Genomic DNA, 288,358 nt, shown 5'->3' with positions numbered 1-288,358 from the left:
TAAGCTGCCGGCTCCTCCTCCCTCCTGCACAGTTTCTATGGGGACAGCCGTCCCACCCGGCCACTAGGGGAAACCCAGCTATACAGTGCAATTACAATAAAACATCAACATAAAACATCAACAGCTTTGTCTACCCCAGCGGGGGTATTTTCAGGGGGAAACACTGCACCTCTTTGTAAGGGGTCTGCCCACCCCTTACATTCCTCCCCTCTTTCTGCCTAAGCCTCCCGGCAAGGCTCGAACCTGTAAAACACAACGTAGCAGCAAGGCAAACTTTGGATAAAACTTTAAAACCTTCATAAACAAAGTCAACCACTGAGCGCACAAGTTCTGCGCCCGGAGTCCCTCCTGGGAGCTCCCGGTCTTTGTAGACAGTGTGCCCGGAGGCCGTTACAGCACTCCCGGTCTTGGCTGGTCTTCTGCCCGGAGGCTTTCACAGCACTCCCGGTCTTTGTAGGTAGGAGTACAAACAGTAAAGTCTCCGTTAACAACACAGAGGGAGCCCCTGGCTCAGTCCAGCATCAGGCTCCTTCCGGGCTCGGTAGCGTAAACATGGTTACAAACTGTGGAACTTTTTCCGGCTCTTTTAACAATGCCGGTACTCAACACGAACAGGTCCATTACCTCTGGTCATCACGGGTCACACGGGGTGGTAAGCGCACTGCCATTCGGCCCGCTGAGCCCTCACATAATCAGAAAGGTGAGCAAGCGGCGCAACCTCTGGAACGGTTCGTAGTTGACTGGTGGTTCTGGCGCCTCTGTCTCCGGTATGGCCTCTTCAACCCCCGACGGGGGTGACGGGGTCGCTGAACAGGACGGCTGGGGACTACCCACGACGATCACCGGGTGTGTGATCATGCTCTGGTGGATCGCTAACACCGCCGGTGTCCCCTTTTCTGGGTCAGCACTCAGTCCTGTCATGACTTCTGGTGACACCGCCAGTGTGTTTCTCGGCCGGGAAATCTCAGCCAGCACCGGTCTCTGTTGGGTACGTCTCCGGTATTGGCACTCTTCCCATTCGATCTCTTGCTGCCACTGTGCGGCCTCTTGTGCAGTGGGCATCCGGGTCACTCCTACCGCAAATAGGCCCCGGCATCCCACTTCTCTCCGGAACTTCACCTTTTCTCCCGGGTACAGCGTATGAAGGCGCTGTGGTAAACCCTCTGTGTCCAGGTTAACCCGGTTGTAGAAGAAATGGTCACCGGTCTCTTCGTCCTCAATGAATCCATAGCCCTCCGCCTGATTGAATTTGACCACGGTGCCAACGGTGCACTGCCGATCAAACTCGTCGCTAAGGGGACCGGCCATCATCTCGCGGGCCACGGTCTCGGCCAGTAACCTTTCCTGCACCGGATCGGGTTCAGGCGGTGGGGACTTTTGCTGAGTCAGGGGCGTCGGCTTCACCGGCTCCCAAAAGAATCCCCACTCATCTTCTTCTAGCTCCCGGGCATGTTGCTCTTCCGGGGCCGGAACTGCTGTGTGGGTTGGCGTTTCTTGCAATGGCGCCGGGGCAGGTGGGGATGCTGGGGAAGGTGGAGGCGGGCCTTCTTTTCCCGCTCTTGGATACACTCCACCCCCAGTCTCGCACATCAAATCGACCCGGCCGAGGCGGCTCTTCTTTTTTCCTGTAACGCCGCCCACTTCACATGTCTTCATCAGCATCCTGGGGCCAGCACCTCCCCTCTTTGAGCGGCGCACTCCGCACTTCTTTTTCTTCACCGGCCAGCCCCAGGCTTTTCTTTTGGCGCCAATTCTTCGCGCGCTCACTGTGTTCATGCAGACGGCAGCCATCTTGCCGCCATCTTGTGCCCGGTCCAACGCCTTAGGCACCACTTCTTCTTCCCACCATGGAATCGGGACCCTTCGCCAATAATCCGGATCCTGCCGACTACGCCACATGTAGCGGGGTGCCAGGGGTGCCTCAGGGATTGTAGTCGTGGCACCTTTTTCTATCAGGCTTACCCCCGGCTCCGCCGTCACTTTTGGGACAGGGGATTGTTCTGTGGGGCAGAGTGTGGTGTAAAAGAGTATACTTTCAGCCGCAGGAAGACTCTTCAGGCAGGGATCAGATAAACCAAACGACATCTTTATTGCACAGAGTTTCACAGACAGCTCAATGCACAGATTTTGCAGCGCACGGTCACAATTCCTGTCCGGGGAAATCTTTCCTTGTCGTCTCCTCTAGTGGGGATGTGCCCGGCTACTCCACTTCACCTAGGCTCCCACTCCGGCTAACACAGACTGGACCCACACCAATTCTGCTTCACCCTTGAGGACACTTCTTCTCTTCTTCCCTTCTTTCTTTCTTTCTTTCTGCCCACTCAGCTCCACACTCTGCCCCTGGCTGTTCCTTCTCCCCCGTCCCGGAATCAACTGCCTTCAACACACACACCACTCCCTTTCCCCCTAAGCTGCCGGCTCCTCCTCCCTCCTGCACAGTTTCTATGGGGACAGCCGTCCCACCCGGCCACTAGGGGAAACCCAGCTATACAGTGCAATTACAATAAAACATCAACATAAAACATCAACAGCTTTGTCTACCCCAGCGGGGGTATTTTCAGGGGGAAACACTGCACCTCTTTGTAAGGGGTCTGCCCACCCCTTACAAAACAAAGAGTAAAAACTTTAAAGGGGTCTGAATACTTTCCATACCCACTGTAAGCTAACAGACTAACTTTAACATTAGGGCATACTTAGGAGCTTTCCAATCCCAGGAAGTGTTTGCTTTTGGGTTGACAATAATGCTTAGAGGGAATGTTTAATGTCTAAAGCCTTACTGAAGGCTAAATGACTTATTTAAAATAAAATATTTTTGTAATTGGAAAGGTTTTAAAACTCCTCACTATTTCGATTTGGCAACTTCCAGTTTACATTTTTCTTGAGATAACATTCTATTTGAAATTCTTAGAATGCGTTATGGAATCTCGACTGAAACTTCATTATTAACACTCTCTCGATAGACTAGCACAGTTCTTCTAACCCTCCCTCTTTCCCACTGCTCACTTGAAATGGAGCATCGTCAATGACATCCTCCCCAGACATTGACCCACCTGTTTCTTCAACTGAGAATATACTGCATATTCTGAAATTTCCTTAGTCTTATTTTCACTTTCCTCTGCTTTGCCTGCTGCATTCTAGCATTTAATATTATTAAATTGCATACAGTACACAGTGCATGCTTATGGATGTGCATTCAGGAGAGATGAAACAGTGCTGCACTGCTGGTTATAGAACCAATTCACTACATGGCCTATGAGGAACAATGCGGTGCAATACTTCAAGTGAATAGAAGAATAAGGTCTTATACCGTTACTTGGTCCTTATTATATCATGCGGCAAATTTCTATGTCTTACTTTTATTTCTAATCATTTTGCATCTTCAAAAACGCAGCAAAAATCATTTTAGAATGATATCATTAATAGAGTTGAGCGCGGTTCGCGGTTCGAGGTTCTCCAGTTCTAGGCTCGAGTGATTTTGGGGGCTGTTCGAGATCGAACTAGAACTCGAGCTTTTTGCAAAAGCTTGATAGTTCTAGATACGTTCGAGAACGGTTCTAGCAGCAAAAAGCAGGGCTTTTTACAGCTACAGTGTGCAGGAGCCATCGCTGGCAGCCTGCCAGAAGCTGGTAACCAAGATAAACATCGGGTATCCAACCAAAGCGCTTTGGTTAGTAACCCGATGTTTATCCTAGTTACGTGCAGGAAGCCCACACTTCCCCGCTCAGCTCGCTCCGCCCCCTCCTGCCCGCGGCATGGACACATACACACACACACACACACACACACACACATGGTCCCGCTCGGCTTACCTGCGGTGATGATGTCCCGCCATCCCGATCTCAGCGCTGTCACTGTCCTCCATGGCCGCCGCTTGTCACATCACCTTCTCTCGCTTCCGACCCGAGACTGACTAGCGGTGACGTCACGGGCCTCTCGCGATACTTGGTGTGAAGGCGCCGGTCATTGAACTTAGTGACAGGGGCTGTCAGTGTGCTGGAGATCAGCGCAGGTAATGTACCTCGCTGACAGCAGCACTTGTCATCCCCTGCAGTGACCTGGGCTGACCCATTGATGTTAGCTCAGGTCACTGCACTGCTCTCCCAGCCAATGGGGAACATCCTGCTCTTCATTGACTGGGGCAGTGTGGATCGTCATGGCAACCCCTTGGATTACACCAGACCTGGATTTGTTTTTCTTTCTAATAAATTGGTTAAAGAGGGAATGTTTTGGGGAGTGTTTTTTCAAATAAAAATGTGTTTGTCGTCTATTTTTTTTTATTACTGACTGGGTTGGTGATGTCGGGTATCTGATAGACGCCTGACCTCACCAACCCCAGGGCTTGATGCCAGGTGACATTACACATCTGGTATTAACCCCATATATTACCCCGTTTGACACCGCACTAGGGCGCGGGATGAGCTGGGGCGAAGCACCAGGATTGGCGCATCTAATGGATGCGCCACTTCTGGGGCGACTGCGGCCTGCTATTTTTAGGCTGGGGAGAGTCCAATAACCATTGACCTCCTTAGTCTGAGAATATCAGACCCCAGCTGTCTGCTTTACCTTGGCTGGTGATCCAATTTTGGGGGGACCCCTACGTGTTTTTTTTTAAATTATTTATTTAATTTAAAATAACAGCGTGGGGTGCCCTCAGTTTTGGATTACCAGCCAAGGTGAGGTTGCCAGCTGTGGTCTGCAGACTGCAGCCGTCTGCTTTACCCTAGCTGGCTACAAAAATAGGGGGAACCCTACGTCATTTTTTTTTTCATTTTTTTGGCTAAATACAAAGCTAAGCACCCCTTAGTGCCACATGAAAGGCACCAAAGGGTGCAAAATTACAAAATGCAGGAGAGCGGGACATTATGTGTCTTTCTGCCATTATAATGACAGAAAAGACTGATATGAAGTGCACAAGCACAAGAAAATCACCAGAGCGCTCTACGCTGTGAAAAGCAGTAGAAAATGGCACTGGAGTGAACATGTGACCGCCTCATGTAGGATGAAGCTATGGATCCTGGGTAAATTTATGCATTTACCCTCATTCAGTTTTTTTGCAGTACACAAAAAAAACGGAAGGCACACGGATGACAAACAGATGACATACGGACCGTCTACGGAACGGAAACGGATGCCACACGGATGCACCATTGAAAAAAAACGGACTGTTTTTTGCAGACCACAAAAATGGATCGGTCGTGTTAATGTAGCCTTATTCTGATCTGCCGTTTATAAACAGCAGGCAGAAATAAGTGAATAACGCCCCCCAGCGTCAGAAAATCTCCGGGGTTTCAGGGCTAGCTGAGACCCTGGAGATCATGATTCAGGACGGTTTTTCTGGTCCCCGCTCACGTGATCACAGGTGTACACCGTACACCGATGATCACGTTACAGTAAATGACAGCGCTGGTAAAAAATTATTTATCTCCCATCTGGCATGAACAAACACTTCTCCACTTGTTCTCCACTTCTTCTCCACTTTTTCTCCACTTTTTCTCCACTTTTTCTCCACTTTTTCTACATTTTTTCTCCACTTTTTCTCTACTTTTTCTACATTTTTTCTCCACTTTTTCTCCACTTTTTCTCCACGTTTTCTCCACTTTTTCTCCACTTTTTCTCCACTTTTTCTCCATTTTTTCTCCACTTTTTCTCCACTTTTTCTCCACTTTTTCTCCACTTTTTCTCCATTTTTTCTCTATTTTTTCTCCACTTTTTCTCCACTTTTTCTCCACTTTTTCTCCATTTTTTCTCTACTTTTTCTCCACTTTTTCTCCACTTTTTCTCCATTTTTTCTCCACTTTTTCTCCACTTTTTCTCCACTTTTTCTACATTTTTTCTCCACTTTTTCTCCACTTTTTCTCCACTTTTTCTCCACTTTTTCTCCATTTTTTCTCCACTTTTTCTCCACTTTTTCTCCACTTTTTCTCCATTTTTTCTCCATTTTTTCTCCACTCTTTCTCCATTTTTTCTCCACTTTTTCTCCATTTTTTCTCCACTTTTTCTGCACTTTTTCTGCACTTTTTCTCCACTTTTTCTCCACTTTTTCTCCACTTTTTCTCCATTTTTTCTCCATTTTTTCTCCACTTTTTCTCCACTTTTTCTCCACTTTTTCTCCACTTTTTCTGCACTTTTTCTCCACTTTTTCTCCACTTTTTCTCCACTTTTTCTCCATTTTTTCTCCACTTTTTCTCCACTTTTTCTCCACTTTTCTCCACTTTTTCTCCACTTTTTCTCCATTTTTTCTCCACTTTTTCTCCATTTTTTCTCCACTTTTTATCCACTTTTTCTCCACTTTTTCTCCACTTTTTCTCCATTTTTTCTCCGTTCTTTTTCTATGGTCGGTCTTCCCATTAGCTTTGCCATGCATAGTGTAGCTCTACACCTACTGCACATGTTACTTTATGATTGACATCTCTTTCGTACCAGAGCTGTCTAAGCCTACTCTGACCCCATATTTGTCATTAATATATTGTCCTTGTACTGTATTATGACATTTGTATCTTGTGTTTCATTTCTTGCTGTGTTGCAATTTTTTTGCTGCATCCCAATTGTACCTCTACATTGTTCGAGTTTATGTTATTGTTCTCTCACTCTTATGTGATACTGATTATTGTCATTTTTCATGATTACATGCAGATAAGTCCAATCTGACGAAGGCTCAGGCCGAAACGTCATTTGTAATTTGTTTTGGACAAAAACATATATGCTTATGAAAAATTTTTTTTTCTTAATACGGACCAATAAAGAGTGATTTTGCATTACTATCCGTTGTGACTTACTGACTTAGTCTGGGAGATTTAGAGTGCCGAGGTTACTCACTAATTTTATCTATTATTACCTCTGAGCACCTATATACCAGTGAGCAGAGCTTCCTCTACAGTAGTTCTCCTGATTATGCATGCCCTTACCTCATGAGCAGGGCATTGCAGCTTTGGTAGCAACCATTACGACATGGACTCTGCTGCTGTGGACCCGGGGAGAGTGGGTGCAGATTCATTGCACCCACACTCCTCACATGAAGGGTCCGCACTCCTAGAAAATGGAGGATACGTTCCCTGAGTGTCTCCCCCCCATATTCTAGACGGTCCAGAGTCGTCGTGGGACCCCTTTATTTTTTTTCTTACAATAAATTGGTGAAAGAGGAAATGTTTTGGGGACTGTTTTTTCAAATAAATTTCTTTTGTCGATTTTTTGTTTTTGTTAGTACTGACAGTTTATGATGTTGGGTATCTAATAGACACCATGACATCACAAACTGCTGGGCTTGATCTCAGGTGACTTTACAGCTAGTATCAACCCGATTTATTACCCCGTTTGCCACTGCACCAGGGGACGGGATGAGCCTGGGTGAAGCGCCAGGATTGGCGCATCTAGTGGATGCGCCACGTCTGGGGTGCCTGCGGCCTGCTATTTTTAGGCTGTGAAGGCCCAATAACTATGGACCTTCCCACCCTGAGAATACCAGACCACAGCTGTCCGTTTTACCTTGGCTGGTGATCCAATTTGGAGGGGACCCTACTTTTTTTGTGTAATTATTAATATTTATAAAATAATTATAAAAAAAGAGCCTGGGGGGACCTCCACATTGGATCCCCAACCACGGTAAAGCTACCAGCTGTGGTTTTCAGGCTACAGACGTCTGCTTTACACTAGCTGGCTATCAAAAATGGGGGGACCCAACGTCATTTTTTTTTTAACTATTTTTTAAATAGAAAAAATTAATGGGCTTCCCTGTATTTTGATTGCCAACCAAGGTAACGACAGGCAGATGGGGGTGGCAACCCATAGCTGTCTGCTTTATCTGCGCTGAGAATCAAAAATACCGCGGAGCGCTATGTCATTTTTTTTAAAGATTTATTTTTACAGCACTGTGATGTCCAGCAATCAAAATACAGGGAAGCCCATTTTGTTTTTAGTTATTTAAATAAATAATTAAAAAAATATATATGGGCTCCCGCTGCATTTCTTGTATTGCTAGCTAAGGGTAATCCAAGCAGCTACTGGCTGCTAACCCCCACTGCTTGGTGTTACCTTCACTGGCAATGGAAAATCCAGGGAAGCATTTTTTAATTTTTTGGCCAAAAAACTACAAAAAAAGGATGTGAGCTTCGCCATATTTTTGTATGCTAGCCAGGTATAGCAGGCAGGTGCTGGAAGAGTTGGATACAGCGCCAGAAGATGGCGCTTCTATGAAAGTGCCATTTTCTGAGGTGGCTGCAGACTGCAATTCGCAGCAGTGGGGCCCAGAAAGCTCAGGCCAACCTGTGCTGCGTATTCCAATCCCCAGCTGCCTAGATGTACCTGGCTGGACACAAAAATCGAGCGAAGCCTACGTCATTTGTTTTCTAATTATTTCATGAAATTCATGAAATAATAAAAAAGGGCTTCCCTTTATTTTTGGTTCCCAGCCGGGTACAAATAGGCAACTGGGGGTTGGGGGCAGCCGTACCTGCCTGCTGTACCTGGCTAGCATACAAAAATATGGCGAAGCCCACATAATTTTTTCAGCAAAAAACTTCTGCATACAGTCCTGGATGGAGTATGCTGAGTATTCTGAGCCTTGTAGTTCTGCAGCTGCTGTGTGTCTGTATGGAGAAGAGCAGACAGCAGCTGCAGAACTACAAGGCTCAGCGTACTCCATCCAGGACTGTATGCAGAAGTTTTTTGCCCACCAAAAAAATGACGTGTGCTTCTCCATATTTTTGTATGCTAGCCAGGTACAGCATGCAGCCACGGGCTGCCTCCAACCCCCAGTTGCCTATTTGTACCCGGCTGGGAACCAAAAATATAGGGAAGCCCTTTTTTTTAATTATTTCACTTATTTCATGAAATAATTAAAAAACAAATGACGTGGGCTTCGCCCCATTTTTTTGTCCAGCCGGGTACAACTAGGCAGCTGGGGATTGGAATCCGCAGCAGCCCGAGGTTTCTGGGCGCCTCTGCTGCGAATTTCAGTCCGCAGCCGTCCCAGAAAATGGCGCTCTCATAGAAGCGCCATCATCTGGCGCTGTATCCAACTCTTCCAACAGCCCTGGAGCCGGGTGGCTTGTTGGGTAATCATGAGTTAATACTGGCTTTGTTTTACTAGCCAGTATTAAGCCAGAGATTCTTAATGTCAGGCACGTTTGACCCGGCCATTAAGAATCTCCAATAAAGGGTTAAAAAAAAGACACCAAACAGAGAAAAAATACTTTAATAGAAATAAATACACAGACACATTAGAGACTCCATCTTTATTACCCCCTGTCAGCCCAATAAATCCCCAATAAACCAGCGCTGATAAGAGGTTTTTAAGCGCTGATAAGAGGTTTTTAATAGAGGCTTAAATTATAAGCAGCAATTTCAGCGTTCCAAGTGCCTTTAAATGAATTTGAAGAAACTGCACATCAGGATTGTAGTGAGGATTGTAGTGAGGATGAGGTGCCCCAGCCCATTTCTTGATGGGCTGGGGCACCTCATCCTCACTACAATCCTCACTACAATCGGGAAGCAGCGTGCAGCCTTCACTCTGTGAGTGATCAGTGCTGCTAGCGGTAACAGCGGTAATGCTGACAGACGCGTTACCATAGCAACGGTGCTCCCGGAGCCGCGGTTAGCGGTGACGTCACCGCTAACTGCGTTGCTATGGCAACGGTGATCTCCGTTAATGACCGGCTGTGTCAGCCGGTCCCTAACGGAACGGGGAGTCGACCGTGTGCTAGAGCATATCGCCGGTACACGGCGATACACAAATGTGCACCGTGTACCGGAGAGATGCACTCGCAGGTCCTACATGACGTGTCATAGTCATGTGACCAGTCTGTAGCCAATGAGATAATAGCCACGTGACTGGTCACATGGCTATTTTGACGTCACGATAGGTCCTGCTTCTCTGCTGGCAGTGCCGGTCACCGGGAGGATTCAGTGATCATCGGATGGAATAGCGGCAGGAGACAGAGTGCAGGAGGGATCGCGGGGACCGGTAAGTGTTATGGCAATGTTTATTAACTGTTTGTGTACATTTATCATGCATTTTTATGTGTTTGTGATTGCCTCCCATTATAGCCTATAGGTTCGAGTTTGGTTCGTCGAACGTTCGACGAACCGAACTCGAACGGGACCCCCGTTCGGCGAACCGACCTCGAGCCGAACCGCGACCGGTTCGCTCATCTCTAATCATTAAGAGTTGGAAAGGTGTTGGTCAATCAGATTGACATTTTTATGCAAAACATTACTATAATTTGATCATAATTGCACGCAATAGTCATTGTTTTTACATTTAGTTCATGACCGCATATAAATTGCTTTACGTCAACCACAATGCCAAAGTATTTTTTCAGCTGTTGGGTTCAATATTATTAAGTTTTAACTTTTCTTCTTGATAATTTTTAACAATCCTTTCCATTTATAGATTTCTAAACAAATTCATAACTTAATCTCATGGTGTTAAAATAAACTTGTCACGTTGAACATGTAGCCTGATGTGTGGACAGCATGGAAGAGAATAGAAGCTGAGTATAGTATGTCACAAAAGTGAGTACACCCTTTACATTTTGTGAATATTTTCTTATGTCTTTCCATAGAACAACACTAAAGATACGACACTTAGACACGATGTTAAGTAGTCAGAATACAGCATGTATAGCAGTTTAAATTTGGTGTGCCCTCTAAATAACTCAACACACACCCATTAATGCCTAAACCGCTGGCAACAAAAGTGAGTACACTCCTAAGTGAGAGTGGCAAAATTGTGTCCAGTTAGCCATTTTCCCTCTCTGGTGTCATGTGACTCATTAGTGTTACAAGGTCTCAGGTGTGAATGAGGAGCAGGTGTCTTAAATTTGGTGTTATTGCTCAAACACTCTTTTATACTGGTCACTGGAAGTTCAACATGGCACCTGTCACGCTGTACTATGGGATGTCCTGAAGCAGTACAGTTTACATTTCACCAGATGGCAGCAGAGTGGTAATAGAGCACAGAAACCCAGTACTAATAGCAGACCAGGAGTAGTACAGGGAAGTAACCACAAAGTACAAGAGTAGTCAGCGAGCCAAAAAAGTAACCAGAGGTCAAACAAAGTACAAAGGGAAAAACCACACACAGTGTCAGAAGCTAGCATCGGGGTCAGGAGTCAGTCGATCACGGAGATATCAAAGGGGCGAGGCAGAAGCAAGGTTGGAGATGGAGCATAAGTCAAGTACCAGGAAGTCAGAATACACAAGGGGATAATGCAGGAGGGACGGGGTCAGGAACGGGCTGACAGACACCAGTCAGGAATTCAGGGGAATTCGATAGGATGGATCAGGGAACTCACCAGAGCCAGCTAAACATGCTGTAGGCATAGACTATAACTGGCACTGCACAAGAGTTGCAGCACCCAGAAGCAGGAACGAGGCAGAGAGAGATTAACCCCTGACATGACCAGACTGAGGTTGGAGCACTGCCAAGGCAGATTCCGTCCTGAATCATGACAGCACCTCATGGCAAAGTATTCTTTGAGAATCTGAAAGAAAGAATTCCTGCTCTACATAAATATGTCTTAGGCTATAAGAAGATTGCAAACACCCTGAAGGTGAGCTGCAGCATGGTAGCCAAGAGCATACATTTGTTTAACAAGACAGCTTGGACTCAGAACAGGCCTCGCCATGATCGGCCAAAGATGTTGAGTGCATGTGCTCACCGTCTCTATCTAGAGGTTGTCTTTTCAAATAGACATTTGAGTGCTGCCAGCAGTGCTGCAAAGTTTAATGGGGTGGGGGTTTTCCTCTCAGTGCTCAGACCACACACTGCACACTGCATCAAAATCATCTGCATGGCTGTTATGCCAGAAAGAAGCCTCCTCTAAAGATGATGCACAAGAAAGCCCACATACTTTTTGCTGAAGACAAGCAGACTAAGGACTTCAATTTCAAAGTCTGAGGGAAATAAAATAAAGCATATGGCTACAGGCTGAAGCCCCCAGCTGTGTGCTTATCTTGGCTGTGTATCAAATTAAAAGAATCTGCATGCAGCTTTTTTAATTATTTAAATAAATTACTTTAAAAAATAGCGTGCGGTCCCCTCAATTTTGATACTTTCCATGATAATACCCGGAAGCTGGGGCAAGTATTCTCAGGCTGGATTGTCACTTCCATTTGATGTGACTAGCCTCCAGCTGTCTGCTTTATCAAAATATGGGGGACTCCATGTCATTTTTTCTAAGTATTTATTTATTTTTAAATTCCTCCAATAAGACACCGGTAGAGTGTCAGCAGGGAAGCAGTGCACAGTCATAAGATTTAATGAGCAGATCGGGAAGTAGTGTGACAGGGAAACTTGCTAAGTATAGTTGTCCTGCTTTAATGACTGGAAGTTTTTCTTTTGTTTTTTTGTTTTTTTTTTCACTGTGTCTTTCAATCACAGTAATTCCAGTAGCAAAGATGGCTATGACATTACTGCGATTGGCAAGCAATCCCTGCATGTTTAGTGGCTGAAAATCAGGTGCCTAACATGCTGGAGTGGGTCATGAAACTCACGAGGCGAGGAGCTAAATACTCGACGAATAACAAATATTGCGAATGCCTTAATATTGGTGCAAGTAACAAATAGTGCTGAGTATATTCGCTCACCACTACTAGTGACTCATCATAGATTCAAGTATTATTCATTTTGTCATATCTCTTATATGATAATTTTTAATTTTTTAAATCTATTATATCATTATATTATTGCACATTTTGTTTAATTTGTTTTGTAATGTATATGTGAAAGGTCACAGGCTTTGACCAAAATGTCATGTGGGTATCGGGATTGTTTTCATATAAATCTTAATCCACATATGAGATCGCCAACATTCGAGAAAAAGTGTGTAACAAATTATTTGTGTATTTTCTCTTATTTCTCTTGTGAAAATGAAAAATTGGTCTGAAAGCAACATTTTAGTGAATTAAAAGTAATTTTTTTGTTTTTACTTCATAATGTTAGAAAATTCTCTAAAGCACCTGTGGCTTCAAAATGCTCATCCCACCCCTAGATAAATTCCCTAAGGAGTTTAGTTTCTAGAGTTGAGCGCGGTTCGTGGTTCGTGGTTCTCCAGTTCTAGGCTCGAGTGATTTTGGGGCATGTTCTAGATCGAACTAGAACTCGAGCTTTTTGCAAAAGCTCGATAGTTCTAGAAACGTTCGAGAACGGTTCTAGCAGCCAAAAAACAGCTAAATCTTAGCTTGGTTTCTGCTGTAATAGTGTAAGTCACTCTGTGAATCAAACTATTATCACATTTCAGTGTATAGTGTGCGTGAACAGCGCCTTCAGATCACTGCTGTTTCTATAATGGCGATCGCCATTTTTTTTTTTTTTTTTTCTTGTCTTCCTTCCCTAAGCGCGCGCGTCTTGTGGGGCTGGCCAGCATGTCAGCCAATCACAGACACACACACACCTAAGTGGACTTTGAGGCAGAGAAGCAACGGCATGTGTGATAGGATCTGCATGTCACATGTCCCTGCATTATAAAACCGGACATTTTCTTCACGATCGCCATTATCTGCCTTCTGCGTCTTTGGTGTCAGACATCACTGTCGCAGTTCCGTCCTTTGTCCTATCGCCGATACAGCTGTATGCGCTGCATACACAGCGTTAGACAGCTTAGGGGGAGCACATTCTAGCAGTCCTTTTAAGGGCTCGTACCGGCAGGGTCAGAGAGCCATAGGTGACAGGTCCTGCAAACAGCAACAGCGTCTGTGTAGCCCAGGTCAGGGATTTCCTCCCTGCATTTCACCATTAGGAGGGAATAGAAAGGCAGGCTTCCATTCCTCTACCCAGAGCACCACAATCCTGCCACTGTACCCTCTTGTCCTCTGCACACTCCAACTCATTCTAACTAAGCCATTATACTAGCAAACACTCAGTGTACCTAGTGGCATCCTATACGTGGCTATTGGACTTTGCTATAGTCCCACTAGTGCCAAGACATTTGCAGAGCGCATCTGCCTGCGTTGCACACTCCAACTAATTATAACGAAGCCATTATACTAGCACACACTCAGTGTACCTAGTGGCATCCTATACGTGGCTATTGGACTTTGCTATAGTCCCACTAGTGCAAAGACATTTGCAGAGCACATCTGCCTGCATTGCACACTCCAAGTTTTTTAAACTAAGCAATTTTACTAGCAAACACTCAGTGTACCTAGTGGCATCCTATACGTGGCTATTAGACTTTGCTATAGTCCCACTAGTGCAAAGACATTAGCAGAGCACATCTGCCTGCATTGCACACTCCACGTTTTTTAAACTCAGCCATTATACTAGCAAACACACAGTGTACCTAGTGGCATCCTATACGTGGCTATTGGACTTTGCTATAGTCCCACTAGTGCCAAGACATTTGCAGAGCGCATCTGCCTGCGTTGCACACTCCAACTAATTATAACGAAGCCATTATACTAGCAAACACTCAGTGTACCTAGTGGCATCCTATACGTGGCTATTGGACTTTGCTATAGTCCCACTAGTGCCAAGACATTTGCAGAGCGCATCTGCCTGCGTTGCACACTACAACAAATTATAACGAAGCCATTATACTAGCAAACACTCAGTGTACCTAGTGGCATCCTATACGTGGCTATTGGACTTTGCTATAGTCCCACTAGTGCCAAGACATTTGCAGAGCGCATCTGCCTGCGTTGCACACTCCAACTAATTATAACGAAGCCATTATACTAGCACACACTCAGTGTACCTAGTGGCATCCTATACGTGGCTATTGGACTTTGCTATAGTCCCACTAGGGCCAAGACATTTGCAGAGCACATCTGCCTGCATTGCACACTCCAAGTTTTTTAAACTAAGCAATTTTACTAGCAAACACTCAGTGTACCTAGTGGCATCCTATACGTGGCTATTGGACTTTGCTATAGTCCCACTAGTGCAAAGACATTAGCAGAGCACATCTGCCTGCATTGCACACTCCAAGTTTTTTAAACTCAGCCATTATACTAGCAAACACTCAGTGTACCTAGTGGCATCCTATACGTGGCTATTGGACTTTGCTATAGTCCCACTAGTGCCAAGACATTTGCAGAGCGCATCTGCCTGCGTTGCACACTCCAACAAATTATAACGAAGCCATTATACTAGCAAACACTCAGTGTACCTAGTGGCATCCTATACGTGGCTATTGGACTTTGCTATAGTCCCACTAGTGCCAAGACATTTGCAGAGCGCATCTGCCTGCGTTGCACACTCCAACTAATTATAACGAAGCCATTATACTAGCACACACTCAGTGTACCTAGTGGCATCCTATACGTGGCTATTGGACTTTGCTATAGTCCCACTAGGGCCAAGACATTTGCAGAGCACATCTGCCTGCATTGCACACTCCAAGTTTTTTAAACTAAGCAATTTTACTAGCAAACACTCAGTGTACCTAGTGGCATCCTATACGTGGCTATTGGACTTTGCTATAGTCCCACTAGTGCCAAGACATTTGCAGAGCGCATCTGCCTGCGTTGCACACTCCAACAAATTATAACGAAGCCATTATACTAGCAAACACTCAGTGTACCTAGTGGCATCCTATACGTGGCTATTGGACTTTGCTATAGTCCCACTAGTGCCAAGACATTTGCAGAGCGCATCTGCCTGCGTTGCACACTCCAACTAATTATAACGAAGCCATTATACTAGCACACACTCAGTGTACCTAGTGGCATCCTATACGTGGCTATTGGACTTTGCTATAGTCCCACTAGGGCCAAGACATTTGCAGAGCACATCTGCCTGCATTGCACACTCCAAGTTTTTTAAACTAAGCAATTTTACTAGCAAACACTCAGTGTACCTAGTGGCATCCTATACGTGGCTATTGGACTTTGCTATAGTCCCACTAGTGCAAAGACATTAGCAGAGCACATCTGCCTGCATTGCACACTCCAAGTTTTTTAAACTCAGCCATTATACTAGCAAACACACAGTGTACCTAGTGGCATCCTATACGTGGCTATTGGACTTTGCTATAGTCCCACTAGTGCCAAGACATTTGCAGAGCGCATCTGCCTGCGTTGCACACTCCAACTAATTATAACGAAGCCATTATACTAGCAAACACTCAGTGTACCTAGTGGCATCCTATACGTGGCTATTGGACTTTGCTATAGTCCCACTAGTGCCAAGACATTTGCAGAGCGCATCTGCCTGCGTTGCACACTCCAACTAATTATAACGAAGCCATTATACTAGCACACACTCAGTGTACCTAGTGGCATCCTATACGTGGCTATTGGACTTTGCTATAGTCCCACTAGTGCCAAGACATTTGCAGAGCGCATCTGCCTGCGTTGCACACTACAACAAATTATAACGAAGCCATTATACTAGCAAACACTCAGTGTACCTAGTGGCATCCTATACGTGGCTATTGGACTTTGCTATAGTCCCACTAGTGCCAAGACATTTGCAGAGCGCATCTGCCTGCGTTGCACACTCCAACTAATTATAACGAAGCCATTATACTAGCACACACTCAGTGTACCTAGTGGCATCCTATACGTGGCTATTGGACTTTGCTATAGTCCCACTAGGGCCAAGACATTTGCAGAGCACATCTGCCTGCATTGCACACTCCAAGTTTTTTAAACTAAGCAATTTTACTAGCAAACACTCAGTGTACCTAGTGGCATCCTATACGTGGCTATTGGACTTTGCTATAGTCCCACTAGTGCCAAGACATTTGCAGAGCGCATCTGCCTGCGTTGCACACTCCAACTAATTATAACGAAGCCATTATACTAGCACACACTCAGTGTACCTAGTGGCATCCTATACGTGGCTATTGGACTTTGCTATAGTCCCACTAGTGCCAAGACATTTGCAGAGCGCATCTGCCTGCGTTGCACACTACAACAAATTATAACGAAGCCATTATACTAGCAAACACTCAGTGTACCTAGTGGCATGCTATACGTGGCTATTGGACTTTGCTATAGTCCCACTAGTGCCAAGACATTTGCAGAGCGCATCTGCCTGCGTTGCACACTCCAACTAATTATAACGAAGCCATTATACTAGCAAACACTCAGTGTACCTAGTGGCATCCTATACGTGGCTATTGGACTTTGCTATAGTCCCACTAGTGCCAAGACATTTGCAGAGCGCATCTGCCTGCGTTGCACACTCCAACTAATTATAACGAAGCCATTATACTAGCAAACACTCAGTGTACCTAGTGGCATCCTATACGTGGCTATTGGACTTTGCTATAGTCCCACTAGTGCCAAGACATTTGCAGAGCGCATCTGCCTGCGTTGCACACTCCAACTAATTATAACGAAGCCATTATACTAGCACACACTCAGTGTACCTAGTGGCATCCTATACGTGGCTATTGGACTTTGCTATAGTCCCACTAGTGCCAAGACATTTGCAGAGCGCATCTGCCTGCGTTGCACACTACAACAAATTATAACGAAGCCATTATACTAGCAAACACTCAGTGTACCTAGTGGCATCCTATACGTGGCTATTGGACTTTGCTATAGTCCCACTAGTGCCAAGACATTTGCAGAGCGCATCTGCCTGCGTTGCACACTCCAACTAATTATAACGAAGCCATTATACTAGCACACACTCAGTGTACCTAGTGGCATCCTATACGTGGCTATTGGACTTTGCTATAGTCCCACTAGGGCCAAGACATTTGCAGAGCACATCTGCCTGCATTGCACACTCCAAGTTTTTTAAACTAAGCAATTTTACTAGCAAACACTCAGTGTACCTAGTGGCATCCTATACGTGGCTATTGGACTTTGCTATAGTCCCACTAGTGCCAAGACATTTGCAGAGCGCATCTGCCTGCGTTGCACACTCCAACTAATTATAACGAAGCCATTATACTAGCACACACTCAGTGTACCTAGTGGCATCCTATACGTGGCTATTGGACTTTGCTATAGTCCCACTAGTGCCAAGACATTTGCAGAGCGCATCTGCCTGCGTTGCACACTACAACAAATTATAACGAAGCCATTATACTAGCAAACACTCAGTGTACCTAGTGGCATCCTATACGTGGCTATTGGACTTTGCTATAGTCCCACTAGTGCCAAGACATTTGCAGAGCGCATCTGCCTGCGTTGCACACTCCAACTAATTATAACGAAGCCATTATACTAGCAAACACTCAGTGTACCTAGTGGCATCCTATACGTGGCTATTGGACTTTGCTATAGTCCCACTAGTGCCAAGACATTTGCAGAGCGCATCTGCCTGCGTTGCACACTCCAACTAATTATAACGAAGCCATTATACTAGCACACACTCAGTGTACCTAGTGGCATCCTATACGTGGCTATTGGACTTTGCTATAGTCCCTCTAGTGCCAAGACATTTGCAGAGCGCATCTGCCTGCGTTGCACACTCCAACTAATTATAACGAAGCCATTATACTAGCAAACACTCAGTGTACCTAGTGGCATCCTATACGTGGCTATTGGACTTTGCTATAGTCCCACTAGTGCCAAGACATTTGCAGAGCGCATCTGCCTGCGTTGCACACTCCAACTAATTATAACGAAGCCATTATACTAGCACACACTCAGTGTACCTAGTGGCATCCTATACGTGGCTATTGGACTTTGCTATAGTCCCTCTAGTGCCAAGACATTTGCAGAGCGCATCTGCCTGCGTTGCACACTCCAACTAATTATAACGAAGCCATTATACTAGCAAACACTCAGTGTACCTAGTGGCATCCTATACGTGGCTATTGGACTTTGCTATAGTCCCACTAGTGCAAAGACATTAGCAGAGCACATCTGCCTGCATTGCACACTCCAAGTTTTTTAAACTCAGCCATTATACTAGCAAACACACAGTGTACCTAGTGGCATCCTATACGTGGCTATTGGACTTTGCTATAGTCCCACTAGTGCCAAGACATTTGCAGAGCGCATCTGCCTGCGTTGCACACTCCAACTAATTATAACGAAGCCATTATACTAGCAAACACTCAGTGTACCTAGTGGCATCCTATACGTGGCTATTGGACTTTGCTATAGTCCCACTAGTGCAAAGACATTAGCAGAGCACATCTGCCTGCATTGCACACTCCAAGTTTTTTAAACTCAGCCATTATACTAGCAAACACACAGTGTACCTAGTGGCATCCTATACGTGGCTATTGGACTTTGCTATAGTCCCACTAGTGCCAAGACATTTGCAGAGCGCATCTGCCTGCGTTGCACACTCCAACTAATTATAACGAAGCCATTATACTAGCAAACACTCTGTGTACCTAGTGGCATCCTATACGTGGCTATTGGACTTTGCTATAGTCCCACTAGTGCCAAGACATTTGCAGAGCGCATCTGCCTGCGTTGCACACTCCAACTAATTATAACGAAGCCATTATACTAGCACACACTCAGTGTACCTAGTGGCATCCTATACGTGGCTATTGGACTTAGCTATAGTCCCTCTAGTGCCAAGACATTTGCAGAGCGCATCTGCCTGCGTTGCACACTCCAACTAATTATAACGAAGCCATTATACTAGCAAACACTCAGTGTACCTAGTGGCATCCTATACGTGGCTATTGGACTTTGCTATAGTCCCACTAGTGCAAAGACATTAGCAGAGCACATCTGCCTGCATTGCACACTCCAAGTTTTTTAAACTCAGCCATTATACTAGCAAACACACAGTGTACCTAGTGGCATCCTATACGTGGCTATTGGACTTTGCTATAGTCCCACTAGTGCCAAGACATTTGCAGAGCGCATCTGCCTGCGTTGCACACTCCAACTAATTATAACGAAGCCATTATACTAGCAAACACTCAGTGTACCTAGTGGCATCCTATACGTGGCTATTGGACTTTGCTATAGTCCCACTAGTGCAAAGACATTAGCAGAGCACATCTGCCTGCATTGCACACTCCAAGTTTTTTAAACTCAGCCATTATACTAGCAAACACACAGTGTACCTAGTGGCATCCTATACGTGGCTATTGGACTTTGCTATAGTCCCACTAGTGCCAAGACATTTGCAGAGCGCATCTGCCTGCGTTGCACACTCCAACTAATTATAACGAAGCCATTATACTAGCAAACACTCTGTGTACCTAGTGGCATCCTATTCGTGGCTATTGGACTTTGCTATAGTCCCACTAGTGCCAAGACATTTGCAGAGCACATCTGCCTGCGTTGCACACTCCAACTAATTATAACGAAGCCATTATACTAGCAAACACTCAGTGTACCTAGTGGCATCCTATACGTGGCTATTGGACTTTGCTATAGTCCCACTAGTGCCAAGACATTTGCAGCACGTCTGCCTGCGTTGCACACTCCAACGAATTATAACTAAGTTACATTGTCAGGGATATTTATTCTTTATTATTCTGCTGTTAATAAAGCTAGACCACCACTGCAATCTTCACCACCTCTCAATTTTTACTACCACATTTTCAGTCCACAATCTTGTCGCAATCAACATGAGTGGAAAAATGACAGATGCTGGTGGAAAGGGGAAGAGGCGTGGTGGAAAAGGCAAAAAATGTTTTGTCAGTGGGGAAGGTGGCAAAGCTCCATTATCATCTGCTGAAGATAGACCATCTACTAGCAAAAGTAAGATGTCTACTACTTATTGTGGACAATCCGATGTGCTCCCTTTTTTACGGACACGAACAAGAGGAACAAAGGTAGATGATGGGCAAAAAAGGAAAATGCTTGAATGGATCTCAAGTGGTCCAACAAGTGCCCTCTCAGCCACTTCAAGTACCGCATCCAAAAAACACCATTCCTCTGAGTTGTCATCCCAATCACACTTGATTTCTCCCAGCTCTGAAGTCTCCATCAGCCCTGCACAGTATGGTGGAACTGAGATGGCTGAGTCTGCAGAGCTGTTCAGTCACACTATAGCCTGGGAATCAGAGGTCTGCTCCCAAGCTACAGTGAGTACAGAACAGGAAATGGTCTGCAGTGATGCCCAGAACCTTTGTGACTCAGATTCAGGCCGTGAGGACCAAGTTTCTGAGCATAATGTTGACCCTTTGTCACAAACTGTAACACCTGTGGTTATAGACAATGAGGAACATACTGATGAAGATGAGACGCAGATACCCGATTGGGATGACAACTTAAATATTCGGTCAGGGCAAGAAGAGGCTCGGTCTGAGGGGGAGGGGAGTGCAAACACAACAATTGATGATGACGTTCTAGATCCCACCTACTGTCAACCCCCAGTCAGGCACTCGAGGAGGTCAACAGAGGCGGTGGAGGAGGATGCAACCGACGACGAAGTTACCTTGCGCCTTCCTGGACAGAGTCGGAGCACTGGTAGCACGTCTACAACTGCATCCTCAGCCACCACTCTGCCTATGAGCATTATTCGGGGTGGATCAACAGGTCGCATGGCCTCTAAGCCTTGCCTAGCCTGGGCCTTTTTTCACATCGAAAAAGATCGCCCAACTCATGTGATATGTAACATTTGTCATGATTCTGTTAGTAGAGGTCAAAACCTCAGCAGTTTGACAACTTCTTCCATGAATCGTCACATGAATAAATATCATAAGTCCCGGTGGGAAGCTCACCGTGCTGCAATGCCGGCTAGCGGAGCGAACGATCCACCGCCCGCCCCTTCCAGTGCATCCGCGCGCTCTTCATCTTCTAGGACTGTGGGGACAGCTGTCACACCTGTTTTTCCACGCAAAACTTCCACCACTGTAACCGCAACAGGCAGTTTGCTTGTAAGGTCGTCAGTTGGTTTGGAAGGGGAAACAAGTGAGTGTGTACAGCTCTCTCAGACATCGATAGCACCAACGTTGGATGAAGGCAACATCATGTCTCCGCCTGCACTTTCCTCACAAACCTGCATTTTTCCAGGGACACCCTACTCAACACCGTCTACACACAGCAGCCAGATCTCTGTCCCTCAGATGTGGTCAAATAAAAGGCCACTTCCTCCGACCCATGACAAAGCTAAGAGGTTGACTCTATCCCTCTGTAAGCTGTTGGCTACCGAAATGCTGCCTTTCCGCCTAGTGGACACACAGGATTTTAGAGACCTTATGTCTGTCGCTGTGCCCCAGTACCAGATGCCTAGTCGCCACTACTTCTCTAAGAAAGGTGTGCCCGCGCTACACCAGCATGTCGCACACAACATCACCGCTTCCTTGAGAAACTCTGTGTGTGAACGGGTGCATTTCACCACCGATACTTGGACCAGTAAGCATGGACAGGGACGTTACATGTCGCTGACTGGGCACTGGGTAACTATGGTGATAGATGGTGAAGGGTCTGCTGCACAAGTCTTGCCGTCCCCACGACTTGTGTGTCAATCCTCTGTCTGTCCAAGTTCCGCCACAGCTTCTGCATCCTCCACCTCATCTGGGTCCTCCACCTCCGCCCCAAGCCTGCCTGGTCAGGCCACCAGCGTTCTCACTGCGCAGAAGGAATCACGCACGCCTCATTACTATGCTGGCAGCCGAGCGCAACGGCATCAGGCGGTCTTTAGCTTGACATGTCTTGGTAATAAGAGTCACACAGCTGAGGAGTTGTGGTCAGCTCTGCGGTCCGAGTTTAATAAATGGTTGTCTCCACTCAACCTGCAGCCTGGTAAGGCCATGTGCGACAATGCTGCAAACCTGGGTGCGGCCCTTCGCCTGGGCAAGGTGACACACGTACCTTGTATGGCTCACGTGTTGAACCTTGTCGTGCAGCAATTTTTAACACACTATCCCGGCCTAGATGGCCTTCTGAACAGGGCACGAAAACTGTCTGCTCACTTCCGGCGTTCAAGCGCCGCAGCTGAGCGACTTGCATCGCTCCAGAAGTCTTTCGGCCTGCCGGTTCATCGCCTGAAATGCGATGTGGCGACACGCTGGAATTCAACTCTACACATGTTACAGCGACTGTGGCAGCACCGCAGAGCCCTGGTGCAATACGTCATGACGTATAGCCTGGGCCAACGAGATGCAGAGGTGGGGCAGATCACCCTGATGGAGTGGTCTCAGATCAAGGACCTATGCACCCTTCTGCACAGTTTCGACATGGGGACGAATATGTTTAGCTCTGACAATGCCATTATCAGCATGACGATTCCAGTCATTTACATGCTGGAGCACACGCTAAACACTATTCGGAGTCAGGGGGTGGGACAACATGAAGGGGAGGAACTACAGGAGGATTCATATGTGCAAGGGACAACAACATCACCAAGATCCAGACGTTCATCATCACCAACGCAGCAGGCATGGGACCATGGGGAACAGGGATCGACAAGGGCGCATAGTAGCAGGCGAAATGTTGAGCAAGGTGCAGGAGAACATGAAGAAATGGAGGACGAACTGTCCATGGACATGGAAGACTCAGCGGATGAGGGAGACCTTGGTCAAATTTCAGTTGAAAGAGGTTGGGGGGAGATGTCAGAGGAAGAAAGAACGGTTAGCACCTCTATGCCACAAACACAGCGTGGACTTGGTCCGCATGGCTGCGCAAGACACATGAGTGCCTTCTTGTTGCACTACCTCCAACATGACAGTCGTATTGTCAAAATTAGAAGTGATGATGACTACTGGATTGCCACACTATTAGATCCCCGGTACAAGTCCAAATTTTGTGACATAATTCCAGCCATAGAAAGGGACGCACGTATGCAGGAGTATCAGCAGAAGCTGTTACTCGATCTTAGCTCGGCTTTTCCACCAAACAACCGTGCAGGTGCAGGGAGGGAATCTCCCAGTTGTAACTTGACAAACATGGGACGGTCTCGTCATCTTCACCAGTCTACCCGTACCAGTAGGACCGTATCTGGTGCCGGTAACAGCAATTTTATGGAATCTTTTCATAATTTTTTTAGACCCTCTTTTGCAAGGCCACCAGAGACAACAAGTCTGACACATACTCAACGGCTGGAGAGGATGATACAGGAGTATCTCCAAATGAACATCGATGCCATGACTGTGCAACTGGAGCCTTGCTCCTTTTGGGCTTCAAACATAGAAAAATGGCCAGAGCTCTCCAGTTACGCCTTGGAGATTTTGTCGTGTCCAGCTGCCAGTGTTGTCTCTGAACGTGTATTCAGTGCTGCTGGGTGTGTGCTGACAGATAAGCGCACGCGTCTGTCCAGTGACAATGTGGACAGACTGACGTTCATCAAAATGAACAAGTCATGGATCCAGAAGGAATTTACTACCCCTGTGTCATCCTGGGGAGAGTAAATGCTTGTGGATTTGGAATGTGCTTGATGCAAATCAAAACATCCTGTTTGCAACTAGGGCCCAAGTGCTGCCACTGATGGGGTGGGTGTCTGTGTGGCCCAATTTTTGGAAAAAAGGGAGACTCCGCTTGGAGTAACCCTTGCTTGCTGTGTTTTTAAAAGAAGCCAAGATGAACAGAGCTGGGATCAGGAAAGACTTTGCTACCTACCCCGGTGTCATCCTGGGGACGGATAAGAATGGCGTATTTTTGAATGTGCTTGATGCAAATCAAAACATCCTGTTTGCAACTAGGGCCCAAGTGCTGCCACTGATGGGGTGGGTGTCTGTGTGGCCCAATTTTTGGAAAAAAAGGGAGACTCCACTTGGAGTAACCCTTGCTTACATTGTTTTTAAAAGAAGCCAAGATGAACAAGTCATGGATCAGCAAAGACTTTATCTACGTACCCCGGTGTCATCCTGGGGACGGATAAGAATGGCGTATTTTTGAATGTGCTTGATGCAAATCAAAACATCCTGTTTGCAACTAGGGCCCAAGTGCTGCCACTGATGGGGTGGGTGTCTGTGTGGCCCAATTTTTGGAAAAAAGGGAGACTCCGCTTGGAGTAACCCTTGCTTGCTGTGTTTTTAAAAGAAGCCAAGATGAACAGAGCTGGGATCAGGAAAGACTTTGCTACCTACCCCGGTGTCATCCTGGGGACGGATAAGAATGGCGTATTTTTGAATGTGCTTGATGCAAATCAAAACATCCTGTTTGCAACTAGGGCCCAAGTGCTGCCACTGATGGGGTGGGTGTCTGTGTGGCCCAATTTTTGGAAAAAAAGGGAGACTCCACTTGGAGTAACCCTTGCTTACATTGTTTTTAAAAGAAGCCAAGATGAACAAGTCATGGATCAGCAAAGACTTTATCTACGTACCCCGGTGTCATCCTGGGGACGGATAAGAATGGCGTATTTTTGAATGTGCTTGATGCAAATCAAAACATCCTGTTTGCAACTAGGGCCCAAGTGCTGCCACTGATGGGGTGGGTGTCTGTGTGGCCCAATTTTTGGAAAAAAGGGAGACTCCGCTTGGAGTAACCCTTGCTTGCTGTGTTTTTAAAAGAAGCCAAGATGAACAGAGCTGGGATCAGGAAAGACTTTGCTACCTACCCCGGTGTCATCCTGGGGACGGATAAGAATGGCGTATTTTTGAATGTGCTTGATGCAAATCAAAACATCCTGTTTGCAACTAGGGCCCAAGTGCTGCCACTGATGGGGTGGGTGTCTGTGTGGCCCAATTTTTGGAAAAAAAGGGAGACTCCGCTTGGAGTAACCCTTGCTTACATTGTTTTTAAAAGAAGCCAAGATGAACAAGTCATGGATCAGCAAAGACTTTATCTACGTACCCCGGTGTCATCCTGGGGACGGATAAGAATGGCGTATTTTTGAATGTGCTTGATGCAAATCAAAACATCCTGTTTGCAACTAGGGCCCAAGTGCTGCCACTGATGGGGTGGGTGTCTGTGTGGCCCAATTTTTGGAAAAAAGGGAGACTCCGCTTGGAGTAACCCTTGCTTGCTGTGTTTTTAAAAGAAGCCAAGATGAACAGAGCTGGGATCAGGAAAGACTTTGCTACCTACCCCGGTGTCATCCTGGGGACGGATAAGAATGGCGTATTTTTGAATGTGCTTGATGCAAATCTAGCTGTGAAGTGTACAACTGGGGCACAACTGCTGCCACTGAAGGGGTGGGTGTGTGTGGGCCCAATTTTTGGAAAAAAGGGAGACTCCGCTTGGAGTAACCCTTGCTTGCTGTGTTTTTAAAAGAAGCCAAGATGAACAGAGCTGGGATCAGGAAAGACTTTGCTACCTACCCCGGTGTCATCCTGGGGACGGATAAGAATGGCGTATTTTTGAATGTGCTTGATGCAAATCAAAACATCCTGTTTGCAACTAGGGCCCAAGTGCTGCCACTGATGGGGTGGGTGTCTGTGTGGCCCAATTTTTGGAAAAAAAGGGAGACTCCGCTTGGAGTAACCCTTGCTTACATTGTTTTTAAAAGAAGCCAAGATGAACAAGTCATGGATCAGCAAAGACTTTATCTACGTACCCCGGTGTCATCCTGGGGACGGATAAGAATGGCGTATTTTTGAATGTGCTTGATGCAAATCAAAACATCCTGTTTGCAACTAGGGCCCAAGTGCTGCCACTGATGGGGTGGGTGTCTGTGTGGCCCAATTTTTGGAAAAAAGGGAGACTCCGCTTGGAGTAACCCTTGCTTGCTGTGTTTTTAAAAGAAGCCAAGATGAACAGAGCTGGGATCAGGAAAGACTTTGCTACCTACCCCGGTGTCATCCTGGGGACGGATAAGAATGGCGTATTTTTGAATGTGCTTGATGCAAATCTAGCTGTGAAGTGTACAACTGGGGCACAACTGCTGCCACTGAAGGGGTGGGTGTGTGTGGGCCCAATTTTTGGAAAAAAGGGAGACTCCGCTTGGAGTAACCCTTGCTTACATTGTTTTTAAAAGAAGCCAAGATGAACAAGTCATGGATCAGCAAAGACTTTATCTACGTACCCCGGTGTCATCCTGGGGACGGATAAAAATGGCGTATTTTTGAATGTGCTTGATGCAAATCAAAACATCCTGTTTGCAACTAGGGCCCAAGTGCTGCCACTGATGGGGTGGGTGTCTGTGTGGCCCAATTTTTGGAAAAAAGGGAGACTCCGCTTGGAGTAACCCTTGCTTGCTGTGTTTTTAAAAGAAGCCAAGATGAACAGAGCTGGGATCAGGAAAGACTTTGCTACCTACCCCGGTGTCATCCTGGGGACGGATAAGAATGGCGTATTTTTGAATGTGCTTGATGCAAATCTAGCTGTGAAGTGTACAACTGGGGCACAACTGCTGCCACTGAAGGGGTGGGTGTGTGTGGGCCCAATTTTTGGAAAAAAGGGAGACTCCGCTTGGAGTAACCCTTGCTTGCTGTGTTTTTAAAAGAAGCCAAGATGAACAGAGCTGGGATCAGGAAAGACTTTGCTACCTACCCCGGTGTCATCCTGGGGACGGATAAGAATGGCGTATTTTTGAATGTGCTTGATGCAAATCTAGCTGTGAAGTGTACAACTGGGGCACAACTGCTGCCACTGAAGGGGTGGGTGTGTGTGGGCCCAATTTTTGGAAAAAAGGGAGACTCCGCTTGGAGTAACCCTTGCTTGCTGTGTTTTTAAAAGAAGCCAAGATGAACAGAGCTGGGATCAGGAAAGACTTTGCTACCTACCCCGGTGTCATCCTGGGGACGGATAAGAATGGCGTATTTTTGAATGTGCTTGATGCAAATGTAGCTGTGAAGTGTACAACTGGGGCACAAGTGCTGCCACTGAAGGGGTGGGTGTGTGTGTGGCCCAATTTTTGGAAAAAAGGGAGACTCCGCTTGGAGTCACCTTGCGGTGTTTTACATGATTTTAGAAGGGCGTGCCATGCCTATATCTGTGTGTCCTCCTCTTTTTCCTTGTCCAGCTGTTTTGTTTTCGCATGAGTATATGTCCTTGTCACTTTCCAATGTGTTTGAGTTGTTTGTCACCTTTAGGACACCTTTGAGGGTGTTTTCTAGGTGTTTTTCTGTGTTTGTGATTGCCTGCCATTGTTTCCTATGCAGTTCGAGTTCGGTTCGTCGAACGTTCGACGAACCGAACTCGAACGGGAGGTCCGTTCGGCGAACCAACCTCGAGCCGAACCGCGACCGGTTCGCTCATCTCTATTAGTTTCCAAAGTTGTATCACTTAATGGGGCCTGTTTAGAAACTCTGCAAATGCAACATGGAATCCATAATTTATTCCAGCCAAATTTGCATCCAAACATCTTTTTTGACCACTTATGGGTTAATTTGTCATTTGGGACAAATTACATACATTTTGAGATCCGGTTTCTCCACTTACCACATGTAAATGTAAAAATTGATGCTAAAGCAAAATTTTAGAAAAAGTAAAAAAAAAAAATGTTTGGTTTCAAAGTCCAATGTTTTGAAATTCTGTGAAGCGTCTGTGGTGTCGAAAAGCTTAATTCTTTGAGCGGTCTATTTTTTAAATTATGTGGTCACTTGAGAGAGTTCTGTTCTTTTGGGCACCTCAGGGACTCTGCAAATGTTTAGTGTCAAAGGCAGGGTACTACACATCTGCCCTTATTTGAATGAAGAGTGAATCTGCAGTACCGCACTGCGGCTACTATATAGTTGAGGAAGCTGTGCTATGGAGCTCTGTAACCGATTATACCTTACCACCGCCAGCACTGGAATACCTGACAGATGGGGCGTTGGATGTTACATAATCACTGATCTAATATCGATCACATATCTTAAGGATAGTCTATTAATATAAAAGAAGTGAATAACACTTTTAGGCACCCTTCAAATGTCCGTGCATTAAACACACGTGTGTGGTGGTCCGTGGTGCAAGTCCATATGGCCACCTGTGTGTTCTTGTGTATGTTCTCTGTGTGCTGTTCATGTACTATTTGTGTGACATTCGGATAGCACATGGACAGCATGAACTTGTATACTTACCTGTCTCCAGGGCTGCTGTTACACTTTCTTCCAGGTCCACAGTCAGTACAGTGAGTATTCATGAGGCATAATGCGCGGGACACCGCAGAAACATCTGCGCCAGAAAAAGCAGAGTTGGAGTCAGGTAAGTATAAAAATCCATTTCATTTCAGTGAATGGGTGTCTTCCGGTGCAGGTCACATGGATCACATCAGCGTGCTGTCCATGTGACATCCGTGCTGCCAGCCAAAAACGGACATGGCACCATGTGGAGCACGTGGACATACATGTGCTCCCCACGGATACATGGGATATTTCAAAACACGGATGTGTGAGCAAACCCATTAATTTTAATGGGTCTACATGTTTCCGTGTCTCCAGTACATGTGGAAACAGACACCACACATACTGAAAACACAAACTTGTGAAGGAGATCTCAAGGTTTGTTTTTGTTTTGTTTTTTTCTCAGATTAATCATCTGTGATAAATTTGGAAAATAGAGGATACCAGGAGCAAAAAAAAACATAGAGCAATAGCATAGATACATTGTGCATGAATAAGTTGTGCATCATTCAAACATTTGGCAAGTTACACAATATTACACAAAGCAGGATGTTCTGGTTTTCCAAGATGAGAACACGAGACAGGTGTCTGTCAACACTGTCTACTGTAAGTAACATGAGGAGGAAGTAGATACCATTGCCAACTGATTGGATGACAGGAATGGCAACAGCACAGGGACCTGTTCCATATATCGCTCCTGAACTGTGTTAGTGAATAATTTGAAACTGTTTTGAACTATTTCATCTATAATTTGTATTGAAATTCACAAATGTAACACAATACTATTCTAACACCATGCTGCCAAAACTTGAAAACCAAATACAGTAAGTTTGTTTTGTCTTTAAAAAATTTTTTGCATCACCATATTTGAAAGTTGTAATTTATTTGTTTTTCTACCAACAGAGTGATGTGAGTCACTACAAATATATAATAAAAGATTGACCCGCACATCCAATAGGTGTAAACAGGTGCTAACTACAAAACTACATACAACTGCACTCTAAAATGCTAACATTGAATAAGGAAACTCTGGTATTGCATTACTGCTATAATAATATTTTAAAAAAGATACTTAGCTTATGTATTGGCCAATGCATGTGAGCCCAGTAACCAATGACAAGGTGATCTCACTATACCGGGACCCTATACCAGGCTGTGTCCATCCTCCTTTATAGCTAGATCAGTTCTGCCCAGATATGTAGGTTTTAACCCAGATAGAGGCATTTTAGGTTAGGTTCCCAGTATATAAAAGATCACCTTGTTGTGGTAACCGGGCTCACATGTATTGGCCAATAAATATCTCTTTTTTTTCAAATATTCTCATAGCAGTAATGCAATGTTAGAATTTTAGAGGGCAGCTGTATGTATTTTTGTAGAGTAATCAGAGGACTTGTTTTTAGCGGGATATATGATGTTTTTATTGGTATAATTTTTTGCCACATAAAATTTTTTAGCACTTTTTTGGGAGGCAGAATTAATAAAAACCAACAATTCAGGGGCATGTCCGGAACTCCATGGTGCAGGATGTCTGAGGACTGAGCTCCGTCTCCCGGGATAATTTTAGCACATTTACATAAGCTTGGAGGAGTCACAATGGGGAAAAAGAAACCCCCAAAGAATGCTAAAGATCCAGGGACCCCAGCGCCACTCACCCTGGACTCATATTTGACAAGGGAGCCGCTGGGGGAGCAGGAACAGGAGGCCGCACGGACAGCAGGAGTGATTCATCATCTTCCTCCCCAGACGACTACAGTGGCGGTGAATGAAGAGGGGACAACGCGGGGATCGCCTGCATGTGACGAGAACGGAGGAAGCAGCGGGGAGCAAGGACCTGTGGATGTCAGCGGGTGGGCGGTCTCCCTCGTGAGCAAGATGGCGGCGGTGGAGAAGAGGCGCTGTCACTCACCTGCAGCCCAGCGGAAGCAAGGAAGCGGGGAGCGAGGAAGCGGTGAGCCAGATGATACTCCATGTCCCGGACCCACCACGCCAGGTGAGCAACTGACGGTCTCCCTTGAGACGAGCCCAGGCAGCCAAGCAGAGACGGGGATGACGATGCTGCCCCTCCCTCCCCTGGAGGTACTGGAGCGAGGCGGCTGGAGCCCTGCAGCACATGTGGACGCTGGGCTGTGAGACACAGGTGACACAGAGTGGGCTGCTGGAGGTCTGGAGCTGGGAGGCAGTGGTTCTGGGGGATCAGAGGGCCAAGCGGAGGGTGACAGGGAGGCACTGGAAGCCAGAAAAATGGCCTTACAGATTGCTGGAGTCCCCCAGCCCCCATGGGACAATACTATAATGAGCGGGAGTGATATGGATAACATTACAGCAGCGGAAGGCCCTTCGCCCACTACTGTCGTCCCTGAAGAACAACCATATTATTTACAGATGGGGGTTCCCATTTAGCCTCACCGCACGGCGAGGGGAGACATTGGCTAGCCTTCGGATCCCAGCCGATCTTGAGCCTTTCTGCAGGGCCTTCGACCTTCCCGTACCGGACCTGCCAGACTGGACTATGCCCCAGCAGATGCCGCCGCTTCCTCAGACCTGGCAGTCGGCCACCATATCACACAAGCGGCGATCCAAGAGCGCGAGGGAAGAAGAACCTACTTGATGTGATCTCCCGTGGACTTACGGTTACCTATAGCACACATTTCTTCCTATTGGGTCTACTGTTCTTCATATCTTTGTGATTTTTCCTCTTTAGAAAATCCCGGGGGGGGTTTGGGCCGATGTGTCTGGTTTGTGGAGTTTTGTTACTTACAGCAAGATGGAATTGCAGCTGTATATTGCTCAGGCCAAAAGACTACTGCTACTCCAGCAGGATACAGCTAAACCCCCACTAGGTGGAGGCAACACAGGTGCAGGTGGAGCCATTCACACTCACTTCTAAATATGGAGGAGGTGATGGCTGGATGGTAAAACTGCACACTGGTGACTTGCATAGAGCACTGTTCACACTAGCAGACGCACAGTCACAAACCCGCAGCCTATTAGGTGACGCCCATACTATTAGATCAGGCGGGCTGCCAAGCCGTACCCCCACTGCGCGCTACGTAGGGACAGAAACTCTGATAGCAAGGCCTAACAACAAGGGGCCTATATTATATATAGTGTAGGGACCTACAAGCATGAGGTTCCCGTGACGAGGGTTGTGGGCTTACGTCTTATGGCCATAACGCTAACAAAAAACCTCAAAACCTTTTTTGTACAGGATACAGCCAGGCCCCTTGTTGTTAGGCCTTGCTATCAGAGTTTCTGTCCCTACGTAGCGCGCAGTGGGGGTACGGCTTGGCAGCCCGCCTGATCTAATAGTATGGGCGTCACCTAATAGGCTGCGGGTTTGTGACTGTGCGTCTGCTAGTGTGAACAGTGCTCTATGCAAGTCACCAGTGTGCAGTTTTACCATCCAGCCATCACCTCCTCCATATTTAGAAGTGAGTGTGAATGGCTCCACCTGCACCTGTGTTGCCTCCACCTAGTGGGGGTTTAGCTGTATCCTGCTGGAGTAGCAGTAGTCTTTTGGCCTGAGCAATATACAGCTGCAATTCCATCTTGCTGTAAGTAATGATATTTTCCTTTTTGCTTTTTTATATTATATATAGTGTAGGGACCTACAAGCATGAGGTTCCCGTGACGAGGGTTGTGGGCTTACGTCTTATGGCCATAACGCTAACAAAAAACCTCAAAACCTTTTTTGTACAGGATACAGCCAGGCCCCTTGTTGTTAGGCCTTGCTATCAGAGTTTCTGTCCCTACGTAGCGCGCAGTGGGGGTACGGCTTGGCAGCCCGCCTGATCTAATAGTATGGGCGTCACCTAATAGGCTGCGGGTTTGTGACTGTGCGTCTGCTAGTGTGAACAGTGCTCTATGCAAGTCACCAGTGTGCAGTTTTACCATCCAGCCATCACCTCCTCCATATTTAGAAGTGAGTGTGAATGGCTCCACCTGCACCTGTGTTGCCTCCACCTAGTGGGGGTTTAGCTGTATCCTGCTGGAGTAGCAGTAGTCTTTTGGCCTGAGCAATATACAGCTGCAATTCCATCTTGCTGTAAGTAATGATATTTTCCTTTTTGCTTTTTTATATTATATATTTGTGGAGTTTTGCCACCCACCCACTGGCAGAGTCGTAGTAATTTGTTCGCGCTTTGGTTTATGGTGCAGGTTATATTTGATGTGATACTCTCTATTTTGAGTAAATATAAGTCGACTCTGGTACTGGGATAGTGGACGGTTAATTTTGAATGTCATACACTTATCTCGGACTCAAAAATTCCTATCTTACAGTTAAACATGGTTATGTTTTTGGTTGTTATTGTATGTCTTGGTTATATCCACAGGTATGCAGATTACCACAGTATATTGGTTTTACCACAGAAGAGCCCATGGGGTACGCTTATCACACACACTAAGCAAAACTATCAGACACTAGCCTTCACATTAGCATATGGCGAGGTCACGAGATGGCTAAGTTAATGAGCATTAATGTTAAGGGGTTGAATTCTGATGTGAAGAGGAGGTTGGCTCTCCAGGAGATGCGGAAATCGAGGGCTGCAGTGGTGTTCCTTCAAGAAACACACTTCACAGTAAAAAGTTCTTTTAATTTCGCCTGCCATTGGTTTCTTCAATCCTTCTCAGCCACAAACGCAAAGAAGAAAGCGGGGGTAGCCATATTGATTTCTTGCACATGCCCATTTCAAATGAGTAAGTGCGAGGCAGATCCCTCTGGTCGCTTCCTGATTGTCCAGGGTACCTTAAATGGGAGACGGTTAATCCTATGTAACCTCTATGCTCCCAACACTAACCAAATTAGATTTGTTTCCTCTGTCCTGTCACGCCTTCCATCGGATCGTGGGGTCATGCTCATTATAGGGGGGGATTTTAAAATGGTATTTTCGGAGACAGCAGACAGATTGCTTGCATCCTCACGCCCTGCAGGCGCACATAGATCACAATTATCTACTGGGTTCCGCAGACTGATCCGTAGACACCAGTTGTATGACCTCTGGAGAATAGACAATCCAACAGTGAGACAATACACCTTCTATTCACACCCTCATAATTTACATAGTCGAATAGACTATTTTTTCGGCAATATCCCCACACTCAGAACACTTCAAGAGGCACAAACTGGCAGTATCACCTGGTTAGACCATGCCCCCATATTCATATCTCTGGATCTAATGGCTGCCCCCCTAAAACGAACGCACTGGAGACTCAATGAGTCCTTACTGACTAATACTTCCTCTCAAGAATCCCTTCGCCAGGCCATACGGAATTATTTTAGGGAAAATTCTCAGTCCCTTCCATCCTTTCCGATGATATGGGAAGCCCACAAGGCAGTTATCAGGGGGGAGTGCATAGCCCTCTCCTCAAAGCATAAAAAGCACTCTCAACAACTTTACCGCCAATATGAAAGGGATCTGCGAAGGTCAGAGGAGCATCTATGTGCCTATCCTACCAAAACTCGCCTGAAAGAAGTGATAGATTTGAGATCTAAATTAAAAGAGATTGCGCATGGGCACATAGAAAAACTCCTCCGGTACTCCTGCCAAAAATATTATGAATATGGGAATAAATCGCATACGATGCTAGCTAGAAAGCTTCGAAACCAAGCGATAGCTTCTGCCCCTTGTGCCATAAAAGACACTTCAGGCACTCCTCATTACGACCCCATAAAAATAGCCCAATTGTTTCATGCATACTATACCTCTTTATATTCTATTCCACCGCCGTTTCCGATGTCTCAGCCAGATAGAAAAAAAATAGTGGATGATTATTTGACTGCCTGCCACCTCCCAAAATTATCTCAGGAGGCATTGGAAGAACTCAATCGTAAAATAATACCAGAGGAGATACATCAAATTATCAAAGACCTACCAGGCCATAAAGCCCTGGGCCCCGATGGGTTCACTTACCTATACTATAAGACCTTTGTAGAAGACATGTCTCCTCATCTGACACATCTCTTCAACCTCTTTATTGAGGGTGTAGACATTCCAAACACATTTCTATACTCCTATATAACTATTATCCCCAAAGCAGGTAGGGACCCAATGGATTGCGCGAGCTACCGCCCGATTAGCCTCTTAAATTCCGATCTTAAAATATTTACTAAATTGTTAGCTGAACGTCTAAATAATTGGTTCCGCATCTGGTCCACAAAGACCAGGCGGGGTTTGTGCGCTACCGTCAGGCAGGAGACAACACTCAGAGGATTCTGGACCTGGTGGAGGTGGTGAATAGAGAGGGAGTAGAGGCACTTCTCCTTGGTCTAGATGCGGAGAAGGCCTTCGACAGGCTGGACTGGTCCTACATGTTTTCTGTGTTGGGCCACTTTGGACTGTCGGGGCCATTTGTCTCTGCATTAAGAGGCTTATACTCATCACCAGCGGCAATAGTTCGCCTCCCCCATGCACATTCAAAATCCCTCTCTATCCGGAATGGGACTAGGCAGGGATGCCCATTGTCCCCTCTGTTATATGTACTTAGCATTGAGCCACTGGCGGCTCAAATCCAACTTAATCCAGACATCATGGGGGTTAAGGTTCGGGAAAAATCCTTTAAGGTGGCCCTATTTGCCGACGATGTCTTGCTGTCCCTGACTAATCCGGTCATCTCCCTTCCAAACAAACATGCAGTCCTAGCCCAATATGCTAGGTTCTCGGGGTATAAACTCAACTCGGATAAAACGGAAGCCTTACCCCTCAATATTCCAGAGGCTAAATTACGGTCTCTAAAACTAAACTTTAAATATTCCTGGTGTTCGGATTCCCAGCGATACTTGGTAGTTAAAATAACCCCCAGTTATAAAACAATATACAAGGCAAATTTCCCACCCCTGATTCGAGACGTTGAAAATAGCCTAAGGAAGTGGTCTTCCCTGCAGATCTCTCTCTTGGGTAAAATAGCCACAATAAAAATGTCAATAATCCCTAAATTTCTGTATTTGTTTGAAACACTCCCGGTGCGGATTCCCATGGGAGTGCTGAAAAAAGTCCAGTCAATGCTTATGCAATTCATTTGGCATTCGGGAAGACACCGCATCCCGGACTCGGTCCTATGTACACCTTGTACAAGGGGGGGGCCTGTCGTGCCCGAATCTTATACTCTATTACTATTCTTCTCACTTGCGGACCTTGGCCTCCTGGACAACTTTGCCAGCCTATAACAAATGGACAGAGATAGAGAAGCTATGGATGGCACCTTTTCACCCAGGCTCTCTAATCTGGGGTCGCCCTAGTGCAACTCCTTCCAAAAACCTTTTGGGCCCAATGGCGTTTATAAGAGAATTGTGGCGGCAGTGTAGGATAAAGTTCCAGCTGGTGACGCAGTCATCTCTGTTGACTCCTTTCTTATTTACTCCGCACCTGACAGAGGGCATGACTCCGGGGGTGGTGGGGCAGTGGGCAAAAGCAGGCCTTTACTGCTTCCGTGATATAGTCAACCCAGTCACACTAAAATTAAAGCCATTTTCAGATCTACGACACCAATACAAACTACCTTTCCACCTATACTTCTCATACCAACAGATAACACATTTCTTCTCAGATATTATGGTACAGATGACGGTACGTCGCCCTTCGGCATTTGAGACCCTCTGCTCGGGGAGTACTTCGACCAGAGGTCTAATCTCAGCCATTTATAACATATTGGTGGGTGGGCATTCATCAGATATAGTGAAGCACGCATACATGAAGAGATGGGAGGGTTGGGTCGGACGACCTCTGTCGGATGCACTCTGGTCGGTGGTATGGGCTAGGACATTCCGGTCCTCAATTAGCACTCTCTATAAGGAGAATCAAGTTAAGGTCCTTATGACATGGTACCACACTCCAGAGCTCCTGCATAAGTTCGACCCTGCCTACCCAGATGTATGTTGGAGATGTGGACTTAGCGGAGCATCCTTATACCATATATTCTGGACATGCCCGGCTATCAATGGTTTCTGGGAGGAGGTGGAGTCCCTGATGAGTGGACTGGTAGGTAGAAGTGTGGGTAGGGACCCAGTCGTGTACTTGCTAAATGCCCTACTGCCGTCTTTAAGTAAACCTGAATTAAAATTACTACTCCATATCCTCACAGCCGCCAAATGTCTAATATCACTATTCTGGAGAAGGGTGGACCCACCGTCTATCTCAGATCTCTATGCTCGGATAAAGGACGCTAGAAATATGGAGAGGTTGACAGCCCAGCTCCACAATCCAATGGACGGTTTTACAGCAATATGGTCTTTATGGGATGACTTCGGAAACACTTTCCAAATTTGATGGCTGAATAAGTATTTAATGTAGTTGGTACTTCGGTTTTATACAAAACTGAGGAGATGTATGCACATATTTAGGGATCCCTTAATTATAATATTGAGCTCCTTCTCCTTTCCGAGTCAGATGTGTGATGTGAAGCTACTCACCCTTCACTTGACTTTTAATAGGTTCACTATGTAATGTATCTATTTGCATACTTGGGAAATATTCCCTTTACATGTATTATGGTTTTTCCTTGTATTGTGACACATATGTAAAAAATATTTTTCAAAAATAAAAAGTTGATTAAAAAAAAAAAAAAAAACAACAATTCAGAAATTATATTTTTCTTATGTCATTCACAGTTTGGTAAATGTAATAAGACCGCTTTATTCCTCGGGTCAGTTTGATTTGAGCAATTGCACATGTACTGTATATGTTTTTTATATTTTGCCTCCTTGACACAATAAAAACAATTTTATAGAAAAAAATTATTTTGCATTGCTGTATTCTGAGACCTATAGCTTTTTTCTGTTGACAGAGCTGAATGGCAGCTTGTTTTTTTGCAGAAGATGACCTTTTCAGAAATACCATATTTATTTATATTTGACTTTTTAATTGCATTTTATTCCTTTTTTTCTGACAGTCTGTTGAAAAAGCCCAATGTTTGCCACTTTCTTTAACTTTAAGGGTTTAAGTGGCTTGACACATTTATATATTTGGTCATTCCGGATGCGGCAATACCAGAGATGTGCAGTTTTTTGCTTATTTTTGATTTCACATAAATATACACGTTTATTGGTATGATATGTTTTTCATTTTTTATTATTTATTTGTTGATTTTTTTGTAGTTTTACAATTTCTCTGAATTTTGTTTTTACTTTTTTAATTAGTCCCCCTATTGAACAATAACTTTTATTAGTCTGATCGCTGGTGTAATGCATTGCCATGGTAGATGAGGGAATTATTATCCCTGATATAAAATAGCATGGAAGGTAAGATGTCTGACTTTTGCTACATTCATTCTCTAAGGAGTACCAGAAAAAGCCAAAGATCTCGGCATTCTCATAGGGAATGAATTGAGTGAAGGTTCAGAATGTGCACTGCCTCTCTATTCTAACAGGGATAAAATTTCCTGATCTGATGGTTCTGTGGATAGATGATAACTTGTTTTTACTAGACATCCCTTTTAAGATATTGATGACCTATCCATAAGATATGTGATTAGTATTAGATTTGTTGGGGTCCGACGCCTGGCACCCCTATCAATCAGCTGTTTTGAGCTCCAGTGGTGTCTGGATGTAAACATTGAACCGAGCTGGAACAGCACAGCTCTATTCACTATGTAGCAGCTGTTCTAAGGTATTCCAGATCAGATTATATTGAAATAAATAGGAAATGTTCACTGCAGTACCCACAAATTATAAATTGAATGACGATATGATGCTCTGAAAGTGGAAATTTTACAATTTGACACCAGAGCTCACACAGTTGATTCTTAGGGTGAAGGGTGCTGGACCACCATCAATCTTTGGATGATCCATATCTTAATCCTAAAAAAACTCTTTCCACTGAGAATCAGGAAAAATAAGAATTACATATATTTTATTTAAAAATATTCCCTTAACTATACACATTTTTTATTATTCTTTTTCCAAAAATAAGTGTGATCTCAGGAAAACATTTGTGTTAGACTAAAAATAAAAGGGCATTGGGTACCTATTTCTTGCCTAGAATTCAAACTAGTATTTAATCGTTTGAGAGTGCCAGGAACAAAAAAGTAAAAATAGTTATTAGGGGCTTTATGGAAACTATAAGAATGAACGGAAAGCCAAATAAGAAAAAGACAATTTAGGGTTGGATAGTTGCCTGTGATTCTGAAATAATAAAACGCAAGCAAGTAATGTAATTTGTGATCAGCGAAAGCTGTCAGAAACTCTCTTGTTAATTTACTCTTTGAGTGTAGGTTAAGCAGACTAGAGAATTTATGATATCTCTTGTTTAAACACTTCCACAGCTGATTGTATAAGGACATTGTATCTTTTCCAAAATCCTAAGTACATAATATATGCAACTCAGAACTCTTAAGGCCCAGTCACACACAACGACTTACCAGCGATCCCGAAAACGATGCGACCTAATAGGGATCGCAGGTAAGTCGCAGGTAAGTCGCAGGGAGGTCACAGGTGAGATGTCACACAGTCAGATCTTACCAGCAATGCATGAACAATACAGGTCGCAGTAGCGACCTGTATAATGATCTCAGTAGTCACTGTGACCCTGTCACACTGTCAAACACAGCGATGTGTCCTGCCCAGCAGGACATCACCTTTGAAGAAAATGGCCCGGACCATTCTGCTTCTCCATTTTTTGCTGCAGTGCATTTCACACTTCCAGGCTGATCTACAGTCCAAATGTCACAATGCCAAGTTAATTCCGAATGTGTAAACCTGCTAAATCTGCAGGGGGTTGAATACTACTTGTAGGCACTGTATACACTGCACAATACTACTTTTCCTGCCCTGTATACTGAGTGTAATTCTCAAAGTGTTAGAGGAATATCCGGTCGTGATAAAAATCAATTTCTTTTGTTTAATCCAAGTACAAAAATATATTCATCCAAGAATTAAATCCATGTTAAAAAATCTAGTATAGGAAATTAAGCTTCATTTCATATACTGGATTTTTAACATGGATTTAGTTCTTCGATGAATATTTTTTTACATGTATTAAATAAAAGAAATTGATTTTTATCACGACCAGAATGTGATTGCTGGATGCCAAGCTACCTTCATTATTATCCATAACCACAATTCAATGAAGAAAAACAACAAGAAAATGAACTCAACAAAAATATATACTGCAAAATGTGCACTGCACTAAAAATTCCAAACTGCACTTCTTTAAAAATTTGAGATTTTTGGCAAAATTGCAATTTCTTGAGCTAGCTCGCCACGTCACGGCAAACCTCTTTGTGGCAGTCCTACTCTAAAACATTTTTATTTAAAGTGTGCCATGAGGCCTCACATATGAAAAAGTAGAACTGTCCATAGCAGCATCTACCTGATGCTTTTCAAACCCGTACCCATGACTGAATCATTTGCCGTGACGTGGCGGGGTAGCACAAGAAATTGCAATTTTTTGGCAAAAATCTCACATTTTTAAAGAAATAGTGCAGTGCACATTTTGCAGTATATATTTTTGTTGAGTTGGTTTTCTTGTTGTTTTTCTTCATTGAATTGTGGTTGTAGTTGATTCCCATCCTGCCATGCAATTTAAATTTATTTTTTCCACCTGTCTTGATTTTCGCAATTGGTGGCTGTTCACATTCAGCCATCGAGCCCTGTCCACAGGCTATTTATTTCATGCAGCATTTGCTTGGGCCTGTACTGCCCACAGCCATGATTCAGTCATGGGTATGGGATTGAAAAGCACCAGGTAGGTGCTGCTATAAAAAGTTCTACTTTTTCATATGTGAGGCCTCATGGCACACTTTAAATAAAAATGTTTTAGAGTAGGACTGACCCAAAGAGATTTGCTGTGACGTGGCGGGCTAGCTCAAGAAAGTGCAGTCTGGAATTTTTAGTGCAGTGCACATTTTGCAGTATGTATTTTTGTTGAGTTGTTTTTTTCCCTTATTATCTGTACACCTATATATATATACACCACACAGTACCACTTCTCCTGTCCTGTATACTGGGTGTAATTCTCAGTATTTGTATCATGCTGTTGTAGCGCCCCATGGGGTAGGTGTTTAACCTACTCGTTGGGGGTGCAGATCCTCTGAGTCATCACAGGGTGGCCTGGCCAGGTTCCGTTACCATGAGGCGTACAGGAAGGAAGGTTGGAGGGTGGTAGGGAAGATAAAGGTAGTAGTTGGAGATTAGGAAAGTCTTTTAAGGTGATGGTGACGCCACCTGTGGTACGTGGACAGGGATGGGGGCCACCGCTGCAATGTCTCTCACTGGGGCAGATGTTAGGTGCAGCCGGGATGGTGTTGCTCCCAATAGGCGGAGCGGGGTTACCCAGGGAGGATGACGGGGGTGGTAGAAGTCCCCGTTGGCACCGCAGCACTGGGCGATGTCGACGGTAAAGAAGAGGCAGAAGCAGGAGCGGTGGTTCAGATCTTTTTTACTTTCTTGAAAGACTTTTACTCACAAGTCTTTCAAGCGCTACCCAGGGTACCATTCTCTGCCACGATGGGCTCCAGCCGATCCCAGATCTGTGAAAGGTCAAGTCCGGTGTGTGTGTCAGCCTGTGATTCCTTTCCTCCTTTAATGCGCTAAGTATCGGACCCCCGTGGCGTGTATCACTTATGGGTCCCGGTATCAGTAAAGTGTCCCATTCTGTATGCTGATAGCGCGATTCCATTATTGGGCCAGTCCTCAACCCTGGATCCTATATGCTATTTGCTGCAGACTCATGAGATGGATTAGGTGACTGTTCGTAGCCATTCCCTGCGACCCTTGCAGATTTGGTAGACAATGTGAAGAATGCCTGGCCTAGGATTCTGTATCCTGACAGCACCAGTCCTGTGGAAGCAGCTGCTCTGCTTCTCCCCAGCGACTGTGTTGAACTCCTTGGCCCACAGAGCCGCTCGTGGCACGTCTGCTCTGCATCTGAAGATGTTCTCCTCTCCCTGTGGTAGTTGTGTTGTGTGTTCTGAGCTGTTGCCCCAAGTTGCTGCCACAGCAGGTTCACTACTCTCACTAGGTCAACTTGCTCTTCCCACTATGTGCTCCTGACTCCCCCTGGTGGTTGCTTCTCCCTGACCCTGAGTCCCTAGTCCAGTGGATCTGGGGAGCCCCTGGTGCGTTGGCGTCCTGTAAACCCACCGCTGTAGTGACCCCCTACTGTGATCCGACCCTGGCCCAGTCCCCATTGAGGAGGGCAACCCACTTACTGTATGTTTGTGTAGGTGGAAACCGGTACGGACCTTCCCTGGACCCAGGATAAGTACTACACCCTAATGGGGGTGCAGTACCCTGTGGCGCCTGAAGCCTCAGGGGCGCCACTGTGTATATATATAGCACAGTACCACTTCTCCTGGATAGGAGATGACTTTCTGTTCAGTGATCTGACAGCTCAGACCCCCCACAGTCCTGAGAAACGTAGCTTTGAGGAGCACCATGTAAATAGAGCTGTGATCGATCACAATTACTGCCGCGCTATTTACATGTGGCTCTTCAAATAACCCCTTTAAGTGAGTGGTTTGGGCCAAAATACAATATAATAATATTTATTCACTTATCTAGCGCCATTAATTCTACAGCTCTTTATAGTACATACTGTATATTGGCAGCACTGTCCCCATTTTGGCTCACAATCTAAATTCCCTATCAGTATGTCTTTGGAGTGTGGGAGGAAACACACGCAAATACAGGGAGAACATACAAACTCCTTTCAGATGTTGTCCTTGGTGGTATTTAAACCCAGATCCCCAGTGCTGCCAGACAAATTGTGTTAAAGTATGTGGGCTGGGGGCATTTGTGTGCCAGGGCTGCTTTTTGTCTGAGTTAGGCCCTGCTCCACCGTACCCTTCAAACATACAGTATAATGACCATACTGCAACTATTCCAGCAAAGTATGATAACCCCAAAACAGTATGATCACCAATTGTAACCCCCCCCCCCCCACATAGCCCTCCAAGCAGTATAATGGGCCTACATACAGTATAATAGCCCCCACTCCTCTTCACACTGTACAATGACCCCAACAAATAGTCCTCAAATAGCCCTCTGTAAAGTATAAAGGTTCTGTTATAGCCCTCCAAATAATATAATGGTCCACAAATAGCCTTCCAAATAGTATAAGGCCATCACATAGCACTCTTATTATCATGGCCCCTATATAGCCTTCCATATATTATAATTATTTCCACTTAGTTGTCCATATAGTATTATGCACCCCCCATAGTCCTCCACATAGTATAATGGGACCCACATTGTCTTCCATATAGTATAATGCACCCTTGATAGTCCTCCATATAGTATAATGGGTCCCACATAGCCCTCTATAGAGTAGAATGCAGATCTCATAGTCTTTCATATAGTATAATGCCTTTTCATAGCCCCCATATATTATATTGCACCTCATAATCCTCCATATGTTATAATGCACCCTTTATAGTCTTCTATATATTATAATGCACCCCCATAGTCCTCCATATATTATAATTTGCCCCACATAGTCCTACATATAGTATAACGCACCCCTCATAGATCTCCCTATATTATAATGAACCCTACATATCCTCCATATATCACAAGCACCCCGTAGTCCTTCATATATTTTGATGCATCCCATAGTCCTTCAAATGGTATAACACCCCCTAGTTTACCATGTATTAAAATGCACCTACATACAGTAGTTTTCCAAATTATATATTGAACCCCTCATAGTCTTCCACCAGTATACTCACTGATTTAAAAAAAAAAAAAAAAATACTCACCTTTCTTCTTTCCCCTGCTGCTCTGGTCTCTTCAGTGTGTGTCTTGCTGTTTTGCACATCTTGGCACAGTGGGTGGGCAGTAGTGATGTGCTGAGGTCAGAGTGAAGACACAGCAAGGGAATGGTGGAGGAGGGAACGAAGCATAGATCTCCCTCTTTCATCATTGCGTTAAAGTATTCACTGGGCCAGGTTTACAGATAGCTGGAGAGATTGGTGGATCTGTCTATCTACATACCTCCACCGATGGGTGTGTCTTAGTTGGTATAATGAGACTCTTTCAAACTAGAAGAGATTATTATTTTTGGAGGCAGTATATCAAATTTTTACTAGCAATCCTACCTTCATTAAATATTTAAAAATCAATTTTTATTAGATAAATTTAAAAGTACAAATTAATCCCACACCGTGAGTGATACACACAACCAACAAGAAGAAACAAAAAATTCGGACACAATGAGGCCACAATTAAGGACCCCTTTTTTATGCGGAGTTTTTTGTGGAAATTACGGTACTGTTTGTCTAGATTTAGGGCAAACAGATCTAGATGCGCCCTAGATCTATCTGTCCGCTACCTGTCAATGGAGATATAACTTATGTTACACGCACCCTAAAGTTAAAAAGGTGCCCCCATTCCACGACGGCTAGCCCTTTATAGCTGTCCCTAAACTCCCTCACTAATACAGGTACAGGTAGTTTAGATATTTAATTAATTTTGTTCAATAAGGAGATCACTTATCTTAACGTTCTCACGGCAGCTCTTTGCATAAACACAGTCCAGAAAGAGGAGAAAGAGCTCATAAGGCCGCAGTTGGAGACCTCTCCACTTTCTGAACTTCCAGCATTGTCTATTCAGACTAAGGCACCGGAGTCTAAATACACCCTACCTCAATCTGTCCGCTACCTGTCAATGGAGATATAACTTTCGTTACACGCACCCTAAAGTTAAATAGGTGCCCCCATTCCACGGCGGCTAGCCCTTGGTAGCTGACCCTAAACTCCCTCCCCAATTTAGGTATAGGCAGTTTATATATATTTGGATACTTAAAGATGGTCACTTATCTCATCTTACGTTCTCATGGCAGCTTTTCCACAAAAGAATACAGTCCGCAATATGTCCAAAGGAAAAACTCGACGCGTTTCCCCCCACTAATATGTATTGGGGTTCATCAGGAGTTTCAAGGCACAATCGCCTGTGGAATAAATAATTCTATTAAAAATCTTGTCCAAAGAATACCATTGCGCAGGTAGAGATTCCCCATATTTTGTTACATACCATTCTGATGCCCAGCTGCATATGTGGCAGCAGATATCCCTCAAGAGACGGTGCTTGTGGCAGAGCAGGCCGCATCACAAACCAGAACTCTTAAGTACATTTCCCAATGACAGGATATGATTCACCTGGAACCGACCCGCCCACTCTCCATGGATACCCGGTTTGTTTATCTATCGAAGCACCCTGTTCAACCAGAGTTTCAAACCGGGCGCCGATCAGATGGTGTCACATGATCGGACATGTGAGCGCTCGGCCCCGCCCCCTTACGTCATCCACCATAGTGATGTTGTATTCGGGTTTATGTTTTATTAATACTCAGCCTGAACTGGCTGTAAGGGACCCTCTCTACTAGCGCTCCGTCCACCATCAGATTTCATATTATTACAGTGGAGCGCTCTGTATTTCAGAGGAGGGGGCCGATCGGGTGGTGTCACATGATCGGACATGTGAGCGCTCAGCCCCGCCCCCTTACGTCATCCACCATAGTGATATTGTATTTGGGTTTATGTTTTATTAATACTCAGCCTGAACTGGCTGTAAGGGACCCTCTCTACTAGCGCTCCATCCACTGTCAGATTTCATATTATTACAGTGGAGCGCTCTGTATTTCAGAGGAGGGGGCCGATCGGGTGGTGTCACATGATCGGACATGTGAGCGTTCGGCCCCGCCCCCTTACGTCATCCACCATAGTGATGTTGTATTTGGGGTTATGTTCTATTAATACTCAGCCTGAACTGGCTGTGAGGGACCCTTTCTACTAGCGCTCCATCCACCGTCAGATTTCATATTATTATAATGGAGCACTCTGTATTTCAGAGGAGGGGGCCGGCCGGGTGATGTCACATAGCTGAACACGTGACTACTCGATCCCGCCTCACCGTGTCAATCACCATGACCCTCTTGCATTATAAGATGTTATATCAGGAGTTATATTATATTAATACTTAGCCTAACCTAGCAGTCAGGGACCTCCTCTAATAGCGTTCCATCCACCATCATATTTCATTTTGTTACAGTGGAACGCCCTATATTAGAAAAGAGAGGGCCGGCCCTCTTCCACTGGCACCATGTGTCCATGTATGTAGTCTTTATTATACTGTCACAATAAAGTTAAGGGTTATAAAGGAACCCAGGCGAATGGTATCCTGGTCTCATCCCATTACGTCATCAATTATAGAGGTAGGAGGCAGAGGAGAGAAGGGGGGGGGGGTTATTTTTTTGTGTCCCTTGTCCTGGATATGCCGACGTATTGCATGGATCGAATATATGAGATTGATTACGGCATGGTGCAATTTCCAGTTCAATCGGGATAATAATGAAAAGAGAAAATGAGGGGGAAGCTATTATACAACAATCCTAATATTGGATGCCTCACCATTTCCACCCCCCCCCCCCAAAAAAATAAACCCCCAACCCCCCACACCCCCCCCCCCCTTCTCTCCTCTGCCTCCTACCTCTATAATTGATGACGTAATGGGATGAGACCAGGATACCATTCGCCTGGGTTCCTTTATAACCCTTAACTTTATTGTGACAGTATAATAAAGACTACATACATGGTGCCAGTGGAAGAGGGCCGGCCCTCTCTTTTCTAATATAGAGTGTTCCACTGTAACAAAATGAAATATGATGGTGGATGGAACGCTATTAGAGGAGGTCCCTGACTGCTAGGTTAGGCTAAGTATTAATATAATATAACTCCTGATATAACATCTTATAATGCAAGAGGGTCATGGTGATTGACACGGTGAGGCGGGACCGAGTAGTCACGTGTTCAGCTATGTGACATCACCCGGCCGGCCCCCTCCTCTGAAATACAGAGTGCTCCATTATAATAATATGAAATCTGATGGTGGATGGAGCGCTAGTAGAAAGGGTCCCTCACAGCCAGTTCAGGCTGAGTATTAATAGAACATAACCCCAAATACAACATCACTATGGTGGATGACGTAAGGGGGCGGGGCCGAACGCTCACATGTCCGATCATGTGACACCACCCGATCGGCCCCCTCCTCTGAAATACAGAGCACTCCACTGTAATAATATGAAATCTGATGGTGGATGGAGCGCTAGTAGAGAGGGTCCCTTACAGCCAGTTCAGGCTGAGTATTAATAAAACATAAACCCGAATACAACATCACTATGGTGGATGACGTAAGGGGGCGGGTGTGACGGGGGTGTACAAGAGAGCAAAGGATGGACGAGGCCGAGGAACGATCCAACAGGTTTATTAACAGGAATACAGGAACAGCACACGATTAGTCCACATAAAACAGATTCGGGGGCCCTTGCCGACAATCCTCGGACTGGATAACAAAGCAATCGTCCTTACAGTAGTCCAAAGAGTTCCACACAATCCCACGGGCCGCCACACAGGCCTAGCTCCGTCCGTGTCCACAGCCACCCAGGCTGGGGCTCCTGCTCTCTTCAAGTTTCAGCTCACTCTGAAGTTACAAAAAGGGAAATGCATTGTCTGTGCTGCTTGACCAGCCCACCATGTTTGTTCAGGGGGTAGGGGTCACACATCCTATCATCAATGGTTTGGTCCATCACAGGGCTCCAATATGTCTGCCAGCCACAGTAGATGAAGGGATCCCCTGCTGTAAAGAACAATGACTATTCCTTCACTGGCCAATGCAATTACAGATTAGATACACAACTCTGGAAAGAAGAGGACAGGCTATTTACATAATCACATTAGATGCCAAGACTACAATTGTATGAGAGCGACACATTGAGACCAGTAGTTCCCCCAAGAAAATACATGAATTACAACTAATACAACCAGGGAAATATACATATCATGACATAGTATCACAGCATATACAGTGAGAGGGTAAATTACATCTTCACAATCCCTCCCCCTCCCAACTTGTGTACGTACTAGGGACCTCTACAGGTCACTGGTTAAGTACACACAGGCAGAGCGTTACTTACATGTGGCTTCATGCAGCCACGAATTGGCATCGTAGCTCTCCCACATCATTGCCCAGGAGAACAGCTGCAGGCAGACCACCCATCACCCCAACCACACATCGCCTGACCCCAAAACCAAAGTTCAGATCCACAGTGGCTGTGGGAATAGTCCTCCAATGTCCACCAGCCAGTTCAATAACAATCCCAGGTCCTCTATGGATTGCCTCAGGCCGAACCACTCGGGGATCAGCCAGTGTGAGGAAAGCACCCGAGTCACAAAATCCAACAAGTCTCTGTCCATCCAGCACAACCTCCTGCAAGTGCTTACCTCGATGAGCAGAAGTCGTCATAACTGCGGGTCGCACCCCGTAAACTCCTGGTGGTGCAACATGGGGGGCTGAGTCACTAGGCCAGTCCTCACATAACGGTGCCACATCTTCCTCCATGGCACTGGGCTGTAAATAATTAACAATCCGATTGGGTGCAGGATCAGTCCTCATTTGAACAGCTGGGCAGGAGACTTGCCGATGCCCTGGCTGTCCACATTGATAGCATCTGAGCTGGGTCTCCCTCCATCCAAGGCGTCCTCTTGGGTAAGGGGTAGGGGAACTTGGAGGCCGGCCCCCACCTGAAGGTGCTGTAGGGGTTTGAGGATGATTCCTCCATGGCCTGGCTGGGCATGAGGCCTGCAAATGCCCGGGATGCCTAAAAACATAACACCTGCGCTCTGTTACTTCCTCTCCCCGGCGTATTCCAGAAAGTGCAGTAGAAGCAACTGGAGGCACATTAACACGGGTATCAACATGTGGTGGCTTAGAGGAACGGGGAACAATGGGGACAGAATAACTGGGGGCATCCGGTGTTGTGGAGCTGTTAGGCGTCTCTCCATCCTCCAACAGAACCCTCCACTGAGGCTTGATGGTGAGAGCCTCATCAGCGAGAGCAGCAGCTTCCTCCACTGTCGCTGGTTTTCTCTCACGCACCCATTCACGGATCTCTGCGGGGCACTGGGCAAAGAATTGTTCTTTTAGGATGACCTACAGGAAGGTCTCCCAAGATAAGGCCTCCTCTGCCTCCAGCCAGCGATTACATATTTGTTTGAGTCTATGAGCATATATCTTAAAAGACACTTCCCCATCACAGGCTAAAGCACGGAACTGAGTCCTGTAAGTGTCTGGGGTCACAGCATAATGTTCTAGAATAGTCTGTTTAATATCCGCATACTCACAGTTCCACCGAGGGTCCATAGCTCTATAGGCTTCAGCAGCTCCCCCCTCTAGGAGCCCAACCAGATGCCGGACACGCTCCCTGTCCGGGACTTCCATTAATCGACACTGATGCTCAAAGTCCTGGAAGAAGCCCTCAATGTCGCCTGCAGCCTCATTAAACGGCTTAAAGTCTTTGCGGGACACCCTGGGAAGTTCCCTCATGATGGGTGCTGGGGTTACAGTCTATCTGGAACCTCTCGCGGCTTCCACAGCGAGCTCCTTATCCAGCAGTGCCATCTCCTCCATCCTGCGCTCCTTCTCTTTAGCTCCACGCATGGCCTCCCTCTTATCTTCTATGGTGGCCTCATCTCCAAGCAGTGCCATCTCCTCCTTGTACCACACAACCCATTGACTTTTTTGGGTATTCACCTCCGGCTGCCGTCTTTCTTCCGTTTGCTGTGAGGATCCTTCCTCCACGTCATTTTGCGAACAGACTCCTTCTAGCGCCTCAATCAGCTGCTCCTTGGAGAGTCCTTTGAAACGAACTCCTACTTCACGGGCCTTTGATTGCAGGCTCCCCAAAGTCCAGGTCTTGTACTCTGCAGTGCTGGTTCCTGATGTTGAGCCATTGTCCTCCATTCCTTCTGCTCTGATCCCAGCGCTGCCAACCAGTTTGTGACGGGGGTGTACAAGAGAGCAAAGGATGGACGAGGCCGAGGAACGATCCAACAGGTTTATTAACAGGAATACAGGAACAGCACACGATTAGTCCACATAAAACAGATTCGGGGGCCCTTCCAGACAATCCTCGGACCGGATAACAAAGCAATCGTCCTTACAGTAGTCCAAAGAGTTCCACACAATCCCACGGGCCGCCACACAGGCCTAGCTCCATCGTGTCCACAGCCACCCAGGCTGGGGCTCCTGCTCTCTTCAAGTTTCAGCTCACTCTGAAGTTACAAAAAGGGAAATGCATTGTCTGTGCTGCTTGACCAGCCCACCATGTTTGTTCAGGGGGTAGGGGTCACACATCCTATCATCAATGGTTTGGCCATCACAGGGCTCCAATATGTCTGCCAGCCACAGTAGATGAAGGGATCCCCTGCTGTAAAGAACAATGACTATTCCTTCACTGGCCAATGCAATTACAGATTAGATACACAACTCTGGAAAGAAGAGGACAGGCTATTTACATAATCACATTAGAGGCCAAGACTACAATTGTATGAGAGCGACACATTGAGACCAGTAGCTCCCCCAAGAAAATACATGAATTACAACTAATACAACCAGGGAAATATACATATCATGACATAGTATCACAGCATATACAGTGAGAGGGTAAATTACATCTTCACAGCGGGGCCGAGCGCTCACATGTCCGATCATGTGACACCACCCGATCGGCCCCCTCCTCTGAAATACAGAGCGCTCCACTGTAATAATATGAAATCTGACAGTGGATGGAGCGCTAGTAGAGAGGGTCCCTTACAGCCAGTTCAGGCTGAGTATTAATAAAACATAAACCCAAATACAATATCACTATGGTGGATGACGTAAGGGGGCGGGGCTGAGCGCTCACATGTCCGATCATGTGACACCACCCGATCGGCCCCCTCCTCTGAAATACAGAGCGCTCCACTGTAATAATATGAAATCTGATGGTGGACGGAGCGCTAGTAGAGAGGGTCCCTTACAGCCAGTTCAGGCTGAGTATTAATAAAACATAAACCCGAATACAACATCACTATGGTGGATGACGTAAGGGGGCGGGGCCGAGCGCTCACATGTCCGATCATGTGACACCATCTGATCGGCGCCCGGTTTGAAACTCTGGTTGAACAGGGTGCTTCGATAGATAAACAAACCGGGTATCCATGGAGAGTGGGCGGGTCGGTTCCAGGTGAATCATATCCTGTCATTGGGAAATGTACTTAAGAGTTCTGGTTTGTGATGCGGCCTGCTCTGCCACAAGCACCGTCTCTTGAGGGATATCTGCTGCCACATATGCAGCTGGGCATCAGAATGGTATGTAACAAAATATGGGGAATCTCTACCTGCGCAATGGTATTCTTTGGACAAGATTTTTAATAGAATTATTTATTCCACAGGCGATTGTGCCTTGAAACTCCTGATGAACCCCAATACATATTAGTGGGGGGAAACGCGTCGAGTTTTTCCTTTGGACATATTGCGGACTGTATTCTTTTGTGGAAAAGCTGCCATGAGAACATAAGATGAGATAAGTGACCATCTTTAAGTATCCAAATATATATAAACTGCCTATACCTAAATTGGTGAGGGAGTTTAGGGTCAGCTACCAAGGGCTAGCCGCCGTGGAATGGGGGCACCTATTTAACTTTAGGGTGCGTGTAACGAAAGTTATATCTCCATTGACAGGTAGCGGACAGATTGAGGTAGGGTGTATTTAGACTCCGGTGCCTTAGTCTGAATAGACAATGCTGGAAGTTCAGAAAGTGGAGAGGTCTCCAACTGCGGCCTTATGAGCTCTTTCTCCTCTTTCTGGACTGTGTTTATGCAAAGAGCTGCCGTGAGAACGTTAAGATAAGTGATCTCCTTATTGAACGAAATTAATTAAATATCTAAACTACCTGTACCTGTATTAGTGAGGGAGTTTAGGGACAGCTATAAAGGGCTAGCCGTCGTGGAATGGGGGCACCTTTTTAACTTTAGGGTGCGTGTAGCATAAGTTATATCTCCATTGACAGGTAGCGGACAGATAGATCTAGGGCGCATCTAGATCTGTTTGCCCTAAATCTAGACAAACAGTACCGTAATTTCCACAAAAAACTCCGCATAAAAAAGGGGTCCTTAATTGTGGCCTCATTGTGTCCGAATTTTTTGTTTGTTCTTGTTGGTTGTGTGTATCACTCACGGTGTGGGATTAATTTGTACTTTTAAATTTATCTATTAAAAACTGATTTTTAAATATTTAATGAAGGTAGGATTGCTAGTAAAAATAATGAGACTCTTTGTTTGGCACATGGCAGTCTGTGAAAAGCAGCCTCTGAGAAAGTATGTGCACTGACAGGATTCAGTGTGAAGAGGCTGCTAAACTATGGAAAGAGGTATTGAAGCCTAACTCAAAAGGGACACCCTGGGAGAAGAGAGGGTTTGCTTCGATTGACCGAGGTCAGTGAGTGGACTCAGACATAGCTCCACTAGGATACTGGTTAAGTGTATCTGAACATGTGCAGGTGTACTGTATGGTAACGGGTTTGGAATCCGTGATTATGTATACTGGCCAGGGTCAGTGGGATACTACTGTAAAAGAGTGTTTCTGAACCTGGGCGGGCGTACCGTGAGGTAACGTACTTGAAATCCATGTAGGTATACTGTCCGGAGTCAGTGGGATACTTGAGTAGTGTATCCTTACCTGAGCGGGCATAGGGCAAATCGCCATTTTCCTACATGAGAAGTGATTTGCATAGTACACTTAGCAAATATGTAGTATATACAGATAGAGGCTATGTACGGAATCTCATAATTTATTGAACAAATTATCTATTTTAATATTATATAGATGCATAGCCTTGCAGAGATGATAAAAACGCAGCAGTAAACCACCCAATATCTTCCTGCTTAGATCCAACCTTCTCAACATTGCCTTAGTGATCCATTCCCCGCCACCAATTATGTTACAGCTTCTTGCTACTGCTTCAGGTCTGCATCTGACTGTGACCTATCAAACTTTGCCCTTACTAGAGGTAGTTTATGCAGTCTAAATTTTTATTGGCAGTTATTATGAGAATTATTGATTCAAAACCGGCTGCTACCTGATTTCTGGCTTTAACTTCGTCAGGGACTCCTATAGGGACACTTATGTATACAGTACATCATGTAATTGTCTATTTTGACTGGTCAACAGGGAATCATTATAGGAGCCATTTTTTGCAGTTTGATGGTGCTATTATAATAGTTGGATGGCAATGTACCCACCATTAGTCTATTAGTCCCAAAGCAATTTGTTCAAAGCAAGCATAGTTCTCTTGTAGGGGGTGATCCCCTGTAATACTGGTTCCTTGTTTTATAATAGGGAGGAAATAAGTGTGCTAGAGATTGGCATCTTTTTGTAAGGGTTGTCTGGTTAGACTAAAGGGATACTATGCATTTAAAACCTTCCTCATCTGTTCTAGGATCTATGGGGAACGGTACAGTACCCAGATGAGGTCTAGCTGCGGCACTAGCAATAAAAGAAAACCTATTGTTACTGGTTGCAGTGTACCTAAACCGTTCAAGCCATGTTTCTTGGTTATAGCACCTTGACCAACAACCCCAAGTATTAGGAAAAAGACATGTATCAAATAGAAAAGGGGAGACAGCCGTCTCCTGGCCCCAAGTCCAGCATCTTTTTGCAGTGGGATGTGTTGATCCATGTGGGTTTTCATTCAACCTTTACAGCAGTGGTGGTCACCAAAAGAACCAGGAAGGGCCCATTGTTCAAAGGCTCGTTTGGTGAACTTCTTGATTAGGACCCAGTCACTTGGTTAGATTTGGTGTGTGCCTTCTAGATCTTGGGGATATGGGATGGAGGAGAAAAATGGAAAACATATTTTAGTATCATACTGTAAAGACAACGGTTGTGGGAAGTACAATCCTAATCTAGGTGCACCTCCAAACAGGATGTCATAGGGACTAAATTTGGTTATACATGAGGGGATATGTCTGACACCGAACAATTCAAGAGGGAGAATCTCATGTCATGGCTTCCCTGTTTCCTGTGCTGCTTTAAGCATTTTTGCTTTCAATGTCCCATTGAACCTTTCAACCTTCCCACTACTCTGCGGGTGGTAAGGGGTGTGTAAGGCCAACTTGGTGCTCAAGGCCTGCTATATCTCTTTTGTGATGTTGGCAGTAAAACTAGGTCTTTGGTCCCTTTCTATGGTCTCCGGGAGCCCATTTCTACACACTATCTCCGTGAGAAGTTTCCCCTTTTGCAGTAACAGATATTTCTCATTCTGTACAGTTCCATCCTGGTACCACTGGTCTTTTTCTTCTATTGAGGCTTCCTTTTGGATGGTCTGGACCATGTTTTCCAAAGGCTTTCCATCTTTTTCAATCTTCTTCACATCGGGGTCAGTTAAGGAGCACACATTGTTTTCGTGATAAGTGGTTGCATTTCTGCTTCTTTGGCTGTTTTGTCAGTGAGGGCATTTACCACTGCTTCCCTTGAGGTGTGTGTGAATGTGAGGCTTGATCTTGATCTGCCATAACCCTCAGTCTGATGCAGCGCTGCACAATCAGCTCTACCCTCACTTACTGTATCCTCACCTATCCCTTGTAGACTGTGAACCCTCGCAGGCAGAGACCTCTATCCTCCTGTACCAGTCTGTGCCTTGTATTGTTTATGATTATTGTACTTGTCCATATTTTGTATACCCCTTTCACAGGTAAAGCGCCATGGAATTGATGGCGCTATAATAATAAATAATAATAATAATAATAATAATCTTGCTCACCATGACTCTGTCTGGCAATAGCAAAGAATCCATAGGTTTTTCTATAGCCTCATGGTAGTGTACAGGAGTTCCATTGGCGGTGATGAAGTCTTTTGCCTTCCATACAGAGTGGATGTTGACTGATTTCTGTGCAACCATTTTGCATCTTCTTGTGCAGACATGGATGCAGGTAACGGCTGTGCCATCAGCACAGTATCTTCTGTTACCACCACCATACCCGTGTGGAACCGTCCTTCTTGATCTGCTTGATCCATCCAAAAAGAGGGTTAAGTCAGTGTTTTCCAAGGGTGTATCCATTATTGTATCAAACCCAGAGATTTCCTGCCTCATGAGAGCAGGGCAATCATATAGCTGTGCCAGAGTCGACTACCTCTTCCACCAAGTGGTAAGAGGTGGGACATTCCCCCTTGGAAGATGGAGAAGTGTAGCAGGGTTAAGGACCGCACACCAGGAAATGGTGAATAATGAAGCTGAGTAGGATTCTGAGGCAAAGACATCTTCTCCACTGCTGATTTCCTATCGTAAATTAGGTGTTTTGTTTGATGGAATGTGCCATAACAGCACAACTCTGTCCAGACAGAACTGTAGCTTCTCCTTTGAGGCCTTGCAGCCGTTGTGTGCTAAGAACTGTAGCAATGCAATCAAGTTGTGTTGGACTTGACCCAAAGACTCTGAGTACAGAAGGAGGTCATCAACATATTGGAGAAGAATGACAGTGGGATGGATCATTCTCCTAGGCTTCAGCACAGTAGTCATAGCTTAGCTAAACATAGAGGGATGACAGGAGAGTGTGAGGATTAGGCACAATAGTGGTGTTGCAGCTTCATTTACCACACGGATGTTTTGCACCATTCTGAACTTAGGCAGTTTCCCCTTCTTCATTTGAGAACAACGTGGTATTTTCAAGGTGATTTGGTGAAGATGACTGCAATGTTCTTGAGATATTGTGCTAATTTGTAGGAGATGCAGCAGATTGTTGAATGGAGAGTAGGTATTGGCGTTTGTGGGGAAGTAGGGCTCCTAGTTTGAGTTTAACTTCTACTGGCTGACCTAGGAGGCTTCCAATATCCTTGGGGCCTTGAGACCATAATATGTCTGGAAACTGTGCCAGCTGTGGGCTTTACATCATCCTTGGATTTACAAAAAAGACCAAACACTTGTAAAACCTTGTCCTGGTCCAAAGTGGTGGTTAAGTGGTGGTACCATCATCATTGAATGAGATAAGGGCATGCATTTTCCTGAGTAGATCTGTCCCCAATAGATTGACTGGGCAGGTTCAGGACACTACTAGCTGTGAAACCATATTGGGGGTAGTTTGTAGACTGAGGTTTAGAGGGTGTGTCATATTGGTATGGGTGGTTCAATCAGTCCCTATACATGGAACCACTTCAACTGTAAGACAGTCTGGGTCTGGTAAATCAGCAAACCTAATTACACTTCTGGCTGCACCGGTATCCACCAGGAAAGGAATAATTTTCACTTCCACTTGTAATGTAGGAGTAGGGCCGCTGGCTTGCTTAGGTGTTGTGTTATGTAACAGGGTGCAGGGCATATGTGTATCTGGCTTGCCGATATCTTATTACAGAGGAGGAGGTGGAGGGGGTAGATCATGCGATGCAGGTTCCAACATACCACTGTGCTGAGAAGCTGATCTGCAGTTCTTCTATATGTGTCCTACTTTCTCGCACTTGTAATAGGTGAGTTTGGGCTTTTGGTGGTTTTACTGCGCTCCAGAGGATTATGCCAGCAGGATGTTTGTATATAGGTTGGTTTTGGACAATGCCAGATTAATTTCTACTCCTATAGATACTTGTAAAAGGGTGTCTTTTTCCTTTTTTCAGTATTCAGGTGTTACAAGCTGTAACTGCTTACGTATGTGCTCTTTTAAGCTGGGTTCATACATAGCGACAGTAACAACGACATCGCTGTTACGACCTAGTAAGTCGCTGTTATGATCGCTGCTTAGCTGTCAAACACAGCAGACGCAGCAGCGATCATAACGACACGCGTCGCTGTGGAAGCCATGCTGCACTTGGTAACTAAGGTAAGTATCAGGTAACCATTACCCGATATTTACCTTGGTTACCAGCGCACACGCTTAGCGTTGGCTCCCTGCTCTCCTAGCCAGGGTACACATCTGGTTAATTACCCAATGTGTACTCCGGCTCCGGCTACGCGTGCAGGGAGCCAGCGGTGTGCTCTCACGCTGCCAGTGTCGGCTCCCTGCTCACGTAGCTGGAGTACACATCGGGTAATTAACCCAATGTGTACTCTGGCTAGGAGAGCAGGGAGCCGGCACTGGCAGCGTGAGAGCGGTGGTGCTAGTAGAAAATGTAAATATTGGGTAACCAAGGAAAGGGCTTCTTGGTTACCCGATGTTTACCTTGGTTACAGCTTACCGCAGGCTGCCAGACGCCGGCTCCTGCTCCCTACTCGCTTCAGTTCGTCGCTCTCTCGCTGTCACACACAGCGATGTGTGCTTCACAGCGGGAGAGCGATGAGCAAAAAATAAAGCAGGACATTCAGCAACGAGCGGCGACCTCACAGCAGGGAATAGCTCGCTGCTGGATGTCACACACAGCGACAGCGACGGGACGTCGCTGCCACGTCACAGAAAATGGTGGCGTAGCAGCGATGTCATTGTCGCCGTCGCTGTGTGTGACACCACCTTTAGACCTGAGACAAAGGATTTGTACATGGGCTTTCTCTCTATGGCTAAACCCTAGATCTACAAACATTTGGTTGAGTCGGTGATAGAACTTTTCCTCTGACTCTCTTTTATCCTGGACCACGTCCTGCAAAGACACAGACTGGTGTGTCACTCGCTCCTTTGCCCACTCATACAGCCGCCTACAGAATTGCATCCCTGACTCAGAGGTTTGCGAGTACTCCTGGTTTGTTGCAAACCTGGTTTCATTAATGGCCAGAGGAAATCTCCTGCTTTATTCTGTGAGAGCCCATACAAATCCTCATATGTGACAAAATGCGTTTTCTGTATTTGACACATTTTCCTGTAAAAGGGCATGGGCTGCAGGACTGGTTCTGGTAAGCTGCTCACCAGAACCGCAACATCCTAGGGTTTAAATGTAACATATTTGGGAGGGCCTTGTTGGGGGTGTTCGGGAGTATCAAATAGATTAGAGCTACGTATGGCCAAGTGATGTAGAATGGGAGGGGAGAGCCCGGAGTCATACTGTGAGATTGTCTGAGGTGGTCTGGCTGGGATGTCTATAGGGGCTGTTGCTATCTTCTGTCTGGATGCTGCTTCATTTGTCGTACCCCCTGCAACAACATCCTCCTCAGTGGTCCCATCTCTGGCAGTGAACAGACCACATGAAGGGGTTAAAATGGCTGCCAAAAGAGAAAGTAGATGTTGGATGAGTTAAAATGGCTGCCAAAGGGGAAGTAGGGGAGGACTAGACATAGGTTATGTCATCTATATTCAGAATCGGGAATAGGGAAGTTGGTTTACGTGGGTGTGGTAATACACAGATAGTACATGTCTCATGCCTATCTGCATTTTATGTCAGGCATGCTACACAAGTCCAACCCTCTGGAGATGGGTTATAGGGAGGAGTATGATGTTTGTGCATAGGTCTAGGAGTGACAACTCCTGCAGCACCATTTTGTCAGATGGTGCACTATAAATATATTTACTAGATTCAGAATCACATTCCTTAATCCATTTCAATCTCTAAACTTCACTTGCCGTTCTATACCATGCCTCAGCATCTTGTAAACCTTCTTATCCCACAGGAGGCCTCTCTTACTCGATTACTTAATATCACATCTTTCTATCCCTTCTCATCTAATCTCCCCCTGGGGCAGTCATTCCTGCCACTCTGAGGAGAATTTTCATATTTTCAACATGCTTCTTAGCTTCTCTGCCTCTTAATAACTCTTTTGCGCTAAACTTGGTGGGTGCTGACTGATCTGATCCCATTTCACAGGTTTTCAAATCCCAAAGCCAACTCTTTTCTTTTTCCAATATCAATGTAACTCACAGGCTTTCCTTGGTTCCTTCTGCACCAGAACCCAACAATACTCACTGGGTTATACAGATGTCTGGACTCAACTGCACTCAACCACAATCCCACAGGGTCAGGTGAGGCTATGAGAGTAGAATGAATGTTAAATATAAACACTTTAACTTATGAAAAGGTTGCAGAATGGGACACACATCCAGTTTCACAAGTATGCCAAGGCCATTCAAGTACTCACATGATATGCCAACCGTGCACAGAAATAGCAAGTTCCACAGCCTGTTTGCACTGTGGACAATTCATAGGAGGAAAGTGAAGCAATCACAATCACTACAATCAATAATCCTATTTTCCCCTTTACTTCGAAGTGTTGAGAAAATACTTCCACCACTACGACTGGGGCATTTGTGAAGCCCACCTGCAGTAGTCGCCCCAGGGACATCACTCCACCTTCCGGGACACCACAGGGTCTTCTTTTTGGGTATATGCGGCAACAGGTATGTCGGTTTGTGTATATATGAGTCATGACGCCACTCACGGTTTGCGGTCAGGGATATGGGTGACCATCACTGCATGTTTAATGAGCGTCTGGGGCTGATGGAGTCTGCAGTCGGATGGTATGGCCTCCCGTGGGTGAGGCTGACCCCAGGGGCTTGGGTCTTTAGAACAACAGGTTCCAGAATTATGCAGGCTAAGTCCGGAAAGTCTTTCAACTTGTTTTTACTCACTTTTGCTGTTTTCGTGAGGTAACCCGGGCGATGCTGAGACAAACCAAGTGGAACCAGGAACTCCTTCATGCTGATCTGAGGGTAACCATTAATTCGCCTTCCTAGCTCTTCTTGTTTCAGATAACCCCTGACTTGAAGTACCATGGGGTCTATCCAGGGAAGTCGCTACTGCCTTTTCTCCCCTTTTTGGCCCGTTTGCCAGCAGCGTGGACCAAGTGAGATGGCTGCAAGCTCTGTCTCCTTATGGGTCCCTTCATTGCTGCTGAGGCTCGGACTCTGTACAGTTGGTGAAGTACCTCTAGTCTCCTCATTGGCAGGTTTAGCAGATCAGTAAATAGATGTCTACTCTAAGGACTTGTTCCCCGTGCGTGCCTAGTCACCAGCAGTCCCCATACTCAACCGCCTCTCTTCAAGTGTCTTTCAGACTGACTCTCTGGTAACTGTTCTCCCTCACTAACAGCTACCACACGTGCAGGGTCTGACTAGCGTGTGTGCCAATCTGCATCTCTTAGCAACCACGCTCATTGCAAACAGACTGGCTCGCTCCACCTCTTTCCTGACTGCCTCTGCAGCTTAGCTTCCAGCCCCTCCACTACACCCCTTGACAAGAATTGAAGGCTAGCCTCTTCTGGAGGCTACCCAAGGGTCCCATCTAATGGTGTGGGAGACCTGGTGGCTATGTGTCTATGTGTACACACCTCATTCTGGCCTTTGGAATCACCTGGAAGCACTGTCCCAGCATGGGTGCAGTACTCAGTGGTGCCTGAGCAGGTCAGGGGTGCCACATTCCCCCTTGGTTATCAACAGCACGTCCTCAGGCTGCAAAGACAAGAAAATTAAATACAACTTTTCCCACACAGGGGAGTTATTTACATTTAAACATACCAGGTACCATTCCACCACCCACAAGTCCTGGTCTCACCCAGAAACTTCTAGGAGGCAGGTCACCTGTCCCTTTGGTGACCAGTATATGGAGATAAGGTATGCACACCAGTGACTATGCAAGAGGAATACATGTAATAGCAGAAACTGCTGTGTGAATACTGACATGAAAAATCCAATAGCTATATGTAAGAATGAAAATGTGAAAAATGGAACCTGCATTACTGCCATGAACATATGAATAAAGAGAAATTTAGCTACTGAATTGATCAATGCAATACAGCCCCAACACTACGCCAAAGTATTTCTCTACGTTGGGGTCCCTAGCTAGTGTGTGTCCTCTCATGCAGTTAAAAAACTTACCGTGTATGGGAAGCTGAGACCCAGGCTATATATACGTATCATGTGGATTGGCAATAGGTGTGAGTGGGGTGGGTTCACAAATGAAAAACTACTAACAAATAAGGAATAACATTTGGAACACCATTCTAAGTCTGAACAGGGTGCAAAAACCTAAAACAAATCACTATATGGAGATAAGGTATGCACACCAGTGACTATTCAAGGGGAATACATGTAATAGCAGAAACTGCTGTGTGAATACTGACATGAAAAATCCAATAGCTATATGTAAGAATGAAAATGTGAAAAATGGAACCTGCATTACTGCCATGAACATATGAATAAAGAGAAATTTAGCTACTGAATTGATCAATGCAATAGAGCCCCAACACTACGCCAAAGTATTTCTCTATGTTGGGGTCCCTAGCTAGTGTGTGTCCTCTCATGCAGTTAAAAAACTTACCGTGTATGGGAAGCTGAGACCCAGGCTATATATGCGTATCATGTGGATTGGCAATAGGTGTGAGTGGGGTGGGTTCACAAAGGAAAAACTACTAACAAATAAGGAATAACATTTGGAACACCATTCTAAGTCTGAACTGGGTGCAAAAACTGCATGAGAGGACACACACTAGCTAGGGACCCCAACGTAGAGAAATACTTTGGCATAGTGTTGGGGCTCTATTGCATTGATCAATTCAGTAGCTAAATTTCTCTTTATTCATATGTTCATGGCAGTAATGCAGGTTCCATTTTTCACATTTTCATTCTTACATATAGCTATTGGATTTTTCATGTCAGTATTCACACAGCAGTTTCTGCTATTACATGTATTCCCCTTGCATAGTCACTGGTGTGCATACCTTATGTCCATATAGTGATGTTTTTTGTAGGTTTTTGCACCCAGTTCAGACTTAGAATGGTGTTCCAAACGTTATTCCTTATTTGTTAGTAGTTTTTTGTTTGTGAACCCACCACACTCACACCTATTGCCAATCCACATGATACGCATATATAGCCTGGGTCTCAGCTTCCCATACACGGTAGGTTTTTTAACTGCATGAGAGGACACACACTAGCTAGGGACCCCAACGTAGAGAAATACTTTGGCTTAGTATTGGGGCTCTATTGCATTGATCAATTCAGTAGCTAAATTTCACTTTATTCATATGTTCATGGCAGTAATGCAGGTTCCATTTTTCACATTTTCATTCTTACATATAGCTATTGGATTTTTCATGTCAGTATTCATACAGCAGTTTCTACTATTACATGTATTCCCCTTGCATAGTCACTGGTGTGCATACCTTATGTCCATATAGTGATGTTTTTTGTAGGTTTTTGCACCCAGTTCAGACTTAGAATGGTGTTCCAAAAGTTATTCCTTATTCCTTTGGTGACCAGGTCTGGGCCATTTGTATCCCAGACCTTTCCTCCAATCTTCCTTTCCTGAGGATGGCGGTGTAGGGTAGGCCCCATAAACAGGCGTACCAGCTTCTTGGTGTTAGAGAGCAGGCCCCATAAACAGGCGTGCTCCCTGGTGTTGGAGAGTAGGCCCCATAAACAGGCATGCTCCCTGGTGGTGCAGAACCATGCCCCATAAACAGGCACACTCTGAGTTGGTACCACTGAGGTAACTTTTTACACTGCGAGAGTTTGTGGTTATAGCCAGTTCATAACCTGTGGTCCATTTTTTTTTTAAAGTGCATGTAACTAGGTGCTAAATAGGTAAATACTCAAACAGTTCGCGCAAAAGTTCTTGCGGGCACAATCTCTTGAACGTTACGTAACTTTAAAACAGGTTAAACATTACTTTTCATAAAGACATTTGAGACTAACTTCCTACTAAACTGTACTTTCTCTATACCGTATTGGGAGCTGACCAAGATTTCTGCGGTTTGACCTACGCAGTACTATGCCGTCTCCTGTCTGAGGTCGTGCCCTCCCACCCGGTGTATGTGTCTCAGTGTGAGTGATAGTTGTACTGGGTGTTGATATCAGTGCATGGTCTTCGGATTCAGCTTCACCCTGCCCTTCTAGGTTCTGAACAGGTTCTTCTTGCCCTCTAACTTCTTCTCTGGGTTGAGGGAAGGTGAGCGCTGGAATTACAGCGGCTCCATTGTATTGAGGCCAACTTGCAGGAAAATCACCAGGCACAGTATGGATCATCTTCTCTCTTTGTTCTTCGACTGGCGAAGAGTTGTGGACTTCCTCAGGGATTCTTAGCTGTTCAGGGCATCTCTTAAGGTAGTCTCTGGAAATCACAGCTGTAGTCCTTCCTCCATCCTTGCTGATTAGGCATGTCTTCTCACGGCTAAGTGTCGACGGTAACGCGGTGTAGGCTTCTGCTTCCCAGTGGTTATCGAGTTTGTGATTTCTCCTCTTTCTCTTGAGAACCACCTCTCCAGGCGTCAAAGGAGCAGCAGGTGCATTTTGATTGTAGGCTTTTTCTTGTCTCTCCCGCTGCTGAGTCAAGCTCTCTCTCTCTTGTACTCAGCCTGGCGGGTGGAATACCATTCAGCACCTTGTAGAGGATCTTTGAAGGTCTCAATTCCCATTTCCAGATCCACTGGCAGTCTTCCAGGTCTGGCCCTCATCAGATACAGTCATATGAAAAAGTTTGGGCACCCCTATTAATGTTAACCTTTTTTCTTTATAACAATTTGGGTTTTTGCAACAGCTATTTCAGTTTCATATATCTAATAAATGATGGACTCAGTAATATTTCTGAATTGAAATGAGGTTTATTGTACTAACAGAAAATGTGCAATCTGCATTTAAACTAAATTTGATAGGTGCATAAGTATGAGCACCTCAACATAAAAGTGACATTAATATTTTGTAGATCCTCCTTTTGCAAAAATCACAGCCTCTAGTCGCTTTCTGTAGCTTGTAATGAGTTCCTGGATCCTGGATGAAGGTATTTTTGACCATTCCTGTTTACAAAACAATTCCAGTTCAGTTAAGTTTGATGTTCGCCGAGCATGGACAGCACGCTTCAAATCATCCCACAGATGTTCAATGATATTCAGGTCTGGGGACTGGGATGGCCATTCCAAAACATTGTAATTGTTCCTCTTCATGAATGCCTGAGTAGATTTGGAGCGGTGTTTTGGATCATTGTCTTGCTGAAATATCCATCCCCTGCATAACTTCAACTTCGTCACTGATTCTTGCACATTATTGTCAAGAATCTGCTGATACTGAGTTGAATCCATGCGACCCTCAACTTTAACAAGATTCATAGTGCTGGCATTGGCCACACAGCCCCAAAGCATGATGGAACCTCCACCAAATTTTACTGTGGGTAGCAAGTGCTTTTCTTGGAATGCCGAGTTTTTTTGCCTCTATGCATAACGCCTTTTTGTATGACCAAACAACTCAATCTTTGTTTCATCAGTCCATAGGACCTTCTTCCAGAATGTAACTGGCTTGTCCAAATGTGCTTTTGCATACCTCAGGCGACTCTGTTTGTAGCTTGCTTGCAGAAATGGCTTCTTTCGCATCACTCTCCCATACAGCTTCTCCTTGTGCAACGTGCGCTGTATTGTTGACCGATGCACATTGACACCATCTGCAGCAAGATGATGCTGCAGGTCTTTGGAGGTGGTCTGTGGATTTCCTTGACTGTTCTCACCATTCTTCTTCTCTGCCTTTCTGATATTTTTCTTGGCCTGCCACTTCTGGGCTTAACAAGAACTGTACCTGTGTTCTTCCAGTTCCTTACTATGTTCCTCACAGTGGAAACTGACAGTTTAAATCTCTGAGACAACTTTTTGTATCCTTCCCCTCAACAACTATGTTGAATAATCTTTGTTTTCAGATTATTTGAGAGTTGTTTTGAGGAGCCCATGATGCCACTCTTCAAAGGAGATTCAAATAGGAGAACAACTTGCAAGTGGCCACCTTAAATACCTTTTCTCATGATTGGATACACCTGCCTATGAAGGTCAAAGCTCAATGAGGTTACAAAACTAATTTAGTGGTTTAGTAAGTCAGTAAAAAGTAGTTAGGAGTGTTCAAATCAAGAAATTGATAAGGGTGCCCATACTTATGTACCTGTCAAATTTAGTTTAAATGCAGATTGCACATTTTCTGTTAGTACAATAAACCTCATTTCAATTCAGAAATATTACTGAGTCCATCAGTTATTAGATATATGAAACTGAAATAGCTGTTGCAAAACCCAAATTGTTATAAAGAAAAAAGGTTAACATTAATAGGGGTGCCCAAACTTTTTCATATGACTGTATTCCGGTGTGCAGTTCGTGGAACTCACAGGGATATTGTTTACATGTCCACCAGGTCAGGCAGCTCCTCTGGCCACTGACACCTTTCTTCTAGTGGTAGAGTTTTCAGGAGGTCGAGAACAATGTGATTCATCTTCTCGCACATGCCATTGGTCTGAGGATGGTAGGGTGTGGTACGGATCTTCTCGCAGCCATAGAGGTTTCAAAACTCCCAGAACACCTCTGCTTCAAAGGCCGAGCCCTGGTCAGTGAGCACTTGGTCTGAGTAACCATGTGGTCTGCAGAAATGGGCTTGGAAGGTTCTGGCTGCAGTCTGGCCTGTCAAATCCTTGACTGGTACTACCACCAGGAACCTGGAGTAATGATCAACCATGGTGAGGGCATAAGTGTAGCCTTGTCTGCTGGGCACCAACTTTACATGGTCCAGGGCCACTAATTCCAAGGGTTGTTTGGTTTGGATCGGCTGGAGTGGTGCTCTCTGACTGTGATGGTCTTTTCTTCTGAGATTGCAGGGGCCACAGTCTCTACACCACTTCTCCAGGGCGGCTCTCATGCCCACCCAGTAGAATCTTTCTTTAGCCCTAGAACGCATGACGTTAAAAATATACATATTAACGTATTGGGGGCCTTTAGGCCCCCATGCACATAATGTAGAAAAACACACTTAAATAACTTTCACAAGTTTATTTAAAAATTGCTCAATAAAATATGAATAGTGGACACAATTTTAATTATAATTTTTCACAGAAAACACCAAAAAATCTTTTTTTTTCCCAAATTTCACGCAAAGACATGAAAACACACAAAAACGCATAGAAATCTATACCAAACTAGCTGCATTTTTATTCTAACTTTCTTTTCTATTATATTAGTCTTCCAAACAATTCTGACATGTTATTTTTTCAGAAGAGTGTTCTTTGCAAACAGTTTTCTTACAAGTTGTACAATATCGCTCAGTTTTCCTCTCTATGTTTCTTGGACACATGAAACAATGCTTTAGTTTTCTTTCTCCTGGCTCTAGAATAATCTGAAACTGTACGCCACACCGTTTCATTGCTTCTTTAGTTTACTTTGGCAAGCATTTCAAGTCGCTTTGCTCTATCATGTGAGGCATTACAAGTTCATGACAAAGGTCCTTCAAGAATATGTGTCTCCTGTCCTTCCTCTGTGCATGAAATTCCGGATGAGTTTCTGTATAAATAATGAATGAATTTAGGGCTGCTACATGAAGCATATTTGAAAATAGTACTACAGGCCATCATTTTGTTTGCCTCTTACACAAATATTCTCCCACCATCTCATCCATTTTATCTACACCTCCTTTTGTTGCATTGTAATGCAGGATGATTTCTGGTTTCAATTTTTGGTTATTGCTGTCAACACTGCAATCGTGATTCATGGTACTGAGTAAAATTACAGATTTCTCCTTCTTCGCCTTGTAAGATACCAAAGTCGCTTTGTTATTGAATCCAAAGACACTCTCATAAAGTGCTCGCTGACGATTGTGTTTGAGTGCTGCTGGAATTTCTCGTCTGTTTTGCTTTATAGTACCAACAAGTGTAATAGCTTTTGCAAGCAGAAAATTGCCTAGTTCAACATTGGTGAAATAATTGTCCATGGTGATGTTTCTACCTGAATTGAATATTGGAACAGCAAGAGTTTTAACTATTTCAGACCCCAGATCCTTCTGTACTGGTGCACCAACCTCTTTGCGACAGTAGATTACGCCATTTATGCCATAATAATTTGCAGAATCACACATCCAGAAGATTTTTATTCCGTACTTGGCTGGCTTGATGGGCAATCATGTATTGTATGAATATGCAGCGTCCTCTGAACTGTACAAGTTGCTCATCTACAGTAACATTAGTACTAGGATTATAAAGTTTTGTGCAATTTTTGATAAATATGTTCCAGATATAACTGATAGGGGCTAATTTGTCTGTTTCAAACCTCGCTGCACGAGTTCGCTTATCATCAAAGCGAATGATTCTTCTAATTTCCTCATATCTGCCCACTGACATTGTCGCCTTATAGTGTGGATCAGAAAGTGGGTCCAGAAATAATTCTCGTATTGGGACATCATACGATTTTTGACTCCCTGCCAGCAGTAATAGTCCAATATATGCATAAAGTTCCTTTTTTGAGATATTTTTCCAGGACTTCTTTTTTGCAGAAGCGATACGTCTTCCTTCTAGGTTTGAACATAATAGGACCTCTTCTGCTATATTGTCAGAAAAATAGATACAGAATACATCTTTAGGGGTTAAGTAACTGGGACTTCCCAGAGCTCCTTGAGCCTGTCTCACAATATTGTGTATTGGAGTACGTCCGACTAATGTAGGATTACTGTCTCAAAAAACATTCTTTTTGGATGTTCTACTTATCACTTCTTGAGGATCCACTAGATTCACTTCTTCATCATCAGAAGAATCACTGGATGAGGATGTTTGATTAGCTGGTGGCAGATATTCTTCATCAGACAAAGATAGTTCATTTTCATCATCGTTTTTAAACATAATCGCTTCAATCTCTTGGTCAGTCAGACACTTGGAGGAAGACTGTGCCATTGCTGTCTAGATGTTAGCAAAGTAAGAGAAAAAACAATGAACACAATCAGAGTTGTCCACTCTTTGCTTGTGTGTGACACACTGTAAGTGTAATGTCTCCCCTTCTTCCTCTCACCCTCAGCAGCTCTTACCTTTTATACTTTTAGGTGGTGTACAATTCTCTGCATTTTTGTGGCTCACAAGCTCTAGCCTTTGCAAGCTTCTTAGAAACAGAAACTGAAAATGAATCAGATTTCCTCTCAACAGCTTGTCTTATCACATGTCCTTCAGCTATTAGCTCACAGTGTATACTGTCCTCAGTACTCTATACACAGCTTATTACTGTGTTCAGAGGACCTGAGGTGATGTCATGGCCTTATCACTCCCTCCAAAAATCACATGACATCTTCACATGTTATTATCCACACCCTGGCCCCTCCACCAGCATTACTGAGTACAAATAAAGTAACTTGAGACACAAACACTTCTGAGAACATGATAAAAACAGCGGGGGCCTAAAAGGCCCCCAATTCGTACAGAATTAGTTTTCACCAAACAAGCATTGTTACACCATAATGCCTATGAAAAAAATTATATGAACAACTGGATATTATCAACAACGACATACTTGAGGAATACCTGGAGTTTCAAAATTCTAACTAAAGTAATTTTGCAGATAATAGCCAAAATGTAAGCATGGGGGCCTAAAAGGCCCCCAATATGAGCTCTAGGGTTAAGGAGTACCTCCAGTTTCTTCTAACCAAAGTGGCCTGCGCCATTGTGATAGGCTTCCAGCACCAACCGAGCATTCTTCTGTGGCACAATCACCTGCCACACCTTCTCATGCGTCTTCGGGTCAATGATGCTCCTGTAGAGTTTGTCTTGGTGGATGAATAATCGACCCCTCTCTCTCCACAGGTGCTGTGCCTCAGACGGGGCTTCTGAATCAAGGCTGACGCAAGGTTGAGTGATCAGGTTCTTCACCAAGCCAAGCACTGGATCATTCTCTTGAGCCTCCCTCCAGTTGTAGTGAGGAAGCGGATTCAGGATCACTTCTTGGTGGCTGGTGTGTGACTGCTGGCACTGGTTGGCTTCATGGCGATGGCAGCTCGATCTCTTCAAGGTCATCTACATCTCATGGATCCTGTGGATTGCATGTGCAATGCATGCAACCTCAATTGTTATTTTACCAGATCCTTCTGCAGAGCGGGACACAGAGTTTATCGGCCAGCACTGGAGTCAGCTGATTGGGAGTCAGCTGACTCCTGATCTCACAGCCCGCACACGCTGCAATGGATACAGGTTAACAGTAGCCACTGGCTTCTGCCGATCACTTGTGACCATGTGCAGGCTGTGTGGTCTGGAGTTCAGCTGAGTTCAGATCAGCTGACTCCAGTGTCGGGCGATTACTTGTTCTGTGTCCCACTGCATCCATCGCAGCGTGTGAGTTCAGCTGAGTTTGGCCGGCACTGGAGTCAGCTGATCTGAACTCAGCCAGCAGAACAAGTAATCAGATCAGCTGACTCCAGTGTCGGCCGATTACTTGTTCTGTGTCTCCTGCATCCATCGCAGCGTTTGCGGGCTGTGAGGTCAGCTGACTTCAGATCAGCTGACTCCAGTGCTGGCCGAACTCAGCTGACCTCATAGCCTGCACACGCTGCGAATGATGCAGGGGGACAGAGAACAAGTAATCGGCCAACACTGGAGTTAGCTGATCTGATTACTTGTTCTTCTGGCTGTGTGGTCAGACTCAGGAGTAGGGATGAGTGACCAGTAAAATGCCCGATGGGCGAAGCCAATGTCTATTTTTTTTTTTATTCATTAAAAAATAAAAAAAACAAAAGCCCCAAACAGGGTTAGGGGTAAAAAAATGTGTGGGATCCCGCTGCATTTTCTATTGCTAAGGGTGACCCAAGCAGCTACTGGCAACCCCCACTGTTTTGTGTTACTTTCACTGGCAATGGAAAATTCAGGGAAGTCCTTTTTATTTTTATTTTTTTTAACTTTTTTGCCCAAAAACAATGATGTGGGCTTTGCCATATTTCCTGTATGCTAGCCAGGTACAGCAGGCAGATAAGGACTGCCCTTAACCCCCAGCTGCTTATTTGTACCCGGCTGGGAACCAAAAATATAGGAAAGCCCTTTTTTAATTATTTCGTGAATTTCATGAAATAATTAAAAAAAAAAAGATGTGGGCTTCGCTCAATTTTTGTATCCAGCCAGGTACAACTAGGCAGCTGTGGATTGGAATCCGTAGCGCAGGGTAGGCCAAGCTTTTTGTCTCCCCACTGTGAATTGCAGTCCACAGCCACCCCAGAAAATGGCGCTTTCATAGAATCGCCATCTTCTGGCGCTGGATCCAACTCTTCCAGCAACCCTGGTGCTGGGTGGCACACTTGGTAATAAGGGGTTAATACCAGCTTTGTTTTACCAGCTGATATAAAGCCTGAGATTCTTAATATCAGGCCAAGTTTGACCCAGCCATTAACCCCTTCACCCCCGGCCACTAAAACACCCTAATGACCGGGCCATTTTTTGCAATTCTGACCAGTGTCACTTTGACAGGTTATAACTCTGGAACGCTTCAACGGATCCTGGCGATTCTGACATTGTTTTTTCGTGACATATTGTACTTCATGTCAGTGGTAAATCTAGGCCGATATGTTTTGCGTTTATTTGTGAAGATTTAGGAAATTTGGCGAAAATTTTGAACATTTCGCAAATTTCAAACTTTGAAAATTTATGCCCATAAATCTGAGAGATATGTCACACAAAATAGTTACTAAATAACATTTCCCACTTGTCTACTTTACATCAGCGCAATTTTCGAAACAAATTTTTTTTCCGTTAGGAAGTTAGAAGGGGTCAAAGGTCATCAGCAAATTCTCATTTTTCCAACAAAATTTACAAAATAATTTTTTTTAGGGACCACATTACATTTGAGGTGACTTTGAGAGGCCTAGGTGACAGAAAATACCCAAAAGTGACCCCATTCTAAAAACTACACCCCTCACACTGCTCAAAACCACATCCAATAAGTTTATTAACCCTTTAGGTGCTTCACAAGAACCAAAGCAATGTGGAAGGAAAAAATGAAAATTTTACTTTTTAACACAAAAATGTTACTTTAGCCATAAAATTTTCATTTTTACAAGGGAGAAAAGAGAAAGTACACAATACAATTTATTGTGCATGTTCTCCTGAGTATGCTGATACCCTATATGTGGTAAAAATCAATTGTTTGGGCGCACGGCAGTGCTCGGAAGGGAAGGAGCGCCATTTGAATTTTTGAACGCAAAATTAGCTGCACTCATTAGCGGACGCCATGTCGGGTTTGAAGACCCCCTGAGGTGCCTAACCAATGGAGCTCCCCCACAAGTGACCCCATTTTGGAAACTAGAGCCCTCAAATAATTTTTCTAGACGTTTAGTGAGCACTTTGAACACCTGGGGGCTTCACAGAAGTTTATAGCGTTCAGCCGTGAAAAGAAAAATTTTTTTTTTTTACCACAAAACGGTTGCTTCAACTAGGTAGCTTTTTTTTCACAAGGGTAACAGGAAAAAATGCAACATAAAATGTATTGTGCATTTTCTCCTGAGTACGCAGATACCTCATATGTGGTGGAAATCAAATGTTTGGACACACAGCAGTGCTCGGAAGGCAAGGAGCGCCATTTGAATTTTTGAGTGCAAAATTAGCTGCACCTGTTAGCGGACGCCATGTCGAGTTTGAAAACCCCCTGAGGTGCCTAAACAATGGAGCTCCCCCACAAGTGACCCCATTTTGGAAACTAGAGCCCTCAAATAATTGTTCTAGATGTTTGGTGAGCACTTTGAACACCTGGGGGCTTCACAGAAGTTTATAGCGTTGAGCAGTGAAAAGAAAAACATTTTTTTTTACAACAAAACGGTTGCTTCAACTAGGTAGCTTTTTTTTTCACAAGGGTAACAGGAAAAAATGCACCATAAAATGTATTGTGCATTTTCTCCTGAATACGCAGATACCTCATATGTGGTGGAAATCAAATGTTTGGACACACAGCAGAGCTCGGAAGGCAAGGAGCGCCATTTGAATTTTTGAGTGCAAAATTAGCTGCACTCATTAGCGGACGCCATGTGGGGTATGAAGACCCCCTGAGGTGCCTAAACAATGGAGCTCCCCCACAAGTCACCCCATTTTGGAAACTAGAGCCCTCAAATAATTTTTCTAGATGTTTGGTGAGCACTTTGAACACCTGGAGGCTTCACAGAAGTTTATAGCGTTGAGCCGTGAAAAGAAAAAAAATTTTTTTTACCACAAAACGGTTGCTTCAACTAGGTAGCTTTTTTTTTCACAAGGCTATCAGGAAAAAATGCACCATAAAATGTATTGTGCATTTTCTCCTGAGTACGCAGATACCTCATATGTGGTGGAAAGTAATTGTTTGGGCGCATGGTGGGGCTCAGAAGAGAAGGAGTGCCATTTGACAGCAAAATTGGTTGGAATCATTAGCGGACGCCATGTCACGTTTGGAGACCCCCTATGGTGCCTAAACAGTGGAGCTCCCCCACAAGTGACACCATTTTGGAAACTAGAGCCCTCAAATAATTTTTCTAGATGTTTGATGTGCACTTTGAACACCTGGGGGCTTCACAGAAGTTTATAGCGTTGAGCCGTGAAAAGAAAAAAACATTTTTTTACCACAAAACGGTTGCTTCAACTAGGTAGCTTTTTTTTCACAAGGCTATCAGGAAAAAATGCACCATAAAATGTATTGTGCATTTTCTCCTGAGTACGCAGATACCTCATATGTGGTGGAAAGTAATTGTTTGGGCGCATGGTGGGGCTCAGAAGAGAAGGAGCGCCATTTGACAGCAAAATTGGTTGGAATCATTAGCGGACGCCATGTCACGTTTGGAGACCCCCTATGGTGCCTAAACAGTGGAGCTCCCCCACAAGTGACACCATTTTGGAAACTAGAGCCCTCAAATAATTTTTCTAGATGTTTGGTGAGCACTTTGAACACCTGGGGGCTTCACAGAAGTTTATAGCGTTGAGCCGTGAAAAGAAAAAAAATTTTTTTTACCACAAAACGGTTGCTTCAACTAGGTAGCTTTTTTTTTCACAAGGCTATCAGGAAAAAATGCACCATAAAATGTATTGTGCATTTTCTCCTGAGTACGCAGATACCTCATATGTGGTGGAAAGTAATTGTTTGGGCGCATGGTGGGGCTCAGAAGAGAAGGAGCGCCATTTGACAGCAAAATTGGTTGGAATCATTAGCGGACGCCATGTCACGTTTGGAGACCCCCTATGGTGCCTAAACAGTGGAGCTCCCCCACAAGTGACACCATTTTGGAAACTAGAGCCCTCAAATATTTTTTCTAGATGTTTGATGTGCACTTTGAACACCTGGGGGCTTCACAGAAGTTTATAGCGTTGAGCCGTGAAAAGAAAAAAAATTTTTTTTACCACAAAACGGTTGCTTCAACTAGGTAGCTTTTTTTTTCACAAGGCTATCAGGAAAAAATGCACCATAAAATGTATTGTGCATTTTCTCCTGAGTACGCAGATACCTCATATGTGGTGGAAAGTAATTGTTTGAGCGCATGGCGGGGCTCAGAAGAGAAGGAGCGCCATTTGACTTTTCAAACGCACAGACGCAGTGCACTGATCGGCCGCTGCAGGACGCACGGTCGGATGCGATAAAAAAAAGTGTCGGGGATACGTAAAAAAAAAAGTCACGCCAAAAATTGACCATGGATGCAGATACGTTATGTGCATCCCTGATCAGCGCTTGGTGGGATGCACGGACGGATGCGATACAAAAATCGTCGCAAATACGGAAAAAAGTCACGCCAAAAATTGAGCAGGGATGCCGATCCGTTATCTGCATCCCTAATCAGCGCTCGGCGGGACGCATGGACGGATGTGATACAAAAAGCGTCGTGAATACGGAAAAAAGTCACGCCAAAAACTGAACACGGATGCAGATCCGTTATCTGCATCCCTGATCAGCGCTCGGCGGGACGCACGGACGGATGCGATACAAAAAGCGTCGTGAATACGGAAAAAAGTCACACCAAAAATTGAGCAGGGATGTTGATCCGCGCTCAGTGGGACGCACGGACAGATGCGATACTTTTTTTTCCGTATCCCCTACGCTTTTTGTATTGCATCAGTCCGTGCGTCCCGCCGAGCGCTGATCAGGGATGCACATAACGGATCGGCATCCCTGCTCAATTTTTGGCGTGACTTTTTTTTCCGTATCCCCGATGCTTTTTGTCACGCCAAAAATTGAGCAGGGATGCCGATCCGTTATGTGCATCCCTGATCAGCGCTCGGCGGGACGCACGGACAGATGCAATACAAAAAGCGTCGGGAATACGGGAAAAAAAGTCCCGCCGAAAACTGACCACGGATGCAGATACGTTGTCTGCATCCCTGATCAGCGCTCGGTGGGACGCACGGACGCATGAGGTGTAAGAATTGACAGGGGATAGAGGAAAAAAAAAAAAAAGTTATACTCACATTACCCAGAGGATTTGCAGGAGGAACAGCTTTGCAGCAGCCAGCAGGCAGGAAGTTGGACAGCTCAGCAGAAGACCCAGGAAGAAGGACCCAGCGATGGAGGCAGATGTGATCGGCCGGTGAAGACAGGTAAGAGGACGTCGGGGGGACAGCAGAGGAGGAGGGGGAGAGCAGAGGGGGAGAGGGACAGCAGAGGGGGACAGCAGAGGGGGAGGGGGAGAGCAGAGGGGGAGAGGGACAGCAGAGGGGGACAGCAGAGGGGGAGAGCGACAGCAGAGGGGGACAGCAGAGGGGGAGGGGGACAGCAGAGAAGGGAGATACCGGAGGAGCTGCAGAATAGAGATCACGGGGGAGGCCGGCAGACCGGGATGTCGGGGGGCAGATCGGGAATGCTGGGGGCAGATCGGGAATGCTGGGGGCAGATCGGGAATGCTGGGGGCAGATCGGGAATGCTGGGGGCAGATCGGGAATGCTGGGGGCAGATCGGGAATGCTGGGGGCAGATCGGGAATGCTGGGGGCAGACCGGGATGTCTGGGGGGGGGGGCAGATCGCAGGGGGGCACGCGCAGGGGCTGCAAGGTGAGCACAATACTCACCGCTCCTGCTCCTGCGACGTGACGTGACAGCAGCGGCAGCAGCAGCAGTGGCGTGGTACCACTAGTACCTGCCAGTGCTGCACGCTGCAGACATGTTGGGGGAGGGTCCCCAGACCAGCACAGGCCTGGGGAGGGCGGCCACCGGCAGATCAGACCGCCCCACTGCACACTGATTGGAGCGATTGCGCGTCATTGCACGATCGCTCCAATCAGTGCTGCAGGGGGGGGCCACGGTGTCTGCTTGCTTCCAGCCAATGATCGGAGCTGCTGCAGCTTCGGTCCTAGCTGGATTTTACAAGATCACGCTATTTTTGGCATTTTTTTTTGCCGAAAACAGCGTGATCAATGTGATTGGCGGTTCCGATTTGAACAGCCAATCACATCGATCGCCTATGGGGGGTGGCGATGCCACCCCCCCTGGGGTCAAGCAAAGGTCCCCTGCTGTAAGAAACAGCAGGGGACATCATTTGAAAGCCGTTGCTATGGCCACGGCAATCAAATGAAGTTTAGGCCGTAAAATTACGTCCCTGGTCGTTAAGTCACGTTAAAATAGGACGTAATTTTACGGCCCGCGGTCGTGAAGGGGTTAAGAATCTCCAATAAAGGGTTAAAAGAAGACATCACACAGAGAAAAACTATTTTATCAGAAATAAATACACAGACACACTTGGAGAGTCCATCTTTATTACTCCCTCTCACCCCTCCACGATCCTGGTCTTCTTGATTCTGTTTTCTTTCTTCAACTGATGCTGCTGCACTAAAAAGCATGGGGGAGAAACTGCTTTCTGAGCATAGTCAGTACTGAAAACAGGATCCTGCCTACCAGAATGCAGTGACTTCTGGTAGAGCAGGATCTGACTCATTAAAAACCATTGCAGGTACCTCTGCAATATGAAGGATCTGGTGAGATGCAGTATTTTGTCAGAAGTCAAAAACGCTACAAGTTGCATTTTTGAAAAAAGATAAAATACTGCATCTCACCGAATCCAGTATATGCCACACGCAACCGCAAGTGAACGCATATTGCCGCGATTCCATTGCAAATGCATTAAAATGACAACGCATTTGTAAAGGATCTGGTCATATGCGTTTTGCGTTTTTTGCGGACCGGCAAAAAAACGCTAATGTGAAAGCAGCCTTAGAGGTTGAAGCCAGAATGAAATGATTGCACCACATTCAATCAACAACTAACAACTTAACCTATCAGTCACATGCTGCAACGGTTCGGCAATTGAGGAAGAAAGAACAGTGCTCTCCACTGAAAGATATAAATATAACCACAACCTTGAATACAGACAAGTAAAGTTATGACCGAGTTCAGGCTAGGACTTGTCAAAGATCAGTCATCATCTAATGTCCAAGTCTGCCAGCCAACACCCCCTTCTCCCACTTGGAAACACAGGAAGTTTAAAAGGCGAGATACAGTCATATGAAAAAGTGTGGGCACCCCTATTAATGTTAACCTTTTTTCTTTATAACAATTTGGGTTTTTGCAACAGCTATTTCAGTTTCATATATCTAATAACTGATGGACTGAGTAATATTTCTGGATTGAAATGAGGTTTATTGTACTAACAGAAAATGTGCAATCCGCATTTAAACAAAATTTGACCGGTGCAAAAGTATGGGCACCCTTATCAATTTCTTGATTTGAACACTCCTAACTACTTTTTACTTACTTACTAAAGCACTAAATTGGTTTTGTGACCTCATTGAGCTTTGAACTTCATAGGCAGGTTTATCCAATCATGAGAAAAGGTATTTAAGGTGGCCACTTGCAAGTAGTTCTCCTATTTGAATCTCCAATGAAGAGTGGCATCATGGGCTCCTCAAAACAACTCTCAAATGATCTGAAAACAAAGATTATTCAACATAGTTGTTCAGGGGAAGGATACAAAAAGTTGTCTCAGAGATTTAAACTGTCAGTTTCCACTGTGAGGAACATAGCAAGGAAATGGAAGAACACAGGTACAGTTCTTGTTAAGCCCAGAAGTGGCAGGCCAAGAAAAATATCAGAAAGGCAGAGAAGAAGAATGGTGAGAACAGTCAAGGACAATCCACAGACCACCTCCAAAGACCTGCAGCATCATCTTGCTGCAGATCGTGTCAATGTGTATCAGTCAACAATACAGCGCACGTTGCAGAAGGAGAAGCTGTATGGGGGAGTGATGCGAAAGAAGCCGTTTCTGTAAGCACGCCACACACAGAGTCGCCTGAGGTATGCAAAAGCACATTTGGACAAGCCAGTTACATTTTGGAAGAAGGTCCTGTGGACTGACGAAAAAAAGATTGAGTTGTTTGGTCATACAAAAAGGCGTTATGCATAGAGGCAAAAAAACTCGGCATTCCAAGAAAAGCACTTGCTACCGACAGTAAATTTGGTGGAGGTTCCATCATGCTTTGGGGCTGTGTGGCCAATGCCAGCACTATGAATCTTGTTAAAGTTGAGGGTCGCATGGATTCAACTCAGTATCAGCAGATTCTTGACAATAATGTGCAAGAATCCGTGACGAAGTTGAAGTTACACAGGGGATGGATATTTCAGCAAGACAATGATCCAAAACACCGCTCCAAATCTACTCAGGCATTCATGCAGAGGAACAATTACGATGTTCTGGAATGGCCATCCCAGTACCCAGACCTGAATATCATTGAAAATCTGTGGGATGATTTGAAGCGTGCTGTCCATGCTCGGCAACCATCAAACTTAACTGAACTGGAATTGTTTTGTAAACAGGAATGGTCAAATATACCAGGATCCAGGAACTCATTAAAAGCTATAGGAAGCGACTAGAGGCTGTTATTTTTGCAAAAGGAGGATCTACAAAATATTAATGTCACTTTTATGTTGAGGTGCCCATACTTTTGCACCAGTCAAATTTTGTTTAAATGCTGATTGCACATTTTCTGTTAGTACAATAAACCTCATTTCAATCCAGAAATATTACTCCGTCCATCAGTTATTAGATATATGAAACTGAAATAGCTGTTGCAAAAACCCAAATTGTTATAAAGAAAAAAGGTTAACATCAATATGGGTGCCCAAACTTTTTTCACATGACTGTAAGTAGTTTTGTGGAAAATGGCACAAAAAGTGCGCCTTTTATTGGACAAATTTGTGTTTTTTCTTTTAACCTCTTAGATAAAAGTAAACCTATACATATTTGGTTTCTACAAACTCGTACCGACCTGAGTCATCACACCAACACATCAGTTTTACCATATAGTGAACACGGTGAATAAAATATCCCAAAAACAATCAGGCACTCACACTTTTTTTGCACTTGGAATTATTTTGTCGTTTTCCAGTACACTATATGGTAAAACTAATGGTTTTATTCAAAAGTACAACTCGTTCCACAAAAAATAAGCCCTTATATGGCAATGTTGATGGAAAAATAAAAAAGTTACGGCTCTCGGAAGAAGGAGAGGAAAAAAAACAAAACAGAAAAACGAAAAATCGCCTGGCAGTGAAGGGGTTAAACAAATGTTGTTATGAAAATCATAATACATGAACCCTAGATCATGAGGAATGTAGTTGTCACTCATGAATATTAAGTATGTTGGGAGATCTCAAAAATAGTAATCATTTTAGTGAAATTTAATTGTCTTTGGATCATGTTTCATTTCTCAATTGCATAATGTCTTTTTTAGTTTCCAAATTGTGGTAATATTGTGACATTGATGGTCACACGGAGGTCACATTTTTCTAGAATAAGACGTATTAAATCTGCTTTTGTATACAAGCAGACTAAGCACACTCAGCTTTTATACTTGCAGGATTAACCATAGGGCTTGCTTCCCAAATATGTTACAAAACAATAAGCCTGGTGCTTACTATGTTATGCTGCCTTTGAAGGTTGTTTTAGAAGCTCCTTCTAAGTTATTCACTAAGTCTACAATTTGTGGTTAACCCCTGGTGTAAAAGCCAACAGTGTCTGTGCTTTTATCTGACCATAAACAATTAGACTTGGATATGGTACACTTGGTAATTGAAATATTAAGGGAAAATGATCTGATTCTCCTAGTAACAGAATTAGAAACTTTAACCTCCAGTTTTTCCATTTTTAAAGCAAGACAAGTTTACCATAATATTTTGTAACAGAATTTTCCAGGAGCTTTTCACAATCTTCAAAACATATCTGCTCGGTTCTGTTTTTATTTTAAAGTTGTATTCACAGTTTTATTTATATAGAGTAGGGAGCTCAAATTTAATTTTCCTTAATCATTAATTGGCAAAAAAAAAAAAACCCAAGAAATTGTGAAATTGAGTTTTATTTCAATATAAATTAAAAAGTCTTTCTGGTGTCTGGAAAGTTGTCAGGTCACACATTTGCATGAAAGTATTGTAGTTTGTGTGATTGCTACCTTTAGAAATCTCAGCCTATTTGAGGCCTGAAACACACTTCCACAAAAAATACGTGCGTGTCTCGCGTTCCGTTTTACGGGTCCGTGTTCCGTTTTTGATGTCCGTTTCGCCGATACGTGTGACAACCGTGTGATGGCGTATGCTTGCCGTGCGTGCATGTTTAATGTCCGTATATGTGTGAGATACGTACGTGTCATGTTCGTGTTCAGTCCGTTTGTCTTGATCCGTTTCTGATGGTAATTGTCGATGAAAATGCCTCATCATGAGATTCTGGTGTGTCTAATTGGACTATCAGCTGCCATAATCACTACTAATTGGTAACCTTTGTTTAAACTCATTTAAAAGGGTTAAGGCCCAGTCACACAGAATGACTTACCAGTGATCCCGAAAAAGATACGACCTGATAAGGATCGCTGGTAAGTCGCTGGGAGGTCGCTGGTGAGATGTCACACAGTCAGACCTTACCAACGACGCAGTAACGATCAGCGACCTGTATAACGATCTCGGCAGTTGTTGGGACCGTGTTAGGAGGTCATTGGTAGGTGTCAAACACAGCAATGCGTCCTACCCAGCAGGACATTACCTTTATAGAAAATGGTCTGGACCATTTGGCAATGACTAGCAATCTCACAGCAGGGGCCTGATTGCTGGTAGGTGTCATACATAACGAGATTGCTGACGAGATCGTTCCTGCGTCACAGAAACGTTGACCCAGCAACGATCTCGTTAGCGATCTCGTTGTGTGTGACGGGACCTATAAAACAGCTTTAAACTATTAACTACTAAAAGCGCACACAGACGGTACGGATAGCACACGTACATGCTATGTGTCACGCACGTGCAGGAGCGGACCCATTGACTTTAGCGGTCTGTGTCTGGGTGATGCCGGCGAAACGCGGACATGTCAGTCGTGTGAAAAAACGCACACACGTACAATCCTCACGGACACACGTTCCGTGTGGCTTTACATGTGTGTGCCTGTTACCATAGGGTAACATTGGTGCATGTGTGCTCGTGCCGCCAGTATGTGTCAAAACGTCCCAAACACGTACAGGTGGCACGGAAGTGTGTTGCAGGCCTAAATGGAAGCTATCATCAGAAAATGACCTATTTTATAAAACAAGGTTTTCATGTTACATATATGTAAAGAGAGCCTGTCAGGAAGATTTAGCACTATAAAGTAAAGCCATGGACATAATGATGCTGATAAATAGGATACCTGCAATAAAGGAATTTAGATCTTTGGTTGCCGAATAATCTTCCTCTAGACTCTTCATAATGATGTAATTCGTCCATCGGGGAGGGACTTGAGGGGTAGGGTCTCTTCTTCTCTGCCCCTCCACCTGATTCCTCTGTTTCTCCTACAGGTCACTGATTATTTACTGACCTGCCTCCTTTTGGAAATTCCGCACTGCTGTCATGATTGCAGTGCATGCGCAGTTAGATTCTACTGGCTGTCTGCTGGTCTTCAATAAAATGGTGCCATATGCAGCAAGTGTGGACCGAGATTTCATCTTAATGACCTCATCATTAAGCCAAAATCTTGATCTGAACATGTGCCGCATCCAGTGCCATCTTATGGAAGACAATCTGTAGAATCAGACTGGGCACAGTCTTTAATAAAATAGTGCTGGATGCGGTGCATGTGCAGATCAAAATTTTGGCTTCATGAAGAAGTCATTGAGCTGAAATCTCAGTCTGCTCATGCGCTGTATCTAGCACTATTTTATTGGAGAGCTGCAAATCTCACACAGAATTACACTGTGCATGTGCTGCTGTGACTGGTGGGAAGGACGCCATCGCTGCTGCGCTCTCGCTAACGCTCGGGTCCGGCGCTGCTGCGGCTGCTGCCGCTGCTCGGTGGCTCGAGCGATGGGCCGGATCCGGGGACTCGAGCAGCGCTCCTCGCCCGTGAGTGAAAGGGATGGTTGGTTTGGGGGATTTAGTCCGTGAAGCCACCCACGGATCGTGGTGAAGATGGGCACCACCGCTCCTGGTGACGGGGATCCCAGGAGCGATGGTAGGGAGCAGCTGGGATGTTGTTTTCCCCCTCCGTGGGTAGGGGTCGGTGGTCCCGGAGCCCGGTGATGTTGTTGTGACGGGGAGGCAGGGTTGGTGAGGTGCAGGGTTGCAGGGACAGCACGGCGCGGTGCCGGATGACACAGGTGTACTCACTCAGCAAGAAAGGTACAAAGTCCTCGGTAAACCAAACTTCTGGATGGACCGATCCCGCAGCCAGCTGCAGTGTCTCTCCCCGGACAGGTGATGGCGGCTGTCTTTCCCTGCACCTTGATATTCTTCTTTCTGACTACTATGGATTCCCAACGGTAGTCCACTCCCCGGTGTATGGGTACCGGAGGAGCCCGTTTGCCCGCAGACGCTGGCCCTTGGGTCTCTAGCCTTAGGCGGTAGCTGTATACCCTCACAGTGTGGGCGGTTGCCTTCAATCGGGACTTTTGCTGTTTTGAAACCCCTGGGGTTCCAGTCACATTCGGATCTGACTATTGTCGGCGGCTCCAAGCCTGGTCGGGGTCCGATGGCCCTGCCTGTGTGTGCTGGCTTCACTTCGCTCCCCGGTCGGTACCGGCGGGCTGTCGCCCATCCCCGGTCCTACGGTTCCGCGTTGCTCCACCACTCCTGCAGACGGCCACCACCGTCTGCCAACCTTGCTGTCAGTGCCTGGGCCACAAACCCAGACACCAAGTGTTTACTCCCCTATCTTCCACCTCCTGGACTAAACTGTCACTTTTCCCGCCTCCAGGCCTGTGAACTCCTCGGTGGGTGGGGCCAACCGCTTGGCTCCGCCCCACCTGGTGTGGACATCAGACACTGGAGGGAGGCAACAAGGGGTTTTGTTTGGCTGGTGTCCCTGTCTAATGGGGTGGGGTGTGTTTGTATGTTATCTGTGACGACCTGGCTAGGCCAGGGCGCCACACTGCACACCACAATCATGGAGGTGGCACGGAATTTCAAAAAGAAGGCAGGTCACTGAATAATCAGTGGACCTGTAGCAGAAAGAGGAAGCGGGCGGAGGGATGGAGAAGAAGAAGACCCTACCCCCCAAGTCCTGCCCCGATGCATGAATGACATCATCACGAAAACGTTAGAGTAAGATTATTCAGCAAACCAAGATTGGATTCCTTCCCAATAGGTATCTAATTCAGCTTCATCACAGCTAACACGTATGGTTGATGGCACAGGTTTAGGTCTTAAGCCTGGCCCATCATTATGCGGTACATGTACAGCAGATTACACATACAGCATGACATCCATCCAACCTATGACATTAGATTGGGGCTATATGATGACTTAGGCTTTGATACACGACCAATGATCATTCACACAACAGTACAAAGAAAGAGGGAAAAAGCGATCAAACGCCCATAATTTGCAATTATTTATTATTTTTATTTTTCAAACCATGACAACAAAACATGAAAAGGCTGAAGCCATTGGTGGAGGACAATATCGACCCCTAAGGTCTCGGATGCCTCCGTATGAAAACCCAGAGATATCAAAATTAGTGACAGCACAGTATATATAAATATATAATACACTAGAAGGTGGCCCGATTCTACGCATTGAGTATTCTAGAATTTACGTATTGTGTAGTTAATGTATGATTTTTGTTATATATATATATATATATATATATATATATATATATATAGATGTAGTTGTGTGTAGTTACCAAGTGTTTGTGTAGGGGCTGTACATGTTCTGGGTGTTGTCTGGGTGTAGCGGGGGGTGAGAGCGGTGTTGTTTGTGTGTTGCGTTGTGTGTCGTTATTTGTGGAGCGCTGTGTGTCTGTATCGTTGTGTATGTGTGTTGCGCGGTTTGTGTGTGTGTGTTTTGGGGGGAGGTATGTTTTGTGCAATGTGTGTGTTGTGCGGTATGTGCGTATATTTGTGTGTGCCGCGGTGTTTGTGTGTTGGGTGTTGTGTGTCTGCGGCGTTGAGTGTGCGTGTGAGTCTGAGTGTGCGTGTGAGTCTGAGTCTGAGTCTGAGTGTGCGTGTGAGTGTGCGTGTGAGTCTGAGTGTGAGTGTGCGTGTGAGTGTGCGTGTGAGTGTGAGTGTGAGTCTGAGTCTGAGTGTGAGTGGCGGCCAATCCGTGCGGGGGGGCGGATCCGAGGCAAGGCGAGCGGCCAATCCATGCGGGGGAGGAGCCGAGGCAAGGCGAGCGGCCAATCCGTGCGGGGGGGCGGGGCCATGGCGAGCCCAGCGGCCAATCAGCTTTGTGTCACCGTAAGGACACAATTTTGGAGCAAGACAGACAGACAGACAGACAGACAGATAGACGGACAGACAGAATAAGGCAATTATATATATAGATTAGGTGTCACTATGTATTCATTATACTTTTCCTTACATGCAACTAACAAATTCTGCTTGCCAAACGAATATACACATATACATATGTATATACAACATAACTGATTATAGGAAAAGCAGAATTAGAACTTGCATGAATACAAGGAAAATCTGATAAAAGATGTCAGCAGAAGGAACTCTGCAGACTACCTCCCAGAGCTATCAAATTAATGACAACTCAATATATATACACATATGGTCCACTAGATGTCACTATATATTCATAATACCTTACCCCTATATGCAACTGACAATTCCGCTGCCAAAAATACATACATACATGCATATGTGCAACATAGCTAATTATAGGCACAGCAGAGTTGCAACTTACATAGATGCAGGAAAATCTAATTAGGGATGTCAGCAGGGGGGACTCCGGAGACCACCCGACGGCCGTTTCGGTAACGCTAGGTTACCTTGAACAGCAAAGAAAAATGGAGTTTCCAAGTCAATAAAAATTGTAAATATTATTTTATCACATAATAAATTGAATAAATTGATTACAAAAGATCATATACAAAAATACATTACAGAAAAAAAGTGAGGCAAAAGAAGGGGAGGAAAATACCCCCATGCAAGGTGATATGGCTACAATTACATGTGGGGGTTAAATATTAACCTTTTCCAAGAAGGGTACAATCCAATTACAACTGCATTCCTATCAGCAGTGGATTAGTCACAATGGATGTTAGTAAACTGCAGTTATTTGCTTACCCATTTAAATTCACAGTTGTCTCCACAGGAGGTTAATGTGCCCACCAGAATATAATAGAACCCTCCAAATGCACGTTTTCGCGTCAGTGTACTTCACCGCTTCATCAGGGAAGGCAAGGGGGCGTGGTTAAAAAGGCCAGGATGTGGCGTTTATAACAGGCAGTAATCCAATCACAGAGTAACACCTCTATGATGCGCGCAGCAGAACAACGGAGACCCCGCCCCCCGGCCGGACGCCGCGTCACCAGCCATACGATCGCAGGTACAGGACCTGCGGCCACAGGACTGGATTAGATACAGCGCATCGGACGGGCGGCAGACCACTGCACAGCGCACGCGTGCCAGTGCACTCTGAATGGAATGATATAAACACTGATCCAACGTGCAGTATACCAGCAGGTAGCCAAGTGATTATATCACATAACATGCACGCTGAAAACCAGCGATCACAGGATCTTGTCCCACCTCTATCTTAAGATATGTATATCCAAAATATACACAGTTCAGTCTGCTATAGAAAGGACAGATATATAGCCAAACATTCATTATAAATATATACAGAAAAAACTGTGTATATAATCGCTACTGCAAACACATATAAAGTTAATAGATAAATATAGAGGACTGAATATATATTTAATCAACCACATGAACACCCCACATATATGTGCATACATCTACACCTTGGGAAAGCCAAACACAATATTTAATCAAAAGAGTCACATATGCAACCCACCAAAATACATCCATACAACATTATTCATAATTAATATAAAAATACATATAATGGGATGCACATGTAGCTCGATTGTGAACAGCCCCCACAATATAGATACATACCCCACATATAAAATGTGTTTGATATTACTATATTATTTTTATTTATATTTTATATATACATTGTTACTATTATTAGACATAAGATATAATAATTAATAGGTCTTGCTTGCAGTAGTTCATAAACGGAATAACAGATGAAATGGAATCCAAATTGATAGAAGACCATTCAATTGAAGAGAAGGGAAGGAACAAAAACTGCTGTTCTTCAGCCATCAAAAAAGTCCCAATACTAGTGAAATTAAAAACTGATGTTAAAAACATGAAACCACAACAAATTAAAATAGTTCAAAACAAAAAGTACCTAAACAGGGTGTACTCATTAATGTCATAGACATCAAGCGTACGCCTCAAAGGAAGGGTGCAAAACTGAGGCTCTCGTTGAGGCCAGATGGATGCACAGTATTCAAACTGTATATCCATTTGGCCTCCAATTGAGCCAATCTCCTACTTACCGCACCACCCCTGATGCCAAGATCAATCTGGTCAATCCCCAAAACTCTAAACTGGGCACTGTTAGACCCATGGTGAACAAGAAAATGTTTTGGAATTGTTTTTAGAGTGGTCGTATCCGCCTGTCTTGGTGCCGCCTCAATCCCCAACACATGTTCACGTATTTTAACCTTCAACTGATGAGTGGTTAGTCCTACGTATATCTTAGGACAAGGGCAGGTTGCATAATATATTACCGTTTTGGATGAGCAAGTAATACATTTCTTAATTTGATAGTTTTTGCTGCCAGTAGAGTCAGTGAAGTTATTTCCGCGACATATGTTGGAGCAGGCAACACAACCATCACAGGGAGAAAGCCATTCCGATTATTGGGTCCAGCATTGCCCAAGAAGGTTCTATCCTTGTTGGTCACAGCATAGTGGCTATGTACAAACATATCTCGAAAATTTCTACCCCTTTTGATAGTAATTTTGGGTTTATTGGGTAGAACCTTCCTCAGAGTGGGGTCCACCATAAGAATGGGCCAGGCACGTTCCAGGCTCGATCTCACCGTATGAAAGCTGGAATTATAATTGGTGATAAATCGAACCTGATTTTAAGGTCCAGGGGTAGCGGTAGAATACAGCAGTTGATCTCTATGTGAATATTTAGCCCTATGATAGGCTCTTTTTATCATCCTCCTGCTGTATCCCTGCTCCCTGAACCTGTCCATCAGGTCTAAGGCCTGTCTCTCAAAATCTATATCCGTGGAGCAAATTCTCCGTAAACTGAGAAACTGGCCTATGGGGACCGACTGTATCATGTACCTAGGGTGTGCTGATGACTAGAGATGAGCGAACCGGTCGCGGTTCGGCTCGAGGTTGGTTCGCCGAACGGAGCTCCCGTTCGAGTTCGGTTCGTCGAACGTTCGACGAACCGAACTCGAACTGCATAGGAAACAATGGCAGGCAATCACAAACACATAAAAACACCTAGAAAACACCCTCAAAGGTGTCCAAAAGGTGACAAACAACTCACAACACAACACAAACACATGGGAAAGTGACAAGGACAAATTCTCATGTGAAAACAAAACAGCGTTGCGAGGAAAAAGAGGACGAGACACAGATATAGGCATGGCATGCCCTTCTAAAATCATGTAAAACACCGCAAGGTGACTCCAAGCGGAGTCTCCCTTTTTTCCAAAAATTGGGCCACACAGACACCCCTTCAGTGGCAGCACTTGTGCCCCAGTTGTACACTTCACAGCTAGATTTGCATCAAGCACATTCAAAAATACGTCATACTTAACCGTCCCCAGGATGACACTGGGGTAGGTAGCAAAGTCTTTCCTGATCCCATCTCTGTTCATCTTGGATCATTATTAAAAAACACAGCAAGCAAGGGTTACTCCAAGCGGAGTCTCCCTTTTTTTCCAAAAAATGTGCTCCACACACACCCACCCATTCAGTGGCAGCAGTTGTGCCCCAGTTATACACTTCACAGCTAGATTTGCATCAAGCACATTCAAAAATACGCCATACTTAACCGTCCCCAGGATGACACCGGGATAGGTAGCAAAGTCTTTGCTGAACCATGACTTGTTCATCTTGGCTTCTTTTAAAAACAATGTAAGCAAGGGTTACTCCAAGTGGAGTCTCCCTTTTTTTCCAAAAATTGGGCCCCACACACACCCACCCATTCAGTGGCAGCAGTTGTGCCCTAGTTGTACACGTCACAGCTAGATTTGCATCAAGCACATTCAAAAATACGCCATACTTAACCGTCCCCAGGATGACACCGGGGTAGGTAGCAAAGTCTTTCCTGATCCCAGCTCTGTTCATCTTGGATCATTTTTAAAAAACACAGCAAGCAAGGGTTACTCCAAGCGGAGTCTCCCTTTTTTCCAAAAATTGTGCCCCACACACACCCACCCATTCAGTGGCAGCACTTGTGCCCTAGTTGTAAACGTCACAGCTAGATTTGCATCAAGCACATTCAAAAATAAGCCATACTTAACCGTCCCCAGGATGACACCGGGGTAGGTAGCAAAGTCTTTGCTGAACCATGACTTGTTCATCTTGGCTTCTTTTAAAAACAATGTAAGCAAGGGTTACTCCAAGCGGAGTCTCCCTTTTTTTTCCAAAAATTGGTTCCCACACACACCCACCCATTCAGTGGCAGCACTTGTGCCCTAGTTGTACACTTCACAGCTAGATTTGCATCAAGCACATTCAAAAATACGCCATACTTAACCGTCCCCAGGATGACACCGGGGTAGGTAGCAAAGTCTTTCCTGATCCCAGCTCTGTTCATCTTGGATCATTTTTAAAAAACACAGCAAGCAAGGGTTACTCCAAGCGGAGTCTCCCTTTTTTTCCAAAAATTGTGCCCCACACACACCCACCCATTCAGTGGCAGCACTTGTGATCTAGTTGTACACTTCACAGCTAGATTTGCATCAAGCACATTCAAAATCCACAAGCATTTACTCTCCCCAGGATGACACAGGGGTAGTAAATTCCTGGTGATCCAGGACTTGTTCATTTTGATGAACGTTAGTATGTCCACATTGTCACTGGACAGACGCGTGCGCTTATCTGTCAGCACACACCCAGCAGCACTGAAGACACGTTCAGAGACAACGCTGGCAGCTGGACACGACAAACTCTCCAAGGCGTAACTGGAGAGCTCTGGCCATTTTTCTAGATTTGAAGCCCAAAATGAGCAAGGCTCCATTTGCAAAGTCATGGCATCGATGTTCATTTGGAGATACTCCTGTATCATCCTCTCCAGCCGTTGACTATGTGTCAGACTTGTTGTCTCTGGTGGCCTTGCAAAGGAAGGTCTAAAAAAATTATGAAAAGATTCCATAAAATTGCTGTTACCAGCACCAGATACAGTCCTACTGGTACGGGTAGACTGTTGAAGATGACGAGACCGTCCCATGCTTGTCAAGTTATAATTGGGAGATTCACTCCCTGCACCTGCACGGTTGTTTGGTGGAAAAGCCGAGCTAAGATCGGGTAACAGCTTCTACTGATACTCCTGCATACGTGCGTCCCTTTCTATGGCTGGAATTATGTCACAAAATTTGGACTTGTACCGGGGATCTAATAGTGTGGCAATCCAGTAGTCATCATCACTTCTAATTTTGACAATACGAGGGTCATGTTGGAGGTAGTGCAACATGAAGGCACTCATGTGTCTTGCGCAGCCATGCGGACCAAGTCCACGCTGTGTTTGTGGCATAGAGGTGCTACCCATTCTTTCTTCCTCTGACATCTCCCCCCAACCTCTTTCAACTGAAATTTGACCAAGGTCTCCCTCATCCGCTGAGTCTTCCATGTCCATGGACAGTTCGTCCTCCATTTCTTCATGTTCTCCTGCACCTTCCGCAACATTTCGCCTGCTACCATGCGCCCTTGTTGATCCCTATCCCCCATGGTCCCATGCCTGCTGCGTTGGTGATGATGAACGTCTGGACCTTGGTGATGTTGTTGTCCCTTGCGCATATGAATCCTCCTGTAGTTCCTCCCCTTCCTGTTGTCTCACCCCCTGACTCCGAATAGTGTTTAGCGTGTGCTCCAGCATGTAAATGACTGGAATTTTCATGCTGATTATGGCATTGTTAGCGCTAAACATATTCGTCGCCATGTCGAAACTGTGCAGAAGGGTGCATAGGTCCTTGATCTGAGACCACTCCATCAGGGTGATCTGCCCCACCTCTGCATCTCGTTGGCTCAGGCTATACGTCATGATGTTTTGCACCAGGGCTCGGCGGTGCTGCCACAGTCGCTGTAACATGTGGAGAGTCGAATTCCAGCGTGTCGCCACATCGCATTTCAGGCGATAAACCGGCAGGCCGAAAGACTTCGGGAGCGATGCAAGTCGCTCAGCTGCGGCGGTTGAACGGCGGAAGTGAGCAGACAGTTTTCGTGCCCTGGTCAGAAGGCCATCTAGGCCGGGATACTGTGTTAAAAATTGCTGGACAACAAGGTTCAACACGTGAGCCATACAAGGCACGTGTGTCACCTTGCCCAGGCGAAGGGCCGCACCCAGGTTTGCAGCATTGTCGCACACGGCCTTACCAGGCTGCAGGTTGAGTGGAGACAACCATTTATTATACTCGGACCGCAGAGCTGACCACAACTCCTCAGCTGTGTGACTCCTATTACCAAGACATGTCAAGCTAAAGACCGCCTGATGCCGTTGCGCTCTGCTGCCAGCATAGTAATGAGGGGTGCGTGATTCCTTCTGCGCAGTGAGAACGCTGGTGGCCTGACCAGGTGGAGGACCCAGATGAGGTGGAGGAGGCAGAAGCAGTGGCGGAACTTGGACAGACAAAGGATTGACACACAAGTTGTGGGGACGGCAAGACTTGTGCAGCAGACCCTTCACCATCTATCACCATAGTTACCCAGTGCCCAGTCAGCGACATGTAACGTCCCTGTCCATGCTTACTGGTCCAAGTATCGGTGGTGAAATGCACCCATTCACACACAGAGTTTCTCAAGGAAGCGGTGATGTTGTGTGCGACATGCTGGTGTAGCGCGGGCACCCCTTTCTTAGAGAAGTAGTGGCGACTAGGCATCTGGTACTGGGGCACAGCGACAGACACAAGGTCTCTAAAATCCTGTGTGTCCACTAGGCGGAAAGGCAGCATTTCGGTAGCCAAGAGCTTACAGAGGGATAGAGTCAACCTTTTAGCTTTGTCATGGGTCGCAGGAAATGGCCTTTTATTTGACTACATCTGAGGGACAGAGATCTGGCTGCTGTGTGTAGACGGTGTTGAGTAGGGTGTCCCTGGAAAAATGCAGGTTTGTGAGGAAAGTGCAGGCGGAGACATGATGTTGCCTTCATCCAACGTTGGTGCTATCGATGTCTGAGAGAGCTGTACACACTCACTTGTTTCCCCTTCCAAATCAACTGACGACCTACCAAGCAAACTGCCTGTTGTGGTTACAGTGGTGGAAGTTGTACGTGGAAAACCAGGTGTGACAGCTGTCTCCACAGTCCTAGAAGATGAAGAGCGCGCAGATGCACGGGAAGGGGCAGGCCGTGGATGGTTCGCTCCGCTAGGCCGCATTGCAGCACGTTGAACTTCCCACTGGGACCTATGATATTTATTCATGTGACGATTCATGGAAGAAGTTGTCAAACTGCTGAGGTTTTGACCTCTACTAACAGAATCACAACAAATTTTACACATCACATAATTTGGGCGATCTTTTTCTATGTCAAAAAAGGACCAGGCTAGGCAAGGCTTAGAGGGCATGCGACCTGCTGAGCCCCCCCGACTAGTGCTCAGAGGCAGAGTGGTGGCTGATGATGCAGTTGTAGACGTGCTACCAGTGCTCCGACTCTGTCCAGGAAGGCACAAGGTAACTTCGTCGTCGGTTGCATCCTCCTCCACCGCCTATGTTGACCTCCTCGAGTGCCTGACTGGGGGTTGACAGTAGGTGGGATCTAGAACTTCATCATCAATTGTTGTGTTTGCACTCCTCTCCCCCTCAGACTGAGCTTCTTCTTGCCCTGACCGAATATTTAAGTTGTCATCCCAATCTGGTATCTGCGTCTCATCGTCATCAGTATGTTCCTCATTGTGTATAACCACAGGTGTTACAGTTTGTGACAAAGGCTCAACATTATGCTCAGAAACTTGGTCCTCACGGCCTGAATCAGAGTCACAAAGGTTCTGGGCATCACTGCAGACCATTTCCTGGTCTGTACTCACTGTAGCTTGGGAGCAGACCTCTCATTCCCAGGCTATAGTGTGACTGAACAGCTCTGCAGACTCAGCCATCTCAGTTCCACCATACTGTGCAGGGCTGATGGAGACTTCAGAGCTGGGAGAAAGCAAGTTTGATTGGGATGACAACAGAGAGAACTGGTGTTTTTTGGATGCAGTACTTGAAGTGGCTGAGAGGGCACTTGTTGGACCACTTGAGATCCATTCAAGCATTTTCCTTTTTTGGCCATCATCTACCTTTGTTCCTGTTGTTCGTGTCCGTAAAAAAGGGAGCACATCGGATTGTCCACGGTAAGTAGTAGACATCTTACTTTTGCTGGTAGATGGTCTATCTTCAGCAGATGATAATGGAGCTTTGCCACCTTCCCCACGGACAAACCCTTTTTTTCCTTTTCCACCACGCCTCTTCCCCTTTCCACCAGCATCTGTCATTTTGCCACTCATGTTGATTGCAACAAGATTGTGCACTTAAAATGTGGTAGTAAAAATTGAGAGGTGGTGTAGATTGCAGCGGTGGTCTAGCTTTATTAACAGCAGAATAATAAAGAATAAATATCCCTGACAATGCAACTACGGCCCTTAAACTGGCAGCATAAATTGCTAGTATAATGGCTTAGTTATAATGATTTTGAGTGTGCAATGCAGGCAGACGTGCTGCAAATATCTTTGCACTACTGGGACTATACAGAAGTCCAATAGCCACGTTTAGGATGGCACTAAGTTCACTCAGTGTTTGCTAGTATAATGGCTTAGTTATAATGAGTTTAAGTGTGCAATGCAGGCAGACGTGCTGCAAATATCTGTGCACTAGTGGGACTATACAGAAGTCCAATAGCCACGTTTAGGATGCCACTAGGTTCACTCAGTGTTTGCTAGTATAATGGCTTAGTTATAATGAGTTGGAGTGTGCAATGCAGGCAGACGTGCTGCAAATATCTTTGCACTACTGGGACTATACAGAAGTCCAATAGCCACGTTTAGGATGCCACTAAGTTCACTCAGTGTTTACTAGTATAATGGCTTAGTTATAATGAGTTTGAGTGTGCAATGCAGGCAGACGTGCTGCAAATATCTTTGCACTACTGGGACTATACAGAAGTCCAATAGCCACGTTTAGGATGCCACTAGGTTCACTCAGTGTTTGCTAGTATAATGGCTTAGTTATAATGAGTTTGAGTGTGCAATGCAGCCAGACGTGCTGCAAATATCTGTGCACTACTGGGACTATACAGAAGTCCAACCGCCACGTTTAGGATGCCACTAGGTACACTCAGTGTTTGCTAGTATAATGGCTTAGTAACTATCAGTTGGAGTGTGCAATGCAGGCAGACGTGCTGCAAATATCTGTGCACTAGTGGGACTATACAGAAGTCCAATAGCCACGTTTAGGATGCCACTAGGTTCACTGAGTGTTTGCTAGTATAATGGCTTTGTTATAATGAGTTTGAGTGTGCAATGCAGCCAGACGTGCTGCAAATATCTGTGCACTACTGGGACTATACAGAAGTCCAATAGCCACGTTTAGGTTGCCACTAAGTTCACTCAGTGTTTGCTAGTATAATGGCTTAGTTATAATGAGTTTGAGTGTGCAATGCAGCCAGACGTGCTGCAAATATCTGTGCACTACTGGGACTATACAGAAGTCCAATAGCCACGTTTAGAATGCCACTAAGTTCACTCAGTGTTTGCTAGTATAATGGCTTAGTTATAATGAGTTGGAGTGTGCAATGCAGGCAGACGTGCTGCAAATATCTTTGCACTACTGGGACTATACAGAAGTCCAATAGCCACGTTTAGGATGCCACTAAGTTCACTCAGTGTTTGCTAGTATAATGGCTTAGTTATAATGAGTTTGAGTGTGCAATGCAGGCAGACGTGCTGCAAATATCTGTGCACTACTGGGACTATACAGAAGTCCAATAGCCACGTTTAGAATGCCACTAAGTTCACTCAGTGTTTGCTAGTATAATGGCTTAGTTATAATGAGTTGGAGTGTGCAATGCAGGCAGACGTGCTGCAAATATCTTTGCACTACTGGGACTATACAGAAGTCCAATAGCCACGTTTAGGATGCCACTAAGTTCACTCAGTGTTTGCTAGTATAATGGCTTAGTAACAATGAGTTGGAGTGTGCAAAGGGCAGGAGGGTACAGTGGCAGGGTTGTGGGTCTCTGGGTAGAGGAAAGGAAGCCTGCCTTTCTATCCCTCCTAATGGGGAAATGCAGCGAGGAAATCCCTGACCTTAGCTACACAGACGCTGTCATCTTGTGTAGCTGTTAAACTCTGTTTTCAGGACCTGTCACCTATGGCTCTGACCCTGCCGGTATGAGCCCTTAAAAGGACTGATAGAAAGTGCTATCCCTAAGCTGTCCAGCGCTGTGTATGGAGCGTAATACAGCTGTATCGGCGATAGGAGCTGCGCCAGTGATGTCTGACACCAAGGACGCAGAAGAGATAATGGCGTCCGGACGGGCAGATACTCGTTTTTATAATGCAGGGACATGTGACATGGACATCCTATCACACATGCCGTTGCTTCTCTGGCTAAAAATCCACTTAGCTGTGTGTGTGTCTGGGATTGGCTGACATGCTGGCCCGCCCCACTACACGCGCGCGCTTAGGGAAGGAAGACAAGGAAAAAAAAAAAAAATGGCGATCGCCATTATACATACAGCAGCAGTGATCTGAATGCGCTGTTCCCGCACACTATACACTGAAATGTCATAATAGTGTGAGTCACAGAGTGACTTACACTATTACAGCGAAAAGCCAGCTAGGAATTAGCTGGTTTTTTTGTTGCTAGAACCGTTCTCGAACGTATCTAGAACTATCGAGCTTTTGCAAAAAAGCTCGAGTTCTAGTTCGATCTAGAACAGCCCCCAAAATCACTCGAGCCGCGAACTGGAGAACCACGAACCACGAACTGCGCTCAACTCTACTGATGACGCATGCAATAAGGAGTTTGAGGAGGTCAGCTTGCAGTAGAGATCTGTCTGCAAGATGCAATTTGTGTCCTTCCTGACAAAAACGTCCAAAAATTCAACTTGTTGGGAAGACCATTGGTATGTAATTAAGATGTTGCGACAGTGCAAATGAATAAGGTCATATTGCAAACCGCAATGTGTCACAACAATGACACGCAAGACACAAATAGGATCATTTGGATTTTTTGCATCTTCCTTTTTGCACAATGTTGCTTCTGTGATCTTCATTTGCACTATGTTGCAATATAGCAGAAGCATACAGTGATCTTTGGCCTCTCAACAAGGGTCACTTCTTCAAATTCTGGTTACTGCTGTTACAGTTAGCTGTGTAATGCTTCTGCTGGATATGGTGCTGGTTCGGCATTTTTACCTGCTCTATACACGTAAGCCAGGCTTAAGATGTTTTACGATGCCAGATGTAGGCAGCAGGTGAAAGTTATTTTTTACTGTGGGTTGTGAATGGATAAGCTTATGGAAATTCCACATTAAAATAGGATATTTTTGTTTACTGTTTTTGCATAATTAAAAAAAAAACTTGGTTTGTGTTGTCATTCAACAGTCTACAGCATTTTTTATTTTTCTGTTGACTTAGCTGTGCCAGGGCTTGTTTTAACCAGGACAACATTCAGTTTTCATTGGCACCATTTAGGGGTATGAGAATCTTTTAATTACTTATAAATCTTCTCTATAGAAGTGAAAAACAAGAAAAAATAGCAATTCTGGTTTTCCAATGGGTATTAATCAAAGACACATAAGTGAGATAACCCTTCCCACCCCTTGTGATTCACAATCACTTCTGATCGTTGGTATTACCCATAGCCACAGATTAACAGTTGTCAATCACACATCCATCATGTGACTACTACTGGGTCCATTTTGGTATAATTATTAACATAAATACATTATTTTTTATTTTGTATTATAATATTCTTACAAATGTTCAACAAATTAGAGTTTTCTTTCTTCCTATTCTTCCAATAGTAAGTAGCAGCCGACAGTATTAGCAATTGTCATCCTCCCGTAAGACTTTGTCCACAGTCTTCTTTTGCGGCTTCTAGCTCAAAGGTGTGAAATGAATCTATGACAAGGCAGACACATGTTCATCAGGTGTTAGATAATCACTGATATGTTCCTAAAATGAAGTCAAGTCTGTAATTGGCTTGCAGGTAGTAAGGCACAAGTGTCACTGTGTGTAGTGCTGTGTAACTTTAAGCTGTATAATAGAGCCGTCTCCAGACTCCCAATTATATGGCTAATGTCTGCACCAAGACATTACCTCCCCCACACATCATGATAGCTGTTGAAAATTCCCCCCCATCTCAGTATGGAAATTGCAAAGGTGTCAGTAGAACAGTGAGCGCCCCTCCACCTGTGCAGGTGGCGCAGGGGGACTCACACACTGTGTGAGGCTCAATGAGGCTCAACGCAGTGCTGTGCATCTCCTGCATAGATCCTAGCAGCAGTACCAACAGTATCAGGAGATGAAAAGGGCCCACCTCTGCTTCACTGTGTAGCAGATCGGGCCTTTGTGACTGCAAATGACACAGAGACTGTTACTTTTGGTACTGCCCCTTTTTATGATGAACCAAGAATGTTTATTCGGGCCCCAGTTTCTGTGCCCTTGTGCAGTTGCATCAGCTGCAATAACGGTATGTTCGTCCTAGTATGGAAGTTTTATGTTGATATTTTATGCCATTTCTATTCTTATTTGGGTAGATCAGGATGATCAATAATCTTTAGCACACAGGTTTAGTGATGTCGAAAATAACAAACTGACCCTGACTTTTAGCTACTCTGCTTGGGTCTAGCACTGCCTCTCTGTAACTGATCCAGTCTTTATTGATAAAGAAACACTGAAAACACATTGACAGCAGTTTTGAAGCCTATGACCTCAGCATATCTTACTGTTTACATCAGCAAAGCCTCTGGGGTCAGTGATTAACTTCTCTGTTGACATGACATCAACACTGCAGCCGATTAACAAAAAAAACAAAAGGAAAGGTAGTACTGAATCAGGGAAGAGTGACTAAAGCTCCATTTCTTATTTTATGCAAAAGGAACAAACTATTAAACTATCTCATAAGATTTTAGGCAGTGTGTATGGCTTTATTTCTAATAGGGTGAAGAGAGCTATACACTTCAGGTTGCCATTATGGGTGTTGACCACACATGTAATGATAACATCTGTTAGGGCCAGGTGGACGGGCAGACCCAGGAGGTGGATCCACTGGGCCGAACTCCTTGATGATGGTAAGGGGTCCGGTAGCTGGAGCACTACAGGTAGCAGGACAGTCCGAGCACACGAGTATAATGGTGAAGTCCCTAGGACCACGGAGTCACTGATGGTAGTCCGGGTGACGGAGCTCAGGTTCAGAAGCCGAGATGATGTCAGGCGGAGTCCGGAACCGTTGGAGCGAGATGACGGGTCACCGCAGGGATCAGAGATGGTACGGACTGTCAGGATGGCAGGTAGACAGCGTTCGGGGTTCGGGATTCGGCAGGACCGGATGGCGAGACAGGATCGGCTCTAGAAGAGAGAGAGGTGAGTATCTCACAGGAACACAAGGAGACCTGACTCCTAGCTTGGGAAACACGAAGAACAGGCCCCGCCCACTTGGACACTAAACCCCTTTATACCCTGTACCTGTGTGCTTCATTTCCTGTCAGTGGACGCTGGCCCTTTAAGAAAGGGTCAATGACCGCGCGCGCGCCCTAATGCGCATGCGCGCGGCCCGGGTGCCAGAAGCCAGAGCAGGAAGCTGAGAGGAGGAAGCAGCAGAGCCGGGCTGGGGCTGGGAAACCGACGGGCGCCGGGAGCGGGGACCAGGAGGCCTGGGAAGTGCAGGACATGGAGGCTGGAGAGCGGGGAGCGTGGCAGGTGAGCCGGGGATCAGAGCAGGGGACCCGGGGAGCGTGACAGTACCCCCCCCACGCCCCCCTCCCCGCAACCGGGACAGGAAGGCACGGATCAGAGGAGTGCCCACATTTTCCCGGGGCTCCCAGGACCTATCCTCAGGACCATACCCTGCCCAGTCCACCAGGAAGAACTGTCGACCCCGTACGGTCTTCATGGCCACGATATCCCTTACCGCATAGATGTCGTCATCGGCAATAGGAGGAGGAGCCGAACTGGCAGCAGCGGAGAAGGGACCAAGGACAACCGGCTTGAGCAGGGAGACGTGGAAGGAGTTGGGTATCCTCATCGTGGCCGGGAGCTGTAGCTTGTAGGAGACCTCATTGATCTTGCTGAGAACTTTAAACGGCCCGATGTAGCGAGGTCCCAGCTTGTAGGATGGTAGCTTCAATCGGACGTACTTGGAAGCAAGCCAGACGAGATCTCCAGGAGAGAAACACGGAGGGTCCAGACTTCTCTTGTCTGCGTGTCTCTTCATCCGCAGGGAGGCACGTGCAAGGGACGCCTTAACAGAGTCCCAAATGGTTGTAAAATCACGGGCTACAGCATCAACAGCAGGGACATCCGAGGAAGAGGATACAGGTAATGGGATGGAAGGCTGAAGTCCGTAAATGACATGGAAGGGAGAGCTGGAGGAGGACTCACTGACGTGGTGGTTATGGGAGAATTCAGCCCAAGGAAGAAGCGTGGACCAGTCGTCATGATGGGCGTTGACGTAGTGACGTAAGAAGGAGGTCAAGATCTGATTGACTCGTTCCACTTGGCCGTTCGACTGAGGATGGTAGGCTGAAGAAAAGTCCAGAGTCACTCCCAGATGTTTGCAGAGAGCCCTCCAGAAGCGGGAGGTGAACTGAGTTCCTCTGTCGGACACAATGTGTGATGGAAAGCCATGCAAGCGGAAGATGTGTTGTATATAGGCGTCCGCGAGTTCCTGGGCAGAGGGCAGTCCAGCCATAGGGACGAAATGAGCCATTTTGGAGAACCGATCCACCACGACCCATATGACTGTGTGTCCGGAGGACAATGGCAAGTCCGTAATAAAGTCCATCGCAATGTGTTGCCACGGCACTGAGGGTATAGGCAGAGGCAGAAGACGGCCATATGGCAGGTGTTTGGGCGTCTTGTTCCTGGCACAAGAGGAGCAGGCAGAGACAAAAGAGGCGACGTCCGTGCGAAGGGATGGCCACCAGTAATGATGTACAATCGCACTCCAAGTTCTCTTCTGACCAGCATGACCGGCTGTTTTCGAGGCATGGCCCCAGTGTAACACTTTTTGTCTGTCAGTCTCAGAGACATAGGTCTTCCCGGGCGGTATCTGGGCCAGGGTGACAGGGGCCACCGGAATGATTTTACTAGGACAGATGATGGGTTGGGATGTCTCCTCCTCCTGCTCCATGGGCATGAAAGACCTGGACAAGGCATCAGCGCGTACATTCTTGTCCGCGGGTCGGAAATGGAGCTGGAAATCGAATCTGGCAAAGAACAAGGACCACCTGGCTTGCCGTGGGTTCAGTCGCTGAGCAGACCGCAGGTATTCCAGGTTCTTGTGGTCCGTGTAAATAATAACGGGGTACACTGCTCCTTCCAGAAGGTAGCGCCATTCCTCCAGAGCCAGTTTGACTGCCAATAGCTCTCGGTCACCGATGGTGTAGTTGCGTTCAGGCGCTGAGAAGCTCTTGGAGAAAAACCCGCAAGTCACCATCTTCCCGGAGGAGGACTTCTGCATAAGCACTGCTCCGGCTCCCGAGGAGGAGGCATCCACCTCCAAGGTGAACTGGCGGTTTAACTCCGGACGGTGGAGTACAGGAGAGGAGGCAAATGCCCGCTTCAGAGAGCCAAACGCGGCGTCGGCCGCAGGTGACCAGTCCTTTGGATTAGCCCCCTTCTTGGTCAAGGCGGAGAGAGGAGCAGTCAGAGCAGAGAAGTGAGGGATGAACTGGCGGTAATAGTTGGCGAATCCCAGAAAGCGTTGGATTGCCTTCAGTCCAGAAGGAGGAGGCCAGTTGAGAATGGAGGAGACCTTCTTTGGATCCATCTGCAGTCCGGTATCGGAGATGAGATAACCCAGGAAGGGGAGAGTAGACTGCTCAAAGACACACTTCTCGTACTTGGCGTACAGACGATTCTCTCTCAGTCTTTGTAGAACCAGCTGCACGTTCTCTCTGTGGGTCTGGAGGTCCGGAGAGAAGACAAGGATATCATCCAGATACACCACCACACAGACGTAGAGAAGATCCCGGAAAACGTCGTTCACCAATTCTTGAAAGACTGCTGGTGCGTTACACAGGCCGAAGGGCATCACACAGTATTCATAGTGCCCATCGCGAGTATTGAACGCGGTCTTCCATTCGTCCCCAGAGCGGATGCGGACCAGGTTGTAGGCACCTCGAAGATCCAACTTGGTGAACACACGAGCTCCTCTAAGCCGATCAAACAATTCGGGGATGAGCGGCAGGGGGTACTTGTTTTTCACGGTGATTTGGTTCAATCCCCGGTAGTCTATGCATGGGCGTAAGTCGCCTTCTTTCTTCTTGACGAAGAAGAAGCCTGCTCCAGCAGGAGAGGAGGACCTCCGAATGAATCCCCTTGCCAGGCTCTCTGTGATGTAAGTAGACATGGCCCTTGTTTCGGCTGGAGACAGTGGATATATCCGTCCTCGAGGTGGTGTAGTTTCCGGGAGCAGGTCGATGGTACAATCGTAAGGACGATGTGGCGGAAGTACCTCTGACTCCTTTTTATCAAAGACGTCCGCGAAGGACCAATAGGCCGAGGGCAGTTCCGGTAGGGACTCTGGAACCGGAGGTCGCCGGATGGGTTGTATGGTCTTCAGACAGTTCTCATGGCAGGAAGAGCCCCATCGGGTGATTTCACCAGTGCCCCAGCTGACGGATGGTTCGTGTGTCCGTAACCAGGGAAGTTCCAGCAGGATTTGATGGGACATGTGTGGGAGGACGTAGAGAGCGATGTTCTCGGTGTGCAGGGCACCGATACGCAGTTCGACCGGCCTGGTGATCCAGGAGATGGTGTCAGAGAGGGGTCTCCCATCCACAGAGGCTATCACGAGGGGTTTGTCGAGTGGAGTAACCGGCACCTAGTACTTGTCCACAGTGGCCTGCTGGATGAAATTGCCTGCTGCCCCAGAATCGAGGTACGCCTCAGCCGTGAACCGCGTCTCTCCCGTTGTCACTTGCACAGTCCATGTAACCGGGTCTGAGAGAGTCCCAGCACCTAGGGTGGCCTCTCCTACCAACCCTAGGCTTTGGAGTTTCCCGGCCTCTCTGGACAGGAGCGTAGCAGGTGTGTGCCCTCTCCACAGTAGAAGCAGAGGCCCTTGGCGAGCCGCTCTGCTCGACGTTGTTCAGACTGCCGCACGCGGTCGATCTGCATGGGCTCGTGGACGGAGACACCAGATGCTGTTGACTGGAGTACAGCGGGCTTCTGCGGAGGAGAGGAATGCCGTACCGGACGTCTCTCACGGGACACCTCTTTGGATCGCTCCTGAAAGCGAATGTCCACTCGAGTCGCTAGGGTAATCAGGGCATCCAGGGTGGACGGTACATCACGACCAGCCAGCTCATCTTTAATTCGACCCGAGAGTCCTTCCCAGAAGGCAGCGGTTAGGGCCTCGTTGTTCCACCCGAGTTCTGAAGCCAAGGTGCAAAAACGGATGGCGTATTGACCCACCGTCAGAGTCCCCTGACGTAACCGGAGAAGAGATGAGGCAGACGCAGAGGCGCGTCCGGGCTCGTCAAAGGTGCCACGAAAAGCCTGCAGGAACTCCTGGATGTTCTTGGTCACCGGATCCTCCCTTTCCCACAAGGGGTTCATCCACGCCAGTGCCTCACCCTCTAGATGGGACATGATGAAGGCGACCTTGGCTTGGTCGGAGGCAAACAAATGCGGCAGCTGCGTGAAATGGAGGGAGCATTGGTTTATGAATCCCCTGCAGGTCTTGGGGTCTCCGGCGTACCGGGGTGGTGAGGCCAAACGAAGTCTGGAAGCATCCGAAGAGGCTGCCACGGGAGCTGGAGCCGTAGATTGACTAGTGGAAGCCCGAGATGCCGAAGATGTAACTGACGCTTGTAGCGTGTTCAGGCGGGTGTCCACAGAAGACATGAATTGCAGCATGCGGGTCTGAGTCTCACGCTGGCGTGAGAGTTCCTCCTGTAAGGCTGCTAGTGCTGCAGCGGGATCCATGGCCTGTTCTTACTGTTAGGGCCAGGTGGACGGGCAGACCCAGGAGGTGGATCCACTGGGCCGAACTCCTTGATGATGGTAAGGGGTCCGGTAGCTGGAGCACTACAGGTAGCAGGACAGTCCGAGCACACGAGTATAATGGTGAAGTCCCTGGGACCACGGAGTCACTGATGGTAGTCCGGGTGACGGAGCTCAGGTTCGGAAGCCGAGATGATGTCAGGCGGAGTCCGGAACCGTTGGAGCGAGATGACGGGTCACCGCAGGGATCAGAGATGGTACGGACTGTCAGGATGGCAGGTAGACAGTGTTCGGGGTTCGGGATTCGGCAGGACCGGATGGCGAGACAGGATCGGCTCTAGAAGAGAGAGAGGTGAGTATCTCACAGGAATACAAGGAGACCTGACTCCTAGCTTGGGAAACACGAAGAACAGGCCCCGCCCACTTGGACACTAAACCCCTTTATACCCTGTACCTGTGTGCTTCATTTCCTGTCAGTGGACGCTGGCCCTTTAAGAAAGGGTCAATGACCGCGCGCGCGCCCTAATGCGCATGCGCGCGGCCCGGGTGCCAGAAGCCAGAGCAGGAAGCTGAGAGGAGGAAGCAGCAGAGCCGGGCTGGGGCTGGGAAACCGACGGGCGCCGGGAGCGGGGACCAGGAGGCCTGGGAAGTGCAGGACATGGAGGCTGGAGAGCGGGGAGCGTGGCAGGTGAGCCGGGGATCAGAGCAGGGGACCCGGGGAGCGTGACAACATCTGGCCACTTGATGTCAGTAACACTTGCTATTGGTCTGAATTTAGTAAGTGTTGAAAAACCAAGCTTCAATAATTTTATATAAACTATGATGTATTTAATAAAAGAACTATACAGTGAAATTGTAACTGTTTGAGGGATAGGTAAACTACTTTTAATGCATCGTCGTTCTGTCACTTACGCTGATGTAAAAAAAAAAGCGGTTGGTCCCTACAGAGACGGAGCAGGAACTAGTGCATTGTTTTAGCTCTTGAAAAGAAGGAAAGAAAATAAAGGGGAAGAGTCTGAGCTAGCGATCCTGGTCCCCTGCATAATGTAGCAAGTTCGTGCTCCTCTGAACTATGACACCATGGAACAGTCAATCTCTACCCCTGTTCGGTGGAGAGAGCGGAGAGGCCTATCAGCGGGTTAGCAACGGAAGAAGATGGCCATCTTGTGAGGAGTGATGCGGCGCTTGTAGAAGGTAAAGTACCCTGTGTTACAACCCAGGATAAGGTAATAGCAGAGAATGGTGGGTAACAGATATAATGCTAATGTCCATCCCACTAACATATGTATTTATTATCTTCATAGCAATATACAATGTATATGTAATAACTTACAGATACTTTCTAAACTAAGAGACACAAATACTGGTTTTCAATTTTTATATTTTTAGACCATTATTTTCATTGCGGTGAATCTCACTGCAGTTGCAGACCTCAAGGAGACCTGCAGAAGCCAAGACAGAATGCTAGCTGGCCAAGAGATATCTTGTGCTTTTTAAGATTTCTTTTTAAGTTCTTATGAAGTTTTGCATTTAGCTATCTCTGCAAAACACTGCATACTATATTACATAGACTGATATAAAATGATCTTCTTGCCTTCTGTGCTTGACTTTATACAACAATTGTGGACATGATTACATAAATTGATAAATGTAGCACTTACAAGTTTGCAATTTTAAAATTAAAAATCAAAACTTGTGTATGGATTTTATTAGAAAAAAGATACAACCTAAACTTAAAGCCTTAGAAAACTACAATCCCCTAAATTCAGGAAACACTAAGGGGTACTTTGCACGCTGCGACATCGCAAGCCGATGCTGCGATGCCGAGCGCGATAGTCCCTGCCCCCGTCGCAGCTGCGATATCTTGTGATAGCTGCCGTAGCGAACATTATCGCTACGGCAGCTTCACATGGACTCACCTGTCCTGGGATGTCGCTCTGGCCGGCAACCCGCCTCCTTATTAAGGGGGCGGGTCGTACGGCGTCACTGCGACGTCACACGGCAGGCGGCCAATAGGAGCGGAGGGGCGGAGATGAGCGGGATGTAAACATCCCGCCCACCTTCTCCCTTCCGCATATCCTACGGAAGCCGCGGTGACACCGGTAGGAGATGTTCCTCGCTCCTGCGGCTTCACACACAGCGATGTGTGCTGCCGCAGGAGCGATGAACAACATCGGACCATCGCGTCAGCATAATTATGGATTACGCCGACGCTACACCGATGATACGATTACGACGCTTTTGCGCTCGTTAATCGTATCATCTAGGCTTTACACACTACGATGTCACCTGCGATGCCGGATGTGCGTCTCTTTCAATTTGACCCCACCGACATCGCACCTGCGATGTCATAGTGTGCAAAGTACCCCTAAGATTCTCAGCTCAAAGACACAGGGGTTAGTTTTTGGCTTTTTCTTACATTGCAGATTAATGCTAAATAAATTAATAATAGTTATGAGCAGCAAATTTGCTGAAGTACAAACTCTCCATTTCACTTTCATTTGGCAAGCAGATTCTATTTGTATCTACGTACATTGTATTTGATGTAACGCTAATATTTATTATTATGCTCTGAGGCTTTTACAGACTAAGAGCATAATCATTGAGTGTCAACACAAAAATTCTGAACCATATTTTTTTTTAGATTTCCTTCATGTGTAATTAGCATAATGGTGGCTGGCCAGCGAAATAGGTGAACAAATAACTGAGTACTCTAGCGTCTCTAATTCAGTAAAAATGGCAGCCGTACAAAGTGAATCTCAAAAACTTCAGATTAAAAATGAGAAATTTGCCTATTCAATATCTAACTAAGGCCTCTTTTACACGTCCGTGCAAAACACACATGTTTTGCACGGTCCGTGGTGTAGGTGTGTATGTGTGTTCAGAGTGTGCTGTCGGTGTACTATCCGTGTGACATCCGCATAGCACACTGACAGCATGAACTTCTATACTTACCTGTCTATGGTGCTGCTGTGTCCGGTGTTGCTGATGCTTCCGGTCTGAGTTGCAGTGACTATTCAATGAGCATAATGAGCGGGGGTCGGAAACAAGTGGCACACAAAATTTATGGGAAAAAGGGCACAGCTTGACCATAAATACACTGGAAATCCAGAATTTAAATGGATGACAACAAAGCACTTGCTGAATGCAAAAAGTGAACAAGTTTAATAAGTGCAGAATGTTAAAACACCATTAAAAAATGGGAAGGACTCAAAGAAGGAAAGGAGTCCCCCATATAAAAAAGGGTACATACACACCAATACCTCAATAACAGAGAGTAAGCAATACAAGCTATCAACCATATACAGCCAAAAACTGTACATAGTACATAGTAATATATGTTACAATCATGTTAGAAAGGTACAGAGCAAGGAAAACATGCAATACAATACCATGGTCTGGATTGTGAAAGAGGTAATGGGGAAGCACCTGCCCGCCCCACGCGTTACACCACCAAATGTGGTTTCATCAGTGGTGTACTACACGCTTCCATTTTGAATTGGGTGGTGCCGTCTCTAATAGGTTGTATTTATTCTAGATCAGAAACAAGTGACAGCAGTGCTGGAGACATAAGTGGTGGAGACAGGTGAGTATAGAAAAGAATTTTATTTCACGTGGTTTTTTTTGACACGTGTTTTCTCCGGTACGTGTCAGCCTGATGTCATATGGAACACATCAGTATGCAGCCCGCACATCCGCGCTAACAGAGAAAAATGGACATGTCTATGTATGGAGCCACACATATAAAAATAAAATTCAGAAACATTTTAGTTTATCATCTAAAAGGTTATAGTACAAAGAATTCCAAAAGATACGTCATTTGACGTATCTCTTGCAATTAATTGTACTATAACCTTTTAGATGATAAAATAAAGTCTCTGAATTTTATTTTCTGGAATCGGTGCAAAGTCCCACCCTTCTCTTCTTATTCACCTTGTATCACGGACCTGCCTGTCCGGTGGACTGCGAGCATCCAGCTGGAACCTGGGAAGCATATATACGGGTGAGCTGAAAAGTTTCTTTCCTTCCAAAAACTACTACTCCAGCAGGATACAGCTAAGCCCCCACTAGGTGGAGGCATCACAGGTGCAGAAGGAGCAAATTACACAATATGGAGGGGGCAAAACTACACACTGATGGCATGCACAGAGCGCTATATAGAGATAAAACATAGCATAAGTATCTTTCCATCTAATCCATACAGAATCAGGAAAAAAAAATGAAGAGCCAATGTATGAAATTTATGATATATAGAGGCACAGTAGAGGCCCCATGTACCTATAGTTCAGCCCTTTAAATTATATTTTATAATAAGTAGTGATGAGTGAGCATGTTTGCCACTGCACGGACGAGCTCGGGTATGCTTGTTACTAGAACGCCATGCTCAAGTCCCCACCCCTCATGCTTTGTGGCTGTATGAGAGCCAATGCTGTAGCCATTTTGATTACTCACATTACTGTGATTGACCAGCTGTATTACATGATCTAGTCTTATATGAGATCCAGGGGCATGATGCTCGGCACGCTTTCCTCTGGATTCAGTTTAGGTAGAGTTGATTTAGGAGGGAGAGCTTCGATTCGAATTGGTTTATAGGCATGTATCATTCCTATTAAAATATACCTCTCGCCGGAGCTGCACTCTGGTAACGTGCATGGACATCTTAATCCAAATAATTGATGTGCCAATTCTGGTGCGGTTGTGGACTGGTACTTTTAGACTGAGAAGGGGTCAATTTCCATGGACTTTCCCAGCCTCAGCAGTCTGCTTTACCTTGGTTGTTTATCAAAAATAGGGGGACCTCATGTTGTTTTTGTCATTATTTATTTATTTATTACCCAGTACAGTAAACTAGACACGCAAGGCTCAAATTATATGGCTGATCGATATCTATATGCCTTGCATGTGTAGTTTACTGTACTTGTTAATAAATAAATAAATCAAAAAAATGACATGGGGTCACCATATTTTTGATAACCAAGCAAAGTAAAGCAGATAGTTGCTGGCTGATGATAGGCTGGGAGGGTCCATGGTTATTGGGCTCTTCAAAGCCTAATAGATATTAGCCCACGGCATCCGCAGATTTAGATTGTTGCGGGCGGGTGACAGACTACAGCAGGGGGGCTGCTCGGAACGCTTGGATCCGGGATAGTGGCAGTGGCTCAAGGGAAGCCGGATCCGGGCCTGAGCACCCATCCATCGCCCGCAAGTGAAAAGGGGGTTTATTATATAGGGAGGGTTTTGTCAGTGACGTCACCCTTGGTGTGCGGTGATAGTTGGTGACTCCGCCGCTGCCGCTGAGGGGATGTCCGGGACCGATGAAGTGGGGCAGCTGGATGTTGTCCCCTCCACGGGTAGGGGAGGTGTTGTCCCGGGGCCCTGTTACAGGTGGAATGGTGCTATGGAGCGCAATCTGCAGGGTTGGACTGGGTGGTATTGGTGTACTCACAGTTCATGAATGAATTCATACAGAGTCCAGACAGCAAACCAAATTGCCAGTGACCACCTCTGGTAGGTGCGTTCGGGTCCCACACCCTGGTACAGCAAACAGGGGTTCCTTCCTCCTGCACTTAGTGTTTGTGCAGGAGGAAGGGAATTGCGAAGCCCTATCCCCCTCGTTGGTCTTCTGTCTCATTCTATCTGGGCCTCCGGTGGGACAAAACGTGGAATCTTGTCCCCGGCTAGTTAATTTGAAGGGGACTTGCAGCTACTCCTCGCCCTAGGGTCCAGGTACCCTGTCTGTGCACGGCTCCGGACCAGATTCCCGCTCTCGGCACTGGCGGGCTACAACCCTGCCCATGTCCACTTAAGGTCTTCTGCGACTGGATCTCTAATGCCTGTTGCCCTGTCCACTGACTGCCACCTAGTCCTCTGTCAGCACGGGAGCTCCAACTCCTGTCAACGTGTCCAGGAACCCTCTAACCTGGAGGTAGCCACCAGTTTCAGTAGTGACTGGGCCTCGGCTGACTCTACCGCAGACCCTTCCTCCAACCAGTGGGTGTTACAGTCCTGGCGGCAGAATTATAAGAAGGCAAACGGGAGCTCCAACGCCTGTCAACCGTCACTTTCAACGGTCACTACTCAACTGTCTGTTTTTCTGACTGTATACCCACCCACTACACCTCAGAACCCCCAGGTGGGCGTTGCCATCCGCTTGGCTCCGCCCACTGGTGTCTTCCTATTGTGATGGGGGGTGACTAGGGTTTGCTGGCTGGTGTTGTGCACCAGGGTGGGGATTATGATGGAGGGCCAAGGAGGAGGGATTCCTGCACCTACAAGAGGGGTGCAGTCATCTGTGACACTCTGATTTTGTCAGGGCGTCACACTCCCCCTTGGTAGAACACAGCCCATCCTCGGGATTTCCGGCGACTGGTTTCTTTTTTATTTATTTAACTGCATCTGCAAAACTAGCAAACATTTTAAATGTAAAACATTAGTATTTCATCCCGTGACAGGGAGGCACATTCTTAAATGTTGCAAAAAGTTTCACCAGTCCACCCTAAAGAGTCCCAGTGTCCAGGAACCCTCTAGCCTGGAGGTTAGCCACCAGTTTCAGTAGTGACTGGGCCTCGGCTGACTCTACCGCAGGCCCTTCCTCCAACCAGTGGGTGTTACAGTCCTGGCGGCAGAATTATAAGAAGGCAAAAAGGGGGGTATGTACAAGAACCCAAGAAAGGCCATGGTTCATTAAACAAAGGGAAGGCAGGGGTTAAACAGGGGAAGAAGGTAGCCGGGATCCACTACCGTTACTCCTTCTTTTCATAAAGGTGGCGATGGGAGGCAAGGCATGGCTCTGTTTACCATTACCCATTTTTTTACATCGAGGGCAAACCACCCCCGCTCTCCACAATGGTGAGTATAGCTCACTATGCCGCCGGGTTCCAGATCCCGATCTGTATGTCCAGGGGGTAAGTGAAGGGCCACATCCCTCCGGGACACAAACACTTCGGCCTCCAGCCCCGGTTCATAAATGAACCCCCACCCTCTTCGGGAGTCAAACTGGCGGACTTGTCCCTTGTAAATCGGGCCCCTGACCCGGAAAGTGGCCTGCCGCAAGCAGTCTTTGTCCCGGTGGGTCCAGGCAATTGCCTCTGCCTTCTTTTTCTCTCTTGCGGATATTTCCCTGTGGTGCTTCTGCTGCCACCGTTCCCAGAATGGAGCACGGCTCCCATTCTCCACTTCCCACTCGGGAGTCGGGTCCACTTGAATGCCTGCAGTGCCGGCAACAACCGGCCTCTTACCCTGCTGCGGGACCCACCTGTCCACGGGCTGCTCTTCAGCCAGGACCGGAAGACTGGAGGCTGTTGGTGCGGCAGCCAGGGTAAAAACTTGGACGGGTGCCGCCTGCGTGGCGGCCAGACTCAGGGCCGGGACGGACGTCATCGGCGGTGCGGCCAGGCTCATGGCTGGGACGGGTGCTGAAGTGGTGGTGAGGGTAAGGCCCGAGGACCCAGTAACTAGATCCTCCCCCGCAGATGCCACGGGTTTCGCTGCCCCGGGCAGGGGCAACGGGTCGGTCGGGGCATTGGCCGCGGGCACGGGTGACAAGGGAGGTGGCATGGCGGGCGGGAGCAGGCCGGACCCCTCAGCCAGGCAGGCCGGTTCCTGGGGAACATAGGGGCATGGGTCTCTGCTTACCCGATCCTCAGAGGCCATCTCCACTTCGCGCACCCGGACGGCTACAGCCAGGCCCTTCATCTCCGACGTCCACTTCGCCAGCATGAAGTGGGCTTGGGCCTGGATCCTCCGGCATATCCTCTCCGTTCATTCCTCTATCCAGTCAGCAGTTCTGGGAGCAGGACTCTCTGGGCACCGGCTGCTGGGCTGCGCCGACATCCTGCCGCGTTGGTGTCCAGGAACGGGTTTCTGCAGAGTCCTGGCGTCCGTGCACTTTATCAGTTCTGATCACATGCCGCTTTCTCACCCTCCCCCTTGGTTTTTCGGCAGCAATCTCCCTCTCAACCTTCTGCTCCGGAGCTCACCAGGGTTCCGACTATGTTCACAGGAAGGTGGGCGGAGCTCCAGACTCACGCTCTTTTCGAGGATGAAGATGGCGAGGTTGTCCTTTTTGGCACCAAGATTGGGCCAAGATGGCGGCGGTCCGAAAAATTGCAGTGTCTCAAGGGTTAACAGTCTAGGAAAGGCGCACTTCACCCAGGTTAGTGGATGGGGTAAGTATCCTGAAGCCAAGTTTGTTGCAGACGGGGGACAGACAACAGCAGGGGGGCTGCTCGGAATGCTCGGATCCGAGATCGTGGCAGTGGCTTGAGGGAAGCCGGATCCAGGCCTGAGCACCCGTCCGTCGCCCGCAAGTGACAAGGGGGTTTATTATATAAGGAGGGTTTTGTCCGTGACGCCACCCGTGGTGTCCAGTGATAGTTGGTGACACCACCGCTGCCGCTAAGGGGATGCCCGGACCAATGGAGTGGGGCAGCTGGATGTTGTCCCCTCCATGGGTAGGGGAGGTGTTGTCCCGAGGCCCCGTTACAGGTGGAATGTTGCTGCGGAGCGCAATCTGCAGGGTTGGACCAGGTGGTATTGGTGTACACACAGTTCATGAATGAATTCACACAGAGTCCAGATGGTAAACCAAATTGCAAGTGACTGTGACCTCCGGTGGGTGCGTTCGGGTCCCACACCCTGGTAGAGCAAACAGTGGTCCCTTCCTCCTGCACTTAGTGTTTGTGTCCTTATTTCTGACTACTCCGCTTGAAACGGGGAAGTCCACTCCAGGTGATGCTGTGTGTTGGGAGCTGTGGCCCGCGAGATCTGACCCGTGGGATCTTAACAGGCAATTTGGAGCCCTATCCCCCTTGTTGGGCTTCTGTCTCGCTGTATCTGGGCCTCCAGTGGGACAAGATGTGGAATCTTGTCCCCGGCTGGTTAATTGGAAAGGGGCTTACAGCTACTCCTCGCCCTAGGGTCCAAGTACCCTGTCTGTGCACGGCTCCGGACCAAATTCCCGCTGTCGGCACCGGCGGGCTACAACCCTGCCCCGATCCACTTAAGGTCTCCCGCGACCGGATCTCCGTCGCCTGTGGCCCTGTCCACTGACTGCCACCTAGTCCTCCTTCAGCACAGGACTCCAACTCCTGTCAACCGTCACTTTCAACGGTCACTACTCAACTGTCTTTTTTTCTGACTGTGTCCCCGCCCACTAAACCTCATATACCCTAGGTGGGCATCGCCATGTGCTTGTCCCCGCCCACTGGTGTGTTCCTATTGTGATGAAGGGGTGACTAGGATTTGATGGCTGGTGTTGTGAACCAGGGTGGGGATTGTGATGGAGGGCCAAAGAGGAGGGATTCCTGCACCTAGAATAGGGGTGCAGTCATCTTTGACACCCTGATTTTGTCAGGGCATCACAGGTGCATCACATTAGATGTGTCAATTCTGGTGCTTCGTCCTGGCTCTTCCTGATTGCCATGCTGCATTGGTAATAGGGGTAATCTTTTTAGGGCTTGATGTCAACTGTGTAATGTCAGCCGGCATCAAGCCATGGGGTTAGTAATGGAGAAACGTCTATAAGACTAACCCAGTAAGTGTAAAGTAAAAAACATACACACACAGGAAAAAATAGTTTATTTGAATAAAGATTTACCCACACTTTGCCTGGTTTACCCATTTATTATCAAAAATGTTTCCATAAAACTTCGTCGTAATACAACTCCGGCGACTGTGAATAATGTTAAAAATCAACAATTCCCAGGCACCGAGTAGGGGCAGCTCCCATCACAGCTGCCAGTTTAACGCTGTGCTCAGTGAGACCCAGCAGCTCTGATGAGAGTTGTTGTCACTCGTCGCCTGTGAATAGCTGTACTTTACTGCTATTTAAATGCCCCAGAGCTGCAGTCGGGGTTCTTGTATTATGACGGAGTTTTGTGGGAACATTTTTGATAGATTCGTGAACCAGGGAAGGTGTGTGGGAGTCTTTATTCCAATAAATTATTTTTTTCCTGTGTGTGTGAGTTTTTTCACTTTACACTTACTAGGTTAGTAATTGGGGTGTCTGATTGTCACCCTCTATTACTAACTGCTGGCCTTTATGCCAACTGACATTACACAGCTGACATCAGTCCTATACACCATTGGCCATGGGTAAGGCTATGTGCGCACATTGCGTAAATACATGCAGTTACACTGCGCTTTGTAGCGCAACGTAACTGCATGTGTCCTGCCTCCCCTGCACAGTCTATGGAGATTGTGCAGGGGCCGTGCGCACATGGCGTTTTAGAGCGCAGCGCTTCGGCTGATGCCGAAGCGCTGCGTTCTAAGAAGTGACATGTCACTTCTTCCGTGCGCTTTGCCGGCAGCTCCTGCTCTGTCTATGGCAGGAGCTGCAGGCAGAGCGCATGGAATCGGCTTCACTACGGACATTTCTGCAGCGATTTAAAGCGCACATGTGCTCTTCAGATCGCTGCAGAAATTTCTGCAGTAAACTGTACACAACGTGCGCACATAGCCTAAGAGTTGGGTGCCAATTCTGGGGCAGCTGGTGGCTGATATTTTTAGGCTGGGAAGGGGCCAATATGGATGGGACGTCCAAGCCTGATATTACTATTCTGCAGCTCTCTGCTTTACTTTGGCTGGAGATCAAAAATAGGGGGGACCCCACGCTGTTTTGTTAATTAATTAATTAATTTATTTATTGGGTTAAACCAAGATAAACACTGATTAGCCTGGATTAAAGCTGGATTTACACACTGCAACATCTCAAACGACATCGCTGTAACGTCACCGGTTTTGTGACGCAATAGCGATGTCGTTTGCGATGTTGCAGTGTGTGAAACACATCAGCGACCTGGCCCCTGCTGTGAAGTTGCTGATCGCTACAAATCGTTCAGGACCATTCCTAGGTCCTTTGTTTCCCGCTGTGCAGCATGCATCGCTACAAAGTTTCAGTGTGTGAAAGACTTTGCAGCGACTTTGTTAGCAACTTCCCTTTCAAAAAGCTGCTTATCAACGTCCCCAACAACCAGCTAGGTCGCTCTGCAGGTCCGGATCGCTGTTGCGTTGTTGGCCAGGTTTGCCTGTTTGACAGCTCACCAGCGACTCAACAGAGACTTAGGGAGGTCGCTGTTACGTCACAAAACCGGTGACGTTACAGCGATGTCCTTTGCGATGTGCCAGTGTGTAAACCCAGCTTAACACTGTATATAACATTATCTCATCACAAGAACTTTTTTTAGACACATTCAATTGTGGGAATTATTATTATTCCAAGATCTATTGATTATATTCAACTTTAAGATTAACCTTGTTCATGGGAAAACCCCTATAATGAATCAGGCACTTAGTATAAAATTGATGGCGTTTTGTATATATTGCAGTAACGGGGAATGCACAAACTTAGTAGTGTAGTGAACCTGAGGTTGCTTTGATCATAGAGTCCACTTGTGCTTTATTTAAAGGGAATCTGTCGGCAGATTGTTGCTACCCTATCTGAGAGCATCTATGCAAATTATTCAAAGGCATCAATTCTGATTCAGAGCTAAACTTCAAAGATAATTACCAAACAGATAGAAAAAAAAATTCCCAAACGAGTGTAAAGGTGCAAAAACTTTGATTATATTTTTATGTCTTATCTGAGAGCAGCATGATGTAGGCAAGGAGACCCTGAATCCAATTATGTATCATTTAATTTACTGGGTACAGCAGTTTTGACACAAAGTTTTTAGATTTAGCATGTAGCAGGCTCAAAGAGCTGCACCCACCAACACCAGACTCCCTATATACAATGTCTATAGACAGTGAGCTATTTATCACAAAAAAAGAATGTTTCAGACTACTAGGCACCAGGAAATGTTGTCCTAGCAATGATAAACTCCTGGTGCTAAAACAAAGATTGCAAGTAAACAACACCAGGGCCCTTGATAAGAGACACATTGCTGAATTCTATGTTAATCCTCACAGCATGCTATCTTCAGATTACATGGCAAAAACCTGCTGACAGATTCCCTTTAAATATAAAGAATGGCCAGTTTTGTAGCTATTGTTAAAATAGTTCAGCATTAAAAGTACCTGATGCCTGATGACATAAACTTCACAGATTCTTTCTATGTTAATAAAGAGAAAAAGGAATTTCTGATTATAATGGATTTGTCATATTATGTATTAGGGAAATAAAAGATGATGAGGTGCTCAGAACCTTGGGTTCTGCTCACATGACAACTCCTTGTTTTTCTTTAACATGTACACAGCAAAAAGCTCCTATTACAAATGTTACAAAGAAGCTGTGATTGATACAGCACCTAACACAGAGTTCTCATCATCTACTATCATCTGTATCAAAGCAAGGGGTGCTGCAAGGGTCAGAACAGATGCAGGGCTTAAGCCCTAAGACATGTTTTGCCCCCCTGCCCCCCTTTTCCAAAATAAAAGTGTGTATATGCAGATATTGATATATACAGAGTGTGTATGTATACAGTGGTGTGAAAATATTAGAGAAAGTTAACACAAGTAAAAAAATCCAAACTTACAGGGCTCTGTGTGAAAAAGTGATTGCCCCCTAAACCTAATAACTGGTTGGGGCACCCTTAGCAGCAACAACTGCAATGAAGCATTTGCAATAACTGGCAAAAAAGCATCTGTTTTCACCAATTTATTAACCCCAAAACACCCCTGCACTTCTGACGTAATCCACACGAGGTCCCACGACGCTTCCAGCACAGCTACATATAAAGCTCATAGCGAGTGCCATAGAACATGACTGTCCGCTCTGAGGTTGAGGCAGAGACGGAGCCGCTATAAGCAGTGATGTCACTTGGGTTAGCCGTGGCCACAGCTGGAGTCCTCTACCTGTGACTGCAAATCACCTTAGTGACATCACCGCTGATTGAGCGGCTCACTTCAGTTGCTGCCTGAACCTCAGCAGGCAATCATGTTCTATGGCACTCGCTGTGAGCTTCAGATGTAGCAGTGCTGGAAGCATCGTGGGACTTTGTGTAGATTAAGTCGGACCTGGAGGGGTGTTTTGGGTGTTAAAAAAGTGGTGAAAGAGGGTGCTTATTTGTCTTTTATTTCAAATAAAGGACTTTTTGGTTGATTGTGTTTATTTACTTTTACAGATTAGTGATGAGGGGGTCTTACAGACGTCTACCATTACTAATCTAGGGCTTCGTGGCAGGTGTGGGCTGCCATTAACTCCTTATTATCCCAATTACCCCCCATAACAATTTGTATATTACATTTTTGTATGTTAATTATATACTTATAACAAACTGAGGGCTTTACATCATATTGAGTTATTTATTATACTCTATTATATTATCATTTGTATTGTGGTGCTGTCACAACTGATTGTCTGTCTTGGTATATTCTGTTATATTAATTGTTGTGCTCGATGTCCTTTTCCTTTTTCTATTGGAGGATTTTTGTTACTGTTCTTATTGATTATTAATGATATAGTGCTTATCAATAAAAAATATTTTTATATTAATATTTTTAATTGTTGATGGGGACCTTTTTCGGCGGTCCTTCTTCAGACTTCTGTTTTGTTGTGAATTGACTAGGTCTTGTACATCCCTTTAGGATGTGTGTTGTCTTATTACATCTATGAGAGAAAAAAATAAGAAAACAAATCCAGAAAATCACCTGGTCTGATTTGGCAACATTTTTTTGCAAATTATGTTGGAAAATAATTATTTAGTCAATAACAAAAGTTCATCTCAATATTTTATGTATCCTTTGTTGGCAATGACAGAGGTCAAACGTTTTCTGTAAGTCTTCATAAGGTTGGCACACCCTGTTGGTGGTATGTTGGCAACACGGACTTTCAACTCCCTCCAAAGGTTTCCTATGGGGTTGAGATCTGGAGACTGGCTAGGCGACTCCAGGACTTTCATATGCTTCTTACAAAAGCTACTCCTTTGTTGCCCTGGCGGTGTGCTTGGGATCATTATCATGCTGAAAGACCCAGCCACATTTCATCTTCAATGCCATTGCTGATGGAAGGAGGTTTGCACTCAAAATTTCATGATACGTGGCCCCATTCATTCTTTCATGTATATTGAGCAGTCGTCCTGGTCCCTTTGCAGAGAAACAGCCCCAAAGCATGATGCTGCCACCCCCATGCTTCACAGTATGTATGATGTTCTTTGGATGCAACTCAGCATTCTGTCTCCTCCAAACACTACAAGATGTGATACTACCAAACAGTTCTACTTTGGATTCATCAAACCATATGACATTCTCCCAATACTCTTCTGGATAATCCAAATGCTCACTAGCAAACTTTAGATGGGCCCAGACCTGTACTGGCTTAAGCAGGGGAACATGTCTGGAACTGCAGGATCTGAGTCCCTGGTGGCGTAGTGTGTTACTAATTGTAGCCTTTGTTACCGCCATGTCAGCTCTATGCAGGTCATTCCCTAGGTCCCCCCATGTGGTTCTGGGATTTTTGCTCACCGTTCTTGTGATCATTTTGACCCCACAGGGTGAAATCTTGTGTGGAGATCCAGCTCGAGGGAGATTATCAGTGATCTTGTATGTCTTCCATTTTCTTATTATTGCTCCCACTGTTGATTTCATCACACCAAGCTGCTTAAATATTGCAGATTCAGTCTTCCCAGCCTGGTGCAGGGCTACAATTTAGTTTCTGGTGTCCTTCGACAGCTCTTTGTTCTTCACCATAGTGGAGTTTGGAGTGTGATTGATTGAGGTTGTGGACAGGTGTCTTTTAAACTGATAACAAGTTCAAACAGGTGCCTTTACTACAGGTAATGAGTGGAGGACAGAGGAGCCTCTTAAAGAAGAAGTTACAGGACTGTGAAACACAGAAATCTTGCATGTCTGTAGATGACTAAATACTTATTTTACACCATAATGTGCAAAAAAAACTTGCCAAATCAGACAAGGTGAATTTCTGGATTTGTTTTCTCATTTAGTCTCTCATAGTTGTGGTCTACCTATGATGTCAATTACAGGCTTCCCTCATCTTCTTAAGTGGGAGAACTTACACAATTGGTGGCTGACTAAATACTTTTTTCTCCACTTTAAATCAAATAGTTAAAAAAAAAATTGTGGGATTTTTTATAACCTGCCAAAGTACAGCAGACAGCTGAGCGTTGCAGCACACAGCTGCTGCTTTTTCTGTGCTTGATGTGAAAAATGGGGGGACCCCACGTCATTTTTTTACCAAAACATAATTTAAAAAATCAGCTGGCCAAGCTAGCTATCGCTCTATCTATTGAGCTATTTTGTTTTTTCTTTCTATTTGTTTTATCTCTTCATTTTTATTATCTATTCTATATGTTCTTTCTATCTATTCTTTCTATCTATTTTTTCTATCTATCTATTCTATGACCACAAGAAAAAGATGCACTCAAGATTAACTCAGAAAAAAAAATGCAGCATGTGGTCATACCCTAAAGGCTCGTGTGCACGTCGCGTAATAGCATGTATTTACGCTGCGTATTGCACTGTAGTGTAAATGCATGCGTCCTGCGTCCCCTGCACAATCTATGTAAATTGTGCATGACACGTGTGCACAATGCTTTTATGAACGTAGCAATTTGGGTGCTAAAATTTTGACCCAAATCCGTGCGTTCATAAAAGCAGCATGTCAATTATGTCTGCGTTCTGGATGCATCTCCCACGCTGTCTATGGTGGGGGGCAGCAGCCATAGCGCATGAAATCGGCTTTTTTTAACAAAAAACTGCATCCATTACGCAGTGTTTCTGCAGCAATTTACCACGCAAATGTGCTGTCAAATCGCTGCAGAATATTATGCAGTTGCGTGCGCATGAGCCCTAAAGGTCACAAAACAACGAAGGCAAGGACTTGAGCTTTGGCTCGAGCACCTGCAATACTCGATTAAGTAGCAAGCTTGCCCAAGCACCCTGATGCTTAATCGAGAATCAAGTAGTGGTGAGCACACTCGCTCATCATTAATTACTAATATTAAAGTATAAAATTCTTATTGTAAATTATAATAAAGTGTAAGCAAAGCAAAGCTTTCTGTATTCATACAGAAGTTTACAAATGCTATCACATTCACAATTCCTTTATGAAAGTATGTAAAGTTTTATATCTAAACAGTTTTCAGCATTCAAATATCTTTCATTTGTCATCCTTTTGAATCCCTACCTTGAATAAGAATGTTCTTTATTCATCACTCATTCAAATACCGGAATGCCAGCAAGCTTACACTTCAGGGAATGCTTTTATATGTTATCGCATTTATGTCTTTACCCTGCAGTGATAAGGAGGACACCTGGCCATGACTTATTCCTTCAACTCAGGAGCGGACACAGACAAAAGAAGGCCCTTGACAAGAACAATACAGTGCCTACAAGTAGTATTCAACCCCCTGCAGATTTAGCAGGTTTGATAAGATGCAAATAAGTTAGAGCCAGCAAACTTCAAACAAGAGCAGGATTTATTAACAGATGCATAAATCTTACAAACCAACAAGTTATGTTGCTCAGTTAAATTTTAATACATTTTCAACATAAACGTGTGGGTCAATTATTATTCAACCCCTAGGTTTAATATTTTGTGGAATAACCCTTGTTTGCAATTACAGCTAATAATCGTCTTTTATAAGTCCTGATCAGGCCGGCACAGGTCTCTGGAGTTAAGGTCCAGTCACACTAAACAACTTACCAGCGATCCCAACAACGATAGGGATCGCTGGTAAGTTGCTAGGAGGTTGCTGGTGAGATGTCACACTGCGACGCTCCAGCGATCCCACCAGCAACCTGACCTGGCAGGGATCGCTGGAGCGTCGCTACACGAGTTGCTGGTGAGCTCACAAGTAACCAGTGACCAGCCCCCAGCGCCGCGTGGAAGATGCTGCGCTTGGTAACTAAGGTAAATATCGGGTAACCAACTCGATATTTACCTTGGTTACCAGCGCACGCAGCTACACGTGCAGAGAGCAGGGAGCAGCGCACACTGAGCGCTGGCTCCCTGCTCTCCTAGTTACAGCACACATCGGGTTAATTACCCGAGGTGTGCTGCAGCTAAATGTGCACAGAGCAGGGAGCAGCGCACACCAGGTGCAGCTGCACAGGGTACTTAGAGTACAGGGTGCAGCTGCACAGAGCAGGGAGCAGCGCACACCGCTTAGCGCTGGCTCCCTGCTCTCCTAGTTACAGCACACATCGGGTTAATTACCCGAGGTGTGCTGCAGCTAAATGTGCACAGAGCAGGGAGCAGCGCACACCGGGTGCAGCTGCACAGGGTACTTAGAGTACAGGGTGCAGCTGCACAGAGCAGGGAGCAGCGCACACCGCTTAGCGCTGGCTCCTTGCTCTCCTAGTTACAGCACACATCAGGTTAATTACCCGAGGTCTGCTGCAGCTAAATGTGCACAGAGCAGGGAGCAGCGCACACCGGGTGCAGCTGCACAGGGTACTTAGAGTACAGGGTGCAGCTGCACAGAGCAGGTAGCAGCGCACACCGCTTAGCGCTGGCTCCTTGCTCTCCTAGTTACAGCACACATCGGGTTAATTACCCGATGTGTACTGCAGCTAAATGTGCACAGAGCAAGGAGGAGCGCACAATGCTTAGCACTGGCTCCCTGCTATCCTAGCTACAGCACACATCGGGTTAATTAACCCGATGTGTCCTGCAGCTACATGTGCACAGAGCAGGAGCCGGCACTGACAGTGAGAGCGGCGGAGGCTGGTAACAAAGGTAAATATCGGGTAACCAAGGACAGGGCTTCTTGGTTACCCGATGTTTACTGTGGTTACCAGCCTCCGCAGAAGCCGGCTTCTGCTGCCTGCACATTAGTTGTTGCTGTCTCGCTGTCACACACAGCGATCTGTGCTTCACAGCGGGACAGCAACAACTAAAAAATGGCCCAGGACATTCAGCAACAACCAACGACCTCACAGCAGGGGCCAGGTTGTTGCTGGATGTCACACACAGCGACATCACTAGCAACATCGCTGCTACGTCACAAAAGTTGTTCGTTAGCAGCGATGTTGCTAGCGATGTTGCTTAGTGTGACGGGGCCTTTATCTTGGCCCACTCCTCCATGCAGATCTTCTCCAAGTTATCTAGGTTCTTTGGGTGTCTCATGTGGACTTTAATCTTGAGCTCCTTCCACAAGTTTTCAATTGGGTTAAGGTCAGGAGACTGACTAGGCCACTGCAACACCTTGATTTTTTCCCTCTTGAACCAGGCCTTGGTTTTCTTGGCTGTGTGCTTTGGGTCGTTGTCTTGTTGGAAGATGAAATGACGACCCATCTTAAGATCCTTGATGGAGGAGCGGAGGTTCTTGGCCAAAATCTCCAGGTAGGCCGTGCTATCCATCTTCCCATGGATGCGGACCAGATGGCCAGGCCCCTTGGCTGAGAAACAGCCCCACAGCGTGATGCTGCCACCGCCATGCTTGACTGTAGGGATGGTATTCTTGGGATCGTATGCAGTGCCATCCAGTCTCCAAACATCACGTGTGTGGTTGGCACCAAAGATCTCGATCTTGGTCCCATCAGACCAGAGAACCTTGAACCAGTCTGTCTCAGAGTCCTCCAAGTCATCATGAGCAAACTGTAGACGAGCCTTGACATGACGCTTTGAAAGTAAAGGTACCTTACGGGCTCGTCTGGAATGGACACCATTGCAGTGGAGTACGTTACTTATGGTATTGACTGAAACCAATGTCCCCACTGCCATGAGATTTTCCCGGAGCTCCTTCCTTGTTGTCCTTGGGTTAGCCTTGACTCTTCGGACAAGCCTGGCCTCGGCACAGGTGGAAACTTTCAAAGGCTGTCCAGGCCGTGGAAGGCTAACAGTAGTTCCATAAGCCTTCCACTTCCGGATGATGCTCCCAACAGTGGAGACAGGTAGGCCCAACTCCTTGGAAAGGGTTTTGTACCCCTTGCCAGCCTTGTGACCCTCCACGATCTTGTCTCTAATGGCCTTGGAATGCTCCTTTGTCTTTCCCATGTTGACCAAGTATGAGTGCTGTTCACAAGTTTGGGGAGGGTCTTAATTAGCCAGAAAAGGCTGGAAAAAGAGATAATTAATCCAAACATGTGAAGCTCATTGTTCTTTGTGCCTGAAATACTTCTTAATACTTTAGGGGAACCAAACAGAATTCTGGTGGTTTGAGGGGTTGAATAATAAATGACCCTCTGAATAAACTTTTCACAATTTAAAAAAAAAAAAAAAAAAGAAATAACATTCTTTTTTGCTGCAGTGCATTTCATACTTCCAGGCTGATCTACAGTCCAAATGTCACAATGCCAAGTTAATTCCGAATGTGTAAACCTGCTAAATCTGCAGGGGGTTGAATACTACTTGTAGGCACTGTATATGGGGTCTTTGCAGCCCAATAGCTCATCATAACGCACAATTTCACCTGCTTTCAAGGTGGAATTGGCACTCTTCTGGGACCCCTGTGCTCAGATTATACCAATGGTATGTCCATGCCTGCTTTAACTGTTTAGGAATATTGAAATAAATCCCAAACTTACTGAAGCCCAACAAAACTAGCGCCACAGTGCCCAAAAACTGGTATATCAGTGGGTTAAATTGGGTATAGTTTCTTAGTAAGACAAAAAATAAGGTAAGCAGGGTGCTCCCTTTTCTGTAGTGTGTAAGCTATCATGGCCTCTCTCCTCATCTCTCTTAATGAATCAGACACATCTGAAAAGTGACATAGCCTCTGTGGGAGGTGCCTAAATCTTACTCTAGTCAGTAATTGGAGTAAAATCTCATCATAAATTAAATGAGCTGTGGTATCCTGATCCTGTAATGCACAGTGTAAAAAAACAGGTGCCAATAGTCACCAATTTTTTGCAAAATTATGCATTTTGTATCATTTTTGAAAGTTTTCAAAGCAATTTCTGCCAATTGTGAAAGTGGAAATACTGGCTGTTTTGTCTACAGCTGCTTTGAAAGACTGATGATTGAGATTAAGCATTTTCAATGTTAAAATGAACTTGACAACTGAAACATGCTGCCCAATCCACAGGCAGCATGTATTAGGCACAGGCTGTATGATCTCAGCCAGGTATGTTTCATTTCTAAAACACTGTGGTGTTTCAAAGAAAAACATAATTTAAAAGCCAGTGGGGTCTGAGCCACACAGGAGACTAGTCTGGCAGGTGGGTCCCTGGCTATTTCTCCCCTCCTACTTCCCTTAAAAGACAGAATTCTATCTATACACGACCATGAGAGAGACCTGTTGTGAAGATCTGAGGTTGCAGGTTGTATTAATCTAAGCAAATAGCTGAATCCAGGCAAAATAGGTGCTAAAAAAGAAGACCTAAAATATAACTTTTATTTCACGTGCTTGATAAAAAGTGAACCTAGGCTCACTGAGGGTGAGTAAAACCAAACCACGATAGTGTTTAAAAATCCTGTTGAACGCAGGGACATAGAGAACAGACCAAGTAGTCTTGGCCCTTGGTGATAGGGTACGGCAAAACTGGCCTCAAAACTAAGTTGAGGATGCCACCAATAGCTACCCACCACGGTATATCCTGACTATGGACTGACACACAACCTTATTCATTTATGAAGCTGAATATAATACCAGCATAAGGGAATGTGTCTCTAGTGTATAAAAGTGGACCACAGGGAGTCATATATAAATATCCCATAAGGGAACGATCTTACCCGGTCCAGCAGATATATAGGAGGGGCGACACATAGAAGGACCACCAAACCACGGCTTTTTCCAGGGAGGCTGTCCACCAGCTCATCAAATCCCACAATAATAATGCCGGAGGGTCACTTCCATGTACTAGGGCAGACACTCACTCCCAACGCGTTTCATGGAAGGCGATCATCAGGGGAGTCTGGTGAGGAATATCGAGTATGGCCCATACCATCTTATGTGGCCATTTTGTTGTGCCCAAAGAAATTCGCACTTGTGCGTGCGTCAGTCATAAATCCTTTCAAAGGTGCCGCGCTGCACCTTTGAAAGGATTTATGACTGACGCACGCACAAGTGCGAATTTCTTTGGGCACAACAAAATGGCCACATAAGATGGTATGGGCCATACTCGATATTCCTCACCAGACTCCCCTGATGATTGCCTTCCATGAAACACGTTGGGAGTGAGTGTCTGCCCTAGTACATGGAAGTGACCCTCTGGCATTATTATTGTGGGATTTGATGAGCTGGTTGACAGCCTCCCTGAAAAAGCCGTGGTTTGGTGGTCCTTCTATGTGTCGCCCCTCCTATATATCTGCTGGACCGGGTAAGATCGTTCCCTTATGGGATATTTATATATGACTCCCTGTAGTCCACTATTATACACTAGAGACACATTCCCTTATGCTGGTATTATATTCAGCTTCATAAATGAATAAGGTTGTGTGTCAGTCCATAGTCAGGATATACCGTGGTGGGTAGCTATTGGTGGCATCCTCAACTTAGTTTTGAGGCCAGTTTTGCCGTACCCTATCACCAAGGGCCAAGACTACTTGGTCTGTTCTCTATGTCCCTGCGTTCAACAGGATTTTTAAACACTATCGTGGTTTGGTTTTACTCACCCTCAGTGAGCCTAGATTCACTTTTTATCAAGCACGTGAAATAAAAGTTATATTTTAGGTCTTCTTTTTTAGCACCTATTTTGCCTGGATTCAGCTATTTGCTTAGGTTGATACTGTGGATCCTCTGGGTATTTTGCTATTGTTTGATTTTCAGGTTGTATTAATCACCTAAGCAGGTTAACAATGCAATTTTTTTTATTTCGTCCAGCCACGGTCTTACAGCAACTTCGGGTAAATAGCCAAAATGGGATGCCCCCAGTCCACAAGATTCCAAACTGAAACTGGTAGTTCCACTGCCTCCATACCAGACGATACCTACTCACTCACAATGTTTGGTTGGCCCACAGCTTTTGAATCTCTTGCCAGTATAGTCTGCAGTCACAGCCTATGTTCCTCCAAATGACAGATACCACGTCCATGGCATGTGTATCCAGCTCCAGCCTGCAACAATCTCTTGTCTACTCATCAGTGTCCACAATATCCCAAACTGCTCTCGGGTTCAAACTCAGCCCCTAGGAAACACCCTCCAATGCTAATTGTGCACTACTGGAGGCATGTTCCTGAGGCAGAGCCCCTCACCTGGGATTGCATGTGAGACACTTTTAATGTCGACTCCACTGGGTCCACTATCCCCATCCACATAATGGTACTAGTGGCTTGGAGAAAAATGGCTTAATTGAGGCCCCTGTGACACTAACAAGACTAATGGAATAATTATTTTAATTACCAATCTCGTGCATGGCCTTCTGTGCACCTTAAACTGACAAGCAAGAAAATATCTAATAAAACACAATAATGAGAACGAGATGGATGTAACCAGCACCCTGTCCTTGAAAATGTCTGCATTCTTTAGAGCTATGGACTGTCTATGTGCATTCATCCACTAGTCTTAAATCTGCAGCCTGCTCCTCACACAGTTCATGAGGTTGACTATCCACTTTTTCTAGGGGCAACTACCAGGGATAGGAGCTTCCTCAGTTTGTCTTGATAGGCCATTAGCATTGCCATGGTCTTCTCCCTTTTTGTGAGAAAAGTTAAAGTAGAAAGGTAATACCATGTGGTACCAAGAAAGCTTGCACTTGCTTTTGGTTGCAGAGCTGGGGCCACTAAGTTATTGCTTCCAGTTTGGTCAGGTCAGGCTTTATCCTACCACCCCCTAGTCGATGTGATAAGTACTGAACTTCAGCCATCCCCATTTGGCACTTGTCCACTTGAATGGTTAACACAGCCTGCTGGGTGCACTGGAGTATCTTCTTTACATGCCGCAGGTGCTCCTCCCAGGTCTTATTGAATATGGCAATATGATCCAGATATGCCTGGGAGATCTCCAGAAAGCCTGCAAGCATGACCTTCACCATTCGCTGGAAGACACAAGGCAAATTCTTCATCCCGAAACACATGATCATAAATTGGGAAAGATCAAAGGGGGTGAGGAAGGATGAATGCACCTCGGCACCCGGTGTCAAAGGGATCTGCCAGTTGCTTTTGCTGAATTGTAGGGTAGACATAAATGTCACTCCACCAATATGGGCTAATAGAGCACCTATTTGGCGCATGGGATATGCATCAGTGATGGTTATCTCGTTTAGCCTATGGTAGTCTATGCAGAACCTAATGTTCCTGTACTTTTTTGGGACAAGGACTGAGCTGCCCGCTCAGGGACTGCACAAAGGACCACCACTCCCAACTCTAAAATTTCATCCAATTCCTTCAGATTTATCTGATGAACTTTGGGTGTCACTCAGTACAGTGGCTGTCAAATTGCCCTTGCTGTCTCTGGGTCCATCCAATGCTCAGTCAGAGTGGTTTGATCAGGCTGGTTAGAAAAGAGCCCATGATACTGGTCTAATAACCCCCGTAGTCGACTGGAATGAGCTGGGGTGAGGTGATCCCCTAAGATGACTTATTTCACCTCTCTCTTTTCTTTGATGTGCTGTAACAAGTCCAGCAGAGGATTGGGTTCTGAGGCATCTGAAGATGCTATTACACATATATATTTGGCCTGGTATGCTTTTAATTGGTTAATATTAATCCTCTTAATTTGGGTGTAGTGGGGGTAGAATGCTACCTGATAGGTGACAGCTCCCTTTTTGTCAACTATGGTGTAGGGATCCTCCCAGCTGGCCTGCATCTTGTAATGGCAGATGGGATTTAGTAACATGACCTGCTGGCCGGCATTTAACTCTCGGCATAGGGTGCTCCTATCATAGTAGGTTTTCTGTTGCCCTTGTACCTCCCCCAAATTTATCCGTGCAAGTCGTCCAAGGTGTTGTATCCTCTCTCGCAATCACCTCATGTAACAGAGCACTGTCACCCACCACAATCAGACCAGTCTTTCCAGACTCGCACCACGTCTAGTGGGCCCCAAGGCTGCTTTCACATAGAAGTTTGAATGAGGAAAAACTGGTAGAAGCCTACTGCAGCTCTCTATAGGCTAGCAAGAGCTGTGGCAGAGTTTTCTCTCCCAGTCCTTCCCCTCCTCCTCTATGCAGGCCATACTTGAGGGCTTGGAAAATCTCCCCCTCTTTGTGAAGTCCGAAATCCCTGAGGATCCTCTTGCAGATCAATGGTTTTCACAGGCCTCCGTGTTAGCCTCTAGGGTAGTACTTCCATGTAGCCCTGGATGATTGGCAAACCAATCATCAACCAGTCTTGCAGACTGATTCAGACTGATTGGTTTTCTATCTGCCACCCATTCGTTTAAGTCACCTAGGAGCTTGGACATAAATTATTCCAGCATGACTATATCCAAGACATGTTCTGCTTCCCGAGCACCCAGTCCTTCTTTCCACTGAGGGCATGGCACTCGGTGCATGTGTGCACCGGGCTTGTCAGTCTGCTGAAACTTCCTTCAATAGGTTTTAGGTGCGCTGATATACCTCTCTAGTAATATGCTACGAATAGTAAAGTAACATCTCTGATCAATGGAAGACAAGTTATTAAAAGCTTCTCTTGCTTTTCTGGTCAAGCCGACACTCAAAAAATTCAGCCAGTCACGGTCACAGACAACTCATGCACCAGGCAGAGGTCTTCTAATAACCGGAGATGATCATCAATATCCGAGGTGTCTTCATGGAACTTTGTTATGTCCCGGTCATTTAAAGATGAGGACCCCTATCTCCTATCTTCCAAGATAAAATATACCATCAGCACTGCGGGACCGCGATGGGCTCAAAGGTCGCACCGACGTTCGCAAATTTATTTATGGGGGCCTTTGAGCTTTTATATATTTATAATTCAAATTTTTTTAAACACATCATTTTGTATAAACGTTATATTGATGACCTGTTCGTCATATGGGATAATACCAGTAATAATGTGGGGTTGTTTCTGGAACACCTGTTGAGTAACAATTGGGGTCTGTCCTTCTCACCCAATATACAGAAGGACAGCATTGATTTTCTGGATCTGACCCTCTGGCACAACAATGGGCGGATTTCAACAAAAACCTATTTCAAGAAGGTTGACAGCAATGGGTATATTCATTATTCCAGCAGTCACTACAGCAAGTGGCTTATTAATATACCAAAGAACCAATACAAAAGAATCCGTAAGAACTGTTCACTCAACATTGATTTTAAACAACAGGCTGACATTTTAAAGGAGAGGTTCCTTGAGAAAGAATACCCCCTTAACCTTGTCAAGGGAGCGTATAAAGCTACGAGTACCCTGACCCAGACAGATTTGATCAGACAAAAAGTAAGGGGGATTGGGGACACAAAGCCCTGTGACTTTTCCTCAAACTTCCTCACCACTTTCAGTAATGATGGTGAGAGGATCAGGAAGATTCTTTCCAAACATTGGGGGGTTCTCCTAAATGACCTGGTCCTAGGGGGGTGCTTACCGGCACAACCCGGGGTGACCTTCAGGAGAGCCTCCAGCTTAAAGAATATGCTAGCCCCCAGTAGACTTAGGGAGGTTCCCATCTCCCAGTCTTCTGTCAAACCCTGTGGTGCTTATAAATGCCTTATGAGAAACTGCCTTTGTTGTTACTCGATACAACATAGGAGGACACAATTCTGTTCTGGTTCAGGGGGGGAATTTTATCCTATCAAAACCCACCTAACATGCCAATCTGACTATGTCATTTATTTGATCGAATGTGAATGTAATAAGCAGTATGTGGGCAGAACGATACAACCACTACACAATAGATTGAATTCACATCGTCACAACATTAAAAAAGGCTTTCTCCTACACGGATTGTCTAGGCATGTCACTATAGCACACAATAGGAAATCTAAGCTTAGGGTCACCCCTATTGAACAGATCCCACCTTTTATCCCTAACCGTATGGAAATGCTCAACAAAAAGGAGACCTATTGGATCTATAGACTACGTACACTTAAACCGTTGGGTCTCAATGAGGTCACTGATCTATTCTATTGATTTTAGGTTATATATACCCGTAATAATAATTTTTCTCAATTTTCACTTATTTATTAATGATTCCACAACATTTTTTTATATATGTCTTAAACCAGTTTTTTTATATATATATTTTATTTATATATTTATATATATTTTTTTCAAATAATTTTTTAGGGTGAATTGCTTTCAAATACAGAGATGCTTCCTAGTTTTTAATTGTCGTAATAAAAATTAATATATATTTTTTTAACCACTTTTTCTTCTTACACTATGAGGATGTTTTTTTTTTTTTTTTTCCTCCCTTATCCACTCTTTTACATTATGATCATCCCCCTCCTCCAGTAATTGAACTTATTATAGTTTGAATGAGGTTCAAACTTAGTTTGCCCCTTGTCGTTTTTCACCCCCCCAACCACATAATTTAAATAGTAATAAGAGCTATATTTGTGATGTATTCCCATATACTATTACATCGGACACACACTTCCGAATAAATATAAAAATATATATATATATAAAAAAACTTGCTCCATTTTTCATTATAGATGAGCTGTTTTTTGACCGTGGTCCATCCAATATAAAGTTTTTCCCCCAGTGAATATATATCCCCCGAGTTTCTATATGTTAGACACTGTGTCTCTCTGATTTTTGCCTGTTTTTTCTGAGCACCAGTCTGCACAGGCGTACGTTGGTTGTGTTTTTTTCCCCCCACGCCTCTGAACTTTGTTCACCTCTCTGACACTAGCTCCGTACTGCATTTCATTGAAGGTTCCACAATATACTCCACAGATAGCCCTCGGCTATCCGCTCTCTTCTAGCAATTCCTTGACAGCAATTTGAGCTCCATCATTATACCCTTAGGGGCACTTTGCACACTGCGACATCGCAGGTGCGATGTCGGTGGGGTCAAATTGAAAATGACGCACTTCCGGCATCGCATGCGACATCGCAGTGTGTAAAGGCTGGATGATACGATTAACGAGCGCAAAAGCGTCGTAATCGTATCATCGGTGCAGCGTCGGCGTAATCCATGATTACGCTGACGCGACGGTCCGATGTTGTTCCTCGCTCCTGCGGCAGCGCACATCGCTGTATGTGAAGTCGCAGGAGCGAGGAACGTCTCCTACCGGCCTCACTGCGGCTTCCGTAGGATATGCGGAAGGAAGGAGGTGGGCAGGATGTTTACATCCTGCTCATCTCCGCCCCTCCGCTCTGATTGGCCGCCTGCCGTGTGACGTCGCAGTGACGCCGCACGACCCGCCCCCTTAACAAGGAGGCGGGTCGCCGGCCACAGGGACGTCGCACGGCAGGTGAATGTGTGTGTGAAGCTGGCGTAGCGATAAGTTTCGCTACGCCAGCTATCACCACATATCGCTGCTGCGACGGGGGCGGGCACTATCGCACTCGGCATCGCAGCATCGGCCTGCGATGTCGTAGTGTCTAAAGCCCGCCTTAGGCTGCCTGCCTAATAGGAAACTACCTTAGGACTATGATAAATTACGACTCGGGGCGGTAATCCTGTGGTTGATGTCTCTGCTTCTCCATGAAATCGTGCTGTTTTTCTTTCTTTTACACCAGGTTCTAACCCCGTGTATGTCGTTCAGTATCTATTATATATTATATATTTATTTTGTTTTTTCTTTTGTCAGGATTATTGTACATATTTACTGTATGTTAGTAGAAGTGTATATAACTTTTTTTGATCATAATTCAATATTCAGGGAACTGTTTGAACATACAGATTTCTAGAATGATCTGGATCCCGCCCGCTTTCAAAGTTTTTTTTCAGGATGGGTGTTTCCTATGACATCATTGCATGCTTTTATACTTCACCATCTCACTTGAAACCAGATTTGATGTTCTCTTGCCAATGTCCTGATGAAGGGAGCTGTGTCTCCAGAAACGCGTAGACTTGTGCATGTTATTAAAGAAGCATTAATCTCTTCCTGGATCCATTGAGTCCTTGGCGCGGAATTAAGACCCTTCTTCTATCACTCTCTGTTATCAGCCAACTTTGGGACTGCTGCCTGGACCTGGATCTTATATATGCCTGTATAGTGGTTGTGACTGGCACAACCATTATAGGTGAGTGTGTTTTTATTACATATCTTCCTCCCTTTTTGGGGTAAGACCCTATTGCGCTTTTCTTTCCACAGTTTCTCATCAATTTAGGTGCAGGACAGAGGGACCGTCACCGTCACCTACTGGGGAAAGCAAGTGCAGCCGTCCGTGGGAACCGTCTTTCCAGCCGTGTGTTTTACCGAAAACTGTGTCAACGTCTCAGGCTGAGTGAGTACCACAGTGCCGCAAGGCACAGCGCTGCCCCCCGCGTCCCTGCACCCCACCAAGCCCTGCATCACCCACCTCATCACTGGGCCCCGGGATCACCAACCCCTACCCACGGAGGGGCAACACAACAACTAGCTGTTCCATACCACCACTCCCGGGATCCCCATACAGAGCAGCGGTGGTGACAACAAATCACCACAACCGTGGGTGGCGTCACGAACAATAACCAATCCCCACACCCAAAAACCCCCTTTCACTCACGGGCGAGGAGCGCCGCTAGAGTACCCGGGATCCGGCCCATCGCTCGAGCCACCGAGCAGCAGCAGGCCGCAGCAGCCGCGGCAGCCGGACCCGAGCAGTGGGAGAGCGCGGCGTTCCCTCCTCCGCCCGCGACAACTTGGCGTCACGAACAGGATCTTACCGCTCTGCCGTTGGGTAGAGGTGCGCCTTGTGACCGCCGGAGGTATCCGGCTGAAAAATTTCAGAAGTCGCCATCTTTGGCGCGAAAAGTTCCCGCTCGAGCGTCTTCTCGAGTAGCAGAGGCGCGAAGGCCAAAACCCCGCCCCAATAGAGGAGGGGCCGGAAAGAAGCTAAGGGGGAAGGAAACAAGATGTCTGCGCCTGACGGAGCCGCTGGAGGAGCGGCGGTCGCAGCCACAGTGGCACCCACGGATGGGAATGGGCCTGCCCAGGTCCTGGCCGCGCTGGCGGGAGGTGCCGCAGACCCGCGCTCGCTCAGGTGATGCCGTTCTCCTTGCCCTATGCGCCCGGAGCTACCTGGCTACCGCAGTATGACGGGAAACCTGATGCTTTACAGGTCTTCTGGAAAAAGCTTAACCCTGACCGATAAGCAACGTGCAGCGGTAGTGCTAGGCCAGTTAACCGGTGCGGCTGAGCAGGAGGCGGAGACCTGGGCCGAGGGGGACCGGCTCTCTGTAGCCACCATCTTTGAGAAGCTACAGACTGCCTTTGAGACTCGGACTGAAGCTGAGGATGCAGTTTTACCAGTGCCGGCAACGGGCTGTGGATAGCATTCGGGACTATGCTTTACGTCTGCAAACCGCCCTCCGCACGCTAAAGCGGGTGAATCCTATCAACGAGGCGGACAGCAACAAGATGTTAGTAGAGCAATTTGTGCAGGGGATGAGATCCCCTGAGGATCGCAAACAACTCCGGCTGTGGGCCCTGGAACACCCTGATGTGGACTTTGCTGTGTTAAAGGAACGGGCCATTAAAGCACTACAGCCCTCAGCTTCAGAAGTCCTGGAGCCAGCCCCGTGGCCCATTGAGACAGCCCCCGTTGTGGTGGCCCCTGCCCTACCAACCTCTCCAACACCTGCAGCCCCAAGCAGCACTATGGAGGAACTGGCAGCCCAGGTCCGTTGCATGGACGGAGACCTCGCCAAGATTCTTGCTGCACTCCAACCGTTGACCAGATCTCAGCCTTCAGCACAGATACAGCTTGCCGACAGCCCTGAGGATGTCCCCTGGATGCAACGGAGAAGTAATAGCAACCCGCGGAGCAGACCTCCAACCTGCTACAAGTGCCGTAAGCCTGGGCATTACATCCGACAGTGCCTGTTAAACGAGCAACCCCTGGGGCCCCGGGCCAATCCTCAGGAGTAGAACCCCATGGCCCCCCAGACTGGCGGGACCGGTATATCGGGGCCCGGCCCATCATCCCCGTGGCTGTGGACGGCATACCAGTGATGGCTCTCTTGGACACTGGATCACAGGTAACCACCATACCATATACATTGTACCAGCGGTATTGGGGGATAGACGAGCTGGCACCCCCAGATACTAGTATAATGCTAATTGCTGCCAATGGACTCCCATTGACCCAAGTGGGGTATAAACAGGTGGCTATGACAGTAGGGCAAGCTGAACTGCAACACCAGGGTATGATTGTGATCATGAATGAACCCAGTGATCATAACCCGAAGATAGTGCTAGGAACCAATGTGATGGAGCACTGTATGGGTGATGTGTTGGCCCTACTGCAACAGCTGGCCGCCACGGCGGCGGGGAGCCGACAGAGAGCTGTGCAGCGTGAGATCCGAGCCTTGATGTACCGCCAGCATGTAAACTCAACAGGAGGAGAGATTGGTGGAGTGAGAGTGATGGATGTTGCTCCGTTGATTGTGCCCCCTAGGAGTGAGATGATGATTTGGTGTATGGCAGCAGTAGGGCCTCAGGGGCGTGACTACCCTGCCATGATGGAGCCTATACCCTCCGAGCACTGGCCCACTGTAATGGCCGCCCGAGGGGTGGTAGACGTGAAGAAGTGGAGAGTGCCCGTGAGGGTGCTGAACTGTGGGGAGGAAGAAGTCAGGCTTCCCCAGTATGCCACCATTGCCAAGCTGCTCACCCTGGATCCCCACACCATCCACGAAGCCAGTCCCTCAGTCTCTCCACCTACTACCAGCACTTCCCCACCTCAAGGGGAGGTAAATGAGTGGACCCAACAGCTACACGTGGGCACTGATGATACCCCTACACATCATAAAGCAGGGGTATACAGGGTGGTGCGGGAGTATGAACAGGTTTTCAGTAAACATCCACTAGACTTTGGGCAGATCAAAGGGGTCCAACACCATATCCCCACCGGTGAACACCCTCCTATCAAAGAGAGGTACAGGCCTATTCCCCCTGCACATTACCAGTGTGCCAAAGATATGTTGAGGAATATGAAGGAGGCAGGGGTTATTCGGGACAGCTGTAGTCCCTGGGCCGCTCCGTTGGTACTGGTCAAGAAGAAGGATGGTACCATGCGGATGTGTGTGGACTACCGGAAGATTAATCAGATAACCCATAAAGATGCCTACCCACTGCCCCGTATTGAAGAGTCTTTGGCCGCACTGAGAACTGCAAATTACTTCTCTACCCTTGACCTCACCAGTGGGTACTGGCAAGTGGCCGTTGCCCCAGAAGACCGGGAGAAAACCGCCTTCACCACCCCGATGGGGCTCTGTGAATTCAATAGTATGCCGTTCGGGCAGTGCAATGCCCCAGGAACCTTCCAACGGCTGATGGAGTGCTGTCTGGGACACCTAAACTTCGAGACCGTCCTATTGTACTTGGATGATGTGATTGTTTACTCCCAGACGTATGAAGCCCATCTGGAGCACCTGGCCGAGGTGTTCGCGTCCCTTGCCAAATACGGGATGAAGTTAAAGCCCTCTAAGTGTCACCTGCTGAAACCCAGAGTGCAGTACCTGGGGCACGTGGTAAGTGCAGAGGGTGTCGCCCCCGACCCTGAGAAGATCACTGCCATCCAGGGCTGGCTGAGACCAACCACCGTGAGGGAAGTAAGGCAGTTTCTGGGTCTGGTGGGGTACTACCGGCGCTTTATCAAAGGGTACACGAAGATGGCTGCCCCCATGCAAGATCTGCTCGTGGGACAGACCAAAGGTGGTAGACCCATTGGGGCCCCACTGGTGTGGGAAGAAAAGCATGAGGAGTCCTTCTGCCAGCTGAAAGCGGCCTTGACCGGAGAAGAGGTCCTAGCATATCCTGACTATGGCTGCCCGTTCATCCTCTACACAGACGCCAGCAATGTGGAGCTAGGAGCAGTCCTGTCCCAGGTCCAGGATGGGAAGGAGAAAGTGATTGCTTATGCTAGCCGGAAGCTTCGGCCAACTGAAAGGAACCCTGAGAACTACAGCTCCTTCAAGCTCGAGCTCCCGGCATTGGTATGGGCTATCACAGAGAGGTTCCGCCACTACTTGGCTGCAGCAAAATTCACCGCTTTCACGGACAACAATCCGTTGACTCACCTGGACACGGCCAAGTTGGGCGCGTTGGAGCAGCGGTGGGTGGCCCGGCTAGCCAACTATGACTTCACCATCAAGTACCGTGCTGGTTGTGTCAACATTAATGCTGATGCACTGTCCCGAATGCCCCATTTGTCAGAGGAAGGGTGCGAGGATGTGTGCACCGGGCTTGTCAGTCTGCTGAAACTTCCTTCAATAGGTTTTAGGTGCGCTGATATACCTCTCTAGTAATATGCTACGAATAGTAAAGTAACATCTCTGATCAATGGAAGACAAGTTATTAAAAGCTTCTCTTGCTTTTCTGGTCAAGCCGACACTCAAAAAATTCAGCCAGTCACGGTCACAGACAACTCATGCACCAGGCAGAGGTCTTCTAATAACCGGAGATGATCATCAATATCCGAGGTGTCTTCATGGAACTTTGTTATGTCCCGGTCATTTAAAGATGAGGACCCCTATCTCCTATCTTCCAAGATAAAATATACCATCAGCACTGCGGGACCGCGATGGGCTCAAAGGTCGCACCGACGTTCGCAAATTTATTTATGGGGGCCTTTGAGCTTTTATATATTTATAATTCAAATTTTTTTAAACACATCATTTTGTATAAACGTTATATTGATGACCTGTTCGTCATATGGGATAATACCAGTAATAATGTGGGGTTGTTTCTGGAACACCTGTTGAGTAACAATTGGGGTCTGTCCTTCTCACCCAATATACAGAAGGACAGCATTGATTTTCTGGATCTGACCCTCTGGCACAACAATGGGCGGATTTCAACAAAAACCTATTTCAAGAAGGTTGACAGCAATGGGTATATTCATTATTCCAGCAGTCACTACAGCAAGTGGCTTATTAATATACCAAAGAACCAATACAAAAGAATCCGTAAGAACTGTTCACTCAACATTGATTTTAAACAACAGGCTGACATTTTAAAGGAGAGGTTCCTTGAGAAAGAATACCCCCTTAACCTTGTCAAGGGAGCGTATAAAGCTACGAGTACCCTGACCCAGACAGATTTGATCAGACAAAAAGTAAGGGGGATTGGGGACACAAAGCCCTGTGACTTTTCCTCAAACTTCCTCACCACTTTCAGTAATGATGGTGAGAGGATCAGGAAGATTCTTTCCAAACATTGGGGGGGTTCTCCTAAATGACCTGGTCCTAGGGGGGTGCTTACCGGCACAACCCGGGGTGACCTTCAGGAGAGCCTCCAGCTTAAAGAATATGCTAGCCCCCAGTAGACTTAGGGAGGTTCCCATCTCCCAGTCTTCTGTCAAACCCTGTGGTGCTTATAAATGCCTTATGAGAAACTGCCTTTGTTGTTACTCGATACAACATAGGAGGACACAATTCTGTTCTGGTTCAGGGGGGGAATTTTATCCTATCAAAACCCACCTAACATGCCAATCTGACTATGTCATTTATTTGATCGAATGTGAATGTAATAAGCAGTATGTGGGCAGAACGATACAACCACTACACAATAGATTGAATTCACATCGTCACAACATTAAAAAAGGCTTTCTCCTACACGGATTGTCTAGGCATGTCACTATAGCACACAATAGGAAATCTAAGCTTAGGGTCACCCCTATTGAACAGATCCCACCTTTTATCCCTAACCGTATGGAAATGCTCAACAAAAAGGAGACCTATTGGATCTATAGACTACGTACACTTAAACCGTTGGGTCTCAATGAGGTCACTGATCTATTCTATTGATTTTAGGTTATATATACCCGTAATAATAATTTTTCTCAATTTTCACTTATTTATTAATGATTCCACAACATTTTTTTATATATGTCTTAAACCAGTTTTTTTATATATATATTTTTTTTATATATTTATATATATTTTTTTCAAATAATTTTTTAGGGTGAATTGCTTTCAAATACAGAGATGCTTCCTAGTTTTTAATTGTCGTAATAAAAATTAATATATATTTTTTTAACCACTTTTTCTTCTTACACTATGAGGATGGTTTTTTTTGTTTTTTGTTTTTTTTTTCCTCCCTTATCCACTCTTTTACATTATGATCATCCCCCTCCTCCAGTAATTGAACTTATTATAGTTTGAATGAGGTTCAAACTTAGTTTGCCCCTTGTCGTTTTTCACCCCCCCAACCACATAATTTAAATAGTAATAAGAGCTATATTTGTGATGTATTCCCATATACTATTACATCGGACACACACTTCCGAATAAATATAAAAATATATATATATATAAAAAAACTTGCTCCATTTTTCATTATAGATGAGCTGTTTTTTGACCGTGGTCCATCCAATATAAAGTTTTTCCCCCAGTGAATATATATCCCCCGAGTTTCTATATGTTAGACACTGTGTCTCTCTGATTTTTGCCTGTTTTTTCTGAGCACCAGTCTGCACAGGCGTACGTTGGTTGTGTTTTTTTCCCCCCACGCCTCTGAACTTTGTTCACCTCTCTGACACTAGCTCCGTACTGCATTTCATTGAAGGTTCCACAATATACTCCACAGATAGCCCTCGGCTATCCGCTCTCTTCTAGCAATTCCTTGACAGCAATTTGAGCTCCATCATTATACCCTTAGGGGCACTTTGCACACTGCGACATCGCAGGTGCGATGTCGGTGGGGTCAAATTGAAAATGACGCACTTCCGGCATCGCATGCGACATCGCAGTGTGTAAAGGCTGGATGATACGATTAACGAGCGCAAAAGCGTCGTAATCGTATCATCGGTGCAGCGTCGGCGTAATCCATGATTACGCTGACGCGACGGTCCGATGTTGTTCCTCGCTCCTGCGGCAGCGCACATCGCTGTATGTGAAGTCGCAGGAGCGAGGAACGTCTCCTACCGGCCTCACTGCGGCTTCCGTAGGATATGCGGAAGGAAGGAGGTGGGCAGGATGTTTACATCCTGCTCATCTCCGCCCCTCCGCTCTGATTGGCCGCCTGCCGTGTGACGTCGCAGTGACGCCGCACGACCCGCCCCCTTAACAAGGAGGCAGGTCGCCGGCCACAGGGACGTCGCACGGCAGGTGAGTGTGTGTGTGAAGCTGGCGTAGCGATAAGTTTCGCTACGCCAGCTATCACCACATATCGCTGCTGCGACGGGGGCGGGCACTATCGCACTCGGCATCGCAGCATCGGCCTGCGATGTCGTAGTGTGCAAAGCCCGCCTTAGGCTGCCTGCCTAATAGGAAACTACCTTAGGACTATGATAAATTACGACTCGGGGCGGTAATCCTGTGGTTGATGTCTCTGCTTCTCCATGAAATCGTGCTGTTTTTCTTTCTTTTACACCAGGTTCTAACCCCGTGTATGTCGTTCAGTATCTATTATATATTATATATTTATTTTGTTTTTTCTTTTGTCAGGATTATTGTACATATTTACTGTATGTTAGTAGAAGTGTATATAACTTTTTTTGATCATAATTCAATATTCAGGGAACTGTTTGAACATACAGATTTCTAGAATGATCTGGATCCCGCCCGCTTTCAAAGTTTTTTTTCAGGATGGGTGTTTCCTATGACATCATTGCATGCTTTTATACTTCACCATCTCACTTGAAACCAGATTTGATGTTCTCTTGCCAATGTCCTGATGAAGGGAGCTGTGTCTCCAGAAACGCGTAGACTTGTGCATGTTATTAAAGAAGCATTAATCTCTTCCTGGATCCATTGAGTCCTTGGCGCGGAATTAAGACCCTTCTTCTATCACTCTCTGTTATCAGCCAACTTTGGGACTGCTGCCTGGACCTGGATCTTATATATGCCTGTATAGTGGTTGTGACTGGCACAACCATTATAGGTGAGTGTGTTTTTATTACATATCTTCCTCCCTTTTTGGGGTAAGACCCTATTGCGCTTTTCTTTCCACAGTTTCTCATCAATTTAGGTGCAGGACAGAGGGACCGTCACCGTCACCTACTGGGGAAAGCAAGTGCAGCCGTCCGTGGGAACCGTCTTTCCAGCCGTGTGTTTTACCGAAAACTGTGTCAACGTCTCAGGCTGAGTGAGTACCACAGTGCCGCAAGGCACAGCGCTGCCCCCCGCGTCCCTGCACCCCACCAAGCCCTGCATCACCCACCTCATCACTGGGCCCCGGGATCACCAACCCCTACCCACGGAGGGGCAACACAACAACTAGCTGTTCCATACCACCACTCCCGGGATCCCCATACAGAGCAGCGGTGGTGACAACAAATCACCACAACCGTGGGTGGCGTCACGAACAATAACCAATCCCCACACCCAAAAACCCCCTTTCACTCACGGGCGAGGAGCGCCGCTAGAGTACCCGGGATCCGGCCCATCGCTCGAGCCACCGAGCAGCAGCAGGCCGCAGCAGCCGCGGCAGCCGGACCCGAGCAGTGGGAGAGCGCGGCGTTCCCTCCTCCGCCCGCGACAACTTGGCGTCACGAACAGGATCTTACCGCTCTGCCGTTGGGTAGAGGTGCGCCTTGTGACCGCCGGAGGTATCCGGCTGAAAAATTTCAGAAGTCGCCATCTTTGGCGCGAAAAGTTCCCGCTCGAGCGTCTTCTCGAGTAGCAGAGGCGCGAAGGCCAAAACCCCGCCCCAATAGAGGAGGGGCCGGAAAGAAGCTAAGGGGGAAGGAAACAAGATGTCTGCGCCTGACGGAGCCGCTGGAGGAGCGGCGGTCGCAGCCACAGTGGCACCCACGGATGGGAATGGGCCTGCCCAGGTCCTGGCCGCGCTGGCGGGAGGTGCCGCAGACCCGCGCTCGCTCAGGTGATGCCGTTCTCCTTGCCCTATGCGCCCGGAGCTACCTGGCTACCGCAGTATGACGGGAAACCTGATGCTTTACAGGTCTTCCGGAAAAAGCTTAACCCTGACCGATAAGCAACGTGCAGCGGTAGTGCTAGGCCAGTTAACCGGTGCGGCTGAGCAGGAGGCGGAGACCTGGGCCGAGGGGGACCGGCTCTCTGTAGCCACCATCTTTGAGAAGCTACAGACTGCCTTTGAGACTCGGACTGAAGCTGAGGATGCAGTTTTACCAGTGCCGGCAACGGGCTGTGGATAGCATTCGGGACTATGCTTTACGTCTGCAAACCGCCCTCCGCACGCTAAAGCGGGTGAATCCTATCAACGAGGCGGACAGCAACAAGATGTTAGTAGAGCAATTTGTGCAGGGGATGAGATCCCCTGAGGATCGCAAACAACTCCGGCTGTGGGCCCTGGAACACCCTGATGTGGACTTTGCTGTGTTAAAGGAACGGGCCATTAAAGCACTACAGCCCTCAGCTTCAGAAGTCCTGGAGCCAGCCCCGTGGCCCATTGAGACAGCCCCCGTTGTGGTGGCCCCTGCCCTACCAACCTCTCCAACACCTGCAGCCCCAAGCAGCACTATGGAGGAACTGGCAGCCCAGGTCCGTTGCATGGACGGAGACCTCGCCAAGATTCTTGCTGCACTCCAACCGTTGACCAGATCTCAGCCTTCAGCACAGATACAGCTTGCCGACAGCCCTGAGGATGTCCCCTGGATGCAACGGAGAAGTAATAGCAACCCGCGGAGCAGACCTCCAACCTGCTACAAGTGCCGTAAGCCTGGGCATTACATCCGACAGTGCCTGTTAAACGAGCAACCCCTGGGGCCCCGGGCCAATCCTCAGGAGTAGAACCCCGTGGCCCCCCAGACTGGCGGGACCGGTATATCGGGGCCCGGCCCATCATCCCCGTGGCTGTGGACGGCATACCAGTGATGGCTCTCTTGGACACTGGATCACAGGTAACCACCATACCATATACATTGTACCAGCGGTATTGGGGGATAGACGAGCTGGCACCCCCAGATACTAGTATAATGCTAATTGCTGCCAATGGACTCCCATTGACCCAAGTGGGGTATAAACAGGTGGCTATGACAGTAGGGCAAGCTGAACTGCAACACCAGGGTATGATTGTGATCATGAATGAACCCAGTGATCATAACCCGAAGATAGTGCTAGGAACCAATGTGATGGAGCACTGTATGGGTGATGTGTTGGCCCTACTGCAACAGCTGGCCGCCACGGCGGCGGGGGGCCGACAGAGAGCTGTGCAGCGTGAGATCCGAGCCTTGATGTACCGCCAGCATGTAAACTCAACAGGAGGAGAGATTGGTGGAGTGAGAGTGATGGATGTTGCTCCGTTGATTGTGCCCCCTAGGAGTGAGATGATGATTTGGTGTATGGCAGCAGTAGGGCCTCAGGGGCGTGACTACCCTGCCATGATGGAGCCTATACCCTCCGAGCACTGGCCCACTGTAATGGCCGCCCGAGGGGTGGTAGACGTGAAGAAGTGGAGAGTGCCCGTGAGGGTGCTGAACTGTGGGGAGGAAGAAGTCAGGCTTCCCCAGTATGCCACCATTGCCAAGCTGCTCACCCTGGATCCCCACACCATCCACGAAGCCAGTCCCTCAGTCTCTCCACCTACTACCAGCACTTCCCCACCTCAAGGGGAGGTAAATGAGTGGACCCAACAGCTACACGTGGGCACTGATGATACCCCTACACATCATAAAGCAGGGGTATACAGGGTGGTGCGGGAGTATGAACAGGTTTTCAGTAAACATCCACTAGACTTTGGGCAGATCAAAGGGGTCCAACACCATATCCCCACCGGTGAACACCCTCCTATCAAAGAGAGGTACAGGCCTATTCCCCCTGCACATTACCAGTGTGCCAAAGATATGTTGAGGAATATGAAAGAGGCAGGGGTTATTCGGGACAGCTGTAGTCCCTGGGCCGCTCCGTTGGTACTGGTCAAGAAGAAGGATGGTACCATGCGGATGTGTGTGGACTACCGGAAGATTAATCAGATAACCCATAAAGATGCCTACCCACTGCCCCGTATTGAAGAGTCTTTGGCCGCACTGAGAACTGCAAATTACTTCTCTACCCTTGACCTCACCAGTGGGTACTGGCAAGTGGCCGTTGCCCCAGAAGACCGGGAGAAAACCGCCTTCACCACCCCGATGGGGCTCTGTGAATTCAATAGTATGCCGTTCGGGCAGTGCAATGCCCCAGGAACCTTCCAACGGCTGATGGAGTGCTGTCTGGGACACCTAAACTTCGAGACCGTCCTATTGTACTTGGATGATGTGATTGTTTACTCCCAGACGTATGAAGCCCATCTGGAGCACCTGGCCGAGGTGTTCGCGTCCCTTGCCAAATACGGGATGAAGTTAAAGCCCTCTAAGTGTCACCTGCTGAAACCCAGAGTGCAGTACCTGGGGCACGTGGTAAGTGCAGAGGGTGTCGCCCCCGACCCTGAGAAGATCACTGCCATCCAGGGCTGGCCGAGACCAACCACCGTGAGGGAAGTAAGGCAGTTTCTGGGTCTGGTGGGGTACTACCGGCGCTTTATCAAAGGGTACACGAAGATGGCTGCCCCCATGCAAGATCTGCTCGTGGGACAGACCAAAGGTGGTAGACCCATTGGGGCCCCACTGGTGTGGGAAGAAAAGCATGAGGAGTCCTTCTGCCAGCTGAAAGCGGCCTTGACCGGAGAAGAGGTCCTAGCATATCCTGACTATGGCTGCCCGTTCATCCTCTACACAGACGCCAGCAATGTGGAGCTAGGAGCAGTCCTGTCCCAGGTCCAGGATGGGAAGGAGAAAGTGATTGCTTATGCTAGCCGGAAGCTTCGGCCAACTGAAAGGAACCCTGAGAACTACAGCTCCTTCAAGCTCGAGCTCCCGGCATTGGTATGGGCTATCACAGAGAGGTTCCGCCACTACTTGGCTGCAGCAAAATTCACCGCTTTCACGGACAACAATCCGTTGACTCACCTGGACACGGCCAAGTTGGGCGCGTTGGAGCAGCGGTGGGTGGCCCGGCTAGCCAACTATGACTTCACCATCAAGTACCGTGCTGGTTGTGTCAACATTAATGCTGATGCACTCTCCCGAATGCCCCATTTGTCAGAGGAAGGGTGCGAGGATGACGACCTCGAGGAGATCGAGTTGCCTGCATTTCACCAGCCACCAACTGAGAAAGTACAGGTACACCAACAACGGGTGGACCCACGGCCCAGTCAAGAGTGGCAGGAAGCTCAAAACCAGGCGCCGGCTGTCCGCCTCGTCAAGACCCTGGTGGAACAAGGTGCTGTTGGAATGGACCCTGCCGCCCCAGCTGAAGCCCAGCGCTTGTGGAAGGAACGGAAACGGCTGTATCTACTTCAAGGGAAGCTGTGCCGTGAGCTGATCAACCCGAAGACTCATGAGAAAATCTGCCAGTTGGTTATTCCCCAAGCTGATGTGGCTACTGTTTTGCGGGCATACCATGATGGTGCTGGACACTTTGGGTGGAAAAAGGTGGAGATGCTGTTGAGAGAGCGGTTCTACTGGAGTAGGATGCGGGAGTCGGTGGAAGCCTGGTGCCGAGAGTGTGGTCCTTGCACGCTGAGGAGGAAGGACGAGACCAGCCAGAGGGCGCCCCTACACCCAATCATCACACATCAGCCGCTGGAACTGGTCGCCCTAGACCATGTCAAGCTCACCCCCAGCTGAAGTGGGTACGCCTACGCATTGACCATCGTCGACCACTATTCAAGATTCATGGTGGTTGTCCCCGTCAAGGACCTAACTGGTCGAACTGCCGCTCGAGCGTTCCAGGCTTATTTCTGCCAACCACATGGATATCCAGAAAAGGTGCTTACTGACCAAGGCCTGGCTTTTAAAGCGGAGGTGTTCCATGAGTTCTGCCAGTTGTACGGCTGTAAGAAGATCCGGACCACCCCTTACCATACCCAGACCAACGGCATGTGTGAGAAGATGAACCACTTGGTCCTGGGACTCCTCGAGATGTTACCGCTGGAAGAGCGGAACCTGTGGCCGGAAAAGCTACCCGACTTGGTCGATATGTACAACAATATCCCGTCCAGTTCAACAAAGTCCACCCCAGCATATCTGATGAGGGCTCGCCCCGGCCGCCTGCCGGTGGACCTGGAAATGGGGTTGGAGGCCCCAGAAGCACTCCCTTCGACAGCTGAATGGGAAACTCGGCGGAGAGCACAATACCGGCAGATTCAAGAATATGTCGAGAAGAACTTAAGTCGGAGTCGGGAACTGCAGGAGCAGCGCTTTAATCAAAAGGCGTCTGCTGGCCCTTTTCAGCCCGGAGATGTCATACTGAAACGGAAGAGGAGAACCCGCAAGCTGGATGATCAATAGGAACAGAACCCGTACGTCATACAGCCCAAAGGATGGGAAGATGGGAAGGCCTACCAAATCAGTCGTGACCAAGGAGGCACTTTGGCCACAGTTTCCCGGGACCATCTGAAAAGGTGCCCACCAGCCTTAAAAGCGGCGGCAGAAGTACCGGTTCCCCTACCAGCGGATAAGGCGAAAGAGGTGATCCACACTGCGATGGGAGACTTCCCAGCAGACTGGCCTACACAGAACGGCGCGGTGATTCTTCCAGTGATACTGTTTCCACAACCTGTGGATGAAGAAGTGGTGGAAGCGGTCAACCGTGAGCCAGAACCATTGCCAGTGCCCAGGGATGAATCTGTGCCCAGCTCCCCTATACCTCCGCCTGCCCCACATGATAGCCGGGAGGAGGAACGGATTGTTCCCTCTACCCCACTGCCTAGCCACACTGACACCGGACCCCGGAGGTCCACCCGTCCCAACCTAGGTAGGCCCCCACTTAGGTACAGGGAAACCGTTCTTTAAAGGGGGAGGAGAAAGAAAACAGGTGTGTTAAGTGTGTTTGTTTGAAAGTTGGAAAATGATAAAAGAAAATGATTACCGGAGCTTTACCTGATTTACCGTGATTGAGGAAACCAGCCGTTGCCGGCACCGTTGTCCCCGTGGGGACCGTTTAAAAATGTTTTGCATGGAGGACTTTCCATGGACAAGCCCGTGAACTTGCAGGGCAACCACAAACGTTAGTGGCTTGTAAATAAGTTGTTTTACCGTTACCGTTTCCGCATTGCCGCCTCCGGAGAGGCAGGTTGGAGGCAGGGCCCTCAGCAGAGCAGGCTGGGGCCCAGCCACCACAGGAACTGGTGGCTACCCTCTGGAGGGGAAGGACAGATCCCGCTCGGGTAACTTGTGCTGGACTTGGGTCAAGGGGTGCTGCCTGGGTTTTAGGGGCAGCATCAGGGCCAGGCTGCTTGGGTGGGAGAGAGCGGAGACCGTAACCGTAAACCGTTTTGCAACGCTTAAGAAATGTGCCTCCCGTTGTGGGATGATGTTATAATTTATGTTATGTTACCTTTTACCTTTTATATTTTCAGAAAATAAAACCGGTGTTGGACGGGCAGCCCGCGGACAGTCTGCATTTTGCTAAGGGGGAATGTGACGCCCTGGGCAAGCCAGGGCTCACAGGTCATCACACCACCACACCCTACACCCCAGTTAGGAACACCCAAGCTACCTAAATCCTTGTTGCCTTCCTCCAGGGGCTGATGTTCACACCAGGGGGTGGGCCAGGCGGTTGGCTCCGCCCACTGAGGAGTTCACAGCCCTGGAGGCGGGAGGAACCAGGCAGTTCAAGTTAGGGGAGTAAAGTAGAAGGAAGTAGTAGTGGAGCTAACGAGAAAAACTGAAGTGACAGAAAAGTGACAGTAGTAAAGCCTGAAGTTGGTCCGGGTGTGTGCCCCGGACTGTGACAGCAAGGTCAGCAGACGGTGGTGATAGTCCGCAGGGGTGACTGTTCGGAGGTTGCTGGAAGGACCGCGGACGGGTAGTGGCCCGGCAGTCTGGAGCAGTATACGAAGAACAGTCAGCACCAGGGCAGGGGCCTTTCAGATCCTGGCAAGGCTAGGAGTCGCCATAATTTGCCAAATCCGTCAGTGAAGGGGACGTCTGTCTCCAAACAACCAAGTCCCGATTGAAGGCAACAGTCCGACCGTTACGGAGAGACACCGCCACCGCCAGGGCACCAGTTTCTCAGGGCCAGCGCCTGCGGGCAAAGTAGTGCTCCTCCGGCCCATATCCAAGCCGGGGAGCGGGTTACCGGTGGGAACCCATCGCAACCATCATCAACTTAGGTGCAGGACAGAGGGACCGTCACCGTCACCTACTGGGGAAAGCAAGTGCAGCCGTCCGTGGGAACCGTCTTTCCAGCCATGTGTTTTACCGAAAACTGTGTCAACGTCTCAGGCTGAGTGAGTACCACAGTGCCGCAAGGCACAGCGCTGCCCCCCGCGTCCCTGCACCCCACCAAGCCCTGCATCACCCACCTCATCACTGGGCCCCGGGATCACCAACCCCTACCCACGGAGGTGCAACACAACAACTAGCTGCTCCATACCACCACTCCCGGGATCCCCATACAGAGCAGCGGTGGTGACAACAAATCACCATAACCGTGGGTGGCGTCACGGACAATAACCAATCCCCACACCCAAAAAACCCCTTTCACTCACGGGCGAGGAGCGCCGCTAGAGTCCCCGGGATCCGGCCCATCGCTCGAGCCACCGAGCAGCAGCAGGCCGCAGCAGCCGCGGCAGCCGGACCCGAGCAGTGGGAGAGCGCGGCGTCCCCTCCTCCGCCCGCGACAGAAACGGCTCTCAGCTCCTCCTTCTTGAGCCTCTTGTAGATGGATTCTGCATTCTCTTTTACCAAGTCACAGCTCAGTAACTTTCCCCGGTATGCTATTAGAAGATAGGTGAGCATGCTGTTGCCACCACTTGTAAAGACCTTAGGCTGTGGGTTGCATTAATCATCTAGGCAGGTTAACAATGGAATTATTTTTATTTCTTCTGTCCATGGTCTTACAGCACATACATGTAAATAGCTAAAATGAGATGCCCCAAGTTCACAAAATCCCAAACAAAAACCGGTAGTTACACTGCCTCTTTACCAGGTGATACCCACTGTCTCCCAACTTTTTGTAGGCCCACTGCTTTTGAATCTCCTGCTGCTATAGTCTGCAATCAGAGTCTATGCTCCTCCAGATCACAGATTCCACGACTGTAGCTTGTATATCTATCTCCAGCCAGCAGCAACCCCTCCATCCCCTTGTCAATATCCTAAGAAGTCCAAGCCATCTCTGGGTTGGAGGCCGGCCCCTGGGAAACACCCACTCAATGCTAACTGTGCATTGGTGGGGGTATTTTCCTGAGGTCAAACCCCTCACCTGGGACTTTATGTGAGACTCCTTGTGATGATGGCTCCACTGGGTCTTCTATCCTCATCCACATAATGGGATCAATAGCTGTTAGAACAATGGCTTAATTGAGACCCCTGTGACACTAACAAGAATTATGAAATGATTACCGAATGCATGCCTGGCCTACTGTGGCTCTAAATTTGACAAACAGGAAAATATCTAATAAAACACAAAAATAACATTGACGAAACCAGTGCTCCTTGCTGAAAAAAAGTTTGCATCCCTTAGAGACATCGATTGTGGTCTATGTCCATTGGTCCAATAGTCTATAGTCCGTAGCCAGCTTCTCACACTTGTCACTTTAGTGAAACAGGTGGGAAGAAACTGTGGGGGACCTGCCTTTCCAACTAGTCTCCTGTGTCACTCGATGGCTGTTCACTTTTAAAGTTTGCGCTTCACAGTCAAATGTATCTGGCTAAGATCAAACAGCCAGTGTGTGATACATGCTGCCCAAAATTGGGCAGTATGTATCAGCTGTCAGGTTCCTTTTAACCACTCCATAACCTTGAATGCAGCGGTAAGTTCATGGTCATGTGACATCACTCCCTTTCATGTGGGCTTGCGCAAAGATTCCCCTTTGCCTGTTAACTAGTTAAGTCCTGCTGTCAATCTTTGACAGCAGGATTTAACACACACACTGGTGGGTAGTGCATCATTCCCTGCTCCTATCGGCAGCTCCGGGGCAAGATAAAGTGGTGCCGATGGGTTGTCATGACAGCAGGGGGTCAGTTGATGACCTCTGTCTGTGTCATAATGTAGTTCCTGTGAATATCGGTTGAGCACTGGCATTCATATTAACACAGCATTAAAACAGCATTTATGCTGTACAGAGTGGTGCTGAAGCATCACTCTGTACAGCACAAGCGATCAGAAGATCACATCTTGAAGTCCCCTGAGGGCATTGGTAAAAACAATAAAAAGTGTAAAAAAATATTTTTTTAAATCGGAAAAACTTAGAAAAAAATCCTCACAAAGTTCAAATCAACCCCCATGAAAATAAAGCAGTGAAGTGAAAAACATTTTCCGGTGACTACCTCTTGAAGGTCATCAAGAGAATGCCAACATTGTGCAAAGTAGTAATGAAAGCAAAAGGTGGCTACTTTGAAGACCCTAGAATATAAGACATATTTTCAGTTGCTTCACACTTTTTTAAGTATTTCATTCCACATGTGTTAATTCATAGTTTTGATGCCTTCAATGTGAATCTACAATTTTCAGTCATGAAAATAAAGAAAACTCTTTGAATGAGAAGGTGTGTCCAAACGTTTGGTCTGTACTGTACGTGTACTTGAAAATCAATCCAAAATATGTATGTTCTGAAAGCTTACATGGTTATTATCTTTCAAAAATATGTGCCAGTGATGTAAATAAGCATTAGCATCACTTACTAATGTATTGGCTGCGGCTGAAATAGCTCTGTAATAGTATCATGTGGTCACATGATCATACTCTTGGTGTTTCTAACCTGCTGGTGATGTAATAAATAGAGCTGATTGAGCGCCCAAAAATTCGGCACCACTGCCGGATTTTAAAAAGAGTCCGATCTGCTCCGGAATCCGTTGCCCATCTTAGTCAATGAAGACCGTAATACGGAGATTAAAAACGTTTGTGGAAAGGGTAGGGGGGTCGGAGCGAACGCAGCATACTCACCGAGGTGCTGTCATGGCGACACACTCCTTTCGGGTCACGCTTTCACCTTCCGGAGCCGACAATTCAATATTCATTGTTTTGCCTGCCCACCGGTGTGTGTAATTGGTTGCAGCTAGACGCGCCCCCACCCTGAGTGGCAGCGTGTCAGCTGACTGCAACCAATCACAGGTGCCAGGATGGCTGGTGGGCGGGGAAAGCAGTGCAAGTGTCTGCCATTCAGCATGGTGGTAAAAAATAAACAATCGGCAGCACAGATATAGCGCGCGGCTGCAGCCCCAGCTGTCGGGCTGTATCTGCTGTGTATCCAGTCACACGTGCAAGGCTTTGCCGGGTGCTGCCATGGCAGACTCGTGCAAGTCCCTCGCATGTGTGATTCCAGTGAAGCCTCATGCGGCTTTTTTTTTTATTTAAATAAATAATTTAAAAAAAAACGACGTGCGGTTCCCCCTAATTTTCATCCTCATCCACGATAACGCCGGCTGGGGGCTGGTATTCCAGCCCATAGCCACCCGGTATTGCCGCATCTATTAGATGTGACAATCCTGGTGCGATACCGGCTCTTCCCGGAGGCGTGATGTGTTGCCAATCGGGGTAATAGCAGCAGGACAATTCACTGTGAGCTCCAGAGACTGAATGAGCTGCGCAATGAGCAGTGACGTCACTCAGGTCATTTGTGGTCACAGCTGGAGGTTCCCACGGTCCTTCACCTGTGATCGCAGGTAACCTGACCTCAGGTGGAGGTCACTGAGTTCACAGACCTGCATCTCCTAGCAGAAAAATGCAGATTTTATGCTGAAATTTTTACACCATATTCCTGCAATCCAATTTACACCTCTTGGCCAAAATCAGCAGTGTTTTGCCAAATTATTTTTTTTGCCTCGATTTTTGCCACGGTTTTTGCCGCAGTTATTTTTCTGCAATTTGTTCCACATTTTTTTGCCAGGAGGTGCACATTTGGTGATGAAATCATCTGCACCAGCTTTCAGCACCAAATTTCCACCTGCTGGCAGAATTTATTTTTTTTTCTTATTTTTCGGCCAAGGGATAGAAATTTAGTGCTGATGTTTTTACACCATATTCCTGCATCCAATCTACACCTCCTGGCAAAAAACCGCAGTGTTTTGTCGCAATTTTTTTTACAGCGGTTTTTGCTGCGTTTTTTTTTCTGCGATTTTTGCCACTTTTTTTGCCAGGAGGTGCACATTTGGTGCTGAAATTGTCTGCACCAGATTTCCGCACCAAATTTCCACCTGCTGGCAGGGATTTTTTTTTTTTACAGCCTGCCGTTCTCTGAACATGAGCGTGCATGATGTACCTAGAAACACATGCACGCTCCTGTCAGAAGGGTGCTGCTGTGCTGGTGATGTCAGACTCGTGGGAATCCCTCGCTTGTATCTTTTTTTAATTTAAATAAATAATTAAAAAAAAAATCTGACGTGCGGTTCCCCCCAGTTTGTGGGAGTGGCTTAAGTGGCTGAGGCAGACAGTACTGCTTGGCAGACAGGCAGAGTCTCTGGTACTGATGGGTACAGCTAGGATGGCTGAGGCAGACAAGACCGCTAGGTGGACAGGCAGAGTCTCTAGTACTGACAGGTACAGCTGGGACAGCTGAGATAGACAGGTCAGCTGGAGCAGGTGGGCGCAGAGGGCACAACTGGGACATGGTGACAGGTATGGGTAGGTGGACACAGGTACAGGTAATGGACAGTGGGCCAAAAGACCTGACAACCAGCTACCAAGATGGACAGGCACTAACTAATGGATAATGTTTCTCAGGCACCTCCCCTAGTACCTAGTGCCATAGGTTTAAATGCACTTCTTGGAATAGGTGTGCTGTCCCTTTAAGAGAGCGTGCGTTTGCACATATGCCCTAAGCACAGGCATGGGGTCCTGTGCGACGTGCACAGGTCCTGGAAGCAGAAGGAAGGACTTACATGAGGAGGACCGAGGGAAGGCTATGCAGGGTGGTGCAGTCTGGCTGCGGCAGTGAGTGAGTCGGCATCCTTGCTGGGGAGAAACAGAGTGGTGCAGGGACACCGGCACTACAGAGATCTATAGTTCTTTTCCTGACCCTCACACTGCCTATAATTCAGTGTGATGCTGGAGCTACTTCTTGGTGCTCTCCCTCCCTTCTGGGATCTTACATCACACATCAGGGAGCATGGCCTCCTCCTAGTGTCTAGTAACAGCCAGCCCCCGATAATATGTGTGTTGCGGGTGGGGGACAGACCGCGGCAGGGGCTGCTCAAGACGCTCAGATCCGGGGTCGTTGCGGTGGCTTGAGGGGAAGCTGGATCAGGGCCTGAGCATCTGTCCGTCGCCCGCAAGTGAAAAAGGGGATTAAAACGTATAGGGAAGGTTTGTCAGTGACACCACCCATGGTATGCGGTGATTTTGGTGGCACGGCCGCTGCCGCTGGAGGTGGTACCCGGGCCTGATGGAGTGAAGCAGCTGGATGTAATCCCCTCCACGGGTAGGGGAGGTGTTGACCTGGGACTCCAGTACAGGTGGGATGGTGTGGTGGAGCGCAATCTGCAGGGTTGGACCGGATGGTGCTGGTGTACTCACAGTTCCTGAAGTAACTTGACACAGAGATGGTAAACCAAATCACCAGCAGCCAGTAGCCTTTGGCGGGTGTGTTCGGATCCCGCACTCTGGTACAGCAGAACAGGAGCCCTTCCATCTGCACTTTATGTTTGAGTCTTTTACTTTAACTACTCCATGTGAAACGGGGAAGTCCACTCCCGGTGTTTCTGTCTTTTGGGAGCTCTGGCCAGCGAGAACTGACCTGTGGGATCTTAGCAGGGAATTGCGGAGCCCTATCCCCCTCGTTGGGCTTCCGTCTCGCTCTATCTGGGCCTCCTGTGGGACAAGACTTGAAATCTTGTCCCCGGCTGGTCAATTGGTAAGGGGCTAAAAGCTGCTCTTCGCCCTAAGGTCCAGGTACCCTGTCCGTGCACGGCTCCAGACCAGATTCCCACTGTCGATACCGGCGGGCTACAACCCTGCCCTGGTCCACTTAAGGTCTCCCACGGCCGGATCTCTCTCGCCTGTGGCCCTGTATACCGACTGCCACCTAGTCCTTTGTCAAGTCGTCCGGTAGCTCAGGAGCTCCTACTCCTGACTGACTGACTGACTGACTGACTCCTCTAACTGACACTGTCACCTCCCATAACACCTCAGTACCCCTAGATGGGCGTCTCCATCGGCTTCGCCCCGCCCACTGGTGTGTCCCTATTGTAATGGGGGTATAACTAGGTTTTGATGGCTGATGTTATGTACCAGTGTGGGGATTGTGATGGAGGACCAAAGAGGAGAGACTCCTGCACCTAGAAAAGAGGTCCAGCCATCTGTGACACCCTGATTTTGTCAGGGCGTCACATGTGTTTATGTCCAAGAACAAGCAGCATGGTGGGGACATGGCCTGCTACATGTAGTTAGTAATAGCCAGGCCCCTGATAACATCTCTTTTACTGTAGCCCCCTGTTCTTGTTTTGCAGTGAAGCAGCTATTATCAGGTGGCTGACTGTTACTAGCAGCATGAAACAGACCACACCCCCGATGTGTGATGTAACTTCCCAGAAGGGAGAGGGTGCACCAAGAAGCAGCTCCAGTTTCACACTGAATCATAGATACTGTGAGAGTGGGGAACAGCACTCCCTGGAGTACCCCTTTAATGTACTTCTGAGTACATGGAGAGTGTGAGATCAGATGATAGGAACAGTATTTACACCATGTTCCAAATTATTATGCAAATGATATTTTTCTCAGATTTTCCTAAATGGTTTGTACAAATGACAGTCTAATAAAAGTCATCACCCGTTAGAGTATACATCAAAGTATATTGAAGAAACCTCCCACTGGTAACACTATAATCTTCAAAATTAAAAAAAAAACCTCAAAATACACTGTTCCAAATTATTAGGCACAGTAAAGTTTCTAAATATTTTATATGTTTTAAAGAACTGAAAATACTACTTTGTAGAATTTGCAGCATTAGGAGGTCCCATTCACTGAAATAAAAAGCTATTTAACGCCAAAATATCCTAACAGGTGAAGTTACATGTTCACATAGGAACCCTTCTTTGATATCACCTTCACAATTCTTGCATCCATTGAACTTTGAGTTTTTGGAGAGTTTCTGCTTGAATTTCTTTGCATGATGTCAGAATAGCCTCCCAGAGCTGCTGTTTTGATGTCAACTGCCTCCCACCCTCATAGATATTTGGCTTGATGATACTCCAAAGGTTCTGTATAGGGTTGAAGTCAAGGAAAGATGGTGGCCACACCATGAGTTTATCCCCTTTTATGCCCATAGCAGCCAATGACACAAAGTTATTCTTTGCAGCATAAGCTGGTGCATTGTCATGCATGAAGAGGATTTTGCCCCTGAAGGCTTGTTTCTGCTTTTTTTTACCATGGAAGTAAGTTGTCAGTCAGAAACTCTATATGTGACGCCCTGGCAAAACCAGGTAGTCACAGATATGCCCCTGCATAACACCATTCCCTCACTTAGGAAACACACAGCCGACCTGAAACCCTAGTCACCCCCCCTTATAAGGGAAAGATAGACACCCCAGTGGGCGTGACCAGGCGGTTGGACACGCCCAACCAGAGGTCTAGACAGCCCGAGGCGGGAAAACAAGGAGACACGTTTGTAGTTCAAGTTGAGAGGAGTGTGGACTGTAGCTAGGCGTAGCTCCAGCAGAGGAGGTTCAAGTTGAACGGTGCCAGGGTAGGAGCCCTGGTGCCTTTGGGTAGGTGGCAGATGGTGGTCTCCGTCAGCAGGAGACGAGAAGACGGCTCGGCAGAACCGAGATGGACCGGGACAGGGTTGTAGCCCGCCGGTACCGACACGGGGAACCGACCCGGAAACCGGAGCACAAAGGGGGGTACACGGACCCTGAAACTAGGACCAGAAACCAGCGGCCTGGTTAATTAACCGATAACACCCAACAGCAGCGGTGGTATCCCACCTTACCACACATCATGGGTGGCGTCATGAACTGTCTATACCATCCCCTGTACATAGCCCCCCCTTTATTGAGTGGCCGCACGACCCCCGGGTCTTGAGACCCCTCAAGCCACTGCGGATCTGGATCCGAGCAGCCCGGCTGCTGGCACGGGGGTGGCACACCTCAATTTTTGGCGTCACGAACAGGATACATGCAGGACCCACTTACCTGGGTGACGTGCTCCTTGAAAGCTGAAAACCGCGAGTCAAGAATCCTTTTCCCGCCAATTCCACCATTTTCCGCCATCTTTTCACGCCAAAACGCTGTCTTTCCCAAGAAAGCGCGCAAAGCCTAAGCCCCGCCCTTCGTCTTGCGTGTGGGGCCGGAACCAGAAGTTCCCAGAGGGCCACAGCGCACGAAAGAGTGCTGAGAAAAGACTGAGGGGGCGTGCCGGAATGTAATAACAGCGGAAGTGGAGCAGGGACGCTAGGACTCTGCCATAACGTTCCTGGATGACGCAGTGGCAAGATGGCGGAGCGAGACTGGTCCCCAGAACGTGCTGTCCCTGGGACTGCGACATGGATAGAGGAAGAGACAAATCAGCTGTGCAGGAGAATGTAGACGCAGTTCCTGTTTATACTGAACCACTGGAGGGAAGAAATGAGGAGCCTGGCGATGGCAGTTCGAGCCCGTGAGATTGAAAACCCACGTGAAGAGAGGGTAAGTGGTTACCCAGTCCCTACTGATTGCCGAAATCTGGCCACAGTGGCTGAGGGATCCGGACTGCCCCCGCTCGTGGTGAGCACTCCACCATCACCTACCCCGTCCTTGGCGGACGCTGAGCTGCCCACACCAACCCCGGCAGCGGAACCTTCGGTGCCTCTACAAGAAGCTCCAGCTGCGGAGATCCCGACTGTGACCCTAACTCCAGTCACAGCAGCGGTCATCCAGACACCAGCCAGATCAGAGCCGGATGCCTTATCGGGCCTGTCCTAGAGGTGGAGCACCCGGACCCTGTAATCCCGGCTGCAGAGCAGTCGGTACATCTACCTGCAAATTCATAAAAAGTTTTAAATGTTTTCTATGGACTGTCACCCTTGTTGAACCTTCCCGTGTTCCTTGGAGAAGACCATCTGGACCCCAGGTGGAGGGTGACAGGAAGTTCTGCTATATATAGACTGTGCCCTCCTTGTTGAACTTTTTCCACCCGTTACAGGAGAAAGGCTGCCAGGGCCTTGGACGGTGCTGTGCTGGTAGACAGCACCAGGAGGCCCCGGTGGGGGTCGGCGCAAAGGGGCAACCGCTACCAGGTTGCTCAGGACTGTTACCAGAGTCGTCTGTTACAACACTCGGGATCTTAACCTGGTCATGGACCCACCATAAGTATGCAGAGGGTCAAGCTGTTTTTAGTGGCGGGTTAACGAGATCCAGGACATTGGGAGTGTGGACTCTGAGTCTTTTTGCAGTGTTGGGAATTGTGCCTCCCCTGTGAGGGATGGAAACTGTTTTTACCATGTTATCCCTTTTTTCATCCTTACTGGAGCAGTTTTAAATAAAACCTGATGTGTCCCATAGCTCAGGGATGAGCTACGTTTAACCAAGGGGGAATGTGACGCCCTGGCCTATCAGGTCGTCACAGGGTGTTGCACAATTTTCCTTTCCGTGTAGCGTCCATCTCTCCCTTGGTTCCAGGTGCCACCCAGTGATGTGCTAAGACCAGCATGCAAATCTCAGTCACAGACACACCAGTGGGTAGGTCCAGTGAGGAAAAAGCCGCCCACCGAAGGGTTAAGCAGACTGGGTGGGAGGTGACTAGGGAGTCGTCGGCAGGGGAGCAAGGAAAGCAGTGGGCTCTCAAGTAGCTCTCAGGTGAAGAGCAGTCTGGGGAGTTGGATCTCCCAGAACAGCGAGAGAGAGCAACCTCAGAGAGTGAGAGGCTGTGAAGTGGAGGCTCCCGAAGGGTCGGACTAGACCAAAGCACACTAAGTAACATCACTGGGAACGGTCACCTGGATGTGCTCCCCTCAGCAGCAGTGGTACTGCAGGACTTTTGGTTTAATCAGTCTGTGTGTTTACTGATCTCGCAAATCAGCACAGCCTCATCCAGCACCACGACTACCAACTGTGAGTTTCTCTACTCCCTGTCTCCCAGGCCTACAGCCCACGGCTCCCCCTACCATTACAGAGCCCTGGGGCATCTCCACTACCCACGAAGGGGTTAAACATCTGGCGGATCCGGATCCCAGCAGCCCGACTGCTGGCACGGGGGCGGCACACTACACCTTGAGGGTCGAGGGACTGCAGAGGCACCAGCAGCTTCAAATATCTGTTTGCTGGTTTGTAATTGCTTTTTAGCAGCTGCTCTCTTAATCCGATGAACTTGCCTGGCAGAAACCTTCCTCATTCTGCCTTTATCAGCAGGAACACGTATGTGCTCTGCCACAAATCCCTTCACAGTACGATGATCACGCTTACGTTTTTGTGAAATATCTAATGTTTTCATCCCTTGTCAATGGCGTTGCACTTTATGATGCTTTTCAGCAGCAGAGAGATCCTTTTTCTTCCCATGTTACTTGAAAACTGTGCCCTGCTTAATATTGTGGAACATCCAGTTTTCCTTTTATTGGGCTCACCTGGCAAACTAATTATCACAGGTATCTGTGATTGATTTTAGTGATCCAAAGAACCCTGAGACACAATACCATCAATGAGTTTCATTGAAAAAAAAAATCGCTATGACAGATAAAACCAATTTGCATAATAATTTGGAACATGGTGTATATAAATACTCTCTAAGAGTGATACCTTTATTGGTATAATATTATATTATATTAGAATATTATATATTTGCAAAGTTTTCAGAGCATAGAGGCTTCTTCAACAGGCAGGATGACAATTATTTACTGAGACAGAAGTACAACATTTAAGTGTCCCTTCAACAGGACATTTGCACGAGGTGGATGGAGTTATGCCTCCTAAAGATAAGACTAGGTTATATAACTGAGTGAAAAGAGATACGTGCCAGTAGGGTGACATTGTTTGATAGAATAAGGGTAGGGGGTGAGATGTTGCCAGGACCGCCACTAAGAATTTCAGGGCCCCATAGTGGCAAAATTTTCGGGCCCCCTTGAGACTCAGCCCAGGCTCCACCCCAGCCCTGCCTCTGCCCAGCTCCGCCTCCAACTTTCAAACCTTCCACAGTCCCACTTTTCTTTTAGTCAGAGATGCTTACCGGGTGGCACAGCAATGATCGGACACACAAGCGGCCAGAGCACAAAGTCTGCAGGAGGTGTCTCGGGACCTGTAAGTATAATCATAATGTTTTTTAATAATGTGCTTTTTTTTACAGCCCCTGGACCCAATTTGTAACACGAGCTTCCCAGGAAAGCTCCTGATCGAGATCGTGTACACGATCACTATGTGATCAGTACGATCCCCGATGTTTACAGATCGGGATTGCCCATCACTATATGGAAGCTAAAATAGAGAAAGGAGATTGGCCTTTCAAAGTGGACAACGCATAAGCAGATACAGGTTGAATATAGTAATTTTTGTAGTTTTTGTTTTTACACTTTTCATGCTTGTACCTAGAATATTTTCAAAAGCAAACTACAGTACATAGAAAAATCAGTGTAATGGTGGTGGGAGGTGTGGAGGAGGGGGAGGGAATGAAGCTGGGTTAAATAGTGAGGAAAGAGCACCAGTTCTTAAAAAAAGCCTACCTGCATGTGAACAGATTGTAAACATAGTTATAACATTAATATTAGTATAAAAAAATCAAAACATAATTATCAATACAAACCATGACATGAAAGAAACAATCATGTTTAAAGATATTTACAAATCGCAGCAAAACAAATTGAAATAGAACAAAGAATATAATGACTGTTTTCATCATCACTAAAAAATACAACACGTACAGTATAAGTAGGTATTATAGAGAGACTATAATTAGTATTGAAGAAATAGTAACAGTAGTTTACAGCAATTCAGCTACGTATAAGTAGTAGTAACAGTAGTAAATGTTACAGAGTTGTCTAAGATAAATTACTTTAAAGCACCTATACTTATATTTTTACTAATTTTACATTTTGCATAAATAAATATCAAAAGATGTTACCAGCTACTGATTGTCAAAATATAACTGCTGGCTAGTGCTAAAATATAGCGAAAATACCAAATTAGTCAGCCCAGTCTAGAGTTTGATAACATAGAAAATACGCTTTACAACTGAGTAAAATTAAAAATCTTTATTGTATAGATTGATTAAAATGAATTGAAAAATAAAAAGGTGGGAAAGAAAATAGCAATGAGGTAATTAGTAGAGAGGATTTTCTATATGATTAAAAAAAGGGCATACATAATCATAATTACCTTTACAACAAAATAATTGTATATGAAGGATACAGTCACAGCCGAAAGTGTTGACACCCTTGACACTGTTCCAGAAAATGAAGTTTTTCTCCCAGAACATTATTACAATTACACATGTTTTGTTATACACATGCTATACACATGTTTATTTCCTTTGTGTGTGTTGGAACAACACAAAAATACAGAGGGAAAAAAAGGCAAATTGGACATAATTTCACACAAAACTCAGAAATGGATCTCACAAAATTTTTGGCATCCTCAACTTAATATTTGCTTGGAATAAATAAATGCAAACAATTGCTTCCTTTAACCCCTTTATGACCAAGAACGTACTGGTATGTCCTTGGTCATGTCGTGGTAATCCCTGCTGGCTGCTGTGATGAGCCGGCGATGATCCCTGCACATGTGTGCCGATTTGAACAACAGACATGTGGAGCTAGCAGGCATGGGTGGATCCACGATCCAACATGGCCTGTTAAACCCTTGGATCGCGCTGTCAAAATGTGAAAATCACGATTTAAATGGTGTGATCATGGGGAGCCGATGATTGCCATGGTACCGATGGGTCATGTGATCAACCCTGTCGCTATCATGACGTATTTCCTGTGAGAGCCAACAGATGATTTTATTCTAAAGTACAACTCGTCCCACAAAAAAAAAGGCCTTATATGGCAATATTCAAGAAAAAATAAAAAAGTTACGTCCCTTGGAAGAAGGGGAGCAAAACATGAAAATGAAAAATGGAACATCGCCTGGGAGTAAAAGTGTTAACCCTTTCGTGCTAGAGACTGTTTTTGCCTTCATGGTCAGGCTAGTTTTTTTCATTTCTGACCAGTGTCACTTTATATGAGGTTATAACTCTGGAACAGTTCAATGCATCGTCAGTGATTCTGAGTTTGTTTTTTCATGACATATTGTACTTATGATAGTGGTAGATTTAAGAAAATATTTTTTGTGTTTATTTGTGAAAATATTGGAAATTTAGTGAAAAGTTTGCAATTTTCAAACTTTGAATTTTTATACCCTTAAACCAGAAAGTTATATCACACAAAATAGTTAATAACTTTTCAAAACATGCCTACTTTACATCAATACAGATTTTGAAACATTTTTTTTTTAGGAAGTTAGAAGGGTTCAAAGTTTATCAGCGATTTCTGATTTTTTCAGCATAATTTACAAAACCATTTTTTAGGGACCACATCCCATTTAAAGTGACTTTAATGGGCCTAGGTGACAGAAAATACCCAAAAGTGACACCATTCTAAAAACTGCACCTTTCAAAGTAATCAAAATCACATTCAGGAAAATTATTAACCTTTTAGGTGCTCCACAGAAACTTAAGCAATGTTGAAGGAAAAAATGAAATATTTTCTTTTTCCCACAAAAATGTTACTTTACCCATAAAATGTATTATGTATTGTAACCATACAATTTGTTGTGCAATTTCTCCTGAGTACGCCAATACCCCTTTTCTCGTGGAAATCTATTGTTTAGACGCACAGCAGTGCTCAGAAGGGAAGGAGCGCCATTTGAACTTTTTGGAGAGGCCATGATGTGCCTAAAAAGTGGAGCTGACCCAATAAGTGACCCCATTTTGGAAACTACACCCACAAGGAATTTATCTAGATGTTTGATGAGCACCTTGAAACCCCCATGTGCCTCATAGAAGTTTATAATGTTGAACCGTGAAAATAAATAATATATTTTTACCACAAAATTGTAACTTCAACCCCACATCTTTTATTTTCATAAGGGTAACAGGAGAAAATGCACCATACAATATGTTGTGCAATTTTTCCTGAATGCGCATGATACCTTATATGTTGTGAAAATCAACAGTTTGGGCACATGGCAGGGCTCTTGAAAGGGAAGGAGCACTATTTGACTTTTTGAATGCTAAATTAACTGTAGTCGTTAGTGGATGCCATGTCATGTTTGGAGAGCCCCTGATGAGCCTAAACAGTAGAGCTCCCCCACAACTGACCCCATTTTGGAAACTAGACCCCTCAAGAAATGTTTCTAGATGTTTGATGAGCACCTTGAATCCCCATGAGCTTCAGAGAATTTTATAACATTGAGCCATGACAATAAAAAAACAAAAACATTTTTACCACAAAATTGTTACTGCAACCCAAAATCTTTTATTTTCACAAAGATAACAGGAAAAAGTGCACCCTACAGTTCATTATATAATTTTTCCCGAGTATTCTGATACCTCATATGTGATGGAAACAACTGTTTGGGCACACAACAAGGCTCAAAAAGGAAGACGTGCAGAATAAATGTGAGCCGCACTATACTGCAATCTTTGGGAGGCAGAATGAACAAAGCAACAGCAGGTCAAGAATTGCTTTTCTCTATTTTTTATGATGTTTACCGTGCAGTAAAGTGATTAGATGGTTTTATTCTTTGTGTCGATCCGATTACAGTGATACCAGATTTATATAGGTTTTTTATGTTTGGCTGCTATCACACACTAAAAAAGCTTTTTTTTTTACAAATAAAAAAAATTGCATCAACATATATACTGTAAACTAGACTTTTTCTAAGTTTCTGCCGACAGAGTAATGTGAGGTTTTATTTTTTGTTGGACGAGTTTCCATTTCTATTGACACCATTTTTGGGCACATAACATTTTTGAATCGTTTTTTATTCTCATCTTTGTGAGGTAGAATGTACATGAAATAGCAATTCAGGACTAGTATTTTGGGATTACTGTTATGCCGTTCACTGTTTGGCAATAGTAACAGCACAAATTTATTCTTCGGGTCAGTACTACTACAGCGGTACCACATTTATATTATTTTCTTATGGTTTGCCACTTTTACCAAATAAAAATGTTTTTTTTAGAAAAAAAAATGTTTTTGCATCGCTATATTCTCAGAGCTATATCTTTTTTATTTTTCTGCTGATGCAGCTGTGTGGTTGCTTGTCTTTTGCAGGACAAGATATAGTTTTCAGTAATACCATTTTTATATATGATCATCTTTTTGATCATGTTTTATTCCACTTTTTTCTCTAGTATGATGAAAAAGCATTTTTTTGCCACATTTTTTGTTAATATTTTAAACTGTTCACTGAAAGCATTAAATAGTATGATAGTCTCCTTGCTCTCACTAGCGTTGTCAACTTTGCCCATACATTTTTAATAGGCTTGAGAACAAGGCTTTTTGTTGGCTACTGCAAAACATTGACTTTGTTATCCTTAAGCCACTTTGTAACGAGTCTGGCAGTATGCTTTGGGCCATTGTCCATTTGGAAGAACTATTTCCACACAAGCTTTAAGTTCCTGACTGATTTCTTGTTGCTTCAGCATTGCCACATAATCTTCTTTCCTAATGATGCCATCTATTTTGTGAAGTGCACCAGTCCCTCCTGTAGCAAAACAACCCCACAACATGATGCTGTCACCCCGTGTTTCACAGTAGGGATGGTGTTCTTAGGCTTCAAAGCATCTCCCTTTTTCCTCCAAACATAACAATGGTCATTAAGGCCAAAAAGTTCAATTTTAGTTTCGTCAGACGACAGGATGTCTCCAAAAATTAAGATCTTTGTTCCTGTGTGCATTTGGAAACATTAATCTGGCTTTTTTAATGTTTTTTTTGGAGTAATGGCTTCTTCATGGCAGTGTGGCCTTTAAACCCATGTTGATACAGTACTCGTTTCACTGTGGATAATGACACAATCTTAGTAGCTTCCTCCAGCATCTTCACTAGGTCTTTTGCTTTTGTTCTTGGGTTCATATGCACATCTGACGAAAGCACATTCATCTCTTGTACACAGAACCCATCTCCTTCCTGAGTGGTATGATGGCTGGATATTCCCATCTTGTTTGTACCTAAGTATAATTGTTTATATAGATGAACAAGGCACTTTCAGATATCTGGAAATTGCACTCAAGGATGAGCCAGACCTGTGCAAGTCCAAAATTCTCTTCCTAAGATATTGGCTGATTTCTTTTGACTTTTCTATGATACTACACAAAGAAGCAGTGTTTTTCAGGTGTGCATTAAGATACATCCGCAAGTGTGTCTCTAATTAAGGCCTGCAACACACATCCGTGTTTCCGGTACGTGTTCGGTACGTTTTTGCACATACCGGAGACACGGCGACACGGAGACCAATGTTACTCTATGGTAGATGACACACAAATGTAAAATCACACGGAACGTGTGTCCGTGTGGTAAGTACGTGGGTGCGGTTTTCTACACGGACGACATGTCCGTTTTTGGCCGGCAGCACGCAGGCATGGACCCGCTATAGTCTATGGGTCCATGCCTGCACGGACCGCACATGGAGTATGTCCGTGTTCAGCACGTTTCGTCCATGTGCGTTTTTAAACGAGCAATCTATTTTTTTTTGTTTTGTTATTAAAGTCAGTCTACTTACTTTTTTTTCTGCTGTTCTCAATCATACTTACATTGGCGCTCGGTCTTTTTCTTCCCCCGGCTCATACTTACCAATCCCCGATCACCAGCGCGGCGAGGAACAGCTGTGCAGAGAATACGCGGCAACAATTACTTTGAAAAAGCCAGCCGCTCATTAATCAATCTCGTATTCCCTGCTTTCCACGCCCACAGGCGCCTGTGATTGGTTGCAGTCAGACACGCCCCCCACGCTGAGTGACAGCTGTCTCACTGCACCGAATCACAGCAGCCGGTGGGCGTGTCTATACTGTGCAGTAAAATAAATAAATGATTAATTAAAAAAAGGCATGTGGTCCCCCGATTTTAATACCAGCCAGATAAAGCCATACGGCTGAAGGCAGGTATTCTCAGAATGGGGAGCCCCACGTTATGGGGAGCCCCCAAGCCTAACAATATCAGTCATCAGCCGCCCAGAATTGCCGCATACATTATATGCGACAGTTCTGGGACTGTACCCGGCTCTTCCCGATTTGCCCTGGTGCATTGGCAATTGTGGTAATAAGGAGTTAATGGCAGCCCATAGCTGCCACTAAATCCTAGATTAATCATGTCAGGCATCTACCCGAGATACCTTCCATGATTAATCTGTAAGTTACAGTAAATAAACACACACACCTGAAAAAATCCTTTATTTGCAATAAAAAACACTAACAAATACCCTCGTTCACCACTTTATTAAGCCCGAAAAACTCCTCCATGTCCGGCGTAATCCACGGAGGTCCAGCGTCGCTTCCATCTCTGCTACATGAAGGTGACAGGAGCTGCAGAAGACACCACCGCTCCTGCCAGATCCACGCAGCAACTGAGGTGAGAAGCGCGATCAGCGATGATGTCACTGAGGTAACTTGTGGCTACTGCAGGATCCTCCAACTGTGACAGCAAGTCACCTGTGACTACTTTGCTGTCACTCGGGCGACTTGCTGTCACAGTTGGAGGATCCAGCGGTGGCCACGAGTTACCTCAGTGACAGCTGAGCAGATTGCGCGGCACTCTTCAGTAGCTTCGTGGAGCTGACAGGAGCGGCGGTGTCTGCTGCAGCTCCTGTCACCTTCATGTAGCAGAGCTGGATGCGATGTGGGACCTCCCTGAATTACGCCGGACATGGAGGGGTTTTTCGGGCTTAATAAAGTGGTGAACTGAGCTCTATCTTGCCACCCAAATATTCAGATTTCATGATGCATTGCACACATTCAAGGCACCCAGTTCAACAGGTAGAAAAAGAACCTCAAAACATATTTGAACCTCCACCATCTGTGGCTATAGGTACTGTGTTCTTTTCTTTGTAAGCCTCATTCCATTTTTGGTAAACAGTAGCATAATGTCCATAACCAAAAAGGTCTATCTTAGGCCGGCTTTGCACACTACGACATCGCAGGTGCGATGTCGGTGAGGTCAAATCGAAAGTGACGCACATCCGGCGTCACTTGCGATGTCGTAGTGAGTAAAACCTTTTTGATACGATGAACGAGCGCAAAAGCATCGTTATCGTATCATCGGTGTAGTCTCCGACATTTCCATAATGCCAGTGCAGCGACAGGTACGATGTTGTTCCTCGTTCCTGCGGCAGCACACATTGCTGTGTGTAAAGCCGCAGGAGTGAGGAACATCACCTTACCTGCGTCCTGGCTGCTGTGAGAAGGAAGGAGGTGGGCGGGATGTTTACATCCTGCTCATCTCTGCCCCTCCATTGTTATTGGCCGCCTGCCGTGTGACGTCGCTGTGACACCGCACAGCCCTCCCCTTAGGAAGGAGGCGGGTCACCGGCCAGAGTGACGTCGCAGGACAGGTGAGTGCATGTGAAGCTGCCGTAGCGATAATGTTCGCTACGGCAGCTATCACAAGATATCGCACGTACGACGGGGGCGGGGACTATCTCACTCGACATCGCAGCATCGGCATGCGATGTCGTAATGTGCAAAGTACCCCTTAGTCTCATCTGGAAAAAAGATGCTTTCCCAGAAGGATTTTAGCTTATGCACATTCATTTTTGCCAATTGCACTCTAGCTCTCACAGGGTATGAATTGACAGAACAGAGACTCCTAAGCTGGCCCTCAGACTTGAAACCTTGTGCTGTACCTTATTCTGATGGTAGTGAGGTCTGAGCCCCCAGAGTGACCCTAACTCCTGTCCGAGCCCTGATTTTACTCCTCTCTCCACCACCCTTGGGACAGGCCAGAAATACAGTGATTGAGCTCTAAATGATTCAGATGATGACTTGCACATCTCTTGCTCCCCCTTCCTATCCCCCACCTGTATCCTATGTTCAACTGACATGTCAGGGAAGACAGGTCCCTGAAACAAGAGTGAGCTGTTAATCAGACACAGAAGGCAATAATTGAGCTGGTAATAGGGAGAGAGGGCAGGAAAGCTGCAAGTACAATATCCTTCTCCACAGCACTTGCAGCTCATTTGCATATGATTTCCCAGAAGAATTTCTAAGAAGAATCTGCTAGATTTTTCATAAGCTTCAAATCAGACTTCAGCAATAAAGGTAAGGAATTAATTAGCATGAGTGCCTGTGCATAATGCCATTAATGTGAGAAATAAAATCCTCATGACAAATTTCCTTAAAATTACTGTCTCTGTTTTAATAGATTTGCTAGAGACTAGAGATGAGCGAACCGGTCGTGGTTCGGCTCGAGTTCGGTTCGCCGAACGGATATCTTGTTCGAGTTCGGTTCGGCGAACATTCGACGAACCGAACTCGAACCGCATAGGAAACAATGGCAGGCAATCACAAACACATAAAAACACCTAGAAAACACCCTAAAGGGTGTCCAAAAGGTGACAAACAACTCACAACACAACACAAACACATGGGAAAGGGACAAGGAAATATACTCATGCGAAAACAAAAGAGCTGGACAAGGAAAAAGAGGAGGAGACACAGATATAGGCATGGCACGCCCTTCTAAAATCATGTAAAACACTGCAAGGTGACTCCAAGCGGAGTCTCCCTTTTTTCCAAAAATTGGGCCACACACACACCCACCCCTTCAGTGGCAGCACTTGTGCCCCAGTTGTACACTTCACAGGTAGATTTGCATCAAGCACATTCAAAAATATGCCATACTTAACCGTCCCCAGGATGACACCGGGGTAGGTAGCAAAGTCTTTCCTGATCCCAGCTCTGTGCATCTTGGATCATTTTTAAAAACAATGTAAGCAAGGGTTACTCCAAGCGGAGTCTCCCTTTTTTCCAAAAATTGGGCCACACAGACACCCCATCAGTGGCAGCACTTGTGCCCTAGTTGTACACTTCACAGCTAGATTTGCATCAAGCACATTCAAAATACACAAGCATTTACTCTCCCCAGGATGACACAGGGGTAGTAAATTCCTTGTGGATCCATGACTTGTTCATTTTGATAAATGTTAGTCTGTCCACATTGTCACTGGACAATGGACTTATCTGTCAGCACACACCCAGCAGCACTGAAGACACGTTCAGAGACAACGCTGGCAGCTGGACACGACAAAATCTCCAAGGCGTAAGTGGAGAGCTCTGGTCATTTTTCAAGATTTGAAGCCCAAAATGAGCAAGGCTCCATTTGCAAAGTAATGGCATCGATGTTCATTTGGAGATACTCCTGTATCATCCTCTCCAGCCGTTGACTATGTGTCAGACTTGTTGTCTCTGGTGGCCTTGCAAAGGAGGGTCTAAAAAAATAATGAAAAGATTCAATAAAATTGCTGTTACCAGCACCAGATACGGTGCTACTGGTACGGGTAGACTGTTGAAGATGACGAGACCGTCCCATGTTTGTCAAGTTACAACGGGGAGATTCACTCCCTGCACCTGCACGGTTGTTTGGTGGAAAAGCCGAGCTAAGATCGAGTAACACCTTCTGCTGATACTCCTGCATACGTGCGTCCCTTTCTATGGCTGGAATTATGTCACAAAATTTGGACTTGTACCAGGGATCTAATAGTGTGGCAAGCCAGTAGTCATCATCACTTCTAATTTTGACAATACGAGGGTCATGTTGGAGGTAGTGCAGCAAAAAGGCACTCATGTGTCTTGCGCAGCCATGCGGACCAAGTCCACGCTGTGTTTGTGGCATAGAGGTGCTAACCGTTCTTTCTTCCTCTGACATCTCTCCCCAACCTCTTTCAACTGAAATTTGACCAAGGTCTCCCTCATCCGCTGAGTCTTCCATGTCCATAGACAGTTCGTCCTCCATTTCTTCATGTTCTCCTGCACCTTCCTCAACATTTCGCCTGCTACCATGCGCCCTTGTTGATCCCTGTCCCCCATGGTCCCATGCCTGCCGCGTTGGTGATGATGAACGTCTGGACCTTGGTGATGTTGTTGTGTCTTGCGCATATGAATCCTCCTGTAGTTCCTCCCCTTCCTGTTGTCCCACCCCCTGACTCCAAATAGTGTTTAGCGTGTGCTCCAGCATGTAAATGACTGGAATTGTCATGCTGATAATGGCATTGTCAGCGATAAACATATTTGTCGCCATGTCGAAACAGAAGGGTGCATAGGTCCTTAATCTGAGACCACTCCATCAGGGTGATCTTCCCCACCTCTGCATCTCGTTGGCCCAGGCTATACGTCATGACGTATTGCACCAGGGCTCGGCGGTGCTGCCACAGTCGCTGTAACATGTGGAGAGTCGAATTCCAGCGTGTCGCCACATCGCATTTCAGGCGATGAACCGGCAGGCCGAAAGACTTCTGGAGCGATGCAAGTCGCTCAGCAGCGGTATTTGAACGGCGGAAGAGAGCAGACAGTTTTCGTGCCTTGTTCAGAAGGCCATCTAGGCGGGGATAGTGTGTTAAAAATTGCTGGACAACAAGGTTGAACACGTGAGCCATACAAGGCACGTGTGTCACCTTGTCCAAGGCGAAGGGCCGCACCCAGGTTTGCAGCATTGTCGCACACGGCCTTACCAGGCTGCAGGTTGAGTGGAGACAACCATTTATTAAACTCAGTCTCTAGAGCTGCCCACAACTCATCCGCTGTGTGACTCCTATTTCCAAGACATGTCAAGCTAAAGACCGCCTGATGCCGTTGTGCTCTGCTGCCAGCATAGTAATGAGGGGTGCGTGATTCCATTCTGCGCAGTGAGAACGCTGGTGGCCTGACCAGGCAGGCTTGGGGCGGAGGTGGAGGACCCAGATGATGTGGAGGAGGCAGAAGCAGTGGCGGAACTTGGACAGACAGAGGATTGACACACAAGTCATGGGGACGGCAAGACTTGTGCAGCAGACCCTTCACCATCTATCACCAGAATTACCCAGTGCCCAGTCAGCGGCATGTAACGTCCCTGTCCATGCTTACTGGTCCAAGTATCGGTGGTGAAATGCACCCGTTCACACACAGAGTTTCTCAAGGAAGCGGTGATGTTGTGTGTGACATGCTGGTGTAGCGCGGGCACACCTTTCTTAGAGAAGTAGTGGCGACTGGGCATCTGGTACTAGGGCACAGCGACAGACATAAGGTCTCTAAAATCCTGTGTGTCCACCAGGCAGAAAGGCAGCATTTCGGTAGCCAAGAGCTTACAGAGGGATAAAGTCAACCTCTTAGCTTTGTCATGGGTCGCAGGAAATGGCCTTTTATTTGTCCACATCTGAGGGACAGGGATCTGGCTGCTGTGTGTAGACGGTGTTGAGTAGGGTGTCCCTGGAAAAATGCAGGTTTGTGAGGAAAGTGCAGGCGTAGACATGATGTTGCCTTCATCCAACGTTGGTGCTATCGATGTCTGAGAGAGCTGTACACACGCACTTGTTTCCCCTTCCAAACCAACTGACGACCTACCAAGCAAACTGCCTGTTGCGGTTACAGTGGTGAAAGTTGTGCGTGGAAAACCAGGTGTGACAGCTGTCCCCACAGTCCTAGAAGATGAAGAGCGTGCGGATGCACTGGAAGGGGCAGGCGGTGGATGGTTCGCTCCGCTAGGCCGCATTGCAGCATGGTGAGCTTCCCACAGGGACATATGATATTTATTCATGTGACGATTCATGGAAGAAGTTGTCAAACTGCTAAGGTTTTGCCCTCTACTAACAGAATCACGACAAATTTTACAGATCACATAATTTGGGCGATCTTTTGCTATGTCAAAAAAGGACCAGGCTAGGCAAGGCTTAGAGGGCATGCGACCTGCTGATCCACCCCGACTAGTGCTCAGAGGCACAGTGGTGGCTGAGGATGCAGTTCTAGACGTGCTACCAGTACTCCGACTCTGTCCAGGAAGGCGCAAGGTAACTTCGTCGTCAGTTGCATCCTCCTCCACCGTCTCTGTTGACCTCCTCAAGGGCCTGACTGTGGGTTTTCAGTAGGTGGGATCTAGGACTTCCTCATCAATTGTTGTGTTTGCACTGCCCTCACCCTCAGACTGAGCTTCTTCTTGCCCTGACCGAATATTTAAGTTGTCATCCCAATCTGGTATCTGCGTCTCATCGTCATCAGTATGTTCCTCATTGTCTATTACAACAGGTGTTTCAGTTTGTGAATAAGGGTCAACATTATGCTCAGAAGCTTGGTCATCACGGCCTGAATCTGAATCACAAAGGTTCTGGGCATCACTGCAGACCATTTCCTGGTCTGTACTCACTGTAGCTTGGGAGCACACCTCTGATTCCCAGGCTATAGTGTGACTGAACAGCTCTGCAGACTCAGCCATCTCAGTTCCACCATACTGTGCAGGGAGGATGGAGACTTCAGAGCTGGGAGAAAGCAAGTGTAATTGGGATGACAACTCAGAGGACTGGTGTTTTTTGGATGCGGGAGTTGAGGTGGAGGAGAGGGCACTTGTTGGACCACTTGAGATCCATTCAAGCATTTTCCTTTTTTGGCCATCATCTACCTTTGTTCCAGTTGTTCGTGTCCGTAAAAAAGGGAGCACATCGGATTGTCCATGGTAAGTAGTAGACATCTTACTTTTTGCTGGAAGATGGTCTATCTTCAGCAGATGTTAATGGAGCTTTGCCACCTTCCCCACGGACAAACCCTTTTTTTCCTTTTCCAACACGCCTCTTCCCCTTTCCACCAGCATCTGTCATTTTGCCACTCATTTTGATTGCGACAAGATTGTGCACTTAAAATGTGGTAGTAAAAATTGAGAGGTGGTGTAGATTGCAGCGGTGGTCTATTTTTATTAACAGCAGAATAAAGAACAATAACTATCCCTGACAATGCAACTACGGCCCTTAAACTGGCAGCATAGTTTGCTAGTATAATGGCTTAGTAACAATGAGTTTGAGTGTGCAATGCAGAGGTGCTGCACATAGATTTGCACCAGTGGGACACTAATGGAAGTCCAACAACCACTTTTAGGATGCCACTAAGTTTCTTCAGTGTTTGCTAGTATAATGGCTTAGTAACAATGAGTTTGAGTGTGCAATGCAGAGGTGCTGCACATAGATTTGCACCAGTGGGACACTAATGGAAGTCCAACAGCCACTTTCAGGATGCCACTAAGTTTACTTAGTGTTTGCTAGTATAATGGCTTAGTAACAATGAGTTTGAGTGTGCAATGCAGAGGTGCTGCACATAGGTTTGCACCAGTGGGACACTAATGGAAGTCCAACAGCCACTTTTAGGATGCCACTAAGTTTACTCAGTGTTTGCTAGTATAATGGCTTAGTAACAATGAGTTTGAGTGTGCAATGCAGTGGTGCTGCACATAGATTTGCACCAGTGGGACACTAATGGAAGTCCAACAGCCACTTTTAGGATGCCACTAAGTTTCCTCAGTGTTTGCTAGTATAATGGCTTAGTAACAATGAGTTTGAGTGTGCAAAGGGCAGGAGGGTACAGTGGCAGGGTTGTGGGTCTGGGTAGAGGAAAGGAAGCCTCCCTTTCTATCCCTCCTAATGGGGAAATGCAGCGAGGAAATCCCTGACCTTAGCTACACAGACGCTGTCATTTTGTGTAGCTGTTAAAATCTGTTTTCACGGACCTGACTGTAACCTATGGCTCTGACCCTGCCGATATTAGCCCTTACAAGGGCTGAAAGAAACTTCTATCCCTATTCTGTATAGCGCTGTGTATAGAGCGTACACAGCAGTATCGGAGACAGGAGCTACGCCAGCGTTGACTTACACCAAGACGCAGAAGGCAGATAATGGCATGCTGGAGGAAAATGTCCCTTCTTATAATGCATGGACATGTGACATGGACATCCTGTCACACATGCCATTGCTTCTCTGGCTAAAAGTCCACTTAGCTGTGTGTGTGTTTGGGATTGGCTGACATGCTGGCCCGCCCCACAACACGCGCGCGCTTAGGGAAGGAAGACAAGGAAAAACAAAAAAAATGGCGATCGCCATTATCCAAACAGCAGTGATCTGAATGCGCTGTTCCCGCACACTATACGCTGAAAATTCATAATAGTGTGAGTCACAGAGTGACTTACACTATTACAGCGGAAAGCCAGCTAGTAATTAGCTTGTCTTTTTGCTGCTAGAACCGTTCTCGAACGTATCTAGAACTATCGAGCTTTAGCAAGAAGCTCGAGTTCTAGTTCGATCTAGAACAGCCCCCAAAATCACTCGAGCCGCGAACTGGAGAACCTCGAACCGCGCTCAACTCTACTAGAGACCAGATCATATTTTAAAGGAAAATCAGTTAATGCTAAATAGTATTGTTGTCTTCTGCAATATTGTTACATTTTGTCATCTAACGTTTCATTGTGCTATAGTCCTGAGATGAACCCAAAATGTACAAATCATATTTCTGATGAAAACTTATAACAACTGTAATAACAGATGAGAAATTAACAAGCAGTGCATAAACACCTTCCACCACTCCATCCAAGCAGCTGAATATAAATGGAAAGATGCTTAAAGAACATGAAGAAGATATTAAGTGGAATACCACAAAGAAGGACTTGGTTCTATTCAAACCATGGATATGTATTGCTGACATATGATCATTAATAAGTCTTGTTTACTCAAGTCACCATGGTACTCAGAGACAAAACAATGGAAAACAGGCCTTCTCTGCATTACTGTCAATGATGAATGGATAAATCTTTTGTAACACAAAATATGTATTTCTTTCAGTAGCATTGCTGTGTTTAATACATCATATGACTTAATTATTTGCTAAATATCTTCTAAAACCACACATTTCAGCTTTGCAGGATAATGTCAAGGAGAGGTAATGGTCACTTTTGAAATATTCTGAAAAGTAGCATTAGCAATTAAAGAAGCATTGTGAACTTTGTGCTTTTTCATTATCACATCTAAGGATGGACCACAGATTATTTTAAAGAGGATCTGACACCACTAGTGATGATGAGTGAACCCCTGAACTGTAAAGTTCAGGGTTAGTACCGGAAACCTTGTGTCTGGTCAGGGCCGTATTTACCATTAGGCACCCGTGGTCCAGTGCCTGGGGCGGCAGGTTGCGGGGAGCGGCACCTTCTGGCATTAAAAAAAAAATATTTAATTTTTTTTTTAACCCCCGGAGGCGCACCTCCGTTTATTTGTGTCCACATCAATTAAGACGCTAATGCAAACAAACTGCGGCGGCCGAGCACAGGGAGCTGATTGACCCCGGAACTGCCGGTGCCTGCACTTCCGGGGTTACAGGCGCGCCAATCAGCTCCTTCCTCTGTGCTGCATCCACTGCTATGTGGACGTCACATGCAGAATTCACAGCAGGACGCCGCGGAGGACGACGCGATGGAAGCCGGTGTCAGAAGAGGATACTCACATGAGCCAGGAAGATGGCGGCGGGCACTGGATCAGGTAAGTGCTCGCAGAGCTGAAGATTCATAAGGACCGTGGGGGTGTCTCTAATGCAGACCGGAGATCTGCACATGCGGGGGGAGGCTGGAGGGAGGCAGAGGCTGAGAATGGGGGGAGGCTGAAGGGAGGCAGAGGCTGAGACTGGGGGGAGGCTGGAGGGAGGCAGAGGCTGAGACTGGGGGGAGGCTGGAGGGAGGCAGAGGCTGAGACTGGGGGGAGACTGGAGGGAGGCAGAGGCTGATACTGGGGGGAGGCTGGAGGGAGGCAGAGGCTGAGATTGGGGGGAGGCTGGAGGGAGTCAGAGGCTGAGACTGGAGGGAGACAGAGGCTGAGACTGGGGGGAGGCTGGAGGGAGGCTGAGACTGGGGGGGGAGGCTGGAGGGAGGCAGAGGCTGAGACTGGGGGGAGGCTGGAGGGAGGCAGAGGCTGAGACTGGGAGAAGGCTGGAGGGAGGCAGAGGCTGAGACTGGGGGGAGGCTGGAGGGAGGCAGAGGCTGAGACTGGGGGGAGGCTGGAGGGAGGCAGAGGCTGAGACTGGGGGAGGCTGGAGGGAGGCAGAGGCTGATACTGGGGGGAGGCTGGAGGGAGGCAGAGGCTGAGACTGGGGGGAGGTTGGAGGGAGTCAGAGGCTGAGACTGGAGGGAGACAGAGGCTGAGACTGGGGGGAGGCTGGAGGGAGGCAGAGGCTGAGACTGGGGGGAGGCTGGAGGGAGGCAGAGGCTGAGACTGGGGGGAGGCTGGAGGGAGGCAGAGGCTGAGACTGGGGGGAGGCTGGAGGGAGGCAGAGGCTGAGACTGGGAGAAGGCTGGAGGGAGGCAGAGGCTGAGACTGGGGGGAGGCTGGAGGGAGGCAGAGGCTGAGACTGGGGGGAGGCTGGAGGGAGGCAGAGGCTGAGAATGGGGGGAGGCTGGAGGAAGGCAGAGACTGGGGGGAGGCTAAAGGGAGACTGGAGGGAGGCTGAGACTGGGGGGAGGCTGGAAGGAGGCTGAGACTGGGAGGAGGCTGTAGGGAGGCAGAGGCTGAGACTGGGGGGAGGCTGGAGGGAGGCAGAGGCTGAGCCTGGGGGGAGGCTGGAGGGAGGCAGAGGCTGAGACTGGGGGGAGGCTGGACGGAGGCAGAGGCTGAGACTGGGGGGAGGCTGGAGGGAGGCAGAGGCTGAGACTGGGGGGAGGCTGGAGGGAGGCAGAGGCTGAGACTGGGGGGAGGCTGGAGGGAGTCAGAGGCGGAGACTGGGGTGAGTCAGAGGCTGAGACTGGGGGGAGGCTGGAGGGAGGCAGAGGCTGAGACTGGGAGGAGGCTGGAGGGAGGCAGAGGCTGAGACTGGGTGGAGGCTGGAGGGAGGCAGAGGCTGAGACTGGGGGGAGGCTGGGGGGAGGAAGAGGCTGAGACTGGGGGGAGTCAGAGGCTAAGACTGGGGGGAGGCTGGAGGGAGGCTGGGACTGGGGGAGGCTGGAGGGAGGCTGAGGCTTAGACTGGGGGGAGGCTGGAGGGAGGCTGAGACTGGGGGGAGGCTGGAGGGAGGCTGAGACTGGGGGGAGGCTGGTGGGAGGCTGAGTCTGGGGGGAGGCTGGAGGGAGGCTGAGACTGGGGGGGAGGCTGGAGGGAGGCAGACGCTGAGACTGGGGGAGGCTGGAGGGAGGCAGAGGCTGAGACTGGGGGGAGGCTGGAGGGAGTCAGAGGCTGAGGCTGGAGGGAGGCAGAGGCTGAGCCTGGCCTAAACCTGCAATATTAGTAAAAATGTATATGGTTTAAGAAATATATTTATTTAGTAGTAAAATTTTGGTTCGATTTTTTGCAAAAACGTCCTTAAAAACTGCCTGAAAATGGCAGTTTTTAAGGAAGTTTTTGCAAAAAATCGAACCAAAATTTTACTACTAAATAAATATATTTCTTAAACCATATACATTTTTACTAATATTGCAGGTTTAGGCCAGGCTGTGCAAAGTCTATTCACATTTCCATCAATGTCAATGAGAATGAGAAGTTCTGAAGATAAAAGACATAAATTTGTTAGATGTTCATGGTGGTTAATTCACTGCCCAGGTGATTTTAACCTGTATGTGCTTGCTAATCCACTTATCAGTTCTTGTGCACATAAAGAGCTAATCGGTTTAGAGATATCAATCCTCCTATATTCACAGACATCCCTGCACTCCCAGTAAATCAAGTTCAGATAACACAGAGTAAGCTAGGGATGCCACAATACACCAAGCACCCATGGCAGGTGTTTGGTGCAAGTTACCTGGTCACTGTCATCAGTGGTTCAGTGTTTGATGGCTATAGTTAGGCAATCGGCCCTGGAATAGGATAGATTCCCACAGAGCAAAGGCGAGCTTCACCCAGGGCCGATTGCCTAGCTATACCCATCAAACCTTGAACCACAGATGACAGTAAATTCCTTCAGGGTTGCTTTTCTAGCCATTACATTAGGATACTGAACCACCAATGACAGCTATACTCTTCTTTGGGAATTTTTTGCAATCATATACCCACAACACACTAAATCACCAACGACAGTAAACTCTGTGAACAAGGCCGTTATGGCCAAAACATCAGAGAAAAAAATCTGTCAAATACTGTTCACTTCCTTTGCTTGGCAGCTCCTTCAGAGATGCTTTTCTACAGCTACTCCCCTCTTTGGGCATGTTTTGCAAAATTCCTGCAGTGGAAGATAAAAACTGGCTGAGACTGGGGGGAGGCTGTGGCTGAGACTGGGGGAGGCTGAGACTGAGACTGGGCGGAGACTGGGGCAGGCTTAGGCTGGGGGGAGTCAGAGGCTGAGACTGAGGGAGAGAGGCTGATGCTGAGGGAAGATAGAGGCTGATGCTTGGGGAGGCTGGGGGAGAGAGGCTGATGCTGAGGGAAGATAGAGGCTAATGCTGTGGGAAGATAGAGGCTGATGCTGAGGGAAGATAGAGGCTGATGCTGAGGGAAGATAGAGGCTGATGGTGAGGGAAGATAGAGGCTGATGCTGAGGGAAGATAGAGGCTGATGTTGAGGGAAGATAGAGGCTGATGCTGGGGGAGAGAGGGGCTAATGCTAGAGATAGGGGACAAGGGTTGAGGGATAGTGCAATGACAAAATCGATTGGGTGGGGGGAGTGTAAGGACTCAGAATAAGAGGAGGGCAGCATTGGGAGCTCATTATGGAGAAGGGGCAGCATGTGTGGGCTCAGTATGGAGTGGAGCAATGTAGGGGAGTCAACATCAAGAGTGGAGTAGTGTGTGTGTGTGTGTGTGTGTGTGTGTGTGTGTGTGTGTGCGTGTGTAGGGGGGTGTCTCAGCATAAACGTTAGTGTGGTGGTCTTAGCATGAGTGGGGCAACATGGAGGTGTCATTATGGAAAAGAGGAAGGCAGCATTAGGAGCTCATGGAGAGGGGCAGCATGCATGGGACATTGTGAGAAGGGGGCAGCATGCATGGGACACTGTGAGGAGGGGGCAGCATGCATGGGACACTGTGAGGAGGGGACAGCATGCATGGGACACTGTGAGGAGGGAGCAGCATGCATGGGACACTGTGAGGAGGGGGCAGCATGCATGGGACACTGTGAGAAGGGGGCAGCATGCATGGGACATTGAGAGGAGGGGGCAGCATGCATGGGACATTGTGAGGAGGGGGCAGCATGCATGGGACATTGTGAGGAGGGGGCAGCATGCATGGGACACTGTGAGGAGGGGGCAGCATGCATGGTACATTGTGAGGAGGGGGCAGCATGCATGGGACATTGTGAGGAGGGGGCAGCATGCATGGGACACTGTGATGAGGGGGCAGCATGCATGGGACATTGTGAGGATGGAGCAGTATGCATGGGACATTGTGAGGAGGGGGCAGCATGCATGGGACATTGTGAGAAGGGGGCAGCATGCATGGGACATTGTGAGGAGGGGGCAGCATGCATGGGACATTGACCTCACATCATGCTGCTCCCTCCTCACAATGTAAAGATCATATTTCATAATCGAGGAAGGTGTGGTGGGTATAATTTATAAGGGAGGGCAGAGTGGTGTTTTAGTTTATTAGGGGCAGTGTGACAGTCACAGTATATAAGTGGGGACGGTGTGGTGGGAATATTTTATACTCATGCTATGTTTTGATGTGCCTGTGGTGATCCCGATTGGGGGGGTTAGTGCCCTATGTTTCTCATTGATACTTTTTAAAGTGTTTTACAGAGTATATCTGCCTTAAACAGATGTCGTGTGCGAAAACTCAGTTTTACGTTGTCACTAAGGGGCGCGACCACTTAAAGTGCCTAGGGCAGCATGAAGGCAAAATACAGCCCTGTGTCCGTTGCTCAAACAAGACTGGGTGGGGGAAGTGTAAGGACTCAGAATAAGAGGAGGGCAGCATTGGGAGCTCATTATGGAGAAGGGGCAGCATGTGTGGGCTCAGTATTGAGTGGAGCAATGTAGGGGAGTCAACATCAAGAGTGGAGTAGTGTGTGTGTGTGTGTGTGTGTGTGTGTGTGTGTGTGTGTGTGTGTGCATGTGTAGGGGGGTGTCTCAGCATAAACGTTAGTGTGGTGGTCTTAGCATGAGTGGGGCAACATGGAGGTGTCATTATGGAAAAGAGGAAGGCAGCATTAGGAGCTCATGGAGAGGGGCAGCATGCATGGGACATTGTGAGAAGAGGGCAGCATGCATGGGACACTGTGAGGAGGAGGCAGCATTCATGGGACACTGTGAGGAGGGGACAGCATGCATGGGACACTGTGAGGAGGGAGCAGCATGCATGGGACACTGTGAGGAGGGGGCAGCATGCATGGGACACTGTGAGGAGGGGGCAGCATGCATGGGACATTGAGAGGAGGGGGCAGCATGCATGGGACATTGTGAGGAGGGGGCAGCATGCATGGGACATTGTGAGGAGGGGGCAGCATGCATGGGACACTGTGAGGAGGGGGCAGCATGCATGGGACATTGTGAGGAGGGGGCAGCATGCATGGGACATTGTGAGGAGGGGGCAGCATGCATGGGACACTGTGATGAGGGGGCAGCATGCATGGGACATTGTGAGGAGGGGGCAGCATGCATGGGACATTGTGAGAAGGGGGCAGCATGCATGGGACATTGTGAGGAGGGGGCAGCATGCATGGGACATTGTCCTCACATCATGCTGCTCCCTCCTCACAATGTACAGATCATATTTCATAATCGAGGAAGGTGTGGTGGGTATAATTTATAAGGGAGGGCAGTGTGGTGTTTTAGTTTATTAGGGGCAGTGTGACAGTCACAGTATATAAGTGGGGACGGTGTGGTGGGAATATTTTATACTCATGCTATGTTTTGATGTGCCTGTGGTGATCCCGATTGGGGGGGTTAGTGCCCTATGTTTCTCATTGATACTTTTTAAAGTGTTTTACAGAGTATATCTGCCTTAAACAGATGTCGTGTGCGAAAACTCAGTTTTACGTTGTCACTAAGGGGCGCGACCACTTAAAGTGCCTAGGGCAGCATGAAGGCAAAATACAGCCCTGTGTCCGTTGCTCAAACAAGACTATTCACAGACGTCTATGCCTGAATTTGGATGCAGAATAAAGTTTGTTGTAAAGCTGCAGCGCAGCCAATGCATTTTGGCTGTGGGCACTTCTGGAGCAGTCAGAGCCATGCCAAATATTGCCATGAATGTAATTGGATGGCACACCAAGTGACCCAGCATATGTATAAAGGCCAGATTATGGGTGGCGCCTCCATTCTATTCTGAGCCTGGTGCAGAGTATCCTATCAGAGCCAGGTTCATAACACCCTAATACAGCCTTGTGCAGGGTATCCTAACAGAGCCAGGTGCACAGTACCCTAATATAGCCTTTGCCAGTAACCTAATAGGACCTGGTGCAGAGTACCCTAAAAGAGCCTGATGCACAGCATCCTAATAGAACATGGTGCAGGGTGCCCTAATAGATACTGGTGCACACTACCCTTAAAGATCCTGGTGCAGAGTACTCTAAGAGAGCTTGGTGCACAGCACCCTAATAGAGCTTGGTGCACAGGTCATAGGTGAGGATTAGGTGGAAGATTATGCATGGGAGGATTAGGTCCTAAACAGTGCATGGAGTGAAGTCCATCCAAGTGGCATATGCAGTTCGGAGGAAAAGGAAGGTGGTCCCTCTGCCCCATCTGCACTGTAACAGAGGGAGCATGGTGCAAAAGCACAGGGACTGGCCCGTAGCCAGTATGTCAACTGCTACTGACCACCACACCGACAAACTGAGCATACAAAAGCCTGTTCGAAGGATCTAACTGGCTTGGTATTTCTTCAGCCAATGTGCTGACAAGTAGAGCTAAGCGAACTTGTTCAAAAAAGATACGCCAATCTCAAATTCTGCACGAGCCTTGCATATTCGGATTCGTGTTCAGAAACACAAGCACTTTTTTTTTTTTTTAAACATCTTTTTATTAAATTTTAACTGAATTTCTTTTACAATCTGCTCTTATACAAAGAGCATTTCATTGATGACATTATAATCAAAACAGTCCCGCCCACCCCTCCCCCCGCTCTGCGTGCGACCAGAAGCAACTTAAAATGGTAACTTATGTAATTGGTATGTGTCCATTGAGCAGTTCAAAAAGGTACCAAGAGGTCTGTCCAAACTGAGATTTAAGTCTATCCTTAAGCAATGTAGCCAAGTTAGGTATAAATAAAGACCATGTTTCAAAGAAACGCTTAGTCAACTTCTCCTTATTCGACAGTGCATCCAGCCAGTCCATTTTGAATATGAACATTAGTTTTGTTTGGATAAACGCTAGAGAGGGTGCTTCAGGATTTACCCAGAGATGTAGGATTCTTTTCCTAGTGGCCGAGGCCCAAATAGTTAACATTGCCCTGGTACCTCTCGGAAGACTTTGTTGAGCCTCCTCCAACATGTTAAAAATCGCCCACTGTGGTGTCAGAGCAAACTGAATATTGTATGTGTTTTGTAAGACTGAGTGAACGCTTCTCCATACTCCCTGTATCTGAACACAGTCCCATAAGTGGTGAAACAGGTCAGTGTCTCTTATGCCACATTTAGAACAAGAGTATAAGGCATTTGTGTCCATTTTTGATTGAATTTTTGGAGTAATATATGCTCTATGTAGAATCATCAAGGCCATATCTGTGTAGCTACTGGACGACAGAAATTTACGTTGCAACAGCGTGGCTTGTAAAAAATCCTTTACCTCGAACTCTGGCATGTCTACCTTCCATTTTGCTGGACCTGTTGTTTTCCCCTCCCATGTCCAAACTGTACGCAACATTGAATAAACCTGACTAGTCGAGGACGCCTGGCTTCTTGCCCTCCTAAGAAAGTTATCCACACTTCCTCCAAGATCTCCCTTTGGCTTGTCAACAAGATATTTTTGTGCCAAGCTACGCGCCTGAAGAAAAAGAAAAGGCTGACCCACAAAAGCTGGAAATCGGTGTGCCGCCTTCTCGTAAGAAAGCAACGACCAATCAGGCTCCATTAGATCTGCAGCATAAGCACAACCCTGCATTGACAATGTTTCATAAATCCTCGGAGGGCGACCCTGGAGGAATCTCGGATTTCCAATAAATGGTTGAAATGGGGAACTTGAAGTGTTAATTTTACCAAGTTTCCTCACCTTCCTCCACGTTAGTATAGTATGCCATAGTGTTGGATGATCCCTAACCTCACTCGGTATTTCCTCGTTCTCTAAATGCAGCAATGCTGTTAACGAGACTTGTGAACATAGCTGTTGTTCCAATTGTACATTGGCAAAGTGAGATACTCCTCGCACCCAGTCCACCACATATCTAAAATTTGCTGCTAGATTATATCTGCCCAGATCTGGAAGATTTATGCCCCCTGCCCCTTTTGGTAATTGAAGCTTGATTAAGCTGATCCTAGTACGCCCCTTGTGCCCCCAACTGAATTTTCCAAAGGATGAATTTAGTAGCTTAATATCTGATTTGCGTAGAAGCAACGGGAGAGTCTGAAATAGGAACATTATTTTGGGGAATGCTACCATTTTAATTAAGTGACATCGACCCGAAAAGGATATTTTCAGATGTTTCCAAGATTGGAGTAGATGTATTAATGAATTTATAAGAGGCTTATAATTAATTTGATATAGTAACAAGGGGTTTGCTGGGAGCTGAATCCCCAAATATTTAATGGACCTGGTACACCACTGGAAGGGAAATAAGTTGTTATCAATTTTACCCGATTTGTACATTGCCAATGCCTCAGTTTTTTTGTAATTTACCCTGAAGCCTGAGGCCTTTCCAAAATTATTCAATGTGTTCATTATCTCTGGAATCGCTTGAGAGGGATTGGCAATAAACAATAAAATATCATCGGCAAAAGCCAAAAGTTTAATTGTTGTCCCACCGACTCTCATGCCCTGAAATATTGCTAAATTATGTAGGGTCCTCAACATTGGGTCCAGAGCCAAATTAAACAATAAAGGTGACAAGGGACACCCCTGCCTCGTTCCCCTCTGTACCTCAAATGGCTCAGAGAATGTATTATTTATAGATAGTCTGGATTTGGGGTCTGTGTATATCATCTTGACTGCTTCGCAAAACCAGGATCCCACCTGGCGACATGCCAAAAGATTATGTAAATAGGCCCAAGAGACCCTGTCAAAGGCCTTGTCCGCATCAAGGCTAACTACTATATGTTTGGTACATCTATGCTTCCTGCTATAAGAGATAGCCCCAATAGCCATCCTGATGTGATGGATTTCCCGTGCACGAATCCCGTTTGGAAGGGCAGAATAAGATCTGGAATCACTTGTTGTAATCTACCAGCTAGTATTTTAGTAAAGATTTTAAAATCAGAGTTGAGTAATGAGATGGGTCTGTATCCCTCCACCTGTAGTGGGTCTTTTCCTGGCTTAGGTAATACTATAATGTTTGCCTCATTGAACCTGTCGGGAATTATTCTATCTGTGACTATCTTATTATACACTGCACATAGATGAGGACCGATAGAGGCTCCCAAGATCTTATAATATTCGTTACTAAATCCGTCGGGCCCTGGGCTTTTGCCTAGTTTAAGAGTGCCAATAGTTTTTACTATTTCTGAAATATTTATAGGGGCGTTTAGTACTACTCTTTGTTCCTCTGTCAAGATGGGCGCTACGGTACCATGGATAAAATCAGCTTCCCCGTCAACCTCCCTCGGTTCCGCCTCATTCAGCGAGCCAAAGAATGCCCTGAACTCCTCCACTATTTCCTCATCTTTTGTTACCATGGTACCATCTTTCTTTTTAATTTTGTGGATTCTAGTGGTGGTTCTAAAGGGTTTGGTTAAAGAAGCTAGTAATTTCCCAGGTTTGTTGCCCCATTTAAAGTATTTATGTTTCTGGTAGTCCAGGTTACTAAGTGCCATCTCATGGGCCAAGGTGTCCGCCGCCTCCTTGGCCTCTAAGAAATGTTGTTTTGTCGTATCCGTGTTGTTATTTTTAAAATCTTTATATGCCGGCGTGAGAAGTTTTTGTGCTGATATAGTTTGTTCCAGGAGCTTTTTTCTCTTATGGCTGACATATGATATTATCTGACCTCTTACTACTGCCTTGGAGGCAGCCCAATACAAACCAGCGTCCCCACTATGCTCGTGATTATCCTTCTCATAAAAGCTCCAGTAGTTTTGTAAAGAAGCTTTGAAATCCTCAGATTGATATAAATATGAAGGAAACCTCCACCTTCTTTCCCATAGTATTGTGGTAGATAATAACAAATTAAAAGTAACCGGTGCATGATCCGAAATACAGATGTCTAGGATGTTGGAGGAAAGTAAATGTGGCATCAGTGCTGGGCTTAGTAGCCAATAGTCAATCCGTGTATGTAAGTCATGGACATGTGAAAAAAATGTATAATCTTTATCTATTGGGTGCTGCATGCGCCATGTGTCTATTAGTCTCAATTGATTGACGAGATATTGCAAACCACTATGGAGCGCCAATAGAGGAGATGGCTGGGGACTTGACCTGTCTAAAATTCCATCATGAGCCTCATTGAAATCTCCGCCTACAATTAAATTAGTCATATCCCAACCTGTGATACTTTCGATCAATCTGGCTCTGAACTGTGGATCAGGAATATTTGGTGCATATATGTTTGCTAAGTTGTAGATAGTGCCCTCTATCTTCACTTTCACCAATAATAATCTCCCCATAGGGTTCTCTGAAACCTCCAGAACTTCATGACTAATATGCTTATTGATCAATATAGCTACCCCTCTTTGTTTTCTCGTAAATGACGCTTCTGCGCATACGGCATATTTTCTGCTGTGAAGAAATGGGTGATTGCCCTTCATCCAGTGTGTTTCCTGTAAGAAGACAATATGGCAATTTAAACGATGTAGATAATTTAAAACTTTTTTCCTCTTAATAGGAGAGTTTAACCCGTTAACATTCCAGGAGCACCAATACAGCGATTTAATCGTGGACACATTTGTGCTCTCTGTGTTAGTCATTTATCCTATTCCAGAAGGAGGAATTAATTGTAAAATTATAAACAACCTATTTGGGTTCCCTCGTCCATCCCAGCGATTAAACGCGACAACCCATATGAGAGCTAAACTAAAGGTGCGCACGCAGAGCCCCCTAACCCCTTCCCTTCTAAACAAAAACCTTAATCTAATGGCAATGTCACCTGCCTCTCTGGCAGTCCTGACACTGAAAAAAAAAAGGAAAAACAGAATGAACATCAGAACTGTAGCACAGTGACGTCTCCGATTTAAGTGTCTATGTTGACTGCTGGCGAAGCTCCATTTTCCTGAAGAAGGTAATTTAAAGCCAACTTAGGATCTTCAAAAGTCCAATTCTTTCCCCCTGTAGTGAAGCGTAGAACAGCAGGATACAGTAGACTGAAGCGAATATTTTTTTCCGCCAATAGTTTGCTTACTGGATTGAAGGCTTTGCGTCTTGTTGTCAAGGCTGCTGAGTAATCTTGGAATAAAAGCAGTTTAGAGTTATTGTAGGTAAGTGAGCGATTATTTCTAAATGCTGTCAGCAATCTGATCTTGTCTTGGAAGTCCAGGACCTTAAAAATTACTTGTCTGGGTCTGACCTCTCCATCATTTCGAGGTGGGCCCACTCTGTGGGCCCTTTCAATAGCAATTGGCCCCGACTTTAGATCCAATTTCAAAGCTCCTGGTAGCCATTCTGAAGTGAGTTTCAGTAGATCAGCTTGGCGAACCGATTCAGGGATGCCCACCAACCTTAAATTATTGCGTCTGGACCTGTTCTCCAGATCATCTACCTTGTCCAGCAATACAGCAATGTCCTTATTCCTGCTCTCTAGCATCTCTGAAATTTCCTTTACAGAGTCCTCCATGTCAGAGTCCCTCTGCTCCACATCTGTTAGCCTTGAACCCTGGGCATTAACTTGGGTGACTATAACGTCTAATGAAGACTGGAAGGCTGCCAGCCGCCCATCAATCACCGGCATCAAGAGATCCGTGATGGCCTTAGCAGTGGCCTGGGGTGGGTCTGTAGTTGCCTCAGGGGAAGCCCCTGGTGATGGGGGTGCATTTTGGTTTCGTCTTTGTGGTCTATTTCCTTTACTTGGTTGTGTGGCATTGCTCTTACCCACAAATTTATCCATAGTAAGAACTGTAAATATGGAGCTTCTTTAGAGACTGTGGTGACGTCACAATAACATAAGCTTAATTACATCTGTGTGGTAAACTTGGCTGTTTCACAATTATTTCCACGCTGTGTATGAGAGTGTATAGATGTTACTTGAAAAACACCAGTCAGAAGGGCAGGAGGCAGGCCAGATGACTGATCCCACTTCTTTTTGTTTTTCACCCTCTACTATACTGTCAGTGCTGGTGAAGTGGTGGAGTAGGGGTTAATCAAGTTGAGCTGTGATGCACTTCAGGCTTATCTGCCTCTGTTTACTGTTGCAGATTACAGGCCTTGTGCAGCAGCCATGTAAGATGAGACCTGCAGGGATGTATCTTCCCCCTCCTCAGCCCCCTGTTTATCTCCTGACCTGCTCTCACAGCCGAATGTCTCCAGGGGCTCTCAGCTCCCTCCTCACTCACAGTATCTCAGACAGTGGGCCTGTCCACGGAGCTCTGTGTGACAGGTAAACACAGCATGCAGTCCTGTTTGCTGAGCTTGCTGCTGCTCAGTGTTTCACTATTTCTTCTGTGGCAGGGAGGGGAGTGTGTGAGAGTTCCACAAGCACTTTTCTATAAAATCTACAATGTTCAGCTTTGTTCAGTAACTGTTTACGGATGCACTAATGCTTGTCTTCTATATTATCATAACTTTGGCTAGGACGGTGGTGCTGTATGATGAGCGGGGGGGGGGGGGGATTGAAAGGTGTTTGATGAGGGGATTAATTACCAGTCTGTGGCCACATGGCTGTCACACTGCTTCTGGATCCACTATTTAGATTGCATACATATTCACTGCTTCTCCCACCTACCATCTGTGACAGCGTCTGTGATTGGTTGCAGTCAGACTGCCAGCGTGCTGGTGTCTCTGATTGGTTGTCTTCACAGAGGCTATCTGGGTTCCCCAATGGAGTGTAAAAAATGAATTAATAAATAAATTGAAAAAATTGCATAAGGTCCCCCATATATTGATACCCAGCTCAGATAAAGCAGACTTCTACAGGCTGGAGCCCTCAGCCATGCGTGTTAATCAAAATACAATGGACTCCTTGCGACTTTTTTTTTATTATATAAATAAATCATTTTAAAAAACGACATGCGGTCTCCACAATTTTGATACTCAGCCAAGATAAAGCCATGAGCTGAGGGCTAGTATTCTCTGGCTGGGAAGGCCCATGGTTATTTGCGTCCCCTTCAACCTAAAAATATCAGCTGCTCAGAATTGTCACATCCATTAAATGTGACAATACCGTCACATCTAATTGCATGTGATTAAAAATTTGCATCCTATTTACACTTTGCAGAAGATTTCATAAGCCAATTATTTTTAATTTTTTTAAGTTGGGTTGAATATTGTTATAAAAATAGAAAAAAAATGTAGATATTGAATTGTGCATGTCTTTTTAAGCTAACCTGATTTGTTATTCTGATCAGATAACTGTACATGTCACATGTATACTGCTATTTGCGGCCATATTTTGCTTTCTTTATGTACCTTTACCAAGCACTCTTTTCGGACCTTTAATATTTGGGGTTGAAAAAATTGGCAAAAGTTAATCAGTGATTTACAAAATGTATGGTAAAAAAAAGTAGCAATGGAGTGGCAATGTAAAATATAAAAATAAAAAAACCCCCACAAAACTGCTAAAAAAAATGGGAGTTGCTTGAAGCAGCAGAAGCACCACCACCATCTGACAGCAGTATTATAAAATATAGGCTATAAGCATATGATTGGGGAGGAAGAGGAGGGCATTATGGAATACATAGCACATCACTCATGTCAGACATAGATGGACTTTGTTAACTCTGACAGTGACATTGTCAGTTTCAGTTAATGCTATGCACAGAACAGTCAGCATAATCACAAATGACTATAAGGGAGAATTTTTCTACACAAAGTTTACAGTGTAACCCTTCTGAATTTTTATGTCAGTTACAATGAGTACTGATTAATATGTATGATTTGGATCTGTCCCAGTTCAGTTCTGTTAAAACACATTTACACTTTAAAGGAGTTGTGATGTTCAATTTTGTATTTTTGTTTCATATAACTACCAGCACATTAACTATCAATGTTACTAAATAACAACCATGTACTGTACATTATTGATCCCCTTTAATGCTCTAATGCTGCTTTGGCTATTTGACAGTGTCTGAACTTTATCTTCTGTCATTTGACTGCTGCAGAACAGCCAGAACAGCAAATTCTAAGCCAGTCTACATCCTTCTCTGGTTGTGGTAAATAAAAAAAAGTACAGAGATTAGTAGGGGCAAGGTGAGCATACTCTATTTTCTTTATTTTACGCCATACTTACAAATTTGTTATGATTTTTTAGTTGTGGACTACTTAATAGTACTCAAAAATCAGTGAGAGCAATTTTGTAGGGGACTGTTAGATCTTCTGTTAATGGCTAACTAAAATAAAATAAAATGGTGTTACAGAGCAAACTTTCAAGACTCCTTAGGTCTCTTCATCAGGCATGGTATAACAAAAATATCTGAAGAAACACAAATATATTCACAAACAGAGCAGAAGGATGGCATAATAAAAGGACATTTAAATAAACAAACACCAAGCTTAGAGAGTGAAACCTTAATTAGCTTTGATTAGTGGTGTGAAAGTTTTATTGTCCCAATATCCATGTAGGATCAGAGGTCTGGTGCCCTCACAGTCTCTGAAGCAGACTCCTCAGATTTTGTAGTGTGTCATAAATCCTCCTGAGAGGAAGAGTCCTGTCTGAACAGAATCAAACACTGTAATGAATTTGTATTCCCAGACTCTTCAATGATTCTGTGATTTGAAGATGTTTTTTAATATGACAACTTTCATGTAGATCCCTAACACATTCACATGTTCCTCTTCCAACGTGGTGTTCTTAATCCTGTGCACTATATGTCCTATTGGGGTTTTTTATGTTGGAGAACAGGACAGAGGCTAAGGGGCACTTTGCACACTACGACATCGCAGGTGCGATGTCGGTGGGGTTGAATTGAAAGTGACGCACATCCGGCGTAGTGTGTAAAGCATTTTTGATACGATTAACGAGCACAAAAGCGTCGTAATCATATCATCAGTGTAGCGCCGGACATTTCCATGAATTGGGAATGATCGATGTTACGATGTTGTTCCTGAAAACGGAAAATGGCCAGGTGGTTAATGGGTTAAGCATATGCAATAAATACCAATAAATAACTATTTCTCTTCCAGCCAAGCAATCTAGGCACAAAGTACAATACATGTTGAACCAATTGGCAGTTCCACCATTAAAAAGTCATGAAATACATAACATTATGTAAAACTACAAAATAAATTCTGGTCAGTCTGGCAGTCAGTTTGCTTTGTCATGCACTGTAGAAGTAACATAACATGGTTGTTATTTATGTTAATGGTTTATATTATATTGCTAAAATATTGTTTTAATAGCAAGTACAACTTTGCAACTTTCCCTCTACATATGGGAATCAAACATTTTTTTTCCTTTTAATGAACCAAAAATATTTTTTTAAGCCTTCAATCTGTTAAAGGCACCTTTTTTAAAAATAAACCCACTCTTGGTAATCATTGAGTTTTCCATTAGAATTGTTTGTTGAAAATAATGTAGATTACAAAACTATTAAAACTTGGGTTTAGAAGAGCGTTAACAGATATGTTTCATATCATGGTCTTCAGATTTCCCACATCTATTAAATACAAAAACTAATTATAAAAGTCTATTGCTGAGGCCTCCGACATACATCCGTGAAAAACACGCACGTGTATTACGTTCTGTTTTTCGGGTCCGTTTTCCATTTTTAAGTCCGTTTTTATGGTACGTGTGGCATCCGTGTGAATTGCGTATGCTAGCCGTGTGTGCGTGTTGAATGTCCGTGTGTGCGTGAGATACGTAAGTGAGATGTCCGTGTGTTGCCGTGTGAAATGTTCCGTGTGTGATGCACAATGACGTTGATACATGTCGGCTAACAGCAGACAGCGACGCGCGATGAGAATGAACTCGGGTGAACTTCATCCGACTTCATTGTCATACCGCGGCTCTGTCTGTGTCGCGTACTGATTAGCGGTCACCCGTGAAGGACTAACCGGTGACCGCTAATCCCCTGAGTGACTGAAGTGAGCAGCACAATTAGCGCTGCCATCACTCAGGTTACCCGCGGCTAGCTAAATCCTCCACCCGTGACCGCAACTCACCTGTGACTTCATCGCTGTCACTCGGGCAACTTACAGTCACAGTTGGAGGATCCAGTGGTGGCCACGAGTAACCTGAGTGACATTATCGCTGATCGCGCTTCTCCCCTCAGTTGCTGTGTGGAGCTGACAGGAGCGGCAGTGTGCTTCTGCAGCTCCTGTCACCTTCATGTAGCAGAGCTGAGAGCGCTACTCACCTCTGTTGCTGCGTGGAGCTGACAGGAGCGGTGGTGTTCTTCTGCAGCTCTTGTCACCTTCATGTTGCAGAGCTGGAAGCGACCTGGGACCTCCGTGGATTGCGCCGGACATGGATGGCTTTTTCGGGCTTAATAAAGTGGTGAACGAGGGTATTTGTTAGTGTTTATTATTCCAAATAAAGGATTTCTTCGGGTGCATGTGTTTATTTACTGTAATTTACAGATTAATCATGGAAGGTATCTCGGGGAGATGTCTGACATGAATAATCTTGGACTTAGTGGCAGCTATGGGCTGCTGCCATTAACTCCTTATTACCCGATTGCCAACGCACCACGACAAATCGGGAAGAGCCGGGTAGAGTCCCAGAACTGTCGCATCTAATGGATGCGGCTATTCTGGGCGGCTGCTGGCTGTTATTGTTAGGCTGGGGGGCTCCCCATAATGTGGGGCTCCCCACCCTGAGAATACCAGCCTTCAGCCATTTGACTTTACCCTGGCTGGTATCAAAATGAGGGGGACCGCATGCTGTTTTTTTAAAATAATTATTTATTTATTTTACTGCTCGATATTGACACGCCCAACGGCGGCTGTGATTGTTTGCAGTGAGACAGCTGTCACTCAGCGTGGGGGCGTGTCTCACTGCAACCAATCATAGGCGCCGGTGGGCGGAGAAAGCAGGGAATACGAGATTGATTAATGAGCCGCTGGCTATTTCAAAATAGTAAAAGCCGCCGGAGTTTTTGTAACAGCTATGCAGCGCCTCGCCGGTGATCGGGGAACGGTGAGTATGAGAGAGGGGGGAGACTGACTGACAGACTAAGAGAGGGACAGACAAGACAGAGAGACTGACCGATGGACTGAGGGAGATTGACTGACATACACAGAAAAACAAACAATGACCGACATCACTAGAAACAAGCACAAAACATACACGGAGCACACGGAGATGCGTCCATGTCACGTACGTGTGCTCACGGACCCATAGACTTCCATTGGGTCCGTGTGTGCGTGTTCCGTGCAGAAAACAGACATTCTTCCATGCAAAACGGATACACATACGTATCACGGACACGGACACACGACCGTATGGAATAACGCACGTGTGACCTCAAACATAGCATAACATTGGTGCACGTTTGTCCGTGTCTCCGGTATATACGGAAACGGACCAAACATGCACATGTTTCACGGATGTGCGTTTGAGGCGTTAAATATATATTTCCCATTCTCTTTAGTTCCATAAAACGCTTTCCTGCTGAGTGCCTATTTTAATATAAACAAATATTAACTTTTATAACAATGTTCACGACGCTTGAGTATTGACACAATTGATGAACAATAATTGATTAATTTTATTTAATATAAAGATGAATTTAATACCACAATTTTCAGGAATCAAGACAGTTTTACGTTGCATCATTAAAACAATGTTCATGAGATCAGTTTTTAGTAAAGTGGGCGCAATGGTAGTTTTGTTTTTTCAAGAAAAAAAGAGCGTTTTATTACGCATTATAGGTATTAAAGCACCACTACAATATTTTGGGGGGTTTTCACAGCTGTAGCAGTGCATTAAATTTAAGCCCCCAAGCTCTTGTCTTATACTTACCTTCTGGTGTTTTCATACTTTACAATCCTGCAGTACCATCTTGTCTTCTGTCATGGGGAGACGTGTGACAGGTTTGGGATCCGAGTCTCACATTGCCTTGTGAGACTCTGGATATTAAACATAGTTGCTTTCTTTTGGTGCAGCAACAGTTAAGGACTATTTCCTTGCTGACAGTTCCTGGTTAGTTCAATTTCAGGTGTAGCTGGTTTATGACCACTCCCCTTCCCTTTAAATAGTCACATGTTTCATCTCCTGATATTGGTTATAGAATTGCATTCATTCTGAACTGATTACCGTGGGGAGAGAGGAAGCATTTGGAAGTTATTGGAGCCATGTCGCCTGCAGCCTTGGTATTTGGCTCCAGCAGTGAAGTTTGTTATGTATCCTTTTGTTTATTTCCTCCTTTTTTGTCTCCCCTTTATTACTGCAGTAGTGAAGTCTAGTGCACTCACCGACCTTGGCACTAGATAGAATGAGTACACGGACAGCTTGGGACAAGGCACGTGACAACGGTGGGGGGAAGGACTCACTTAGGAATGTTACAGAGCTCAGAGAGCTGACACAGCTGACACAGGTTAGTGTCCGGTGGTGACCCATCTCCCCTCTCTTTCCTGTAATGGCCTTCCTACCCCCTTTCCTTCTCCGTTGTATGGCTGCCATAGGTAAAGCTCTGTAGAGAGTTCCTTTGCGCAGCAGCGGAAATCAATCATCTCAAATAAGCTGCAGATGGCTGCAGCCCCCGGCATAGGGCCACAATCATCGAGGGGCATGCGGACTGCAAGAAGTAGGAAAAAGGACAATGAGGGAAGAGAGAACAGATGAGAAGAATCTTTTTGTATTTCTTCTGTGTGTATGTGAAAATGGCATAATATGGCATTTAGGGGACCTTACAACAGAATGAGGCATTGCTAAATGAAGGGGGCAAGGATGGGCACAAGAATGGATACATCACTACAAGGGGACAAGATGATCATATTATACAGGGGGACAAAATGAGCACATTATACAGGAGGACAAGATGAGCACATTATACAGGGGACATATATGGGGCACATTACTACAGAGGACATGGATGGGGCACATTACTGCAGGGGAAATGGATGTGGCACATTACTACAGGGTATACTGATGTGGCACATTACTAGAGGATGGGGACAAGGATGGACACATTACCACAGGTGAGGACAAGAATGGGGCACATTACTACAGGATAAGGACAAAGATGGAAACATTACTACAGTTGACATATTACTACAGGATGGTGACATGGATGGGGCACATTACTACAGGATGGGGACAAGGATGGATCACATTACTACAGAATGGGGACAAGGATGGAGCACATTACTACAGGATGGGGACAAGGATGGGGCACATCACTACAGGGGACAAGGATGGGGCACTTTACTACAGGATGGGGGCAAGATGGGCACATTATTACAGGGGACAAGAATGGGCACATTACTACAGCGGACAAGAATGGGGCATATTGCTACAGGATGGGGACAATAATGGGCACATTATCACAGGGGACAAGTATGGGGCACATTTCTATGGGATGAGGGCAAGATGGGCACATTACTTCAGAGGACAAGGATGAGGAATATTACAACAGGGGACAAAGATAGGGCACATTACTACAGGGGACAAGATTTACATTTACTACAATGGACAAAAATGGGGTACATTAATACAGGGGACATGAATGAGCACATTACTACAAGGGACAAGGATGGGCACATTACTACAGGGGACATGGATGGGGCACATTACTACAGGGGACATAGATGGCACACATCACTACAGGATGTGAACAAGATGGACACATTACTACAAGGGATCAAGGATGGGGAACAATATTACTACAGGAGAAAAGGATTGGGCACATTACTACAAGGGACAAGGCTGGGGCATATTACTACAGGGGACAAATATGGGGCACATTACTAAAAGGTACATGGATGGGGCACATTACTACAGTATGGGGACAAGATAGGCACATTACTACAGGGGACAAGGATGGGCACATTACTACAAGGGACATGGATGAGCATATTATTACAGTGAACAAGGATGGGCACATTAATACAGGGGACAAAGATGGGCACAGTACTACAAGGGACAAGGATGGGCTAGAAAATAATGACAGGAGCATTCCTACAATATGTTAGCAACCAAAATGACTATAGGGTGCTAACTGTAAAGTTATATTACTTATAAGAAGGCTATCAAATGTAAAAAAAATAAATAAAAATAAAGCATGACTTCCTTTACCACTAAAAAATGTATATATATATATATATATATATATATATATATATATATATATATATATATATATATATATATATATATATATGCACTAGAACATAAACAGAATAAAAGCAAGGGTTCCCTTGCTGGTTTCCCACGCTGGTACTGACCTGACTTCATACTGGGCTGCTTTCTGGGTGCGTATCTGGGTGATGTGTATAAATACGGCACAAAAAAGGGGGACCAGTCGCACACTTTGAAAACCAAAATAAATTCTACCTAAAATATAAATGTAGGTTCTAAATACCTCCATTCATATTTTTTTCGGTAGAATTTATTTTGGTTCTTGTTTTTTCACAGTGTGAGACTGGTCCCCTTTTTTGTTTTATTTATATATATATATATATATATATATATATATATATATATATATATATATAACAAAAAATTACACGTTTGTTATAGTAAAAAAGCAAATAATGTTAAAAAAAAACGTGATCCCAATGTGTATAGAAAAAATACTGTATCACTAAAAATGTCACTTTGTCCTACAATGAATGCGGTGGCTCAAATATTTTTTTTTCTATGTGCAGCCCCTATACTAAGCAGAGTTTGAGACCCCTGTCCTATGTCATATGTAAAGGAATGTTAAAGGATTGATATTGACTTTTAGGATTGCAACTTCCAATAGATCGCACTAGAGTTCAATGTCAGGTCTCCACAAGAGCTCGCTCCTGCGACATCTGCTTTGGTCACCGGGTGCAGTCATATTTCCACCGTTGGCAGTGCTGGTGATTTGAAGGAGTCAGTACCAGTTGGTCTGGTTGGCGCAGGCTCTGCCTATCAACTAAGCTGGGTTTCACTAGGACCTGCAGTACCACTGGCTGACTGTGGTGGTGTGTGCCTTCCAGCTGAAGTTACCATCTTTCAGCCATGGCCAATGGGAAGGCACCACACCCTTCTTATTCCTCCTCCAGGCTGCTGGTCACCAGATTAGAGTTGAGCGCGGTTCGAGGTTCGAGGTTCTCCAGTTCTAGGCTCGAGTGATTTTGGGGCCTGTTCTAGATCGAACTAGAACTCGAGCTTTTTGCAAAAGCTCGAAAGTTCTAGAAACGTTCGAGAACGGTTCTAGCAGCAAAAAAACAGCTAATTCCTAGCTGGCTTTCCGCTGTAATAGTGTAAGTCACTCTGTGACTCACACTATTATGACATTTCAGTGTATAGTGTGCGTGAACAGCGCCTTCAGATCACTCCTGTTTGTATAATGGCGATCGCCAATTTTTTTTTTTCCTTGTCTTCCTTCCCTAAGCGCGCGTCTTGTGGGGCGGGCCATTATGTCAGCCAATCCCAGACATACACACAGCTAAGTGGACTTTTAGCCAGAGAAGCAACGGCATGTGTGATAGGATGTCCATGTCACATGTCCCTGCATTATAAAACCGGACATTTTCCTCCAGGACGCCATTATCTGCCTTCTGCGTCCTTGGTGTCAGACATCCCTGGCACAGCTCCGTCCTTTGTCCTATCGCTGATACAGCTGTATGCGCTCCATACACAGCGCTGGACAGCATAGGGATAGCACTTTCCATCAGTCCTTTTAAGGGCTCGTACCGGCAGGGTCAGAGCCATAGGTGACAGGTCCTGAAAACAGCGACAGCGTCTGTGTAGCAAAGGTCAGGGATTTCGTCGCTGCATTTCCCCATTAGGAGGGATAGAAAGGCAGGCTTCAATTCCTCTACCCAGAGACCCACAACCCTGCCACTGTACCCTCCTGTCCTCTGCACACTCCAACTCATTATAACTAAGCCATTATACTAGCAAACACTCAGTGTACCTAGTGGCATCCTAAACGTGGCTATTGGACTTTGCTATAGTCCCACTAGTGCAAAGATATTTGCAGCACCTCTGCCTGCATTGCACACTCCAACTCATTATAACTAAGCCATTATACTAGCAAACACTCAGTGTACCTAGTGGCATCCTAAACGTGGCTTTTGGACTTTGCTATAGTCCCACTAGTGCAAAGATATTTGCAGCACCTCTGCCTGCATTGCACACTCCAACTCATTATAACTAAGCCATTATACTAGCAAACACTCAGTGTACCTAGTGGCATCCTAAACGTGGCTATTGGACTTTTGTCTAGTCACACTAGTGCAAAGATATTTGCAGCACCTCTGCCTGCATTGCACACTCCAACTCATTATAACTAAGCCATTATACTAGCAAACACTCAGTGTACCTAGTGGCATCCTAAACGTGGCTATTGGACTTTTGTCTAGTCACACTAGTGCAAAGATATTTGCAGCACCTCTGCCTGCATTGCACACTCCAACTCATTATAACTAAGCCATTATACTAGCAAACACTCAGTGTACCTAGTGGCATCCTAAACGTGGCTATTGGACTTTTGTCTAGTCACACTAGTGCAAAGAAATTTGCAGCACCTCTACCTGCATTGCACACTCCAACTCATTATATAACTAAGCCATTATACTAGCAAACACTCAGTGTACCTAGTGGCATCCTAAAGGTGGCTATTGGACTTTTGTCTAGTCACACTAGGGCAAAGACATTTGCAGCACGTCTGCCTGCATTGCACACTCCAACTCATTATAACTAAGCCATTATACTAGCAAACACTCAGTATACCTAGTGGCATCCTAAACGTGGCTATTGGACTTTGCTATAGTCCCACTAGTGCAAAGATATTTGCAGCACCTCTGCCTGCATTGCACACTCCAACTCATTATAACTAAGCCATTATACTAGCAAACACTCAGTGTACCTAGTGGCATCCTAAACGTGGCTATTGGACTTTTGTCTAGTCACACTAGTGCAAAGACATTTGCAGCACCTCTACCTGCATTGCACACTCCAAATCATTATAACTAAGCCATTATACTAGCAAACACTCAGTGTACCTAGTGGCATCCTTAACGTGGCTATTGGACTTTTGTCTAGTCACACTAGTGCAAAGACATTTGCAGCACCTCTACCTGCATTGCACACTCCAACCCATTATAACTAAGCCATTATACTAGCAAACACTCAGTGTACCTAGTGGCATCCTAAACCTGGCTATTGGACTTTTGTCTAGTCACACTAGTGCAAAGACATTTGCAGCACCTCTACCTGCATTGCACACTCCAACTCATTATAACTAAGCCATTATACTAGCAAACAATCAGTGTACCTAGTGGCATCCTAAACGTGGCTATTGGACTTTTGTCTCGTCACACTAGTGCAAAGACATTTGCAGCACCTCTACCTGCACTGCACACTCCAACTCATTATAACTAAGCCATTATACTAGCAAACACTCAGTGTACCTAGTGGCATCCTAAACGTGGCTATTGGACTTTGCTATAGTCCCACTAGTGCAAAGATATTTGCAGCACCTCTGCCTGCATTGCACACTCCAACTCATTATAACTAAGCCATTATACTAGCAAACACTCAGTGTACCTAGTGGCATCCTAAACGTGGCTATTGGACTTTTGTCTAGTCACACTAGTGCAAAGACATTTGCAGCACCTCTACCTGCATTGCACACTCCAACTCATTATAACTAAGCCATTATACTAGCAAACACTCAGTGTACCTAGTGGCATCCTAAACGTGGCTATTGGACTTTTGTCTAGTCACACTAGTGCAAAGACATTTGCAGCACCTCTACCTGCATTGCACAATCCAACTCATTATAACTAATCCATTATACTAGCAAACACTCAGTGTACCTAGTGGCATCCTAAACGTGGCTATTGGACTTTTGTCTAGTCACACTAGTGCAAAGACATTTGCAGCACCTCTACCTGCATTGCACACTCCAACTCATTATAACTAAGCCATTATACTAGCAAACACTCAGTGTACCTAGTGGCATCCTAAACGTGGCTATTGGACTTTGCTATAGTCCCACTAGTGCAAAGATATTTGCAGCACATCTGCCTGCATTGCACACTCCAACTCATTATAACTAAGCCATTATACTAGCAAACACTCAGTGTACCTAGTGGCATCCTAAAGGTGGCTATTGGACTTTTGTCTAGTCACACTAGTGCAAAGACATTTGCAGCACCTCTACCTGCATTGCACACTCCAACTCATTATATCTAAGCCATTATACTAGCAAACACTCAGTGTACCTAGTGGCATCCTAAACATGGCTATTGGACTTTTGTCTTGTCACACTAGTGCAAAGACATTTGCAGCACCTCTACCTGCATTGCACACTCCAACTCATTATAACTAAGCCATTATACTAGCAAACACTCAGTGTACCTAGTGGCATCCTAAACGTGACTATTGGACTTTTGTCTCGTCACACTAGTGCAAAGACATTTGCAGCACCTCTACCTGCATTGCACACTTCAACTCATTATAACTAAGCCATTATACTAGCAAACACTCAGTGTACCTAGTGGCATCCTAAACGTGGATATTGGACTTTTGTCTAGTCACACTAGTGCAAAGACATTTGCAGCACCTCTACCTGCATTGCACACTCCAACTCATTATAACTAAGCCATTATACTAGCAAACACTCAGTGTACCTAGTGGCATCCTAAACGTGGCTATTGGACTTTTGTCTAGTCCCACTAGTGCAAAGACATTTGCAGCACCTCTACCTGCATTGCACACTTCAACTCATTATAACTAAGCCATTATACTAGCAAACACTCAGTGTACCTAGTGGCATCCTAAACGTGGATATTGGACTTTTGTCTAGTCACACTAGTGCAAAGACATTTGCAGCACCTCTACCTGCATTGCACACTCCAACTCATTATAACTAAGCCATTATACTAGCAAACACTCAGTGTACCTAGTGGCATCCTAAACGTGGCTATTGGACTTTTGTCTAGTCACACTAGTGCAAAGACATTTGCAGCACCTCTACCTGCATTGCACACTCCAACTCATTATAACTAAGCCATTATACTAGCAAACACTCAGTGTACCTAGTGGCATCCTAAACGTGGCTATTGGACTTTTGTCTAGTCACACTAGTGCAAAGACATTTGCAGCACCTCTACCTGCATTGCACACTCCAACTCATTATAACTAAGCCATTATACTAGCAAACACTCAGTGTACCTAGTGGCATCCTAAACGTGGCTTTTGGACTTTGCTATAGTCCCACTAGTGCAAAGATATTTGCAGCACCTCTGCCTGCATTGCACACTCCAACTCATTATAACTAAGCCATTATACTAGCAAACACTCAGTGTACCTAGTGGCATCCTAAACGTGGCTGTTGGACTTTTGTCTAGTCACACTAGTGCAAAGACATTTGCAGCACCTCTTCCTGCATTGCACACTCCAACTCATTATAACTAAGCCATTATACTAGCAAACACTCAGTGTACCTAGTGGCATCCTAAACGTGGCTATTGGACTTTTGTCTAGTCACACTAGTGCAAAGACATTTGCAGCACCTCTACCTGCATTGCACACTCCAACTCATTATAACTAAGCCATTATACTAGCAAACACTCAGTGTACCTAGTGGCATCCTAAACGTGGCTATTGGACTTTTGTCTAGTCACACTAGTGCAAAGACATTTGCAGCACCTCTACCTGCATTGCACACTCCAACTCATTATAACTAAGCCATTATACTAGCAAACACTCAGTGTACCTAGTGGCATCCTAAACGTGGCTATTGGACTTTGCTATAGTCCCACTAGTGCAAAGATATTTGCAGCACATCTGCCTGCATTGCACACTCCAACTCATTATAACTAAGCCATTATACTAGCAAACACTCAGTGTACCTAGTGGCATCCTAAAGGTGGCTATTGGACTTTTGTCTAGTCACACTAGTGCAAAGACATTTGCAGCACCTCTACCTGCATTGCACACTCCAACTCATTATATCTAAGCCATTATACTAGCAAACACTCAGTGTACCTAGTGGCATCCTAAACGTGGCTATTGGACTTTTGTCTTGTTACACTAGTGCAAAGACATTTGCAGCACCTGTACCTGCATTGCACACTCCAACTCATTATAACTAAGCCATTATACTAGCAAACACTCAGTGTACCTAGTGGCATCCTAAACGTGGCTATTGGACTTTTGTCTAGTCACACTAGTGCAAAGACATTTGCAGCACCTCTACCTGCATTGCACACTCCAACTCATTATAACTAAGCCATTATACTAGCAAACACTCAGTGTACCTAGTGGCATCCTAAACGTGACTATTGGACTTTTGTCTCGTCACACTAGTGCAAAGACATTTGCAGCACCTCTACCTGCATTGCACACTTCAACTCATTATAACTAAGCCATTATACTAGCAAACACTCAGTGTACCTAGTGGCATCCTAAACGTGGATATTGGACTTTTGTCTAGTCACACTAGTGCAAAGACATTTGCAGCACCTCTACCTGCATTGCACACTCCAACTCATTATAACTAAGCTATTATACTAGCAAACACTCAGTGTACCTAGTGGCATCCTAAACGTGGCTATTGGACTTTTGTCTAGTCACACTAGTGCAAAGACATTTGCAGCACGTCTACCTGCATTGCACACTCCAACTCATTATAACTAAGCCATTATACTAGCAAACACTCAGTGTACCTAGTGGCATCCTAAACGTGGCTATTGGACTTTGCTATAGTCCCACTAGTGCAAAGACATTTGCAGCACCTCTGCCTGCATTTCACACTCCAACTCATTATAACTAAGCCATTATACTAGCAAACACTCAGTGTACCTAGTGGCATCCTAAACGTGGCTATTGGACTTTGCTATAGTCCCACTAGTGCAAATATATTTGCAGCACCTCTGCCTGCATTGCACACTCCAACTCATTATAACTAAGCCATTATACTAGCAAACACTCAGTGTACCTAGTGGCATCCTAAACATGGCTATTGGACTTTTGTCTAGTCACACTAGTGCAAAAACATTTGCAGCACCTCTACCTGCATTGCACACTCCAACTCATTATAACTAAGCCATTATACTAGCAAACACTCAGTGTACCTAGTGGCATCCTAAACATGGCTAATGGACTTTTGTCTAGTCACACTAGTGCAAAGACATTTGCAGCACCTCTACCTGCATTGCACACTCCAACTCATTATAACTAAGCCATTATACTAGCAAACAATCAGTGTACCTAGTGGCATCCTAAACGTGGCTATTGGACTTTGCTATAGTCCCACTAGTGCAAAGATATTTGCAGCACCTCTGCCTGCATTGCACACTCTAACTCATTATAACTAAGCCATTATACTAGCAAACACTCAGTGTACCTAGTGGCATCCTAAACGTGGCTATTGGACTTTTGTCTAGTCACACTAGTGCAAAGACATTTGCAGCACCTCTGCCTGCATTGCACACTCCAACTCATTATAACTAAGCCATTATACTGGCAAACACTCAGTGTACCTAGTGGCATCCTAAACGTGGCTATTGGACTTTTGTCTAGTCACACTAGTGCAAAGACATTTGCAGCACCTCTACCTGCATTGCACACTCCAACTCATTTTAACTAAGCCATTATACTAGCAAACACTCAGTGTACCTAGTGGCATCCTAAACGTGGCTATTGGACTTTGCTATAGTCCCACTAGTGCAAAGATATTTGCAGCACCTCTGCCTGCATTGCACACTCCAACTCATTATAACTAAGCCATTATACTAGCAAACACTCAGTGTACCTAGTGGCATCCTAAACGTGGTTATTGGACTTTGCTATAGTCCCACTAGTGCAAAGATATTTGCAGCACCTCTGCCTGCATTGCACACTCCAACTCATTATAACTAAGCCATTATACTATCAAACACTCAGCGTACCTAGTGGCATCCTAAACGTGGCTATTGGACTTTTGTCTAGTCACACTAGTGCAAAGACATTTGCAGCACCTCTACCTGCATTGCACACTCCAACTCATTATAACTAAGCCATTATACTAGCAAACACTCAGTGTACCTAGTGGCATCCTAAACGTGGCTATTGGACTTTTGTCTAGTCACACTAGTGCAAAGACATTTGCAGCACCTCTACCTGCATTGCACACTCCAACTCATTATAACTAAGCCATTATACTAGCAAACACTCAGTGTACCTAGTAGCATCCTAAACGTGGCTATTGGACTTTTGTCTAGTCACACTAGTGCAAAGACATTTGCAGCACCTCTACCTGCATTGCACACTCCGACTCATTGCAACTAAGCCATTATACTAGCAATTTATGCTGCCAGTTTAAGGGCCGTAGTTGCATTGTCAGGGATATTTATTCTTTATTATTCTGCTGTTAATAAAGCTAGACCACCACTGCAATCTACACCAGCTCTCAATTTTTACTACCACATTTTCAGTGCACAATCTTGTCGCAATCAACATGAGTGGCAAAATGACAGATGCTAGTGGAAAGTGGAAGAGGCGTGGTGGAAAAGGAAAAAAAGGGTTTGTCCGTGGGGAAGGTGGCAAAGCTCCATTATCATCTGCTGAAGATAGACCATCTACCAACAAAAGTAAGATGTCTACTACTTACCGTGGACAATCCGATGTGCTCCCTTTTTTACGGACACGAACAACAGGAACAAAGGTAGATGATGGCCAAAAAAGGAAAATGCTGGAATGGATCTCAAGTGGTCCAACAAGTGCCCTCTCAGCCACTTCAAGTACCGCATCCAAAAAACAGCAGTCCTCTGAGTTGTCATCCCAATCAAACTTGCTTTCTCCCAGCTCTGAAGTCTCCATCAGCCCTGCACAGTATGGTGGAACTGAGATGGCTGAGTCTGCAGAGCTGTTCAGTCACACTATATACTCACAAGGAAGTTATTATCTATTAGAAAACTACTAATGTGGTCCCAGAGTGTTTCCAATTAGAATCCATACCAAACACTCCAAAAGACCATATTTAAATCAATATATCAATCTTTATTCACATGATAAAAAACATATAGACACTAGACACACTAGACATATTGGACATATTAAAAAATATATGCAAAACAGGGTGTAAGATAGAGGGTCCACCGTAATTCATTAATTTATAATGTTACAAAATATTTAATTCATGATGAAATTCTCATATATTTGAATATCACAAAGCATTGAGTTCATAGTAGTGCTTCATTTAATCTATATATATCAAAATGTAAACTGTATACCTTCCCTTGTTCCTCAATATTCAAAGAATTAAATATTTATTAATTATTACATCACTGCGATATTCAATGCATCAAAACAAGAGGATATATTTTATTTTCCTTTTTAGTACCACAAAATATTTGATTTATGATAGGATTCACATTTATTAATAGCAACCCAGAGCACTATATTAAAAGTGCTCCCCTAATTCCTGTATACCATATAGAGATCTGTATACTTCCTCTTGATTCCAAACATTCAAAGAGAAAAAGTCTCTATTGCATTAGTGTTTCAGTGTATTAAAACCCTAAAGGCATGAATATCCAGATCTATAATATATGAAAAGTGAATATCTTCTCCATTCTTATGAGAGGAATTACCAGAGACCTCCCAGGCAAGGGATAGAGCAGGAAAACATTTTGATTGATTTTAAAGATACTTTACCTAGGCAGACCCTCCCCACACCACTCCAACGATCGTTTCAACGTATCTTCGTCAGGGAGTGATGTGAAGGGGTAGTGGGCAGCCCTATATACTTCCCTCACAGCTGATGTACATGTCAAATAACGAGCACTTCACTTACCGGGCGCTGCTGACGTTAACGCGGAGGCTCCCTCCCCCCACCACGAGGCCCAGGCACGCCAGGACAGGCGACGCAGTCGCCTGCGATGACGCGACCGCACCACGAGGTGGGGGGAGCGGGAGCACGCATGCGCGCCGCAGCGTCAGTGCTCATAGTGCTGTGCCTAGAGGGAAAATCGCCATCTTGATGTATATTAGGGCTTCAACATGGTTGTCTCCATAGCGATTCTTTTATTTATTTCCCAATACACTTTTTGCAGCAAACTACCGTATAATACATGAATGTATCCTCCAATTCATAAGATAACATACATATATACCCATATCACAGGAGAATATGCGCATATGTAGAACAACCCGTCGTCAATGAAAATCATGTTTCTTGTCCTGGCGTGCCTGGGCCTCGTGGTGGGGGGAGGGAGCCTCCGCGTTAACGTCAGCAGCGCCCGGTAAGTGAAGTGCTCGTTATTTGACATGTACATCAGCTGTGAGGGAAGTATATAGGGCTGCCCACTACCCCTTCACATCACTCCCTGACGAAGATACGTTGAAACGATCGTTGGAGTGGTGTGGGGAGGGTCTGCCTAGGTAAAGTATCTTTAAAATCAATCAAAATGTTTTCCTGCTCTATCCCTTGCCTGGGAGGTCTCTGGTAATTCCTCTCATAAGAATGGAGAAGATATTCACTTTTCATATATTATAGATCTGGATATTCATGCCTTTAGGGTTTTAATACACTGAAACACTAATGCAATAGAGACTTTTTCTCTTTGAATGTTTGGAATCAAGAGGAAGTATACAGATCTCTATATGGTATACAGGAATTAGGGGAGCACTTTTAATATAGTGCTCTGGGTTGCTATTAATAAATGTGAATCCTATCATAAATCAAATATTCTGTGGTACTAAAAAGGAAAATAAAATATATCCTCTTGTTTTGATGCATTGAATATCGCAGTGATGTAATAATTAATAAATATTTAATTCTTTGAATATTGAGGAACAAGGGAAGGTATACAGTTTACATTTTGATATATATAGATTAAATGAAGCACTACTATGAACTCAATGCTTTGTGATATTCAAATATATGAGAATTTCATCATGAATTAAATATTTTGTAACATTATAAATTAATGAATTACGGTGGACCCTCTATCTTACACCCTGTTTTGCATATATTTTTTAATATGTCCAATATGTCTAGTGTGTCTAGTGTCTATATGTTTTTTATCATGTGAATAAAGATTGATATATTGATTTAAATATGGTCTTTTGGAGTGTTTGGTATGGATTCTAATTGGAAACACTCTGGGACCACATTAGTAGTTTTCTAATAGATGATAACTTCCTTGTGAGTAAATACTGGTTGTTGTTGTAGGAAGGATCACCAACATGGATTTCAGGAATCGTGATTCAGCATGGTTGAACAAATTACCAACTATATTCGGAGAAGTAGGTGGTGATGTGGTGGATAATGCCTCAGAAGATATCACAAATGAAAAAGATATACTAAAGGAATTGCTATACAGAAGGACCAAGACGTGGTGGAACAAGGCGTCTTTGGAACATTATGATCAACGTAAATTTATACCACGCGGACTACGGGTACAGGTAATGCCCTCTTTCTCTTTGGAAGAAGAACCACTGGCAAAAAGATGGGAAGATGCGTGCAATGCATGCTCCTCATCTTTTTTATCAATTTTGATTGAGGCCGACAAGAAACATCTGGAAAAATTAGAGGAGCAAATCAAATTATCACAGGACAAGGTACGACAAGCACTATCTCCTGAGCAAATGCAAAAATTTGATTTGGAACTTAACAATGCTTTCCAAAAATGGGAAAAAGAGATACAAAGTCTGAAAACGAGTAAATTTCAACGGGATACTCGAGACTACCAGACTAATAAAGTATATAAGTGGAAAACAAGACAGAATCCTATAAGAACGACATCTTTTTCATCATCAATAAGTGACATCTCCAGTGTCTCTACTGACAATGCACGTGGCGAAACATCAGGACCTGCGAGTGGTTACTATACACGGAACAAAGCCAAGAAATACAAACCTGCCGCTTTCGAATCAGATTTCAAGACAACAAACACCTTAAAGGTAATTAATCTATCTAATATTACCTTAACAGCAGCACAGGAATCAGTTTTGGCTTTGGGGTTGAGTTTTAGCCCAACAGCAAATTTCAATCACTTCACGGCAATTAAGGACACTTTTCTGTTTGCCAGGAAGTTGTTATTGAAAAAATATCACTCTAAATCTACCTGTGATTCATTCTCTACAGAGGAAGAATTGGCGGCACTTCAAGCACTAGAGGATCTACTATTAGAACAAATGGAGACACAGCCTGGTAAGTTTCCAGAGATTTTTAAGAAAAAAAGTACATTTTTTCCATCATTATCATTGTGCTCTTCGGTTGAGGTTTTTGTCAGAATGGTGGTTGAAGCAATATTCAAGATTCCCCAACATAGACCGTATGATAATTTGCGAAGGGAGGAACGGCAAGCCCTTGAGGAACTGAAACGTATGAAAGATGTCATATTCAAACCAGCTGACAAGGGGGGCAACGTGGTAGTATGGCCTGTGGACCTCTATGAGAAAGAGGTCTTCAGGCAGCTCAACGACCCCCTTTGTTATCAACAGCTCACTGGAGACCCTACGGACTCCTTTCAGATGAAATTGAATGACATCTTAGATGAAGCCCTTGAAAACGGCGTTGTTCCTAAAAAGGTCTGGGAGGGTCTTAAAATTAAATTTCCTTGTGTGCCTACGCTGTATCTCTTGCCAAAGGTACACAAGGATATGAAAAACCCACCCGGTAGACCGATCGTCTCAGGGAATGGTAGTTTGGTTGAACCCATATCGAAATTATTGGATCATTTTCTGAAACCAATAGTGATGGAATTGCCATCATTTGTAAAGGATTCCACAGATGTGCTACGTAGATTGGATGGGATACACATGGAGGAGGACATGTTCCTCATCACATGTGATGTGGAATCCCTTTACACTAGTATTTCTCACTCCCTGGGATTGTCGGCACTGAGATTTTTTCTAACTAATCGAGATATGGGTAATGACCTTGTGGATTTTATTTTGACTGCAATGAAATTCGTCCTCTCCCACAATTATTTTATTTTTAAAGACCGGTTTTTCCTACAGAAGAGGGGCGTGGCGATGGGGGTGGCATGTGCCCCATCCTACGCCAACCTCTTCACGGGAATGTGGGAGAGGGAATTTGTGCAGAAGAGCGAAGCAATGTTCTTGGGCTCAGTGGTACTCTGGCTGAGATTCATTGATGACGTTCTGTTTATTTGGCAGGGCTCTAAAACCATATTGGAAGAGTTCCTGGCATATTTGAATGATAATTCGTGGAACGTCAAACTAACATACTCAGTCAGCAAGTCAAGAATTACTTTCCTGGATCTGGACACTTCAGTGGATAATCAGGGAGATCTACACACCAGTATACATCGAAAGGAGACAAGTGTTAATTCCCTTTTGCATGCAAAATCAGCTCATCCATCGCATGTGATACGAGCAATACCCACTGGCCAATTCATCAGAACAAGACGTATTTGCGACAGGGAGGAGGATTTCGAGAGACAAGCAGGAGATCTTCGTCTAAGATTCCTCCAACGGGGGTATAAGAGAGAAAATATCAATAGAGCTTATGAACGATCAAAGAATGCAGAGAGATCAGCACTCCTAACTCCTCGTCGCAAGAAAACATCTGACAATGTTTTGCGCTTCATCACCACCTACCACTCCAGATGGGCTGAATTGACAGATGCTGTCTCCAGTTGTTGGTCCATCTTGAAACAAGATCCAAACTTATGTAAAATTGTAACTAACCAACCTTGTTTTGTAGCCAGAAGAAGCAAAACTATTCGAGAATGTTTGGTACATAGTCATCATGTTGTTAAATCATCCCGCTTCATTTTTGGTTCAAGTGGGCCAAAATGGGGGTCCTGGAAGTGCGGTGACTGTTCAGCTTGTAAGTATGTGGTGAGAACTCAAGAATTTCCTGATGCTTCCAATACTAAAACATATAAAATCTTACAGCATATTAATTGTAGAACTACACATGTTATCTATCTGGCATGTTGCCCATGTGGAAAGCTGTATGTCGGAATGACTACACGAGAATTTCGTGTTCGTATTTTGGAGCATATCAGGGATATTAAGAGTGCTGAGACAGTCACCGCAGACCAGACCGAAAAAACTGCTAAATTGAAACCTCTTGCCAAGCATTTTCGTGAGTCCCATCCAGGTCAGGGACATCGCCTTCAGTTCCGGGGCATTGATAAACTTCATGTGGGCAACAGAAGAGGTGATATAACTAAGAGATTAGGACAAATGGAGTGTAAATGGATCACCCTATTGAGGAGTATGAAGCCCGTAGGTTTGAATGATCAATGGGGATTCTTTAACTTCTTATAGTATATAGGTGGGTGATAGTGACTATACCTGTCCTCTCTACTCTCCGCCTGACCACATGCTGTTTTGAAATGCCCTTGGATCTGATATGATTATATTTATGATCAATGTACCTTTGTTCTACAAACCTTTCAGGTAATTTTGAGTGAGGGATTATGATGGTACCATCTTCAGTTACATCTTGTGATAGTATGGTCCCTCATGGTCCCTCTCTCTCGTTCTTTGATACTGACTGGAGATGGATATTACGAGTTAATTGGTCACCTTATGTGATCATCCTCTTTTTTATAATATCTACACCATGGGCAAGGGGCGGTGATATTGTGCATATCATCCCCCCTTGCAACGTCTGTGTTTAGATGAGCCTTTTGGGCTTTTGTGGATCTTCCTAGGCATGACTGAATCAATAGTTGCACTATTTATGTGTGCCATATTCAGTGAATGATGACATAAATTACTGCTTCTTTCTGGATTATGACTATACATGATACCCATATGGCCTTGCTGTGACTCTCATTGGTCATATTGTGATGTTCAACATCTCTGATATCTTTCATGATCGCTATAGTGATATACTCCACTGATCATTTCCTTATTTATTATGTATCACTGATCACCCTGATTTTTAATTACTATGCCATGGACGGTGGTGGGCAACACCCTTGTGTTTCCCACCTCCACACTATTTGCTATAGTAGGGTCTGGTATGACCATAATGGATACAGATTTGATGAATGACATCTTTGGGTCCTGTGAGATTGTTATGTCACTTGGGAGCCTGTTTTGGAGTTTTCTCTGCAATTCCATACTATAATAATATTTTTCTATTATTGTGATGGACAAGGATTTGCCATTTGGTGAATATTTTTCTTTATGTCGTATATTACACCTTGAGGTATTGCTGCTATATCACTTACTTGATTTTTAATGTAAAGGGGTTTTTTTGGTCTTTGGGGCACCCTTCATGTATAATGATGAGTAAATGATAAGAAACATGATTTTCATTGACGACGGGTTGTTCTACATATGCGCATATTCTCCTGTGATATGGGTATATATGTATGTTATCTTATGAATTGGAGGATATATTCATGTATTATACGGTAGTTTGCTGCAAAAAGTGTATTGGGAAATAAATAAAAGAATCGCTATGGAGACAACCATGTTGAAGCCCTAATATACATCAAGATGGCGATTTTCCCTCTAGGCACAGCACTATGAGCACTGACGCTGCGGCGCGCATGCGTGCTCCCGCTCCCCCCACCTCGTGGTGCGGTCGCGTCATCGCAGGCGACTGCGTCGCCTGTCCTGGCGTGCCTGGGCCTCGTGGTGGGGGGAGGGAGCCTCCGCGTTAACGTCAGCAGCGCCCGGTAAGTGAAGTGCTCGTTATTTGACATGTACATCAGCTGTGAGGGAAGTATATAGGGCTGCCCACTACCCCTTCACATCACTCCCTGACGAAGATACGTTGAAACGATCGTTGGAGTGGTGTGGGGAGGGTCTGCCTAGGTAAAGTATCTTTAAAATCAATCAAAATGTTTTCCTGCTCTATCCCTTGCCTGGGAGGTCTCTGGTAATTCCTCTCATAAGAATGGAGAAGATATTCACTTTTCATATATTATAGATCTGGATATTCATGCCTTTAGGGTTTTAATACACTGAAACACTAATGCAATAGAGACTTTTTCTCTTTGAATGTTTGGAATCAAGAGGAAGTATACAGATCTCTATATGGTATACAGGAATTAGGGGAGCACTTTTAATATAGTGCTCTGGGTTGCTATTAATAAATGTGAATCCTATCATAAATCAAATATTCTGTGGTACTAAAAAGGAAAATAAAATATATCCTCTTGTTTTGATGCATTGAATATCGCAGTGATGTAATAATTAATAAATATTTAATTCTTTGAATATTGAGGAACAAGGGAAGGTATACAGTTTACATTTTGATATATATAGATTAAATGAAGCACTACTATGAACTCAATGCTTTGTGATATTCAAATATATGAGAATTTCATCATGAATTAAATATTTTGTAACATTATAAATTAATGAATTACGGTGGACCCTCTATCTTACACCCTGTTTTGCATATATTTTTTAATATGTCCAATATGTCTAGTGTGTCTAGTGTCTATATGTTTTTTATCATGTGAATAAAGATTGATATATTGATTTAAATATGGTCTTTTGGAGTGTTTGGTATGGATTTCAGTCACACTATAGCCTGGGAATCAGAGGTCTGCTCCCAAGCTACAGTGAGTACAGAACATGAAATGGTCTGCAGTGATGCCCAGAACCTTTGTGACTCCGATTCAGGCCGTGAGGACCAAGTTTCTGAGCATAATGTTGACCCTTTGTCACAAACTGTAACACCTGTGGTTATAGACAATGAGGAACATACTGATGAAGATGAGACGCAGATACCCGATTGGGATGACAACTTAAATATTCGGTCAGGGCAAGAAGAGGCTCGGTCTGAGGGGGAGGGGAGTGCAAACACAACAATTGATGATGAAGTTCTAAATCCCACCTACTGTCAACCCACAGTCAGGCACTTGAGGAGGTCAACAGAGGTGGTGGAGGAGGATGCAACTGATGACGAAGTTACCTTGCGCCTTCCTGGACAGAGTCGGAGTACTGGTAGCACGTCTACAACTGCATCCTCAGCCACCACTCTGCCTCTGAGCACTAGTCGGGGTGGATCAACAGGTCGCATGCCCTCTAAGCCTTGCCTAGCCTGGTCCTTTTTTGACATAGAAAAATATCGCCCAAATTATGTGATCTGTAAAATTTGTCATGCTTCTATTAGTAGAGGTCAAAACCTCAGCAGTTTGACAACTTCTTCCATGAATCGTCACATGAATAAATATCATATGTCCCGGTGGGAAGCTCACCTTGCTGCAATGCGGCCTAGCGGAGCGAACCATCCACCGCCTGCCCCTTCCAGTGCATCCGCGCGCTCTTCATCTTCTAGGACTGTGGGGACAGCTGTCACACCTGGTTTTCCACGCACAACTTCCACCACTGTAACCGCAACAGGCACTTTGCTTGGTAGGTCGTCAGTTGGTTTGGAAGGGGAAACAAATGAGTGTGTACAGCTCTCTCAGACATCGATAGCACCAACGTTGGATGAAGGCAACATCATGTCTCCACCTGCACTTTCCTCACAAACCTGCATTTTTCCAGGGACACCCTACTCAACATCGTCTACATACAGTAGCCAGATCTCTGTCCCTCAGATGTGGTCAAATAAAAGGCCACTTCCTGCGACCCATGACAAAGCTAAGAGGTTGACTCTATCCCTCTGTAAGCTCTTGGCTACCGAAATGCTGCCTTTCCGCCTGGTGGACACACAGGATTTTAGAGACCTTATGTCTGTCGCTGTGCCTCAGTACCAGATGCCTAGTCGCCACTACTTCTCTAAGAAAGGTGTGCCCGCGCTACACCAGCATGTCGCACACAACATCACCGCTTCCTTGAGAAACTCTGTGTGTGAACGGGTGCATTTCACCACCGATACTTGGACCAGTAAGCATGGACAGGGACGTTACATGTCGCTGACTGGGCACTGGGTAACTATGGTGATAGATGTTGAAGGGTCTGCTGCACAATTCTTGCCGCCCTCACGACTTGTGTGTCAATCCTCTGTCTGTCCAAGTTCCGCCACTGCTTCTGCCTCCTCCACCTCATCTGGGTCCTCCACCTCCGCCCCAAGCCTGCCTGGTCAGGCCACCAGCGTGCTCACTGCGCAGAAGGAATCACGCACGCCTCATTACTATGCTGGCAGCAGAGCGCAACGGCATCAGGCGGTCTTTAGCTTGACATGTCTTTGGAATAAGAGTCACACAGCTGAGGAGTTGTGGTCAGCTCTGCGGTCCGAGTTTAATAAATGGTTGTCTCCGCTCAACCTGCAGCCTGGTAAGGCCGTGTGCGACAATGCTGCAAACCTGGGTGCGGCCCTTCGCCTGGGCAAGGTGACACACGTGCCTTGTATGGCTCACGTGTTGAACCTTGTTGTCCAGCAATTTTTAACACACTATCCCGGCCTAGATGGCCTTCTGAACAGGGCACGAAAACTGTCTGCTCACTTCCGCTGTTCAAGCGCCGCAGCTGAGCGACTTGCATCGCTCCAGAAGTCTTTCGGCCTGCCGGTTCATCGCCTGAAATGCGATGTGGCGACACGCTGGAATTCAACTCTCCATATGTTACAGCGACTGTGGCAGCACCGCCGAGCCCTGGTGCAATACGTCATGACGTATAGCCTGGGCCAACGAGATGCAGAGGTGGGGCAGATCACCCTGATGGAGTGGTCTCAGATCAAGGACCTATGCACCCTTCTGCACAGTTTCGACATGGTGACGAATATGTTTAGCGCTGACAATGCCATTATCAGCATGACAATTCCAGTCATTTACATGCTGGAGCACACGCTAAACACTATTCGGAGTCAGGGGGTGGGACAACAGGAAGGGGAGGAACTACAGGAGGATTCATATGCGCAAGGGACAACAACATTACCAAGGTCCAGACGTTCATCATCACCAACGCGGCAGGCATGGGACCATGGGGGACAGGGATCAACAAGGGCGCATGGTAGCAGGCTAAATGTTGAGGAAGGTGCAGGACAACATGAAGAAATGGAGGACGAACTGTCCATGGACATGGAAGACTCAGCGGATGAGGGAGACCTTGGTCAAATTTCTGTTGAAAGAGGTTGGGGAGAGATGTCAGAGGAAGAAAGAACGGTTAGCACCTCTATGCCACAAACACAGCGTGGACTTGGTCCGCATGGCTGCGCAAGACACATGAGTGCCTTCTTGTTGCACTACCTCCAACATGACCCTCGTATTGTCAAAATTAGAAGTGATGATGATTACTAGATTGCCACACTATTAGATCCCCGGTACAAGTCCAAATTTTGGGACATAATTCCAGCCATAGAAAGGGACGCACGTATGCAGGAGTATCAGCAGAAGCTGTTACTCGATCTTAGCTCGGCTTTTCCACCAAACAACCGTGCAGGTGCAGGGAGTGATTCTCCCAGTTGTAACTTGCCAAACATGGGACGGTCTCGTCATCTTCAACAGTCTACACGTACCAGTAGGACCGTATCTGGTGCTGGTAACAGCAATTTTATGGAATCTTTTCATAATTTTTTTAGACCCTCTTTTGCAAGGCCACCAGAGACAACAAGTCTGACACATAGTCAACGGCTGGAGAGGATGATACAGGAGTATTTCCAAATGAACATCGATGCCATGACTTTGCAAATGGAGCCTTGCTCATTTTGGGCTTCAAATCTAGAAAAATGGCCAGAGCTCTCCAGTTACGCCTTGGAGATTTTGTCGTGTCCAGCTGCCAGCGTTGTCTCTGAACGTGTCTTCAGTGCTGCTGGGTGTGTGCTAACAGATAAGCGCACGCGTCTGTCCAGTGACAATGTGGACAGACTGACGTTCATCAAAATGAACAAGTCATGGATCCAGAAGGAATTTACTACCCCTGTATCATCCTGGGGAGAGTAAATGCTTGTGGATTTGGAATGTGCTTGATGCAAATCAAAACATCCTGTTTGCAACTAGGGCACAACTGCTGCCACTGAAGGGGTGGGTGTGTGTGGGGCCCAATTTTTGGAAAAAAGGGAGACTCCGCTTGGAGTAACCCTTGCTTGCTGTGTTTTTTAAAAGGAGCCAAGATGAACAGAGCTGGGATCAGGAAAGACTTTGCTACCTACCCTGGTGTCATCCTGGGGACGGTTAATTATGGCGTATTTTTGAATCTGCTTGATGCAAATCTAGCTGTGAAATGTACAACTGGGGCACAACTGCTGCCACTGAAGGGGTGGGTGTGTGTGGGGCCCAATTTTTGGAAAAATGGGAGACTCCGCTTGGAGTAACCCTTGCTTGCTGTGTTTTTTAAAAGGAGCCAAGATGAACAGAGCTGGGATCAGGAAAGACTTTGCTACCTACCCTGGTGTCATCCTGGGGACGGTTAATTATGGCGTATTTTTGAATGTGCTTGATGCAAATCTAGCTGTGAAGTGTACAACTGGGGCACAACTGCTGCCACTGAAGGGGTGGGTGTGTGTGGGGCCCAATTTTTGGAAAAAAGGGAGACTCCTCTTGGAGTAACCCTTGCTTGCTGTGTTTTTTAAAAGGAGCCAAGATGAACAGAGCTGGGATCAGGAAAGACTTTGCTACCTACCCTGGTGTCATCCTGGGGACGGTTAATTATGGCGTATTTTTGAATGTGCTTGATGCAAACCTAGCTGTGAATTGTACAACTGGGGCACAACTGCAGCCACTGAAGGGGTGGGTGTGTGTGGGGCCCAATTTTTTGAAAAAAGGGAGACTCCGCTTGGAGTAACCCTTGCTTGCTGTGTTTTTTAAAAGGAGCCAAGATGAACAGAGCTGGGATCAGGAAAGACTTTGCTACATACCCTGGTGTCATCCTGGGGACGGTTAATTATGGCGTATTTTTGAATGTGCTTGATGCAAATCTAGCTGTGAAGTGTACAACTGGGGCACAACTGCTGCCACTGAAGGGGTGGGTGGGTGTGGGGCCCAATTTTTGGAAAAAAGGGAGACTCCTCTTGGAGTAACCCTTGCTTGCTGTGTTTTTTAAAAGGAGCCAAGATGAACAGAGCTGGGATCAGGAAAGACTTTGCTACCTACCCTGGTGTCATCCTGGGGACGGTTAATTATGGCGTATTTTTGAATGTGCTTGATGCAAATCTAGCTGTGAAGTGTACAACTGGGGCACAACTGCTGCCACTGAAGGGGTGGGTCTGTGTGGGGCCCAATTTTTGGAAAAAAGGGAGACTCCGCTTGGAGTAACCCTTGCTTGCTGTGTTTTTTAAAAGGAGCCAAGATGAACAGAGCTGGGATCAGGAAAGACTTTGCTACCTACCCTGGTGTCATCCTGGGGACGGTTAATTATGGCATATTTTTGAATGTGCTTGATGCAAACCTAGCTGTGAATTGTACAACTGGGGCACAACTGCTGCCACTGAAGGGGTGGGTGTGTGTGGGGCCCAATTTTTGGAAAAAAGGGAGACTCCGCTAGGAGTAACCCTTGCTTGCTGTGTTTTTTAAAAGGAGCCAAGATGAACAGAGCTGGGATCAGGAAAGACTTTAATACCTACCCTGGTGTCATCCTGGGGACGGTTAATTATGGCGTATTTTTGAATGTGCTTGATGCAAACCTAGCTGTGAATTGTACAACTGGGGCACAACTGCTGCCACTGAAGGGGTGGGTGTGTGTGGGGCCCAATGTTTTGAAAAAAGGGAGACTCCGCTTGGAGTAACCCTTGCTTGCTGTGTTTTTTAAAAGGAGCCAAGATGAACAGAGCTGGGATCAGGAAAGACTTTGCTACCTACCCTGGTGTCATCCTGGGGACGGTTAATTATGGCGTATTTTTGAATGTGCTTGATGCAAATCTAGCTGTGAAGTGTACAACTGGGGCACAACTGCTGCCACTGAAGGGGTGGGTGTGTGTGGGGCCCAATTTTTGGAAAAAAGGGAGACTCCGCTTGGAGTAACCCTTGCTTGCTGTGTTTTTTAAAAGGAGCCAAGATGAACAGAGCTGGGATCAGGAAAGACTTTGCTACCTACCCTGGTGTCATCCTGGGGACGGTTAATTATGGCATATTTTTGAATGTGCTTGATGCAAACCTAGCTGTGAATTGTACAACTGGGGCACAACTGCTGCCACTGAAGGGGTGGGTGTGTGTGGGGCCCAATTTTTGGAAAAAAGGGAGACTCCGCTTGGAGTAACCCTTGCTTGCTGTGTTTTTTAAAAGGAGCCAAGATGAACAGAGCTGGGATCAGGAAAGACTTTGCTACCTACCCTGGTGTCATCCTGGGGACGGTTAATTATGGCATATTTTTGAATGTGCTTGATGCAAACCTAGCTGTGAATTGTACAACTGGGGCACAACTGCTGCCACTGAAGGGGTGGGTGTGTGTGGGGCCCAATTTTTGGAAAAAAGGGAGACTCCGCTAGGAGTAACCCTTGCTTGCTGTGTTTTTTAAAAGGAGCCAAGATGAACAGAGCTGGGATCAGGAAAGACTTTAATACCTACCCTGGTGTCATCCTGGGGACGGTTAATTATGGCGTATTTTTGAATGTGCTTGATGCAAACCTAGCTGTGAATTGTACAACTGGGGCACAACTGCTGCCACTGAAGGGGTGGGTGTGTGTGGGGCCCAATGTTTTGAAAAAAGGGAGACTCCGCTTGGAGTAACCCTTGCTTGCTGTGTTTTTTAAAAGGAGCCAAGATGAACAGAGCTGGGATCAGGAAAGACTTTGCTACCTACCCTGGTGTCATCCTGGGGACGGTTAATTATGGCGTATTTTTGAATGTGCTTGATGCAAATCTAGCTGTGAAGTGTACAACTGGGGCACAACTGCTGCCACTGAAGGGGTGGGTGTGTGTGGGGCCCAATTTTTGGAAAAAAGGGAGACTCCACTTGGAGTAACCCTTGCTTGCTGTGTTTTTTAAAAGGAGCCAAGATGAACAGAGCTGGGATCAGGAAAGACTTTGCTACCTACCCTGGTGTCATCCTGGGGACGGTTAATTATGGCGTATTTTTGAATGTGCTTGATGCAAACCTAGCTGTGAATTGTACAATTGGGGCACAACTGCTGCCACTGAATGGGTGGGTGTGTGTGTGGCCCAATTTTTGGAAAAAAGGAAGACTCCGCTTGGAGTCACCTTGCGGTGTTTTACATGATTTTAGAAGGGCGTGCCATGCCTATATTTGTGTCTCGTCCTCTTTTTCCTCATAACGCTGTTTTGTTTTCACATGACAATTTGTCCTTGTCACTTTCCCATGTGTTTGTGTTGTGAGTTGTTTGTCACCTTTTGGACACCTTTGAGGGTGTTTTCTAGGTGTTTTTATGTGTTTGTGATTGCCTGCCATTGTTTCCTATGCAGTTCGAGTTCGGTTCGTCGAACGTTCGACGAGCCGAACTCGAACGGGACTTCCGTTCGGCGAACCGACCTCGAGCCAAACCAGGACCGGTTCGCTCATCTCTACACCAGATATAGTCTTGTGTACTTGTACTGCTGTGACTTCTAGTTTTCTGTTATACTTCCCAGTGTTTGTTGATCTTGGTCTGTTTCCTGACATTTCTTCTGCCTGCTGATTTTGTACACTCTCTGAAATCTTGGTTTTCACCTTGGCCTGTTTTCTGGACATTCCTCCTGCCTTCCGATCTTGCTCCATTTTTGTACCTCCTGCTTTGACCCTGTCTGACGACTACTCTTCTCAGGATTGCAGCCTTCCATAGGTAGCTACCTCCTGGTCCCTGTAGTAATTTCAGATCCCTTTACAGGGGTAAAGAGTTTCAGGGTTCTCGGGATCCTGCTGAGTGGGTGGCTAGCCTCTAGTCTGTCCATGACAGCCATCCTGAGACTGTGCTTTCAGACATCAGTTATATTCAAGTCTTCTTCCTCTCTGAAGAGGCAATTTGCATATTTAATTTCTTAAAGAAGCACGCAAGGCGTTTAAGTCTCCTCATACTGGCACGTAAAACCTTTCATGTAACTCTCCACAAAGGAGAAATCTTGCCCTTGAATATTCATCTAATTGCTCACCGATCTAGCAACCCTGCTGCTCACTGCTCACCACTGAGCCGCTTCATTCTGCTGTTGCTAGAATATCTCTGTCTTTTTCGTTATAGTACAGAACTTCTGGCTGCATTTAGGCTTCAGTGTTCTTGACATTACAACCTTGATACTTATAATATGCAGTGATTTCCTGAGTGTAGATAAAGCTGGAAGTCCTGACTTATAGTAAAGAGGCCGGAGATGTGGCGCTTGAGAGTAGAAAGAGAAGGACCAGACAGCAGACAGTGAGCAGTTTGATGACTGGAGAGGTCAGCGATGAGGGATTAATTTTTTATTTTTTTTTGCTGGTATTGCTCCAATTTACATATAAAATTAGATTATGAACAAATCTACAGAACCTGTGCAGTTCGTAACCTGGGAATTGCCTTTGTTTTTTAATGGTGCACATGCCCAGAAGAAGCCGCAACAACAAAACTTAATGTCAGCGAAGGATAGGTGTGCTTTATGTTTTTAATCTAAAACTTCTGTAATGTACCATATTTTTCACTTTATAACACGCACCTGATTATAAGACGCACCCCCAAATTTTGTGAAGGAAAAGAGAATTATTTTTTTTTAATGTTAAATGGGGTCCATCTTATAATGCCAGTGTCCATCTAACAAATCATATAGGGTATATGTCCCTCATAGCCCCTCATCCTAAAATTATCCCCCTCAATATGCACCGCTGCCCCAGCCCGTCACTGCGGTGCGGTTTCAGCACCACGGTGATGGACAGCGGCTGTGCATATTATATGAGCGGGAGCAGGAGATCTAACGCTGCCACCCGCAGCATTCACCTGCCCCCAGCAGTGCTCCACAGCGGACCCTGCAGTGTATATATATATATATATATATATATATATACACCCCCTCCCCCCGTATATTCGGCTTATAAGACGCACCCCCTACTTTCCCCCAAAATTTGGGGGAACAAAAGTGCGTCTTATAAAGCGAAAAATTAGCTTGCATACTTTCAGTCTGACATTTATCTGAAGCTAAGACCGCATTTGCCAATATATACTAGAGGGCCCATAGCAACGAGTTGTGAGGTCCGGCTTGAAAAAAATGAAATATATAAATATATTGTGCTATTCCCTCTTCCCCCCACGCTAGATCTTCTAAGATTAGAAGAACACTAAACAGCTCCCAGTCTGACATGCAGTGGTGTCATTATGCAGCTTATGGTACTGCAGAGAGATGTCATCAACTTACCATGCTAGACACATTGCCACAGCACCACAGAGGAGAAGATGTGGGAGTAGAAGGTGGCAAAAGTTAAGCATACTGCAGAGCCAAAATTACAAGGGATGTTGGTGAAAAAGAAGGGGGTAATCATTATACACAGTGATGGAGAGGAAGCAGCACAGAGGATTAAATGTGAAAAGGGGGCATCAAGAGAAGGTAGTGTGGAGAGGGTGCTCAGTATAGAGAGAGGGTAGAATGTGGAGGAAATTGTGAGATTTTGAGGAAGGAGCACAATGGAGAGGACAGTTTGAAGATGGATCATCGGGGGGGCAGTGTGTAGAGGGGGCAATATGGAAAAGAATCTGTGATAAGTGAGCAGTGTGCAAGTAACAATGTGAAGAGAGGGCAAAGCATGGAGAGTAGGCTGCACATGGGGAAATTGTTAGGAAGGAGTAGTATGAAGGGCACAGTGTGAAAATGGGATAGGATGAGGGGAGAACGTAAAGAGAGGGCACAGTATGTAGATGGGACAGTGTGAAGTGGGGGTTGTGTATGGAAGGGATCAGCATAGAATGAAAGTGTGAAAAGAGGGCAGCAGTAGAGTGACAGTATGAAGAGGGGGCTCAGTATAAAGAAGAGACAGCATGGGAGGGCAGTGTGGGGGCTTAATTCATAAGAGAGGAAGATGTAATGGGTATAATTGATAAGGTGAGACAGTGTGGCACTCATAATTTGCAAAGGTGAACTGTGTGACAGTCATACTTTAGTACATAAAGGGAATGGTGTGGTGTTTAAAGCTCATAAGGAGGATGATGAGGTGGTCATAGTTCACAAAGGCAGACAGGGTGGCAGAAAGATTACATGGTGTGGAGATGGTGTGGATGGAGTATTTTATAGGAGAGGACAGTGTGGAGGCAATGTTCTATAAGTCACATCAAATGGAGGAGGGGAGGAGAGAAGATCCAGCACCGACGTAATAAAAAAAATCTTTATTCAAAATTCATAAAAAAGGTACTTCCAACCAAGTGCAGAATATATTTACGCTTGACGCGTTTCGGAGAAAGTAGGATCCTTATTCAGTCTACTTTCTCCGAAACGCGTCAAGCGTAAATATATTCTGCACTTGGTTGGAATTACCTTTTTTATGAATTTTAAATAAAGAATTTTTTTATTACTTCGGTGCTGGATCTTCTCTCCTCCCCTCTGCCTCTTGATGTGACTGATTATTCAGCTGTGGAAGCCAAACCACTTGTTCTGTGCATCGGACCAGAAGTTAGAGCTACCTGCTTTGGAGTGGTGAGATGAACTAAATTCCTTATTAATGTGCTAAAAGGACAGTGTTACTTTTTGTGCAGGAAACATAGTATGAGGCAATTACAGTATTTATTCAGGAGCACAGTGTAGGGCTTGTTTTGGGCACAATATGGGCATTTTTTTTATTTAGGTGGCATTATAATTACATTGTTATATTAAGGGAATGGTATCAGAATGTGCTTCATAAGACCAAAAAAGAAGGAAGTCTGAAGTGATAAGTTGTGGCTGTGAAAAGTCATTATGACATCTGGTGCAGATGAAGAAGAAAGGGATGAGACCAATTATGAACATGAGATGGTACATAGATCCAAGGGTGCATTTACACTGGACTATCATGGCCTTTAAACAACCACTGATCTGCTGCATAATGCAAATGACAAGTCGCTTATTAGCTTGTTTGAACCGGCCAACCACTTTCACGTACATAGAATGATTGTTAACATGATTGATTTCTGTGCATTGAACATCATTGTTCTTGACACATTTACACAGGATAATGGGCTGTTGAAAACTATCATATTCAAAAATAATTTCACGATATGAGCAAATATTTTGCTAAGATATATTTGCCTACGACTTTCTACTGCATCCATACTCCATTGTGTAGGTGTTCTTTTCTCTTGAGTTGTACACTTCTAAGCTGACTTTTGATCAATTAGTAGTGTTTTCAAGTCCCAGACATGCACCATCTTCTCGTAATTAAAGAGCATAAAGCATAAGATACCTCCCCAAAATTAAGTTCCTCTTTAAATGTATAATAGTGATAGTGCCTGCGACTAACCAGTGGTGTAATTTCTCTAGGATCCAAAGTCTGATGATAGCTGCTGGTAACAACAAACTCCCTTCCTCTTCTTATCATTGTTAAAAACATACTGATACATAGTGGGAGTTGCAAGTTCATTTAATACAATTTATATGACAGAGGCTGATCTGACATTGCAATTAACCGCTGTACTAATCCTTGTGATGTAATCATGTACTGATGGTGTTTCTGGTGCTTTATTCATGCCCTAATAGTGTTTCTGGTGCAGTAATCATGCACAAATGGGATGGTGGCACTGTATTATTGGGTTAATAATGGTTCTGACACTGTATTCTTGTACTAATGACGGTTCTGTTGCTGCATTCATATACTGATAGTGGTTCTGGTGCTGCATTCTTTCTCTTATTGTGATTCTAGTTATGTATTCATGTACTGATGCAGTTGAAAATCAGACATACCTGACTTTAATTTCCCACAGCAATCATATGTCAGGGCCTCCATACACGTTAGACTGTCAGAGCACCGACACTCACAGTAACACAACATTTCTCCTAACCTGAGCGATGCTGAAGCATCGATCTAATCTGGACAAGCGATCAAAGTTTGCAGGGATAAAGGTCCCTAGGGGGACTAGTAAAATAAGTAAAAAATGAAGAAAAAAAGAGGTTTTTTTTAAAAATACTAAAAGTTCAAATCACCTCCCTTTTGCCCCAGTGACAATAAAGCAATATTAATAATCATATTAATAATAAAAATATGGCCAAGTTTAGAAAAGCTTGATCTATCAAAAAATGAAAATTAATTTGATTGCTACAGAGCATAATGAGAAAACACTAAAATTACATTTTTTTTTGGTTGCTGCAACATTGTATTAAAATACAATAACAGGCGATCAAAACATCACAGCCTCACAAAATTGGTATAATTAAAAAATGCCAGCTTGAGATACAAAATAAAAGCCATCATTGAGCCCCAGATACCGAAAAATGAGAATGCTACCGGTCTCGGGAAATGGTCACAAATGCTCAATTCTTTTTTTTTTTTTTTCCATTTTTCACCACTTAAATAAAAGTAAAACTATACATGTTTGATATCTACTGTACGTATTTGTACTGACCTGAGAAATCATAATGCCAGGTCAGTTTTTCAAAATAGGGCACACGGTAAGTTAACAAAAATCATGCAATTGAACTTTTTTTGCAATTTCATCGCTCTTGGAATTTTTTCTCCGTTTTCCAGTACAATATGGGGCAGAATGAATCGTATCATTCTAAAGTACAACAAGCCCTCCTAAGGCTATACAACAGAAAAATAAAAAAGTTATGGCTCTTGGAAGAAGGGGTGGAAAAAACGCAAATGAAAAACGGAAAATCTCTCAGGGATGAAGGGGCTAAATGAAACTGTTTCATATTCAGCTTCTCATGTGTGATCTATTTTCTGTTGTGAAACAAGCATGATTGAAAAATTATTTATTCATTCTAGTTTTCTTTACATTTTGCACAATGTCCCAACTTTTTTGGAATTTTGGTCGTATATATATATATATATATATATATATATATATATATATATACTTTGTAATCCCACTAAGGGGTTATGGACCTGCGATTGTATGATCACTAGTACTATGGTCTTGTAGTATATAGCAACAATTGCGATCGCCTATAAATGACAACTATAGGCTAGTCTTTATAGTAAATATCATGATAACAGTTAGATCTTCAGTAGACACAAGGCTGTCATGGCAACCCATCGGCGCCTAATAATTTTGTCTTAGTGAGCCGATGTGTGTATAGAACCCATCCTGCTGTGTGCTGTATATGCTACTGTCAGAGACTGACAGTGGCATTTAAGAAGATAACCACTCAGCTATACTCGCTGCTGATAGACAGATGATGGTTGAATACCACAGCTATCATCTGTTGACAATGACAAGGCTCAGCTTCTGAGCCTGCATCAAAGAGAGAAACCCGACACATGATGTAATTGTAGGTCATATTTTGGGATGAGGTTAATGCTTAAATCAAGGTAAAGTTTTTGGCAAAGAAAATTAAAATGGTTGTAGGATGACTTCAAGTGACAACATCACTGCTGTCTAAAGATACAGCTCTACTGACATGAATAAGACATCATCCTGCTGTGACTGAGTCAAGTGATGTGCCATATATTCCATGATGCACTCCTCTTCCCTAATACACTTGCTGCAGGCAAAGGATGCCAACTGTAACATGCATGTTGTAGTGTGAAGCCCCACAGGTGTAGTGTCAGTGTCGGTGCATTACCTTCAGGGACTCCACGTTGCTGGATCTCCGTCACTGGTAGGAAATCTTCTTGTTTGATCGTGACGCCACTCTCAGTATTGCGGTCAGTGGGGACCGCCACTGCAGGTTAGGGGACGCCTGGGGCTGATGGTGGGTGCAGTCGGATGTAGTAGCCTCCTGAGAGTGAGGCAAGCCCCAGGGCCCTGTGTAGGTTTGTAGTACCACAAGTCGCAGAATAACCACACAGGCAGGAATGTCTTTCAAGGGCTTTACTCACATTTGATGGCAGGGTGAGTAGCCCGGGCGTAGCTGGGATGAACCAGGTGGGAACCAGGTATCCTTCAGGCTGACTTTATGAGGGTGACTACTGACTCGCCTTCCTTAGCCCTTGGTGGTTTGGGGTGACCCCGACTTTTAGTCCCTATGGGGGTCACCCAGGGAAGATGCTGCAGCCTCTCTCTCCCCTTCGTTCGCCGTATGCTTGTTCCCCGGACCAGGCCACTCCAGCTGCTTGCCTCCTGTGACCTATGGGCCCTCACTGTGGTTACGTGGCTGCGGCTTTCGTGGTGTTGTGGTGTGGGCTTTGAGAGCCCCACACCGGCAGGTTTAGCAGGGAAAGGTGGATCTATCCTTGCTTCGGGATCTGCCGCCCGGTTGGGCCTGGTGCTCTCTAGCAGTCTCCTTACTTCCCACTCCGTTGCACTCCCTAGCTGAAGCTGGCTTTCAGGTAGCACTCCTAGTTGACCGTTCTCCCCCGTCTGTAGCCACTGCGCGGACGCTGTCAGATTGCACAGCTCCAGGGATCTGCTCCTCACTTGAGCTCCCTGGACTCTACACTGAACTGGCTCACTGCTCCTCCTCTCCTGTTCTTGCCTACGCCACCTAGCAACCAGACTCTCCACCACACCCCTTGAGAGGAGATGGAGGCTCTACCCCCTCCACTATTCCAGTGAAGGTGAAGGCTTGCCCCCTCCTGGGATCCCCAGGGGTCCTCTCATGGGTACATGTGTGAGACCTGGTCACTATGCGCCTGTGTTCCACACCCCAGTCAGCCTTCTGGATTACCTGTATTGTACTGTCCCCAGCATGGGTGCAGTACTCAGTGGTGCCTGACCAGGTCAGGGGCGCCACATTCCCCCTTAGTTATCACCAGCACGTCCTCGGGCTGCAAGACAACATTTTAAAATGCATAAAACATTAAAACATGTAAAACATTTTTAAAACCACCAGGTATCAGACATCACCACCCTCCACCCACAAGTCCGTTAACCCACCCAAAACCCTCTCAGGAGGCGGGTCACCGGTCCTGTTGGTAACCAGGTCTGGGCCATCCGTTTCCCCAGACCTTTCCTCCAATCTTCCTCTCCCGTTGGCCGCGACTTCAGCCACTTCTGGCAGGATGTAGAGGCGGCTTTCATGGGCTGGTGGTTTCAGGGTATACCTGGCCTGGTGGATCCGCGCCGTCAGCCTCTTCTGGCAGGATGCAGAGGCGGCCTCCACAGTTGGTGCTGACCAGGTACCCTCTTTGTGGTGGTGAGCCAAGGCCCCATAAACAGGCGTGCTCTCTGGTCGCAGGTGAGCCAAGGCCCTATATACGGACGGGCCCCTCCTGGTTGCAGACGAGCCAAGCCCCTAAACAGGCTGGCCCTGGTGGTGGTGCCACTGGTGTAACTATTTACACTGCGAGAGTTTGTGGCTATAGCAAGTTCATAGCCTTAAAGTTTATTTCTCACAATAGTATTTGTGGGCACATACTTAAACAATAACGTTGCAAACTTTTCAACTTGTCAAACTGGTCAAACTTTCGGTACTTCTTTCTTTACTTTACTCCTCTTTACCAGGGCTTTGGCCTATTGGGCTGCGGCACCTGCTGCTTTCTTGCTCCTTGTCATCCTCTGAGGTAGTTTCATCTGTAGGCTCTTTGTCTTTTCTTTCTAGATCTTCATCTGTTTCCTTTTCTGCATCTGTTTCTTTATCTCTGTCTTTTCTTTCCTCTTTGGGACATGGTGCTACGTCTAAGGCATAGTAGCCCCTTTCTCCTTGATGCAAGGTGAACTGTACTACGTCTCCAATTTTCAAATTTCTGCCTGAATGTCCTCTGGGCAGGTGGGCTTGAACATCTCTCCGATTCACAAATATGCCCTCTTTTATTCCTCTTGCTACAATAAAGCCGTATCCGCTTTTCAAATTGAAGTCCTCCACAACTCCTCTACAAAGGGGTCCTCTGACCTGGGCTTTGGATCTTCTCAGGGCTCGTTTTTCTTGCAGGTCTCTGGCTGTGACTTCTCTCTGCTCTGGAGACTGTGGTGTTGGAGGATACTTTGTTCTGCTGCGCCGTGTCTTGCGGGCTGGGTTCATGCCTGCGGGCTCCCAGGTGAGGTCTTTGGACTGATCTTCGTCTGCAGACGGTGTCAAATCTTCCTCATCCCAGCGTGAATAGGGCAGCATCTCCGGCTCTGAGTATAGATCCACTGCTGGTGGCTCCGGAGTCAGCTCCTCAGCTTCCTGGCCTCCTCTCCCCCTTAGTTCTTCACTGCACTCTGGTTGTGGCAGTGCTGGGGATGGGCTTTCTTCAGCTGGTCTGGGCGGTGGACTCTCTGGCGCGGCTGCAGGGGTTGCCTGAATCTCCTTGGGGGTATGCGGAGGGAGCAGATACCGATCCACCATCTCTTGTGGGAACTGGGCCTCTAGGTCAGCCTTCAGCTTCCAGTATTCAGGGTCCTCTCCTATCAGGGTCTTCCTAGCAGGGACCTCTCTGGACTGGGGAGCGGTGTCTGCTCTGGCCTTGCAGGCCGGGGAAAATAGTGATGCAATCTCTTGGCGGGCCGCGCCCTGTATGGCGGCGGCCTGGTCTTGGCCGGCCGCGCCTGGCATGGCGGCGGCCTGGTCTTGGCGGGCCGCGCCTGGCATGGCGGCGGCCTAGTCTTGGCGGGCCGCGCCCGGCATGGCGGCGGCCTGGATCAGTGTCGCTGTTGCAGGGGGCTCCGTGCAGGCTGGGCTGGACGTCGCTGCAGCGTTCGGAGCTTGGCGGGCCGCACCCGGCGGGGCTGCGGCCTGGTTCAGCATCTCACTTGCGGCGCGGACGAGCGTCGCTGCTGCGGTGGGGTCTTGGCGGACTGGGCTCAGCAGGGTGGCAGCCTGGGTCAGCGTCACACCTGCGGCACGGATCAGTATCGCAGTGGTAGTCGGACCTTTGCGGGCCAGGCGGGGCATGGCTGCGGCGGCCTGGATTTGGCGGGCCGCATCTAGCGTGGCTGCGGCCTGGTTCGGTGGCGCCGCGCCGGGCGCCTCTTCTGGGACCGCGGGCGTGGCAGCAGGGGTCGGGGCACTTGCGCTGGCCGGGGCATCACTCGACTCACCCATCTGTGGCAGCATCGGGGTCTGCGTCGTCGCCGCTCGGTCTGGCATGCGTCGCGCGGCTCCCTCCTCGTAGGTCCGCACCGCCGCAGCCATCTCCAGGAGCTCCGTGCGTTCTTCCCTGAGCTGTCGCACAATCCTGGCCTCCAGCTGGTCGCAGAAGATGGCAAGCTCCCGGCACCACCAGGCAGCAGAGCCTGGCTCTGGGTATCCACGTCTGGACTCCATTTCCTCTAGCACGCTACTGGCTTCTCTTCTGCTCCGCCGTCTCTGGACGCTTCCGCTTTCTTCATCAGCGAGGTCAGGACTCTGCAGGGGATCTCTGGGTAGCCACACCTCTTCGTGGGCGGTAACTTCTCCCAGCGCGGGCTGCTGTTGTTTTTCAGCGCGCTTTTCATGGTGGCAATATGGCGGCGCTTCCAATTTTTCAAGCGGACCGCCCAGGCACATGGTCACCTGTCTGAACAGGTCTAGTCCTTATCCTGTTCGTGACGCCAGATGTGAAGCCCCACAGGTGTAGTGTCAGTGTCGGTGCATTACCTTCAGGGACTCCACGTTGCTGGATCTCCGTCACTGGTAGGAAATCTTGTTTGATCGTGACGCCACTCTCAGTATTGCGGTCAGTGGGGACCGCCACTGCAGGTTAGGGGACGCCTGGGGCTGATGGTGGGTGCAGTCGGATGTAGTAGCCTCCTGAGAGTGAGGCAAGCCCCAGGGCCCTGTGTGGGTTTGTAGTACCACAAGTCGCAGAATAACCACACAGGCAGGAATGTCTTTCAAGGGCTTTACTCACATTTGATGGCAGGGTGAGTAGCCCGGGCGTAGCTGGGATGAACCAGGTGGGAACCAGGTATCCTTCAGGCTGACTTTATGAGGGTGACTACTGACTCGCCTTCCTTAGCCCTTGGTGGTTTGGGGTGACCCCGACTTTTAGTCCCTATGGGGGTCACCCAGGGAAGATGCTGCAGCCTCTCTCTCCCCTTCGTTCGCCGTATGCTTGTTCCCCGGACCAGGCCACTCCAGCTGCTTGCCTCCTGTGACCTATGGGCCCTCACTGTGGTTACGTGGCTGCGGCTTTCGTGGTGTTGTGGTGTGGGCTTTGAGAGCCCCACACCGGCAGGTTTAGCAGGGAAAGGTGGATCTATCCTTGCTTCGGGATCTGCCGCCCGGTTGGGCCTGGTGCTCTCTAGCAGTCTCCTTACTTCCCACTCCGTTGCACTCCCTAGCTGAAGCTGGCTTTCAGGTAGCACTCCTAGTTGACCGTTCTCCCCCGTCTGTAGCCACTGCGCGGACGCTGTCAGATTGCACAGCTCCAGGGATCTGCTCCTCACTTGAGCTCCCTGGACTCTACACTGAACTGGCTCACTGCTCCTCCTCTCCTGTTCTTGCCTACGCCACCTAGCAACCAGACTCTCCACCACACCCCTTGAGAGGAGATGGAGGCTCTACCCCCTCCACTATTCCAGTGAAGGTGAAGGCTTGCCCCCTCCTGGGATCCCCAGGGGTCCTCTCATGGGTACATGTGTGAGACCTGGTCACTATGCGCCTGTGTTCCACACCCCAGTCAGCCTTCTGGATTACCTGTATTGTACTGTCCCCAGCATGGGTGCAGTACTCAGTGGTGCCTGACCAGGTCAGGGGCGCCACAGTAGCACTACTGCTCAGATGACTAGTGTATGGTAGTGTTCTTGTGTTTTGGGGTTTTTTTTCGGATAGATGGCACCAATGTTTGTGCTACTAGTTGCACCCACATTTTTAGGCTTAATATCTTTTATTTTTCTTTTATAATACCACTTCCATTGCCATTGCCACTTTTTCATTTTGCAAAAAAAAACAGAGTTAAATGCTACATTAAAAAAAATCTTTTTTTCAACAAAATTCAACTTGCTTCCCAAAGATGACAAAATAAGTCAATAAATGCTAGATATGTGCATAACCCCCCAAGAAAAAATACAACAAAGTGCTGTATTAGCGTGTCTTGTATGATTGTAAAGTTTGACTAGTCTACCAGATGTGAAAAAAAAATGTATGCGACACACACTCCCTTTGAGAGATAAATAGTTGCAATTAAATGTCTAGATTTTAATGATTTTAATGAGTTTTATTTTGTCTCTTTAAAAAGAGAATTATTCCCCCCACACACAAACTATTACCCCCACACACAAAATTATGAATGAAATGTAAAGACTTAATTCAGTTACTTGTGATAATAAAGCACACCATCTGTAACTGGTTTGATTCTTCTTCACTTTGAAAAATAGTATTGTGCTGTATTGCTTTTGCCTTTTTAGTGCATTAAGAATGAAGAAAAAAATGTGTAATTATAATTTAAATGTGATAGGACAGATGTCAGCTTTACTGTATCACTGATGAACCATATTGAGTCTGGCACCAATACTGCTGGTGTTATGCTTGAGGAATGAGCAAGGGGTAAGTGGATCCACAAGACCAAAGGTACCAATCACTGGCCTGGAAGAACGAACTAGAATAGCTACCAAGATTTCAGTAAAGACACAGGAGGTGGTGAAAGACACGCTGGTAGGTAGCAGACAGAAGGCAGCCACAAGGGATCATTTGTACCTCATCAGCTGGCGCTACAGACACAAACAGTCTCTGGTTATAGAAGTAGCAGCAGCTGATCTGATAGGAGTGGCTAGGTGTGGATAGCTGCAGCAGCAGCAGTGGATATCTGTCACGCTCCCCGGGTCCTCTGCTCCGCTCCCCGGGTCCCCTGCTCCGTTCCCCGGGTTCTCTGCTCCGCTCCCCGGCTCACCTGCCACGCTCCCCGCTCTCCAGCCTTCGGTGCCCGTACTTCCCAGGCCCCCTGGTCTCCGCTCCCGGCGCCCGACGGCTTCCCAGTCCCTGGCCGGCTCCCCTGCGTCCTCCTCTCAGCTTCCTGCCCTGGCTTCTGGCACCCGGGCCGCGCGCATGCGCATTAGGGCGCGCGCGCGGTCACTGACCCTTTCTTAAAGGGCCAGTGTCAACTAACAGGAAATGATGCACACAGGTACAGGGTATATAGGGGGTTAATGTCCAAGGGAGCGGGGCCTGTTCTTCGTGTTTTCCCAAGCTAGGAGTCAGGTCTCCTTGTGTTTTGTGAGATACTTACCTCTCTGTCTTCTAGAGCCGATCCTGCATCGCCATCCGGTCCTGCTGTACCTCGAACCCCGAACGCTGCCCATCTGCCATCCTGACAGTCCGTACCATCTCGGATCCCTGCGGTGACCCGTCATCTCGCTCCAACGGTTCCGGACCCCGCCTGACACCATCACGGCTTCCAAACCTGAGCTCCGTCACCCGGACCACCATCAGTGACCTCGTGGTCCCAGGGACTTCTCCATTTTCTCCCAGTGCACGGACTGTCCTGCTACCTAAAGTGCTCCGGCCACCGGACTCCTTTCCCTCATCCGGGAGTTCGGCCCAGTGGATCCACCTCCAGGGTCTACCCGTCCATCTGGCCCTAACAATATCGTAGGAGAGAGCAGCCGTAGAGGATACTTGCAGCAGTGAATATCATAACCGTGACTGATGTTGTAGTTGCAGAAGTAGCAGACTTGATATGCACTGAATCACAGATAGGAATCGGCAACAGCATACAGCTCAGTAACAGCAGCAGCAGCACAAGGGACCTGAGAACTAACAATGTATAGAACTCATTGCCCAGGCACCTTCCTAAAGGGGAAGGTTTCTTAAATATTTGATGCCTTTCAGCTATGCTGACAGGAGCTTCCAGGTCAGGGCATACTGGCCCTTTAAAAAAAGGGTGTGGCCATGTACACAACCTAAGGGCACTCCGGGAAGACCTGTGTAGTGTGCACAGGCCCCAGGAGACAGTAGCAGGAATCAGAAATGGAGCAGACACCGCTGGTTGACTGGGAAGGTTAGAGTGCCGGCGTCCCTGTCGGGGGAGGGTGGCAGGACAGCATGGGGACACCAGTACGGGCATTACAGTTGGCACTTCTCCTATCTCTTTATCCTCTATCAATAATTTCAAAAGTAGGACCAGTGTCACATTCCCTCTTGAAGGCATCTTCATGGTATTGCCCACATGGTCTCTAAACCAATCTCTGCCTGTCATTGCATTCTAGACAAAAAGAATGATGAAGATGATAGACCTCCATTTCAGCCTCAAATTACCCATTTCAGGATCCTGTGCCTATCTGGAGACCTTGAGTGTAACACCATGAAGAGGCCTTAACAGAGAAAGTCACACTGTTTCTACTCCCAAGATTATGGTTTAGGGTGGCATAATGTATGGTAGCCAGACCCTCTACTTTTCATTCCAGGCACAGTAAAAGTTAACTGTTATTTTGATTTAGTACCAGTAGGGGTTTTTTTGGAACATGTAAAATGTATAACTTTGGAGAAAGGATGAACTTAATGAACCTATGTCATTTTTCAACCTATGTATTTATGTAACATTAAAATGCCAGGCTGCATGTTGCTTGTGCTCCTGTGAGCAGCCTGTGTAGCTTACAAGAGCTACCGTGGCCTGCAGCATTTCTGGACATGTCTTGGTGACAACCCTTTAATCCGTTGCCGGGGCAGGGTGTTTGGTAGTTCTCACCTTGATATGATGCAATGCCTCCACCCGAATCTTGCTAGGAGCTCTAAAGAAATGTTGAAGGGTCTCTGTCTACTGCTAAAGGTCGACTCGGGAAACCCCTGTCTATGCTCCGTATACACTCACAATAACTGAGGTTAGAAATCTTAACAGGTTTATTTGCAGCAGTATGATAATCAGCAATTGGAAGGGAAATAGCAAGTAATGGTGAACAACAGGTAATGTTATGCAGTATTCTACAGAAGTGCAGTATGGGTGCTTTGCAATATAACTAAAGGTTAGGGGTAATGCTTCCTCTTTAACCTACAACACACACTCTGCTGACTAATTACAATTTACCTACTAACAGCTATAGCCTCGCAAATGACACAGTCCCAAATTGGGGCCTTAGTTGCCGTGAATGTTGGTGTGCTTGCTCTACATGGGTGCACTTAAAGTAATAAAGGCAGTATTCCCCCAGGGCTGGTCCTATGCAAACTCCTAAATAGTGCAGTCAAAATTCCTCTTTATCATGGCATTGTAATTTGCTTCATCCCACTTATCAGACTGTAGAACTACAAATCCCAGGTACACTACTTTATGAATAACTTCAGTACACTTTTCCAGTAGTATAAATACAAGTCACAGCAATGCCCTACTCACTTCTGTTTGCAGCAGGTTTGTTCTCTCACACTATCCCACACTGGAGCTTCCGGATCTAAAATTTGGAGAGGATTGGAACATCAGGCAAAATCCTTCTTCTGAAACCTGGAGGATCTTGTAAAGCTGTAGGGGGGGGGGAAGCGCAATAGCGTCTTACCCGGTATAAGGCAGAGACAGAAAGAGATACACTCACCTGGTAGGGTTGTGCCAGTCACAACCCCCTATGATCGCATGTGAGTGTTTTTATGTGGTTTAGCAGTGCCACCGGAAAGCAGGTTATCATATAAATCAAATAGAAAACCAGTTTTAAATGCCGCGCTAAAAACCACAGATGCTGTAGATAAAGAGATTTCCTTTATTTCACAGTTCTATGCATTTCAGAGACATCTCCGACGGAGATGTCTATGAAACGCGTAGAACTGTGAAATAAAGGAAATCTCTTTATCTACATTTAAAACCGGTTTTCTATTTGATTTATATGGAAACCTGCAGGATGGCACTTCCTCTCATTAGTATGTCCTCTAGCTTCCAAACTTAGTCTCTCATCACAGAGTCACAGCTTCACCCCTGCAAGATAGCTGAACCTCCTCACACCCCAAAGTACAAAAGCCGCCTCCCTTCTTCTTTCCCATGCACCAATCCGTCTTAGTCTCGTCTGCTACTCCTCCTCCATCAGATTTGCAAGGCACCTTGGGGATTGTAGTTTTCTGCAGTTCAGTCAAAGAAGCAGCATCTGTAGAGGTGAATGTGGGTGAAACACTATGGATCGCTCCCAAAGCAGGTGTAATTGAGCACCTCTGGGAACAAAGGGCGACAATTATAAAGAGAGCTGTCCGAAGCGGATTTTGCTGATTGCCGTGTCCAAGTGCATTTAGAATGTCAGAATATTCCTCATACAACCAATAGTAACCTCACTGTAAATACATGTATTTCTGCACGTGGTGTTCATACACAATACTGCATAATTAAACATTTTGTTTCGATTTTTTTTAATCATCTGCATAATATTAACATGTCTATAGATCCTATGATTTTCATAATTTTCAACTTTTCTTTAGTTTTGCAATTTCAATGTTGAGGAATGTGCAATAGTAAAGATTGCACCATCATTCCCCCAACACATTTGTTAAAATAAAGATAAAGTGGCCAAGCTTTATAAATTAAGAATCTCTTTCATACTATAACTTAAAAAAAAAATCTTAATTTCTCCACACATTGTTTTTATTATTATGTAAAACATGGAATAGTTATTACCCTAATGTGAGCGGAGACAGAATGACAAAGAACAAATCCCTTCTGTCTGTGTTTCTATTCAGAAAAAAAAGACATTTCCTATTTTTTTATTAGTCATTTCCTAAGGCTCCCACAGGTGCCACTTAGTCCTTATGAGGAGAATTCTCTACGCACATTTATAAAGAACTATTTAAGGGAGCAGACTAAGAAACTGGAAAGGAAAAACACTGACGATCAGTAGAAAAATAAACCAGAAGATATACCTATTAGATTTCATTTTTCCTAGACAGCTCTACTAGGATCAACAAATATAACATAAGATTGTATCACTATTTTTGAGAGCTTTCCATATTACAATTAATATAAGTCTTCACTGAACAAATGGATTATAATTGCTGTAGCACGTGCAAAACAGAGGAGGTTATAAAACATCTGGTAGAAGGTCTCCCATCAGCAATGATTTTTTGCTTCTGGGCAAGGTATTCATTTATCACCATGAGATCCTAAAAGCTAAATCCACTAGTGTTAACTAAAGGGCAGAGAATATGAGTCATATTAATTTATGTTCCACGGTGTACATCTATCCCCTAACTGAAACGTAGACACCTGAATTAACCTGCTGAAAGGGTTTCTCCACAAAATATATTCCTGACCTATCCTCTGGGTAGATGATAAATGTTTGGTCGCTCGTTGTTTGACTACAGATATCACCACTAATCTTAAGAACAGGGGCTCTATCATCAGTACAAAAGGCATGTCTGGAGTGGTAATCCATACATGTACAATGCTGCTCAGTTTATGGAGACTTAAGGTGGCTTTACACACTGCAACATCGCAAACGACATCGCTGTAACGTCACCGGTTTTGTGACGTTATAGCGACCTCCCCAGCGACATTGCAGTGTGTGAAACACATCAGCGACCTGGCCCCTGTTGTGAAGTTGCTGATCGCTACAAATCGTTCAGGACCATTCTTTGGTCCTTTGTTTCCCGCTGTGCAGCAAAGTTTTAGTGTGTAAAGGGGACTTTACAGCGACTTCGTTAGCGACTTCCCTTTCAAAAAGCTGCTTTACAACGTCCCCAATGACTAGCTAGGTCGTTCTGCAGGTCCGGATCGCTGTTGCGTCGTTGGCCAGGTTTGCCTCTTTCACAGCTCACCAGAGACTTTGTAGCGATCCCGGCCAGGTTGGGATCGCTGGTGGGATCGCTAGAAAGTTTCAGTGTGTAAAGGGGCCTTTAGAGCTCTTGGGATCAATGGGGGTCTCAATGGTCAGACTTCAAGAGATCATAGATTTATTATCTGTCCTTTGGTTAGGTAATGTATTTGTTGGTAAACTCGTTATTAATACTATAGCTTGGAATTTAAATCCATGCAGATTTAAAGAGGTTGTCCACCTTTGTGGCCAATTTTTTTTCTCTTATTTAAGGCATGGAATTGATGCAAAAAAAAAAAACATTTTTGCAATTGGATTTGATTAAAAATGTTGCACCATTTTCCTCCTTTAATTTCTGTATTGCAAAGTCTATTGCTCGCTACAGAATAAAGGCGGCGTTACACGCTATGATTTATCTGACGATATGTTGTCGGGGTCACGGATTCCGTGCCGCACATCCGTCATCGTTAGCAACGTCGTTGCGTGGGACACCTACGAGCGACTACGAACGATTGCAAATAGGTTGAAAATCGTTGATCATTGACACGTCGTTCACTTTCAAAATATTGTTCGTTGTTTTTCAAGCAACCGACATATTGCTACGTTTAACACTCTGCCAATGACCAACAACGTCGTTTGGGCATCTGTCATCAGCGACGCGGGCGTGTCATTACAAAGTAATCTCCACGCCTCAACTGCTGTGATTGGTGGTCAGAACTGCGTTCTGATTTGTCTTGTATGGTTTAAAAAGCGGACATAAAATTTCATTGTCGTCCTTTGTGGCTTGCCGTGGTCCTGTGTGCTTTTCTGTACAGAGTTCTGCGGTGACGCTTGTGATATTTCACTCTTGGATACTATCATTTACCCTGGTTGTTTACATCTTTTGGGTAGGTTTTCATTTGTTATATAATGTTTGTTGTGTCATATTTGTTAGCATACTTCCTGACTTTGTTAACACTGAGCTATATCCTGCCTTATTATCATGGTTATACACCTGTTAGCATTTATTTTTTATGAAGGTTGTTTTTGTTTTTTTATTTTATTTTTAATTTTTTGTGGTTTAAATTGAAAATTATTAATACTTTAAACACATATTTAAATGTGTCAGTGAGACGCCTCTGATAACTGTTTTATCTATTGCAGGGTCAACATGCTTTCAAGTGTGGAACAAAACGTTATTTCAGTTGGTGTGAATATGACAGTATCCTTCTTGGAGGAGGAGGAAGAGCAAAACCAAGGCCGTCGTAATCTGCGCCAAAGGCGTATTTTGTAACGTTAGTGGCTACTGAGATGCCCACAAATAACACACATGAGGCTTGTCCATGACCTTCAGGAAAGAAATCCGCAGGACTTCAGAAATGATTTACGAATGTCCGAGGATTCATTCTCTTTCATACTCAACCGTGTGCGTCCATACATCCTGAGGACCGATACTTTAATGCGGGCAGCCGTTCCTGTTGAAGAGCGGTTGGGTGTGACCCTGCGGTACCTGGCAACAGGACGCTCCTTAACTGATTTGCAATATTCAGCAGCTGTGTCCCAGGCCCTGCTGAGTTCATTGATTCCTGAGACCTGTCAGGCAATTATTTATGCTCTCCCTGATTTCATGCCTTATCCAAAATCCGCAGTGGAGTGGTCTCAAATTGCTGATGGTTTTTCCTCCCGTTGGCAGTTTCCAAACTGTGGGGGTGCTTTGGACGGCAAGCACATCCGGATTTCTCAACCCCCCAACAGTGGATCCTTTTTTTTCAACTACAAGGGTTATTTCAGTATAATACTCATGGCCCTTGTAAACTCAAATTATGAGTTTATTATTCTGAATGTGGGAATTAATGGCCGAGTATCAGATGGTGGCGTATTGGAACAAACCCTGTTTGGACAACGGCTGTCAATATCAGAGTTGCCCTTGCCTCCAAACTCAGATAATTGTGGCAACATGAACTTTGTGTTTGTAGGCAATGTGCCATTTCCACTACAAAGCCATCTTCTGCGACCATATCCACAGATGATTTTGAATCCTTCACGCTGAGTCTTTAACTATAGACTCTCCAGGGCACAGCAGGTTGTAGAGATTGCTTTTAGTATCATTGCCAGCAGATTCCAAGTGTTCTCCACCCCCATCAATCTGAAGCTTTATTCTATAGACAATGTGGTGCTTGCCTGCTGTGTGCTTCACAATTTTTTGAGGAAAAGGGATGCACCGGCCTATATGCCACCTGGCTATGCTGACACTGAGGAAAGTGGAGTTGGTGATTTTGTCCCTGGTGCATGGTGTGAGCAGAATCCCCAGCTTGCCTCCTTGATCCCCCCCTCCCCCTCCGGCCGTACCCGTCATGAGGCGCTGAGTAATCGTGAACGGTATTGTGCTTATTTTAATGGTCCGGGGACTGTGAGTTGGCAACATAATATCTAAGTGCTGGGATTTTTTTTTTTTTAGTTTTCATTTTATTTTTAGTTTATTAAATTTTAAAAAAAATATGAAATCGATAATATTCTAGGAATATATTATACACAAATTGATTAAACACAATATGTTTTAAAAAAAAACGTGTCACAATTATTGTCTCAAAAATCAGCCTCAAATCTGCAAATGTGGCATCATGTGTGGGAAAACACATGCCAAAGACTAAATATTGTTTTTAATAATAAAGTATTGATTACCCATTATTGCTGCATAATTATTTGCCTATCATAATAAAGAACAGTGAATTCGTGATATGTGTCTATGTGGCAGGCTTTTGTATATTATCTAACATTTAATTTCCCCATTGGCATAATTTGATGGCCTATGAAAACTAATGAAAAGAAAGCTCAAGGGCGCAACATACAAACATACCCACAAACATCTTTACAATATCACAGTCACAAAAGAGTTTTTCTTATTTTAAAAGAATGTGCGAATGATACTTAAAAAAAAAAAAACACTGTGGTTAAGTTTTGAAAAGAGACGCAGTTGCGTGAGCGTTTAATCCGAGGCTGACTGGCGTCTCAGAAGCTACGTGATAACTCATGGTCCCTATTATTAAAAATACGCAGATACGTAAATAATGCGACACATCTTATGTTTACTGTATGGCATTAGTCATTGACGTCATGACGTCACTTCCTGGTTCTGCTTGTACACTGTACAGTACTGAGTTATATAAGCAAACACACAAATCAAAATGGTAGCCCGCCAGCGATCAACTGTCTGGGGCAATGGAGAAGTGACCATCCTTGTCAGAAAAATGGACAGGTTGGATTATGCATGCCATCATGCACAAGAACATCTCATGGCTCACAAAAGATCCGTAATTAGAAAGATCCGCCGGCGCCTAGCCAGGCACTATGGAGTCGTACGCACTACAAGGCAGGTCAGAGAGAAGTGGACGGACCTTCTGTATAGATCTGCAAGAAGGATTGAAAACATCCGCACAACTTTAAGCATGCAGCATGGTGAGTTGATATTGTGTTTACATGTCAAAGTCAACCAATGCATTTTGTGTATTTGAATTCTGATGTCGCTGTGTCATTACACAGTGTGTTACACATTCACACACTCAATTGCGTTAACAAAGACTGTTGATGTGGCTTTTTACATGACGCACATGCGGAAGTAGCGTTCATGTATTTTAAAAAAATAACGCATATTACTCGGATGAATAGCCATTACATTAACACTGAAGACAGCAAGGAATTAATAGTCTAACCTGCCCATAGGTTTGTACTGTGTCCCAAATATGTTGGAAATGTTAAATAATTAATTGTGAATAAAGATATTCTGGGATCTAAATTGACCAATAATGTTTATATTATGTATGTGATTAATTATTTTTTAAGGTAGGCACAAAAAAAAAATAGAAAAAAATTATTTTTGCTACAAAATGAGGGATTCTTCTAAAATAAAGTTTTTTCCCTTAATTCAATAGGACAAGAGGAAAACCAAATACATCTGCCTGATGGGACCCCGTTGCCTCCAGCATCACCATCACCAACACAAACATCAACACATTCACAAAGCCCATCCTTCCCAGCAACACCACCCCCTGCTGCAACCCCTCCTTTGTCCTTAATGGCATCACCAGCTACAGCCAGCTCTTCATCAGTCAACTCACCACCTGCATTCGAGTCACCCCAATCATCACCAGAGCCAAGGCCATTACCCGCCTCTATCCAGGATATTGGTCTTTGCTCTCGTCCAGGTGAGTTCACAGCATATTACATTGCCAGTGGCAACCAATCTTGCAACATGGTTTGCCTCGGTTTGTAAACTAGGGTTCAAAAATGGCTGTTTTCCTGTTCTAATATCCTTTGGAGCGGCTGCTGCTGGATGGGAGCTGAGTTCTGCCACAGAATCCGATGAGGATCATGCTCGTCCACACATTCGTAAGTATGACATTAAAGGGATAATTGTGTCTTGTTATAATTTAGTATGGTTAAGATAGTAACAAACACACATTACATCTACAGGATACCCAAGCTTACATGATCTATGGGCATCGTCGAGGAGGCTGGGGGCTGCAGCACTGGAACACGAAGACCTTGTTCGACGATATATGGAGGGCATTGATGTGGTTACAAATAATTGATATGTTATTAATGTTTTTTAAGTTTAAATTTTTTACATTGTTTATTAAAATTAAAAACCTGGTGAGTTTTGACTTAAATTATATATATTTTTGTGTAGCCATAGACATAAGGTCATAATGTGATCATTAAATACACATGCCACAAACAACAAACATATGGGTTTATTTTTGAATTAACGGCAGAATCAAAGAGACAAATGCATGTGTGTGGATAAAAACGTGTGTTGACAATGTCAATCAAGGTATATCATTGGCCAATAGTAAAGATACGGGTCAGGGGATGGTTTAAAAATTAAAAAGGATATGTATAGCAAAATATAGCCAAACTTTTTAATATTTTTTTGGAATAAGACAATTCACTTTATAAATAGTTGCAAGGAGAAAATGTTGATCATCATTCTGGGTTTTTGTTTAACAAATGTGCAACAAACATTTTAGTCATGTGACCATTATTAGATTTTAAATAAAAACCTTACTATTTTGTAAACTTAAAATAAACATGTTTATTCACATGGTTAAAAAATAAATATAACATTAACAAACATAAAACAAACCCAACTGGGTAGCAAAATATTTGTAACGCCATTTTTATATTTTTTTACATTACTCCAAAAAAAAATGTTGGAAATTTATAAACATAACCATGCAAATGTGCATTATAGTAATTATTCTACTTTTTCGTGACATCCTGCCTTTACGCAAAGTACTTGACACAGGTGTTTCCGTTTATGAAGAATCATCTTGATAGACAGTAGATGGGCCAGCCTCCTCCCCTACTGCTAATGTTGATGCAGAATTCAACTCCTGATCTTGGGCCGCTTGAACCACCTGAACCATTACACGATGGGCATGCTTTCTTTGATCATCATCCATCACTCTGAATTCGTCGTCCAGATAGTGGGAAAAAACACTTAGGCCGGTTTCACACATCCGGCTTTTCGCCGGTTTACCGGATCCGGCGCTCTCCCGTACAGACAATACAGTACAGTGACAGCGCTGTAACTTCAGGGTCACATGCGCCGGTCACATGACAGCATGTGACCGGCGCTTGTTGTGCTGTCACTGTACTGTAGTCACTGTATGGGAGAGCGCCGGATCCGGTAAACCGGCGAAAAGCCGGATGTGTGAAACCGGCCTTATTGGTGGCTTATTATGCTTTTCCAATGTAGACTTACAAAGCACAGCAAGGTCACTTGCCCTAGATATGTTTGATGGTTTTCTTGATCTTCTAGAAAGCAGCTGGATGGGAACATGTGAGGGTCCAGCTGCTTCAACTTCTGCCACATCAGTTTCTGGTAATGAAGGAGTTGCACTGGGCCCAGGCAGAGACATTGAAGCAACACTTGATTCCTGTAGTTCTGAAAAAAAAGGTTAGATAGGTTTAAATAAATGTCAAATCAACTAATACATACATTGAACAAATACATCTTTGTGTAGGTCAACAGATAAAATGTTGTTAAAAAAGGAGACCCATGCAGTATTTCCCTATTTTATTGGATATATCTTAATATTTTTTTTTTAAATTATTAATAAATATATAAACATCACAACCATAATTCATTATGTGACAAGTGAACTAGACTGAAATGTCATGTTTAATTTGTAGTAGTAAATTTCAAAAGTTAAATAACATGTTCTAAATGCAAAAGGGTTATTATGCTAACACAATTTATATTATAGATAATTTGTTTGTTAGATTTTTTTTAAATAAAAAAAAAAACATACTTCTTCATCCATAGGCTCAGGGCGATTCAATTCAATTTCCTCCTCCTGCAGGGGCAACATACAGGTTGATGGACGTGGAAGCTCCTGGTCCCATGTAAAATGTAGAAGATCATAGTACCATAGCCGTGGTACATGGATGTCTGCTGTGCCTGCCCCCGACCTTTTTGATTCTTCCATCTTATTTAATTCTTTTTTAAAAACGGTGCGTAGGGCTTATATTTTTTTTTGATAATTAGCTCATCCACGGGTTCTGTTGGATAATGTTTCTTAAAAACATCAATCAGCTGTGAATAAGCATTTTTTTTTAAGAATCTTGTTGCTATACTCAGCAGATTTAACTTTCCACAGGCATGGTAGTTTTTTATACAATTCAAGGAATTCCCTTATGAATGCCTCACTCTGATGGCTAGACATCTGAAAAATAAAATTAATAAACATATATGATTTTAATTAAAAATAAAAAAATTATCCTTAAAAAAAAAATGGTACATAGGGATCAAAAGTATGACAGATGGTGCATAGAATGGTCAAGCAAAAAATAAAATTAACATTTTGCATAAGAAATTATTTAAATAATTAAAATTACAAATTAATTTTGAAACAAAAACAAACAAATAAAAAATATATTTATATACCTTGGGGAAAACAGACAGACGATTTGGAAGCAACACATAAGAAAATATCACGCGTGCGGCTCCGGTGATTGCATCACACGAGGCTGCCGCAAATGCGTCCCTTTAATTCACAGACAACCAATCAATGAACAGAGAAACAAAAAACAATTAAACAGTATTGAAGTAGGGGCGTGTAGAGGGAGAGGCCAACACACGCCTGGGTGTATGCTGTGATCAAATATACGCCTCTGTCTTAGCCAGAATCATTTGGAGGAATGCTGTGTAATGGTGTCCGCACGACCGCCTTGGTCAAACAATACAATATATCGCTGACCACTGTTGCGTCGTTGGTGAGATGTGTACGTGTGACCGCTACTAAACGACTTATGTGCGATCTTGGCAAATTGTTTCAACGATCTGGGCGTGTCACATCGTTTAAGAGATTGTCAAATAAATCGTAGTGTGTAACGGGGCCTTAAGTTAATGGGGTTGGCTACAATATCTTTATTTTATCAAATGTATTGAGGACATGATGTTGTGTCACTTACAGGTATGACAAGTTCTTCTCCTGCAATTAGTAGTATAGCTTTCCTCACAGTGTGCACAGATCTTCAGTCTGCACAATTGCTGCTGGTGGAGGAACACGTCACCAGACCTGTCCATACAATGGCTGCTGGTGGAGGAGCATGTCACCAGACCTGTCCATACAATGGCTGCTGGTGGAGGAGCATGTGATCAGACCAGTCCATACAATGGCTGCTGGTGGAGGAGTATGTGACCAGATATGTCCATACAATGGCTGCTGGTGGAGGAGCATGTGACCAGACCTGTCCATACTATGGCTGCTGGTGGAGCAGCATGTGGCCAGTCCTGCCCATTCAATGGCTGCTTGTGGAGGAGTATGTGACCAGACCTGTCCAAACAATGGCTGCTTGTGGAGGAGTATGTGGCTAGACCTGTCCATACAATGGCTGCTGGTGAAGGAGCATGTGACCAGACCTGACCATAAAATGGCTGCTGGTGGAGGACCATGTGACCAGACCTGTACATACAATGGCTGTTGGTGGAGAAGTATGTGACCAGACCTGTCCATACAATGGCTGCTGGTGGAGGAGTATGTGACCAGAAATGTCCATACAATGGCTGCTGGTGGAGTAGCAAGTGACCAGACCTGTTCATACAATGGCTGCTGGTGGAGGAGTACATGACTAGAGCTGTCCATACAATGGCTGCAGGTGACGGAGCATCTGACCAGACCGATCCATCAGCCTTGTCCAATTGAAAACCTCAGCTGAGAAAATTGATTTTCAATTGAAGGAGGCTGATGGACAGGTCTGTTAACCCATTCTGTGGCCAGCAATAGATAATGTAATATAGCAGCTATAGGAGGCAAACTGGGCAACATTTTTAATAAAATCCAAATGCATAAATTATTTTTTACACCAATTGCATGTATTTAAGTAAAAAAAAAAATGTGCCCAAAGGTGTACAACCCCTTTAAAGCCTCTGCTTGTTCAATAGTCAAAACCAAAGAAATAAACAGGACCATAAGTTGCTATACATGGACAGTGTTGGCGTAAGTTCACACTGTGGCTCCTTCACAGACAAAACCCAAAAAAAACAAAATAAGAATATACCCTGTAGTAAGTAAAAAAGTAACTAGTAGAGCTGGTCGAACTCGCAAAAAAACGGGACCGGCGGGTCCCTGCTAAATTTTAAAAAAACTCGATACGCTCTTGAATCCAATATCCATATAAGTCTATTGGGACCAGAATCTAGAGATTAAAAATGTTGGTGGAAGGTATATGCGGGTAGGAGCACACGCAGTGTACTCACTGAGGCTGTGTCATGGTGGCAAGCTGCTTCCAGGTCACGCTTTCCCTTACGGAGCAGACAATTGAATATTCAATGTTTTACCCACCCACCCTTTACTGGCATGAGTAATTCGTTGCAGTTAAATGTGCCCCCACCTTGAGTGGCAGCGTGTCACCTGACTGCAACCAATCATAGGTGCCAAGACGGCCGGTAGGCGGGGAAAGTAGTGCAAGTGTCTGTAGGTCAGTATGGTGGTATAAAAATAAATTAATAAATAAAATAATCGGCGCAGGGTCCCCCCATATTCTGATGTCAGCACAGATAAAGCCCACGGCTTCAGCCCCCCAGCTGTCGGGCTTCATCTGTGCTGTTTATCAAAATAAGACCGAAGTCACAGATGCGAGGGACTCGCTTCACATCACCTGGCAGCTACACACTCTCCTGACAGGAGCGTGTAGGTACATAGAAACACATGCTGCTGACCCGCTCCTGTCAGAAGAGTGTGCGATTTTGCCGCGTGATGCTATGCGAGACTCATGCGAGTCTGGCATGACATCACACAGCAACTGAACACTTTCCTTACATGAACATGCAGAAACATAGAAACACATGCTGCCGACCCGCTCCTGTCAGAAGAGTCTGCGGCTGTGCCGAGTGATGCGATGTGAGACTCATGCGAGTCTGGCATGACATCACCCAGCACAGCCACACACTCTCCTAACAGAAGCGGGTTGGTTTCTATGTACCTGCACACTCATGTTTGCAGAGCGGCAGGCCATGCCGGGTGATGTCATGCCAGACTCACGCGAGTACCTCGCAAGTGTGATTCCAGCCTAAGAGAAACCGCATGTGGCTTTTTTTATTATTTAACTAAATAATTTAAAAAAAAATGACATGCGGTCCTCCAAATTTTGATACCCAGACCAAATAAAGCCAGCTGGGGGGCTGGTATTTTCAGCCCGCAGCCGCCCGGTATTGCCGTATCCATTTCATCTGACAATCCCAGAGCTTTACCGGTTCATTACAATTGCCCTGGTGCGGTGGCAATCAGGGTAATGAGGGGTTAATAACAGCTCACAGCTGCTACAAAACCCTAGATTAGTGATGGCAGAGGCATCTATGCGATAACTGCATCACTAACCTGTAAATGAAAGTAAATAAGTACAAACACAGAGAAAAAATCCTTCATTTGGACTAAAACACAAAAACACACCCTCTTTCACCACTTTATTAAACCCCAACAAAACCCTCCAGGTCTGACGTAATCCACACAAGATCCCAAGCGGCTTCCAGCACTGCTACATCTCACAGCGAGTGGCCATAGAACATGTTCGCTGAGCCGCGATGAGCACTGACTTCAAGCAGACACTGTCACAGGCTGAGTGGCACGTTGTGACGCCCTGGCCTATCAGGTCGTCACAGAGTATTGTGCAACCTGCCCTTCTGTGCAATATCCACCTCCTCCTTGGTTACGGATCCCCAACTAATGGTGTTGCCAATATCAGCCAATATTACTACTAGTCCTAGGAACACTCTGCACCACATCCACCAGACACACCAGTGGACAGCCTGAGTAGAATAGGGTTGCCCACTTGGGGGGTTGGTAAGGGGATGTCAGGAGTAGGCCAGTAGGTCGGTAGGAGAGAGGAAGTGTAGGAGAGAAGGAGAGAGATGGTCAAGAGCCGGGCTCCTTGGAAGTCACTAGGTAGAAGACAGTGGTCTGGTAGGAGCTGGACCCCCGGTCGCAGAGGATCATGACAAGGGGCACAGAACTGTCGAGGAGGACAGCTGGCGGCCTTGTACCATCACCGGGCTGGGACCAAGGCACGACTAGGTACGTGGACCCTAGGTCAGGGAGTAGCTTTAGGCAACCTGACAATTGACCCGACGAGAATGGAGCCTTCAAGATCACTCTCCACCCACTCTAAAATCAGGGTACTAGCGCAAGGAGGGGAGGGGGATAAAACTTTCCACTAAAACGGTCCAGGAAAACCCAAGCGTGAACCCTGAGAGCAAGCTCCCTCAGTTAGCCACACTGGGGAGCGGGACCCGTCTAGTTCTACACTACAGAGGACAACTAGCAAAAGAACATACTGCCAAGAGGAAGGTCACAGATCATCAGGCAACACCAGTGGGAATGGGACCCAAACGTGCTCCCCTCGGTGGCAGCGGTGTCAAGAACTTTGGTTTACCAAGTTGTCGGTGTCAGCGTTATGGACTGAGTGAGTACGCAAGTGACCCTTTCACTCCCAACGGCACTCCCCAACACCATCACCGAGTCCTGGGACATCCCCCCTACCCGTGGAGGGGTTAAACACCTAGCTGCCCACTCCATCGCCCCGGGTACTCCCAGCTGCAGAGGTGGTACTCCACCTTACCACACACCACGGGTGGCGTCACGAACTGTAATTATACAATCCCCTGTAAATACCCCCTTTATTTGAGTGGCCGCACGACCCTCGGGTCCGGCCTAGAGATGAGCATCCCCCCTAGAGTTCGGGTTCGGTTTGGTTCGTCGAACGGAGGACAAGTTCGTCTATTCATTCGACGAACGTTCGACGAACCAATTCGAACCCCATTGAAAATAATGGCAGGCAAACACAAACACATACAAACACATAGAAAACAGCTTCTAAGGTGTCCAAAATGTGACAAACAACTCACAAGACACCACAAACACATGGAAAAGTGACAAGGACATATATTCATGCAAAAACAAAAGAGCTGGATGAGTAAAAAGAGGAGGAGACACAGATATAGGCATGTCATGCCCTTCTAAAATCATGTAAAACACAGCAAGGGGACTCCAAGCAGAGTCTCCCTTTTTTCCAAAAATTGGGCCACGCACACCACTTCAGTGGCATCACTTGTGCCCTAGTTGCAAACTTGACATGTTGATTTGCATCAAGCACATTCAAAAATACGCCAGCCTTAACTGTCCCCAGGATGACACCGGGGTAGCAAAGTCCTTGCTCAACCATGACTTGTTCATCTTGGATCATTTTTAAAAACACAGCAAGGGGACTCCAAGCAAAGTCTCCATTTTTTCAAAATATTGGGCCACACACACCACTTCAGTGGCATCACTTGTGCCTCAGTTGCAAACTTGACATGTTGATTTGCATCAAGCACATTCAAAAATACGCCAGCCTTTACTCTCCCCAGGATAACACCGGGGTAGCAAAGTCCTTGCTGATCCATGACTTGTTCATCTTGATGAACGTTAGTCTGTCCACATTGTCCCTGGACAGACGCGTGCGCTTATCTGTCAGCACACACCCAGCAGCACTGAAGACACGTTCTGAACAACGGAATTGGTCTAAAAAAATTATGGAACGATTCCATAAAATTGCTGTTTCCACCAGATACGGTGTTGCTGGTACGGTTTGACTGCTGATGACGAGACAGTCCCATGCTTGGCAAGTTACAACTGGGATATTCACTCTGTGCACCACTGGTGCTGGTGGAAAATCCGAGCTAAGATTACATAACAGCTTCTGCTGATAATCCTGCATACGTGAGTCCCTTTCTATGGCTGGAATTATTTCGCCAAATTTGGACTTGTACCGGCGATCTAAAAGTGTGGTAACCCAGTAGTAATCATTACTTCTAATTCGGACAAACCGAAGGTCATGTTGTATTTAGTGCAGCAAGAAGGTGCTCATGTGTGTTGCGCATCCATGCAGACCAAGTCCTTGCTTTGTTTGTGGCAGCGAGGTGATACTCGTGCTTCCTTTCTCTGACATCTCCCCCCAACCTCGAACAACCGAAATTTGACCAAGGTCCCCTCATCTGCTGAGTCTTCCATGCCCATCGACAGTTCGTCCTCCATTTCTTCCTGGGCTTCTGCACCTTCCGCAACAGTTTGGCTGCTACCATGCGCCCTTGTTAATCCCTCTCCCCCACCGTCCCTTGCCTGCCACCTTGGTGATGCTGAACATCTAGACCTTGTAGATCTTGGTATTCCTTCCGCATATGAATCCTCCTGCACTTCCTCCCCTTCCTCTTGTCCCACCACCTGACTCCAAATAGTGTTTAGAGTGTGCTCCAGCATGTAAATGACTGGAATTGTCATGCTGATAATGGCATTGTCAGCGCTAAACATATTCGTCGCCATGTCGAAACTGTGCAGAAGGGTGCATAGGTCCTTGATCTGAGACCACTACAGCAGTGTGATCTTCCCCACCTCTGCATCTCGTTGGCCCAGGCTATACATCATAACGTATTGCACCAGGGCTCAGCGGTGCTGCCACAGTCGCTGCAACATGTGGAGAGTCGAATTCCAGCGTGTCGCCACATCGCATTTCAGGCGGTAAACCGGCAGGCCGAAAGACTTCTGGAGCGATGCAAGTCGGTCAGCTGCGCCGGTTGAACGGCGGAAGGGAGAAGCGAGTGACCGTGCCCTGTGCAGAAGCCCATCTAGGCCGGGATAGTGGGTTAAAAATTGCTGGACAACAAGGTTCAACACGTGAGCCATACAAGGCACGTGTGCCACCTTGCCCCGGCGAAGGGCCGCACCCAGGTTTGCAGCATTGTTGCATACGGTCTACCCTGGCTGCAGGTTGAGTGGAGACAACCATTTACTAAACTCGATCTCCAGAGCTGACCACAACTCCTCAGCTGTGTGACTCTTATTTCCGAGACATTTCAGGGTAAAGACCGCCTGATGCCGTTGAGCCCTGCTGCCAGCATAGTAAGGAGGTGTGTGGGATTCCTTGTGCGCAGTTACAACGCGGGTGGCCTGTCCAGACAGGCTTTGGGTAGAGGTGGAGGACCCAGACGAGGTTGAGGAGGCAGAAACAGTGGAGGAACTTCGACAAACAAAGGATTGACGCACAACTCGTGGGGACGGCAAGACTTGTACAGCAGACCCTTCTCCATCTCTCACCATAGTAACCCAGTGCCCAGTCAGCGACATGTAATGCCCCTGTCCATGCTTACTGGTCCAAATATCAGTGGTGAAATGCACCCATTGTCACACACAGAGTTTCTCAAGGAAGCGGTGATGTTGTGTGCGACATGCTGGTGTAGCGCAGGCATGCCTTTCTTGGAGAAGTAGTGGTGACTGGGCATCTGGTACGGGGGCACAGCGATGGACATAAGGTCTCAAAAATCCTCTGTGTCCACCAGGCGGAAAGGCAGCATTTCTATAGCAACAGCTTGCAGAGGGTGAAAGTCAACTTCTTAGCTTTGTCATGGCTAGGAGGAAATGGTCTTTTACTTGTCCACAGCTGAGGAACCGAGATCTGGCTGCTGTGCGGAGACGGCGTTGAGTAGGGTGTTCCTGGAAAACTGCTGGTCTGTGAGGAAAGTGCAGGCAGAGAGATGATGTTGCCTTCATCCAAAGTTGGTGCTCTCGATGTCTGAGAGAGCTCAACAATACCATCTGTTTCCCCTTCCAAAACAACTGACAACCTGCCAATCAAACTGCCTGTTGCGGTTAAAGAGGTGAAAGGTTTGCGTCGAAAAGCATGTGTGACAGCTGTCCCCACAGTCATAGAGAATGAAGAGCGCGTGGATGCACTTGAAGAGGCAGACGGTGGTTGGCCCGCTCCGCTAGGCCGCATTGTAGCACAGTGAGCTTCCCACTGGGATTTATGCTTGTTATTCATGTGACGGTTCATGGACTAAGTAGTCAAACTAGTGAGTTTTTGGCCTCCACTTACAGATTGGCGACAAATCTTACAGATCACAGGAGTTTGGTGATCCTTTGCGATGTCAAAAAAGGACCAGGCTAGGCAACTATTAGAGCCCATGCGACCTGTGAGCCACCCCGACTTGTGCTCAGAGGCAGAATTGTGGCTGAGGATGCAGTTGTTGACGTTCTTCCAGTACTCCGTCTGTGTCCAGGAAGGCGCAAGCTAACCTCGTCGTCAGTCGCCAGTCGCATCCTCCTCCACCGCCTCTGCTGACCTCCTCGAGTGCCTGACTGTGGGTTGACAGTATGTGGGATCTACAACCTCATCATCAACCTGTGTGTTTGCACTCCCCTCGCCCTCAGACCTAACCTCTTCCTGCCCTGACTGAATAGTTAAGTCGTCATCACAAAGTTTCTGGGCATCACTGCAGACCATTTCCTGGTCTGTACTCGCTGTAGCTTGTAAGCAGACCTCTGATTCCCAGGCTATAGTGTGACTGAACAGCAGTGCAGACTCACCCATCTCTGTTACACCATACTCTGCAGGGTGGGTGGAGACTTGAGAGCTGGAAGAAAGCAAGTGCGATTGGGTTGACAACTCAGAGGACTGTTGTTTTTTGGATGTTGAAGTTGAGGTGGAGGAGAGGCCACTTGTTGGAGGACTTGAGATCCATTCAAGCATGTTCTTCTTTTGTGCATCATCTACCTTTGTTAGAGTTGTTTGGTTCCATAAAAGAGGGATCACATCAGATTGTCCACGGAAAGTAGTAGACATCTTACTTTTGCTGGAAGATGACCTTTCTTCAGCAGATGTTACTGTAGCTTTACCACCTATCCCACGGACACAAACTTTTTTTCCCTTTCCAACACGCCTGTTCCCCTTTCCACCAGCATCTGTCCTTTTGCCACTCATTTTGCTTGTGACCAAACTGGACACTTAAAATGTCGTAGCAAAAATGGAGAGGTGGTGTACAATGCAGAGGTGGTCTAGCTTTATTGACAGCTGAAGAAACAACACTGACTATCCCTGACAATGAAACTATGGCCCTAAAACTGACAGCACTTTTTGCAATTTAAAATAGCGTACAAAAATCGAGATGTGGTGTACAATGCAGAGGTGGTATAGCTAAATTGTCAGTAGAGGAACCCTAACGTAGTATCCCAGACAATGAAAGTATGTCCCTAAAAATGGCAGCACTTTCGGCATTAAAATTGCGTAGCACAGATGGACAGGTGCTGTACAATGCAGGGGTGGTATAGCAAAATTGTCAGCAGAGGAACCCTAACGTACTATCCCAGACAATGAAAGTATGCCCCTAAAAATGGCAGCACTTTTGGCAATTAAAATTGCGTAGCACAAATGGACAGGTGCTGTACACTGCAGAGGTGGTATAGCAAAATTGTCAGCAGAGGAACCCTAACGTACTATCCCAGACAATGAAAGTATGCCCCTAAAAATGGCAGCACTTTTGGCAATTAAAATTGCGTAGCACAAATGGACAGGTGCTGTACACTGCAGAGGTGGTATAGCTAAATTGTCAGCAGAGGAACCCTAACGTAGTATCCCAGACAATGAAAGTATGCTCCTAAAAATGGCAGCACTTTTGGCAATTAAAATTGCGTAGCAAAAATGGACAGGTGGTGTACAATGCAGAGGTGGTCTAGCTTTATTGACAGCTGAAGAACCAACACTGACTATCCCTGACAATAAAACTATGGCCCTAAAACTAACAGCACTGTTTGCAATTAAAATTGCGTAGCAAAAATGGACAGGTGTGTAGAATGCACAGGTGCTGTAGCTTGCTGGTCAGCAAAGGAACACTAAGTTAGTATCCCAGACAATTTTAGTATGCCACTAAAAGTGTCAGCACTGTTTGCAATTAAAATTGCGTAGCACAAATGGACAGGTGCTGTACAATGTAGAGGTGGTATAGCTACATTGTCAGCAGAGGAACCCTAACGTAGTATCCCAGACAATGAAAGTATGCCCCTAAAAATGACAGCACTTTTGGCAATTAAAATTGCGTAGTACAAATGGACAGGTGGTGTACAATGCAGAGGTGGTCTAGCTTTATTGACAGTTGAAGAACCAACACTGACTATCCCTGACAATGAAACTATGGCCCTAAAACTGGCAGCACTGTTTGTAATTAAAATTGCATAGCAAAAGTGGACAGGAGTGTAGAATGCACAGGTGCTGTAGCTTGCTGGTCAGCAAAAAAACACTAAGTTAGTATCAGAGAAAATTTTAGTATGCCACTAAAAGTGTCAACACTGTTTGCAATTAAAATTGCGTAGCAAAAATGGACAGGTATGTAGAGTGCACAGGTGCTGTAGCTAGCTGGTCAGCAAAGGAACATGAAGTTAGTATCCCAGACAATTTTAGTATGCCACTAAAAGTGTCAGCACTATTTGCAATTAAAATTGCATAGCAAAAATGGACAGATGTGTAGCATGCACAGGTGCTGTAACTAGCTGGTTAGCAAAGGAACGCTAAGTTAGTATCCCAGACAATTTTAGTATGCCACTAAAAGTGTCAGCACTGTTTGCAATTAAAATTGCATAGCAAAAATGGACAGGTGTGTAGCATGCACAGGTGCTGTAGCTAGCTGGTCAGCAAAGGAAGCCTCACTTTCTATCCCTGCCAATGAAACAGTGCCCCAAGGAATTGCCTAATTGCCTGAGCTGATGTAGCCAGACGCTGTGATATAAACCCCTGCACAGCGTTGGCACAGACCTGCCTAGCAACAATGGCTATGGCGCACACAGCAGTAGCAGCGGGAGCGGGAGCGGTGACTGTCACCCACCCACAGCAGACAGATAATGGCGGTGACGGGGAAAATGGCCGGGTCTTATAAGGCAAGGACATGTGACATGCACAGCCTATGACACATGCCCTTGCTTGTCTAGCAAAAATTCAGTTTGCTGTGTGTGTGTCTGTGATTTACTGACAGCCTGGCCCGCCCCACTGTACGCGCGGGTAGGAAAAAAGAAATGGCGATCGCCATTCTTTCAGCACTCAGCAGCAGCATTGATCTAAACCCTGGCCCCTCCGCACACTATACGCTGAATTTGGATAACACCATGATTCACAGTCACTCACACTATTACAGTGAAAAGCTAGCTAGTAACTAGCTATGCTTTTTGGTGATCGAACCGTTCTCGAACGTAACTTGAACTGCCGAACTTTAAGCAAATCGTTCGAGTTTGTTGAACGACTCGAACAGCCCCCAAAATCACTCGAACATGAAATTGGCGAACCGTTCCACTCGAACATTGCTCAACTCTAGTCCGAACGCCCCTCAAGCTACCGCAGATCCAGATCCGAGCAGCCCGGCTGCTGATGTGGGGGCGGCACACCTCAAATTCCTGGCGTTAAGAACAGGATACAAGCAGGACCCATTTACCTGGGTGACGAGCGCCTTGAACACCAAAACCGCGAGTTAGACACTCTGTTTCCTGCCAATTCCACCATCTTCTGTCATCTTTTGGCACCAAAACACCGTCTTCTCCACAAAAGCGCGCAAAGTAGAAGCCCCGCCCTTCATCGTGAGAGAGAGGCTGGAACCGGAAGTTCCCAGAGGGCCACAGCGTTGAAGAGAGTGCTGACTCAAAACCGAGTGGGCGTGATGGCATGTAGCAGCAGCGGAAGAGAAGCAGGGATGCCAGGATTGTGCCATAATGTTCCTGGACAGCGCAGAGGCAAGATGATGGAGCAGAGCTGGTCACCAGAACGTGCTGTTCCCGGGACCGCGATCTGGATTGAGGAAGATCCGGAGCAGAGGCCAATGCGGCTGAGGGATCCGGACCACCCCCGCTCCCGGTGAGCACTCCGCCGCCACCACCCCGTCCTTGGCGGACGCTGAGCTGCCTGTTCCCACCATGGCAGCGGAACCTTCAGCCCCAGTATGTGAAGATGCAGCTGCAGAACCCCCGGTTTCCTCCATCGAACTAGTCACGACAGCAGTCACCTCGACACTGGCCAGACCAGACCCGGCCGTATCACTAGGCCCGTCCTTAGAGGCGGAGCACCCGGACTCTGCAGCCCCGGCTGCGGTGCAGTCGGTACATTTACCCGATGTGGCGTTGGTGGAGCCTGAAGAGCTGCCGGTTCCACCACCGCGCGGCATCCCTACGGCTGTTGGAGCCACAAGAGTGCACCTCAAGCCAGAGCCAGTTAGGGAGCCGAGGCCGGACGCTGACGCCCCCTACTGGGAACGACAAAACCCAAAACTTAAACCGAAGATGACAAATCCAGATCAGAGGCAACGGGAGATAGTTGCCCTTGCACAAAGAGAAAGAGCACTTGAGGAGGGCCACCTTCTGTGTCAGAGGGCTGTGGCGCAGGGGCCATGTAAGCTGGTTTAACCTCGACAAAGGGTGGGGTTTCCTCTGATAGGCGAACCTCTCTGAGGAAGTGTTGGTCACTCGGGGAGATATAGAGCAACATCTCCCGAGGGACCACCCGGGCCGTAATCTGAAGCCAGGAGAGGTGGTTATCTACACTCTGCATTGGAGTGAGCAGGGCTGGTATGCCCTAGATGTGAAGCGGCTCACTATGGTTCATGAGCGGGTTGTGCAAGCCGCCGCTATTAATTACCAGCCTCCCAGTGAGTGGTACCAGTAATGTATAATGTTATAGCAGAACTGTTAGGTATCTGTGTTTCGTTTGTTTTTTTCCTAAGTTTGTTATTTTCCATGTAGAGAATGTTAGAAAATAAGTGTCTAATCAACAGGGGCTGAGTGCAAAGAGTAAAAGTTACCTGATTTGAGAGAAGATTTTCATACTGTCTACACCCGATACATGACATGGACTTTGTTACATATATAAGTAGTAAAAATGGACCATGGTCACAGGACTGGTTGTGACCAACACGAACTTGTTCTGGTAAATAATTGCACCTCCTGTGCCCACCAGAGTCGTCTATTACAACACCCGGGACCTTAACCTGGTCACAGACCCACCATAGGTATGCGGCGGGTCAGGTTGGTGGCGGGTTAATTGCATCCAAGACATTGGGACTGGACTGTTGCAGGAAGAGGCTGCAATGGAGCAGGTTGAGCCTCCACTACTAACTAAACTGGTAGCGTTCCATCGTTGGAATGATGAACTCTAAAAGTTGTGTAACGTTCAAGTGTCCAGCCTCCATCATGTGGGAAGTATTTGTAAATAAAAATGTTTCTTTTTCTATTTTCCACTTTTGCAGTTTCACAAAAAAATGATAAACCTCTGATGTCCTGTAGCTCGAGGACGATGTACGTTTAACCAAGGGGAAATGTGACGCCCTGGCCTATCAGGTCTTCACAGGGTATTGTGCAATCTGCCCTTCTGTGCAATATCCACCTCCTCCTTGGTTACAAGTCCCCAACTAATGGTGTTGTCAATAAGCTGCCCACTCCATCGCCCCCGGGTACTCCCAGCTGCAGCGGTGGTACTCTACCTCACCACACACCACGGGTTGCATCACGAACTGTAAATATACAATCCCCTGTAAATACTCCCTTTATTTGAGTGGCCGCATGACCCCCGGGTCCGGACGCCCATCGAGCCACCGCGGATCTGGATCCGAGCAGCCCGGCTGCTGACGTGGGGGCGGCACAACATCATACTGCAGCCAATCACAGACGACAGGACAACCGGTGGGTGGGGAAAGCACAGAAGGCTGTGTATTTGCGATGAGCCTAATGCACAGTACAGAAAGTGAATGTGCAACTTGGAAGCAGTTTGCCGCCATGACAAGTCTCTGTAAGCATGGAATGCTCTCTTAATTCCTTTTTTTGTTTATTTTTCCTTTAATTTCCCCAGTGCCAAATCTGGATCGTACACTCGGAATACTGGGCCCTGGTCTGGCACCTGGGCATCTTCAAAACCGCGCGGATCCGGACTATAGCAGTCCGGGTCCGCTCAGCCCTTGTAACTAGTAATAGTACATGTACACATGTAGTCAAAATTGTTGGTACCCCTCGTTTAATGAAAGAAAAACCTACAATGGTCACAGAAATAACTTGAATCTGCCAAAAGAAATAAATAAAAAATCTGAAAATGAACATATGAAAGTCAGACATTGCTTTTCAACCATGCTTCCACAGAATTGTTTTAAAAATAAAACTCATGAAATAGGCCTGGAGAGAAATGATGGTACACCTGAAAATAATGTGACAAAAGGGACATGTTAAATCAAGGTGTAACCACTAGTGATGAGCGAGCATGCTTGTCACTACTCGGTACTCGCACGAGTATCACTGTACTCGGGCTGCTCGGCGGGGACCGAGTAATCTCGCGATACTCGTGCTTTACTCGTGGTCTTCATTTCTGCATGTTGGCGCTCTTTTGAGAGCCAGCCCTCATGCAGGGATTGGCTGGCAGACCACTGCAATGCCACAGCCCTGTTAGTTGTGGAATTGCAGTGATTGGCCGGCCTGCACAGCGTCACCGAGCCTTTATATCGGCCGGCGCGCTGTGCTCTGCTCACAGCTATTCTGACAGTGAGTGTAGGGAGAGTGTCGCTGATTCAGGGAAAGCTTTGCGGCCCTTTATAGCTTTTTCAGTTGCAGGGCTGCAAACAGTGTGACCAAAAGTCCTTCTCAGGACTATTCTAGTTGTATACAGGCAGGCAGGGTATAGCCAGGTCGGAGTACAGTAGCAGAGTCCTTCTCAGGACTATTGTTGCTATATACAGGCAGGGTATAGCCAGGTCTGAATACAGGCTAGTGACCAAAAGAGTCCTTGTCAGGACTATTGTACCAGTATACAGGCAGGCAGGCAGGCAGGGTATATATAGCCATTCCTAGTGGTGACCGTATACCAGCCTTCATCATATCTGGGGCTGGTGTACACAGTGTAAAACAGTCCAGATAGTGTCTGACTTGTCTGTACTGTAATTGTCGCTCCCCAAAAAAACCTGTTAGTAGGTTATTATTGCGTCCGTGCTTGGTTTTTAAAACCGCACGTGTGTGCCTGTTGGTGGCAGCGTACAGGTGCACTGGTGTGCGTTTACCAAACTATTATATAACGCACAAGTGTAGTGTATAATACACGTCAGTCAGCAGTGGCTGATAGTGTCAGAGTTCTTAATTTTTGCTCCTAAAACCTGTGTTAGGTTATTATTGCGTCCGTGCTTGGTTTTTAAAACCGCACGTGTGTGCCTGTTGGTGGCAGCGTACAGGTGCACTGGTGTGCGTTTACCAAACTATTATATAACGCACAAGTGTAGTGTATAATACACGTCAGTCAGCAGTGGCTGATAGTGTCAGAGTTCTTAATTTTTGCTCCTAAAACCTGTGTTAGGTTATTATTGCGTCCGTGCTTGGTTTTTAAAACCGCACGTGTGTGCCTGTTGGTGGCAGCGTACAGGTGCACTGGTGTGCGTTTACCAAACTATTATATAACGCACAAGTGTAGTGTATAATACACGTCAGTCAGCAGTGGCTGATAGTGTCAGAGTTCTTAATTTTTGCTCCTAAAACCTGTGTTAGGTTATTATTGCGTCCGTGCTTGGTTTTTAAAACCGCACGTGTGTGCCTGTTGGTGGCAGCGTACAGGTGCACTGGTGTGCGTTTACCAAACTATTATATAACGCACAAGTGTAGTGTATAATACACGTCAGTCAGCAGTGGCTGATAGTGTCAGAGTTCTTAATTTTTGCTCCTAAAACCTGTGTTAGGTTATTATTGCGTCCGTGCTTGGTTTTTAAAACCGCACGTGTGTGCCTGTTGGTGGCAGCGTACAGGTGCACTGGTGTGCAATTTCCAGAAACTTTGATATAACGCACAAGTAGTGAATATACACGTCAGCAGTGCACAGCATTGCAAAATGCGCAAGGGCATTGGCAAGGAACAAGGAAGTGGACGTGATGGTGGTGCAGGCAGAGGCCGAGGTCGTGGGCAAGCTCTAATTTCGCCACAACAAAGGGCCACATCTAGTCGCTCGCACGTCCTGTCCCAAATTCTTGGGGACCGCAGCAGTACACCGCTCTTGAACCAAGACCAGTGTCAACAGGTTGTTAGTTGGATAGCGGATAATGCTTCCAGTCAGATTGGCACCACCACAAACACTCTGTCTTCCACACGGTCAAGTGTCAGTAGCCGTGATACTGCACCGCACATTTCTGAACCTGATCCTCCTTCCTACCACCAGGCTGAGTACACGTCCTCCTCGGACATTAATGATCCCACACTTGGACACTCGGAAGAGCTGTTCACGTTTCCATTCACACATTCTGGCCTCTCGCCAGCTCATATTGAAGTGGGTCATGAGGAGATCGTCTGTACAGATGGCCAAATATTTGAGCAGCCACGTTCTCACGAAGTTGGCAACGTGTCTCAACAAGTGGTGGACGATGATGAGACACAATTGTCAGCAAGTCAGGAGGAGGAGCAGGGTGCGGAAGAGGAAGACGACGTGGTGGATGATCCAGTAACTGACCCAACCTGGCAGGAGGATATGCAGAGCGAGGACAGCAGTGCACAGGGGGAGGGAGGCGTAGCATCACAACAGGCAGTAAGAAGCAGGGTGGTGGCCCCAGGCAGAAGTCAGGCAACCGTTCCCCGGAACAACACGACGACACAAGGTGCCTGTCCAAATGTTAGGTCTTCACGAGTCTGGCAGTTTTTTAAGTTGGATCCAGATGATTCAAAAAAGGCCATTTGCAACACCTGCCGTGCCAGCATCAGCAGGGGTACCAAAACTAGCAGCCTGACCACCACCAGCATGATCAGGCACATGTCAGCCAAGCACCCGACTTTGTGGGAAGTACAACAGAGTCGAGGAGCAGTGCTTGCTGATGTCACTGCTACGTCTTCGCTGGTTGTGCATGCGAGCCAATCCTCTGTCCATGCTGCCTGCGAACAAGCCTCCTCCACTCCTGCACCTACAGTTGCCTACGCAGAAAGAACACCATCATCAAGCACGTCCTTGTCCCAGCGCAGCGTTCAGTTATCCATTCAGCAAACCTTTGAACGCAGGCGCAAATACACTGCCAACACCCCACATGCCACAGTTCTAAATGCTAACATTTCGCGACTGCTTGCGCTGGAAATGTTGCCTTTTAGGCTGGTGGAGACAGAAGCATTCCGTGACCTGATGGCGGCAGCTGTCCCACGTTACTCGGTCCCCAGCCGCCACTATTTCTCCCGGTGTGCCGTCCCCGCGTTGCATAACCACGTGTCACAAAACATCACACGTGCCCTGAACAACGCTGTTTCACCCAAGGTCCACCTAACCACAGACACGTGGACAAGTGCTTGTGGGCAAGGCCGCTACATCTCGTTGACGGCACACTGGGTTAATATTGTGGAAGCTGGGACCCAGTCTGAGCGAGGGACGCAACACGTCCTTCCCACACCAAGGTTTGCAGGCCCTACCTCAGTCAGTGTTTCACCCACACTCTACAGCTCCGGAATGTCATGCTCTTCAGCCTCCTCCTCCTCCTGCGCATCCTCATCCACTGTGCCCTCCACACCAGTCACAAGCTGGAAGCACTGCAGCACTGCCTCGGCGAAGCGGCAACAGGCTGTGCTGAAGCTAATCTGCATAGGTGACAAACCCCACAATGCAGAAGAGCTGTGGACAGCTCTGAAACAGCAGGCAGATCACTGGCTCACACCTCTGAACCTAAAGCCAGGAAAGGTCGTTTGTGACAATGGCCGGAACCTGGTGGCGGCTTTGAGGCGAGGCCAGCTGACACATGTTCCATGCGTGGCCCATGTGCTCAACCTCGTGGTTCAGCGGTTTATAAAGTCATACCCAGAGCTGTCTGATCTGCTGGTAAAAGTTCGCCGCCTGTCTGCACATTTTCGAAAGTCACCTACTGCTTCAGCCGGCCTTGCCGGCTTTCAGCGCCGTTTGCATCTTCCGGCTCACAGACTGGTGTGTGATGTCCCCACGCATTGGAATTCAACTCTGCACATGTTGGTCAGGATATGTGAGCAGAAGAGGGCAGTTGTTGAGTACCTGCATCACCTAAGCCGTCGGGAAATGGGTCAAACTCCACACATAACACCTGAGGAGTGGAGATGGATGTCAGACCTATGTACCATCCTCCAAAACTTTGAGGACTCCACCAAGATGGTGAGTGGTGATGACGCCATTATTAGCGTCACCATACCGCTACTCTGCCTTCTAAAACGGTCCCTGCTGAAAAACAAACATGATGCATTGCAGGCGGAGCGCGATGAGTTGCAGCAAGAAACAGTAGTGGGTGTGGGTGATAACACACAGCCCAGCCTCGTCTCATCACAACGTGCAGTGGAGGACTATGACGAGGAGGAGGATGAAGACATGGAGCAACTCTCCGGCCAAATTGAGGATATGACATGCACACCAGTCATATCCTCGATTCAGCGTGGCTGGCCAGAGGACAGGGTAGATGAGGAGGAGGAGGAGGAGGAGGAGGAGGAGGAGGAGGAGGACAGCATGTTCAGTCATCTTGTTGGTCAGGCTACTGAAGTCCTGGCTGTTAAGAGTCTGGCGCACATGGCTGACTTTATGGTAAGCTGCCTGTCTCGTGACCCTCGCGTTAAGAACATCTTGGCCGACAATCATTACTGGTTGGTACACTGTTAGACCCACGCTACAAGGAGAACTTTTTGTCTCTTATTCCCGTGGAGGAGAGGTCAACCAAAATGCAGCAGTTTCGGAAGGCCATACTCACGGAAGTAGGCAAAGCATTCCCCTCACAAAACGCTAGCGGCATAGGTCAGGAATCAGTGGACAACCGAGGCGTACAGCCGAGAGAGGCACAAGTCCAATCCGCCAGAGGTAGGGGAACAGTCTTTAAGATGTGGGACAGTTTTCTCAGCCCCTCACGTACCACAGCCCCTGAGGTGCGGGGTAGTGCCACAAGAAATCCTAAGTTTGCCCAGATGCTGAAGGAGTACCTTGCAGATCGAACAACTGTACTCCGACATTCCTCTGTGCCTTACAATTATTGGGTATCCAAGCTGGACACGTGGCATGAATTGGCTCTCTACGCCTTGGAAGTCCTGGCCTGCCCTGCTGCTAGCGTTTTGTCAGAGCGTGTTTTTAGTGCCGCAGGTGGAATCATTACAGATAAACGCACCCGCCTGTCAACTGAAAATGCTGACAGGCTGACTCTGATAAAGATGAACAAGGGTTGGATTGGGCCAGACTTCACCACACCACCAGCAAATGAGAGCGGAATTTAAAGTTTGCCATGTACCTCCACTCACCCATGGGTACACTTCTCGACTTTGGATAATCGCTGGACTGCTCCTCCTTCTCCTCATGCGCCATCATGATGACCGTTACAATAGTTAGGTCTTTGTTTCAGGTATACCCCCAGTGGTAAATTTTTTCGCCCATTCTTTGCAGAATGGACATTACAACGACAGGAGACCCGCTCCTTTGCAATGGGAACAATGTTTTGAGGCCCTCATGCACGTCTCTACCCAGGGACAACGTGTAGCCTCCCAATTTTTGGCTGCCCTGCCTAAGGGCTATACTGAAATACACCCACTTCCTTAAAATGGACACTTAATGTTTTGAGGCCCTCATGCACGTCTCTACCCAGGGACAACGTGTAGCCTCCCAATTTTTGGCTGCCCTGCCTAAGGGCTATACTATAATACACCCACTTCCTTAAAATGGACACTTAATGTTTTGAGGCCCTCATGCACGTCTCTACCCAGGGACAATGTGGAGCCTCCCAATTTTTGGCTGCCCTGGCAAAGGGCTATACTGAAATAGACCCACTTCCTTACAATGGGCACTTCAGGTTTAAAGGCCATCATGCACGTCTCTACCCAGGGACAATGTGGAGCCTCCCAATTTTTGGCTGCCCTGCCTAAGGGCTATACTGAAATACACCCACTTCCTTAAAATGGACACTTAATGTTTTGAGGCCCTCATGCACGTCTCTACCCAGGGACAATGTGGAGCCTCCCAATTTTTGGCTGCCCTGGCAAAGGGCTATACTGAAATAGACCCACTTCCTTACAATGGGCACTTCAGGTTTAAAGGCCATCATGCACGTCTCTACCCAGGGACAATGTGGAGCCTCCCAATTTTTGGCTGCCCTGCCTAAGGGCTATACTATAATACACCCACTTCCTGACAATGGACACTTAATGTTTTGAGGCCCTCATGCACGTCTCTACCCAGGGACAATGTGGAGCCTCCCAATTTTTGGCTGCCCTGGCAAAGGGCTATACTGAAATAGACCCACTTCCTTACAATGGGCACTTCAGGTTTAAAGGCCATCATGCACGTCTCTATCCAGGGACAATGTGGAGCCTCCCAATTTTTGGCTGCCCTGCCTAAGGGCTATACTATAATACACCCACTTCCTGACAATGGACACTTAATGTTTTGAGGCCCTCATGCACGTCTCTACCCAGGGACAATGTGGAGCCTCCCAATTTTTGGCTGCCCTGGCAAAGGGCTATACTGAAATAGACCCACTTCCTTACAATGGGCACTTCAGGTTTAAAGGCCATCATGCACGTCTCTACCCAGGGACAATGTGGAGCCTCCCAATTTTTGGCTGCCCTGCCTAAGGGCTATACTATAATACACCCACTTCCTGACAATGGACACTTAATGTTTTGAGGCCCTCATGCACGTCTGTATGCAGGGGCATTGGTGAACCTCACAATTTAGGACTGCCCTGGCAAAGGAAAATACTACAAAGACTCACTTCCTCAAAATGGGCACATTAGACTCAAGAGGCCTTCATGTACGTCTCTTCTCAGGGACATCGGAGTGCCACACAATGTTTTCACGTAAAATCTTTCATGTATTGATCTCAAAAAGTAACATACACCAGCTCTATCTCACTATTGGGTATGTGCCCTTAACATTTCCGCCATGAAAAATCATTTTGGGGTCATTTTGGAAGGTTTTCTGGTGAGTCCGTAAAAATGGCGTAAAACGCGGACAAAATTGTTCACAGCTGTGACTTTTGAGTGATAAATGCTTCAAGGGGTCTTCCCCATGCTGTTGCCATGTCATTTGAGCACTCTTCTGAGACTTTTGTGACATTTTTAGGGTTTCTCCATGCTGCCGGGAGGTCATTTCACAAAAATACTCGGGTCTCCCATAGGATAACATTGGGCTCGTTGCTCGGGCCGAGTACACGAGTATCTTGGGAGGCTCGGCCCGAGCTTCGAGCACCCGAGCTTTTTAGTACTCGCTCATCACTAGTAACCACTAATTAGTATCACAGGAGTCTACAATCTTGTAATCAGTCAGTGGGCCTGTATATAGGGTACAGATACTCATTGTGCTGTTTGGTGACATGGTGTGTACATATTCAACAAGGACCAGAAGAAGTGAAGGAAAGAGTTGTCTCAGGAGATTAGAAAGAAAATTCTAGACAAGCATGTTAAAGGTAAAGGTTATAAGACCATCTCCAAGTATATTGAAGCTCCAGTGGCTACAGTTGTACATATTATTCAGAAATTTAAGATCCATGGGACTGTAGGCAACCTCCCTGGACGTGGCCACAGAAGGAAAATTGATGACAAAGCAAAGAGACAGATAATACAAATGGTAACAAAAGAGCCCATACAAACTTCTAAAACAGATTAAAGGTGAACTTGAAACTCAAGGAACATCAGCTTCTGATCGCACCATCGGTCATTGTTCGAGTCAAAGTGGACTTCATGGGAGACAACCAAAGAGAACACCATTGTTGGAAAAAAAAATCATAAAAAGTCAGACTGGAATTTGCTAAACTACATATTGACAAGCCACAAAGCTTCTGGGCGAATGTCCTATGGACAGATGAAACAAAAATGGAGCTTTTTGGCAAGGCACATCAGCTCTATGTTCACAGATGGAAAATGAAGCATATCAAGAAAAGAACACTGCCCCTACTGTGAAACACGGAGGAGGCTCGGTTATGTTCTGGGGTTGCTTTGCTGCATCTGGCACAGGGAGTCTTGAATCGGTACAATGAAATCTCAAAACTAACAAGGTAATAACAGGTAGAAGGAAAAAATCTGGGCACTGCTTACTGTCTATCAGAACCTGCCGGCAGCGTTTTCTTGGTCCAATCTGTCCTTATTCTAGGCGCCGCTTGCACTTATGCTGTCCTGCTGCAGGATCTTACTGAGCCCACATCTGTTGTAACACGGCTAGAGGAAGACTGACAGCCACCAAAGTGCTACTGCCAAGCAGTAGAAGCGTCCATCCAAGAAAAAAGATTGGCAGCACTCTGCAGTGTGAGGAGTTTAATGTTGCCACATGCAAACAGGTGGGGATATGAGGGGAGGGGGCGCAAAGGACGACGGTACCGTTTTGCACCTCTAGGGGTGCTTTTACGGGTCCACACTAAGACATGAGTAGTAAACTCTTAAATAGGGTATGTCAAACTTCACGTGTTCCAGATTAAAAACAATTAAAAACATTTACAGAGTAGTAACATATCAAACTGGTATGAAAAGTGGTTTGTCACAAAAAATTGCTAGTCATTAGTTCTCTATCATAATCAAGTCATTTCTCATATTACCACATAGACCATTGAGCTTTAACATAGCCACTGTTGAAAAATAGTTCAATGGTCTATGTGGTAATATGAGAAATGACTTGATGTTTTTAATTGTTTTTAATCTGGAACACGTGAAGTTTGACATACCCTATTTAAGAGGATACTACTCATGTTTTAGTGTGGACCCGTGAAAGCACCCCTAGAGGTGCGAAACAGTACTGTAGTCCTTTGTGCCCCCTCCCCTCATTTCCCCTTCGTTGTCTCACCTGTTTGCATGTAGCAACATTAAACTCCTCACACTGCAGAGTGCTGACGATCTTTTTTTTTGGATCAAAACTAACAAGGGATTCTAGAGAGAAACAAGCTGCCCAGTCTCAGAAAACTTGGTTCCAGTCACGGGTCATGGGTCTTGCAACAGGATAATGACCAAAAATACACAGCTTAAAACACCCAAGAACATTGGACTATTCTGAAGTAGCCTTCTATGATCCCAGACCTAAATCCTATTGAGCATCTTTGGAAAGAGCTGAAATATGCCATCTGGAAAAGGCAACCTTCAAACACGAGAAAACTGGAGCAGTTTGCTCTTGAGGAGTGGTCAAAATACCTATCGATAGGTGCAGAAGTCTCATTGACAGTTACAGGAAATTTTTGATTGCAGTGATTGCTTCAAAAGGTTGTGCAACAAAATATAAAGTTAAGGGTTCCATCATTTCTGTCCAGGCCTATTTCATGAGTTTTATTTTTTAACCCCTTCACGACCGGCCGATTTTTCGCCTTCCGTTTTTTTTTCGCCATTCTTTTTCTGAGAGACGTAATTTTTTTTATTTTTCAGTCAATATAATCATGTGAGGGCTCATTTTTTGCGGAACGAGCTGTACTTTTAAATGAAACCATAAGTTTTACCATATAGTGTACTGGAAAACGGCAAAAAAATTCCAAATGCAGAAAAATTGCAAAAAAAGTGCGATAGCACTATTGTTTTACCATATTTTATTCACTGTGTTCACTATATGGTAAAACTGATGTGTCGGTGTGATGCCTCAGGTCAGTGCGAGTTCGTTGACACCAAACATGTATGGGTATACTTTCATATAAGGGGTTAAAAAAAATCGGAAGTTTGATCGAAAAAAGTGGCGCACGTTTTACGCCATATTCCGTGACCCGTAGCGTTCTCATTTTTCGGGATCTATGGCTCAGTGACGGCTTATTTTTTGCGTCTCGAGCTGACGTTTTTAACCGTACCATCTTTGCGCAGATGCTACGTTTTGATCGCCTCTTATAGCATTTTGCGCAAAAGTTGTGGCGACAAAAAAAGTCGTTTTGGCGTTTGGAATTTTTTTGCCGCTACGCTGTATACTAACCAGATTAATTGATTTTATATTTTGATAGATCGGGCGTTTTTGAACGCGGCGATACCAAATGTGTGTATATTTTTTATTTTTTTAACCCTTTAATTTTCAATGGGGCGAATGGGGGGTGATTTGAACTTTTAGGTTTTTTTGTTTTTTTTTTAATTTTTAAAACTTTTTTTTTAACTTTTTTTTTTTTATTTTACTAGTCCCCCTAGGGGGCTATTGCGATCAGCATTCCAATCGCTCTGCACTATCTGTTGATCACAGCTATACAGCTGTAAACAGCAGATATGCTCTCTTTCTCTTTTGCTGTGCGAAAGTGAAAGCAATTCATGTGTAGTACAGGAGTCATCACATGACCCTTTGCTACCGTGACAACTAACGGAAGTCACGTGATCGTGTCACGTGACTTCCGGTACCGGGCGGTAAGTAAAAGTTTACCGCGATCGCGCTTATAATGGCGCTGTCACATATTGACAGCACCATTTAAGGGTTTAAACGGCACGATCAGATAACGATTCTGCTCGTGCCTAGCAGGCACACATCTCAGCTGTGAATATCAGCTGAGATGTGCGCCGATCGCGGCCTGCTGCTGCCAGCAGACCGTGGGCAGTAACATTATGACCGCTAGGATGTAATTTTACGGCCCGCGGTCGTTAAGGGGTTAAAGAATTTCTGTGGAAGCATGGCTGAAAAGCAATGTCTAACTTTCATTTGTTCATTTTCATAACTTTTTTACATATTACTTTTGTCAGATTCAAGTTATTTCTGTAATCATTGTGGGATTTTCTTTCATTACATGAGTAACAACAATTTTGACCATGTGTGTATAAAACATAGGGTATTTAGTTAATGCTGTTTTGCAAAAAAGTGTAAAAGTCGTCCAACCACGACAAGGTGCACTAAATCGGGATATCCTCTCCTGCTTCAAGTATTGACAACTCATCTTGTGTCAGCCCACCTCAATATATCTAAAAGAAGAGTATGATGAAGGGTCGACTGTTCGGACACATGGCTGTTGGAAGTTATATAGATGAAATGCCTAGCTCAAAAATGAAGAACCATGCCCCTTTTTGTACAGAGTGCAAGAAACTGCAGCAATACCAAAGAAATAAGCCAGAAAATAGGTTGGCCTACATGCACAATATAGCAGTATGTTCACACTGTGGCCATTTTAACAGACAAAACCTCAAGAAGAAAACAAAATGAGCAATCGCAAAAATGCAGATATTTTTGTTATTCGCTTCTTCTGGAACTCCACAAAATAGCAGGAGATGGCTCTTATTTTTCTAACCTGTAAACAGCCACCTAAAGTTTAAAAAATAATATTTACTATCACCTTACCACTAATCTCCCCATCCCCTCTGTTCTTCACTATCACCCATCTGGTCCTTGCCACATGTTCTGATCCCCACCATGAGTGCTGAAATGTTTGGGCCTCAAACTGAGATGGAAGTTACAGCTCTAAAGAGGTCTGAGAGGGTTGTGTAAATGCATGTACATGTTCACGATATAATGTCACAGCACCTTGACCATTTGCGCACTTGCATAGAATACTCTTGGGTCTCACCAAAGATGTGATGAGGACCAGAAAGGTTGATGGGGTGGAGCAGAGTTCAATGTTGAGGGGGGGTATATTTTTTTGTATATATATTACATTTATTATGCTCTAAGATCTGGAGGGACCAAAAGCTTAATAAGGGATATTAAATTCTTGAAGAATAACTTCTCTGCAATTTGAATTTCCACGGAACCATCAACCAAATTAGAATTTTGTCTGTTCCACTCATCTCTAATAATTAGTCTAAAATTAGATTAGTAGTGCTTAGTAATTAATTATATATTTTGACATTTGGGTACTTACGTCACTTGTGATGCTGCATAGAAATTCTAGCTCCAAGGGTATGTACACACAACGTCTTTAAGCAGATGAACCTGCCAAGTTTTCCAAGAGGAAGACAGTTCAGCACACATTGTTTTTACCCTGAAACATCTGTTTTTGTGTCTTTATGGTAAATTTCTGACTTCTTGTTTTTGACTTCCAATGTTTATTTCATGCGTTTTTCCATTGCTTTTAGGTCGCCTTTTTTAACTGATATTTTTAGGATCTATTTTTCTCCATTCAATAATGAACAAACTACTGTCAGTTTCTGAAGCAAAACAGACATTGGAGTGCTTTTTGGAGGCAGATTTGACAACACTGTATTTATAGTAGTTTAGCTGTCACCATTCTTGTGACTTATCTATACGTAATGAAGCCATTTATTAATTGTAGCCCACCATGGTTAAATATACACATATTCCAGCTTCTGCTCGTGTTGCCATACCTAATAATTTTCCCAGCAACGATGGTGAGATGATTTTTGGTAGTAGAAATAGTTTGTCTTTTTCCACAGCTCTATTGAAACTACACTAATTGTAAAAATGCAACAATAAACATTTCACAGTATACTATTATAATTTATTTCAGTAGAAGCTATGTGTTCTAGTGGGCCTCCCCATAATGCCCTGCAGTTATGACATCTTACGGATTACCATACCTTGTAGAGTGATGCTTAGTACCTAGCCCATCACAGATCAGAGGGTCCCAAAGGAGCACAGTTTGTACAACAGTCATTTTCTATCTCCTAAGTCACTGGGTAAGTCTCTCTCATGTAAAGTGTAAGCTCTTATGGTTAGTAGAGACTTCTCATTCTCTTTCTCTCCTGTACAGTGTAAGAAGAGCAGCGTCCTCTATCTCTTATATAGAGTTGATTGTATGCTTTTATGGTCAGCCAGGTTTTCTCTCTATCCTGAAGACCATAAGCTCTTATGGTCAGCAGGATCCTCCCCTCTCCTGTAGAATGTAGAGAGTAAGCTTTTATAGTCAGCAGGGTTTGTTCTCTCTCCTCTCAACCACGTGTATTTTTGAGTAATTACAAGTCTTCCAGTACTGACAATCATGCAAATTTATCCAATATGAAGTGTATTTTGTAGAAAATTTGGGCAAAGTCTGCAAATTCAAATTACCTCATTTCTAGTCATGATCCTTTTGGGCCTCTAACAACTGTTCTCTCATAGAGAGTACAAAAATGCTTGACTGAATCAAGGTTTTCTGAGTTTGAGATAGGAAGCAAAGCTGTCACCTGAACTATAATGCAGCCAACAGCTATCTAATGTGAAAAGCCAGCTTCAGAATCTCATGAAGATTGTCAAAAGAAAGGCAGACTAGTAGATGCCCATTACATATGTGCTGCCCCTGCAGCACTTGGACGGCTCGGATCCGGGGGGTTTTCTGTGGCTCGAGGGTCCCCGGACTCGGGGCTCAGTGGCCATTCGAATAAAAGGGGGGATTATTTACAAGGGGACAGTTCGTGATGTCACCCGTGATTGCGGTAACGAGGAGTACTGCCGCTGCCGATGGGAGTATCTGGGGCTGATGGAGCAGGGCAGCTAGATGGTGATCCCTCCACGGGTAGGGAAGGCCCCGGGGCTTTAGAGGGAGTTGGAACAGTATGGTGGAGGTGATTTGAGCAGGTCAGGACCTGGGGAGGCAAGTGTATTCACTCAGCCAGTGCAGTTGTTAGTGCGGCCAATAAGCAGACTTTGACACAGAAGTAAACCAAGTCTCTGGGTGCTGCCACTCTGGGGAGCCCGTCTGGGTGTCTGTCCGTGCTGGTATTGTTTAGTGGTCTGGAGCCTGCCTCCATGCACAATTGTGTAGATGTTCTTGAGTGACCCTTCGGTCTGAAGCTATCAGGGTCCCGCTCCCTATAGTGAAATAGTGGAGCTGTGCTCTTGATGGCTGATACTTGGGACTTCAGTGGGCTGCATAAGCTGGAAAGCCCTATCTTCCTCGTTGTGTTGATGCCTTTGAGCTCTGAGCTCTTGGGGAAAGTTCATAAAGAGACCATCCTCCACAAATTAATTATCAGGTTGCGTGAAGCTACTCCCTGATCTATGATCCTTTACCCCGCCATGCTCGGTACCGGTCCGGTTACTGGACTTCTGGTGACGACCGTCCTCCAAAACGAAGTCTGGGCACCCTATCCCAATAAACTGCGACCGGGTCTCCGACTCCTTTGGTCCCAGACCTCCCTCCGCTCCTCACTCTCTGAGGGCTACTACTCAACTGACTTCTTCCCTCCTACCAGTCTGCCTGGCCCCTAGGTGGGTGGCCCTATTCCAGCTAGACCACCCATTGGTCTATCTGACAGGGTGTGGTGTGAGGTGTGGTTAGGATTTGAGTCTTGATGGAAGCAATACCAGTAGTTAGGATTCCAGAACCATGGAGGGTGGGTTCTGCACCATGAGAGACAGGAGTGCAGTGTCCTGTGACACCTTGATGTAGTCAGGGGCGTCACACATAGTTATATAGTTACATAACTTGAAAAAAAATACCTAGATCCATCTAGTTCAACCTTCCTCCACCAATTATATATTTCATCGATAAATCATTTATAACAGACAATTATGTATACTGAAGAAATCATTCAGCCTTTTTTTAAAAGCTGTTCTAATGTCTGTGGTAGGGCATTCCAGAGTCTGACTGCTCTAACTTTACAGAACCCTTTCATGTTTAGTTCCCAGAATCGCATTTCTTCCACTTGCAGTGAATGCCCCCTGGTCCTTAGTATTGTCTTTTGAAGGAATAAGTCATGTTTCAGTCCTTTGTATCGACATACAGTGGGTACGGAAAGTATTCAGACCCCTTTAAATATTTCACTCTTTGTTTCATTGCAGACATTTCGTAAATTGAAAAAAAAATCATTTTTTTCTCATTAATGTACACTCTGCACCCCATCTTGATGGAAAAAAACCCCAGAAATGTAGACATTTTTTGCAAATTTTTTAAACAAGAAAAACTGAAATATCACATGGTCATAAGTATTCAGACCCTTTTTCTCAGACACTCATATTTAAGTCACATGCTGTCCATTTCCTTGTGATCCTCCTTCAGATGGTTCTACTCCTTCATTGGAATCCAGCTGTGTTTAATTAAACTGATAGGACTTGATTTGGAAAGGCACACACCTGTCTCTTTATAAGACCTCACAGCTAACAGTGCATGTCACACCATATGAGAATCATGAGGTGAAAGGAACTGCCCAAGGAGCTCAGAGACAGAATTGTGGCAAGGCACAGATCTGGCCAAGGTTACAAAATAATTTTTTGCAGTACTCAAGGTCCCTAAGAGCACAGTGGCCTCCATAATCCTTAAATGGAAGAAGTTTGGGACCACCAGAACTCTTCCTTGACCTGGCCTTCCAGCTAAACTGAGCAATTGTGGGAGAAGAGCCTTGGTGAGAGAGGTAAAGAAGAACCCCAAGATCACTGTGGCTGAGCTCCAGAGATGCAGTAGGGAGATGGGAGAATGTTGCAAAAAGTCAACTATCACTGCATCCCTCCACCAGTTGGGCCTTTATAGCAGAGTGGCTGACGGAAGCCTCTCCTCAGTGCAATACATATAAAAGCCTGCATAGAGTTTGCACAAAAACACATGAAGGACTCCCAGACTATGAGAAATAAGATTTTCTGGTCTGATGAGACAAACATAGAACTTTTTGGTGATAATTCTAAGCGGTATGTTTGGAGAAAAACAGGTACCTCATCACAGTGAAACATAGTGGTGGCAGCATCATGCCAGGGGGGTATTTTTCAGCTATAGAGACAGGACAACTGGTTGCAATTGAAGGAAAGATGAATGTGGCCAAGTACAGAGATATCCTGGAAGAAAACCTCTTTCAGAGTGCTCTGGACCTCAGACTTGGCCGAAGGTTTACCTTCCAACAAGACAATAACCCTAAGCACACAGCTAAAATAACAAAGGAGTGGCTTCAGAAAAACTCTGTGACTATTCTTCACCGGCCCAGCCAGAGCCCTGACCTAAACCCAATTGAGCATCTCTAGACAGACCTGAAAATGTCTGTCCACCAGCATTCACCATCCAATCTGACGGAACTGGAGAGGATCTGCAAGGAAGAATGGCAGAGGATCCCCAAATCCAGGTGTGAAAAACTTGTTACATCATTCCCAAGAACACTCATGGCGGTACTAGCTCAAAAGGGTGCTTCTACTCAACACTAAGCAAAGGGTCTTATGACCACGTGATATTTCAGTTTTTCTTTTTTATAAACTTTGCAAAAATTTCTACATTTCTGTTTTTTTTTGTCAAGATATGGTGCAGAGAGTACATTAATGAGAAAAAAATGACCTTTAATGAATTTACCAAATGGCTGCAATGAAACAAAGAATGAAAAATTTAAAGGGGCCTGAATACTTTCCATACCCACTGTATTTCTACATATGAATGAGATTTCCTCTGAGATGTCTTCTTTCTAAGTGAAACAAATCCAACTTTTCCAGCCTGTCATCATATGGACAGCCTTCCATTCCTTGCAATAATCTAGTTGCCCGGCTATGAACTGACTAAGATTCCTGAATATCGTTTTTTAAAATGTGAAGCCGAAAACTGTATCTCGTATTCCAGATGTGGCCTTACAAGTGATTTATAGAGAGGTAGCAATACATTCGAAACATGGGATCTAATCTCTCTTTTTATACACCCTAAAATCTTGTTGTAATACTACTGTATGTTCTGAGGATTTCGATTGCGTTAGGGCAATGACAACAGAGAAGAGTTCTTGGTACAAGATGTTATATAATAAGTCACCACGGTAGATACACAACGGGAATAATCACAGTAAAACAACACACAAAACGGAGCGAAGGGGATTCCAGGGGCCACGCACCGGACTCCCCCAGGGAGACCACCAGAGCGAACCCCTGTACAGGGACTGTCCGGCAATCAACCCCGGAAGGCCTAAATGTGCGGCAGCCGGTACACAAGGGGCAAGTGGTATAGTCCAGGAGTGTCCGTACGGGATGATTGTCCAGAGTGGTTACGAACCGGGCAGAGTGCTGATCAAAGACGGCAGACGGAGTCCGGGCACAGCTTGAAGAAAACCGGGTATGGTCCAGAGTCGGTCGGTAGAGTTTCAGGAGAATCCAAGGCAATCAGGAAGTAGAAACAGCAAAGCAGGAGCACACAGCAAGCAGTATACTCAGGCACTGGACTGGGCTGAGAGGCGGCCTTTTAAGCAGCTGGACAGGAAGTAGGGCAACAGAACCTTAAACTCCATGTTAACTGAGGGCAAGCTCATTCAAAGGAGAACTGGAAAACCTGGAAACCTGACACTTGTTTGCTTTTGCAGCTGCTTTTTGACATTGATATGCCTGTGCTTTTTAGCAATATATATTTAAAAAATGCCTACTAACAATAATTTAGGATTATGGGTAAATAAATAGTCAGCATTACTACACAGTATTACTCAGAAATAGAGCATTTTACTTGGTTTATGTTTTCTCAATTGATCATGTTGCTTTCAATGGTGCAATGAAACAAAACATTCCTCCAAGCAATGGTAAGACCCTCATATACATTGAATAGCTATTGAGTAGTGGTGAGAGAACCCGTGGATATTCGCCAAACCAGTTTGGACTAAAAAAAAAAAAATTGGATTCAGCAGCCAAACTTGATCCCTAACTTGACCCCGGACACTGAATCCCATATAAGTTTAAGGGACCCGAACTTATGTGTTATAAAATGATGTTAGTAAGGATTAGGGGGCTGAAAAAGAAAGAAAGTAAGGAATAAAGCAGGACAGTTATATCTACTGACCATCCCCGCTGCTGTAACACTGCTTCTGGGTCTGATCATTAGCTCTCATGCACATTCACTGCTTCCCTTGCCCACTGTCAGTCCCAGCATCTGTGACTGGTTGCAGTTAGACTGTGCCCCCACCCTCTGTGACAGCATGTGTGATTGGCTGGAATAACACACTCTGTCTGCATCCTTATAGTGGTGTAAAAATAAATAAATTTTAAAAAAAACAAAACATAGGGTTCCCCATATATTGATACCCAGCAGAGATAAAACAGACAGCTACACGTTGCAGCCCCAAACCGTGTGCATTATCATGGCTTTGTATAAAATTACGAGGGATCCTTGGTATTCTTAGCCTGGGGTGAGCCATGCTTATTGGGCCATCCAAGCCTAAAATTAACAGCCCACAGCCACCCCGGAATTGTCATATCCATTAGATGAAGGAGTCCGGTGCAATCACAGCTGCCACAAAGCTCTGGATTACTAATGGGGAGGGATCTATGAGATTCCCCATTTCTAATCCTGTAAATAAAAATAAACACAAAACATGAAAAAAAATAATTTAAAAAAATAAAAAAGCATACCCTTTTTCCCCAATTTATTAACCCACAAAACACCCAGGTCGATGAAATCCACTTGCAGATGTCCCATGAAGATACTGGCTCTGCTACATACTGAAGTAGCATCACGCAGGCACATTAGAAAACATGACCGCCCACTGCGGCTTCAGGCAGACACTGACTGAGCTGTAGCTGTAAGCAGTTGTGTCACTGAGTTTAACTGTGGTCACAGCTGGAAATTTCACGGTACCCCACCTTGGACCGCTGGTAAACTCACCTCAGGTGAACTCATTGAACTCAGAGACCTTACCTCAGGTGAACTCTCTGAACTCAATGAGACCTGAATCTCCTGTTTGAAAATCCGAAAAAAAATTCCTGCACCAATACTGCATCTCCTGGCAAAAAAAGTAATCAAAACGTAATGCCGTTTTGATGGGTTTTTTTGCCATGATTAGCACATTTAGTGTAGGAATTTGGTGTATAAATTCCAGCACCAAATCTGCATCTCCTAGAAGAAAACTGCACAAAAACAGTGGTTTTGGCATCATTTCGGTTCAGTTTTCTGTCAGGAGATGCAAACCTGGTGCTGAAATGTCTGCACCGGATTATTATCTTTTTTAATAATTTTATAAAGTCATATTTTGATACACAGCCAAGATATTGCGCACAGCTGTGGGCTGCAGCCATATGCTTCATCTGCACTGGCTTTCAATATACGGGGACCCTACGTGATTTTTTAAATTTATTTATTTTTGCACTCAATTAGGGAACCCTCTGTGAGGGCAACCTAATCGGGGATGGCGGCAGTCATATGCTGTCACAGATGGTGGGTGGGCGAAACAGTGAACATGCATGAGTTGTATGAGCGGACCCGTAAGCAGTGTGATAGGCACGCGTATTCGGACACTGGTAAGTATGTCCTGCTTTAACCATTTTACATCCTTTTTTTCTATTATTCAGGCAACCAAACTTTTAGGGCTTGATCACCCTAGCGTATAGCTTTTGATAATTCATGCAAGAGCATTGGATGTGAAATGCTCTTGACACTCGGCTCAAGCTCTGCTGCGAGCGTGATTTGAGTGTCATTTACTGTGCATTGATTTTCTCGCATGTGATAATGGAGCACAGATGAGGAGAAGATGGAGAAATTAATTTCTCCATCTTGTCCATTACCTGTCTCTGTGTTATTCAGACTGCACTCAGATGCGCGCCGTACGATATAAGCTGGCAATCACCACATACAATGATTTTTTTTCTCATACCGACTCGGCATGAAAAACAAAACGCCAGTCGGCACAGCTCCATAGTATAACATTGGAGCGAGTGCTGTCATATGAAAGAATTATACACTAGTGTGAGTGAACCCTGTGTATAATTATACTAGAGAGCAGGAAGTATTGCTCGTGTCTTTATGTCTAATAAAAATGAAAAAATAGTCTTCATTACTTCACAAATTGGGTTAACTTGCACTTTTCTTATTTTTTATTCTTCGCAGATCCTTTTATTGAACAATGCAGACTTTCTGCCAGACAGAACAGCAGAGGGCTCCTCACAATAATTACAGATCCAGGTTGATTGGCTAAATTTGAACTTTCCAAATGTTAATTTGAGATTTCTGCAGGAAAATATACAAAGGAACTGAAGTATACCCATTGGACTATTAGCAAGGTATAATTTAACTCAGGCCTTCCGATGATGTCAGAGATTATCTTGATAAAATGTCAGCCATCCACCAGTCCTTTGCGTTAAGAGTACAGCCTACTAAAACAATTCTTTTCTTGTTCCTTTTTATTTTTACATTGTCTGCTTTTCTGGAAGACCCATGACTTTTTTTTCCTCTCTGTGAATATTACAGTATTGTAAAATAATTAAATGCTAAGGATTGTTTAGTTGTTCCTGCCAAAGACCACATAAAAGGTGATTTATTAAACTATAGAAGTGCCAAATAAGTTTGTATCTCAGAAGAAACTGTCACATTCTCATCATGTGCTCTGCTCTATGTCCATGGAAAGTTATATTCGTGTACCAATGCCTTTTCCCAATTACTTACAGCTTTCTTGTCTCCAGGGAAGAGAAGTCTTTGTACTTATGAAACCTATTGAACTTTCATTACTTCACTGTGTTAAAATTGTGTTAATACTGTCAATTTAAGCATTGTTTTTTAATTAATATCCAAGTAAAGCTATAAGAGCACGCCTGCATAACAATGTCCAGTGTAAGGTTGTGTGCCTACGATGAGCTTTTATCGCATTTTTTGACCCTGTGTTTTATAGTACCAGCAAAGTGGATGGGATTAATAGAAATCTCATGTCCACTGTGCTTCTTTTTTCATGCTAGGTAAACTGACCTGCGATCCGTTGTAGCATTTCAATTTCTCTTACGGGTATGTTGAATTTTCTGTTCTGAATTTCCCCCATAGACTTGTGTTACGAGGGGGACCCGGGGAAGCGTGCCAAGATGGTATATGGACAGCTTCCGCCGGTCAAGGTCCACTGTGCGGTGTAAGGGACCGCTACTATGGTGGGAGAAGTGTAAGGGACCGCTGCTATGGTGGGAGAAGATTAAGAATGTTAATTAAATATAGAGGGAACCACGGGTATATGCCGCGTTAAAAACCACTGAAGTTGAAATGATGTGAAAATTTCTCTTTTATTTACTGTAAATAAAAGAGAAATTTTCACATCATTTCAACTTCAGTGGTTTTTAGCGCGGCATATACCTGTGGTTCCCTCTATATTTAATTAACATTCTATATTGTTATACGGGGCCGCTGCTTGAACCACACGGACACTCACATGCTTTTGAAGGAGTTGTGACTGGCACAACCCTATCAGGTGAGTGTTACTGTTCCTTTCCTATCACCACTTGTTATATCGGGTAAGACCCTATTGCGCCCTTTGTCTCCCCATTTTTTAGTTTCTGATGGTGGGAGAAGAGTGAGCGGGTTGCTGCTAGCGATCGTCTGGAATGTCACAGACGATCTGCGTACACCTGTCCGCCCTAACCCGTGAGGGTTGTATGGCACGGAGCTCACAACTCGGTGTACCTGTTGCACGGGGATGCACAGAGGTGCCTACGCACGTGTGCCAGCGGGAGTCACAGGAATATGGCACGAGGGTAGCACAGAGGTGCCCACGCACGTGTGCTTCAGAAACCAGGTGAGTCCGGCAGAGATTCAAGGAGCTCACCTGGGACAGGAACACAGCCTGTTAAACGGAATACTGCCGGCGCAGCAAGGCAGGGGCGAGACCTGCAAAATACAATGACGTCTGTACAGTGGCGTGGCAGCACGCTGCCAGACATCCAAACATAGAAGGATGGTCGCGCGCCGCCATGATGGCAGGAGGGGTTTTTAAGGAGATGTAGCTCCAGCCAAGGGCGGGCGCGAGACGGATGTGACCCAATCATGATCTGTGACGTCCTGGCCCGGCCAGTCAGGATTCAGCACATCACCAGCCTCGTTATCTGGGCGTGTGATACCAGTGAGCGAATCAGAAGACGTCACGTGGGGCACATGCTCAACCTCCTGCCTCTGGGTCATAAAGGCGGGATCTTCGGTTTCACAATGTGCAGAGCTAAGGGAAGTCTTGCTGCTTCCCTGAGCATCTATCCTTTGCACACTGTGCAACCACTCCGACCCTCTGCGATGCCGAGCAGGAGGGCACGTGGCAGGCAAGGGATGGGAGACCACTCCATTCCTTACAAGGAGTAAACCACTAGGTGTCACCCTTCTGCTGCATCTAGGAGGAGGAAACTCCTGCAGTCTCCCAGACCTTTGGCGCTGCTGAGCAGGAGGGCTCGCGGCAGACAAGGAATGGGGGACCACCTCATTCCTTGCAAGAGGAGAGCCACGAGATGTAACAGACTTGTATTAGATTATGTATTGTATTGTGCGTTTTTAGTGCATTTATGCATCAAAAACTAGTGTAATCCACACCTAAGGCTCGTGTCACACTTGCGAGTGCCTCGCGTGTATCTTGTGCAAGTCTCGCGTTGCATCACCTGGCACGGACTCACACTCTCGACACAGGAGCGGGTCGGTTGCATGCATCTCTATACAGCTGAGATGCTGAGGAGAGTGAGTCCGTGCTGGGTGATGCAACGCGAGACTCGCGTGAGTTACACGCGAGACACTTGCAAGTGTGACACCGCCCTAAGAATGTAAATACCAGGAAGTTTCTAACACAAAGTAACATGCAAGTAAACACGCAAGTAAACTAAGGTGCAGAAATTCTGCAGGGTCAAAAACTCAACAAACACTGATTGTGAGAATGTAATCTAAAGTAACAAGGTACATTACAAAAGAGAAAAACCCACTGGTGAGATCAAGTTAGTGTCCATTACATGTGCTTTCTAAGAATCAGGAAAGACAAGAATAATCAGGAGAACTAGGGGTGAATTTTTCTTAGGCCTCACTCCCACTTGCGTATAAAAAAAATAACACCAATTTTCATCCAGAAAAGTTGGACGAGTTAAATCTGTTTGGTATTTCATATATCATCCATATGACATGTATATAACATTTGTATGCTGTTTTTTTTCTCAGCAGCTATTATTCTACAGTCATTTAAAGGTCCATTTACAGTGTTCTATGATACAGAATAGTAATGTGTTACACGTCATGGCTCTCTTGTTGCAAGGAATGAGGTGGTCCCCCATTCCTTGTCGGCCACGAGCCCTACTGCTCGGCAGCGCCGAGGGTCTGGGAGACTGTGCAGTCTGCAGGAGTTGCCTTCTCGGAGACACAGCAGAGGGGTGACACCTAGTGGTTCTCCCCTTGCAGGGAGTGGAGCGGTCTCCCATCCCTTGCTTGCCACGAGCTCTCCTGCTCAGCATCATGGAGGCTCTGGGAAGTTGCGCAGTGTGCAAAGAATAGATGCTCAGGGAGGCAGCGAGACTTCCCATGTCTCTGCACATTGTGAGACCGGGGATCCCGCCTTTATGACCCAGGGGCAGGAGGATGAGCATGTGCTCCACGTGACGTCTTCTGATTCGCTCACTGATATCACACGGCCCCATGACGAGGCTGGTGATGTGCTGAATCCTGACTGGCTGGGCCAGGACGTCACGAACCCTGATTGAGTCACGCCCGTCTCGCGCCCGCCCTTGGGTGGAGCTGCACCTCCTTGGGGGCTCCCCCTGCCATCATGGCGGTGCGCGACCGTCCTTCTATGTTTGGATGTCTGGCAGCGTGCTGCCACGCCACTGCTCAGGCATTATCTTCTTCTGTGGGCTTGGCCCTTGCTGCTTAGGCAGCACCTGGTTTGCAGGCCGTGTCCCTGCCTTGCTGCTCCGGTAGTAGCTCCTTCTACAGGCCGTGTTCCTGTCCCAGGTGAGCTCCTCGAGTCTCCACTGGACTCACCTGGTTATTGAAAGCACACGTGCGTGGGCACCTCTGTGCTACCCTCGTGCCATATTCTCGTGACTTCCACTGGCACACGTGCGTGGGCACCTCTGTGCTTCCCCGTGCAACAGGTACACTGAGCCGTGTGATCCCTGCCATACAACCCACACGGGTTAGGGCAGACCGGTGTACATAGATCATCTGTGACATTCCAGACGATCGCTAGCAGCAACCCGCTCACTCTTCACCCACCATAGCAGCGGTCCCTTACACCGCACAAAGGACCTTGACCGGCGGAAGCTGTCCATTCCCCATCTTGGCACGCTTCCCCGGGTCCCCGGGTCCCCCTCGTAACATTACGGTCGCGCCCAAAGGTCTGGCTATGGCGGAAGAGCAGCAGCAGTTGCTGCGTTATGTGCAGCAGTTGGAGTCACGATTGGCAGCAGTGGAGCGGTCTTCCCCCAATAAGGCTGCTCTAGCAACAGTCGCCACCCAGGCGGCTGCTCAGGCGGTGGAATTGTGCGGAAGGTCGCCTCGCCTTGCGCTCCCAGAGCGCTTCAGCGGGGACAGCTCTGAGTGCCGTGGTTTCATAAACCAGGTTACCACCTACTTGGAGTTGTCCACGACTGATTACGCTACTGAGAAGGCGAAGGTAGCCTTCGTCCAGTCCCTGCTCACAGGGAAAGCGCTAAAGTGGTCCACGCCGTTGTGGGAGCGCGGAGATCGGGTGGTGAATCACCTTCCAGTTTATCTTGAGGCCATGAGAAAGGTGTTCCTCGGGCCTCAAGTCACCCACGACTCCGCGCTGCGGCTCCTACGCCTTCGGCAAAGGTCCACTTCAGTCGGGGACTTTGCAGTACAATTCAGGACACTCGCCGCAGAGCTGGACTGGCCAGATAAAGTCCTGGTCCCTGTGTTCTGGGAGGGTCTGGCAGGGTTCGTCAAAGACGCGCTGGCCACGCGTGACGTGCCGACCACCTTAGAGGCCTTGATTCGGCTTGCCTCTCGCATAGACATCCGCCACGCGGAGCGGAGGCTCGAGGTCTCTTCGGCACCCACGTCTTCCTGGTCTACAGAGCCTCTGACTTCCCTTCCCCACCAGACCGGTCTCCCAGCCAGCTCTATTGACGATTCTGTGGAGCCCATGGAAATCTCCACAGTGGTCTCCTCTACCACAGGTTCTCGGCCGTCGGTCGATTGCTTTACCTGTGGGCAGAGGGGACATGTAGACACCCGATGTTCGAAACCATCGGAAGAAACACAGTGTCTTGTTCCACCTCCGGTCAGCGTGAGGAGGGTCACTTCCGTTTCCCTAGACCAGGTGCCACCTGGTAAGACCCTCATTCCCCCTGACCCACGGAATGATGTGCTGTCATGGGATCGTGCTTCCAAAAGCAGGGGTCACTTCAGGGTCGACAGGACCAGAGACCCTGCGGTCAGGCATTATTGGGGGCCGGCGGTAGCTCAGGATGTACAGAAGAATATGGGAGTCCGTACGTCGTGTGCGTATAATATACCGTTCAGGCGGAGGCCTGCGGGTCTTCCATATCCTGTGCCATCTTTCGCACCTGGTGACCTAGTGTGGCTGTCTTCTAAACATATTAACCTTCCGGTACAGACAGCCGAGTTTGCTCCTAGGTACCTTGGCCCGTTTACAGTAATAGAGCAGGTAACCCCGGTAACATATCGACTCCAGCTCCCTCCGCGCTGGGCTATTTCTAATACTTTTCATGTATCTCTCCTGAAACCCGTACGACCTAAAACCTCGGGGTCTCTGCTGTCCCAGGTTGGCTTCTCATCCGACGACCCTGAAGTAGCGAAGCTAGTAAGAACAAAAATTGTACAGGGCAAGAGGTACTTCCTCGTGGAGTGGGTCGATCGTGGCCCGGAGCATAGGTCCTGGGAATTGGAGGAGCATGTCCGCGCCCCAGGTTTGGTGGCGGCCTTCGGGCGCAGGCGAGGGGGGGGCCCTAGACGGGGGGGGTAATGTTACACGTCGTGGCTCTCTTGTTGCAAGGAATGAGGTGGTCCCCCATTCCTTGTCGGCCACGAGCCCTACTGCTCGGCAGCGCCGAGGGTCTGGGAGACTGTGCAGTCTGCAGGAGTTGCCTTCTCGGAGACACAGCAGAGGGGTGACACCTAGTGGTTCTCCCCTTGCAGGGAGTGGAGCGGTCTCCCATCCCTTGCCTGCCACGAGCTCTCCTGCTCAGCATCATGGAGGCTCTGGGAAGTTGCGCAGTGTGCAAAGAATAGATGCTCAGGGAGGCAGCGAGACTTCCCATGTCTCTGCACATTGTGAGACCGGGGATCCCGCCTTTATGACCCAGGGGCAGGAGGATGAGCATGTGCTCCACGTGACGTCTTCTGATTCGCTCACTGATATCACACGGCCCCATGACGAGGCTGGTGATGTGCTGAATCCTGACTGGCTGGGCCAGGACGTCACGAACCCTGATTGAGTCACGCCCGTCTCGCGCCCGCCCTTGGGTGGAGCTGCACCTCCTTGGGGGCTCCCCCTGCCATCATGGCGGTGCGCGACCGTCCTTCTATGTTTGGATGTCTGGCAGCGTGCTGCCACGCCACTGCTCAGGCATTATCTTCTTCTGTGGGCTTGGCCCTTGCTGCTTAGGCAGCACCTGGTTTGCAGGCCGTGTCCCTGCCTTGCTGCTCCGGCAGTAGCTCCTTCTACAGGCCGTGTTCCTGTCCCAGGTGAGCTCCTCGAGTCTCCACTGGACTCACCTGGTTATTGAAAGCACACGTGCGTGGGCACCTCTGTGCTACCCTCGTGCCATATTCTCGTGACTTCCACTGGCACACGTACGTGGGCACCTCTGTGCTTCCCCGTGCAACAGGTACACCGAGCCGTGTGATCCCTGCCATACAACCCACACGGGTTAGGGCAGACCGGTGTACATAGATCGTCTGTGACATTCCAGACGATCGCTAGCAGCAACCCGCTCACTCTTCACCCACCATAGCAGCGGTCCCTTACACCGCACAGTGGACCTTGACCGGCGGAAGCTGTCCATTCCCCATCTTGGCACGCTTCCCCGGGTCCCCCTCGTAACAGTAATGTATCTGTAAAAAATTGACGAGATACTGTCGGTCTGTGCCCCGTCCGTATTTATCTCGCACCCATAGCCTTGCATTGGCAAGTAGCATTTGATGTACACATCCACACGCAGTTTGCTGCGTTTTTTTCCTCAGCCCGATTATAGCTGACAGATGGACATTGCCTCATTGAATAACATGGGTGCGAGTGCAATCCAATTTTTTTATCATTTTGCACTCGTACATATTAATATGCAAGTGGGAGCGAGGCCTAAAGACCCCGTTACATGCAGCGATATCGCTAGCGATATCGCTTGCGAGTGTACATGCCCCCGTCTTTTGTGCATCACGGGCAACTCGCTGCCCATGGCGTACAACATCGTTAAGACCCGTTACATGTACTTACCTGCCTAGCGACGTCGCTATGGCCGGCGAACTGCCTCCTTTCTAAGGGGGCGGATCGTGCGGCGTCACAGCAGCGTCACTAAGCGGCCGCCCAATAGAAGCGAAGGGGCAGAGATGAGCAGCCGGAACATCCCTCCCACCTCCTTCCTTCCTCATTGCGGGCGGCCGCAGGTAAGCTGTAGTTTGTCATTCCCGAGGTGTTGCACGTAGCGATGTGTGCTGCCTCGGGAACGACGAACAACCTGCGTGCTCTACAATCAACGATTTTTTAAAAGGAACGACGTGTCAACGATGAACAATTTGGTGATTATTTTCCATCATTAATGGTTGCTCCTTGCTGTCACACGCAACAACGTTGAGAACGATGCCGGATGTGCATCACGGAATCCGTGACCCCGGCGATATATCGTAAGATACGTCGTTGCGTGTAACGGGGCCTTTAGACTTCTATCTCTCTACAGCTACGTTTATGTGGTTCTTCTGGTCGAACTGAATTAACCAGGGTAATGTGTATGGATCCAATCCTAGAGACATCAGCAGTCAACATTTAAAGAGGTGGTCCACTACAATGTATCGTGGCCACATAAATTTAAAGCTGAAAATGAAAGCTTTATCTAAATACCTTTTGTTGTCAATTCAGCCTGTGAGCAAAGCTATCGCTGTCCGCTCAGTTGCAATCACGTGACCTGGGCTGCAGCGGCCTCTGTGATGTGACAGTGATGTAACGTCAACTTTAAGAATTGGAAGTTGACCCGACATCAGTGAGGCGGGACCCAGTCTCCCTGAGTGACAGGGTTGTGGGAGGAATTTCATCACTTATTACAGCTCAGCATTGTGTACACTCTCTCCTTCACCACTTTCATTAACAGACTGCAACCATGTGCAATGCTGGGCAGTGATGTGCGATCAAACTTCGCCCACGTGATGGGAACTGAGCGGACAGTGATAGCACCACACACAGGCTGAATTGGCAACAGAAGGTATTTAGAAAAAGCCTTCATTCTCAGCTTTAAATAGATGTGACCACCTCTTTAAATGTCTATCCAAAGACATGGACATCCTGATATCTGTGCTGCAGTTATAGGGAACAGGGCTAATTAAATATTCCAGGAGCAGATGTAGGGTTTAATAAGGGAGAAGTAAACAAAATTACAGTAATGAAGCTTTAGCCGAAGTTTAGTGTGCACTGATCGTCCACCTGTCTCCTACCTCCTACCACAGTAAGCTGATAAAAGAATATGGTTTGCTAGAGATAAGACAAGAATCCTTTAGGCTATGTGTGCACAGTGCGGTTTTCGCAGTGTTTTTGCGCGTTTTTCGGGTGCGTTTTTGGGATCAAAACTGCATGACTTTGCTTCCCCAGCAAAGTCTATGAGTTTTCATTTTTGCTGTCCGCACACAAGTTTTTTAAGATGCATCTTTGAGCTTAAAAAAAAAATTGACATGTCAATTCTTTCCTGCGTTTTTCTGCGTTTTTCCTCCTTGCAATGCATTGGAAAAATGCAGAAAAACGCAGAGATCAAAATCGCACCAAAACGTGGTAAAAAGGCATGCGTTTTTACCGGTGCGGTTTTTTGCGCGTTTTCGCAGCGGGTGTGTTTTTATACGTTTTTCTGCGTTTTTAGCGGCCAAAAAACGCAGTGTCAAAAAAACGCAGCGTGCACACATAGCCTTATACTGAACTACCAACAGCTGTACCGTTTGCGCAACATATTCTTTACAGCTTGCCCTGCCTATCTTTTCAATATTGTGCCTGGAAAGAACACTTGCCACTAGGCATAGTCTATGTGCCTTCCTCTTCAAAAGAGGTCTAAAAATTGGACTGAATTAAAATTGGCTTATATCTATATTACAGGTGGCACACAAGACAAAGAACTAACATGTTGTGGCTTTGAAGGCAGAATTATATAAATGACTACAATAGATAAACTGAGAACATGATAATATTTCACTGGTAGTAAGGGGCAATGGTCTTGTGACAAGTTTATCACCTTAATTAGATAACACATTGCACACCCAATAGGTGTACTGTCAACTCTTATGTGTCAAACTACTTCTCTCTCTGGCAGCTTGTGATAATTTAAAGAGATTGTACACTATTTTTACATTGATGGCCTATCCTTAGTAATCAATGTCTAATTGACCTGGGCATGACATCGGACGTCCGGTCAGTTGTTCCCGATGCTCGCAGTAGTAGCAGGAAACTAGAGCTGCCCCATCTTACTGTGGCTGTGGGAACTGCACATCGTCCTCCTATTTATTTGAATGGGAGAGTGATGTGCAGTACGTGGCCGCGGCCACAATCAGAAGATGGGCCAGTTCCATAATTGAGCATTTCCAGCCACCTGCTGCAGCAGGCGGCACCGAGAACAGCTGATCGGCAGGGGTGGAAGACCCTCTCTGATCAGATATTGATGACCTATCCAGAGACAGGCCATCAATGATAAAATAGTAGACAACCCCTTTAACTCAGCGGTATAGCAGGGCAAAACATCTGAGTGGGACTCTAACCAGTAACACTGATAACAACTACAATGACGCACCCTAGTTGTGGGTATAGGTGAACCTCAGCAAATGACTTAAAATAAATGTTGACACAAAGACCAACGATATAATTTACAAAAACATTTTATATTTTCTTATGTTAAAGATTTACACCCTTAAACTTGAATGGAAGAGTCTGACCTGACATATGGCTCATTCAAATGCCTTAAATTCTCAGATCCAAAAATGACATTCCGTGTTTCATCCGAGTTTGGCCAGTGTAAATTTTTGGTATTCAAGTTTGGTCATAGTTTCATCAGTTTTTCTCAGATGAAGAAACCTCCCCAAAAGAACTAATGGGATGGCAGGGCTGAGTGGTGGGTCAGAGAGACAGGGCAGAGTGAGAGGGGAGAGAGGCACTGTGGAGTGAGAGGGTAGAGAGGCAGGGCATAGTGACAGTTGAGGAAGGGCAGAGTCGAAGAGCAAAGTGACAGGATAGAGAGAGGCAGGGCAGATTGACAGGGCAGAATGACAGGGCAGACTGACAAGGCAAAGTTACAGGGCAGAGTGACAGGGAAGAGAGGCAGGGAGGAGTGGCAGGGCAGAGTGGCAGGACAGAGTGGTGAAACAGAAACACAGGTTGACAGGCAGGGCAGAGTGACAGAGCAGAGAGGCAGAGCAAACAGTCAGGGCAAAGTGGTAGGGAAGAGTGAGAAGGAAAAGCAGAGAAGCAGGACAGAATGAAAGGGCACAGAGGAAGGGCAGAGAGGCAGGACAGAGCAGCAGTGCAGAGTGGCAGGGCAGAAAAGCAGGGAAGAGTCACAGTGCAGTGAAGCAGCGCAGAGTCCCCTGCTGACTACTGTTTCACCAATAAGTGCTTTGCTTTCATTTTCTAAATGATTAGTTATGCAGATTTTTCTCATGTGACTGCAATGTTATTGTTTTGCTACTGGTGGAGGAAAAATGTTTTTCTTCCTGTATTCTATAAATTACAACTTGTTCTCATATTTCCTAATAGCTCAATGTGTAACTAGGTTGATTACAAAGTTAAAGGTTACTGGTTCAAATCATGAAGAAAATTTCCCAAGAAAAGAGAAACCGCATCATCCAGCTTATAGCAGACACTCGACAAAGAAAATTGCTAAACTGTCAATTGTTTTTGCCATTTGGGTTTTGCACTGCAAAGCTGAGTTTTTGACCAAAGTTCTGCAACAAAAAGGCTGCAGTTTGAACTGCATAGTGCGGACAACAAACCCAAATTCCCATAGACTTTGCTTGAAAAGCAGAACACAACCATTTTGGCATTAAATGCTGCAGTTGAAAAAGCAGCAAAAAAGCAGCAAAAAAGCAGGTAAAAAGCAACGTGCGGATGTCGCGGGCGGAGGAGGGGACGCCGCGCTCTCCCACTGCTGCTCGGGTCCGGCTGCCGCGACTGCTGCGGCCTGCCGCTGCTCGGTGGCTCGAGCGATGGGCCGGATCCCGGGGACTCTAGCGGCGCTCCTCGCCCGTGAGTGAAAGGGGAATTTGGGTGTGGGGATTGGTTATTGTCCGTGACGCCACCCACGGTTGTGGTGATTTGTTGACACCACCGCTGCTCTGTATGGGTATCCCGGGAAGGATGGTATGGAGCAGCCAGTTGTTGTGTTGCCCCTCCGTGGGTAGGGGTTGGTGATCCCGGGGCCCAGTGATGAGGTGGGTGATGCAGGGCTTGGTGGGGTGCAGGGACGTGGGGGCAGCGCTGTGCCTTGCGGCACTGTGGTACTCACTCAGCCTGAGACGTTGACACAGTTTTCGGTAAAACACATGGCTGGAAAGACGGTTCCCACGGACGGCTGCACTTGATTTCCCCAGTAGGTGACGGTGATGTCCCTTTTCCTGCACCTAATGTTTCTGTGTTGGTAGCGATGGGTTCCCACCGGTAACCCGCTCCCCGGCTTGGATATGGGCCGGAGGAGCCCTACTTTGCCCGCAGGCGCTGGCCCTGAGAAACTGGTGCCCTGGCGGTGGCGGTGTCTCTCCTCAATGGTTGGACTGTTGCCTTCAATCGGGACTTGGTTGTTTGGAGACTGACGTCCCCTTCACTGACGGATTTGGCAAATTTACGGCAACTCCTAGCCTTGCCGGGGTCCGAGAGGCCCCTGCCCTGGTGCTGACTGTTCTTCGTATACTGCTCCAGACCGCCGGGCCACTACCCGTCCGCGGTCCTTCCAGCAACCTCCAAGTAGTCACCCCTGCGGACTATCACCGCCATCTGCTGACCTTGCTGACACTGTCCTGGCACACAACCGGACCAACTTCAGGCTTTACTACTGTCACTTCAGCTTCTCTCTTCAGCTCCACTACTACTTCACTTCCTTCTACTTTCACTTCTTAAACTCATCTCCACTGTTTACTCCTTCACTTAGCTCCTCACTCAAGCTCCCCCTGAGCTAATCTGCCTGGTTCCTCCCGCCTCCAGGGCTGTGAACTCCTCGGTGGGCGGAGCCAACCGCCTGGCACACCCCCTGGTGTGAACATCAGCCCCTGGAGGAAGGCAACAAGAATTTTGGTAGCCTTGGTGTTCCTAACTGGGGTGTAGGGTGTGGTGGTGCAAAGACCTGTGACCCCTGGCTTGCCCAGGGCGTCACACGGACATAGCCTAAGAGTGCCATCACAGTTGAATGAAAACAAAATGAAGTCCATCAATCCATACAAAAGCCAAGAGATGGACTTCCAGGCAAAATATTGGAGTGAACACGTCAGCTCATTGCAAGGTCTATGAGTTCTGGAGCAAAAAATAGGAGGTTGCACTGAAGGTGGATCATATGCTTTATAATAGTGATATCACAGAAGTCCATGCAAGCAGTATGTGATGCACATTACACAAGTCTGGAATGGTGACCCGAAAAAATGTGAAGAAGCCTCAACTTCAAAATCGTCATAAGAAGTGTCTGCTCAAATTTGCAAAAAATTATGAAAAGTGAACAGTAGAATATTGGAAACAGATGATTGGCAGCGATGAGTTGAAAGTCAATAAATTAGGCTCTGACGAGTGCAAATGGGTCTGGAAGAAACAATCAGAAAAGGGGCTAGCGGATCAAGAAATTGAAGGAACTGCCAAGTTCGGTGAAGGAAGCCTGAAATTTGGGGTTAGTTCACAGCCAAAGGCATTGAATGCTTGACTAGGATCGATGGTGGTCTCAATGCTGAGCTATATATGAGTGTACTACAAGGCAAGTTACTTTGTACATTCGAGTACTATGGGTTTGAAAAAGACGACATAGTATATTAGCAGGACAACAATACAAAGCATTGGTAAAAAGTGATGAAAAAAAAATTCAATGACAATGAAGTGGAGGTGCTGGATCGACACTCAGTCTCTAGACGTCAATCCAATCAAACACTTTTGGGTAGACTTGAAGGAAAAGCTGTACACATACCCACATGAGTCAACCAGTATGCATGAACATTGAGAACGTGTAGAAGACACCTGTAATCAGATTTCGGTTGAGACATATTTGAATCTATGATCTAGGGTACCTTTAATCATAGAATGAGCTGCAAATACTGAATCATGATGCTCCCCAAAACTTTGACATGAAGATTCATAGGAACAATTGATTTGTTCACCGAAACCTCAGTCTGCGCATCACATTGAGCTTCAGTGATCTTTAACCCAAAACCCACTACTAAGCGCGAAAACCACCACTCCATTCAAAAGTATTGGATCAAGTTCCCCACAATCTGGTTCTCCTCTCCTAGACAAAGTATCTGCTCTTATAATTTTAGAACCAGGCCCAGTAAAAAGGAAATTAAACCTACTGAAAAACAACAACCAATGAGTTTGTCTTGGTGTGAGAAGTTTTGCAGACTCAAGATAAAGGAGATTAAATGAGATTCTTATGGTTCATAATCACAGTAACAGGATGAACAACCCACTCCAAAAAATGTTGCCATTCCTAAAAAGGATAGCGAGTAATTTCCTGTTTCCTAAATCATAATAAATTTTGACCTGAGACAGTTTCTTGGAGAAAAAGGCAGATGGATGCAGCTTACAACGGACTCTGAGATAACATAGCTTCTACTTAAGGCACATTAACCTCAACTGTAAAAGACTGAGACACATTAGGGTGCAACAGGTGCTGAAAAACATGTTTTAAGATGTGCAAACACACACAGAGCACCTTCAGACCGCTTTGACAAGTCTGCCCCTTTGTTAGCTATGTCTTTGAGAGATATGACAGAGAAGGTTTTAATGATTTTTTTATAAAAGTTTGAAAAACCTAAAAAGCATTGCAGTGTTTTAAAATTTCCTGGATGGTTCCAAATTAATATAGCCTGTAATTTAGAGGGATCCATCTGCAAACCAGTAGAAGAAATTATGTACTGTAAAAAAGGAGTTCCTGTACAGAGAACATGACAACACAAGGCCTACCCATTAAATTAAAGACACCACACTTGAATAAAGTAAATGGCATTAAATGGCCGTGACATTTATTAAGGGTTACATAATAAATAAATTAATTAATCAATAAATAAAAACCAATATTTTATTAAAATTCTTCCATAACCATATTCCATAAACAACCAGTCCGCCAGTAAAAACTGGCGACTTTACCCAATACTTTAAAAAAGAAGTCCATAACCAACCAGTCCACCAGTAAAACTGGCGACTTTCCCACTAACAAATGTCACGACGAGAGCAGTTCTTGAAGTAGTCTTTCTCCAGGGGGGGAGGGTGGGTGTTCTTCTTGATCTTCAAATCTTCTGACAGCCAGCTGATGGAAAGCTGCTATTTTATACCTAAAACTTCCCGCACTTTCTGCCAGCTGATCCAATCAGCTGGCAGAAAAACGGGCGCGCAGAAACCAGACTAAACCAGTCAGAGCCAGAACACCTCAGAGCCACTGACTGGAAATTTGTTAACCCTTTCCACACCTGAATAAAATGGAAACCAAATTCACAACCAAATAGTGAGGCCTGTGTTATCATGCGGTCGCTACGGCATACAAGATACCGTGCTCTGAACATGACAACACAAGGCCTACCCATTAAATTAAAGACACCACACTTGAATAAAGTAAATGGCATTAAATGGTCGTGACATTTATTAAGGGTTACATAATAAATAAATTAATCAATAAATAAAAACCAATATTTTATTAAAATTCTTCCATAACCATATTCCATAAACAACCAGTCCGCCAGTAAAAACTGGCGACTTTACCCACACGCCAAGGACTAACAGGCCTTGGCCCACCCCCACTAACAAATATCACAGCCATTTCTCGACACAATTTTGGAGCCCCAAATTGAATATACTTTTCAAATATCATAACAAAAAAAAAAAACGTCTGAAAATATCAATCCTGACAACCGACTCCTACTAACAGAAACTAACTCACTAATCCTAAAAAGCTCCAAAATATGCTAAAACGAATGCCACCCTAAACACCATTGACTCAAAGTCATTAACGCAAATATATCCATAGCTAAATTCTCTCTCATCAGAAATCCAGAAATTCAAGTGCTAAACCCCATTACTCTGAAAAACAATCCACTTTATGAAAAAACACAAAAATTCTGCCATTCTAACCATGCGGCCGGATACCTGGCCCATGTTGAATCAGCAATAGACCTCTTAATAGCCGAAACAACTAATCCATCACTACATTCCATAAAGCTTCTGGACACGGGCTCCCGAGAGAAATTGCCATCGGTTCCATACGAAACAGTTCTTCCCGATCCTGTCGAGACAGCGCATTGTCCAACTTATTAACCCTGTCTGACTCAAGCCGCGCTTTTATCCAAATATTGTACCTAAGACACGTTAAAACCAACTGTCTCAGAATTCTGACTCCCCAACTATTCCGAGAAGACATTGTGTTAATAGCAAATACCAGATTCCTGCTATCTGATACCAACAAAATCCTTTGATTTGACAACTTCGTACCCCAGACCTCAACTAACACCAAAACTGGAAAAAGGGACATTACCGTACTATTGCCCGTCACACCACTAACCTTCCAAGAATTGTGCCAAAATTCAAATAAGAATTCTCCTTGACAAAAAACACCAAAACCGTACTCACCATGACCAAAAAACAACTGTAAAACATCGGAAGTTCTAAACTCCTGCTGCCAGACTGCCCTACCATTATAATTCCTACAAAAGTACCGCCACATAAACAAATCCTCCTTAAGCTGTTGTGTCAAACGAATATGAGAACCCGAAGATGATAATCCCTTAGTGGCCTCATACAACCTTCTGGAAAAGATCCTACCCATCGGAAAAATCCGTAAACTAAAATTCAAAAGCCCCAATAATGACTGCAGTTTCCTCAAAGTTGTCTTTCTCCTGCCAATCATACCAGAAAGCTCTGCCTCCAACCTAGCAACTTTTTCTTGGGGCAACCTACACTCCATCCTAACAGAGTCAATAGTAATACCCAAAAATTCTAAGCACTGACAGGGCAAAGTTGTCTTCTCCTCTGCTATAGGGATACCAAACAACTCCATTAACTCTCGAAATTTAACTAAAAGACTAAAACAATCCCCAGATTTAGCCCTGCCAACAAACAAAAAATCATCTAAGTAATGTAACACCTTCCCTTCATTACACTCCTCCTCCACTACCCAATGTAAAAACGATGAAAATGATTCAAAATAAAAACAGGATAGAGAAAACCCCATCGGGAGGCATCTATCAAAAAAATAATGCCCTCCAAACTGAAAACCTAAGGAATTAAAACCGCCAGGACTGACTGGCAGTAACCTGAATGCTGACTGTATGTCAGACTTCGCCATTAAAGCACCCCTACCTGCCTCCCTTACCAACTCCACAGCCTGGTCAAATGATGAATACTTGACGGAAACTATGTTAGGGTCAATCTCATCATTCAAAGAACCCCGCCTTGGAAAAGATAAGTGGTGGATTAAACGAAAACTGCCTTGTTCTTTTTTAGGAACTAAGCCAAGTGGGGAAAGCCTAAAATTAGTAAACGGAGGTTTAGTAAAAGGGCCAGCTACCCTACCTAACTGAATCTCCTTCATTACTTTGGAAGCTACTACCGAATCAAATTCCCTCACTGACGGAAGGTTCTCCACCCAAACGCACCCTGAACCTTTAAACTCTGGAACAAAAAATCCCTTAGAAAACCCCTCTATAATTAAATCAGCCTTCTGTCTGTCTGGGTAGCGACCTAACCATCCCAGCATGTTTTGTAACCTCACTGGAGTCGCCGCCTTTAAAAATGGACTCTTTACTGTTGTGTTGTGGCTGGTTACTCCGATTCTGTTTCTCAAAGCATTTGATGACGGCATGATTGCCCCTGCAAAAGGAGCACTCATGCCGAAATCTGCCGTTAGATGCAAACTTACAATTTGACTCATTGTAAGCGAAACAAAATCCTTAACAGTAGAATTATTGGTACTCTGTCTACTAAACTGGCTTCTCTGAGGAAGCATCAGATTCAGCCAAAGACCGATGTCTTTTTGACCCCACAGCACACTGCGATGGATGGCTAACTTCTGACGAAAACTCTCATCATAAGTCAGCCATGCCTGACCGCCGAAGCTGCGATAAGCTTCCAGTATGCTGTCAAGGTGCTGAAATAAACCCGAACAGACAGAAGGGTTCCTTTCCCCTAATACAGAGGAAAAGATGCAAAATGCCTGCAGCCAGATAAGAAAAGACCTAGGGGGACCTTTCTTCCTATCATCCACAACCGTCTTCTTATCTCTTTTTACATTCTCTCTATTAGACGGAAGCAGGGAAAATAAATCAATGAATTCCCCCTATAAATCTTCTCTTTAACTGGCTGCAGCAGATGAAAACCCAGGGGAGACAAGTCACATGTCACTGCCTCCTTAAATAAATAACCAGGCAATGACATGGACTCCTGACTACCAATAGGGGCTGCACTACCCCCCCTAGGCGTCCCTCCCCCTGCTAACAATTCTCCTAACACCTTCCTAACTACAGACTCCATACTAACAGACAGAGGGTCGACACACGAGACAGACAGGGGAACATTGAACATCTCACCCCTCCTTCTGCTCTGCGATCCTCGGCCCTCCTCTGGAATTCCAGCTTCTGCAGCTGAGCCACGCTGACGATCCTGTTCTCTGGCTCCAGCTGGCAGATCATCTTCTTCAGACGGGGAGTCAGACCAGGGGGCCCCCGTCGCTCTTCCGGCCTCCGGCACGCTCACACTTGCTGGTGCAGCCCTGCTCCTGCTAGGATTTTCAAATCCCTGGGTCAGCGCCGCGCTTTTACGACGGCGCTGACTAGATGATCCACTCTTCCTCTTCCTGGACACATGACCGGGTGCAGGAGGATGACGTGCTGAATTCCCGGCAGACAAGATGGGCGGTGATAACTCCGCTCCGGCATTCCCCTCTTCTCTGGACGATGACGTCGGGGGGAGGAAGCTGCTGCGTCTCCGGGACCTCCTCCTTGCTGGGATTTCCTCAGTCAGCGCTGCCATCTCCTCAGGAGCGGTGAGTTGAATCACCGCAGCGTCGCAGTCCATCTCTTCCTCAGCTTCTGCTGGCCGCCTAGGCACCGCCAGGCACTGTGTAAGCCAGGCTTCTCCGCCGTCCTCGCTCGCCCTCTTCATGAACTCCTGTAGCAGGCTCTCCATCAGCTGTTCTTCTTGATCTTCAAATCTTCTGACAGCCAGCTGATGGAAAGCTGCTATTTTATACCTAAAACTTCCCGCACTTTCTGCCAGCTGATCCAATCAGCTGGCAGAAAAACGGGCGCGCAGAAACCAGACTAAACC

This window comes from Anomaloglossus baeobatrachus, chromosome 3 (assembly GCF_048569485.1).
Source record: "Anomaloglossus baeobatrachus isolate aAnoBae1 chromosome 3, aAnoBae1.hap1, whole genome shotgun sequence".
Taxonomy (NCBI): domain Eukaryota; kingdom Metazoa; phylum Chordata; class Amphibia; order Anura; family Aromobatidae; genus Anomaloglossus; species Anomaloglossus baeobatrachus.
This window is presented reverse-complemented; position numbering follows the sequence as displayed.